Source organism: Crinia signifera, chromosome 8 (assembly GCF_055691185.1).
Source record: "Crinia signifera chromosome 8, ASM5569118v1, whole genome shotgun sequence".
NCBI classification, from domain to species: Eukaryota; Metazoa; Chordata; class Amphibia; order Anura; family Myobatrachidae; genus Crinia; species Crinia signifera.
In genome coordinates, this window is record NC_139224.1 from 177674378 (window position 1) to 177962735 (window position 288358).

A 288358-nucleotide genomic window follows, 5' to 3' on the forward strand; every position below is an offset into this window, starting at 1 on the left:
GTGCTGAGGTCATGGGTTCTATTCCCACCATGTGTTAGATATACGGGGCAATACGGATGGTGTAATGGTTAGCATTACTGCCTCACAGCGCTGAGGTCACGGGTTCTATCCCCACCATGTGTTATATGTACGGGGCAGTACGGAGGGTGTAATGGTTAGCATTACTGCCTCACAGCACTGAGGTCACGGGTTCTATCCCCACCATGTGTTATATATACGGGGCAGTACGAATGGTGTAATGGTTACATTACTGCCTCACAGCGCTGAGGTCATGGGTTCTATCCCCACCATGTGTTATATATACGGGGCAGTACGGACGGTGTAATGGTTAGCATTACCGCCTCACAGCGCTGAGGTCATGGGTTCTATCCCCACCATGTGTTAGATATACGGGGCAGTACGGATGGTGTAATGGTTACATTACTGCCTCACAGCGCTGAGGTCATGGGTTCTATCCCCACCATGTGTTATATGTACGGGGCAGTACGGAGGGTGTAATGGTTAGCATTACTGCCTCACAGCACTGAGGTCACGGGTTCTATCCCCACCATGTGTTATATATACAGGGCAGTACGAATAATGTAATGGTTACATTACTGCCTCACAGCGATGAGGTCATGGGTTCTATCCCCACCATGTGTTATATATACGGGGCAGTACGGACGGTGTAATGGTTAGCATTACCGCCTCACAGCGGTGAGGTCATGGGTTCTATTCCCACCATGTGTTATATATACGGGCAGTACGGACGGTGTAATGGTTAGCATTTGTTATATATACGGGGCAGTACGGACGGTGTAATGGTTAGCATTACTGCCTCACAGCACTGAGGTCATGGGTTCTATCCCCACCATGTGTTATATATACGGGGCAGCACGTATGGTGTAATGGTTATATTACTGCCTCACAGCACTGAGGTCATGGGTTCTATCCCCACCATGTGTTATATATACGGGGCAGCATGTATGGTGTAATGGTTATATTACTGCCTCACAGCACTGAGGTCATGGGTTTTATCCCCACCATGTGTTATATATACGGGGCAGCACGTATGGTGTAATGGTTATATTACTGCCTCACAGCACTGAGGTCATGGGTTCTATCCCCACCATGTGTTATATAAACGGGGCAGTACAGATGGTGTAATGGTTACATTACTGCCTCACAGCACTGAGGTCATGGGTTCTATCCCCACCATGTGTTATATAAACGGGGCAGTACAGATGGTGTAATGGTTACATTACTGCCTCACAGCACTGAGGTCATGGGTTCTATCCCCACCATGTGTTATATATACGGGGCAGTACGGACAGTGTAATGGTTAGCATTACTGCCTCACAGCGCTGAGGTCATGGGTTCTATCCCCACCATGTGTTATATATACGGGCAGTACGGACGGTGTAATGGTTAGCATTTGGGATTCAGTACTGAATCCCGACGCCGGAATCCTGACAGCCAAAATCCCGACAAGGGGGGGACGTGGATGGCCCCCCCTTGCGGGCTCGCTGCGCTCGCCACGCAGCGGGCCCGGTGCATCGCTACGCTCGGCACACTAATTTATTCTCTCTCCAGGGGCGTCGTGGACACCCACGGAGGGAGAATGTGTCGGGATTTCAGTGGTCGGGATTCCGGCGTCGGGATTCTGAATGCCGGGATCCCGACCGCCGGGATTTTACTGCATCCCAGCATTTGTTATATATATACGGGGCAGTACGGACGGTGTAATGGTTAGCATTACCGCCTCACAGCGCTGAGGTCATGGTTTCTATTCCCACCATGTGTTATATGTACGGGGCAGTACGGAGGGTGTAATGGTTACATTACTGCCTCACAGCACTGAGGTCATGGGTTCTATCCCCACCATGTGTTATATATACGGGGCAGTACGGACGGTGTAATGGTTAGCATTACCGCCTCACAGCGCTGAGGTCATGGTTTCTATTCCCACCATGTGTTATATGTACGGGGCAGTACGGAGGGTGTAATGGTTACATTACTGCCTCACAGCACTGAGGTCGTGGGTTCTATCCCCATCATGTGTTATATATACGGGCAGTACAGACGGTGTAATGGTTACATTACTGCCTCACAGCACTGAGGTCATGGGTTCTATCCCCACCATGTGTTATATACACGGGGCAGTATGGACGGTGTAATGGTTAGCATTACTGCCTCACAGCGCTGAGGTCATGGGTTCTATCCCCACCATGTGTTATATATACGGGCCAGCACGTATGGTGTAATGGTTATATTACTGCCTCACAGCACTGAGGTCATGGGTTCTATCCCCACCATGTGTTATATAAACGGGGCAGTACAGATGGTGTAATGGTTAGCATTACTGCCTCACAGCGCTGAGGTCATATGTTCTATTCCCACCATGTGTTATATATACAGGGCAGTACGGACGGTGTAGTGGTTAGCATTACTGCCTCACAGCGCTGAGGTCATGGGTTCTATCCCCGCCATGTGTTATATATACGGGGCAGTACGGATGGTATAATGGTTAGCATTACTGCCTCACAGCGCTGAGGTCATATGTTCTATTACCACCATGTGTTATATATACGGGGCAGTACGGATGGTGTAATGGTTAGCATTACTGCCTCACAGCGCTGATGTCATGGGTTCTATCCCCGCCATGTGTTATATATACGGGGCAGTACGGATGGTATAATGGTTAGCATTACTGCCTCACAGCGCTGAGGTCATATGTTCTATTACCACCATGTGTTATATATACGGGGTAGTACGGATGTGTAATGGTTAGCATTACTGCCTCACAGCACTGAGGTCATGGGTTCTATCACCACCATGTGTTATATATACGGGGCAGTACGGATGGTGTAATGGTTAGCATTACTGCCTCACAGCGCTGAGGTCATGGGTTCTATTCCCACGAAGTGTTATATATACGGGGCAGTACGGACGGTGTAATGGTTAGCATTACTGCCTCACAGCGCTGAGGTCATGGGTTCTATCCCCACCATGTGTTATATATACGGGGCAGTACGGATGGTGTAATGGTTAGCATTACTGCCTCACAGCACTGAGGTCATGGGTTCTATCCCCACCATGTGTTATATATACGGGGCAGTACGGATGGTGTAATGGTTAGCATTACTGCCTCACAGCGCTGAGGTCATGGGTTCTATCCCCACCATGTGTTATATATATACGGGGCAGTACGGACGGTGTAATGGTTAGCATTACTACCTCACAGCACTGAGGTCATGGGTGCTATCCCCACCATGTGTTATATATACGGGGCAGTACGGATGGTGTAATGGTTAGCATTACTGCCTCACAGCGCTGAGGTCATGGGTTCTATCCCCACCATGTGTTATATATATATATATGGGGCAGTACGGACGGTGTAATGGTTAGCATTACTGCCTCACAGCACTGAGGTCATGGGTTCTATCCCCACCATGTGTTATATATACGGGGCAGTACGGACGGTGTAATGGTTAGCATTACTGCCTCACACTGCTGAGGTCATGGGTTCTATCCCCTCCATGTGTTATATATACGGGGCAGTACGCACGGTGTAATGGTTAGCATTTACTGCCTCACAGCACTGAGGTCATGGGTTCTATTCCCACCATGTGTTATATATACGGGGCAGTATGGATGGTGTAATGGTTAGCATTACTACCTCACAGCACTGAGGTCATGGGTTCTATCCCCTCCATGTGTTATATATACGGGGCAGTACGGACGGTGTAATGGTTAGCATTTACTGCCTCACAGCACTGAGGTCATGGGTTCTATTCCCTCCATGTGTTATATATACGGGGCAGTACGGACGGTGTAATGGTTAGCATTTACTGCCTCACAGCACTGAGGTCATGGGTTCTATCCCCACCATGTGTTATATACATATGGGGCAGTACGGACGGTGTAATGGTTAGCATTACTTGCTCACAGCACTGAGGTCATGGGTTCTATCCCCATCATGTGTTATATATACGGGGCAGTACGGACGGTGTAATGGTTACATTACTGCCTCACAGCGCTGATGTCATGGGTTCTATCCCCACCATGTGTTATATATACGGGGCAGTACGGATGGTGTAATGGTTAGCATTACTGCCTCACAGCACTGAGGTCATGGGTTCTATTCCCACCATGTGTTATATATACGGCGCAGTACGGATGGTGTAATGGTTAGCATTACTGCCTTACAGCGCTGAGGTCATATGTTCTATTCCCACCATGTGTTATATATACAGGACAGTACGGACAGTGTAATGGTTACATTACTGCCTCACAGTGCTGAGGTCATGGGTTCTATTCCCACCATGTGTTATATATACTGGGCAGTACGGATGGTGTAATGGTTAGCATTACTACCTCACAGCACTGAGGTCATGGGTTCTATTCCCACCATGTGTTATATATACGGGGCAGTACGGATGGTGTAATGGTTATATTACTGCCTCACAGCACCGAGGTCATGGGTTCTATCCCCACCATGTGTTATATATACGGGACAGTACGGATGGTGTAATGGTTACATTACTGCCTCACAGCACTGAGGTCATGGGTTCTATTCCCACCACAGCCATAACTGTTGGAGTTTGCATGTTCTCCCCATGCTTGCGTGGGTTTCCTCCAGGTACTTTGGTGTCCTCACACACCCCGAATATATAATGGTAGGTACAGTATATTGGCTCCCTAGTAGTGTGATTACATGGGTCACTTTGTGGTTGGCCAGTGAAGTGCGGGACTGACAGCGGGGACCTGGTCTACAGATTACTGCAGGGACTGTACACTCGGACCGGAGTCTCACAATAACACAACCATCTCTTCCACTTTCTCAGAGATAATAATTTAATGCGGTTATTGTTAGTTGTGTCCAGTTCTCCTGCGGCTGGTCAGCGGAGCAGGACGCCGTCTGAGTACGTTCTACCTGTATAGAGGAAATGAGAAGACCTATAAGTGTACAGCGCACATAGGAAGTACTAAGAAGACAGGCGTGTGGCCGGCACTCACCGCGGACAGCAGCAGAGCAGTGACAGAGACAGGTCATCTTCCTCTCTGTAACGGCTGGAGGTCGGCAAGTCCTTACACTCCGACACAAAGGTGCCCAACTCTGTGGCCGGGAAACCGTCTCTCTGGTAAGACTGCGAAATATGGGGCTCAGTTATTACAATAACATTCAGTATGTTCTAGCACTTAGTGGTACTGTGACAGGATGCCACCTGTGTGTGGTACTGTGATAGGATGCCACCTGTGTGTGTGGTACTGTGATAGGATGCCACCTCTGTGTGGTACTGTGATAGGATGCCACCTGTGTGTGGTACTGTGATAGGATGCCACCTCTGTGTGGTACTGTGATAGGATGCCACCTGTGTGTGTGGTACTGTGATAGGATGCCACCTCTGTGTGGTACTGTGATAGGATGCCACCTGTGTGTGGTACTGTGATAGGATGCCACCTCTGTGTGGTACTGTGATAGGATGCCACCTGTGTGTGTGGTACTGTGATAGGATGCCACCTCTGTGTGGTACTGTGATAGGATGCCACCTGTATGTGGTACTGTGATAGGATGCCACCTCTGTGTGGTACTGTGATAGGATGCCACCTGTGTGTGGTACTGTGATAGGATGCCACCTGTGTGTGTGGTACTGTGACAGGATGCCACCTGTGTGTGTGGTACTGTGATAGGATGCCGCCTCTGTGTGGTACTGTGATAGGATGCCACCTGTGTGTGGTAATGTGATAGGATGCCACCTCTGTGTGGTACTGTGACAGGATGCCACCTGTGTGTGGTACTGTGATAGGATGCCGCCTGTGTGTGGTACTGTGATAGGATGCCACCTGTGTGTGTGGTACTGTGATAGGATGCCACCTGTGTGTGTGGTAATGTGATAGGATGCCACCTGTGTGTGGTACTGTGATAGGATTCCACCTGTGTGTGTGGTACTGTGATAGGATGCCACCTCTGTGTGGTACTGTGATAGGATGCCACCTGTGTGCGGTACTGTGATAGGATGCCACCTGTGTGTGCTACTGTGATAGGATTCCACCTGTGTGTGTGGTACTGTGATAGGATGCCACCTCTGTGTGGTACTGTGATAGGATGCCACCTGTGTGTGTGGTACTGTGATAGGATGCCGCCTCTGTGTGGTACTGTGATAGGATGCCACCTGTGTGTGGTACTGTGATAGGATGCCACCTGTGTGTGGTACTGTGATAGGATGCCACCTGTGTGTGGTACTGTGATAGGATGCCACCTGTGTGTGTGGTACTGTGATAGGATGCCGCCTCTGTGTGGTACTGTGATAGGATGCCACCTGTGTGTGGTACTGTGACAGGATGCCACCTGTGTGTGGTACTGTGATAGGATGCCACCTGTGTGTGGTACTGTGACAGGATGCCACCTGTGTGTGGTACTGTGATAGGATTCCACCTGTGTGTGTGGTACTGTGATAGGATGCCACCTCTGTGTGGTACTGTGATAGGATGCCACCTGTGTGTGGTACTGTGATAGGATGCCACCTGTGTGTGTGGTAATGTGATAGGATGCCACCTGTGTGTGGTACTGTGATAGGATTCCACCTGTGTGTGTGGTACTGTGACAGGATGCCACCTGTGTGTGGTACTGTGATAGGATGCCACCTGTGTGTGGTACTGTGACAGGATGCCACCTCTGTGTAGTACTGTGACAGGATGCCACCTGTGTGTGTGGTACTGTGATAGGATGCCACCTGTGTGTGTGGTAATGTGATAGGATGTCACCTCTGTGTGGTACTGTGATAGGATGCCACCTGTGTGTGGTACTGTGATAGGATGCCACCTGTGTGTGGTACTGTGATAGGATGCCGCCTCTGTGTGGTACTGTGATAGGATGCCACCTGTGTGTGGTACTGTGACAGGATGCCACCTGTGTGTGGTACTGTGATAGGATGCCGCCTCTGTGTGGTACTGTGATAGGATGCCACCTGTGTGTGGTACTGTGACAGGATGCCACCTGTGTGTGGTACTGTGATAGGATGCCACCTGTGTGTGTGGTAATGTGATAGGATGCCACCTGTGTGTGGTACTGTGATAGGATTCCACCTGTGTGTGTGGTACTGTGATAGGATGCCACCTGTGTGTGGTACTGTGATAGGATGCCACCTGTGTGTGGTACTGTCATAGGATGCCACCTGTGTGTGGTACTGTGATAGGATGCCGCCTCTGTGTGGTACTGTGATAGGATGCCACCTGTGTGTGGTACTGTGATAGGATGCCACCTGTGTGTGGTACTGTGATAGGATGCCGCCTCTGTGTGGTACTGTGATAGGATGCCACCTGTGTGTGGTACTGTGACAGGATGCCACCTGTGTGTGGTACTGTGACAGGATGCCACCTGTGTGTGGTACTGTGATAGGATTCCACCTGTGTGTGTGGTACTGTGATAGGATGCCACCTCTGTGTGGTACTGTGATAGGATGCCACCTGTGTGTGTGGTACTGTGATAGGATGCCACCTGTGTGTGGTACTGTGATAGGATGCCACCTGTGTGTGTGGTAATGTGATAGGATGCCACCTGTGTGTGGTACTGTGATAGGATTCCACCTGTGTGTGTGGTACTGTGACAGGATGCCACCTGTGTGTGGTACTGTGATAGGATGCCACCTGTGTGTGGTACTGTGACAGGATGCCACCTCTGTGTAGTACTGTGACAGGATGCCACCTGTGTGTGTGGTACTGTGATAGGATGCCACCTGTGTGTGTGGTAATGTGATAGGATGCCACCTTTGTGTGTTACTGTGATAGGATGTCACCTCTGTGTGGTACTGTGATAGGATGCCACCTGTGTGTGGTACTGTGATAGGATGTCACCTCTGTGTGGTACTGTGATAGGATGCCACCTGTGTGTGGTACTGTGATAGGATGCCACCTGTGTGTGGTACTGTGATAGGATTCCACCTGTGTGTGGTACTGTGATAGGATGCCGCCTCTGTGTGGTACTGTGATAGGATGCCACCTGTGTGTGGTACTGTGATAGGATGCCGCCTCTGTGTGGTACTGTGATAGGATGCCACCTGTGTGTGGTACTGTGACAGGATGCCACCTGTGTGTGGTACTGTGATAGGATGCCACCTGTGTGTGTGGTAATGTGATAGGATGCCACCTGTGTGTGGTACTGTGATAGGATTCCACCTGTGTGTGTGGTACTGTGATAGAATGCCACCTGTGTGTGGTACTGTGATAGGATGCCACCTGTGTGTGGTACTGTCATAGGATGCCACCTGTGTGTGGTACTGTGATAGGATGCCGCCTATGTGTGGTACTGTGATAGGATGCCACCTGTGTGTGGTACTGTGACAGGATGCCACCTCTGTGTGGTACTGTGACAGGATGCCACCTGTGTGTGTGGTACTGTGATAGGATGCCACCTGTGTGTGGTACTGTGATAGGATGCCACCTGTGTGTGTGGTACTGTGATAGGATGCCACCTGTGTGTGTGGTACTGTGATAGGATGCCACCTGTGTGTGGTACTGTGATAGGATGCCACCTGTGTGTGTGGTACTGTGATAGGATGCCACCTCTGTGTGGTACTGTGATAGGATGCCACCTGTGTGTGTGGTACTGTGATAGGATGCCACCTCTGTGTGGTACTGTGATAGGATGCCACCTGTGTGTGTGGTACTGTGATAGGATGCCACCTCTGTGTGGTACTGTGATAGGATGCCACCTGTGTGTGGTACTGTGATAGGATGCCACCTGTGTGTGTGTGGTACTGTGACAGGATGCCACCTGTGTGTGTGGTACTGTGATAGGATGCCGCCTCTGTGTGGTACTGTGATAGGATGCCGCCTCTGTGTGGTACTGTGATAGGATGCCACCTGTGTGTGGTACTGTGATAGGATGCCACCTGTGTGTAGTACTGTGACAGGATGCCACCTGTGTGTGGTACTGTGATAGGATGCCACCTGTGTGTGTGGTAATGTGATAGGATGCCACCTGTGTGTGGTACTGTGATAGGATGCCACCTGTGTGTGGTACTGTGATAGGATGCCACCTCTGTGTGTGGTACTGTGATAGGATGCCACCTGTGTGTGGTACTGTGACAGGATGCCACCTGTGTGTGTGGTACTGTGATAGGATGCCACCTGTGTGTGTGGTACTGTGATAGGATGCCACCTCTGTGTGGTACTGTGATAGGATGCCACCTCTGTGTGGTACTGTGATAGGATGCCACCTGTGTGTGTGGTACTGTGATAGGATGCCACCTGTGTGTGTGGTACTGTGATAGGATGCCTCCTGTGTGTGTGGTACTGTGATAGGATGCCACCTGTGTGTGTGGTACTGTCATAGGATGCCTCCTGTGTGTGTGGTACTGTGATAGGATGCCACCTGTGTGTGGTACTGTGATAGGATGCCACCTGTGTGTGTGGTACTGTGACAGGATGCCACCTGTGTGTGGTACTGTGATAGGATGCCACCTGTGTGTGTGGTACTGTGATAGGATGCCACCTGTGTGTGTGTGGTACTGTGATAGGATGCCACCTGTGTGTGTGGTACTGTGATAGGATGCCACCTGTGTGTGTGGTACTGTCATAGGATGCCACCTGTGTGTGGTAATGTGATAGGATGCCACCTGTGTGTGTGTGGTACTGTCATAGGATGCCACCTGTGTGTGGTACTGTGATAGGATGCCACCTGTGTGTGGTACTGTGATAGGATGCCACCTGTGTGTGTGGTACTGTGATAGGATGTCACCTCTGTGTGGTACTGTGATAGGATGCCACCTGTGTGTGGTACTGTGACAGGATGCCACCTGTGTGTGGTACTGTGATAGGATGCCACCTGTGTGTGGTACTGTGATAGGATGCCACCTGTGTGTGGTACTGTGATAGGATGCCACCTGTGTGTGGTACTGTGACAGGATGCCACCTGTGTGTGGTACTGTGATAGGATGCCACCTGTGTGTGGTACTGTGATAGGATGCCACCTCTGTGTGGTACTGTGATAGGATGCCACCTGTGTGTGGTACTGTGATAGGATGCCACCTGTGTGTGGTACTGTGACAGGATGCCACCTGTGTGTGGTACTGTGATAGGATGCCACCTGTGTGTGGTACTGTCATAGGATGCTACCTGTGTGTGTGGTACTGTGATAGGATGCCACCTGTGTGTGTGTGGTACTGTCATAGGATGCCACCTGTGTGTGGTACTGTCATAGGATGCCACCTGTGTGTGTGTGGTACTGTCATAGGATGCCACCTGTGTATGGTACTGTGATAGGATGCCACCTGTGTGTGCGGTACTGTGATAGGATGCCACCTGTGTGTGTGGTACTGTGATAGGATGCCACCTGTGTGTGGTACTGTGATAGGATGCCACCTGTGTGTGGTACTGTGATAGGATGCCACCTGTGTGTGTGGTACTGTGATAGGATGCCACCTGTGTGTGTGGTACTGTGATAGGATGCCACCTGTGTGTGGTAATGTGATAGGATGCCACCTGTGTGTGGTACTGTGACAGGATGCCACCTGTGTGTGTGGTACTGTGATAGGATGCCACCTGTGTGTGTGGTACTGTCATAGGATGCCACCTGTGTGTGTGGTACTGTCATAGGATGCCACCTGTGTGTGTGGTAATGTGATAGGATGCCACCTGTGTGTGTGGTACTGTCATAGGATGCCACCTGTGTGTGTGGTACTGTCATAGGATGCCACCTGTGTGTGTGGTACTGTCACAGGATGCCACCTGTGTGTGGTACTGTGATAGGATGCCACCTGTGTGTGTGGTACTGTCATAGGATGCCACCTGTGTGTGTGGTACTGTGATAGGATGCCACCTCTGTGTGGTACTGTGATAGGATGCCACCTTTGTGTGGTACTGTGATAGGATGCCACCTGTGTGTGGTAATGTGATAGGATGCCACCTGTGTGTGTGGTACTGTGATAGGATGCCACCTGTGTGTGTGGTACTGTGATAGGATGCCACCTGTGTGTGGTACTGTGACAGGATGCCACCTGTGTGTGGTACTGTGATAGGATGCCTCCTGTGTGTGTGGTACTGTGATAGGATGCCACCTCTGTGTGTGGTACTGTGATAGGATGCCACCTGTGTGTGGTACTGTGATAGGATGCCACCTGTGTGTGGTACTGTGATAGGATGCCACCTGTGTGTGTGGTACTGTCATAGGATGCCACCTGTGTGTGGTACTGTCATAGGATGCCACCTCTGTGTGGTACTGTGATAGGATGCCACCTGTGTGTGGTACTGTGATAGGATGCCACCTGTGTGTGTGGTACTGTCATAGGATGCCACCTGTGTGTGGTACTGTGATAGGATGCCACCCAGTGTCACAGGCCACAGTGTGCACGTCACAGCGTGCAGGGCACAGGGTGTGTATGTGTGTCACAGTCAGAGAGAAGCCAGCGTAAGAGGGTTAAGGTACCTACAGTGCCCCCATCTGGATTGTCGGTACTGGGTTACCGAGGTCGGTACTTTGACCTCTGACGGCCTCGGTAACGTATGTATCCCATGATCACACAACCCTTCATCACCAGATGCCGCCATCCTCCCGCTCCTCCGATAGAACATCCGGTATGTTTCCACTCACCTTTATTGTATCGTAGGTATCGGTGATGAGCGCGATGAACAGGCTGAGGACCATGTAGATGAACAGGCTGATGAAGGAGTAGAGATAGACGCGGCTGAACAGCCAGACCAGGTAGCTCTTCTGCTCCATGATGGAGAACGTTGTGAACATGTCGTCACCATTAATGAGCGAGAACAGACACTCGGACACCATGTTCAGTGAGCGGAACTGGGCGACAAGAGGAGGAACACGTATTATTACAGCGCTCTGCGCAGGGGTCTGGCTCAGTGATCCCGCTGCAATACCTTCGTGTGATAGGGGCCGAGGACGATCCAGCCACAGAAGCAATAGCCCAGGTAGATCATGGCCGCACAGCAGCAGAAGCGGATCACGTTGGGAAGAGCCGCCCTCAGCGTCAGGATGAGAAGCTGTACAGCGCCGGGGAATATAAAGCGATGGCGCTATTACTGTATATACAAAGACCCAATGCACTACCGCCCAGAACATGAACATCATTGTGGGTTATAAATCAGCAGAACAATAGTGATACAATACATAAACGAGAAGGAAGACGGAGCGCTTACATTGTATTTCTGGAAGAATCCCAGGTATCGGATGACGCCCAGCCAGACCAGCATGGTGGATGTCCCCAGTAGAATACTGCACACGTCATAACTGGTTAAGCTCTGTGTGAGAGACATTCAGCGATTAATACATTGTGCTCTCCCATTGGGCCACAGTCAGATGTGGGTGGGGCTGTGTCCGTCCGTGTAAGCAGCACTGAGCATTACCCCCCCCTCCCCCACCCCAAAACGGAATCGGAGTGTCGATCAGTGAGTGTCTGATGCTGTCCAAGTTTCCTATGTCATAGAATCCATTCACGTGTGTAGAACGGGTCCTGCGCATGTGTCAAGTATGATAATTGGTGCTTTGCTGTAGCACCGCTCCTATAGTACGACGAACCTGAATAAGGTCCAAAGTTATCATTGTAAGTTATTAACCCACAAATGTAAGCTTGTAAGACAGTCAGTAAGGTGAAATGCGTTGTTCAGCAATCACATGACTTTCCGTTGCAGCTGTGCACTGAAGCCCCTCCCACACCAACAAAATCGTTATACACACGGACACAACATACACAAGCAAAAATTCCATAGACAAAAAACCTCACGGTTTTCCCATTAAGGCTTCCTACACATGATCTGACATTTCAGAAACCTGTTGTAACTCTTCCACTCAAACTCCAAAAAGCAATGAAATTGCGATCATTAAGGCTGGTGCCTTAATGGACGTGTTCCTTGCGCAGTACAGATATGGTACGCCATCACAGCCTGTGGGTAAGTGCAGATTCAGCACTCAGCTGTCACTCACACAATGGTGGAGCTGCTAATTCACAGATGCAGTCTATGCAACAGAAGGTCTGAGCAGAAGACAGCGGCTCGGATGAGGGAAGAGTGGTGCTGGTTGGAGTAAGGAGACAGAGCAGTGTGTTACAATTGAAGGGTTTAATGGAGTCGTGTGAGGCTCAGGAACTGAAGATGGACCAGAAGCTGAAGGGTTAAAACGGGCTAGTTTAATTAATGACTTTTTCATCAATGAAGAACAAACAGAAGGGTACTCAAATACTTCTTTGAGAATAAATCAATGGATACATAAAATATGAAGGCAATAAGTTCTTGCGTAGAGGATTGAAGATGAGGACTGAAGAATATGATGAGATACTGTGCAGCAGCATTTGGAAGAGGAATACAGTCCCAACAACAGAGGGAGTAAGTATTTTCACCTATGCCTAATCCTTGGGGTAGTGGCAAGGGCTAACCCCCTCCATCTCACCCTGTGACATAACCCTAACAGTGACCCCAATACCATCAGGATGTTGGCCATGTCAGCTACATGAATGGGGTAAGAGTGATGAGGATAGGGGGAGATTATGCAGCACGTATGGGAAGGGAGACAGAGTGGTGCTGATGAGGGGCAACGATGCAGATGGGTCGAAAATACTGGCATGGATGGGTAGAAAACTGGCGAAGATGGGAGAGAAGACAGTGTGGCATGTATGGGAGGAGGCAGAGTGGCGTTGAAGAGGGAAACATTGAGCAGCGCAGAGAGAAGAAAATGGTGGTACGGACAAGGCACAGATGGGGAAAGACAGATGGTGCAGATGAATTAGAACAGACTGGCACAGATGGAGAAAGACAGATGGTGCAGATGAATTAGAACAGACTGGCACAGATGGGGAAAGACAGATGGTGCAGATGAATTAGTACAGACTGGCACAGATGGGGAAAGACAGATGGTGCAGATGAATTAGAACAGACTCGCACAGATGGGGAAAGACAGATGGTGCAGATTAATTAGTACAGACTGGCACAGATGGGGAAAGACAGATGGTGCAGATGAATTAGTACAGACTAGCACAGATGGGAGACACAGCAGTAGGTTTGGGGAAGACAGAGCAGCATGGAAGGGTATAGTGGAAGTAAGTATAGATGTATAGACCATAGATGGGGCATTAGCAAATAACCAAAATGTTTGATGGAGTGTGCACAAGGTGGGAATGTTGCGGTGCCCGAATAAGATGGGTGTGGGCACTGAGTGCGGTGGGTGCACCACATAACTGCTCAGACCTTCAGTTGCATAGACTGCATGTGTGTATTCCAATGAGCACACAAATCTGTGAATTAGCAGCTCCACCATTGTGTGAGTGACAGCAATCTCACTCTGTGAGAGTGCTGAATCTGCACTTACCCACAGGCTGTGATGGCATACCATATCTGTATTGCGCAAGGAACACGTCCATTAAGGCGTCAGCCTTAATGATCGTAATTTCATTGCTTTTTGGAGTTTGTGTGGAAGAGTTACAACAGGTTTCTGAAATGTCAGATCATGTGTAAGAAGCCTTAATGGGACACGTGAAACCATAAGGTTTTTTGTCTATGGAATTTCATCGGGTTTTTTTTTCCATTTATTTTTTTAACTGTAAATTTTCACCGTAAGAATAAACATTGGATTTTTTCAATGTTCAATGAAAATTATCTTATAACATCACTGTATTGTGCAAAATGCAATAAATATTTGTATTTACCAAACAGAATTTTTATACTTTTAACTTGGGTCAAACTACTTTTGAAAAAAATAAACAGATAAATTCCAATTTGTTATGCTTTTGTCTTCATATTTTACTGGGATTGGGATTCAGTTGGCATTCTTATTAAATAGGGACTGTATTGGGGCAACACACAGGGTAAAGGGGTGACACATAGGGTGCAGTGGGGAGCAGCAATGCATAGTGTACAGAGGAATGTAGGTGTACAGGGTGCAGGAGATAAACATGAAATTAGAGTAAAAATTCACAGTTACATGCGTGTCACACACCCCCACAGACCCTGCATGTGTCGCCCCTACAGTCTCCTGCACCCTGTATGTCACCCCCCTACAGTCCCCTGCACCGTGTGTCACGCCCCCCACAGTCTTCTGTGTCCTGTGTGTTGCTTCCTCTCACAGTTCCCTGCACTCTGCATGACTGCAAGGTCCCCTGTGTGTCACCCCCTATAGTCTGCTTCACCTCATGCTTGCCTACAACCCACAAATCGGGTCCCCCTCCTGGCCCCCTGGCAGCCCCCACTCTACCCTTCTCCGCGGTATAAAATCCTAAAATTTGGGGGGTCCGTGGGGAGGGGGTGGGGCTAAAATTTTGCATCATTTTAGCCCCTCTCTCAATCCATGAACCCGTGAATTAACACGGCTGGCTGTTATGGGGCGGGGCTTGGTGACGTCAGCCTCGTCCTGCCAAATTTCAAATCAGTACGTCCAATCACTTTTGAAGTGTAGCCCCTCAAACACCATGTCCCCATCTCGAAAGTTCCCTGTGGGAGAATTCCGGTTGTTCGATTCAGCCTTAATATAAGGGCACAACCGTGTATAATAAATGCAGTCATTTAAGCTGCTGTGAAATTGAAGGATCTCATATTTGTGTTATTTATATCTTATGTATTTATAGAACAAAGTGAAAACCATTTTGTTAGAGATGGATTTCGAGAGCTGATTTGATCTGTGACACCTGACTCAGTCGCACACAGATATACAAGTGTCTTATATCACATTATGCAGCACAGTCTCCTTGTGCGGCTTAGTCACAGCGCATTGTGATTAAGGTGCTATTTTCATAAAACCAGAAGAAGCGATAAAGACACTGTGACCTGACGCAAGTAGATTCTCTCACGTGATCCGGCGCTGGGAGGGAATGCTTGGTGCGGCTCCAGTGTATGAGGACACATCTGTGACATATGGCATAGGTGTAATTGTGTCCCCATTACTAGAGCAGTCAGTGCGGGGTAACAGGTCCTGTAATGGGCACAGAACTGCTGAGAGCAGTTAATAGAGGAGATTGTGATGGTAATGAGGAATATGAGCGGGCTGCGGGCCGCTATTAGAGCACGTGGCGGAGGTTATCCCGTATAGTAATGGGTTATATGGAGGATAGCAGCAGGTGGTAGATGCAGACAGGGACGGTAAAAGGACTCATGAAAACCTCATTTAGCACGAGCAGGACAGGGAATCAGGTACCATTAGGGATACCAGCTAATGAGCCAGTCATGCAGGAACCAGAAGTGATAGGACAAACAGGAGACGAGCTACGTGTGCAATAAATGCTGCTTCTACTGTAGAACTGATCCGCTGCACTGGCTTCAGAATTATCTCTAGCTGAACGGAATAACGCTGAAAGGATCGGTGTCCGGATCTCTGACACCGTGTGTTGTCCCCGGCTACGGACTGCCTGACACTTATAGGATAAGAGAATCAGAAAGGGAGAGATTTGCTAAGAAATGTTCAGTTTTTAAAGCAGCAATCATTTACACTGCAACATCAAACTGGTTTTACAGTGTAAATGATTGCCGCTTTAAGATTACTTACCAAATCTCTCACTTTCTGATTCTCTCATCCTTTTGAATTTCCCCCCATATTTTAGATATTGTCTCACCACCTCGCGGCACAGTCCTTGCCCCATCCCTCCCCACATACGCCTCTGCCTGAGGCAGCGGCATTGTGCAATGTAAGCACAGGGACCGCGCCATCGGGGGAATTGCAGGATGGATTGGTTATAAAGTGGAAGTAACCAGGTTATGTCCTTATGAATTCCTACGCTGAGGACAAATCTGTCATCTGCTCGGCTGTGTGTGGCCATACAATAGTGTATTGTGAGATGGGACATTGTGTCCAGTAATGCAGCTAATGGGCTGGGATTACATCTATTAATCCCTTACGCTGTTACATCAATAACAGACATTTATCTGTAGCAGAAGGAAGTTCAGGTTCCAAGCACATATTCCCTGCTAGGAGTAAGGCATTTGCGTGATGTTACCAAACCCCGACATGTATCATCTCAGGCAGGAACCGTTACGGTAAAATAAATGTTCAGTGTTTGACGTTAATGTAACTCTACGTTTCCTGGCCACTCTTATACTGTACAAGCAGCTGATATTCCCTCTGCAATGGAGAACGGGGGCATGAAGGAAACTGCACTGCTGTGTGATATTCCCCCTGCAATGGAGAACGGGGGCATGAAGGGAACTGCACTGCTGTGTGATATTCCTTCTGCAATGGAGAACGGGGGCATGAAGGAAACTGCACTGCTGTGTGATATTCCTTCTGCAATGGAGAACGGGGGCATGAAGGAAACTGCACTGCTGTGTGATATTCCCTCTGCAATGGAGAACGGGGGCATGAAGGAAACTGCACTGCTGTGTGATATTCCCCCTGCAATGGAGAACGGGGGCATGAAGGAAACTGCACTGCTGTGTGATATTCCCTCTGCAATGGAGAACGGGGGCATGAAGGAAACTGCACTGCTGTGTGGGCTTCACCCACAATATGGCCCTTATTCGGATCTGATCGCAGTACAAATGTGTTCTCAAAATGGGCAAAACCATGTGCACTGCAGGTGGGGCAGATGTAACAGGTGCAGAGAGAATTAAATTTGGGTGAGTTATTTTGTTTCTGTGCAGGGTAAATACCGGCTGCATTATTTTTACACTGCAATTTAGATTTCAGTTCCAACACACCTCGCCCAAATGTAACTCTCTCTGCACATGTTACACTCAGTCATATTCCTATTCTTGATGCGAATAAATACGGCAACGGACGTATTTTTGCTGGAATACGATTCGTAATTAGGGCAAATTTACTGATCTGCCGTATTTACAGATCTGTATTTGGCCGAGAGCGTAGCCAGTCGTATTCTGGCTGACTCGTATTTACAGATCTGTATTTGGCCGACAGCGTAGCCAGTCGTATTCTGTCTGACTCGTATTTACAGATCTGTATTTGGCCGATAGCGTAGCAGCTAGTCGTCTTCTGTCTGACTCGTATTTACAGATCTGTAATTGGCCGATAGCGTAGCCAGTCGTATTCTGTCTGACTCGTATTTACAGATCTGTATTTGGCCGACAGCGTAGCCAGTCGTCTTCTGTCTGACTCGTATTTACAGATCTGTAATTGGCCGATAGCGTAGCCAGTCGTATTCTGTCTGACTCGTATTTACAGATCTGTATTTGGCCGATAGCGTAGCCAGTCGTATTCTGTCTGACTCGTATTTACAGATCTGTAATTGGCCGACAGCGTAGCCAGTCGTATTCTGTCTGACTCGTATTTACAGATCTGTATTTGGCCGACAGCGTAGCCAGTCGTATTCTGTCTGACTCGTATTTACAGATCTGTAATTGGCCGACAGCGTAGCCAGTCGTATTCTGGCTGACTCGTATTTACAGATCTGTATTTGGCTGACAGCGTAGCCAGTCGTATTCTGTCTGACTCGTATTTACAGATCTGTAATTGGCCGATAGCGTAGCCAGTCGTATTCTGTCTGACTCGTATTTACAGATCTGTAATTGGCCGACAGCGTAGCCAGTCGTATTCTGTCTGACTCGTATTTACAGATCTGTAATTGGCCGACAGCGTAGCCAGTCGTATTCTGTCTGACTCGTATTTACAGATCTGTATTTGGCCGACAGCGTAGCCAGTCGTATTCTGGCTGCCTCGTATTTACAGATCTGTATTTGGCTGACAGCGTAGCCAGTCGTATTCTGGCTGCCTCGTATTTACAGATCTGTAATTGGCCGATAGCGTAGCCAGTCGTATTCTGTCTGACTCGTATTTACAGATCTGTAATTGGCCGACAGCGTAGCCAGTCGTATTCTGTCTGACTCGTATTTACAGATCTGTAATTGGCCGATAGCGTAGCCAGTCGTATTCTGTCTGACTCGTATTTACAGATCTGTAATTGGCCGACAGCGTAGCCAGTCGTATTCTGTCTGACTCGTATTTACAGATCTGTAATTGGCCGACAGCGTAGCCAGTCGTATTCTGTCTGACTCGTATTTACAGATCTGTATTTGGCCGACAGCGTAGCCAGTCGTATTCTGGCTGCCTCGTATTTACAGATCTGTATTTGGCCGACAGCGTAGCCAGTCGTATTCTGGCTGCCTCGTATTTACAGATCTGTAATTGGCCGACAGCGTAGCCAGTCGTATTCTGTCTGACTCGTATTTACAGATCTGTAATTGGCCGATAGCGTAGCCAGTCGTATTCTGTCTGACTCGTATTTACAGATCTGTATTTGGCCGACAGCGTAGCCAGTCGTATTCTGTCTGACTCGTATTTACAGATCTGTATTTGGCCGACAGCGTAGCCAGTCGTATTCTGTCTGACTCGTATTTACAGATTTGTATTTGGCCGACAGCGTAGCCAGTCGTATTCTGTCTGACTCGTATTTACAGATCTGTATTTGGCCGACAGCGTAGCCAGTCGTATTCTGTCTGACTCGTATTTACAGATCTGTAATTGGCCGACAGCGTAGCCAGTCGTATTCTGTCTGACTCGTATTTACAGATCTGTAATTGGCCGACAGCGTAGCCAGTCGTATTCTGTCTGACTCGTATTTACAGATCTGTATTTGGCCGACAGCGTAGCCAGTCGTATTCTGGCTGCCTCGTATTTACAGATCTGTATTTGGCTGACAGCGTAGCCAGTCGTATTCTGTCTGACTCGTATTTACAGATTTGTATTTGGCCGACAGCGTAGCCAGTCGTATTCTGTCTGACTCGTATTTACAGATCTGTATTTGGCCGACAGCGTAGCCAGTCGTATTCTGTCTGACTCGTATTTACAGATCTGTATTTGGCTGACAGCGTAGCCAGTCGTATTCTGTCTGACTCGTATTTACAGATCTGTATTTGGCCGATAGCGTAGCCCATGGGTCTTCAAACTGTGGCCCTCCAGATGTTGTGAAACTACAAATCCCAGCATGCCTTGCCACAGTTTTAACACTCCCTTATAGCAAAACTGTGGCAAGGCATGCTGGGATTTGTAGTTTCACAACATCTGGAGGGCCGCAGTTTGAAGACCCATGGCGTAGCTAGTCGTCTTCTGTCTGACTCGTATTTACAGATCTGTAATTGGCCGATAGCGTAGCCAGTCGTATTCTGTCTGACTCGTATTTACAGATCTGTATTTGGCCGATAGCGTAGCCAGTCGTATTCTGTCTGACTCGTATTTACAGATCTGTAATTGGCCGACAGCGTAGCCAGTCGTATTCTGTCTGACTCGTATTTACAGATCTGTATTTGGCCGACAGCGTAGCCAGTCGTATTCTGTCTGACTCGTATTTACAGATCTGTAATTGGCCGACAGCGTAGCCAGTCGTATTCTGGCTGACTCGTATTTACAGATCTGTATTTGGCCGACAGCGTAGCCAGTCGTATTCTGTCTGACTCGTATTTACAGATCTGTAATTGGCCGATAGCGTAGCCAGTCGTATTCTGTCTGACTCGTATTTACAGATCTGTATTTGGCCGACAGCGTAGCCAGTCGTATTCTGGCTGCCTCGTATTTACAGATCTGTATTTGGCTGACAGCGTAGCCAGTCGTATTCTGGCTGCCTCGTATTTACAGATCTGTAATTGGCCGACAGCGTAGCCAGTCGTATTCTGTCTGACTCGTATTTACAGATCTGTATTTGGCCGACAGCGTAGCCAGTCGTATTCTGTCTGACTCGTATTTACAGATCTGTATTTGGCCGACAGCGTAGCCAGTCGTATTCTGTCTGACTCGTATTTACAGATTTGTATTTGGCCGACAGCGTAGCCAGTCGTATTCTGTCTGACTCGTATTTACAGATCTGTAATTGGTCGACAGCGTAGCCAGTCGTATTCTGTCTGACTCGTATTTACAGATCTGTATTTGGCCGACAGCGTAGCCAGTCGTATTCTGTCTGACTCGTATTTACAGATCTGTATTTGGCCGACAGCGTAGCCAGTCGTATTCTGTCTGACTCGTATTTACAGATCTGTATTTGGCCGACAGCGTAGCCAGTCGTATTCTGGCTGCCTCGTATTTACAGATTTGTATTTGGCCGACAGCGTAGCCAGTCGTATTCTGTCTGACTCGTATTTACAGATCTGTATTTGGCCGACAGCGTAGCCAGTCGTATTCTGGCTGACTCTTATTTAGCGCCCATATATACGGCCTCTAAATGCGAATACGAGTCGGCAGCCTGCACGGATCCGTCACACCTGGTCCTGGTTTAAAAAAATTAGGGTACATAAGTTGTTGGGTTTCCCCATATTTTTTTTAAATCAGCACCAGGCCCAATCCTAGTTCACCAAGTACGGGGGGACAAAACGAGTAGGGGACTTGTAATGTAGTGCCCGAAGCGTGGCGAGCGGACGCGGATTACTTTACATGTATTCTGCGTCCGCTCGCCACGCTTCGGGCTCGGTGGCTCGATGCGCTCGCTGCACTATATAAAATCAACTCCATGTGTAGTTGGATAGTGGGGGTATGAAATCACCCATGGGTGACTATACAATTAAAAATCTGGTCTTTACAATGAAAAATCACATTGCATTGCATTGCATGCCTTAAGTAGTGCGATGCGATGCAATACAATGAAAAAATCGGGCGCCCAGATATTACACAAGTACCAGATAATGTATGGAATCTGATGGGTTGCTATGGGAAACATCCCATCTTAGTAAATATTTCCCCACAGAATGTCTGCAGTGGTCACAGACGCACACACACACACACACGCACACACGCACACACAGACACACACACACACACACACACAGACGCACCTTCTTCTTATACAGCTCTGTTATGTACAGTATAATAATGTAATACACAATCCATCACACGCACACAGACACGCACACACTCAGACACGCACGCACACACACATATTCCTATTCCCGAGAGGAGTGTGAGGTTTCTTGGTGGGATTGGGGAGACGGGCTGGGACAGGGTTGCCGGCTATGATTATATAATGATGGGGTATATAATCCACCATGTGCCCGGCTGTTAACCACCAGCTCAGTACAAACCTCCGCAGACTCATGTCAGCACATACTAAATCCTAAGTCTGAGCACCTGTATGAATAACCCCTGGTTGCCATTGGCAATACGGCAACACACCGCTTACAGTAGGTATTTATCATTCTCCCACACACCTTTGCCTGGATCTCCATCTTCAGAACAGAGCCCACTATGGATAATACATCGCTGACAATTATCAGGATATACCAGCCGTTGACGAACTCCATTCGGTCTGACCAGGGGACGTCCTTGGAGAATCGCTGCTGGATAAAGCCGACGTATTCCTTAAAGGAAATGAAGATATACAGTAGGGTTAGGTGACAAGTACCACGTCCTATTCCTGTGCCCCTCGCCCTCCTGGCACAATGCCAGCGGAGACAGATTATGTAGCATTCTATTAGTATAATGCCATAGCGCTCACCCCATACAGCAGTTACCCCGTCCTATTCCTGCGCCCCTCGCCCTCCTGGCACAATGCCAGCGGAGACAGATTATGTAGCATTCTATTAGTATACAGCCATAGCGCTCACCCCATACAGCAGTTACCCCGTCCTATTCCTGTGCCCCTCGCCCTCCTGGCACAATGCCCGCGGAGACAGCGCTCACCCCATACAGCAGTTACCCCGTTCCTGTCCCCCTCACCCTCCTGGCACAATGCCAGCGGAGACAGCGCTCACCCCATACAGCGCATTGCAGCTCTTGGTCCGTACATGACCTGTAATTGGCTGCTCTGTTTCAGAGTTATGTGGCAAAACATCTGCCAGCCAATCACAATGGATCACACACTGAGCTATTTCAAAATGTGACAGTTGGTGAACTCTACCTGTGCACCTGCTGGGTGGTCTGGAAACTGTGACAGTTATGTGCAGCCACCCACTAAGCAACGACACTACGGGATATTGACTCCTAAGAGGTAAGGAGGGTATGAACCAGGCACATCTGGTTTACTTATATTAGTCTTAATTATGTTGATTGGAATTCCAGTGACTATAGACAGACACCTCAAATTCCAGTGAATATTGGTATTATTTCAGTGATGGTCTGAACTGGCGGGAAACTGGTTGATGACCACAATCTGCCAATGTGGTAACTGATGCCGTCATTGGTTGTGCCCCTATGATGTCACCATTGCGCCTGATCACTACCCCGCCAGGCCAGACCAGGACTTATGTGACTGGGTTAGAACAAAGCAGAATGTTGTGGGCAGAGTTGAGCCTGGAATGGACTGATTTGGGCACACAGAACCACGCTCCAAAAATAAGGGTACAGCGGGGGGCTTACCCTTTGGAGATGAATCCCTCTCACCACTGAGCGTATGCAGAGGGTAATGGACGATATACAGATCAGGATGACGACGGCATCAAAGATCATCATGTAGTGAGTGTTCTTCTGTACTGTAATCACAGACACAAAGCACTTACTGCGGAGTCAGAGATATCCACACAGCTGACATCTACACTGTATGGGAGGCGGCTGGGGTGTATGTGAGGGAGATGGCTGGGGTGTATGTGGGTGTATGTGTGTGTGAGGGAGATGGCTGGGGTGTATGTGGGTGTGTGAGAGGGAGGCGGCTGTGGTGTATGTGGGTGTGTGTGAGGGGGAGGTGGCTGGGGTATATGTGTGTGAGAGGGGGAGGTGGCTGTGGTGTATGTGGGTGTGTGAGGGGGAGGTGGCTGGGGTATATGTGTGTGTGAGGGAGATGGCTGGGGTGTATGTGGGTGTGTGAGAGGGAGGCGGCTGTGGTGTATGTGGGTGTGTGTGAGGGGGAGGTGGCTGGGGTATATGTGTGTGAGAGGGGGAGGTGGCTGTGGTGTATGTGGGTGTGTGAGGGGGAGGTGGCTGGGGTATATGTGTGTGTGAGGGAGATGGCTGGGGTGTATGTGGGTGTGTGAGAGGGAGGCGGCTGTGGTGTATGTGGGTGTGTGTGAGGGGGGGGTGGCTGGGGTATATGTGTGTGAGAGGGGGAGGTGGCTGGGGTGTATGTGGGTGTGTGAGGGGGAGGTGGCTGGGGTATATGTGTGTGTGAGGGAGATGGCTGGGGTGTATGTGGGTGTGTGAGAGGGACGCGGCTGTGGTGTATGTGGGTGTGTGTGAGGGGGAGGTGGCTGGGGTATATGTGTGTGAGAGGGGGAGGTGGCTGTGGTGTATGTGGGTGTGTGAGGGGGAGGTGGCTGGGGTATATGTGTGTGTGAGGGAGATGGCTGGGGTGTATGTGGGTGTGTGAGAGGGAGGCGGCTGTGGTGTATGTGGGTGTGTGTGAGGGGGAGGTGGCTGGGGTATATGTGTGTGAGAGGGGGAGGTGGCTGTGGTGTATGTGGGTGTGTGAGGGGGAGGTGGCTGGGGTATATGTGTGTGTGAGGGAGATGGCTGGGGTGTATGTGGGTGTGTGAGAGGGAGGCGGCTGTGGTGTATGTGGGTGTGTGTGAGGGGGAGGTGGCTGGGGTATATGTGTGTGAGAGGGGGAGGTGGCTGTGGTGTATGTGGGTGTGTGAGGGGGAGGTGGCTGGGGTATATGTGTGTGTGAGGGAGATGGCTGGGGTGTATGTGGGTGTGTGAGAGGGAGGCGGCTGTGGTGTATGTGGGTGTGTGTGAGGGGGAGGTGGCTGGGGTATATGTGTGTGAGAGGGGGAGGTGGCTGTGGTGTATGTGGGTGTGTGAGAGGGGGAGGTGGCTGTGGTGTATGTGGGTGTGTGAGGGGGAGGTGGCTGAGGTATATGTGTGTGAGAGGGAGGAGGCTGGGGTATATGTGTGTGAGAGGTAGGTGGCTGTGGTTTATGTGGGTGTGTGAGAGGGGGAGGTGGCAGTGGTGTATGTGGGTGTGTGAGAGGGGGAGGTGGCTGTGGTGTATGTGGGTGTGTGAGAGGGAGGCGGCTGTGGTGTATTTGGGTGTGTGTGAGGGGGAGGTGGCTGGGGTATATGTGTGTGAGAGGGGGAGGTGGCTGTGGTGTATGTGGGTGTGTGAGAGGGGGAGGTGGCTGTGGTGTATGTGGGTGTGTGAGGGGGAGGTGGCTGGGGTATATGTGTGTGAGAGGGAGGAGGCTGGGGTATATGTGTGTGAGAGGTAGGTGGCTGTGGTTTATGTGGGTGTGTGAGAGGGGGAGGTGGCAGTGGTGTATGTGGGTGTGTGAGAGGGGGAGGTGGCTGTGGTGTATGTGGGTGTGTGAGAGGGAGGCGGCTGTGGTGTATGTGGGTGTGTGTGAGGGGGAGGTGGCTGGGGTATATGTGTGTGTGAGGGGGAGGTGGCTGGGGTATATGTGTGTGCGAGGGGGAGGTGGCTGGGGTATATGTGTGAGAGGGGGAGGTGGCTGGGGTATATGTGTGATAGTGGGAGGTGGCTGGGGTATATGTGTGTGTGAGGGAGATGGCTGGGGTGTATGTGGGTGTGTGAAAGGGAGGCGGCTGTGGTGTATGTGGGTGTTTGTGAGGGGGAGGTGGCTGGGGTATATGTGTGTGAGAGGGGGAGGTGGCTGTGGTGTATGTGGGTGTGTGAGGGGGAGGTGGCTGGGGTATATGTGTGTGTGAGGGAGATGGCTGGGATGTATGTGGGTGTGTGAGAGGGAGGCGGCTGTGGTGTATGTGGGTGTGTGTGAGGGGGAGGTGGCTGGGGTATATGTGTGTGAGAGGGGGAGGTGGCTGTGGTGTATGTGGGTGTGTGAGAGGGGGAGGTGGCTGTGGTGTATGTGGGTGTGTGAGGGGGAGGTGGCTGGGGTATATGTGTGTGAGAGGGAGGAGGCTGGGGTATATGTGTGTGAGAGGTAGGTGGCTGTGGTTTATGTGGGTGTGTGAGAGGGGGAGGTGGCAGTGGTGTATGTGGGTGTGTGAGAGGGGGAAGTGGCTGTGGTGTATGTGGGTGTGTGAGAGGGAGGCGGCTGTGGTGTATGTGGGTGTGTGTGAGGGGGAGGTGGCTGGGGTATATGTGTGTGAGAGGGGGAGGTGGCTGTGGTGTATGTGGGTGTGTGAGAGGGGGAGGTGGCTGTGGTGTATGTGGGTGTGTGAGGGGGAGGTGGCTGGGGTATATGTGTGTGAGAGGGAGGAGGCTGGGGTATATGTGTGTGAGAGGTAGGTGGCTGTGGTTTATGTGGGTGTGTGAGAGGGGGAGGTGGCAGTGGTGTATGTGGGTGTGTGAGAGGGGGAGGTGGCTGTGGTGTATGTGGGTGTGTGAGAGGGAGGCGGCTGTGGTGTATGTGGGAGTGTGTGAGGGGGAGGTGGCTGGGGTATATGTGTGTGTGAGGGGGAGGTGGCTGGGGTATATGTGTGTGTGAGGGGGAGGTGGCTGGGGTATATGTGTGTGTGAGGGGGAGGTGGCTGGGGTATATGTGTGAGAGGGGGAGGTGGCTGGGGTATATGTGTGATAGTGGGAGGTGGTTGTGGTGTATGTGGGTGTGTAAGAGGGAGGCGGCTGTGGTGTATGTGGGTGTGTGTAAGGGGGAGGTGGCTGGGGTATATGTGTGTGAGAGGGAGGCGGCTGTGGTGTATGTGGGTGTGTGTGAGGGGGAGGTGGCTGGGGTATATGTGTGTGAGGGGGAGGTGGCTGGGGTATGTGAGGGGGAGGTGGCTGGGGTATATGTGTGAGAGGGGGAGGTGGCTGGGGTATATGTGTGAGAGGGGGAGGTGGCTGTGGTGTATGTGGGTATGTGTAAGGGGGAGGTGACTGGGGTATATGTGTGTGAGGGGGAGGCGGCAGGGGTATATGTGTGTGTGAGAGGGAGGCGGCTGGGGTATATGTGTGTGTGAGGGGGAGGTGGCTGGGGTATATGTGTGAGAGGGGGAGGTTGCTGGGGTATATGTGTGAGAGGGGGAGGTGGCTGGGGAATATGTGTGAGAGGGGGAGGTGGCTGTGGTGTATGTGGGTGTGTGTAAGGGGGAGGTGACTGGGGTATATGTGTGTGAGGGGGAGGCGGCAGGGGTATATGTGTGTGTGAGAGGGAGGCGGCTGGGGTATATGTGTGTGTGAGAGGGAGGCGGCTGGGGTATATGTGTGTGTGTGTGTGTGTGTGTGTGTGTGTGTGAGGGAGGTGACTGGGGTATATGTGTGTGAGGGGGAGGTGGCTGGGGTATATGTGTGTGTGTGAGGGGGAGGTGGCTGGGGTATATGTGTGTGTGAGGGGGAGGCGGCTGGGGTATATGTGTGTGTGAGGGGGAGGCGGCTGGGGTATATGTGTGTGTGAGGGGGAGGCGGCTGGGGTATATGTGTGTGTGAGGGAGGCGGCTGGGGTGTGTGTGTGTGTGAGGGAGGTGACTGGGGTATATGTGTGTGAGGGAGGTGACTGGGGTATATGTGTGTGAGGGGGAGGTGACTGGGGTATATGTGTGTGTGTGAGGGCGAGGCGGCTGGGGTATATGTGTGTGTGAGAGGGAGGCGGCTGGGGTATATGTGTGTGTGAGGGAGGCGGCTGGGGTATATGTGTGTGTGTGAGGGGGAGGTGGCTGGGGTGTATGTGTGTGAGGGGGAGGTGGCTGGGCACCGCTGACAACCCGGCAATTTAGACTCCTGCGCACCACTGACAACCCGGCAATTTAGACGCTAAAGCGTCTAAATCCAGAGACTCCCTGCAAACCGCTAAGATGGGGGCATCTAAATTTAGACGCTAAAGCCTCTAAATGTAGTAGTGTCTAGGGGTACACTATTAAACCTGTTCACAATGACAGTAGTCGACGTACCAGCTGTGGACCTTGTTAATTCCACTATCCACGCCAACCCGAAGCGTGGCGAGTGTTGCGAGCCCGCGAGAGGCAGCGGTACACGTCCTACCACCTTTTCATACCCCCACTATCCACGTGGAGTTGATTTTATAAAGTGTGGCGAGCGGACGGGGATAACTTAACAGGTATCTGCGTCCCCTCGTGGGCTTCACAGGTATCCGCAGCATACACTCTATACGGCCTATCAGCACGGACACAGTGACACAGGCAGCGGCGTTACTCTCTATACGGCCTATCAGCACGGACACAGTGACACAGGCAGCGGCGTTACTCTCTATACGGCCTATCAGCACGGACACCGTGACACAGGCAGCAGCGTTACACTCTATACGGCCTATCAGCACGGACACAGTGACACAGGCAGCGATGTTACTCTCTATACGGCCTATCAGCACGGACACAGTGACACAGGCAGCGGTGTTACTCTCTATATGGCCTATCACCACGGACATAGTGACACAGGCAGCTGTGTTACTCTCTATACGGCCTATCAGCACGGACACAGTGACACAGGCAGCGGCGTTACTCTCTATACGGCCTATCACCACGGACACAGTGACACAGGCAGCGGTGTTACTCTCTATACGGCCTATCAGCACGGACACAGTGACACAGGCAGCGGTGTTACTCTCTATACGGCCTATCAGCGCGGACACAGTGACACAGGCAGCGGTGTTACTCTCTATACGGCCTATCAGCACGGACACAGAGACACAGGCAGCAGCGTTACTCTCTATACGACCTATCAGCACGGACACAGTGACACAGGCAGCTGTGTTACTCTCTATACGGCCTATCAGCGCGGACACAGTGACACAGGCAGTGGTATTACTCTCTATACGGCCTATCAGCACGGACACAGTGACACAGGCAGCGGCGTTACTCTCTATACGGCCTATCAGCACGGACACAGTGACACAGGCAGCGGTGTTACTCTCTGTATGGCCTATCAGCACGGACACAGTGACACAGGCAGCGGTGTTACTCTCAATACGGCCTATCAGCACGGACACAGTGACACAGGCAGCGGCGTTACTCTCTATACGGCCTATCAGCACGGACACAGTGACACAGGCAGCGGTGTTACTCTCTATACGGCCTATCAGCACGGACACAGTGACACAGGCAGCGGTGTTACTCTCTATACGGCCTATCAGCACGGACACAGTGACACAGGCAGCGGTGTTACTCTCTATACGGCCTATCAGCATGGACACAGTGACACAGGCAGCGGTGTTACTCTCTATACGGCCTATCAGCACGGACACAGTGACACAGGCAGCGGTGTTACTCTCTATACGGCCTATCAGCATGGACACAGTGACACAGGCAGCAGTGTTACTCTCTATACGGCCTATCAGCACGGACACAGTGACATAGGCAGCGGTGTTACTCTCTATACGGCCTATCAGCACGGACACAGTGACACAGGCAGCGGTATTACTCTCTATACGGCATATCAGCACGGACACAGTGACACAGGCAGCGGTGTTACTCTCTATACGGCCTATCAGCACGGACACAGTGACACATGCAGCGGTGTTACTCTCTATACGGCCTATCAGCACGGACACAGTGATACAGGCAGCAGCGTTACTCTCTATATGGCCTATCAGCACGGACACAGTGACACAGACAGCGGTGTTACTCTCTATACGGCCTATCAGCGCGGACACAGTGACACAGGCAGCGGCGTTACTCTCTATACGGCCTATCAGCATGGACACAGTGACACAGGCAGCGGCGTTACTCTCTATACGACCTACAGTATCAGCACGGACACAGTGACACAGGCAGCGGTGTTACTCTCTATACGGCCTATCAGCAGGGACACAGTGACACAGGCAGCAGCGTTACTCTCTATACGGCCTATCAGCGTGGACACAGTGACACAGGCAGCGGTGTTACTCTCTATACGGCCTATCAGCATGGACACAGTGACACAGGCAGCAATGTTACTCTCTATACGGCCTATCAGCACAGACACAGTGACATAGGCAGCGGTGTTACTCTCTATATGGCCTATCAGCGTGGACACAGTGACACAGGCAGCGGTGTTACTCTCTATACGGCCTATCAGCACGGACACAGTGACACAGGCAGCAGTGTTACTCTCTGTATGACCTATCAGCGCGGACACAGTGACACAGGCAGCGGCGTTACTCTCTATACGGCCTATCAGCACGGACACAGTGACACAGGCAGCAGTGTTACTCTCTGTATGACCTATCAGCGCGGACACAGTGACACAGGCAGCGGCGTTACTCTCTATACGGCCTATCAGCACGAACACAGTGACACAGGCAGCGGCGTTACTCTCTGTATGACCTATCAGCGCGGACACAGTGACACAGGCAGCAGTGTTACTCTCTGTATGACCTATCAGCGCGGACACAGTGACACAGGCAGCGGCGTTACTCTCTATACGGCCTATCAGCACGGACACAGTGACACAGGCAGCGGCGTTACTCTCTGTATGACCTATCAGCACAGACACAGTGACACAGGCAGCGATGTTACTCTCTGTATGACCTATCAGCGCGGACACAGTGACACAGGCAGCGGCGTTACTCTCTATACGGCCTATCAGCACGGACACAGTGACACAGGCAGCGGCGTTACTCTCTGTATGACCTATCAGCGCGGACACAGTGACACAGGCAGCGGCGTTACTCTCTGTATGACCTATCAGCGCGGACACAGTGACACAGGCCGCGGTGTTACTCTCTATACAACACATCAGCGTGGACACAGTGACACAGGCAGCAGTGTTACTCTCTATACGGCCTATCAGCACGGACACAGTGACACAGGCAGCGGCGTTACTCTCTATACGGCCTATCAGCACGGACACAGTGACACAGGCAGCGGCGTTACTCTCTGTATGACCTATCAGCGCGGACACAGTGACACAGGCAGCGGCGTTACTCTCTGTATGACCTATCAGCGCGGACACAGTGACACAGGCAGCAGTGTTACTCTCTATACAACACATCAGCGTGGACACAGTGACACAGGCAGCGGCGTTACTGATTTCTGGGAATTGGCGTCAGATGAGGACACAGAGACAGATACTTGCTGTAAATATGGCGGTAACAGGACAGAATAGATTCGTGTTACGCCATATGTCAGATCTTGTGGAAACAATCATTAATGGAGATACATCCTAGTACATGACGCAGCGGCCGCGGAGGAGAGTGAATACGTACTGGAGCCGGACACGTGCCAGTCTCTGCATTCCTGGATGGACACATAACTATCTAAGCTTATTTTAATCCGTCCGCTGTGAGCTTTATTATCAAAGGTGATCTGCAACAAACAAAGCAAAAGTGAAAGGTGTCACGTATGATTGCCACACGGGACACTGCATACATGTAATCTGCACAGATAACGAAGCGCCCTCATTATAACGAGGTTACATTTCTGGTATTATCCGATGATTTCAGATCTCGCAGTCAGTGCTGATTCCGCAGATATCTGTGTGTGCAATAACCCCAAAACTCGCTGATTCTTAGGTGGGTCCAAAGTCCGTCACAACAGTGATGCAATTTGTATGATACATACTAGCTTACACAATGTCCCCGATTATGTCCAGGACTCAGACAGACCAAGGGGCCCATGTATATCCCCCAAACACCCCTTTCTGCAAAGAAGCCTAATACCCATGCGGGTTATTGTACATACAGGGGAAAGGTCACACCGTGGTTACACACGTGCCCATGCAGGGGGTAAGACGATGAGCGCACACACCAGCGACATGTACGCATGTGTGTGCCCATCTGTCGCACGTACTCACTGTCACTGTGAAGTCATAGCAGTCCGGGAGTTCATGATGGCGGATGGTCTGCAGATTAATAGCTTTCAGCTTAAACATGATCTCCACTTTGACAAGCCTGGGGATATAAATAATTCACCTGGTAAGTGCCCGCAGGGACAGAGACACTGGGCAGCAAAGTGCCGGGCTCACCGATAAAACTGCAGTGTCATGTTCCAGAAGGTCCCCGCCAGGCCGCCATCAGCTATCGGGGTCATCGGCTCCACGTAGACGCATTCTAGGAGCAGAGAGAGAGCGTTTCTTACACACTTTATGCCATCACTACATGATTCCTCCATGTGACAGGGGTGACTGATATAAGCCGGCTTGTGTCTGTGGTCCCACACGCTTTGTTATCATGTATATTCCATGCATGGCGCTGTAGACACTTTGTGGCGCATTATAAATAAAAGCGAATAATAATAATGAATAAAGAGGAGAAAACGCATTGTAACAGGGCGTTCTGCTGTAGGGTCAGTGAGGGCGAGTAGTCACAACTGCTGGCTATGGAAATGTGGATGTCAGCATATAATCACCTTTCCTGTGCACAGAGGCACGTATACACTGGACGCGTGCACAGAGGCATGTATAAACTGGATGTGTGCACAGAGGCACTTATACACTGGACGTGTGCACAGAGGCACGTATACACTGGACGTGTGCACCGAGGCACGTATACACTGGACGTGCGCACAGAGGCACGTATACACTGGACGTGCGCACCGAGGCACGTATACACTGGACGTGCGCACCGAGGCACGTATACACTGGACGTGCGCACAGAGGCACGTATACACTGGACGTGTGCACAGAGGCACTTATACACTGGACGTGCGCACCGAGGCACGTATACACTGGACGTGCGCACCGAGGCACGTATACACTGGACGTGCGCACCGAGGCACGTATACACTGGACGTGCGCACACCGAGGCACTTATACACTGGACGTGCGCACCGAGGCACTTATACACTGGACGTGCGCACCGAGGCACGTATACACTGGACGTGCGCACCGAGGCACGTATACACTGGACGTGCGCACAGAGGCACGTATACACTGGACGTGTGCACCGAGGCACGTATACACTGGACGTGTGCACCGAGGCACGTATACACTGGACGTGTGCACAGAGGCACGTATACACTGGACGTGTGCACCGAGGCACGTATACACTGGACGTGTGCACCGAGGCACGTATACACTGGACGTGTGCACCGAGGCACGTATACACTGGACGTGTGCACAGAGGCACGTATACACTGGACGTGTGCACCGAGGCACGTATACACTGGACGTGTGCACCGAGGCACGTATACACTGGACGTGTGCACAGAGGCACGTATACACTGGACGCGTGCACAGAGGCACTTATACACCATCATTGCCTTAGTAGGATGGGAGTAGGGAGGCCAATCCCGGGGTCAATGAGGGCGAGTAGTCACAACTGCTGGCTATGGAAATGTGGATGTCAGCATATAATCACCTTTCCTGTGCACAGAGGCACGTATATACTGGACGTGTGCACAGAGGCACCAGGGGCAAATGCAGGATTTTCAGAAGGGGGTTTCCAGAGGGGCGGAGCAAAGCCGGGTCAGTTAAAGTATTATAGATCGACCAAATGTATATAAATAATAATAAATATATGTAGTGGAGTGGGCTTATTATTCATAATTTTCTGGTGGGAGGACAGCTTGCTTGACTGCAGATATCTCCAGTTCCCGAAAATAGATTTCTTAGATTTTAATGGCATTAAAATGAGAGAATCCCACCTACCAAATGGTATTGGGGACTAGGGGATCAGAGTTCAGGAGGTAGAGCAATCCGTCGACGAGAATATAAAACTACATACCAGGTGTGTGGAGCTGGAGCAGTAACCAGCTGCTGGAAGGCTGATATCTCTAGTGTTGGGAACAGTAGAGACAAGCTACTAATGTCCATCAAAGGGGGAGAGTCCCAGCTTTTGGAATATACCCTCAGAAAAACTCTACGTCAGACAGAACCTGAAATATCTGACTGGGAAAAGCAATTAACAGGCTTGGATAGAGACCACTGCTTTGAAGTCAGATATCTCTGGTTCCCAAGGGCCGATTTTTAAAATTCTTGTACCAATGGAAAGAGGGGACCCTCAGCTTTCAGCCTAGGGCCCTTAGACTCCTGGGGTGTTTCTGGGTACTCAGAAACCCCCCTGCGTGCGCTACTGGGCACGTATACACTGGACGTGTGCACCGAGGCACTTATACACTGGACGTGTGCACCGAGGCACGTATATACTGGACGTGTGCACCGAGGCACGTATACACTGGATGTGTGCACAGAGGCACGTATACACTGGACGCGTGCACAGAGGCACGTATACACTGGACGCGTGCACAGAGGCACGTATACACTGGACGCGTGCACAGAGGCACTTATACACTGGACGTGTGCACAGAGGCACGTATACACTGGACGTGTGCACAGAGGCACGTATACACTGGACGTGTGCACAGAGGCACGTATACACTGGACGTGTGCACAGAGGCACGTATACACTGGACGTGTGCACAGAGGCACGTATACACTGGACGTGTGCACAGAGGCACGTATACACTGGACGTGTGCACAGAGGCACGTATACACTGGACGTGTGCACAGAGGCACGTATACACTGGACGTGTGCACAGAGGCACGTATACACTGGACGTGTGCACAGAGGCACGTATACACTGGACGTGCGCACAGAGGCACGTATACACTGGACGTGCGCACAGAGGCACGTATACACTGGACGTGCGCACAGAGGCACTTATACACTGGACGTGCGCACAGAGGCACATATACACTGGACGTGCGCACAGAGGCACTATACACTGGACCCGTGCAGAGGCACTGGACCCGTGCAGAGGCACTTATACACTGGACGTGTGCACCGAGGCACTTATACACTGGACGTGTGCACCGAGGCACGTATACACTGGACGTGTGCACAGAGGCACGTATACACTGGACGTGTGCACAGAGGCACGTATACACTGGACGTGTGCACAGAGGCACGTATACACTGGACGTGTGCACAGAGGCACGTATACACTGGACGTGTGCACAGAGGCACGTATACACTGGACGTGTGCACAGAGGCACGTATACACTGGACGTGTGCACCGAGGCACGTATACACTGGACGTGTGCACCGAGGCACGTATACACTGGACGTGTGCACCGAGGCACGTATACACTGGACGTGTGCACAGAGGCACGTATACACTGGACGTGTGCACAGAGGCACGTATACACTGGACGTGTGCACAGAGGCACATATACACTGGACGTGTGCACAGAGGCACTTATACACTGGACGTGTGCACAGAGGCACTTATACACCATCATTGCCTTAGTAGGATGGCAGTAGGGAGGCCAATCCCGGGATCGGCATCGGCAGGATCCCGGGATTTTAGCCTAAAAACGGCTGGATTTTAATCCCGGGATTGAGCCTTCCAATCCCGGGATTGCGGGATTAGTAACTGTTTGTAAAAATCCAGCAGACGGCTGTTTGGAACAGTGTCTGTGTGTGCTGTAGCGGCATGACGGTGGCCGGGCTACGCAGCGTGACCCCTGACATCACATAACGCTGAACAGCCCGGCCGCCGTCATGCCGCTGCAGCACACAGACACTGTTCTGAACTTGTTCACCTGCCCGCCCACCCGCTGAGGAGCTCCCAGCCGCCCGCCCGCTAAGGAGCTCCAAGCCGCCCGCCCGCTGCGCAGCACCTAGCCGCCCGCTGAGCAGCTCCCAGCCAAGCTGAGTAGCTCCCACCCGCATGCCCGCTGGAGATGGTCCTGCTACTGCCTGTCACCACCATCATGTAAGTGACAGTGCAGTGCAGGGCAGGAGGCATAGTGGGGATTAGTCTGCCATGTTAATGTGCGGGTCGGCCAGTTTGGGGAGGAGAGACGTGTTTTTTTTTGTTTTTTTTACCATGGAGGCCAATCCCGGGAATCCCGGGATTGAGCATTTTTCAATCCCGAATCCCGGGATCGAAAAAATGCCCCGGGATCGGTATCCCTAGATGGGAGAGATGACAGGATCTGATTGGCTGCAATGAGCGAGGCGTCCTGCAGACCTGTTACATACAATCCTAATATCAGGAATATACCATTACGGGATCTACATGTTACCTGTCTGAATCTTTGGGTCTATATCAAAGGTGTCATTTCCGGGGAAGATGCTTCCTTGCCGATAGAAGTACTGGCAGGCCGTCATGCCGGGATGTCCTCCGTCCCCGCTCTCGTATGCATGATTCCCAAGAGAGATGTTCCGTAGCTCCAAGTACTGGGGATACAGGGAACAGGTCTTACTACGATGGGCACAGACATCACTAGAAGGTCACATGATACTGTCATGTATATATGACACGTATATGGAATCACTGACAACACCATGCATTACTGTAGCGTGTCGGCCCCACGGCTCCAGCACAGACTTCCCCTACGGTCCCGCATAAGGAAGGACATTTCCAGGAACCAATTCCATTCTGCTGTTGATGTGGCTCCTCCCTCCCGACCTGTCGGACACGCTGAAGCCGGCAAGCATGCCTGACAGATTGGATATTTAGTTGGCCGCATCTGACTGTGTATGAGCCCGATATTTCCCATGTTCCTTCACTGTAGAGGAATAGTTCATATGAGAGGAACACAAAAAATGTATGGCCATACAGGGGTGTATGTACCCCGCAGCCAGTGACGCTGGAGAAGGGAGGGGCACCATCTGGCTATGCCAACCTTGTCCAGTGGGTAGAATCACAGCATTAGCTCATGATCAGCCCACCCCCAGCCTATTGGCTAGCTATCCTTCTGCCACTATCTATGACACATAGGCCCTCATTCTGCGGTTTTTCGCTGCGTTGCGAGCCAACTAGCGCTGCCCGCACGAATGCCCCCCCCCCCCACATGTCCTCGCAGGCCTACTACTAGATGTTTTGCATAAACATCCATTTGCAGCCTTGCGTGGGGACCCAAAATCATTCAATCGCTGACCATTGAATGATTTTTGAAGCCATCACTAATCTAGGGTGACTTAGATTAGTGGCACCCTGCTCTGTGAACAGGGCGGGCACCTGACACTCAGTGATGTCAGCTGCCCGCTTATGGAAGGCAGGAAGCCGCCCCCGTTCGCATGGGGACTCACCCAGCACGCCTCCTGCGTGGGGACGCACCCAACACGCCTCCTGCGTGGGGACGCACCCAACACGCCTCCTGCGCGGGGACGCACCCAGCACGCCTCCTGCGCGGGGACGCACCCAGCACGCCTCCTGCGCGGGGACGCACCCAGCACGCCTCCTGCGCGGGGACGCACCCAGCACGCCTCCTGCGCGGGGACGCACCCAGCACGCCTCCTGCGCTGGGACGCACCCAGCACGCCTCCTGCGCGGGGACGCACCCAGCACGCCTCCTGCGCGGGGACGCACCCAGCACGCCTCCTGCGCGGGGACGCACCCAGCACGCCTCCTGCGCGGGGACGCACCCAGCACGCCTCCTGCGCGGGGACGCACCCAGCACGCCTCCTGCGCGGGGACGCACCCAGCACGCCTCCTGCGCGGGGACGCGTGGGTCCTAGCTGGACCTTCCCTCTACTGGCCGGTGATACACTTACATACAGACGGACTTGGCTTACTTGTTTCATTATAAAAGTGAGGTGCTCATATACGTCTTCCTGGCGGTACACGGCGTACGTATCATCTCTCGCATCCTTGTAATCTTTCAGAAACAAGTGTTTGAATGCCACTGTGTTCTCCTCCTTGAAGGTGACCACCATCTGGTTGCTGAGTCCGAATAACACCAGCTGTAGTAGGTAAGGAGACACAATGCTGGTGATTCATTCTCAGTACAGCATGTGCTCAGTGCCCTTCACGTCTACAATTAACACTGTAATCAGTACTGCTCAGAACCAGACTGACCTTCAACAAACAAAGGTTCTTGATGCACAAGATATTAGACGGATACAGAGCAGCAGGGTATTCCGAGACAAATGAAGTATTACATTATCAGCTATAGAAGTTATTTGCATGAAAATAATAATAGATCTGACACCTACAGAACGCCCACTTTCTTACACTTCACAAGTGGAGCCAGTTACTTAGGGGCCCATGTATCAAGTAATATTTGCGGCTAAATCCCCGAAAACACCCGTTTTCGGGGGTTAACCGCAAATATTAAGTATCACCTAATATTTGCGGTTAACCCCCGAAAACGGGTGTTTTCGGGGATTTAGCCGCAATCCCCCCTGCAGCGCCGCCAGCCGCATCCCCCCATAGGTTTCTATGGGGGATGCGAAGCTGCCCGATGTATCAACATCGGGCAGCCCGGCATCGCACCCCTGTGCTATCGCCATTCTGATATGGCGATAGCCCATTGTAGCCTATGGCTATACATCACACTGCCCGAGCGGCAGCAGGGTCGCGGGGGGGGGGGGGGTCAGCGCGTAACCGCGCATGCGCAGACCCCCCGGCTTCCGGCTCTGGGTATCCTTTCGGAGCCCTGTCCCTGCGCCACAAAACTACATACATTCAGGTAATATTCCGCCCCGATCGCATTATAAATGCGCTCTTGATAAATGGGGGCCTTAGTTGGCTGAACCAATAATCCTGAGAACACAGATATTCATTTATTAATGACATCACTGAGTCACGAGGAACAATGTGCCACATTCCCCATGAGGGTCACTGGTTTGTAGATACTTTATAAGCTGAAAATGTCTGCCTCCATCATTTAGAGCAGGCATGTCCAAACTGTGGCCCTCCAGCTGTTGTTGAACTACACATCCCAGCATGCTCTGTTACAGTTTTGCTATTTGACCATACTAAAAATGATGTAGGGCATGCTGGGATGTGTAGTTCAACAAAAGCTGGAGTGTCAAGGTTAGCCATCACTGGGATAGGCTGCATTCTCAGTGATGTCACAGGTTCCTAGTGACTGGATAGGCTGCACTCTCAGTGATGTCACAGATTACCTGACAGGCTACACTTTCAGTGATGTCACTGGTTCCTAGTGACTAGATAGGCTGCATTCTCAGAGATGTCACAGGTTCCTAGTGACTGGATAGGCTGCATTCTCAGTGATGTCACAGGTTCCTAGTGACTGGATAGGCTGCATATTCAGTGATGTCACAGGTTCCTAGTGAATGGATAGGCTGCATTCTCAGTGATGTCACTGGTTCCTAGTGACTGGATAGGTTGCATTCTCAGTGATGTCACTGGTTCCTAGTGAATTGATGGGATGCCCTTTCAATGATGTCACTGGTTCCTTGTGACTGGATAGGCAGCATTCTCAGTGGTCACAGGTTTCTAGTGACTGGATAGGCTGCACTATCAGTGATGTCACAGATTACCTGGCAGGCTGCACTCTCAGTGATGTCACAGATTACCTGACAGGCTGCACTCTCAGTGATGTCACAGATTACCGGACAGGCTGCACTCTCAGTGATGTCACAGATTACTGGACAGGCTGCATTCTCAGTGATGTCACATGATACCTGGCATGCTGCACTTTCAGTGATGTCACAGATTACTGGACAGGCTGCACTCTCAGTGATGTCACAGATTACCTGACAGGCTGCACTCTCAGTGATGTCACAGATTACCTGACAGGCTGCACTCTCAGTGATGTCACAGATTACCTGACAGGCTGCACTCTCAGTGATGTCACAGATTACCGGACAGGCTGCACTCAGTGATGTCACAGATTACCGGACATGCTGCACTCTCAGTGATGTCACAGATTACCGGACATGCTGCACTCTCAGTGATGTCACAGATTACCGGACATGCTGCACTCTCAGTGATGTCACAGATTACCGGACAGGCTGCACTCTCAGTGATGTCACATGATACCTGACAGGCTGCACTCTCAGTGATGTCACATGATACCTGACAGGCTGCACTCTCAGTGATGTCACAGATTACCGGACAGGCTGCACTCTCAGTGATGTCACAGATTACCTGGCAGGCTGCACTCTCAGTGATGTCACTGGTTCCCATGAACAAATGGCCTGATTCAGACCTGATCGCTGGTCTCACCATTGAATGATTATCCCAGTGTGTATAGTCTGTGGTAGCCCAGGATTCATAATGATGGATACAAAAGTTTGCTCTGCAATTTTCACCCCAATTTAGACAAATTCACTTGGCACTCAAAGGGTTAATCAGCGTCTGCGCTAGAATCAGACTGATACCCCTCCCCCAGCGCTTGGGCACGCCTGCGTCTCACCTGACACTCCCTGAAGTGCAGCACGGCGTTACATGTATCAGGCCCTGTCCTCAGCCCAGCAGCATAATATGGGTGACATGGGATCGCTATAAGGACCTCACGTGGTCCCGAGGTCACCAGCACTTCCAGCTGCAGGACTCACCTGGATGGTCACCATTGCGATCTTCAGTATCTGTATACAAAGCTTCCACGGCTTGCGGCCCCGAGCACTGAATTTCTCACAGGGATTCATAAAGAAGAACTTGAGTTTCCTCCTCAGCTGGTCTTCTACGAGGAGCTCCTCAGTGATGGAGCTGGCTTTGGTCATATAGGGCCCATCCGTCTCATCCAGGGAAGCCGGCGCTTTCCCCATTCTGTCTGTGTTTTCCATCATTCTCCGGAGGGAACTGTCACCTTACCAGCAGTCTGCTCTGGAATACACAACAACAGAAAATCTGGGATTTTATTGTATTTTATTTATTGGCTTTATTACTACTATTGTTACTGAAAGTTACTAGAGATGGTTACACGGCAGCAGAGAAAAAGATTATTTTTAAAGTGTGATTCAGATACTGTATGAAGAGCTGAGTCATTAAATGGTACGGGAAGTCCCGGCAGCGTTAGGTGTCAGAGCTGGCAAGAAACTCAATCTGGCAAAATGAATAATGAACCAGAGGAAACTGAACCACACATCGGCCATGGGTAGAACTAAGAAAAGGTTCAGGCCATTGGCCAGGAATAGTCTCCAGCAAGCTGCAGTCACGTCTACGAATACCCAAATTTTTTAAATATATACAGTATACACACATTTCGGAGCACGTTCAATTACTGCGCTAGATGGGGAAAAGATATCAATTAAATAGTCTTTGTCCAGCGTGGTAAATCAGGGGTTAACAGGCACTATTACACTGCATAAACAGCCCGATTCGGTTTTGTAAAAAATGCACAAAACTGAGCAAAACAATGCTGCGCTGCTGGAGGGGTAGATGTAACATGTGCAGATAGAGGTATATTGTGTGAGTTATTTTGTTTCTGTGCAGGGTAAATACTGGCTGCTTTATTCTGACACTGCAATTTAGATTTCAGTTCGAACACACCCCACCCAAATCTAGCTCTCTCTGCACATGTTACATCTGCCCCACCTGCAGTGCAGCATGGTTATGCCAGGTTGTGTGGAAGGTTTCCCTGCACGTTTCACCCCCAATGCTGCCTCTTTCTTTGGGACTTTACCCTGAGCACATGAGGCTGCATGGAAACATCCACCCTCGGTGATTAAATATGCCTCTTAAAGTCGTACGGCCTTACCAAAACCCCGTATACAGACATATATCAGTGGGCAGTCTACTTCAGAGGTGACCGCAAACAAAATTTTTACGTAGTTGAACAATTATCGCACGGTTGCTGTGTACACAATCGCAGCTAATGCGGCATTACCGTACATCTCTACAGGTGGTACAGGTACAGGTGGGAGACATTCATCACAGGAAGAGGAGCAACAGAACACAAGGACATGCACTGACACTAGAGGGAGGAAGGTACAGGTGGGAGACATTCATCACAGGAAGAGGAGCAACAGAACACAAGGACATGCACTGACACTAGAGGGAGGAAGGTACAGGTGGGAGACATTCATCACAGGAAGAGGAGCAGCAGAACACGAGGACATGCACTGACACTGGGGGGAGGAAGGTACAGGTGGGAGACATTCTTCACAGGAAGAGGAGCAACAGAACACGAAGACATGCAATGACACTAGGGGGAGGAAGGTGCAGGTGGGAGACATTCTTCACAGGAAGAGGAGCAGCAGAACACGAGGACATGCACTGACACTGGGGGGAGGAAGGTACAGGTGGGAGACATTCTTCACAGGAAGAGGAGCAACAGAACACGAAGACATGCAATGACACTGGGGGGAGGAAGGTACAGGTGGGAGACATTAGTCACAGGAAAAGGAGCAACAGAACACGAAGACATGCAATGACACTAGGGGGAGGAAGGTACAGGTGGGAGACATTCGTCACAGGAAGAGGAGCAACAGAACAGGAGGACATGCAATGACACTAGAGGGAGGAAGGTACAGGTGGGAGACATTCATCACAGGAAGAGGAGCAGCAGAACACGAGGACATGCACTGACACTGGGGGGAGGAAGGTACAGGTGGGAGACATTCTTCACAGGAAGAGGAGCAACAGAACACGAAGACATGCAATGACACTAGGGGGAGGAAGGTGCAGGTGGGAGACATTCTTCACAGGAAGAGGAGCAGCAGAACACGAGGACATGCACTGACACTGGGGGGAGGAAGGTACAGGTGGGAGACATTCTTCACAGGAAGAGGAGCAACAGAACACGAAGACATGCAATGACACTGGGGGGAGGAAGGTACAGGTGGGAGACATTAGTCACAGGAAAAGGAGCAACAGAACACGAAGACATGCAATGACACTAGGGGGAGGAAGGTACAGGTGGGAGACATTCATCACAGGAAGAGGAGCAACAGAACACGAGGACATGCACTGACACTAGAGGGAGGAAGGTACAGGTGGGAGACATTCATCACAGGAAGAGGAGCAGCAGAACACGAGGACATGCACTGACACTGGGGGGAGGAAGGTACAGGTGGGAGACATTCTTCACAGGAAGAGGAGCAACAGAACACGAAGACATGCAATGACACTAGGGGGAGGAAGGTGCAGGTGGGAGACATTCTTCACAGGAAGAGGAGCAGCAGAACACGAGGACATGCACTGACACTGGGGGGAGGAAGGTACAGGTGGGAGACATTCTTCACAGGAAGAGGAGCAACAGAACACGAAGACATGCAATGACACTGGGGGGAGGAAGGTACAGGTGGGAGACATTAGTCACAGGAAAAGGAGCAACAGAACACGAAGACATGCAATGATACTAGGGGGAGGAAGGTACAGGTGGGAGACATTCGTCACAGGAAGAGGAGCAACAGAACAGGAGGACATGCACTGACACTAGAGGGAGGAAGGTACAGGTGGGAGACATTCATCACAGGAAGAGGAGCAGCAGAACACGAGGACATGCACTGACACTGGGGGGAGGAAGGTACATGTGGGAGACATTCTTCACAGGAAGAGGAGCAACAGAACACGAAGACATGCAATGACACTAGGGGGAGGAAGGTGCAGGTGGGAGACATTCTTCACAGGAAGAGGAGCAGCAGAACACGAGGACATGCACTGACACTGGGGGGAGGAAGGTACAGGTGGGAGACATTCTTCACAGGAAGAGGAGCAACAGAACACGAAGACATGCAATGACACTGGGGGGAGGAAGGTACAGGTGGGAGACATTAGTCACAGGAAAAGGAGCAACAGAACACGAAGACATGCAATGACACTAGGGGGAGGAAGGTACAGGTGGGAGACATTCTTCACAGGAAGAGGAGCAGCAGAACACGAGGACATGCACTGACACTGGGGGGAGGAAGGTACAGGTGGGAGACATTCTTCACAGGAAGAGGAGCAACAGAACACGAGGACATGCACTGACACTTGAGGGAGGAAGGTGCAGGTGGGAGACATTCTTCACAGGAAGAGGAGCAGCAGAACACGAGGACATGCACTGACACTAGGGGGAGGAAGGTGCAGGTGGGAGACATTCTTCACAGGAAGAGGAGCAGCAGAACACGAGGACATGCACTGACACTAGGGGGAGGAAGGTACAGGTGGGAGACATTCTTCACAGGAAGAGGAGCAGCAGAACACGAGGACATGCACTGACACTAGGGGGAGGAAGGTACAGGTGGGAGACATTCCTCACAGGAAGAGGAGCAGCAGAACACGAGGACATGCACTGACACTGGGGGGAGGAAGGTACAGGTGGGAGACATTCTTCACAGGAAGAGGAGCAGCAGAACACGAGGACATGCACTGACACTAGAGGGAGGAAGGTGCAGGTGGGAGACATTCTTCACAGGAAGAGGAGCAGCAGAACACGAGGACATGCACTGACAATAGAGGGAGGAAGGTACAGGTGGGAGACATTCTTCACAGGAAGAGGAGCAGCAGAACACGAGGACATGCACTGACACTAGGGGGAGGAAGGTACAGGTGGGAGACATTCTTCACAGGAAGAGGAGCAGCAGAACACGAGGACATGCACTGACACTGGGGGGAGGAAGGTACAGGTGGGAGACATTCGTCACAGGAAGAGGAGCAGCAGAACACGGGGACATGCACTGACACTAGGGGGAGGAAGGTACAGGTGGGAGACATTAGTCACAGGAAAAGGAGCAACAGAACACGAAGACATGCAATGATACTAGGGGGAGGAAGGTACAGGTGGGAGACATTCGTCACAGGAAGAGGAGCAACAGAACAGGAGGACATGCACTGACACTAGAGGGAGGAAGGTACAGGTGGGAGACATTCATCACAGGAAGAGGAGCAGCAGAACACGAGGACATGCACTGACACTGGGGGGAGGAAGGTACATGTGGGAGACATTCTTCACAGGAAGAGGAGCAACAGAACACGAAGACATGCAATGACACTAGGGGGAGGAAGGTGCAGGTGGGAGACATTCTTCACAGGAAGAGGAGCAGCAGAACACGAGGACATGCACTGACACTGGGGGGAGGAAGGTACAGGTGGGAGACATTCTTCACAGGAAGAGGAGCAACAGAACACGAAGACATGCAATGACACTGGGGGGAGGAAGGTACAGGTGGGAGACATTAGTCACAGGAAAAGGAGCAACAGAACACGAAGACATGCAATGACACTAGGGGGAGGAAGGTACAGGTGGGAGACATTCTTCACAGGAAGAGGAGCAGCAGAACACGAGGACATGCACTGACACTGGGGGGAGGAAGGTACAGGTGGGAGACATTCTTCACAGGAAGAGGAGCAACAGAACACGAGGACATGCACTGACACTTGAGGGAGGAAGGTGCAGGTGGGAGACATTCTTCACAGGAAGAGGAGCAGCAGAACACGAGGACATGCACTGACACTAGGGGGAGGAAGGTGCAGGTGGGAGACATTCTTCACAGGAAGAGGAGCAGCAGAACACGAGGACATGCACTGACACTAGGGGGAGGAAGGTACAGGTGGGAGACATTCTTCACAGGAAGAGGAGCAGCAGAACACGAGGACATGCACTGACACTAGGGGGAGGAAGGTACAGGTGGGAGACATTCCTCACAGGAAGAGGAGCAGCAGAACACGAGGACATGCACTGACACTGGGGGGAGGAAGGTACAGGTGGGAGACATTCTTCACAGGAAGAGGAGCAGCAGAACACGAGGACATGCACTGACACTAGAGGGAGGAAGGTGCAGGTGGGAGACATTCTTCACAGGAAGAGGAGCAGCAGAACACGAGGACATGCACTGACAATAGAGGGAGGAAGGTACAGGTGGGAGACATTCTTCACAGGAAGAGGAGCAGCAGAACACGAGGACATGCACTGACACTAGGGGGAGGAAGGTACAGGTGGGAGACATTCTTCACAGGAAGAGGAGCAGCAGAACACGAGGACATGCACTGACACTAGAGGGAGGAAGGTACAGGTGGGAGACATTCGTCACAGGAAGAGGAGCAGCAGAACACGGGGACATGCACTGACACTAGGGGGAGGAAGGTACAGGTGGGAGACATTCATCACAGGAAGAGGAGCAACAGAACACGAGGACATGCACTGACACTGGGGGGAGGAAGGTACAGGTGGGAGACATTCTTCACAGGAAGAGGAGCAACAGAACACGAAGACATGCAATGACACTAGGGGGAGGAAGGTACAGGTGGGAGACATTCTTCACAGGAAGAGGAGCAACAGAACACGAGGACATGCACTGACACTGGGGGGAGGAAGGTACAGGTGGGAGACATTCTTCACAGGAAGAGGAGCAACAGAACACGAAGACATGCAATGACACTAGGGGGAGGAAGGTACAGGTGGGAGACATTCATCACAGGAAGAGGAGCAGCAGAACACGAGGACATGCACTGACACTAGAGGGAGGAAAGTACAGGTGGGAGACATTAGTCACAGGAAGAGGAGCAGCAGAACACGAGGACATGCACTGACACTAGGGGGAGGAAGGTACAGGTGGGAGACATTTGTCACAGGAAGAGGAGCAGCAGAACACGAGGACATGCACTGACACTAGAGGGAGGAAGGTGCAGGTGGGAGACATTCTTCACAGGAAGAGGAGCAGCAGAACACGAGGACATGCACTGACACTAGAGGGAGGAAGGTGCAGGTGGGAGACATTCTTCACAGGAAGAGGAGCAGCAGAACACGAGGACATGCACTGACACTAGGGGGAGGAAGGTGCAGGTGGGACACATTCTTCACAGGAAGAGGAGCAGCAGAACACGAGGACATGCACTGACACTAGAGGGAGGAAGGTACAGGTGGGAGACATTCGTCACAGGAAGAGGAGCAGCAGAACACGGGGACATGCACTGACACTAGGGGGAGGAAGGTACAGGTGGGAGACATTCATCACAGGAAAAGGAGCAACAGAACACGAGGACATGCACTGACACTAGAGGGAGGAAGGTACAGGTGGGAGACATTCGTCACAGGAAGAGGAGCAGCAGAACACGGGGACATGCACTGACACTAGGGGGAGGAAGGTACAGGTGGGAGACATTCATCACAGGAAGAGGAGCAACAGAACACGAGGACATGCACTGACACTGGGGGGAGGAAGGTACAGGTGGGAGACATTCATGACAGGAAGAGGAGCAACAGAACACGAGGACATGCACTGACACTAGGGGGAGGAAGGTACAGGTGGGAGACCTTCTTCACAGGAAGAGGAGCAACAGAACACAAAGACATGCAATGACACTAGGGGAGGAAGGTACAGGTAGGAGACATTCTTCACAGGAAGAGGAGCAGCAGAACACGAGGACATGCACTGACACTAGAGGGAGGAAGGTGCAGGTGGGAGACATTCTTCACAGGAAGAGGAGCAGCAGAACACGGGGACATGCACTGACACTAGGGGGAGGAAGGTACAGGTGGGAGACATTCATCACAGGAAGAGGAGCAACAGAACACGAGGACATGCACTGACACTGGGGGGAGGAAGGTACAGGTGGGAGACATTCTTCACAGGAAGAGGAGCAACAGAACACGAAGACATGCAATGACACTAGGGGGAGGAAGGTACAGGTGGGAGACATTCTTCACAGGAAGAGGAGCAGCAGAACACAAGGACATGCACTGACACTAGAGGGAGGAAGGTACAGGTGGGAGACATTCGTCACAGGAAGAGGAGCAGCAGAACACGGGGACATGCACTGACACTAGGGGGAGGAAGGTACAGGTGGGAGACATTCATCACAGGAAGAGGAGCAACAGAACACGAGGACATGCACTGACACTGGGGGGAGGAAGGTACAGGTGGGAGACATTCTTCACAGGAAGAGGAGCAACAGAACACGAAGACATGCAATGACACTAGGGGGAGGAAGGTACAGGTGGGAGACATTCATTACAGGAAGAGAAGCAGCAGAACACGAGGACATGCACTGACACTAGAGGGAGGAAAGTACAGGTGGGAGACATTTGTCACAGGAAGAGGAGCAGCAGAACACAAGGACATGCACTGACACTAGGGGGAGGAAGATACAGGTGGGAGACATTAGTCACAGGAAGAGGAGCAGCAGAACACGAGGACAGGTACTGACACTAGGGGGAGGAAGGTACAGGTGGGAGACATTCCTCACAGGAAGAGGAGCAGCAGAACACGAGGACATGCACTGACACTAGGGGGAAGAAGGTACAGGTGGGAGACATTCATCACAGGAAGAGGAGCAACAGAACACGAGGACATGCACTGACACTAGAGGGAGGAAGGTACAGGTGGGAGACATTCTACACAGGAAGAGGAGCAGCAGAACACGAGGACATGCACTGACACTAGGGGGAGGAAGGTACAGGTGGGAGACATTCTTCACAGGACGAGGAGCAGCAGAACACGAGGACATGCACTGACACTAGGGGGAGGAAGGTACAGGTGGGAGACATTCTTCACAGGAAGAGGAGCAGCAGAACACGAGGACATGCACTGACACTAGAGGGAGGAAGGTACAGGTGGGAGACATTCGTCACATGAAGAGGAGCAGCAGAACACGAGGACATGCACTGACACTAGGGGGAGGAAGGTACAGGTGGGAGACATTCTTCACAGGAAGAGGAGCAGCAGAACACGAGGACACGCACTGACACTAGGGGGAGGAAGGTACAGGGGAAATGTGAGTAAGAATTGCTTCACAGAAAGAGTAGTAGATAAGTGGAATAGCCTCACATCAGAGGTGGTAGAGGCAAATACAGTAGAGCAATTTCTACATGCCTGGGATAGGCATAGTGATATCCTTACATAGAAATAAGGATCAGATATGGTTTGAGGTCAACATGTTTATATAAGGGGCATACTAGATGGGCCAAGTGGTTCTTATCTGCCGTCACATTCTAGGTTTCTATCTGTGATCCAGGCCCTGAAGCCTTCTCTCTCCGCTCCCTATAACTGTGCAGCCTCGCTGTGACCGCATCTAATTATTATCTGTCATCTGCCAAAGAATACTACAATCATCTTGTAATTAAAGATGGGAGACGAAAACAGAGACACAATTGTGTATTTGTTAGTGAAATGTAACAAACTGTTCCACAGTGCTGATCCCACTTATTACAAGTACAATATTCCCTACCTTTAATTATATGTATCAATGCTGGGAATACGCTTCACTGAGATCTGACGTATTATGGTCTCCAAACTCAATTATCCCAAAGCAGAGACAGAAACAAAACTCAGGTAACGAACACAGGGTTGCCTACACTCCCGGAATGGCCGGGAGGATCCCGAAAATGGGGTCCTGCTGCGATCCTCCCTGCAGCGCCGCCGGCCGCATCCCCCATAGGTTTCTATGGGGGATGCGAAGCTGCCCGATGTATCAACATCAGGCAGCCCGGCATTCTGATATGGCAATAGCCCATTGTAGCCTATGGCTACACATCGTACTGCCCGAGCAGGGCAGTGCGGTAAGAGGGGTCGTGGGGGTCAGCGCATAACCGCGCATGCGCTGAATCCCCGGCTTCCGGGTTAGGGCTTCGCAAGGACAGGCTTCAATCGGAGCCCTGTCCCTGTGCCCTTATAAATGATACAATGCCCCGATATGATCGCATTTTACAATGCGATCCTGGGCGGTAATATTCCGCCCAGATCGCATTGTAAAATGCGATCTTGATAAATGCGTCCCTATATTCTCTAACACATGTACACACATTACAGAGAACGTATCAGTCACATCAGTCCCTGCCCCAGTGGTGCTTACACTCTATATTCCCTATCACATGTACCCACACATTACAGAGAGCGTATCAGTCACATCAGCCCCTGCCCCAGTGCTGCTTACACTCTATATTCCCTATCACATGTACACACATTACAGAGAGCGTATCAGTCACATCAGTCCCTGCCCCAGTGCTGCTTACACTGTATATTCCCTATCACATGTACACACATTACAGAGAACGTATCAGTCACATCAGCCCCTGCCCCAGTGCTGCTTACACTCTATATTCCCTATCACATGTACACACATTACAGAGAATGTATCAGTCACATCAGCCCCTGCCCCAGTGCTGCTTACACTCTATATTCCCTATCACATGTACACACACATTACGGAGAGCGTATCAGTCACATCAGTCCCTGCCCCAGTCAGCTTACAGTCTATATTCCCTATCACATGTACACACATTACAGACAGTGTATCAGTCACATCAGTCCCTGCCCCAGTGCTGCTCACACTCTATATTCCCTATCACATGTACACACACATTACAGAGAGCGTATCAGTCACATCAGTCCCTGCCCCAGTGCTGCTTACACTCTATATTCCCTATCACATGTACACACACATTACAGAGAGCGTATCAGTCACATCAGCCCTGCCCCAGTGGTGCTTACACTCTATATTCCCTATCACATGTACACACATTACAGAGAGCGTATCAGTCACATCAGTCCCTGCCCCCGTGCTGCTTACACTGTATATTCCCTATCACATGTACACACATTACAGAGAGCGTATCAGTCACATCAGCACCTGCCCCTGTGCTGCTTACACTGTATATTCCCTATCACATGCACACACATTACAGAGAGCGTATCAGTCACATCAGTCCCTGCCCCAGTGCTGCTTACACTCTATATTCCCTATCACATGTACACACATTACAGAGAGCATATCAGTCACATCAGCCCCTGCCCCAGTGCTGCTTACACTGTATATTCCCTATCACATGCACACACATTACAGAGAGCGTATCAGTCACATCAGCCCCTGCCCCAGTGCTGCTTACACTCTATATTCCCTATCACATGTACACACATTACAGAGAGCGTATAAGTCACATCAGCCCCTGCCCCAGTGGTGCTTATACTGTATATTCCCTATCACATGTACACACACATTACAGAGAGCGTATCAGTCACATCAGTCCCTGCCCCAGTGCTGCTTACACTCTATATTCCCTATCACATGTACACACATTACAGAGAGCGTATCAGTCACATCAGCCCCTGCCCCAGTGCTGCTTACACTCTATATTCCCTATCACATGTACACACATTACAGAGAGCGTATCAGTCACATCAGCACCTGCCCCTGTGCTGCTTACACTGTATATTACCTATCACATGTACACACATTACAGAGAGCGTATCAGTCACATCAGTCCCTGCCCCAGTGCTGCTTACACTCTATATTCCCTATCACATGTACATACATTACAGAGAGCGTATCAGTCACATCAGCCCCTGCCCCAGTGCTGCTTACACTGTATATTCCCTATCACATGCACACACATTACAGAGAGCGTATCAGTCACATCAGCCCCACCCCAGTGGTGCTTACACTCTCTATTCCCTATCACATGTACACACACATTACAGAGAGCATATCAGTCCCATCAGCCCCTGCCCCAGTGCTGCTTACACTGTATATTCCCTATCACATGTACACACATTACAGAGAGCGTATCAGTCACATCAGTCCCTGCCCCAGTGGTGCTTATACTCTCTATTCCCTATCACATGTACACACACATTACAGAGAGCATATCAGTCCCATCAGCCCCTGCCCCAGTGCTGCTTACACTGTATATTCCCTATCACATGTACACACATTACAGAGAGCGTATCAGTCACATCAGTCCCTGCCCCAGTGGTGCTTATACTGTATATTCCCTATCACATGTACCCACACATTACAGAGAGTGTATCAGTCACATAAGCCCCTGCCCCAGTGCTGCTTACACTCTACATTCCCTATCACATGCACACACATTACAGAGAGCGTATCAGTCACATCAGCCCCTGCCCCAGTGCTGCTTACACTCTATATTCCCTATCACATGTACACACATTACAGAGAGCGTATCAGTCACATCAGCCCCTGCCCCAGTGCTGCTTACACTCTATATTCCCTATCACATGTACACACATTACAGAGAACGTATCAGTCACATCAGTCCCTGCCCCAGTGGTGCTTACACTCTATATTCCCTATCACATGTACATACATTACAGAGAGCGTATCAGTCACATCAGCCCCTGCCCCAGTGGTGCTTATACTGTATATTCCCTATCACATGTACACACACATTACAGAGAGCGTATCAGTCACATCAGCACCTGCCCCTGTGCTGCTTACACTGTATATTCCCTATCACATGTACACACATTACAGAGAGCGTATCAGTCACATCAGTCCCTGCCCCAGTGGTGCTTATACTCTATATTCCCTATCACATGTACACACATTACAGAGAGCGTATCAGTCACATCAGTCCCTGCCCCAGTGGTGCTTATACTGTATATTCCCTATCACATGTACACACACATTACAGAGAGCGTATCAGTCACATCAGCACCTGCCCCTGTGCTGCTTACACTGTATATTCCCTATCACATGTACACACATTACAGAGAGCGTATCAGTCACATCAGTCCCTGCCCCAGTAGTGCTTATACTGTATATTCCCTATCACATGTACACACACATTACAGAGAGCGTATCAGTCACATCAGTCCCTGCCCCAGTGCTGCTTACACTCTATATTCCCTATCACATATACACACATTACAGAGAGCGTATCAGTAACATCAGCTCCTGCCCCAGTGGTGCTTACACTCTATATTCCCTATCACATGTACACACATTACAGAGAGCGTATCAGTCACATCAGTCCCTGCCCCAGTGCTGCTTACACTCTATATTCCCTATCACATGTACACACATTACAGAGAGCGTATCAGTCACATCAGTCCCTGCCCCAGTGCTTCTTACACTCTATATTCCCTATCACATGTACACACATTACAGAGAGCGTATCAGTCACATCAGCCCCTGCCCCAGTGCTGCTTACACTCTATATTCCCTATCACATGTACACACATTACAGAGAGCGTATCGGTCACATCAGCCCCTGCCCCAGTGGTGCTTACACTCTATATTCCCTATCACATGTACACACATTACAGAGAACGTATCAGTCACATCAGTCCCTGCCCCAGTGCTGCTTATACTCTATATTCCCTATCACATGTACACACATTACAGAGAGCGTATCAGTCACATCAGCCCCTGCCCCAGTGCTGCTTACACTCTATATTCCCTATCACATGTACACACATTACAGAGAGCGTATCAGTCACATCAGCCCCTGCCCCAGTGGTGCTTACACTCTATTCCCTATCACATGCACACACATTACAGAGAGCGTATCAGTCACATCAGTCCCTGCCCCAGTGCTGCTTACACTCTATTCCCTATCACATGCACACACATTACAGAGAGCGTATCAGTCACATCAGTCCCTGCCCCAGTGCTTCTTACACTCTATATTCCCTATCACATGTACACACATTACAGAGAGCGTATCAGTCACATCAGCCCCTGCCCCAGTGCTGCTTACACTCTATATTCCCCATCACATGTACACACATTACAGAGAGCGTATCAGTAACATCAGCTCCTGCCCCAGTGGTGCTTACACTCTATATTCCCTATCACATGTACACACATTACAGAGAGCGTATCAGTCACATCAGTCCCTGCCCCAGTGGTGCTTACACTCTATATTCCCTATCACATGTACACACATTACAGAGAGTGTATCAGTCACATCAGCCCCTGCCCCAGTGGTGCTTACACTCTATATTCCCTACCACATGTACACACATTACAGAGAGCGTATCAGTCACATCAGCCCCTGCCCCAGTGCTGCTTACACTCTATATTCCCTATCACATGTACACACATTACAGAGAGGGTATCAGTCACATCAGCCCCTGCCCCAGTGCTGCTTACACTCTATATTCCCTATCACATGTACACACATTACAGAGAGTGTATCAGTCACATCAGCTCCTGCCCCAGTGCTGCTTACACTGTATATTCCCTATCACATGTACACACATTACAGAGAGCGTATCAGTCACATCAGCCCCTGCCCCAGTGCTGCTTACACTCTATATTCCCTATCACATGTACACACATTACAGAGAGCGTATCAGTCACATCAGCCCCTGCCCCAGTGCTGCTTACACTCTATATTCCCTACCACATGTACACACATTACAGAGAGCGTATCAGTCACATCAGTCCCTGCCCCAGTGGTGCTTATACTGTATATTCCCTACCACATGTACACACACATTACAGAGAGCGTACCAGTCACATCAGCCCCTGCCCCAGTGGTGCTTATACTGTATATTCCCTACCACATGTACACACACATTACAGAGAGCGTACCAGTCACATCAGCCTCTGCCCCAGTGGTGCTTATACTGTATATTCCCTACCACATGTACACACACATTACAGACAGTGTATCAGTCACATCAGCCCCTGCCCCAGTGGTGCTTATAGTCTATATTCTCTAACACATGTACACACACCTACATTAGGGTTAATTTGTGCCGTAATACAGCCCTACTAGTTTGACTTTGAACCTTCACCAATTATCTTTTGATTAATTTTCAAAAAGTTGCAAGATAGAAGTGATTCCTGTTTTTACACAGCTACAAGGCTCCTTATTCTGCGTCCTTCTCCTTACTCTATATACAGCGGAAGATCAGGTAAGAAGCTCCGCTGAGCAGATGACCACTGACCTGGTCATCAGTAATGTGACCATGAGGTCAGTTCTGCAATATGCCCCACATCCTGCCAATCTACCAATCAGTGATATGTTACCTTTAGAAGATGGGATACTGGAGGTCATCCCTGCAGACGGCCTTAAGGTCTTCCTGGGAGATGCAGAGCTGGGTAATATGGTCCCGAATACAGTCCCGTTCTCTCTGCAAGTTACATGGATGTAGCTGGGATGTGACATGCGATGCCCATTGTACAGACACCAGGGTAAGGGTGCTGTGTGTCTGGCACTACCAGTGTATATACCTAGTCCCCAGCCTACAGCACACATGCAGCCTGTACTCACCGTTAGGTGTCCTGCTGATAGGATGGATGTGCCGGGAGTAATACACAGGCAGAGGCTGTACTCACCGTTAGGTGTCCTGCTGATAGGATGGATGTGCCGGGAGTAATACACAGGCAGAGGCTGTACTCACCGTTAGGTGTCCTGCTGATAGGATGGATGTGCCGGGAGTAATACACAGGCAGAGGCTGTACTCTCATATGTCCCAGAATCTCCCTATTCTACTATATCCCTCCCCTTATCTCTGCCTCTCTGGCTGCTAGCAGTCTCATTCTCTCTGCGACAGTCTCCGGACACACAGGGCTGGCCTCTCACTCACACAGTCTCTCTGATACGGTACTACTCTCACATTCTGCCAGTCACACAGCGCTACTCTCACATTCTGCCAGTCACACAGTGCTACTCTCAGTGACACAGTGCCTCTCTCAGTCACACAGTGCTTCTCTCAGTGATACGGTACTACTCTCACATTCTGACAGTCACACAGTGTTACTCTCAGTGACACAGTGCCTCTCTCAGTCACACAGTGCTACTCTCAGTGACACAGTGCCTCTCTCAGTCACACAGTGCTACTCTCAGTGACACAGTGCCTCTCTCAGTCACACAGTGCTACTCTCAGTGATACGGTACTACTCTCACATTCTGCCAGTCACACAGTGCTACTCTCAGTGACACAGTGCCTCTCTCAGTCACACAGTGCTTCTCTCAGTGACACAGAGCTACTCTCAGTGACATAGTGCTACTCTCAGTGACACAACGCTTCTCTCAGTGACACAGAGCTACTCTCAGTGACACAGTGCTACTCTCAGTGACACAGAGCTACTCTCAGTGATACGGTACTACTCTCAGTGATACGGTACTACTCTCACATTCTGCCAGTCACACAGTGCTACTCTCAGTAACACAAAGCTACTCTCAGTGACACAGTGCTACTCTCAGTGACACAACACTTCTCTCAGTGACACAGTGCTACTCTCAGTGACACAACGCTTCTCTCAGTGACACAGAGCTACTCTCAGCTACTCTCAGTGACACAGTGCTACTCTCAGTGACACAGTGCTACTCTGTGACACAGAGCTACTCTCAGTGATACGGTACTACTCTCAGTGATACGGTACTACTCTCACATTCTGCCAGTCCCACAGCGCTACTCTCAGTCACACAGCGCTACTCTCAGATTCTGCCAGTCACACAGTGCTACTCTCAGTGACACAGTGCCACTCTCAGTCACACAGTGCTACTCTCAGTGACACGGTACTACTCTCACATTCTGCCAGTCACACAGTGCTACTCTCAGTGACACAAAGCTACTCTCAGTGACACAGTGCTACTCTCAGTGACACAACACTTCTCTCAGTGACACAGAGCTACTCTCAGTGACACAGAGCTACTCTCAGTGATACAGTACTACTCTCAGTGATACGGTACTACTCTCACATTCTCCCAGTCACACAGTGCTACTCTCAGTGACACACTCCCAGTCACAAAGTGCTACTCTCAGTGACACAATACTATTCTCAGTGTCAGTCTCCCAGTCACACAGTGCTACTCCCAGTCACACAGTGCTACTCTCAGTGACACAGCGCTACTCTCAGTGATGCAATGCTACTCACACATTCTGCCAGTCACACAGTGCTACTCTTAGTGACACAGCACTACTCTCAGTGACACAGTGCTACTCTCACATTCTGCCAGTCACACAGTGCTACTCTCAGTCACTCTTAGTGACTCTTAGTGATACAGTACTACTCTCAGTGACACAACACTATGCTCAGTGACACAACTCTACTCTCAGTGATACAGTACTACTTTCATTGATACAGTGCTACTCTCACATTCTGCCAGTCACACAGTGCTACTCTCAGTCACTCTTAGTGACTCTTAGTGATACAGTACTACTCTCAGTGACACAACACTATGCTCAGTGACACAACACTACTCTCAGTGATACAGTACTACTTTCATTGATACAGTGCTACTCTCAGTGACCGTCTCCCAGTCACACAGTGCTACTTTCAATGACACAACACTACTCTAAGTGGCACAGTATTACTCTTAATGACACAGTACTACTCTCAGTGACACAGTACTACCCTCAGTGATATGTACTGTTCATTCCAGCATCCGCCATATTTGAAAACCCATGCAGTTTTCCTTCCCTGCCTGGGGTGTCGCTGTCTGCTGTAGTGCTTCTAGCTTAGTGTGGTCTGTATATCAGCACTGATATGCAAACCAGACCTGTGCTAGAAACACCACAGCAGACAGTGACACCCCAGGCAGGGAATAGGAACTGCATGGGTTTTCAAAGATAGCGGGTGCTAGAGTGAACACTAGATATGGTACTACTCTCAGTGACACAGTGCTACTCTCAGTGACACAGTACTACTCTCAGTGACACACCGCTACTCTCAGAGACACAACACTACTCTCAGTGACACAACGCTGCTTACAGTGACAGTCTCCCAGTCACACAGTACTGCTCTCAGTGACACAACACTAATATCAGTGATACAGTGCTACTCTCAGTAATGCGGTACTACTCTCAAGGACACAATGCTACACTCAGTGACACCGTGCTATCCTCAGTGACACCGTAGTACTCTCAGTGACAGCCTCCCGGTCACACAGTACTATTCTCAGTGACACAACACTACTCTCAGTGAATCAGTACTACTCTCAGTGACACAGTACTACTCTCAGTGACACAACACTACTCTCAGTGACACAACACTACTCTCGGGGATACAGTACTACTCTCAGTGACATAGTACTACTCTCAGTGACAAAGTACTACTCTCAGTGACACAACACTACACAGTACTACTCTCAGTGATACAGTACAACTCTCAGTGACAGCCTCCAGTCACACAGTACTACTCTCAGTGATATGGTACTACTCTCAGTGACACAGTACAACTTTAAATGATGCAGTGCTGCTCTCAGTGATATGTTACTACTCTCAGTGACACAGTACTACTTTCAGTGACACAGTGCTACTCACAATGACAGTCTCCCAGCCACACAGTGCTACTCTCAGTGACACAATACTATTCTCAGTGACAGACTCCCAGTCACACAGTGCAACTCTCAGTGACAGACTCCCAGTCACACAGTACTACTCTCATTGACAGACACCCAGTCATACAATGCTACTCTCAGTGACATAGTGCTACTCTCAGTGATACAGTACTACTCTTAGTGACACAGTGCTACTCTCACTGAAACTCATAGTCACACAGTGTTACTCTCAGTGATCAGGTACTACTCTCAGTAACACAGTGCTACTCCCAATGACACTCCCAGTCACACAGTGCTACTCTCAGTGACACAACACTACTCTCCTCTCAGTGGCAAAGTGCTACTCTCAGTGATATGGTACTGCTCTCAGTGACAATTCACTACTCTAAGTGACACAACACTACTCTCAGTTACACAGTGCTACGCTCAGTGTCAAAACAATACTCTCAGTGACACATTGCTACTCCCAGTGACACACTACTCTTAGTGTCACAGTGCTACTCTCATTGACACATAGTTACTGCCAGTGACACAGTACTTCTCTCTCAGTCACAGTCTCCCAGTGACACACTGCTTCTCTCAGTGTCAGTCTCCCAGTGACACACTGCTTCTCTCAGTGACAGTTTTCCAGTGACACACTGCTTCTCTCTCAGTGACTGTTTTCCAGTGACATACTGCTTCTCTCAGTGACAGTCTCCCAGTGACACACTGCTTCTCTCAGTGATAGTCTCCCAATGACACACTGCTTCTCTGTAACAGTCTCCCAGTGACACACTGCTTCTCTCAGTGACCGTCTCCCAGTGACACACTGCTTCTATCAGTGACAGTCTCACAGTGACACACTGCTTCTCTCTCAGTGACAGTTTCACAGTGACACACTGCTTCTCTCTCAGTGACTGTTTCCCAGTGACACATTGCTTCTCTCTCAGTGACAGTCTCCCAGTGACATACTGCTTCTCTGTAACAGTCTCCCAGTGACACACTGCTTCTCTCGGTGACAGTCTTCCAGTGACACACTGCTTCTCTCTCAGTGACAGTCTCCCAGTGACACACTGCTTCTCTCAGTAACAGTCTCTCAGTGACACACTGATTCTATCAGTGACAGTCTCCCAGTGACACACTGCTTCTCTCAGTGACAGTCTCCCAGTGAAACACTGCTTCTCTCTCAGTGACAGTTTCACAGTGACACACTGCTTCTCTGTCAGTGACAGTTTCCCAGTGACACACTGCTTCTCTGTCAGTGACAGTTTCCCAGTGACACACTGCTTCTCTCTCAGTGACTGTTTCCCAGTGACACAATGATTCTCTCAGTGACAGTCTCCCAGGGCCTTATTTTGGTTCATTCTTTCTGACAAAATCCTTCTTAGATGGACAAAACCATGTGCACTGCAGGGGGGGCAGATGTAACATGTGCAGAGAGAATTAAATTTGGGTGAGTAATTTTGTTTCTGTGCAGGGAAAATACTGACTGCTTTATTTTTACACTGCAATATAGATCTCACTTTGAAGTAAAACCCCACCCAAATCTAATTCTCTCTGCACATGTTACATCTGCCCCACCTGCAGTGCACATGGGCCCTTATTCTGATCGGTGCGGCCCGATCAGAAATATGCAGTGATGTCCGTCTTTGCGAATCCCCGCCTTCCATACGGATCGCCACCTCCGTCCGTATGCGGATATGTGGACGGGGATACGCCTCCTCCATGGTGGGAGCAGCCCCTGCATTCGATGGTCGCCGAACATCGAATGCAGGGCCGCACGCTCCACCAGGTCCCGCAACACAAGATAACACGGACACTTGTCCGTGTGAAATCTTGTATGGGGGCGGGCAGCTGACATCCGGCGATGTCAGATGCCCGCCCCGTACCCACGCGTCACGGCCTCATTACCATGCATACGCCCCGCGTTTGCATGGGAACGCCCATGAAACGCGGGGCGTATGCATAGGGTAATGAGGATAAGTAGCCCCTCACGCCCCTCTACGCCCCCTGTGCGGCGTATGAAGAATCCATGCGGCGAAATCGCCTGCACATGCGCAGAGTGACCTCTGCACATGCGCAGACGATAAACATCGGCGGCCCGTACGCAAGCGGGAATATCCGCACCGATCAGAATAAGGGCCATGGTTTTGCCCATCTAAGAAGGATTTTGTCAGAAAGAATGAACCAAAATAAGGCCCAGTGACACACTGCTTTTCTCAGTAACAGTCTCCCAGTGACACACTGCTTCTCTCAGTAACAGTCTCCCAGTGACACCTTGCATCTCTCAGTAACAGTCTCCCAGTGTCACACTGCTCCTCTCTCAGTAACAGTCTCCCAGTGACACACTGCTTCTCTCAGTAACAGTCTCCCAGTGACACCTTGCATCTCTCAGTAACAGTCTCCCGGTGTCACACTGCTCCTCTCTCAGTAACAGTCTCCCAGTGACACACTGCTTCTCTCTGTAACAGTCTCCCAGTGACACCTTGCATCTCTCAGTAACAGTCTCCCAGTGTCACACTGCTCCTCTCTCAGTAACAGTCTCCCAGTGACACACTGCTTCTCTCAGTAACAGTCTCCCAGTGACACCTTGCATCTCTCAGTAACAGTCTCCCGGTGTCACACTGCTCCTCTCTCAGTAACAGTCTCCCAGTGATACACTGCTTCTCTCAGTAACAGTCTCCCAGTGACACCTTGCATCTCTCAGTAACAGTCTCCCGGTGTCACACTGCTCCTCTCTCAGTAACAGTCTCCCAGTGACACACTGCTTCTCTCTGTAACAGTCTCCAGTGACACACTGCTTCTCTCAGTAACAGTCTCCCAGTGACACACTGCTTCTCTCTCAGTGACAGTCTCCCAGTGACACACTGCTTCTCTCAGTAACAGTCTCCCAGTGACACATTGCGTCTCTCAGTAACAGTCTCCCAGTGACACACTGCTCCTCTCTCAGTAACAGTCTCCCAGTGACACCTTGCGTCTCTCTCTCAGTGACAGTCTCCCAGTGACACACTGCTTCTCTCTCAGTAACAGACTCCAAGGGACACACTGCTTCTCTCAGTAGCAGTCTCCCAGTGACACACTGCTCCTAAGTAACAGTCTCCCAGTGACACCTTGCGTCTCACTCAGTGACAGTCACCCAGTGACACCTTGCGTCTCTCTCAGTGACAGTCACCCAGTGACACCTTGCGTCTCTCAGTAACAGTCTCCCAGTGACACACTGCTTCTCTCTCAGTAACAGTCTCCCAGCGACACACTGCTTCTCTCTCAGTAACAGTCTCCCAGTGACACCTTGCGTCTCTCTCTCAGTGACAGTCACCCAGTGACACCTTATGTCTCTCAGTAACAGTCTCCCAGTGACACACTGCTCCTCTGTAAGTAACAGTCTCCCAGTGACACCTTGCGTCTCTCAGTGACAGTTTCTCTGTATATGTCTGTCACAATCTCTCTTTCCCTTTTTGTCAGTCGCGGTCCCCTGAATCTCACCATGGCCCTTATTCTGATTGATGCGGACTTTACCGCGTTCTTACGGATTGCGTCTTTACGGCGTCTGCGCATGCGTGTAGAACGCTACGCGCATGTGCCACGCCTTGACTCGGTACCAGTTCGGACAAAGACCGTCCAAAACTGGTCACCGCAATCAGTCGGGAAATAGGGGCGTATTATGGGCGTCATGCGGAATGACACATGGGCGTAGTTTCAAAGTGGGCAAAACGGGGCGGAAACATGGGCGGACACGGGGGAGTACACTTATGTTGGGGGGCGTACATTCGGAAACCACTCCGAATGCACGCGAGCAAAAAGGGCTGAAATGTGCGGTGTCCACAAGTGTACTATTGCTTTGCGGACACCACTCGTTCATGCGGTAGGCGAACGTACGCCTAATGACTACAACCATTAACACCTGAACCCAATACAATCTACTCCTTTACTCATTACTCACTAATAGGACGCTTGTCAGTGCTTTAATTGAAACCATTGCACTTACATTGCTGTAAGGGTTAATGTGGGCTATGCATGTGTTAGGCATGCTTGTAAGGATATATTGGAATCTAATTGATTCCAATTCCAAATAAGCTGTTTTTTATGAGGCTAGGTAATTGAATAAGTGGGTCATGTGATGTTTTGCAGAAGATAGTTCATAGTGGGTTTTTTGGCGTAAATACTCCGCTTACGTGCGGTAGCACCGCTTGGCTCCCGTTCGGATGCGGTATTCCCGAGCAAACTCTGTAATACTCTGTGATACCGTGCCGAATCGGAGTGTTTCTCCCGCACACGCATGCTTTGTATGTCGTCCGTAAACACGCCCTGTTCTTAACGAGTGAGTCCGTCCGAATGCGGAGTACACGTGGGCGTTTCTACGGACGATGGCCGCATGCGGCAAAACACCGTGGCGTGCGGACCGCTCCGTAAGAATGCGGGAATATCCGCACCGATCTGAATAAGGGCCCATGTAGCTGCCGGTGTCTCTGGCAGCTGTGCCTCAGGCTCCTGCATCTCTGTCTCAGTGTCTCCGTCACGTGATCTCCTCTCTCCCCTAGCTCTGCTGTAACCAGGGAGACATACGGGGCGGAGCCTGAAAGACGCCTGATCTATTAATGGCTGACAGTCCTGTCAATCACGTTGCGACCCCGCCCAGGTACCGCTGTTTCGGATGCGGAGTGTTTATTGGCTGCTCTCGCTGTGACTCATCCGGCGGCCGCGTGCCTTAGTTACAGGGGTTACCAGGGACGCCGCCAAGGTGCTGCGGTGTGTGACCGTTCTCGTCCAGACGCCCGGACCCCCGGAGACCGAGCCCGCTCCCTCACACGGAAACCGCTCCCCGGGCCTGAGGTAAGTGTGCATGCGCCAGTGACGCACTTGCGGCAACACTCAGAGGCAAATGCGGAGGCCCCCTGCACCCAGGCCCGGAACACTCATATATCTGGAGCCGAATACCCCGCCCCCTTGAACAGAACATTTTAGTACACTTCATATTGAGCGATTTTTTTTGTTACAAAAGAAACAATTCATATTCACTAATGGGGGTGGGGGGGGGGGGGGTGTATCCAGGCCGCAGCCATGCTTACAGCCCCTGAGCTCCTCAGAACCTTGGGGCCCCTCACAAGCTTGGGGCCTGGTACAGGTGCCCCCTTTGACCCCCCCTGTCGCCTGCCTTGCCTGTCCCCCACCCTCCTCAGCCCTGTACCCGTGCACAGCATCCAGGTCCGGCTCTGCCACTAGGCGGGGGCTACACCTGGCCGGAGCACACTGACATCACTAGCTGTCCCTCTTGTGGAGCAGCAGAAACGGGCAGTCAGGACAGTATGCAGTGCAGGTCAGGTCCATTATATATTATGAAGAGCATGTGTCCCTCCTGGAATGTACAATCTAATATACCCCTTCCCCGTCCCCACACCACCTTCCACCAGGGTCCACCCCCAAGGCTAAATTGGGCCCCATGAAACTGCTGGCGCGGTGGCGGGTGGCTAACGCCACAGCCAGGACGTCAGTACCCGCCCTGTCTTCAGCAATTTGCAGAGGAAATAAAATCATTGGCTGGTCGTGAGGTGAGGCGCAGGGGCAAACGCAGGATTTTCAGAAGGGGGTTTCCAGAGGGGCGGAGCAAAGCACGGAGATGGACACTTAGGTGACCCAGTATATGCCGGGTCAGTTAAAGTATTATGGATAGACCAAATGTATATAAATAATAACAATAAAAAATATATATCTATATACATATATATACACACACACATCGGTAGGACTCCATCTGTATATACATACAGGGGCGTCAACAGCAGTGTAGACCCCCTGGGCATAGCATTGTATTGGGGCCCCTACCGATCCTCCAGCGGTAGGGGTGGGGGAAGCTTTGATGTCCCCCGGGTGGTAGGGGGTATTATATCAACCGCTCAGCATGTAGGGCCTGGATCAGTAATTTCCACTAATTACCCCTTTACTGAACAGATGGTGGGAGAAGGGGGCATTGGGCTGAATGAAGGGGCCCTGTTAATATGCAGAGGAGGGGTGTATAGTGGAGTGGGCTCATTATTCATAATTTTCTGGAGGGAGGACAGCTTGCTTGACTGCAGATATCTCCAGTTCCCAGAAATAGATTTCTTAGATTTGAATGGAATTAAAAACTAGAGAATCCTACCAGCGGCGTAGCTATGTTTTGGGCGCCCCCCCCCCCGCCGCCCATTCAAACCCCCCCAATCCCCCGCAGCCTTACCTTTCGCGCTGGTCCCGGCGGCTCCGTTCTTCTGCTGAGGACCACCACAAAATGGCCGCCCCCATACAGCAGACAGTTTCAGAGAACTGTGTGCTATATGGGGGCGGCCATTTTGTGGTGGTCCTCAGAAGAAGAACGGAGCCGCCGGGACCAGCGAAATAGGTAAGCCTGCGGGGGATTGGGGGGAGGTGTAACTATAGCACCGCAGCCCCCGGCGCCCCCATATGCACAGCGCCCCCCCACGGTGGCGGGGGCTGCGGTTCTATAGTTACGCCAGTGAATCCCACCTACCAAATGGTATTGGGGACTAGAGGATCAGAGTTCAGGAGGCAGAGGAATCTGCCAACGAGAATATAAAACTACATACCAGGTGTGTGGAGCTGGAGCAGTAACCAGCTGCTGGAAGGATGATATCTCTGGTTCTGGGCTCAGTAGAGACAAGCTGCTAGTGTCCCTCAAAGGGGGAGAGTCCCAGCTTTTGGAATATACCCTCAGAAAAACTCTAAGTCAGACAGAACCTGAAATATCTGACTGGGAAGAGCAATTAACAGGCTTGGATGGGGACCACTCAGATATCTCCGGTTTCCAAGGGCCGTTTTTTTAAATTCTTGTACCCATGGAAAGAGGGGTCCCTCAGCTTTCAGTCTAGGGCCCTTAGACTCCTGGGTACTCAGAACCCCCCCCCCCCCCCTCCTGCGTGCGCCACTGACGAGCGTGGGACCTCGTATGGCACAGAGGGAATTCAGCGGCCGGGGGGGGGCGTTTGGTGGGGCTTCAGCGCCCGCTAAGCTGAGAGATGCAGTCTACGTGCGTCTGTCGCAGTGTAATCAGTGGGGTCACATTTACTAATATGGGAGCTGTAGTGAAGATGGGATGTTGCCCATAGCAACCCATCAATTTCTATTTATTATCTTCTAGAAGGTGCGTGATAAGTAAGTAGAATCTGATGGGTTGCTATAGGCAACATCCCATCTTCACTAAAACTCCCATCTTCGAAAATGTTACCCCAGTGTGTCCATGGCTTGTGCCCAGCCTGGCATCAGTGGCTATGTCCCTGTGCCCAGCTTGGCATCAGCGGCTATGTCCTTGTGCCCAGCCTGGCATCAGTGGCTATGTCCCTGTGCCCAGCCTGGCATCAGTGGCTATGTCCCTGTGCCCAGCCTGGCATCAGTGGCTATGTCCCTGTGCCCAGCCTGGCATCAGCGGCTATGTCCTTGTGCCCAGCCTGGCATCAGCGGCTATGTCCCTGTGCCCAGCCTGACATCAGTGGCTATGTCCCTGTGCCCAGCCTGGCATCAGCGGCTATGTCCCTGTGCCCAGCCTGACATCAGTGGCTATGTCCCTGTGCCCAGCTTGGCATCAGCGGCTATGTCCTTGTGCCCAGCCTGGCATCAGTGGCTATGTCCCTGTGCCCAGCCTGACATCAGTGGCTATGTTCCTGTGCCCAGCTTGGCATCAGCGGCTATGTCCTTGTGCCCAGCCTGGCATCAGTGGCTATGTCCCTGTGCCCAGCCTGGCATCAGTGGCTATGTCCCTGTGCCCAGCCTGGCATCAGTGGCTATGTCCCTGTGCCCAGCCTGGCATCAGTGGCTATGTCCCTGTGCCCAGCCTGGCATCAGTGGCTATGTCCCTGTGCCCAGCCTGGCATCAGTGACTATGTCCCTGTGCCCAGCCTGGCATCAGTGGCTATGTCTCTGTGTCCAGCCTGGCAGCGGGCATTCTCTACAATCTTGAGTGGTGTCCGCGCAGTCGCCCGTGCAGGTGATGCCGGGTTACCACATAATGTTATCTGCGTGAGGACAGATCTGAGCTGGACTGCAGTCCCTGGGACCCCTGCGATACTTCCTGCAGTATGTCTGGTTTCTCCCTTGTTCTATCACATTTAGGCACCGTTCCTGCTCCTTTGTGTCTGTTCTGGGAACATGGGGTCTAGAGCGCACACAAATGAGCCTTTATTTCCACGTGGCCTGGTATAACAAACAGGGCGCAGATCAGCATCGGCTCTGTGGCCGCCAGTGTGTGCCTTGGCTTGGAGTATGCGGCAGCTCCTCATGTGACCCCGAGGAAATCACTGAGCGTGGAATTCCACTCACTAATGTAAGAGACAATAAAGAACACAGAGAACTGGCCCAGCCCTGTCCCCCTCCCACCGCCCTTCATCTACTGCTACAATATAAGATCTATTGGTAAATACTGGGCCGGGTTCAGCGGTGCACACAATATCTTCAGAAACTACAATGCAGTGAGCGAGGATTCATTTGCATGCTGCCGGCCTGGGGGGGGGGGGTGCGCCATAGGAGTGACCGGGGTCATAGGAGAGCCACTCTGCCGGCCTGGGGGGGGGGGTGCGCCATAGGAGTGACCGGGGTCATAGGAGAGCCACTCTGCCGGCCTGGGGAGGGGGGGCATAGTAGTGACACCGGGGTCATAGGAGAGACACTCTGCCGGCCTGGGGGGGGGGGGGTGACATAGGAGTGACCGGGGTCATAGGAGAGCCACTCTGCCGGCCTGGGGAGGGGGGGCATAGGAGTGACACCGGGGTCATAGGAGAGACACTCTGCCAGCCTGGGGGGGTGACATAGGAGTGACCGGGGTCATAGGAGAGCCACTCTGCTGGCCTGGGGGGGGGGGGGGGGGCGGCGCCATAGGAGTGACCGGGGTCATAGGAGAGACACTCTGCCGGCCTGGGGGGGGCGCCATCGGAGTGACCGGGGTCATAGGAGAGCCACCCTGCCTGCCTGGGGGGGGGGGGGGGGGGGGGCATAGGAGTGACACCAGTGTCATAGGAGAGCCAATCTGCCGGCCTGGGGAGGGTGGGGGGGACCATAGGAGTGACACCGGGGTCATAGGAGAGCCACCCTGCCGGCCTGGGGGGTGGGGGGGGGGGGTGGGGGGCGCCATAGGAATGACACCAGTGTCTTAGGAGAGCCACCCTGCCGGCCTGGGGTGGGGGGGGGGTGCCATAGGAGTGACACCGGGGTCATAGGAGAGCCAATCTGCCGGCCTGGGGAGGGGGGTGCCATAGGAGTGACACCGGGGTCATAGGAGTGACACCCTGCCGGCCTGGGGAGGGGGTGCCATAGGAGTGACACCCTGCCGGCCCGGCCTGGGGAGGGGGGGGGATCATAGGAGAACCACCGGTGCCTTAGGAGAGCCAGTCTGCCCTGTGTGGTGCAGGATGTGATGTGATACCTATACCTGCATGTAGGGTGGTGGAAGACGGCGTGGAGACAAATTACTGCCTTACCCCGGGTGACAATATTCTGACAATATAGTGAATACAAAAAACGTACTTCCCGGGCCAGATTACCAATGGGGTGTATGGGGCTACACCCCAGGCCTGCACGTATAAATAGGCCCATCAATATGATGCCTAGTGCCCAGCTGGCCACACACAGTCAGCCATTAATCAATATATTAAACTTGTATTTCTATTTTCTGGATGCAACTTTTCTGATTTAATATATTTAAGGAGACAATTGGGAGGGGGTTACACCCGCCCACATGGCTCTGGCCACACCTACACTGGTCACACCTCCACTTCGGACTAGGTAAATGCTAAAGGACCACGTGACAGACCACGGCTAGGGGAGGAGCAAAATTTGGTGTGCTAGCAGTTTTACCATCTATTCCCTTTAGTAACCAGTGGCTGGTTGGTTAGTTTCATCCCTTCTGACTATAAACCCTTAACCATTATCAGCCTAAGGAGCACGTGCCCATTAATCCGGCTGTCCTATCTCTCTAAAGCCCTGTACACATGCATCGATTTTCAATTCCATTTTGCTTAAAGAAGCTAAATCAAATCAAATCCTAAACGAAATCAAATAATTTTTGTGTCACTTCCGATCTACATTCGATTCGATGCGTGCTCCCATTTTCACAAAATCAAACAGAAACATCTACTGTGCAGCCAAGGAAATATCGAATTCGATCCAGTAAATCAAATGTGTACAATGTACCATGAATGTATATCGAATTTGATATCTAATGCAAAAGTACAGATCTAATGCCAAATCTAATAGAAAATCAAATCAAAAGCAAATCGATGTGTGTGTACAGGCCTTAAAGCTATGTACACACACTTCGTTTTGCTTTAGATTCGATGTTAGATTCGATTTTCTGTTAGATCTGGCATTAGATCTTACCAATCAGTTTGGCATTAGATCAGTATTTTTGCATTAGATATCGATTTTGATATCGAATTCGATTTACATTCACGGTACATTGTACACATTCGATTTACGGAATCGAATTCGATATTTCCTTGGCTGCACAGTAGATTTTTCTTTTCAATTTTGAGAAAACGGGAGCGCGCATTGAATCGAATGCAGATCGAAAGTGTCCTAAAAAACATTCGCTGTGGATTCGATTTTGCTTCGGTACTTCGGTGTAGTTTCACGGCGCCGCCGCGCGCACACTCTGTCTCTGAAACTTGGCAGCCTGCCAGAGGCTCTGTTTAACTGTGCGCGTGCCGCTCTAGCTCTGTCTGACTGTGCGCGTGCCGCTCTAGCTCTGTCTGACTGTGCGCGTGCCGCTCTAGCTCTGTCTGACTGTGCCCGTGCCACTCTAGCTCTGTCTGACTGTGCACGTGCCGCTCTAGCTCTGTCTGACTGTGCGCGTGCCGCTCTAGCTCTGTCTGACTGTGCGCGTGCCGCTCTAGCTCTGTCTGACTGTGCCCGTGCCGCTCTAGCTCTGTCTGACTGTGCGCGTGCCGCTCTAGCTCTGTTTGACTGTGCGCCTGCCGCTCTAGCTCTGTTTAACTGTGCGCGTGCCGCTCTAGCTCTGTTTAACTGTGCGCGTGCCGCTCTAGCTCTGTTTAACTGTGCGCGTGCCGCTCTAGCTCTGTTTAACTGTGCGCGTGCCGCTCTAGCTCTGTTTAACTGTGCGCGTGCTGCTCTAGCTCTGTTTAACTGTGCGCGTGCCGCTCTAGCTCTGTTTAACTGTGCGCGTGCCGCTCTAGCTGTAAGCTACGCATTGTCAGCTTACGTTATCAGCGTAGCGCCGGGCAGCAGGAGCAGCGCGCTGCCCAGGTGCTGACAGGTCACTGTGGTAAATTTAGACGCTTTAGCGTCAGAAAACCGGACTACCTGCGCTAGCCGCTAACAAGCCGGGGTTTCTGGACTTAGACGCTAAAGCCTCTGAATTTAGTTGGGTCTAGACTATTGAAACCTGTCCACAGTGCCACTAGTCGACGCAACAGCTGTCGACCGTGTAAATCCCACTATCCACGCCAACCCAAAGCGTGGCGAGCGGCGGCGGTACGCGTCCTACGACCTTTTCATACCCCCACTATCCACGTCGGCGTGGAGTTGATATTATAAAGTGTGGCAAGCACAGCGAGCCCGAAGTGTGGCGAGGGGACGCGTACACCTTCACAGCTATCCGCGTCCCCTCGCGGGCTTCACAGGTGTCCGCGTGGGGATCTGCCGTGTGATGCGTGGACACATCTGTATAATAAGTTCTGTAGGAAGACAAAGGATCGGCCTACTGAGGTAATAAATCACACCCTACCTGCATTTCTTTGCACTGTATTTATAGAACCCTAGAATGTGACAGGAGATCAGAACCTCTTCTCCCATCTAATAGTTATTAGGGGTTATGGTTGGGGTAGTAAGGACTGTGTATAGTTTATGGGTTACACGGAAGCCTGACGCAGATAAGAACCATCTATTGTGCCCCTTTGGTGAACCCACAAATTGTGCCCAACAAGGTGAGAGCACTGGGCAGTCCCCCGATGTGACCCACAGCTTCTCACGTGGAGAAGACATTAACACTATGGAAACAGTGGGGCTATTAGTATAGTGAGGAGGTGTACGCGCCCTCATGGCACTGGCCACGCCCACACAGAACTGACCATACCCACATGATATGGGCCACCTCTAGATAGCACTGGCCACACCCACAGAGCATTGACTGTGCCCTCATGGCACTGGCCACACCCACAGAGAACTGGCCACACCCACACAGCACTTGGTACACCTGTTCTGCTTCTCACTACAGGCCCGTGGTCATCGCCCGCACCAGGCCTATTTGGCCCTATATCCAGCCCTGTGACCAGTAGATCAGTGGTCAGGGAACTCGGTCCTCATTACCCCACACAGTGCATGTTTTGCTGATAATCCAGCAGGTGCACAGGTGTACTAATTACTCACAGACACATTTTATAAGGTCCGCAGGTGGAGTTAATTATTTCACTTGTGATTCTGTGAGGAGACCTGCAAAACATGCACTGTGTGGGGTAATGATGACCGAGTTCCCTGACCACTGCAGTAGATCAATGCTGTATATGCTAATTACCTTTGTCCTGCTTTCCCCATCCTCCCTACATTACACAATTGTTTATACAAATCCCGTGTATCATCGTGCTGCTGCCAGCTCAGTCATGCACCGTGTTAATCTATAATCTCATCACACAAAACCTGTCACTGGATCTGATATTACATATGGCAGTTCTTAGAGTGTTATTATCTATCAGCAGAGTGCTGTGCAGTACAGGAGAGGCTGGCTGGCTAGTGAGTAGGAGAGGTACAGGCGAGGCTGGCTAGTGAGTAGGAGAGGTACAGGGGAGGCTGGCTAGTGAGTAGGAGAGGTACAGGCGAGGCTGGCTGGCTGGCTAGTGAGTAGGAGAGGTACAGGGGAGGCCGGCTGGCTAGTGAGTAGGAGAGGTACATGGGAGGCCGACTGGCTAGTGAGTAGGAGAGGCTGGCTGGCTAGTGAGTAGTAGAGGTACAGGAGAGAATGGCTGGCTAGTGAGTAGGAGAGGTACAGGGGGAGTCTGGCTGGCTAATGAGTAGGAGAGGTACAGGGGAGGCTGGCTAGTGAGTAGGAGAGGTACAGCGGAGGCTGGCTAGTGAGTAGGAGAGGTACAGGGGAGGCTGGCTGGCTAGTGAGTAGGAGAGATACAGGGGAGTCCGACTGGCTAGTGAGTAGGAGAGGTACAGGGGAGGCTGGCTGGCTAGTGAGTAAGAGAGGTACAGGGGAGGCTGGCTGGCTAGTGAGTAGGAGAGGTACAGGAAAGGCTGGCTAGTGAGTAGGAGAGGTACATGGGAGGCCGACTGGCTAGTGAGTAGGAGAGGTACAAGAGAGGCTGGCTGTCTAGTGAGTAGGAGAGGTACAGGGGAGTCTGGCTGGCTAATGATTAGGAGAGGTACAGGGGAGGCTGGCTAGTGAATAGGAGAGGTACAGGAGAGGCCTGCTGGCTAGTGAGTAGGAGAGGTGCAGGGGAGTCCGACTAGCTAGTGAGTAGGAGAGGTACAGGGGAGGCTGGCTGGCTAGTGAGTAAGAGAGGTACAGGGGAGGCTGGCTGGCTAGTGAGTAGCAGAGGTACAGGAGAGGCTGTCTGGCAGGTGAGTAGGAGAGGTACAGGACAGGCTGGCTGGCTAATGAGTAGGAGAGGTATAGGGGAGGCTGCTGGCTGGCTAGTGAGTAGGAGATGTACAGGAGAGGCTGGCTAGTGAGAAGAAGAGGTACAGGAGAGGCTGGTTGGCTATATAGTAGGAGAGGTATAGGGGAGTCTGAGGTACAGGGGAGTCCGGCTGGCTAATGAGTATGAGAGGTATAGGAGAGGCTGGCTGGCTAATAAGAAGGAGAGATACAGGGGAGGCTGGTTGGCTGGTGAGTAGGAGAGGTACAGGGGAAGCTGGTTGGCTAGTGAGTAGGAGAGGTACAGGGGAGTCTGAGGTACAGGGGAGTCCGGCTGGCTAGTGAGTAGGAGAGATACAGGGGAGTCCGACTGGCTAGTGAGTAGGAGAGGTACAGGAGAGGCTGGCTGGCTAATAAGTAGGAGAGGTACAGGGGAGGCTGGTTGGCTAGTGAGTAGGAGAGGTACAGGGGAGGCTGGTTGGCTAGTGAGTAGGAGAGATACAGGGGAGTCCGACTGGCTAGTGAGTAAGAGAGGTACAGGGGTGGCTGGCTGGCTAGTGAGTAGGAGAGGTACAGGAGAGGCTGTCTGGCAGGTGAGTAGGAGAGGTACAGGAGAGGCCGGCTGGCTAATGAGTAGGAGAGGTACAGGGGAGGCTGGCTGGCTAGTGAGTAGGAGATGTACAGGAGAGGCTGGCTAGTAAGAAGGAGAGGTACAGGAGAGGCTGGCTAGCTATATAGTAGGAGAGGTATAGGGGAGTCTGAGGTACAGGGGAGTCCGGCTGGCTAATGAGTTGGAGAGGTACAGGGGAGGCTGGCTAATGAGTAGGAGAGGTACAGGAGGGGCTGGTTGGCTAGTGAGTAGGAGAGGTACAGGGGAGGCTGGCTGGCTAGTGAGTAGGAAAGGTACAGGAGAGGCTGGCTAGTGAGTAGGAGGTACAGGGGAGGCTGGCTGGCTAATGAGTAGGAGAGGTACAGGAGATGCTGGCTGGCTAGTGAGTAGGAGAGGTACAGGAGAGGCCGACTGGCTAGTGAGTAGGAGAGGTACAGGGGAGGCTGGCTGGTTAATGAGAAGAAGAGGTACAGGAGAGGCTGGCTGGCTAATAAGAAGGAGAGGTACAGGGGAGTCCGGCTGGCTAGTGAGTAGGAGAGGTACAGGGGAGTCCGACTGGCTAGTGAGTAGGAGAGGTACAGGAGAGGCTGGCTGGCTAATAAGTAGGTGAGGTACAAGGGAGGCTGGTTGGCTAGTGAGTAGGAGAGGTACAGGGGAGGCTGGTTGGCTAGTGAGTAGGAGAGGTACAGGGGAGTCTGAGGTACAGGGGACTCCGGCTGGCTAGTGAGAAGGAGAGGTACAGGGGAGGCTGGCTAGTGAGTAGGAGAGGTACAGGGGAGGCTGGCTAGTGAGTAGGAGAGGTACAGGGGAGTCCGGCTGGCTAGTGAGTAGGAGAGGTAAAGGGGAGGCTGGCTAGTGAGTAGGAGAGGTACAGGGGAGACCGACTGGCTAGTGAGTAGGAGAGGTACAGGGGAGTCCGACTGACTAGTGAGTAGGAGAGGTACAGGGGAGGCTGGCTGGCTAGTGAGTAGGAGAGGTACAGGAGAGTCCGGCTAGCTAGTGAGTAGGAGAGGTACAGGGGAGGCTGGCTAGTGAGTAGAAGAGGTACAGGAGAGGCCGGCTGGCTAGTGAGTAGGAGAGGTACAGGAGAGTCCGGCTAGCTAGTGAGTAGGAGAGGTACAGGGGAGGCTGGCTGGCTGGCTAATGAATAGGAGAGGTACAGGGGAGGCTGGCTGGCTAGTGAGTAGGAGAGGTACAGGGGAGGCTGGCTAGTGAGTAGGAGAGGTAAAGGGTAGTCCGACTGGCTAGTGAGTAGGAGAGTTACAGGGGAGGATGTCTGGCTAGTGAGTAGGAGAGGTAGGGGCGGGTGTGGGGGGTGTTGCAGTTGGGTGGGGGATGGTCGGGGACAGGGGTGCTGCCGGTTTTGGAAGGGCGGGGTTGGCGTGGGTGAGGGACGGGGTCTGGGCTTGCCAGGGGGGAGGGTGTCCAGTGGTGCTGTGGGTGTGCATACCCTCCAACATGACCCATTGCATATGGTACACAATGCTCTGCTCCTGGGCTTCCCTGGTAATGTATGATTGCCAGCACCTGTGGTGACACCTTTCTTATCAGTTACCCAGCTCCCCACATGTGCTGGCAATCCTACATTATCCATACCTCCCAGCATGCCCCTCTCCAGGAGGACACAATGCTCTGCTCCTGGACTTCCCTGGTAAATGTAGGATTGCCAGCACCTGTGGGGAGCTGGTAACTGATAAGAAAGGTGTCACCACAGGTGCTGGCAATCATACATTACTATGGAAGCCCAGGAACAGAGCATTTTCTCCCTCATGGAGAGGGTCAGGTACATACCTCCCAACAGTCCCGATTTTAGCGGGACAGTCCCGATTATCAGGGCCTGTCCCGCTGTCCCACCCGCGGGTGGCAGTGTCCCGCGGTGTGGGGGGGCTGTTGGGAGTCCCCCCTGTCAGCTGCTAAGCAGCGGGGAATAAACGCTGTGCGCATGCCAGGGGGCTGGGGGCATGGCTAGAGGCTCACAGAGCCTCTGGGTCATGCCCCCATAGCGGCAAAATGGGAGCGTGGCCTCGCGGGGGAGCCGCGGGTATAGGCCATGCCCCCAAATTAGGCCACATCCCCCGAAAATATCGACGCGCCTGCGGCGCGCAGCATCAGCATCCCACCTGCTGCACTGGCAAAGTTGGGAGGCAAGTATGCGAGTAAGTGAATTAGCTCACCCAGGGAGTATGTGGAGATAGATAGAGAGAGAGAGGGAGGGAGGGGGAGAGGAGGAGAGAGAGATAGAGAGAGACAGACAGACAGAAGAGGTCCAAGATCAGAACCTTGGGAGACCCCTACTGACAGTGGAAGTGCAGGAGACAGTAGGTTTCTCCCAGGGTTAATACTGAGTAAATAAGAGCAGTGCGTCTAGGCCTGCACACTGCCGGACAGCCTTTTCTCAGTAATAATATACTGGGCACTGGTTCCTTTGTTATTAACACTTGCTCTTTCTTGGCACTTAGTCGATGGCGTTATTGAGGACGGGCATTGTGTAATTATCTGCCTGCTTTTCCCATTATGTTTACTATTGCTAGGCTTACAGTACTGTCCCTTTAACCTGGGACACTAATGAATTACACAGGTTCTGGGGCATACCTGCATTTCACCTGGCTTTAATCAGCCACAGAACCTGTGTAATCCATTGGTTAGACTAAGCATAGTTTACCTGTGCTGTGACTGATAGGGGTGAGATACAGTATGTGGGTGATTAATCACATGTGGTGTGTGTGTGTGCTGTGCTGTGACTGATAGGGGTGAGATACAGTATGTGGGTGATTAATCACATGTGGTGTGTGTGTGTGTGTGCTCTGTGCTGTGCTGTGACTGATAGGGGTGAGATACAGTATGTGGGTGATTAATCACATGTGGTGTGTGTGTGTGCTCTGTGCTGTGACTGATAGGGGTGAGATACAGTATGTGGGTGATTAATCACATGTGGTGTGTGTGTGCTCTGTGCTGTGCTGTGACTGATAGGGGTGAGATACAGTATGTGGGTGATTAATCACATGTGGTGTGTGTGTGCTCTGTGCTGTGCTGTGACTGATAGGGGTGAGATACAGTATGTGGGTGATTAATCACATGTGGTGTGTGTGTGCTCTGTGCTGTGACTGATAGGGGTGAGATACAGTATGTGGGTGATTAATCACATGTGGTGTGTGTGTGCTCTGTGCTGTGCTGTGACTGATAGGGGTGAGATACAGTATGTGGGTGATTAATCACATGTGGTGTGTGTGTGTGTGTGCTGTGACTGATAGGGGTGAGATACAGTATGTGGGTGATTAATCACATGTGGTGTGTGTGTGCTCTGTGCTGTGCTGTGACTGATAGGGGTGAGATACAGTATGTGGGTGATTAATCACATGTGGTGTGTGTGTGTGCTGTGACTGATAGGGGTGAGATACAGTATGTGGGTGACATTAATCACATGTGGTGTGTGTGCTGTGCTGTGACTGATAGGGGTGAGATACAGTATGTGGGTGATTAATCACGTGTGTGTGTGTGTGTGTGTGTGTGCTGTGCTGTGCTGTGACTGATAGGGGTGAGATACAGTATGTGGGTGATTAATCACATGTGGGGTGTGTGTGCTCTGTGCTGTGACTGATAGGGGTGAGATACAGTATGTGGGTGATTAATCACGTGTGTGTGTGTGTGCTGTGCTGTGACTGATAGGGGTGAGATACAGTATGTGGGTGATTAATCACATGTGGTGTGGTGTGCTGTGCTGTGACTGATAGGGGTGAGATACAGTATGTGGGTGATTAATCACATGTGGTGTGTGTGCTGTGACTGATAGGGGTGAGATACAGTATGTGGGTGATTAATCACATGTGGTGTTTGTGTGCTGTGACTGATAGGGGTGAGATACAGTATGTGGGTGATTAATCACATGTGGTGTGGTGTGCTGTGACTGATAGGGGTGAGATACAGTATGTGGGTGATTAATCACATGTGGTGTGTGTGTGTGTGTGTGTGCTCTGTGCTGTGCTGTGACTGATACGGGTGAGATACAGTTTGTGGGTGATTAATCACATGTGGTGGGTGTGTGTGTGTGTGTGCTGTGCTGTGACTGATAGGGGTGAGATACAGTATGTGGGTGATTTATCACATGTGGTGTGCGTGCTGTGCTGTGACTGATAGGGGTGAGATACAGTTTGTGGGTGATAAATCACATGTGGTGTGTGTGTGTGTATTTGCTGTGCTGTGACTGATAGGGGTGAGATACAGTATGTGGGTGATTTATCACATGTGGTGTGTGTGCTGTGCTGTGACTGATAGGGGTGAGATACAGTATGTGGGTGATTAATCACGTGTGTGTGTGTGTGTGTGTGTGTGCTGTGCTGTGACTGATAGGGGTGAGATACAGTATGTGGGTGATTAATCACATGTGGGGTGTGTGTGCTCTGTGCTGTGACTGATAGGGGTGAGATACAGTATGTGGGTGATTAATCACGTGTGTGTGTGTGTGTGTGCTGTGCTGTGACTGATAGGGGTGAGATACAGTATGTGGGTGATTAATCACATGTGGTGTGGTGTGCTGTGCTGTGACTGATAGGGGTGAGATACAGTATGTGGGTGATTAATCACATGTGGTGTGTGTGCTGTGACTGATAGGGGTGAGATACAGTATGTGGGTGATTAATCACATGTGGTGTTTGTGTGCTGTGACTGATAGGGGTGAGATACAGTATGTGGGTGATTAATCACATGTGGTGTGGTGTGCTGTGACTGATAGGGGTGAGATACAGTATGTGGGTGATTAATCACATGTGGTGTGCTGTGCTGTGACTGATAGGGGTGAGATACAGTATGTGGGTGATTAATCACATGTGGTGTGTGTGCTGTGCTGTGACTGATAGGGGTGAGATACAGTATGTGGGTGATTAATCACATGTGGTGTGTGTGTGTGTGTGTGTGTGTGTGTGCTGTGACTGATAGGGGTGAGATACAGTATGTGGGTGATTAATCACATGTGGTGTGTGTGTGTGTGTGTGTGTGTGTGCTGTGCTGTGACTGATAGGGGTGAGATACAGTATGTGGGTGATTAATCACATGTGGTGTGTGTGTGTGTGTGTGCTGTGCTGTGACTGATAGGGGTGAGATACAGTATGTGGGTGATTAATCACATGTGGTGTGTGTGTGTGTGTGTGTGTGCTCTGTGCTGTGCTGTGACTGATACGGGTGAGATACAGCTTATGGGTGATTAATCACATGTGGTGTGTGTGTGTGCTGTGCTGTGACTGATAGGTGTGAGATACAGTATGTGGGTGATTAATCACATGTGGTGTGTGTGTGTGTGTGCTCTGTGCTGTGCTGTGACTGATAGTGGTGATATACAGTATGTGGGTGATTAATCACATGTGGTGTGTGTGTGCTCTGTGCTGCCCATCTTATTAGTGTAACGGTGTATTCTCAATCTGGCCACAAGATGGAGCTCTGCACACAGGTAATCCTCACCTGTTATTAGTCCAATGTCGGCTGCTAACTTCCCCAAGCGCCTTTATCACTTAAGCTGTGTACACACGGGGGCGATAGGGGCTGAAATCGCTGGAAATATGCTCGCAGTTGACCATATTGCCAGTGATGGGAGTGTTCCCCGGCGATTCGCGCTCCCGTTTTCACCCCCATTCTAATCGCTGGTCGCAGGAGCTTGCCTGGGGTGTCGCTCTCTGCTGATCATTCCCGCACCCTGCCTCTTTCTGACCCCGTGCAGTGATTCCTCCCTGCCTGGGGTGTCGCTCTCTGCTGATCATTCCCGCACCCTGCCTCTTTCTGACCCCGTGCAGTGATTCCTCCCTGCCTGGGGTGTCGCTCTCTGCTGATCATTCCCGCACCCTGCCTCTTTCTGATCCCGTGCAGTTCCTCCTCCCTGCCTGGGGTGTTGCTCTCTGCTGATCATTCCCGCACCCTGCCTCTTTCTGATCCCGTGCAGTTCCTCCTCCCTGCCTGGGGTGTCGCTCTCTGCTGATCATTCCCGCACCCTGCCTCTTTCTGATCCTGTGCAGTTATTCCTCCCTGCCTGGGGTGTCGCTCTCTGCTGTGGTGCTTCTAGCCCAGTTTGGTCTGTATATCACCACTGATCTACACACCAGACCTACAGAAGAGAGCGACACCCCAGGCAGGGAAGATGAACTGCATGGGATCAGAAAGAGGCAGGGTGCGAGAATGATCACTATGTTTGTACTTTCATTGTTGCCATGGGTTACCTCACTTGCACAATACGCCCAGTGTATATGAGCATTCTTCTCTTCATTAATGTATAAAAGACAGCATAACGTGACGTGTCTCTGGCTGCTGTGTGCTTTGTCCGTGTACGGGATGCTCTGTATGATATGCGTTGTGATGTCATCAGTCGCAGCATGTACTTCCATCACCTGTGCTTTTATATTGCAGCAATGTCTGCCCGGGACATGTCCGGATCCCCCAACCGAAGATCAGGCAGCAAGGAGAAAAAAGCTGGGAGTGCAAAGGGAAAAGAGAAGGACTCAGGTGACTGTGATCTCCCTGCTCGATCTCATGTAGCTGTTCCCGCTGCTCTGCTGTGACAGGAGGTTACCTGTGGGACACTGATTGCATACGTATAGCGTGGCTGATTGTAGCTGTGGCGGGATGAGTGTGGGGACACTGTGATTGCATCATATATCGTGGCTGATTGTAGCTGTGGCGGGATGGGTGTGGGGACACTGTGATTGCATACGTATAGCGTGGCTTCCTGTAGCTGTGGCTGGATGAGTGTGGGGACACTGATTGCATACATATAGCGTGGCTTCCTGTAGCTGTGGCGGGATGGGTGTGGGGACACTGTGATTGCATACGTATAGCGTGGCTGATTGTAGCTGTGGCGGGATGGGTGTGGGGACACTGATTGCATACATATAGCGTGGCTGCCTGTAGCTGTGGCTGGATGAGTGTGGGGACACTGATTTCATACATATACCGTGGCTGCCCGTAGATGTGGCTGGATGAGTGTGAGGACACTGTGATTGCATACATATACCATGGCTGTCTGTAGCTGTGGCAGGATGGGTGTGGGGACACTGATTGCATACGTATACCGTGGCTGTCTGTAGCTGTGGCTGGATGAGTGTGGCGGACACTGTGATTGCGTACGTATAATGTAGCTGCCTGTAGCTGTTGCTGGATGAGTGTGGCGGACATTGTGATTGCATACGTATACCGTGGTTGCCTGACGTTGCCTCTGGATGATTGTGGGGACACTGTGATTGCATATGTATACCTTGGCTGGCTGTAGCTGTGGTTGGATGAGCGCGGGGACACTGATTGCATACGTAAACTGTGGCTGCCTGTAGCTGTGGCTGGGTGAGTGTGGGGACACTGTGATTGCATACGTATACCGTGGCTGCCCGTAGATGTGGCTGGATGAGTGTGGGGACACTGTGATTGCATACGTATACCGTGGCTGCCCGTAGATGTGGCTGGATGAGTGTGGGGACACTGTGATTGCATACGTATACCGTGGCTGCCCGTAGATGTGGCTGGAGGAGTGTGGGGACACTGTGATTGCATACATATACCGTGGCTGGATGTGTGTGGGGGACACTGTGATTGCATACATATACCATGGCTGCCCGTAGATGTGGCTGGAGGAGTGTGGGGACACTGTGATTGCATACATATACCGTGGCTGGATGTGTGTGGGGGACACTGTGATTGCATACATATACCATGGCTGCCCGTAGATGTGGCTGGAGGAGTGTGGGGATACAGTGATTGCATATGTATAGCGTGGCTGCCCGTAGATGTAGCTGGATGAGTGTGGGGATACTTAATGCATACGTATAGTGTGGCTGCCTGTAGCTGTGGCTGGTTGAGCGTAGGGACACTGATTGAATATGTATAGTGTGGCTGCCTGTAGCTGTGGCAAGATGAGTGCAAGGACACTGTGATTGCATACGTATACCGTGGCTGCCCGTAGATGTGGCTGGAGGAGTGTGGGGACACAGTGATTGCATATGTATAGTGTGGCTGCCTGTAGCTGTGGCTGGATGAGTGTGGGAACACTGTGATTGCATACGTATACCGTGGCTGCCCTTAGATGTGGCTGGATGAGTGTGGGGACACTGTGATTGCATACGTATACCATGGCTGCCCGTAGATGTGGCTGGATGAGTGTGGGGACACTGTGATTGCATACGTATACCGTGCCTGCCCGTAGATGTAGCTGGATGAGTGTGGGGATACTGCGATTGCATACGTATACCGTGGCTGCCCGTAGATGTGGCTGGATGAGTGTGGGGACACTGTGATTGCATACATATATCGTGGCTGCCTGTAGCTGTGGCTGGATGAGTGTGGGAACACTGTGATTGCATACGTATACCGTGGCTGCCCTTAGATGTGGCTGGATGAGTGTGGGGACACTGTGATTGCATACGTATACCATGGCTGCCCGTAGATGTGGCTGGATGAGTGTGGGGACACTGTGATTGCATACGTATACCGTGCCTGCCCGTAGATGTAGCTGGATGAGTGTGGGGATACTGCGATTGCATACGTATACCGTGGCTGCCCGTAGATGTGGCTGGATGAGTGTGGGGACACTGTGATTGCATACATATATCGTGGCTGCCCGTAGATGTGGCTGGATGAGTGTGGGGATACTGTGATTGCATACGTATACCATGGCTGGATGAGTGTGGGGACACTGCGATTGCATATGTATACCGTGGCTGCCCGTAAATGTGGCTGGATGAGTGTGGGGCACTGTGATTGCATACATATACCGTGGCTGCCCGTAGATGTGGCTGGATGAGTGTGGGGACACTGATTTCATACATATACCGTGGCTGCCCGTAGATGTGGCTGGATGAGTGTGAGGACACTGTGATTGCATACGTATACCGTGGCTTTCTGTAGCTGTGGCGGGATGGGTGTGGGGACACTGATTGCATACGTATACCGTGGCTGCCTGTATCTGTGGCTGGATGAGTGTGGGGACATTGTGATTGCATACGTATACCGTGGCTGGATGAGTTGGGGGGGGACACTGTGATTTCATACGTATACCGTGGCTGTCTGTAGCTGTGGCGGGATGGGTGTGGGGACACTGATTGCATACGTATACCGTGGCTGTCTGTAGCTGTGGCTGGATGAGTGTGGGGACACTGATTGCATACGTATAATGTAGCTGCCTGTAGCTGTTGCTGGATGAGTGTGGCGGACACTGTGATTGCATACATATACCGGGGTTGCCTGACGTTGCCTCTGGATGATTGTGGGAACACTGTGATTGCATATGTATACCTTGGCTGGCTGTAGCTGTGGTTGGATGAGCGCGGGGACACTGATTGCATACGTAAACTGTGGCTGCCTGTAGCTGTGGCTGGGTGAGTGTGGGGACACTGTGATTGCATACGTATACCGTGGCTGCCCGTAGATGTGGCTGGATGAGTGTGGGGACACTGTGATTGCATACGTATACCGTGGCTGCCCATAGATGTGGCTGGACTGAGTGTGGGGACACTGTGATTGCATACATATACCGTGGCTGCCCATAGATGTGGCTGGATGAGTGTGGGGACACTGTGATTGCATACGTATACCGTGGCTGCCCATAGATGTGGCTGGACTGAGTGTGGGGGACACTGTGATTGCATACGTATACCGTGGCTGCCCGTAAATGTGGCTGGAGGAGTGTGGGGACACTGTGATTGCATACATATACCGTGCCTGGATATGTGTGGGGGACACTGTGATTGCATACATATACCATGGCTGCCCGTAGATGTGGCTGGAGGAGTGTGGGGACACAGTGATTGCATATGTATAGCGTGGCTGCCCGTAGATGTAGCTGGATGTGTGTGGGGATACTTAATGCATACGTATAGTGTGGCTGCCTGTAGCTGTGGCTGGATGAGCGTGGGGACACTGATTGAATATGTATAGTGTGGCTGCCTGTAGCTGTGGCTGGATGAGTGTGGGAACACTGTGATTGCATACGTATACCGTGGCTGCCCTTAGATGTGGCTGGATGAGTGTGGGGACACTGTGATTGCATACGTATACCATGGCTGCCCGTAGATGTGGCTGGATGAGTGTGGGGACACTGTGATTGCATACGTATACCGTGGCTGCCCGTAGATGTAGCTGGATGAGTGTGGGGATACTGCGATTGCATACGTATACCGTGGCTGCCCGTAGATGTGGCTGGATAAGTGTGGGGACACTGTGATTGCATACATATATCGTGGCTGCCCGTAGATGTGGCTGGATGAGTGTGGGGATACTGTGATTGCATACGTATACCGTGGCTGCCCGTAGATGTGGCTGGATGAGTGTGGGGACACTGTGATTGCATACATATATCGTGGCTGCCCGTAGATGTGGCTGGATGAGTGTGGGGATACTGTGATTGCATACGTATACCGTGGCTGGATGAGTGTGGGGATACTGCGATTGCATACGTATACCGTGGCTGCCCGTAAATGTGGCTGGATGAGTGTGGGGATACTGTGATTGCATACATATACCGTGGCTGGATGAGTGTGGGGAGACTGATTGCACACCTATACCATGGCTGCCCGTAGATGTGGCTGGATGAGTGTGGGGACACTGTGATTACATACATATACCGTGGCTGCCCGTAGATGTGGCTGGATGAGTGTGGGGACACTGTGATTACATACATATACCGTGGCTGCCCGTAGATGTGGCTGGATGAGTGTGGGGACACTGTGATTACATACATATACCGTGGCTGCCCGTAGATGTGGCTGGATGAGTGTGGGGACACTGTGATTGCATACATATATCGTGGCTGCCCGTAGATGTGGCTGGATGAGTGTGGGGACACTGTGATTACATACATATACCGTGGCTGCCCGTAGATGTGGCTGGATGAGTGTGGGGACACTGTGATTACATACATATACCGTGGCTGCCCGTAGATGTGGCTGGATGAGTGTGGGGACACTGTGATTACATACATATACCGTGGCTGCCCGTAGATGTGGCTGGATGAGTGTGGGGACACTGTGATTACATACATATATCGTGGCTGCCCGTAGATGTGGCTGGATGAGTGTGGGGATACTGTGATTGCATATGTATACCGTGGCTGGATGAGTGTGGGGAGACTGATTGCACACCTATACCATGGCTGCCCGTAGATGTGGCTGGATGAGTGTGGGGACACTGTGATTGCATACATATATCGTGGCTGCCCGTAGATGTGGCTGGATGAGTTTGGGGATACTGTGATTGCATACGTATACCGTGGCTGGATGAGTGTGGGGATACTGCGATTGCATACGTATACCGTGGCTGCCCGTAAATGTGGCTGGATGAGTGTGGGGATACTGTGATTGCATATGTATACCGTGGCTGGATGAGTGTGGGGAGACTGATTGCACACCTATACCATGGCTGCCCGTAGATGTGGCTGGATGAGTGTGGGGACACTGTGATTACATACATATACCGTGGCTGCCCGTAGATGTGGCTGGATGAGTGTGGGGACACTGTGATTGCATACGTATACCGTGGCTGCCTGTAGCTGTGGCTGGATGAGTGTGGGGACACTGTGATTGCATACATATACCGTGGCTGCCTGTAGATGTGGCTGGATGAGTGTGGGGACACTGTGATTGCATACATATACCGTGGCTGCCTGTAGATGTGGCTGGATGAGTGTGGGGACACTGTGATTGCATACGTATACCGTGGCTGCCCGTAGATGTTGCTGGATGAGTGTGGGGACACTGTGATTGCATACATATACCGTGGCTGCCTGTAGATGTGGCTGGATGAGTGTGGGGACACTGTGATTGCATACGTATACCGTGGCTGCCCGTAGATGTGGCTGGATGTGTGTGGGGGACACTGTGATTGCACATGTATATTGTGGCTGCCCGTAGATGTGGCTGGATGAGTGTGGGGACACTGTGATTGCATACATATACCGTGGCTGCCTGTAGATGTGGCTGGATGAGTGTGGGGACACTGTGATTGCATACGTATACCGTGGCTGCCCGTAGATGTTGCTGGATGAGTGTGGGGACACTGTGATTGCATACATATACCGTGGCTGCCTGTAGATGTGGCTGGATGAGTGTGGGGACACTGTGATTGCATACGTATACCGTGGCTGCCCGTAGATGTGGCTGGATGTGTGTGGGGGACACTGTGATTGCACATGTATATTGTGGCTGCCCGTAGATGTGGCTGGATGAGTGTGGGGACACTGTGATTGCACATGTATATTGTGGCTGCCCGTAGATGTGGCTGGATGTGTGTGGGGGACACTGTGATTGCACATGTATATTGTGGCTGCCCGTAGATGTGGCTGGATGAGTGTGGGGACACTGTGATTGCATACATATACCGTGGCTGCCCGTAGATGTGGCTGGATGAGTGTGGGGACACTGTGATTGCACATGTATATTGTGGCTGCCCGTAGATGTGGCTGGATGAGTGTGGGGACACTGTGATTGCATACGTATACCGTGGCTGCCCGTAGATGTTGCTGGATGAGTGTGGGGACACTGTGATTGCATACATATACCGTGGCTGCCCGTAGATGTGGCTGGATGAGTGTGGGGACACTTTGATTGCACATGTATATTGTGGCTGCCTGTAGATGTGGCTGGATGAGTGTGGGGACACTGTGATTGCACATGTATATTGTGGCTGCCCGTAGATGTGGCTGGATGAGTGTGGGGACACTGTGATTGCACATGTATATTGTGGCTGCCCGTAGATGTGGCTGGATGAGTGTGGGGACACTAGGAATGTCTCAGCCCTCTCTGTACCAATCCTGACCCAGCTGAGCATTAATGTGGATTCTGGAATGATGCCTGGGAGAGTGATTGACAGCACCTTCCATCCCGGCTTTGGTGGTCCCAATGCCTTGGGGCATGCAGGCCGCATTATCTGCGCAGGTGGCACAACACCCAGTTGTGTGACTGCATTGGTGAACACTTACAGGCTATAACTGCAATGCCCACATGATGCCCTATTCTGTGCCTCATTGTCCTCAGGCTATGGCTGCTCTCTGTGCATCGGGTACTATTATTATTACTGTTACGGGTCGGTGACTCTGTCTTCTCATCCCCTGTGTTGTGTGTTACAGCAGTGTCCGCACAGGATTCCTCCAGGTCTCCCTCTCGGGGATCTTCACGGAGATCAAAGAGCAATGACAAGAAATCAGGGAGCGCACAGAGAAAAGTCAAGGACTCTGGTAACTGTCATCCCATGTCCCGCAGCGTCCCAACCACCTGCCCGGTATCTACCCCAGCATAGGCATCTCTATGGCTGACTGCCCCCGCTCCACCACAGGGATAATGGGCCAGTGGGAATGCCTGATGTACAGGACTGGCCCACAAGGGTACAGGGGGAACTCCTCATGGGCCACATCCTCCTCTAGGGATAAGAGTACAGGGGAACTCCCCAGTGGCAGGCCCACCTCCTCCTCTAGGGATAAGGGTACAGGGGAACTCCTCAGTGGCAGGCCCACCTCCTCCTCTAGGGATAAGGGTACAGGGGAACTCCCCAGTGGCAGGCCCACCTCCTCCTCTAGGGATAAGGGTACAGGGGAACTCCTCAGTGGCAGGCCCACCTCCTCCTCTAGGGATAAGGGAACAGGGGGAACTCCTCAGGGGCCACCTCCTCCTCTAGGGATAAGGGGACAGGGGAAACTCACCAGTGGCAGGCCCACCTCCTCCTCTAGGGATAAGGGTACAGGGGAACTCCCCAGTGGCAGGCCCACCTCCTCCTCTAGGGATAAGAGTACAGGGAAACTCCCCAGTGACAGGGCCACCTCCTCCTCTAGGGATAAGGGTACAGGGGAACTCCCCAGTGGCAGGCCCACCTCCTCCTCTAGGGATAAGAGTACAGGGGAACTCCTCAGTGGCAGGCCCACCTCCTCCTCTAGGGATAAGGGTACAGGGGAACTCCTCAGTGGCAGGCACACCTCCTCCTCTAGGGATAAGGGTACAGGGGAACTCCCCAGTGGCAGGCCCACCTCCTCCTCTAGGGATAAGAGTACAGGGGAACTCCCCAGTGGCAGGCACACCTCCTCCTCTAGGGATAAGGGTACAGGGGAACTCCCCAGTGGCAGGCCCACCTCCTCCTCTAGGGATAAGAGTACAGGGGAACTCCCCAGTGGCAGGCCCACCTCCTCCTCTAGGGATAAGAGTACAGGGGAACTCCACAGTGGCAGGCACACCTCCTCCTCTAGGGATAAGAGTACAGGGGAACTCCTCAGTGGCAGGCACACCTCCTCCTCTAGGGATAAGGGTACAGGGGAACTCCCCAGTGGCAGGCCCACCTCCTCCTCTAGGGATAAGAGTACAGGGGAACTCCCCAGTGGCAGGCCCACCTCCTCCTCTAGGGATAAGAGTACAGGGGAACTCCCCAGTGGCAGGCCCACCTCCTCCTCTAGGGATAAGGGTACAGGGGAACTCCCCAGTGGCAGGCCCACCTCTTCCTCTCGGGATCCAGTACTTGGGTTATACACAGGTACATAATAGGGTATTTCTGCAGTGATGTTACTAATCATGTAGGTGATCATACATGCACCAGCTGCAGTTACTATATATATGTCTATATAATCTATATATATATATATATATATATATATATATATATATATATATATATATATATATATAAGAGAGAGAGAGAGGGGGGGGGGGGGGGTCTGTGCCCTATATCTGCCCCCTATAGGCAGACAGCAGGCGCTACAATAATAAGTCATGTGACTGGACCGGCTCTGACGGGAGATTTGCCCTAATCTCATTGGATGGCATTACCTGCAGTCACTAATAATCCACAGCGACTAGGTTGACACCTAAGAATGGTCAACATACTGTACCCTAGGTCGACACGAGCTAAAGGGCGATGCGTACATGGCCGACACTCATTAGGTCTTGTTCATAAATTACCATCCAGGTGGGCACAGAGAGAGAATCTGCCAGGGGACGCGGCACCCTGATGTATGTGTCCACCTCCTGTCACTGTCAATGTACGGTATGTCGACCATTTGTGGACCTAGTCACTCTCGACCATTAATGGTCAACCTAGTGGTTATCAAGCACTCCTGCAGCCGGTGCGACCGGTCGCTGGTGAGTCAGGGGGGTCCTGTGCCCATGGCTCTGAGGTCTGCATTTACAATCCCGTTATCTCGGATCTCCAGGACAAGGGATCCGATTGGTCGGTGAGGTTTCAGAAAGCCATCGTCCTTATTGGGGTCAGTTTTACAACCGCACACATATAACCTCAGACAAACACATAACACCCAGAGTATCGGCGTGTTCTGCCTATGTCTGTAAGAACAGAGATGCCCATTCAGCCCGTCAGGACATTGGCCCCAGGGTGGCAGGGGGGCTGGGCGTTCCTACAGAAGCCTAGACAGTGAGAGCCGGAGGGTCTTGTACGCGATAACCTACAGATAAATGTCTCTTTGTGGTGACTGTACACAGCGCTGACTGATGCTTTCCCCTCATCTAGGTAAGAAGCATGAAGCGCCCCCAGCATCGGCCGGCTCAGGCAAGTGACTGTGTGCTTGTGGCTACTGGAGGTATACAGAACCTCGGGGGGGGGGGCAGAGATGGGCTACTGAAGTTATAGGGGGGCTACGCAATCCTGAATCCCGCCTGATAGTCGCGATCCAGGCCTGTTTACGTTTTGCCCGACAGCAAATCGGCAGGCGAGATTCAATGTGCGAGATTTGGGGGAAAGCGGGCGTGTCTGCGTAAATGTGCGTGGATTGACGATCTGCGGACAAGATTGCGACAATCTATGGCCGTTTTCGGCAGAGCAGGCCCGACAGCTTCTCAAGTCGGGCTCATTCTGCCGTGATCCCTCTTCAATGCTGTCGGTAAAGACTTCGGGAGCATTACAGACAGCTCCACAGAGAGAGATCTGTCAGAATTCCTGGAGGTGTATCTGGTATTGTCTTAGCTGGAATATATGTGTGATTGGCTGCAGCGCAGGGTCGGAGTGCAGCACAGCCCCTGTTCTGACCCATACGGTGGGGAGACTATGTCCCAGAGATCTGTCAGAATTCCTAGAGGTGTATCTGGTATTGTCTCAGCTGGAATATATGTGTGATTGGCTGCAGTGCAGGGTCGGAGTGCAGCACAGCCCCTGTTCTGACCCATACGGTGGGGAGACTACGTCACAGAGAGAGATCTGTCAGAATTCCTAGAGGTGTATCTGGCATTGTCTCAGCTGGAATATATGTGTGATTGGCTGCAGCGCAGGGTCAGAGTGCTGCACAGCCCCTGTTCTGACCCATACGGTGGTGATACTACGTCACAGAGATCTGTCAGAATTCCTAGAGGTATATCTGGTATTGTCTCAGCTGGAATATATGTGCGATTGGCTGCAGCGCAGGGTCGGAGTGCTGCACAGCCCCTGTTCTGACCCATACGGTGGGAGACTACGTCACAGAGAGAGATCTGTCAGAATTCCTAGAGGTGTATCTGGCATTGTCTCAGCTGGAATATATGTGTGATTGGCTGCAGCACAGGGTCAGAGTGCTGCACAGCCCCTGTTCTGACCCATACGGTGGGGAGACTACGTCACAGAGAGAGATCTGTCAGAATTCCTAGAGGTGTATCTGGCATTGTCTCAGCTGGAATATATGTGCGATTGGCTGCAGTGCAGGGTCGGAGTGCTGCACAGCCCCTGTTCTGACCCATACGGTGGGGAGACTACGTCACAGAGAGAGATCTGTCAGAATTCCTAGAGGTGTATCTGGCATTGTCTCAGCTGGAATATATGTGTGATTGGCTGCAGCACAGGGTCAGAGTGCTGCACAGCCCCTGTTCTGACCCATACGGTGGGGAGACTACGTCACAGAGAGAGATCTGTCAGAATTCCTAGAGGTGTATCTGGCATTGTCTCAGCTGGAATATATGTGTGATTGGCTGCAGCGCAGGGTCGGAGTGCTGCACAGCTCCTGTTCTGACCCATACAGTGGGGAGACTACGTCACAGAGATCTGTCAGAATTCCTAGAGGTGGATCTGGCATTGTCTCAGCTGGAATATATGTGCGATTGGCTGCAGCGCAGGGTCGGAGTGCTGCACAGCCCCTGTTCTGACCCATACGGTGGGGAGACTATGTCACAGAGAGAGATCTGTCAGAATTCCTAGAGGTGTATCTGGTATTGTCTCAGCTGGAATATATGTGCGATTGGCTGCAGCGCAGGGTCGGAGTGCTGCACAGCCCCTGTTCTGACCCATACGGTGGGGAGACTACGTCACAGAGATCTGTCAGCATTCCTAGAGGTGTATCTGGCATTGTCTCAGCTGGAATATATGTGTGATTGGCTGCAGCGCAGGGTCGGAGTGCTGCACAGCTCCTGTTCTGACCCATACGGTGGGGAGACTACGTCACAGAGATCTGTCAGAATTCCTAGAGGTGTATCTGGCATTGTCTCAGCTGGAATATATGTGTGTGATTGGCTGCAGTGCAGGGTCTGAGTGCTGCACAGCCCCTGTTCTGACCCATACGGTGGGAGACTACGTCACAGAGAGAGATCTGTCAGAATTCCTAGAGGTGGATCTGGCATTGTCTCAGCTGGAATATATGTGTGATTGGCTGCAGCGCAGGGTCAGAGTGCTGCACAGCTCCTGTTCTCACCCATACGGTGGGGAGACTATGTCACAGAGATCTGTCAGAATTCCTAGAGGTGTATCTGGTATTGTCTCAGCTGGAATATATGTGTGATTGGCTGCAGCGCAGGGTCGGAGTGCAGCACAGCCCCTGTTCTGACCCATACGGTGGGGAGACTACGTCACAGAGATCTGTCAGCATTCCTAGAGGTGTATCTGGCATTGTCTCAGCTGGAATATATGTGTGATTGGCTGCAGCGCAGGGTTGGAGTGCTGCACAGCCCCTGTTCTGACCCATACGGTGGGGAGACTACGTCACAGAGAGAGATCTGTCAGAATTCCTAGAGGTGTATCTGGCATTGTCTCAGCTGGAATATATGTGCGATTGGCTGCAGCGCAGGGTCGGAGTGCAGCACAGCCCCTGTTCTCACCCATACGGTGGGGAGACTACGTCACAGAGATCTGTCAGCATTCCTAGAGGTGTATCTGGCATTGTCTCAGCTGGAATATATGTGTGATTGGCTGCAGCCCAGGGTCGGAGTGCGGCACAGCTCCTGTTCTGACCCATACGGTGGGGAGACTACGTCACAGAGAGAGATCTGTCAGAATTCCTAGAGGTGTATCTGGCATTGTCTCAGCTGGAATATATGTGTGATTGGCTGCAGCGCAGGGTCGGAGTGCTGCACAGCCCCTGTTCTGACCCATACGGTGGGGAGACTACGTCACAGAGAGACATCTGTCAGAATTCCTAGAGGTGTATCTGGCATTGTCTCAGCTGGAATATATGTGCGATTGGCTGCAGCGCAGGGTCGGAGTGCTGCACAGCCCCTGTTCTGACCCATACGGTGGGGAGACTACGTCACAGAGATCTGTCAGAATTCCTAGAGGTGTATCTGGCATTGTCTCAGCTGGAATATATGTGTGATTGGCTGCAGCGCAGGGTCGGAGTGCTGCACAGCCCCTGTACTGACCCACACGGTGGGAGACTACGTCACAGAGAGAGATCTGTCAGAATTCCTAGAGGTGTATCTGGCATTGTCTCAGCTGGAATATATGTGTGATTGGCTGCAGCGCAGGGTCGGAGTGCTGCACAGCCCCTGTAATGACCCACACGGTGGGAGACTACGTCACAGAGAGAGATCTGTCAGAATTCCTAGAGGTGTATCTGGCATTGTCTCAGCTGGAATATATGTGTGATTGGCAGCAGCGCAGGGTCGGAGTGCTGCACAGCCCCTGTTCTGACCCATACGGTGGAAGACTACGTCACAGAGAGAGATCTGTCAGAATTCCTAGAGGTGTATCTGGTATTGTCTCAGCTGGAATATATGTGTGATTGGCAGCAGCGCAGGGTTGGAGTGCAGCACAGCCCCTGTACTGACCCATACGGTGGGGAGACTACGTCACAGAGATCTGTCAGAATTCCTAGAGGTGTATCTGGCATTGTCTCAGCTGGAATATATGTGTGATTGGCTGCAGCGCAGGGTCGGAGTGCTGCACAGCCCCTGTTCTGACCCATACGGTGGGGAGACTACGTCACAGAGATCTGTCAGAATTCCTGGAGGTGTATCTGGCATTGTCTCAGCTGGAATATATGTGTGATTGGCTGCAGCGCAGGGTCGGAGTGCAGCACAGCCCCTGTTCTGACCCATACGGTGGGGAGACTACGTCACAGAGAGAGATCTGTCAGAATTCCTAGAGGTGTATCTGGTATTGTCTCAGCTGGAATATATGTGCGATTGGCTGCAGCGCAGGGTCGGAGTGCTGCACAGCCCCTGTACTGACCCATACGGTGGGGAGACCATGTCACAGAGATCTGTCAGAATTCCTAGAGGTGTATCTGGCATTGTCTCAGCTGGAATATATGTGTGATTGGCTGCAGCGCAGGGTCGGAGTGCTGCACAGCCCCTGTTCTGACCCATACGGTGGGGAGACTACGTCACAGAGAGATCTGTCAGAATTCCTAGAGGTGTATCTGGTATTGTCTCAGCTGGAATATATGTGTGATTGGCAGCAGCGCAGGGTCGGAGTGCTGCACAGCCCCTGTTCTGACCCATACGGTGGGGAGACTACGTCACAGAGATCTGTCAGAATTCCTAGCGGTGTATCTGGTATTGTCTCAGCTGGAATATATGTGTGATTGGCTGCAGCGCAGGGTCGGAGTGCTGCACAGCCCCTGTTCTGACCCATACGGTGGGGAGACTATGTCACAGAGAGAGATCTGTCAGAATTCCTAGAGGTGGATCTGGTATTGTCTCAGCTGGAATATATGTGCGATTGGCTGCAGCGCAGGGTCGGAGTGCTGCACAGCCCCTGTACTGACCCATACGGTGGGGAGACCATGTCACAGAGATCTGTCAGAATTCCTAGAGGTGTATCTGGCATTGTCTCAGCTGGAATATATGGGCGATTGGCTGCAGCGCAGGGTCGGAGTGCTGCACAGCCCCTGTTCTGACCCATACGGTGGGGAGACTACGTCACAGAGAGATCTGTCAGAATTCCTAGAGGTGTATCTGGTATTGTCTCAGCTGGAATATATGTGTGATTGGCAGCAGCGCAGGGTCGGAGTGCTGCACAGCCCCTGTTCTGACCCATACGGTGGGGAGACTACGTCACAGAGATCTGTCAGAATTCCTAGCGGTGTATCTGGTATTGTCTCAGCTGGAATATATGTGTGATTGGCTTCAGCGCAGGGTCGGAGTGCTGCACAGCCCCTGTTCTGACCCATACGGTGGGGAGACTATGTCACAGAGAGAGATCTGTCAGAATTCCTAGAGGTGGATCTGGCATTGTCTCAGCTGGAATATATGGGCGATTGGCTGCAGCGCAGGGTCGGAGTGCTGCACAGCCCCTGTACTGACCCATACGGTGGGGAGACTACGTCACAGAGAGAGATCTGTCAAAATTCCTAGAGGTGTATCTGGTATTGTCTCAGCTGGAATATATGTGCGATTGGCTGCAGCGCAGGGTCGGAGTGCTGCACAGCCCCTGTTCTGACCCATACTGTGGGAGACTACGTCACAGAGAGAGATCTGTCAGAATTCCTAGAGGTGTATCTGGTATTGTCTCAGCTGGAATATATGTCTGATTGGCTGCAGCGCAGGGTCGGAGTGCTGCACAGCCCCTGTTCTGACTCATACGGTGGTGATACTACGTCACAGAGATCTGTCAGAATTCCTAGAGGTGTATCTGGCATTGTCTCAGCTGGAATATATGTGCGATTGGCAGCAGCGCAGGGTCGGAGTGCTGCACAGCCCCTGTTCTGACCCATACGATGGGGAGACTACGTCACAGAGAGAGATCTGTCAGAATTCCTAGAGGTGTATCTGGCATTGCCTCAGCTGGAATATATGTGTGATTGGCTGCAGCGCAGGGTCGGAGTGCAGCACAGCTCCTGTTCTGACCCATACGGTGGGGAGACTACGTCACAGAGAGAGATCTGTCAGAATTCCTAGAGGTGTATCTGGTATTGTCTCAGCTGGAATATATGTGTGATTGGCTGCAGCGCAGGGTCGGAGTGCAGCACAGCCCCTGTTCTGACCCATACGGTGGGGAGACTATGTCACAGAGAGATCTGTCAGAATTCCTAGAGGTGTATCTGGCATTGTCTCAGCTGGAATATATGTGTGATTGGCTGCAGCGCAGGGTCGGAGTGCTGCACAGCTCCTGTACTGACCCATACGGTGGGGAGACTACGTCACAGAGATCTGTCAGAATTCCTAGAGGTATATCTGGTATTGTCTCAGCTGGAATATATGTGTGTGATTGGCTGCAGCGCAGGGTCGGAGTGCTGCACAGCCCCTGTTCTGACCCATACGGTGGGGAGACTATGTCACAGAGAGAGATATGTCAGAATTCCTAGAGGTGTATCTGGCATTGTCTCAGCTGGAATATATGTGTGATTGGCTGCAGCGCAGGGTCGGAGTGCTGCACAGCCCCTGTTCTGACTCATACGGTGGTGATACTACGTCACAGAGATCTGTCAGAATTCCTAGAGGTGTATCTGGCATTGTCTCAGCTGGAATATATGTGCGATTGGCAGCAGCGCAGGGTCGGAGTGCTGCACAGCCCCTGTTCTGACCCATACGGTGGGGAGACTACGTCACAGAGAGAGATCTGTCAGAATTCCTAGCGGTGTATCTGGCATTGTCTCAGCTGGAATATATGTGCGATTGGCTGCAGCGCAGGGTCGGAGTGCTGCACAGCCCCTGTTCTGACCCATACGGTGGGGAGACTACGTCACAGAGAGAGATCTGTCAGAATTCCTAGAGGTGTATCTGGTATTGTCTCAGCTGGAATATATGTCTGATTGGCTGCAGCGCAGGGTCGGAGTGCTGCACAGCCCCTGTTCTGACTCATACGGTGGTGATACTACGTCACAGAGATCTGTCAGAATTCCTAGAGGTGTATCTGGCATTGTCTCAGCTGGAATATATGTGCGATTGGCAGCAGCGCAGGGTCGGAGTGCTGCACAGCCCCTGTTCTGACCCATACGATGGGGAGACTACGTCACAGAGAGAGATCTGTCAGAATTCCTAGAGGTGTATCTGGCATTGCCTCAGCTGGAATATATGTGTGATTGGCTGCAGCGCAGGGTCGGAGTGCAGCACAGCTCCTGTTCTGACCCATACGGTGGGGAGACTACGTCACAGAGAGAGATCTGTCAGAATTCCTAGAGGTGTATCTGGTATTGTCTCAGCTGGAATATATGTGTGATTGGCTGCAGCGCAGGGTCGGAGTGCAGCATAGCCCCTGTTCTGACCCATACGGTGGGAAGACTATGTCACAGAGAGATCTGTCAGAATTCCTAGAGGTGTATCTGGCATTGTCTCAGCTGGAATATATGTGTGATTGGCTGCAGCGCAGGGTCGGAGTGCTGCACAGCTCCTGTACTGACCCATACGGTGGGGAGACTACGTCACAGAGATCTGTCAGAATTCCTAGAGGTATATCTGGTATTGTCTCAGCTGGAATATATGTGTGTGATTGGCTGCAGCGCAGGGTCGGAGTGCTGCACAGCCCCTGTTCTGACCCATACGGTGGGGAGACTATGTCACAGAGAGAGATATGTCAGAATTCCTAGAGGTGTATCTGGCATTGTCTCAGCTGGAATATATGTGTGATTGGCTGCAGCGCAGGGTCGGAGTGCTGCACAGCCCCTGTTCTGACTCATACGGTGGTGATACTACGTCACAGAGATCTGTCAGAATTCCTAGAGGTGTATCTGGTATTGTCTCAGCTGGAATATATGTGTGATTGGCTGCAGCGCAGGGTCGGAGTGCTGCACATTCCCTGTTCTGACCCATACGGTGGGGAGACTACGTCACAGAGATCTGTCAGAATTCCTAGAGGTGTATCTGGCATTGTCTCAGCTGGAATATATATGCGATTGGCAGCAGCGCAGGGTCGGAGTGCTGCACAGCCCCTGTTCTGACCCATACGGTGGGGAGACTACGTCACATAGATCTGTCAGAATTCCTAGAGGTGTATCTGGCATTGTCTCAGCTGGAATATATGGGCGATTGGCTGCAGTGCAGGGTCGGAGTGCTGCACAGCCCCTGTTCTGACCCATACGGTGGGGAGACTATGTCACAGAGAGAGATCTGTCAGAATTCCTAGAGGTGGATCTGGCATTGTCTCAGCTGGAATATATGGGCGATTGGCTGCAGTGCAGGGTCGGAGTGCTGCACAGCCCCTGTACTGACCCATACGGTGGGGAGACCACGTCACAGAGATCTGTCAGAATTCCTAGAGGTGTATCTGGCATTGTCTCAGCTGGAATATATGGGCGATTGGCTGCAGTGCAGGGTCGGAGTGCTGCACAGCCCCTGTTCTGACCCATACGGTGGGGAGACTACGTCACAGAGAGAGATCTGTCAGAATTCCTAGAGGTGTATCTGGTATTGTCTCAGCTGGAATATATGTGTGATTGGCAGCAGCGCAGGGTCGGAGTGCTGCACAGCCCCTGTTCTGACCCATACGGTGGGGAGACTATGTCACAGAGAGAGATCTGTCAGAATTCCTAGAGGTGTATCTGGCATTGTCTCAGCTGGAATATATGTGTGATTGGCAGCAGCGCAGGGTCGGAGTGCTGCACAGCCCCTGTTCTGACCCATACGGTGGTGATACTACGTCACAGAGAGAGATCTGTCAGAATTCCTAGAGGTGTATCTGGTATTGTTTCAGCTGGAATATATGTGTGATTGGCTGCAGCGCAGGGTCGGAGTGCTGCACAGCCCCTGTTCTGACCCATACGGTGGTGATACTACGTCACAGAAAGAGATCTGTCACAATTCCTGGAGGTGTATCTGGCATTGTCTCAGCTGGAATATATGTGTGATTGGCTGCAGGGCAGGGTCGGAGTGCTGCACAGCCCCTGTTCTGACCCATACGGTGGTGAGACTATGTCACAGAGAGAGATCTGTCACAATTCCTAGAGGTGTATCTGGCATTGTCTCAGCTGGAATATATGTGTGATTGGCAGCAGCGCAGGGTCGGAGTGCTGCACAGCCCCTGTTCTGACCCATACGGTGGTGATACTACGTCACAGAGAGAGATCTGTCAGAATTCCTAGAGGTGTATCTGGTATTGTCTCAGCTGGAATATATGTGTGATTGGCTGCAGCGCAGGGTCGGAGTGCTGCACAGCCCCTGTTCTGACCCATACGGTCGGAGACTACATCACAGAGATCTGTCAGAATTCCTAGAGGTGTATCTGGCATTGTCTCAGCTGGAATATATGTGTGATTGGCTGCAGCGCAGGGTCGGAGTGCTGCACAGCCCCTGTTCTGACCCATACGGTGGGGAGACTATGTCACAGAGATCTGTCAGAATTCCTAGAGGTGGATCTGGCATTGTCTCAGCTGGAATATATGTGCGATTGGCTGCAGCGCAGGGTCGGAGTGCTGCACAGCCCCTGTTCTGACCCATACGGTGGTGATACTACGTCACAGAGAGAGATCTGTCAGAATTCCTAGAGGTGTATCTGGTATTGTCTCAGCTGGAATATATGTGTGATTGGCTGCAGCTCAGGGTCGGAGTGCTGCACAGCCCCTGTACTGACCCATACGGGGGGGAGACTACGTCACAGAGAGAGAGAGATCTGTCAGAATTCCTAGAGGTGGATCTGGCATTGTCTCAGCTGGAATATATGTGTGATTGGCTGCAGCGCAGGGTCGGAGTGCAGCACAGCTCCTGTTCTGACCCATACGGTGGGGAGACTACGTCACAGAGATCTGTCAGAATTCCTAGTGGTGTATCTGGCATTGTCTCAGCTGGAATATATGTGTGATTGGCTGCAGCGCAGGGTCGGAGTGCTGCACAGCCCCTGTTCTGACCCATACGGTGGGGAGACTACGTCACAGAGATCTGTCAGAATTCCTAGAGGTGTATCTGGTATTGTCTCAGCTGGAATATATGTGTGATTGGCTGCAGCGCAGGGTCGGAGTGCAGCACAGCTCCTGTTCTGACCCATACGGTGGGGAGACTACGTCACAGAGATCTGTCAGAATTCCTAGTGGTGTATCTGGCATTGTCTCAGCTGGAATATATGTGTGATTGGCTGCAGCGCAGGGTCGGAGTGCTGCACAGCCCCTGTTCTGACCCATACGGTCGGAGACTACATCACAGAGATCTGTCAGAATTCCTAGAGGTGTATCTGGCATTGTCTCAGCTGGAATATATGTGTGATTGGCTGCAGCGCAGGGTCGGAGTGCTGCACAGCCACTGTTCTGACCCATACGGTGGGGAGACTATGTCACAGAGATCTGTCAGAATTCCTAGAGGTGGATCTGGCATTGTCTCAGCTGGAATATATGTGCGATTGGCTGCAGCGCAGGGTCGGAGTGCTGCACAGCCCCTGTTCTGACCCATACGGTGGTGATACTACGTCACAGAGAGAGATCTGTCAGAATTCCTAGAGGTGTATCTGGTTTTGTCTCAGCTGGAATATATGTGTGATTGGCTGCAGCTCAGGGTCGGAGTGCTGCACAGCCCCTGTTCTGACCCATACGGTGGGGAGACTACGTCACAGAGATCTGTCAGGATTCCTAGAGGTGTATCTGGTATTGTCTCAGCTGGAATATATGTGTGATTGGCTGCAGCGCAGGGTCGGAGTGCAGCACAGCTCCTGTTCTGACCCATACGGTGGGGAGACTACGTCACAGAGATCTGTCAGAATTCCTAGTGGTGTATCTGGCATTGTCTCAGCTGGAATATATGTGTGATTGGCTGCAGCGCAGGGTCGGAGTGCTGCACAGCCCCTGTTCTGACCCATACGGTCGGAGACTACATCACAGAGATCTGTCAGAATTCCTAGAGGTGTATCTGGCATTGTCTCAGCTGGAATATATGTGTGATTGGCTGCAGCGCAGGGTCGGAGTGCTGCACAGCCACTGTTCTGACCCATACGGTGGGGAGACTATGTCACAGAGATCTGTCAGAATTCCTAGAGGTGGATCTGGCATTGTCTCAGCTGGAATATATGTGCGATTGGCTGCAGCGCAGGGTCGGAGTGCTGCACAGCCCCTGTTCTGACCCATACGGTGGTGATACTACGTCACAGAGAGAGATCTGTCAGAATTCCTAGAGGTGTATCTGGTTTTGTCTCAGCTGGAATATATGTGTGATTGGCTGCAGCTCAGGGTCGGAGTGCTGCACAGCCCCTGTACTGACCCATACGGGGGGGAGACTACGTCACAGAGAGAGAGAGATCTGTCAGAATTCCTAGAGGTGGATCTGGCATTGTCTCAGCTGGAATATATGTGTGATTGGCTGCAGCGCAGGGTCGGAGTGCAGCACAGCTCCTGTTCTGACCCATACGGTGGGGAGACTACGTCACAGAGATCTGTCAGAATTCCTAGTGGTGTATCTGGCATTGTCTCAGCTGGAATATATGTGTGATTGGCTGCAGCGCAGGGTCGGAGTGCTGCACAGCCCCTGTTCTGACCCATACGGTGGGGAGACTATGTCACAGAGAGAGATCTGTCAGAATTCCTAGAGGAATTCCACAGAGTCCCTGTGCGTGGACCTCTGCCAGCGCCAGTTACCCCCTGGGTGTGGACCTCTGCCAGCGCCAGTTACCCCCTGTGCGTGGACCTCTGCCAGCGCCAGTTACCCCCTGGGCGTGGACCTCTGCCATCGCCAGTTACCCCCTGGGCGTGGACCTCTGCCATCGCCAGTTACCCCCTGGGTGTGGACCTCTGCCAGCGCCAGTTACCCGCTGGGCATGGACCTCTGCCATCGCCAGTTTCTCCTGGCCGTGGACCTGTGCCAGCACCAGTTCCCCCCCTGGGCGTGGACCTCTGCCGGCACCAGTTACCCCCTGGGCGTGGACCTCTGCCAGCGCCAGTTACCCCAGGGCGTGGACCTCTGCCAGCGCCAGTTACCCCCTGGGCATGGACTTCTGCCAGCGCCAGTTACCCCTGGGCGTGGACCTCTGCACATGCCAGTTACCCCGGGATGCCCAGAGTTCTGTTGTTTGCAGTACTTGCTTTATTCTCTGTGTTTGGAGAGTTCTCCTATAGCCTGATAACAAAGCTGTGTCAGACATAATGTGACATATCCACTTGTGGCCCAGCATGTGTCCCTCTGCTCGGGGCTAATGTACCAGCCTGACTGCAGTCAGAGGATAGCACACGTGTTCCATACTACAGACAGAATCCCAGCACTGTATTGTATGTATAGCGCCAGGGGCCGGAGGAGCTTTCTCATTACCCTGCACTGCCGCCAGCAGACTGGTTACATTATATCACACATCATGCGCTGAGGGCCAGTGGGGGCTCATTCATCAGTGCCCCCGACACATTGCAGATGACGCGTGGATCAGCTGTCACGGCCACCACTCCCAGCGTCTGCAAGCTCTTCGGCTAAGAGTCGTTATTGCGGCAGTAGGTCACAGAGAGGTCACCTGCGTTCTGTGGCGGTTTATGTGGCCGTAGTAGGTGTCGCATCCTTTGTCTTATTTTAGCTTGTTTTTCTTTCCGCCTGTATCCTATAGTTATGTGACATCCGTGTGCAGCTGGTGTCCGGGGAAGTCACGCGTGTGCCGGCTATAGACACAGGCTTCTGCCGGTTTCACATTGTTTCTTTCTGTTTGTTTCATCAAATCTAAACTGGTTTAAAGAGAAATGAAGATGATTCTGACCACATCAGATGGACCTTTGTGCTGTCTGCAGCTGTCCTCATGTTCTGTCTTCATTCATTAACTCTCCAAGTCCTAATCCAGGGGCTGGAGACCTGGAACCTCGTCCTGGCCTGGAGCCGCGTAGTGGCCTGGATCCTCACCCTGGCCTGGATCCGCGTAGTGACCTGGATCCGCGTACTGGCTTGAATCCACGTAGTGGCCTGGATCCGCGCGGTGGCCCGGATCCAAAGGGGGGGGGGGGGGGTGTGACGCGGATCCGCGAAGTTACCTGGATCCGCGTGCTGACCTGCATCCCGTGCGGTGGTCCGGATCCGCATAGTGGGCCGGGTCCGCGCAGCGACCTGGATCCTTGTGCTGGCTTGGGTCCTCGTACTGGCCTGGATCCGCGCAGTGGGCTTGATCCGTGCAGTGGTCCGGATCCGCAAAGTGGCCTGGATCCGCACAGTGACCCGGATCCCCCCCGCGAGGCGGCCTGGGTCCATGTACTGGCCTGGATCCGCGCACCGGCCTGGATCCGCGCAGTGACCCGGATCCGTCTAGTGGCCCAGTTCCGCGTAGTGGCCCGGTTCCTCGCACTGGGCCGGATCCTCGTGCTGGGCCGGGACTGCGTAGTGGCCTGGACCCGCGTAGTGGCCTGGATCCGCACAGTGACCCGGATCCCACCGCGAGGCGGCCTGGGTCCATGTACTGGCCTGGATCCGCGCACCGGTCTGGATCCGCGCAGTGACCCGGATCCGTGTAGTGACCCAGATCCGCGTAGTGGCCCGGTTCCTCGCACTGGGCCGGATCCTCGTGCTGGGCCGGGACTGCGTAGTGGCCTGGATCCGCGTAGTGGCCCGGATCCGCGTAGTGGCCTGGATCCGCACAGTGACCCCGGATCCCACCGCGAGGCGGCCTGGGTCCATGTACTGGCCTGGATCCGCGCACCGGCCCAGATCCGCGTAGTGGCCCGGTTCCTCGCACTGGGCCGGATCCTCGTGCTGGACCGGGACTGCGTAGTGGCCCGGATCCGCGTAGTGGCCCGCATATATCTGCTATTCACTTATATTTTATTTCTACACCCTTACAATGTAAACCTATATCTGCTAACGTACAGGGTATGGTGTTGGGGGTAAGAACAGGCCCACAACTAATTGTTCATGTTTTTCTAAAAATATGTCAGTAATGAGTACACCTGTGCCCCAGCTAGGATATCTGGAAAACATGCACTGCTAGGGCCCCCCTCATCTGTGGATGATAAACATTTCCAATTTGAATTAGATCCCCAGTGGGTAACTGATAAGCCTGGTACGCACTACGCGATGTGTGTGGCGATATTGGTGGCATCGGGGACCCGTCGCAGTGCTGGCCTCAGCGACTGCATACGCACCTGCCAATGCTGGCGGGAGGGAGCAACAGAGGGGGTGTGGCGATGGGAGTGGGGGCATTCTGCGGCATGGCCCTTGTTAATGGTGCACCCCTTGTCTGTACATGCAGGGTCAGGGGGCATAGATAACAACCCGCAGGATCGCCCGTGTACACCAGTATTGGGCATACACAATAAGCCATCTTGCTGAGAAGGGGGAAATGAACAATATATCACTGACTGTGTACAGGGGAGCCGAGAGAGGGGGGGAGCAGGTACTAATTACCCGGGCCCAGGCTTGCTGAAGGGGCCCCGCAGGGGCCCTGGTTCGACCCCTCCCCTCCCCCTCCGTCCCTCCAGGGTAGCAACAGTAGCAAACACTTCTACAGCATGTGCTGTGCTGACAACAGGCTCAGCATGAGTGTCTCACTGACAGCATGAGAGGTCATGCTGAGCCTGCTGTCAGCACAGCACATGCTGTAGGTGTGTGTTGCGTCTGAGATTACAGTTTTCTTTCACCCTCCTCTAAACATTTTGGGGGCGTGACCTAAGTGTGGGAGGTGCCCACGCCACACACACTTAGGCCACACCCCCAAAATTTTACCGGGGCCCGGCATTCCTCTCGGCTGCCCTGACTGTGTATGGGGGCTTTACTACTTCCAAATCTATTCTGAATTACTGTTCCTGTGCCCATGGGAAGTGCATAGCTGAAATATGTTCTCCCCAGCCTAAAGGTCCCCACCCTAGCAGATCCAATTAGACAGGCTTACCAAATTCTACAGCCCCTGAAATATGTGAGGACCAACAGACTGTGAGCAATCACCTCACGTGCTCTGCTACTACATATGTGTCCACATACATCTATCCTCCATGTGTTACATACAACGCATGAGCTCAGGGTCACATTGCATCTTGTGTCAAATGGAGGAAACAAAATGCACAAACCGCTTCTGCTGATAAAAATAAAATATGTGGCATGCCTATATTCTGTATGTAACGGCACAAAGCCTCGGTCGCACACAGAATATAGGCACGCCACATATCATTTGAAAACAGAAGTTGCTCATGCGTTTGCATCACTTTGTGAATAAGATGCATTGTAACGGAAACCATTGCACGGAGAGACGCTTGGCGTTACAGAGTCGCGGCATGGCGCGACTGGAAGGGCAGATTAATGCGCAAGGAGGCTAGAGGTACGCCGCGGACGCATCTGTTACCATAACATCCGACTTTATGTCTGCCAAACCCTTCATAAAGAAACGCTTTCACCCCGGGCGTGTCGCCCACTCAGCACCATTCATTAATACTTTTATATTTTTAGATTTGGGAAGAAAAAAAGACTCTTTGTTAGGGGGATACTTTATAAAGTACTTTGCAAAAATTGTGATGATTTAAACCTCAGGTTTATTGAGTATTCCTCATATAATGTATATAGGTTACTGCTAATAACACAGGACCACGCAATAACTGTAAGTGTGACCCTTGTCCTATGTGCAGGTCACCCGGAGTATATCATTCCCCTGGTTCTGACCTCCAAGACTCAGGAGATTTTCCACTGTAAGGTTGACGAGGACGTCACACGCGACAGCCCAATGAAACTCTTACAGAAAGAGGAGATCCTCCGGGACCTGAAGAGCAGGGCCGCAGTTTCCGATTTCAGCCCCTTCAAGTCTGTGATCGCGGTAATATCCATGTGCGATGTCTGCTCGCTACGAGCATTTACTGACACTGAATCCCTAGGGAAAATATCAGATGTGACCCGTGGCGGTAAAACGCGTTGCTCAGATTTAGTCTTCCGCTGCAGCTGTTTGACCTTCCTACTACTGTAGCTCCTCCCACCATGTTATTGTGATACAGCTGTGATTGGACATCACTGGTCCCGCCCATACGAGGGTTATCCTCACACCCTCTGGAATAACATTCTTCCTGTGCCCTTAGCTAAGACTGACCATGTACAGTACAGCTCCACACATTCGCTGCGCTGAGGTTAATATGGAAACCATGTAACAGTCGGTAATATCTGTGTCTTCCCCTTGTTGCTAGGAGTACCCAGGAGAGGAAATGCTGCTCGTTCTAGACACAGAATTCAGATACGGCCAAAACTTTTATCTGGTGATAACCGAGGAAGCCAAAGCGACCATTCTGCACGTACGTAAGATGGTTTTCTGTGACTCCCTGTGAGATATCCAATATTATATGTTGTGTGCCTAGTAGTGTAGATTATAGTGTTATTATACCCTACCGATGTACGCAAGGCATTATTCTGTAAGGGTGGAAGAGAATAGCACATTCTGTCCTGTATCACTGCAGCCGCCAGAACCTATTACTGATGAAGAGGATAAGGAGGAAGACGAGGAGGATATATCCTATTTGCCTCCAGTCCCCAGACCCTGGATTTCTCTGGGCAGCGAGCTGGAAATTGAAGATGAAATGGTGAAGGAGACCCAGAGCAAGGTGATTCTTCTAGGGAACGTCTACTGATTCATTTCCTATGTGCACGTTGTTGTAACGGAAATTCCTTTATGTCTGGAACCTATTGCTGCAGAACGACAAGCTGCATCTCCCACATTGGGACTAATTCAGCATCAGTTGTACAGCTGCTGTCACTACCACGCCAGGTCCTTCCCAGCCATGTGAATTGCATGGCTAATATGCACACCCTTCTAGCTGTGAAGGCTACCATGTATTGGGTCACGTCGGCTCTGTGCGACATCAGATTAAGGGTTGACACATTGCCACGTGCTCGCATGCACAAAAGTGCAGAAATCAACAATTAGCAATTTCATCACTTTAGCAGGACAAGCGAACATGATTTTGTGCAGAGATAAATGAATGTATTAGATAGTTGGGACTCTGTTATGAAACACTGACACAATTACATAAGATCCATAGAGCCACTTGGGAAGTTCTTCTGCCTAGAACAACCGCCCATTCCTTATACACACGCCAATGCTTAGGATGCCTCCAGGTCTTAAACCTGCAGGCAGTAAAGGCTTATATGATATGCAGGATATTGCTAGAGAAGTGATGCAGGATTATTCCGGTATGGCAGAGGAATAATACTGTCATTAATAACAGGATTCTCCAAAAGAAATTAACACAATTATTTTTATCACTAATAATGTTCATTGTTTAATGGCAACCACAACAACGCCTGGTCCGGAAGCTCCGACAATACTAATCCTGGGTACATGAAGGTTTGGTTAATACTTCTGCTCCTGTTCCTGGAAGGAAACCCTAGAACCGTAATTTGAGGGACTGGTCTTCTATATAAAATTCTGTTTATGCATGAACGCGTTTCATCATGTTTCCTACAGATCAAATTCATGATTTCACGGGTACACCGAGAGTTTGGCTCTCAAATTAGCTTCAGCGATTACAACTCATCAGACGTGAAAGACAGTTACATGGAGTGCGCATCTTACCAAGACAAGCGCTTCAGCATTCGGCCTAGAGAGCGAGACCTCGGGATCCAGGTGGTACCATTAATACAGGAACAGAGCACCCAGACCAAGTGGTGAGATCACGTCCTCTCTAATGTTACAATGTCCAAGAGTAAATCCTAAGCATGCGTAGTGACCCAAAATCCACATACAGAAGGGGAACCTCCACTTCTCAATTAGGCGGGTTTGTGTTCTGTGGGTAGGTAAACAGCTAAAATGTCAGGAGGTCTTTCCTTTTGCTTCCCCTGCCGACATTAAATTATAAACAGGTTTAACCCAATTTATCGCGTTGTTCTCTGGTAGACGACTGTTGGACCTCGCTGGCTGAATTGTCCTGATGAGTTTATTGGAATGTTTCTAACCAGCTTCAGACGCACAGGTGTACACCGGGGGAAGGGCTGATACCGGCATTACCGTATAGTCACAGACGCACAGGTGTACACCGGGGGAAGGGCTGATACCGGCGTTACCGTATAGTCACAGACACACAGGTGTACACCGGGGGAAGGGCTGATACCGGCGTTACCGTATAGTCACAGACACACAGGTGTACACCGGGGGAAGGGCTGGTACCGGCATTACCGTATAGTCAGACACACAGGTGTACACCGGGGGAAGGGCTGATACCGGCATTACCGTATAGTCACAGACACACAGGTGTACACCGGGGGAAGGGCTGATACCGGCATTACCGTTTAGTCACAGACACACAGGTGTACACCGAGGGAAGGGCTGATACCGGCATTACCGTATAGTCACAGACGCACAGGTGTACACCGGGGAAAGGGCTGGTACCGGCATTACCGTATAGTCACAGACGCACAGGTGTACACCGGGGGAAGGGCTGATACCGGCGTTACCGTATAGTCACAGACACACAGGTGTACACCGGGGGAAGGGCTGGTACCGGCATTACCGTATAGTCACAGACGCACAGGTGTACACCGGGGGAAGGGCTGGTACCGGCATTACCGTATAGTCACAGACGCACAGGTGTACACCGAGGGAAGGGCTGATACCGGCATTACCGTATAGTCACAGACACACAGGTGTACACCGAGGGAAGGGCTGATACCGGCATTACCGTATAGTAACAGACGCACAGGTGTACACCGAGGGAAGGGCTGATACCGGCATTACCGTATAGTCACAGACGCACATGTGTACACCGGGGAAAGGGCTGGTACCGGCATTACCGTATAGTCACAGACGCACAGGTGTACACCGGGGGAAGGGCTGATACCGGCGTTACCGTATAGTCACAGACACACAGGTGTACACGGGGGGAAGGGCTGGTACCGGCATTACCGTATAGTCACAGACGCACAGGTGTACACCGGGGGAAGGGCTGGTACCGGCATTACCGTATAGTCACAGACGCACAGGTGTACACCGAGGGAAGGGCTGATACCGGCATTACCGTATAGTCACAGACACACAGGTGTACACCGAGGGAAGGGCTGATACCGGCATTACCGTATAGTAACAGACGCACAGGTGTACACTGGGGGAAGGGCTGATACCGGCGTTACTGTATAGTCACAGACGCACAGGTGTACACCGGGGAAAGGGCTGGTACCGGCATTACCGTATAGTCACAGACGCACAGGTGTACACCGGGGGAAGGGCTGATACCGGCGTTACCGTATAGTCACAGACACACAGGTGTACACCGGGGGAAGGGCTGGTACCGGCATTACCGTATAGTCACAGACGCACAGGTGTACACCGGGGGAAGGGCTGGTACCGGCATTACCGTATAGTCACAGACGCACAGGTGTACACCGAGGGAAGGGCTGGTACCGGCATTACCGTATAGTCACAGACGCACAGGTGTACACCGGGGGAAGGGCTGGTACCGGCATTACCGTATAGTCACAGACGCACAGGTGTACACCGGGGGAAGGGCTGGTACCGGTGTTACCGTATAGTCACAGACGCACAGGTGTACACCGGGGGAAGGGCTGATACCGACGTTACCGTATAGTCACAGACGCACAGGTGTACACGGGGGGAATGGCTGGTACAGACGTTACCGTATAGTCACAGACGCACAGGTGTACACGGGGGGAAGGGCTGGTACCGGCATTACCGTATAGTCACAGACGCACAGGTGTACACCGGGGGAAGGGCTGGTACCGGCATTAGCGCACAGCTGTACACCGGGGGAAGGGCTGATACAGGTGTAGGTGACTATATATCTGTATCTGTGTTCCGTAGGACATACCCGCAGAACGCCTGCACTCAGTACGCGCCGCGTGAATTCTCAGAAGAAGAAAAACAAGAGTGTCTGTCTTCTAAAGAGCTGAAGGAATTCATTAACTCTGTGTCACTACGGTAAAAGCGCATGTCACGTGTTAGTGATGCGTGATGTGATGATATGACACACGCTTACATCTCCCTAATGTACACGCGTGTCACAGTGATCCGTACTGTGATGATATGACACACGCTTACATCTCCCTAATGTACACACGCGTCACAGTGATCCGTACTGTGATGATATAACACACGCTTACATCTCCCTAATGTACACATGTGTCACAGTGATCCGTAGTGTGATGATGACACATGGGAACATCTCCCTAATGTACACGTGTCACAGTGATCCGTAGTGTGATGATATGGCACACGCTTACATCTCACTAATGTACACACGTGTCACAGTGATCCGTACTGTGATGACATGACACATGCTTACATCTCATTAATCTACACACGTGTCACAGTGATCCGTACTGTGATGATATGACACACGCTTACATCTCACTAATGTATACACGTGTCACAGTGATCGGTAGTGTGATGATATGACACATGCTTACATCTCACTAATGTATACATGTGTCACACTGATCGGTAGTGTGATGATATGACACACGCTTACATCTCCCTAATGTACACACGTGTCACAGTGATCGGTAGTGTGATTATATGACACACACTTACATCTCACTAATGTACACACGTGTCACAGTGATCCGTACTGTGATGATATGACACACGCTTACATCTCACTAATGTACACATGTGTCACAGTGATCCGTACTGTGATGATATGACACACGCTTACATCTCCCTAATGTACACACGTGTCACAGTGATCGGTAGTGTGATTATATGACACACACTTACATCTCACTAATGTATACACGTGTCACAGTGATCCGTACTGTGATGACATGACACACGCTTACATCTCACTAATGTATACACGTGTCACAGTGATCCGTACTGTGATTACATGACACACGCTTACATCTCACTAATGTACACATGTGTCACAGTGATCCATACTGTGATGATATGACACACGCTTACATCTCACTAATGTACACATGTGTCACAGTGATCCATACTGTGATGATATGACACACGCTTACATCTCACTAATGTACACATGTGTCACAGTGATCCGTACTGTGATGATATGACACACGCTTACATCTCCCTAATGTACACACGTGTCACAGTGATCGGTAGTGTGATTATATGACACACACTTACATCTCACTAATGTACACACGTGTCACAGTGATCCGTACTGTGATGATATGACACACGCTTACATCTCACTAATGTACACATGTGTCACAGTGATCCGTACTGTGATGACATGACACACACTTACATCTCACTAATGTATACACGTGTCTTAGTGATCCGTACTGTGATGACATGACACACGCTTACATCTCACTAATGTACACACGTGTCACAGTGATCCGTACTGTGATGACATGACACACGCTTATATCTCACTAATCTACACATGTCACAGTGATCCGCACTGTGATGATATGACACACGCTTACATCTCACTAATGTACACACGTGTCACAGTGATCCGTACTGTGATGACATGACACACACTTACATCTCACTAATGTACACATGTGTCACAGTGATCCGTTCTGTGATGACATGACACACGCTTACATCTCACTAATGTACACACGTGTCACAGTGATCCGTACTGTGATGACATGACACACGCTTACATCTCACTAATGTACACACGTGTCACAGTGATCCGTACTGTGATGACATGACACACGCTTACATCTCACTAATCTACACGCGTGTCACAGTGATCCGTACTGTGATGATATGACACACGCTTACATCTCACTAATGTACACGTGTCACAGTGATCCGTATGGTGATGACATGACACACGCTTACATCTCACTAATCTACACACGTGTCACAGTGATCCGTACTGTGATGATATGACACACGCTTACATCTCACTAATGTACACATGTGTCACACTGATCGGTAGTGTGATGATATGACACACGCTTACATCTCACTAATGTACTAATGTACACACGTGTCACAGTGATCCGTACTGTGATGACATGACACACGCTTACATCTCACTAATGTACACACGTGTCACAGTGATCCATACTGGGATGACATGACACACGTAATGTACACATGTGAGGGTGGCTACAGTCAGGCGCTAGTGAACAGTGATAGAACAATGACCTTCGCCTCATTGTCAGACGGATCCTCCCAGAACCTAACGCTGCTTATTCTTGTTGTGCAGACTGGAGCTGGCGCTGCAACAGAACCAAATCCTGAATCCGTTTGTGGATGACTGGATCGCGCTGTCGGAGCAGGAGAGCACATTTGGGGGCAAAGCCGATTCCCATCTTAAGGAGTATCAGTCATTTACTGACCACCAGTTTGGCAGCGATAAAACGATCAGCTGCATAGACTGGCACCCGACTCAACACGGTACTTATACCATTTACCGCCAGCATTCAGCCTGTACCCAGCGGTTCTCCCGGCATTCAGCCCGTACCCAGCGGTTCTCCCGGCATTCAGCCTGTACCCAGCGGTTCTCCCGGCATTCAGCCTGTACCCAGCGGTTCTCCCGGCATTCACCCTGTACCCAGCGGTTCTCCCGGCATTCAGCCTGTACCCAGCAGTTCTCCCGGCATTCAGCTCGTACCCAGCGGTTCTCCCGGCATTCAGCCCGTACCCAGCGGTTCTCCCGGCATTCAGCCCGTACCCAGCGGTTCTCCCGGCCTTCAGCCCGTACCCAGCGGTTCTCCTGGCATTCAGCCCGTACCCAGCAGTTCACTACAGTATAGAATGACATAAAGCTCAGCTTTATCTTACTGACTTACTAATCTTACTAAGCACAGACATAAGTCAGTAAGATAAATCCAAGCATTATTGATTTATAGACATTCACTCATGTCTATAAATCACCTGGGAAACGTGCCTGGTTTGGCCTCCATTGCATATGTCACCTATCGGCTTTTTCCCGTTTATCGTATGTGGTGGCATTACCAGACTCCTCCAGGGCCATGCCAATAACAACTGAAGCCACATCTGTGACTTCTATCCCCGGCACAGAACGCAGCCAGCTGGAAACCTGCTCTGCGCTCACATTATACTTATCCTATGTCTTGTAGTTTCATTGTAATGACAATATTCATATGTTATATAATCCATTCCCAGGTATAGTAGCGGTGTCACTGATGGAACGATTGTCATTTGAAGAGCGTGTTAACCTTTCCTCTAAGCTCATCTTGAAGCCATCGCTGATTCTTATTTGGAATCTGATTGACCCCATCCATCCCCAGGTCAGTGAGCAGGTGGAGTGTGTTGCAGTGCAGTGTGTGGCGCTGTGTGTGTGCGTATCACTGATCGCACACTAGTACTATAACACAGTCTCCTCCCGTTTCTTCCGTCAGATGACGCTTGAGTGTCCGGATGATATATACTGCTTTCGGTTTTGTCCCAGTGACCCTGCGGTCATCGTTGGAGGCTGTATTAATGGGCAGGTATTGTGGACAGATTATTATAATAGGGCCAGATATTATAGGCTGCGAGGGGCACAAGGGGTCACCCAGAAATAAGCCAGCGCATTCTATTGTATCTCTGTGATAGGTGGGCTGGGTTCATAAAGAAATGCTCTCTGGCTTCTTAGAGGGAATATAAACTCCCAAACATAGGATATCTGCATAAGGTTTATACCCACTTGGCACCAAGGAGGGCTATTTTCCACCCCACATCTGAGTATACTTACCTTGCGCTATGCCAGAGACTTCATTCTCTGTGGCACATGCGCCATCTTCCCTAATATCACTGGTAAGAGGAGGGACCCGCCTCCTGGGTCATCTTCCCGTCCCTGTACCCGCCATCTGAATGGCGCCCACCTGTAGAACATACCCCTTACTAGGCCACGCCCCTGTGCAAGTACCGGGGTGTCTACGTCCGTGTTTATACCAGTGGTTCCCAGACGGTATATACGTGAATATGAGACTTGTAGATTAAAGGGAACAAAGATTGATTTCAGTTAAATGTAGACCGTACACCCCACCCGAGTTTCTTTTTCTCATTTATTGCCAGATTAACCCGGGGTGGTGGCTTAGTGTGGAGGGGCTAAGCTGGTTCCAGTGACCCGGGAAACCAGCCTAGTTACAGGGAAGTATCCTGGGTCATCCGTCCTGGCTCCTGGTCACACCATATGGAGAGCTGGCACTTGGAGATGATGTCATCACTTAGCAGCAGTAAAGGAGAAGCCCCGGTAATATCCCGGGTTCCACCTGCTATGACAAACCAGTGTCCAGTGACCCGGGCTGGACCCAGGAACCATATTCTGCTATTATTTGTATTATTACAAGTTCTGTATGTAGCATCAGCGTATTCAGCGGTACGTTACAATAGGTGAGACCGGGGAATAGCAGACAGAAGAGAGGTTGGCTGGAGAGCTTACACTCCATATAAATACTGATAAGAAGGACTTGGCATTGTGTAATTGTGTATCTTTCTACCAAGGTTGTACTCTGGGACATCTCTGCATACAGCGAGCGGCTCACAGCTAAAACCAGTGTTACCAGAAACGCCGGCCCGCAGGTAGGTGGTGCGGTAAGTCATTGTCAGTAGGGGGGACATTCACTAAGATGGGAGATCTATGTCACATGGGATGCTGCTAAGTTACTATCTCATATATATTTGGCTACATCTGTCACTCCCTGCGATTCCCGGCACCCCCCCCCCCCCCCCGCGCGACCCTCCTCCCACGATTCGCGGCATACCCCCACCCGCGACCCCCCCTCCCGCAATTCGCGGCACCCCCCTCCCGCAATTCGCGGCACCCCCCTCCCGCAATTCGCGGCACCTCCCCCCCCCCCCCCTGTGTGAGTGTGTCTATAACTCTGGGTGGAGCCTCTGACTCAGAGAACCAGCCCAGTGAGCCCACAGTGCCAGACAGGCTCTGCCTCCCAATGCTGCCCAGCAAAGACACTGCTACTCCACAGCCACCAGGTGAGCGCCCCCTTCCCCCCTCCCCGCGATTCACGGCGCCCCCCATCCCCCCCCCCTCTCGCGATTCGCGGCACACACACCCCCCCGCGACACCCCCCCCGCGCGATTCAAGACTGTGGCAGTCTGATTATAGCGCTTACTACCAGACTATATATTGTATCTCCTATTAGTAATGGTTCTGTTCTCCCCACAGACCACACTCTGGGCTCGCTGTCCCTGTACCAGTCTAATTATATGCTCACTACCAGACTATAAATTGTATCTCCTATTAGTAATGGTTCTGTTCTCCCCACAGACCACACGCTGGGCTCGCTGTCCCTGTACCAGTCTGATTTTATGCTCACTACCAGACTATACATTGTATCTCCTATTAGTAATGGTTCTGTTCTACCCACAGACCACACGCTGGGCTCGCTGTCCCTGTACCAGTCTGATTATACGCTCACTACCAGACACTACCATTGTATCTCCTGTTAGTAATGGTTCTGTTCTCCCCACAGACCACACGCTGGACTCGCTGTCCCTGTACTAGTCTGATTATACAGTCACTACCAGACTATACATTGTATCTCCTATTAGTAATGGTTCTGTTCTCCCCACAGACCGCTCTGGAACCCAAGCTGTCAAGCCAGCCACCGTGTGTGCGATACTGCGCAGTGTCCTCCATAGAGCACGGACACAAGGGCGTGATAACGGATGTGCACTGGCTGCCGGACCTTTATGAGGTAGACAACATCTTCTGTGTAATTTCTGCCACACCGGGGGGTCCACATCCGTGGCCTGGGTGCATGGCCGTGTAGCAGGGGCATTAATGGGTACATTACAGGTTATAGGGTAGCAGTATCCTGTTCCTGTGTCTCCCCAGTAACTTGCACCTTTCTGCCCTAATATTAATTACAGGGGAAACAAAAGAATGTCTGTTGTGCGGTGCACAAGAAATGAACGTATAAAATATACCTTTATTGTTACATTATTTTAAAGTTTCAGCGAAATTTTTTATAAAAACTAAACATACAACATTTAAGGACTAATTAGACCAGGGCTGGGCAACACTGGCCCTCCAGATGTTAATGAACTACACATCCCAGGATGCTTTGCATTAGTTTTGCTATCTGGCCATGCTTAAACTGATGCAAGGCATGTTGGGATGTGTAGTTCATCAACATCTGGAGGGCCGGTGTTGCCCAGCCTTGAATTAGACAGTATAAAAAGGAAATAACATTCCTGACGTTGCGGGGGTTAGCAGATAATCTTTTGGTGTGTACTTTTGGTTAACTGTAAAATAATTGATGCAATCACACTTGTAACAAAAAGTAATATTGTAAGCTGACACAGTATTCATTTGCAAAGTTCTTTGGAGGCAATGTGAAAGCATAAGAGCCGTGTCCTCAAAGCATGCGAACCATGTCCCTTTATGTGACAAATCAAACAATTTCTGTATTTGCAGTGGATCAGATGCGGGCAGCGTCCCGGCCACTCCTTGTCACCCCGCTACTTAGTTTGTCACAAAAGTCAGCTTCTAAGTTGGCCCTGGGGAGTGTCAATACTCGTATTCTAAGTGCCAAGAAAGAAATAGATGTCCGAGTGCTGCTAAGTTTTATATGTATACAGCACCACAGTCAGTGTCCGGGTGGCCGCTGGAAGGTACGCGACGGACCACTGCTTGCAAGGTACACTCGTGTACACACTTTTAAATAAATCTTAAATAAAGCAATAAACATAAATCAATTGTAATCAGGCCCCCTCGCTAACGTGAAACGCAGACGCGCGTTTCGCTATAAGCTTTTTCAAGGCTTTTCTAGCCTTGAAAAAGCTTATAGCGAAACGCTCGTCGGTGCATCAACTTTTTAAATAATGTAACAATAAAGGTTATATTTTATACATTCATTTCTTGTGCACCGCACAACAGACATTCTTTTGTTTCCCCTGTAATTAAGCCTATTTAATGTCTTGCGATAGTACACCTCAACTTAACAGAGACCAAGTCTGCTGAAATTATTGATAATGAGGTTACCCCGGTTACTTTAAAAATTTCCAGTGCAATCTAACACCCCCCTTTTTGTCTGCCCTAATATTACCCTAACCACAGCCTGGCCCTAATATTACCCTAACCACAGCCCAGCCCTAATATTACCCTAAACACAGCCCGGCCCTAATATTACCCTAACCACAGACCATCCCTCATATTACCCTAACCACAGCTCGGCCCTAATATTACCATAACCACAGCTTGGCCCTAATATTACCCTAACCACAGCCCATCCCTCATATTACCCTAACCACAGCCCGACCTTAATATTACCCTAACCACAGCCGGGCCCTAATATTACCCTAACCACAGCCCAGCCCTAATATTACCCTAACCACAGCCCGGCCCTAATATTACCCTAACCACAGCCCGGCCCTAATATTACCCTAACCACAGCCCGGCCCTCATATTACCCTAACCACAGCCCATCCCTCATATTACCCTAACCACAGCCCATCCCTCATATTACCCTAACCACAGCCCGGCCCTAATATTACCCTAACCACAGCCCGGCCCTAATATTACCCTAACCACAGCCCGGCCCTAATATTACCCTAACCACAGCCCATCCCTCATATTACCCTAACCACAGCCCATCCCTCATATTACCCTAACCACAGCCCATCCCTAATATTACCCTAACCGCAGTCCGGCCCTAATATTACCCTAATCATAGCCCGGCCCTAATATTACCCTAACCACAGCCCGGCCCTAATATTACCCTAACCACAGCCCAGCCCTAGCACTGACCTGTGTGTTCTGCTTATTACCCGTATATCGCTCCTAGCGCTGATGTGTGTATTCTGGTTATTACCCATACACCGCTAATAGCACTGACGTGTTTGTTCTGGTTATTACCCGTATATCGCTCCTAGCACTGATGTGTGTATTCTGGTTATTACCCGTATATCGCTCCTAGCGCTGACGTGTGTATTCTGGTTATTACCCATACGCCGCTTATATCACTGACCTGTGTGTTCTGGTTATTACCCGTATATCGCTCCTAGCGCTGATGTGTGTATTCTGGTTATTACCCGTATATCGCTCCTAGCACTGATGTGTGTATTCTGGTTATTACCCGTATATCGCTCCTAGCTCTGACGTGTGTATTCTGGTTATTACCCGTATATCGCTACTAGCGCTGATGTGTGTATTCTGGTTATTACCCGTATATCGCTCCTAGCGCTGACATGTGTATTCTGATTATTACCCGTATATCGCTACTAGCGCTGATGTGTGTATTCTGGTTATTACCCGTATATTGCTCCTAGCGCTGACCTATGTATTCTGGTTATTACCCGTATATCGCTCCTAGCGCTGACGTGTGTATTCTGATTATTACCCGTACACTGCTACTAGCGCTGATGTGTGTATTCTGGTTATTACCCGTATATCGCTCCTAGCGCTGACATGTGTATTCTGATTATTACCCGTACACTGCTACTAGCGCTGACCTGTGTATTCTGATTATTACCCGTACACCGCTACTAGCGCTGACCTGTCTATTCTGATTATTACCCGTACACCGCTACTAGCGCTGACCTGTCTATTCTGATTATTACCCGTACACTGCTACTAGCGCTGATCTGTCTATTCTGATTATTACCCGTACACTGCTACTAGCTCTGACCTGTCTATTCTGATTATTACCCGTACACCGCTACTAGCACTGACCTGTGTATTCTGATTATTACCCGTACACCGCTCCTAGCGCTGACCTATGTATTCTGGTTATTACCCGTACACTGCTACTAGCGCTGACCTGTGTATTCTGATTATTACCCGTACACCGCTACTAGCGCTGACCTATGTATTCTGATTATTACCCGTACACTGCTACTAGCGCTGACCTGTGTATTCTGATTATTACCCGTACACTGCTACTAGCTCTGACCTGTCTATTCTGATTATTACCCGTACACCGCTACTAGCACTGACCTGTGTATTCTGATTATTACCCGTACACCGCTACTAGCGCTGACCTGTGTATTCTGATTATTACCCGTACACCGCTACTAGCGCTGACCTGTGTATTCTGATTATTACCCGTACACCGCTACTAGCGCTGACCTGTGTATTCTGATTATTACCCGTACACTGCTACTAGCACTGACCTGTGTATTCTGATTATTACCCGTACACTGCTACTAGCACTGACCTGTGTATTCTGATTATTACCCGTTCACCGCTACTAGCACTGACCTGTGTGTTCCGTCTCTCCCCAGATTACCCGGACCGGACAGCCATATGAGAATAAGAGCGGCTGCTGCATTCAGCTGGTCACCTGCTCTCCTGACTGGTATGGGGGATTGTGAATCTAATGAGGTGGGGTAAAGCATAACCCATAGCAACCAGCTAGTTTTCAACTCTGTGACTTGATTGGCTGCTACTGCTTTTTACTTCTCATTGCAGTTTGGAGGGATGATACTGGGCAGGGATTGGTTGTCTGGATTATTTTATGATGCCCCCCCCCCCACACACACACTATTGGTACTGATCAGGACAACAATTACAGGCAGGGATTGGATGGTGGAGGTAATTCTATGCTGACCCCCCATTACTATTACTGGTCAGGACAACTGTACTTTCCAGGGATTGGTTGGTGGGGATTACTATCTGTAGGACCCCCATTACCAAGAAGCCCTGTGCTCTTCTAATCTGCCCACCATTGGCGGAGTGTAGGTAAGAAGCACTGCGCTCTTCTAGTCTGTCCACCATTGGCAGAGTGTAGGTAAGAAGCACTGCGCTCTTCTAGTCTGTCCACCATTGGCATAGTGTAGGTAAGAAGCACTGCACCCTTCTAGTCTGCCCACCATTTGGGGAGTGTAGGTGAGAAGCACTGCACCCTTCTAGTCTGCCCACCATTGGCAGAGTGTACATAAGAAGCACTGTGCCCTTCTAGTCTGCCCACCATTTGGGGAGTGTAGGTAAGAAGCACTGCGCCCTTCTAGTCTGCCCACCATTTGGGGAGTGTAGGTGAGAAGCACTGCACCCTTCTAGTCTGCCCACCATTTGGGGAGTGTAGGTAAGAAGCACTGCGCCCTTCTAGTCTGCCCACCATTGGCAGAGTGTACATAAGAAGCACTGTGCCCTTCTAGTCTGCCCACCATTGGCGGAGTGTAGGTGTCACGGACCCACCGGTCACCTGTTCAGATACGTCAATATGAGCAGCTCCGGCCGTGACTGGGGTTCACTTTGGACACACAAGTTCCCTCTATGAGGTACGCCGCCACCAGCAGGCTTAATTTAGCCATTTCAAATTGCGCAAGGGCGCCTTGCTGCCCCTGACTACACAATACAGTATAAAACAAAGGTAACATTTTGACCACTCTTCTTTAGCTTACAGGTCCTAAGAACACAGAAACAGAACTGGAATTATAAATGATTTATTCCTAGAAATACTACAGAGCTTTAGTGATAAAAATGGTTACAAGATATTACAATGAGTTTAAAAGTACACACAAGAGAAGTACATCTCAAACAAAATAAAAGGGAAAAATTACAGAACTGTATCTTACACCCAAGTACTGGTTCTGTAGTGGGGGGATCTCCACATGAAATTTCCGGTCGCTTCCAGACAGTTTGCTGTTTCCCCAAGAAGTAACACTCAAATATTGACAAGAGAAACAGTTATATCTGCAGGCTCCCTCATCCCTCCACCTGGAACTTGGACATAGATAATGTATCTTCTACAGTACATGCAGAATTCGTCTGCTGTTTTCAAAGTGATTGATACTCATTCCTTATCCAATGAGATGCATAGCAGACAGGCTTCACTGATAAGAGATCTGCACTTTAGGAGAGAGACAATCTCTGACCTCTCTTCAGGACCATGGTTTATGAGGGGTCTCAGATCTTATCTGACAATTTAACTTCAGAGGATTCTACAGATGGTCACTCTGAGGGAATACAGACTCAACCTCCCTTTAGGTCACATTAAGTTTACATACATAATACAAGACATACCCTGATCTCCCACATAATAATAGCAGACATGTTTTTACAAACAATACCAGAAATACATTGATTTCACACCTAATAATAAAAGGAGGCATGCTTTATTAGATCCATCACCTGATCGGATCGCGACAGTAGGTGAGAAGCACTGATCCCTTCTAGTCTGTCCACAGCTGTCTACCAGCTATTCCCCTATTTATGCTGTATTTTATCAACACACCCTGTACGTTACCTTGTAATTTGTTTTTTGTTTGCTATGTACGGCGCTGCGGACACTTTGCGGCGCCTTATAAATAAACAAACTACTACTACTACCATTGGCAGAGTGTAGGTAAGAACCACTGTGCCCTTCTAGTCTGCCCACCATTTGCAGAGTGTAGGTAAGAACCACTGTGCCCTTCTACCCTGCCCACCATTGGCAGAGTGTAGGTGAGAAGCACTGAGCCCTTCTACCCTGCCCACCATTGGCGGAGTGTAGGTGAGAAGCACTGAGCCCTTCTACCCTGCCCACCATTGGCGGAGTGTAGGTGAGAAGCACTGATCCCTTCTACCCTGCCCACCATTGGCGGAGTGTAGGTGAGAAGCACTGCGCCCTTCTAGTCTGCCCACCATTGGCTGAGCATAGGTGAGAAGCACTGATCCCTTCTAGTCTGCCCACCATTGGCATAGTGACATCCTGCTCCTCATATACCCCAGGACAGTAACATGTAACCTGCTCTCTACCCTGCAGTTCTGTAATGTTCTGGGACATCCGCTCACACAAAATGAACATGCAGACAGCCAGCAACAAGAAGCTAGCGGAAGAGAACAAGCGTGAGGTCCCTCTGGGGGTTCCGGACACATTCCAGCACCTGGACCTTACCTGGAGGCCTCTTCTTAAGGTACCTGTGAGTCCATTGAATGTAGCACAGTACAGAATGTGACATCTGGAGACAGTGGGCCGTATTAAATGCGGCTGGTGAGGGGGTTAAACGCGAGGATCCTAAACAAGCGACCCTCGCCGTTTTACCTCCGCGCTGGCCACCCACCCTATTCAATGTTCCAGGGGAACTCTCGTTGTCAGATGACGGCGAGATTTCCCCCAAACAGCGAGTCTTGTGGCTAATGCAGGGAGCCCACTGCATTTAGGCCACAAGCCTCGCTGTTTTAGCAGCCGCACGCTGCAAAAACTCAGCAACGGGGAAACGGCGTGTGCAGGGGGTCAGTTGAATACTGACCTTGTGATCTGTGAAAGGGAGCGGTCAGCAAAAAGCATTGAATATACCCCAGTGACAATACCTGGAGTGACTCTGCTGTAATCTCAGCGTTACTGGACCCGATCTACGCCATTTGCTACTTCTTGCAAGTCAGCCAGAATGTGCGTGCTGCGCCAGTATTAATATGTACACCAGTATACAGATGGTGCCCTTCTTGTTTAGCGGGGGTCTGTTGACCGGATCGCCAACTGCCAGCTCCCGCCAGCACGTCCCCTTCCAACAGAGCTCCTTGCTGCTGGTCCCCACCAAGTGCCCCCACCTTCCTGCACCCCCCTAACCCTGCCCATCTCCCTGAAGCAGAGACAGGCAGGGCTTGCTTCCCCCGCCGCCTGGAAACTGGGATGCACGTGTGTGTGGGATGCTCGCGCATCCCAGTCAGATGGAGTGTTATCGCCAGCGGGTGCATTCTGGTGAGCCCCAGCGCTGGCTGTGAGGCGCCCCATCTGTATGTATATGTATGCGGTGCACTGGAATGTGTGCGTGCTGTGCCAGTGTGTATGTATGGGTGTGTGTGTGTATATATATATATATGTGTGTGTGTGTGTGTGTGTGTGTGTGTGTATATATATATATATATATATATATATATATATATATATATATATATATATATATATATATATATATATATATATATATATATATATATATATATATATATATATATATATATATATATATATATAGAAAAAGGTCCGGCACTCATCACCTGCCCCTGCTCCACTGGGTAACTTGACCTGGGTGCCCGCTGATCGCTGGCTGCGCCAGCGCTTGTCAAATAGCGTTGAAGAAAAAGCGTCACTCCAGGTTCTAATTCAAAATTCGTTTACTGCTTAGTCAACAGTGTTTCGGGCTGGAGCCCGTCTTCAGGACATACAGGTGTATGTCCTGAAGACGGGCTCCGGCCCGAAACACTGTTGACTAAGCAGTAAACGAATTTTGAATTAGAACCTGGACAGACGCTTTTTCTTCAACGCTATATATATATATATATATATATATATATATATATATATATATATATATATATATATATATATATGTGTGTGTGTGTGTATATATATATAGGTCTCGGTGGGACCGGCACTCCGAGCTGATCCGAAATAAGCTGGCGCTGGTGCCTTCACAGCTGATCTCCAGCAAGGTACAAGCACAGGGTAGGTGCGGCACTCAGCTATCAAATATAAGATATATATCCTGACGATAGTGCCAATAAAGAGAGCACTGAAACGTTGATTCACCTAAAGACACTGTACTGTCGTTCTTCATTTGATAGCTGAGTGCCGCACCTACCCTGTGCTTATATATATATATATATATATATATATATATATATATATATATATATGCCTTTGAGTTTTCATGCACTTTGTTGGTCACGATTGTTTTTTTGATATATTCACGGAGTTTTTCATTCATCACTTTTTATTGTTTAAACTCACTGACAACATTTAGTTGATTATTATTCTGTCACCGTTCACATTTGACATTTGTAACAATGTCCGTATTGTATATTTCACAGTAACAATGTATATACGAACCACGCCCACCTGTGTGGCTAGCTACACGCCCGCCCCTCCACAACGGAGCTGTGACGTCATGGGAACAGCGCCGGGAGGCGACGGAGGCGTGGATGCTGAGCACAGTGGGAAGGGGATAAAGGTATGAGATATTGCATTTCACTTTTGTCTTTCTGCACCTTGATAAAGAGGCTAAGTGCCTCGAAACGTCGAGAACTACTCCAGTCTCCTGGTCTCCTTAATCAGTTTGTCGAGTGCTGCCGTCACCCAGTCCATACATATATATATATATATATATATATATATATATATATATATATATATATATATATATATATATATATATATATATATATATATATATATACACACACAATGACCCCCAAGTGCGCCACAAAGTGAGCAGCTACTCTATAGGTCCCCCCTGTTAGCGGGAGACGAACAAGATAGAAACAAGGAAGATCAGGCAATAAAGGTCAGTACCCCAAAATAAAGGAGTAGGTGCCTGAAGACTGCAACAATAGGATTAACCTCCAGCAATCCTATTGTTGCAGTCGTCAGGCACTGACTCCTTTATTTTGGGGTACTGATCTTTATTGCCTGATTTACTGTTGAGAAAAAGCTTCATCTAACTCAAACCTCCAACTGACAGGTCACTAATATCATCTGATTCACCCTGTCCAAATTGTTGGCTGTAGGATTTATCGAATGATATGCCTTTCTTAAGATTTTGGCCACGTTTTGTGTTCAATGGAACATTTTAACTCATTATTGAGGCACCTCTGATAAGAGCGTCATTACATCATTGTTTGAATCATTACTTTCATGTTGTGTAAAAAAAACAAAACCTGATGAAGTCTTTTTAAAGACGAAACGCGTTGGATGGTTACATTGTTTTGAAGAATGAATGGACACTATCATGTGATTTCTAGTTAAGATTTGCAATAAAAGATTCATTCATTTTATCTGAAATTGTACTTTATTGTGCTTAAAAATCAGTATAAACCTATCAGGTGGTGGATCATATTAGCGCTCTCTATAAATCTTCCATATATATATATATATATATATATATATATATATATATATATATATATATATATATATATATATATATATATATATATATATATATATATATATATATATATATATATATATATATATATATATATATCTACTGTATATATGGAGATTGGGGTAACGGCGGCACTTGTCAACAAAACAAATGACAACAGGGGACTGGATGTATCACCGACGTTTCTAAGCCAGTGCGGCTTTTTTATCAAGGTGCAGAAGACAGTAAGAATACAGAATGCAAAGATTTATATACCTTTCCTTGTTCCCACGCCGTCCACGCCAGGCGCCAGGCAGATGGGCGCCACCTAATGACGTCACCACCACTGGAGCCAACAGGTGGAGGGACGGGAGTGGGGCAGGCACATACAGTTCTGTATATAATCAATGATGTGAATTAAAAAAAATATAAATATAATTGTGTTAAATTATACCAACTCACATAGTGTATATTAATCACAAAAAATGTGATAGTGCTAAACATGAAGGTGTGCAACAAGTGCACGCAAGACAGTGTCAACTTGTGCCAAATAAACGTATAACTATATTAATATACATGTGAAAATAATCCATGAAACATGAAAATAATAAATCAGTACCAACACATACAAACCAATAAATCAAAAAATGTGAATAATATACATAAGGTTACTGTGCGCAACCACTTGGAGTTCGTATGACGCTCAGATACCTCCGTTGCCAAAGGATCCGAGCCCCGAATTGCCATAATGACTTGTATTAGACTCACATCGCGCACCACCTAGTTTCTGAACTGCGTCTAGTCACCGTCACCAGACCCAGAACAGACCCTACTTGGTAAATCCTTTGTCACTCAGTCACAGCAGCTGTTCATCGATGATCAGGGTTAAATATCATTATGAAATTCTACAAAAGATCCTATAAAAAATAAGAATATCCAGCTTGTTCATTAAGCCCCTTCGGGGACACAGGGGGTTATTCTGCTCGGTACGGTGGGACCGTATACGGGCGGATCGGGTTTTTTTTTTCAACTGCGCATGCGTAGCTTTCGCTATGCGCATGTGCGGCGACCTCACACCGCTCACTGACGTGCGAAAAAACCTGTTCGCAAGAGGACGGACATTGAGGGCGGCATGTGGGCGTTTTTAGGGGAGCGGGCGGAATAATGAGGAAAACTGGGCGTAAACATGGGCGTACACGGGGGTGTGCACCCAAAATGCACGGTGCTACAACCGCTCGATCGGCGAACGCACCGTGCATTTTGGCCCAAAAACAGGCGGACGCCAAAGATAGCTCTAGACCACCTCTAGAGATACCGCATGAGAGCGGACGCCTGGGTCTGCTAATTAACGCTGATTACTACACCTGAATGTAATAAGCAATGCTGCAGCCTGTTAAGTGAAAACCATGATTTCACTACCTGCAAGCCACACACAGCCCTCAAACACATTGGAACCTTATCTTTCTACACTTCTCTACATGTAAAGGTTGGTTTCATTTTAGGTAATATTCATTCTAAGACCTGCTTATATATGTCAAGGTAGTTATTTTATAACCATCTACACCCATTCAGTAAGTGTTTTTGTATATTTTAAAAAGCAGGACACTCCATTCACAGAGGTCGACATGTGTCAACTTTTTCACTGTAACACCAACTTAACTTTATTTATAAAACCAATGTGGGGACACATAGATAGTCAGTAAAATGCCACATTAGAACATAATAAATATACATGTAATGAGGGTTAAAATTTTGTTTTATTAGTTTTTTTTTTAAGGTAGACAATAGTTAATAGAAAACAATTATTGAATAACAATTAGAATAATTAATTAAATGTCTTAATTATAGTTGAAAGGCAAGATTTGCAGTGCCATATATGTGAAGGGTATGCCACCGTGCACGGACGTACGCTCACTCTCAAGATCGGTGACACACGCTGAGTTTTCCATTGAAAACAGGCGAGAGCCGTCCATGCACTGTGGCGTACGCTCAGATATACGGAAGATGTCGGTGTGAAAACGGACGAGACCCGTCCGTATACGGTGGCGTACGCTCTGTTGTACGCCAGTTATCGGTGGCTAAGAGGAGAGCCGTCCGTGCACGGTGGCGTACGCTCAAGTGTACGCCACTCCCCATTGTCTGTGTGTGTGGGCGGACTTATGCTCACCGTCCGCGTACAGTGAAACGGACCGTACAGACCTAACCAGAATAAGACCCAAAGTTTCAAGTCTATGAATCCACCGACTCTGCTCTACATAATTGTACATTCCTGTCTCCACTGCGCTAAGGTTCCGCGATCTGTTCTATAATCCTATATCTTAAGGATGCCAGTGAATGCCTGGCCTCCGAAATGGCGTGCGACCGGCTGTTCACTGGTCCCCGTTGCAATTGCGCCTTTGATGGCAGGTCTATGTGCCGCTGCTCGCTCTTTAAATGCCCGTATAGTCTTACCGACATTATGTCGGCCGCACGGGCAACTAATCAGGTAGACGACAAATTTTTGACGTGCAGGAGACCCTCTGTCTGATCTTAATGGGCTTCCCTGAATACAGATGGTAAAATATGTCTCCATATCTTGCCGTTGGCGTGCCGCTCTAAAAAAGCATATATATATATATATATATATATATATATATATATATATATATATATATATATACATACAAATCCAGTAGACCAGCACCCTCCTATAGCAGAACGGCAGCCGCAGTGCTTCAGCAGGTAAAATATTACAGCCACTCCAGATTGCGAGCACACACGGTCTTTGCAGCAAATAAATCATCCACTACCACACAGGGTTTGCAAGCTTTCGGGCTTCCTTTAATCCAGCCCTTCGTCAGGCAACATATACAAAAGCACACAATACAATACGTTTCTTAAATAGCAATGTACATACCAGCGTGATCCACGCCGTCCTGGCCCGCAGCGTGTGCGTCCGCCAGAAGTCTAAGGAGCACCCTCTCCTGTTCTCCCCGTCTCGCACCGCTGAGCAGTAACCATGGCGACACGGGTCATTCACAGTCTCTTATGCGCTGAAATAATGCGCTGTGACTGTTAAAGAAACGATAACAAACATTGACACATATATAATGGCAAAAACATATACAAAGCAAGGTAAACCTGCCAAAAGACATACACTATATACAAGTTAATTGCCTACAGATTTTGTTGTGTAGCCATATGTAAGAAAATAGGGGGCAGTATCCATAATCTGGCAACCAGCCTAGGATTAACATAGCTAAGGCACACATTGCAGAAATGATCACAAGACTTAATCTACAAATATACTCATATTTAAATGGTCATTAAGGCCTCTGGGTTTGACCGTATCTAATAGATAGATCCACTTAGATTCTAGGCGTAAGAGACTCTTATGTCAGTCTCCACGCCTTTTGTCCTCGGGTACATGATCTATTATGACATGTTTAAAACTAGCAAGACTATGCTTCATTTCCAGAAAATGTCTGGCAAGGGGCTGATCTGATGGCTTCCCCCCCAGAGCTGCTCTTATAGTCGTCTGATGCATCGCCATCCGCTCCTTAAAGGGGCTGATGGTTTTGCCTATGTAGCATAAGCCACAGGGGCATTTTACCATATAGACTACATAGGACGTACTGCATGTCAAAGCATGTCGGATCACGTATTTCTTCCCGGACTGTGGATGATAAAAGTTTTTAGTAGCGATCATATGTTGACACGTAGTACAGCCGACACACTTATAACAACCTGGCTCATGTCTACGTATTCTCTTATCTGCCAACATATGTTCACTTACGTCACTATGAACCAGCCAATCCCTCAAACGTTTTCCTTTTTTGTAACAGGGCATGATTTTAGCCTGTTTATGTTTTTTTAAGTCATTGTCATTCCTAATAACTGGCCAAAGCTTGTTACTCCAATATTTTACGTCTTGATGGGCAGTATTAAAGTTTTGTACCCAATGGATCTTTTCACCTGTTTTCTTAGCTGCAGTATTAGCTGGACTCACCAGAGCTTGTTCTCTGGTCACCTTTGCGACTTTCTTAATGGCACCCTCCAATACATTATCTGGATACCCACGGTCTTTAAACCTGTCTGTCATTACATCTAAAGTCGTCTGTATTGCAGCCGGGTCACTGGTGATACACTTTGCTCTCAGGTACTGAGAGTAGGGGAGACTGCGGATCGTGCGGGAGGATGGTAACTGTCTGCCCTAAGTAACATATTCCTGTCGGTCTTTTTGGTATAAAGGGATATACAAATCTGGTTGTCAACAATTTTGATTAAAACATCCAAAAAAGCAATTTCTTCGAGATTCATCTGGAATGTAAACTTTATTGGACAATCTTTGCTATTGCTGACTAATTTTTCGAAGTCATCGGGACGTCCCCTCCATAAAAGGAGGACATCGTCGATGTACCTTTTATAAAAAATTATCCTGTCTCTCACTTCTCGATTTGAAGAAGAAGTCCTGTTCTATGTCCACCATATAGGTGTTTGCGTAAGCGGGGGCCACCGGAGACCCCATGGCACACCCGCTTACTTGGAGGTAGTACTTGTTGTTAAATAAAAAATAATTTTTAGTTAATACTACCTCTAGGAGTGACAGGAAAAAATTCAATTCTGGTCCATCATAAAGCGGATTGTCCAATAGTAGTTTTTTTGTTGCCGCCAACCCCCCCTCATGGGGGATGTTGGTGTAGAGGCTGGTGATGTCCAGGGTGCACAACCAGGTGCCATCCGGCACATCACCAACCTCACGCAACTTCAACAATAAATCAGTAGTGTCTCTCAAATAGGTATCCCCACTCTGCACACACGGTTGGAGAAAAGCATCGAGATACTGGGAAATGTTGTTAAATAATCCACCCCGGGCGGATATAATTGGCCTTCCCGGGGGGTTCTCCAATCGCTTATGTATCTTCGGTAGTGTGTACAGAATGGGGACCCTGGGTTGTGACACTTTAAGAAACTCACCCACTTGTTCAGAAATATGCATATCAAATATGGCACCATCGATAAGTTTGAAAATATCAGTTTTGTATCGGTCAGTGGGATCGTTTTTCAACTCTAAGTATACATTACTGTCAGATAATTGCAGATAGATCTCGTTGCAATATTGTTGGACATTCTGTACCACCACCCCTCCCCCTTTGTCCGCGGACCTAATGACCACGTCACGGTAGCCATTCAGGTCCTTTAGAGCATGCCACTCATCTTTAGTTAGATTATTTCTTCTTGTGGTGGACTGTTTTTGCGATTCCATCACTTGAGAATCCAATGCTTTCAAATACCCCAAGATCGCCACATTGTGGGTCACAGGGTCAAAAGTCGATTTGTTACTAAAATGTTTAGAAGGAAGTGTATTAGATGAACTGACAGGAGTTGTATCCGGTCTTTTTTCAAAGAATTCTCTCAATTTGAGCTGTCGACCTAGATGGTATAGGTCTATCTTCCAGTTCAGGCTGTTGAAGGGATTTGTCGGCGCGAAACTTAACCCCTTATTCAACACCTTTACCTCATTCTCTGTCAAAGTCCTATCAGACAAATTAAATACCTGATTTATTTGTTGCGAGTCTTTTTCTTTGTTGCAGCGGTATCGTTTGCCGCCTCTCCTTGTACGTTTCTGGCTCGGCCTCTGCCACGTCGTGTGGTCGCTTCTAAAGGGTGTTTGGCTCCAGCATAATTTTGACGGGCCGAGTCATCACCTGAGGAGGAGGGAGCATCACTGGAGTAGTTATTTGCTGGATAACGACCTCTACGCTGGTTGTAATTTCTGGCATTTGTTCTAGAATCAGCCTTGCCAGACAGCCATCTGTACACCTGATGTTTAGAGTAATCTCTGTTGACGGTGTCTAGTTTCCTCTTTTTAAAGGCAACCAGTTCAGATCTGTAGGTATTCAATTGTGTGTTAATTTTCTCCATCCAATCCTGTGTTTTATCTTGTAACAGGATTTTTTTATTCTTTCCCTCATACTCCTTTATTTTATCACGTACTAGATTTCTCGGCCGGCTTCTTCTACCACAATGGTCATCCGATCTAGCGAGCATTTATTCAATACCGCGATCCATTTGCGACAAAATTCGCCATTATGGCGACCAATCGTAGGTGCATTGTTTACCTGGAACCCCCGGGGTATTTTTTTATCACGCACATAGTCCGACAATGTAATGCCGTGCAACAAAAAATCTATTTCCTTCTTTTTCAAACGCAATAATTGGAAATAAACATCATCTGCCGTAGCATCTCCCAAGGAATCAGCAAACTTTTCAGTGAACAAGATGGCCTCAGTTTCACTTTCAGACAAGCTCTTGGTCTCATACAACGGCATATATATATACGTGCTGGGCCAGTGTGTGTGTGTGTGTATGTATGTATGTATGTATATATATATATATCAGTAAACACTCCTCTGTTTAAAGGGTGTCTGCTGTTCTCCAAATGACTGTTGTTGATCTTTTAAGGGGATTCCTCCACATTCTTCCAATTCAGATGAGATTGGTTATCATATGAGGAACTGTTCAAGATACTATTAACTGCAGTGACAGTCACACTACCGTGTGTATACTAACTGCAGTGACAGTGACACTACCGTGTGTATACTAACTGCAGTGACCGTGACACTACCGTGTGTATACTAACTGCAGTGACCGTGACACTACTGTTTGTATGATGACTGCAGTGACACTGACACTACCGTGTGAAAGCTAACTGCAGTGACCCTGGTGCTACTGTGTGTCTGATAACTGCAAAGACACTGATACTACTGTGTGTATGCTAACTGCAGAGACACTGATACTACTGTGTATGGTGCTACTGTGTGTATACACTGACACTACTGTGTGTATGCTAACTGCAGTGACCATCGTGCTACTGTGTGTATACTAACTGCAGTGACACTGACACTGTGTGTATACTAACTGCATAGACTCTGATACTACTGTGTGTATGCTAACTGCAGAGACACTGATACTACTGTGTGTATGCCAACTGCAGAGACACTGATACTACTGTTTGTATGCTAACTGCAGAGACACTGATACTACTGTGTGTATGCTAACTGCAGTGACCCTGATTCTACCGTGTGTATGCTAACTGCAGTGACCCTGATTCTACCGTGTGTATGCTAACTGCAGTGACTGTGACACTACTGTTTGTATGATGACTGCAGTGACACTGACACTACCGTGTGAAAGCTAACTGCAGTGACACTGACACTACTGTGTGTATGATAACTGCAGTGACAGTGACCCTACCGTGTGTATACTAACTGCAGTGACCCTGGTGCTACTGTGTGTATGATAACTGCAGTGACCCTGGTGCTACTGTGTGTATGCTAACTGCAAAGGCACTGACACTACTGTGTGTATGCTTACTGCAATGACACTGACACTACTGTGTGTATGATAACTGCAGTGACCCTGGTGCTACTGTGTGTATGCTAACTGCAGTGACCATGGTGCTACTGTGTGTATACACTGACACTACTGTGTGTATGCTAACTGTAGTGACCATCGTGCTACTGTGTGTATACTAAGTGCAGTGACACTGACACTACTGTGTGTATACTAACTGCAGAGACTCTGATACTACTATGTGTATGCTAACTGCAGAGACACTGATACTACTGTGTGTATGTACATAGAGGGAAAAAGGGGAGTGGAATGGGGACCGCACCAGTCTCAATGAGCACTATGTTATGTAAATTATTATTCGTGGTCTAATTGGTGTATTCTGGGACAACTGACTATATGAGTACCATCTCACAGTAGGTCACCCTCACCCCTCCGATCTATCCTTGGGTTTAATGTGACAGTCAGTGGTGCACCCCGAGTTTTAGAATAGGTCAAATATGACTGTTAGTTCAAGAGAGAACAGAAGAAAGAAAGAAAACTCTATTTGGGGGCACCCTTACGTCCCAAAATATCGTATGTGCTATGACTATTTATTAATATTTAACTTTTATTTAGATCTTTATTAAAATTATGAACCACCTCTTGCTGTTTTATTACACACCGCGAAAATATAAGTGATTTAAAATATCCACATCTTGCATATTCAAAAATGTAATTGTTTGACAATTCTCTTTGCAGACAATTGCAAATCCAAGATTCACTCTACATGAAAGGAATCTCGGAACTTGGTCTTTTTAAGAAGTATTTATGAACCTTATTTGAAGAAAATTCCTATAAGGAGAGAGTGTGAAAAAAATGTGAAAAAAATGTGAGAAAAATGACCGTCATATATCCAGCCACTTTTTACCCAATAACTCGGGTTGGTTGTGTGGTCAAATCATTGGTCATCACCTTCACACACTCTCACTAGGTATAAATCCTGTTACTTCACGTAGTTTTTGACAAATTCTTTAAACAAAAGATGAAATGATAGATAGTCAGCCCTTTTGGACCTTATTTACCTCTGCTGTTCACCCTTCATGCCATTCGAGGCAGAGGAAGGGGAATGAGAGAGTATATTTTCCCAGGGTTATGACTGAGATAGATGAGATAGCTAACTATCCTACCACTGTGGTTATCCCCGGCCCCCCTGTTGCCACTTGGGCATTGCAAGGTATCACCATTGGGTCACAGTTGGTTGTTTAGTTTGCTATGAAATGTTGACATTTAAGAGAAAAGGGAGGACTTCTCACTGCACAGATAGTAGTGGTCACCCCTGTCAGTGGAACTCCACCTCTGCTTTTCTCCCTCTTGTAATAAAACAGCGGAGGGAAAATGAGAGAGTGGGGTCCACCCGGGTGTTGACCTACGGATAGTCAGATGACCGATTCCAGTGCCGGCAATTCTTGCAAGGTGCTCCTGATACTTATATTAGCATTGCAGGATACATTTCTTGCTGAAGGTCGGCTCTCATATCGGTCACGAAGGGAGAAAAAGGATTCAATATAGTTTTAGAGCATATAGGGAATATAAATGGTGACCACTCTATATCTTTTTATCCATTTTTCTATTTCACATTTCTATAATAATTTCTCTATCTGTGATGCCTCTAATATCATAAACCTATCTCCTATTTAATTAGAAAAAATCAACAACTCTTAAATTACCAAATACTTTCCTACTCCTTTGTAGGTATGGTGGAATCTAGCTAAGATAACGTTTTCACTGAAAATGCTTGAGAATTATTACCCCCACATGTTGATCACAAATTAATCTCAAAAATGAGAAATTATTATAACATTATCCGCATTGGCTCAATTCAAAGCAATGTTGCTTGTTACCAGCATCAATTCATATCCAAACAGTGTCAATCATCTTCTGCTCAAAAAATCAATTAATATCGGTGTTGATTTCAAACAGTATTAAATGAGAAAAATTCACCTGTATTCACTTAATTCACAGCCATATCAATTAATTCTCAGAATAAAGGATTTATACCAATGTTCATTTGATACGAAATAGTTTCAATTAATTATACAATTACCAGCATTCATTTGCTTCTAATTAGTTCTCTGAATAGAAGATTTCATCAGTATTCATTAGATACAAGATGGTTAAAAATAATTATCGGTTAAACAATTACCAGCATTGATTTGCTTCCAGACCATATTAATTAATGGATTCCCCCAAAGAAAATAATTTATGTCCTACCAAACAAAGCCTTATACCTGTCCGGTATTCAGGCGTAGTTCACAGGACAGACTGCAGAAAAATGTTTCCTTTATTAAGCTACATGTAGTTTCCAAATCACTGATTGCCACATAGAAAATGATACATCTGTATGGTATGCAAACAGTTACAATATTTATCTGTTAGAAGGTCATGTAGCTATTGGGTACCCTTTAGGTGATAAACTGCCCAGTTTAGGAGGGTCCCACCCGATTGTAGGGTAATCTTATCCTTTGGGCAGGTGTCCCGGGCAAAACCTGATGCGCCCGCACATTCAGTAACACTTATGTGCGTGGCTGCCGGGTGTCCCAGGTTAGCAATGCCACTCACCCCTGTGGGTAAATATCTCCTGCTATCAGCGGCGATAGGTAATCGTTTTGGACAGAGAAATCCTGTGCCCGCACATTCAGTAGCTGATTTGTGCGTGGTCGCAGGGTGTCCCGGTTAGCGCTGCCGCTCACCCCTGTGGGCTGATGTCACAAGCCCCGACTCTTAGCAGCGGGCCGCCAGTGTTTTGCTCGCAGTGACGCGAGATACTCCTGGCGTCCCCCTGTTACCTCTCCCGCCGGCAGGATCTGATTCTTCCGCAGTGACTCACTGCTACGTCCGATTCTGTGGGGAAATCCTCTGGACTGGTTTGTGTTGCGGTCACGTGAGTGCACCACGTGACCCGCCGCTCTGACGTACGTTTCGCCTCAGCTTTCTCAAAGTTGATTGTGTGTGTCCTGTGTAGTCCCACTGACTGCCCTTTTATCTATGCTTTTATCCAATCAGCGGGCTGACTACATCTGTTCAGTGCAGATTTTGCCTTTCACACTATTTGCATGATTTCATTACTTATCCATTTCCCTCAGAATAATTTCGCTATTAGTTTTGGAGATTAGCGTTTTTAGTATATTACCAATTGAGTATGGAAATTAGTAGAAATAAATGTGTTTAAAGGATTTTAGGAGAATAATTCTCCTAATTGTCCCCTAAAGATAATTTATTACATACATGTTTAATTGGAAGGGGTTACTAGCGATAACTCTACCATTTGCTGCATATGTACCATTTGATACCTATACCTCCATGTCATTCTTGATTTTTCATTTATTTACATTGGTTTGATTTTAGATCCATTAATTTTTTATTTTTTTATTATTATTGTTAAGCCACGTGATTAACTGTGCTAATATTTGTGATCTTCCTCACTAGTGATAATAGGTGTTTAAAGATATTTAAATGAATATAAAATCTACATAGTTGTTATCTCAACAATCACATAGATTTATATAGAATAGGTGAAAAATAAGCTTTAAATAAACCGTGTCTATACATAATTTGTGTCTCTATTTGCTTTAAAAATGTGTGCACATCGGACCTATGCACACACATATATATGTGTGATTATCTGCTCTTTATAATGTGCAGAAGAGCATGTATATGTATATATATACCAAAAATTAATTAACAAAAAAATATAAAAAAAATAATAAAAATAATAAAAAAAGGACAAAGAAAATGTGAAAAACCTGTGCGTAGAAATCCCAAACCGTGAACTCGTGAAAACTTAAACTCTATAGGGGCCTTTTATTTCTATTTGTATATTTATTATGCTAAATTGACATATGTTCTAATATCTATTACCAAGACCAATGTTCCTCCAGAAAGGGGTTTTGTTACGTTCTTTTTATTTATCTCACTTATAATGTTTTTTTATATGAGGAAGGCACCATAATTTATATATTCATTTAATCCATGTGGATTCATGGTATTTAAGCAGAAGGTCCATTCACTTTCCTTCTTTAGGAGTGCATTCGTCAGATCACCACCTCTAATTCCTAAAGAGATCTTCTCAAGTCCACATACCTTTAATTCCTGCCATCTGCTATTATGGTACTTATGGAAGTGGCGTGCCACTGACGTTAGTTTTTTCATCCTTCCCAGATCAGATGTTGCATTGCGTATTGTTCCCACATGTTCCAAAACACGTTGCTTTAATTGTCGTGTGGTCATGCCCACATATCTTTTTTGGCATTTACATGTAAGACAATATACTACCCCTTTCGTGTTGCAGTTAAAAAATCCTTGAATCTTGCGTGTTTTTCCAAAACGATCTTCTATTGTTTTGGTTGTTGTCATGTGTTCACACGCTTTACAGCCTCCACAGGGATATGTTCCTGTTATCCCTGCTTCCTTTCTTGTTGTTCTGACATAGTGACTGGAGACTAAGCGGTCCTTAAGATTTTTTGCCCTCCTCCAGCTCATTGATACTTTGTCATCAAGGTTCCCTGCTAGTATTGGATCTAGGTGTAGGACTGACCAGTGTTTCTGCACAGCTTGCTGGACCTCCCTCCACTCTTGGCAATAATTACCAACAAATCTGATTTTGTTTTCTTGTTTTTTCTTTTTTGTGACAAATATTAGGTGTTCCCTGTCCTTGGACTCAGCAATCCTGGCTGCCTTCTTAATAGCTGTATTGCTATATCCCCTTTCCTTCAGTCTGCATGACAGATCTTTGCTCATGTTTTTAAACTCCCGATCATCCGAGCAATTTCGCCTTAGGTGGAGTTCCACTGACAGGGGTGACCACTACTATCTGTGCAGTGAGAAGTCCTCCCTTTTCTCTTAAATGTCAACATTTCATAGCAAACTAAACAACCAACTGTGACCCAATGGTGATACCTTGCAATGCCCAAGTGGCAACAGGGGGGCCGGGGATAACCACAGTGGTAGGATAGTTAGCTATCTCATCTATCTCAGTCATAACCCTGGGACAATATACTCTCTCATTCCCCTTCCTCTGCCTCGAATGGCATGAAGGGTGAACAGCAGAGGTAAATAAGGTCCAAAAGGGCTGACTATCTATCATTTCATCTTTTGTTTAAAGAATTTGTCAAAAACTACGTGAAGTAACAGGATTTATACCTAGTGAGAGTGTGTGAAGGTGATGACCAATGATTTGACCACACAACCAACCCGAGTTATTGGGTAAAAAGTGGCTGGATATATGACGGTCATTTTTCTCACATTTTTTTCACATTTTTTTCACACTCTCTCCTTATAGGAATTTTCTTCAAATAAGGTTCATAAATACTTCTTAAAAAGACCAAGTTCCGAGATTCCTTTCATGTAGAGTGAATCTTGGATAGACTACTGTGTGTATGCCAACTGCAGAGACACTGATACTACTGTGTGTATGCTAACTGCAGTGTCCCTGATTCTACTGTATGTATGCTAACTACAGTGACACTGATACTACTGTGTGTATGATAACTGCAGTGACCCTGGTGCTACTGTGTGTATACTAACTGCAGTGACCATGGTGCTACTTTGTGTATACACTGACACTACTGTGTGTATGCTAACTGCAGAGACACTGATACTACTGTGTGTATGATAACTGCAGTAACGCTGATACTTCTGTTTGTATGATAACTGAAGTGACCCTGGTGCTGCTGTGTGTATACTAACTGCAGTGACCATGGTGCTACTGTGTGTATACTAACTGCAGTGACACTGACACTACTGTTTGTATGATAACTGCAGTGACCTTGGTGCTACTGTGTATATGGGGGGTAATCTTAGAATGCAATCCCTATTTACATGAGGCGCTATCATGCTGGGACTTGTAGTTCTGCAAAGAAAAAACACATGGTGCAGATGCAGATTAATCAATAATAGAGGTTCTTGATATATTAATTGGCCATGAAATATTTGCCCACCAACCAGCTTCACGGTGACCTCATTTCTGGTGGGTCCCTAATACTAAGTTTGAATCTGGGGCATGGAATCCCAAAAAGGCCAGCATAGGCCAGTCACCCCAGGGCAGCACACAAGTGAAAAACTAAGCTATAAGTGTATTAATAAGAAAGTAGCAGAAGCTAGAGGTTAAAAAGTGTAGTGCTAGAAAGTATAATATTAGTGGGAAATAAATAGTGCAAATATTCCTTGGTCAATTAATATAACAAGAACCGCTATGATTGAGTATTAATATGGAGTGTCATTTGCACCATGTATTTTTTCTTTGCAGTACTATAAGAGTGTAATTATAAATGTGTTACGTGGTATATAAATATTTAATAATTGTTTTTGGGGGGGTTTATTTTTCAAGACCTCAATTCCCAAGATGGACACGGGAGGAGAATTCAGCCCCATTAAAATCAGCCTGAGAGAGGAGCATCATCACTGCAGGACTCTGGGTAAGATCTGTGGTGGTGGGGTGTGCACAGTCCTGACCTTCACAGAAAGCCTGTCCCAGGACATAGTCTGCTCGTCGTAGCTTCTAGTACAACAGAAATGTGCTGCAGACCCCACACTGCTGCCTATTCGCCACGTATGTAAGGACACAATAAAGGCTGCTGCACCTGCAGATATGTACTTATTTCCAGGAATAAAAGTGTAATATATAAATCAAAACAAAAGTATGTGTGTGTGTGTGTGTGTGTGTGTGTGTGTGTGTGTATGTATGTATATATATATATATAGTCCAGGATCCACACTCAGGGCCTTATTCTGGTTGGAGCGGCCAAACGTGCGTACGTTCGCCATTAACGTATGCTAGCCGTACGCGGCCGTTAGGGTTAGGTCCACCCACAAATCAGCCGCTTACGTACGGGCAGAAATACCGTAGAAGGGGAGTGGCGTACAAATGAGCGTACGGCAACGTACGCGGACGGTCCAGCCCTTGCACTCCGACAACAGGCGTACAACTGAGCGTACGCCGCCGTTTACGGACGTCTCTCGTCCGTCTTCCCACCGCCTTCTTGCGGAGATCTGAGCGTACGCCAGCTTGCACGGACGGGTCCCTATTGTTTTAAATAGAAAAGTCAGCTTATGTCACCGCTCGTGAGAGTGAGCGTACGTCCGTGTACGCTGACATACCCTTCATATATATGGACCTGCAAATCTTGCCTTTCAACTATAATTATGAAAATTAATTAATTGATTGAATTAATTAATGTGCAAAATAGTGGTCATGGGCTTAAAACATTGCTGAAACATCCTTTGTAGGTGTTAGATGTGGTTTATGTTATTGTATCCTAAATACAAAACCTATGTTAGTATTAGAGTGAACACGTTGACACATGTCGACTTGTGTAGATTGAGTGTGCTACTGCGTAAAGTCTATGAAAGCACGTAGTGAATGTGTCTAACTGCTTAGCAAATACCTACCTTAGCGTATAAAAAGATTCTTACCTTAAATTAAACAAACCTTTAAATGTGGAGAAGTATAGAAACATAAGCTTCCAATGTGTTTGCGTGCTGTATGGGTGGCTTGCAGGCAGTGAAATCATGGTTTGGACTTAATAGACTGCAGCATTGCTTATTACATTCAGGTGTATGTGTTTGAGTAGTAATCAGCGTTAATTAGCCAACTCAGGCGCACGCTGGCATGCGGTATCTGTAGGGGTGGTTTGAGCTGGCGGTTGGCGGCCGCCTGTTTGGTGTCCGAAATGAACGGTGCCTTAGTCGATCGTGCGGTAGTAGCACCGCTCATTTTTGGTGCACACCCCCGTGTACGCCCATATTTACGCCCATTTTCCCTCATTATTTCGGCCGCTCCCATCAACACGCCCCTATGCCGCCCCATTACCCGTACACTCGCGTACAGGTTTTTTCGCACGTTGAGACCCCGGCCGTAAGCGTTGTGGAGTGTTCGCGCCGGCGCATTAGCGTATCTGCACATGCGCAGATCATGAAAAACCCCGGGACGTACGCGTACGGCCCGGCCGCTCCAACCAGAATAAGGCCCTCAGTGTGGAAGCAGAGCACTCTCCAAAATCACAAATCAGCCTTGTGATTTATATAAAAGAAGATTTAATCCAATAGGTGCAATAAGGCAATATACTTAAGAGTATGTATGCTCCGACGTTTCGGTCCCAACATGGACCTTTATCAAGGAGCCTATAGCATACAAAGGTTACAATCAGTAAATGCATGTATAAGCTGAAGGAAAAAAACATACATTTAAACTGAAAAAAATCATAGTTACGTTTTGCATCAAATGCGCATTCTGTCAACGGCGTGGGTATCAGCCTGGTGCAGGATAGGGTCAGCAGGCTAATCCAACTGCCCTCCTGTCCGGCTATTTATACCTTAGTGGGGTATATATATATATATATATATATATATACAAATACAAATAGGAATCCAGACCGCGCACAGCCAAGTTTTCAGAAATAGGAGTGCGTCCTTGTTCCCAATGCTGCAGCTCTCTCCACAAAGCCAGACCGTAGCTTTGATATCCCAAACATGTAAAAGAAATTGGAGAGGGAGCGCAATATGAGCATCAAGTAAAAATACGTTTACAGTTCTTGTGTATTATCTGGGCGCCCGATTTTTTCATTGCACGTTAAAAAATCGCGTTGCACTGCATACAATCATATCGTATGCGATACGACGCAATTGGACCCGATTTTTAATTGTACAGGCACCCAGATGCCTGATTCCTATGTTAAATGCCCCCCCAGGCCCGATTTTTGATTGTACACCCACCCTGATGGGTGATTACTATGTTAAATGCCTCCCCATTGTTAACGCCACCCCACTATCAACCCGAAGCGTGGCGAGGGGCGGCGGTACGCGTCCTCCAACCTTTTCATACCCCCACTATCCACGTCGGCGTGGAGTTTATTTCATATAGCGTGGCGAGCGGATGCGGAATACAAGTAATATGTGTCCCCTCGCCACACTATATACATTCAACTCCACGCCAACGTGGATAGTGGGGGTATGAAAAGGTCGAAGGACGCGTACCGCCTCCCCTCGCCACGCTTCGGGTTGGCGTTGATACTGGGGTGGCGTTAACAATGGGGGGGGGGCATTTCACATAGTAATCACCCATCAGGGTGGGTGTACAATTAAAAATCGGGTCTGGGGGGCATTTAACATTGGACAGGCATCAGGGTGCCAGTGCAATGTAATATTGGGTATAATCGCGTCGCATTGCATCGCATGCCATTGTGTCCTCCAACCTTTTCATACCCCCACTATCCACGTTGGCGTGGAGTTGAATGTATATAGTGTGGCGAGCACAGCGAGCCCCGCGAGGGGACACATATTACTTTGCATGTATTCCGCATCCGCTCGCCACGCTATATGAAATAAACTCCACGCCGACGTGGATAGTGGGGGTATGAAAAGGTTGGAGGACGCGTACCGCCGCCCCTCACCACGCTTCGGGTTGATAGTGGGGTGGCGTTAACAATGGCATGCGATGCGACACAATATTAAAATTGTACACTCCTCCCGGGAAAGGCTCAAAATCAGGTACAATCGCATCGCATGCCTTAACTAGTAGCATGCGATGCGATATATCGGGCGCCCAGACAATACACAAGTACCAAGTTTACTAAAAGTGCCGACTCACATACATGATAGTAAACAGCAAACAGCTTGCCAAAGTAGAATCCACCACGGTGCACAGTCGACAGGAATAACAGGGACCAGTCTTTTCAGCGCCAAGGCTTCCGTGGGTAAGGACCGACAAGGCACAGCGTCGTCAGTTCAGGCCACGCTGGACCCTCACCCACTGGCAGAAGCTGCACAGTATCTCCCACCCTCCTCTTTAGTCCCCCTTATGCCCACACACCCCTATCACTACCCAGCCTCCTGTTTTCCTGTGTCGTGACCTCCGCCAGTGGGGAGCCGCTGACTCAAAAACACCCTACTATACTATTGCACACACACACCTAAACAACATGCACACACAGCCCCCACACCCACAAATGTCACTGTACCCTCCACACTATCAATGTACATCTTACTCTGTAACCGCTTTTTAATTAAACAAAACAATACACACCCCCTTCCACATCATATGCTCTCTATTTAACACATTTCACCTATAACTCAAGTTGCAATACAGGCATCTTACATACAATTCTAACCATCTTTCTCATATACAAATGTTCACAAATTAAGGGGGCGCAGCCCCTTACGACTGTGGGAAGAGCACCAGTAGGGCACGATGAATCCACTAGTGTGTGTGTGTGTGTGTATATATATATATATATATGTATGTATGTATGTATGTGTATATATATATATATATATATATATATATATATATATATATATATATATTATGTGTGTGTGTGTTTACTTTTGCTTTGATTTATCGGTACTTGTTTCCTAGAACGGCGCCCACGATTTCCATCGTATGGGCTCCTGAAAATCTCATTGCATCGCATCCCCCTTGAATATTGCGGCATGCGATGCGTTGCATTTCGATTTTTTATTGTGCAAGCACCCATGCCATGAGATGTGGTGGGTGCTTACAATGAGATGTAACCCCCAGTATCCACGCCATCCCGAAGCGTGGCGAGAGGCGGCGGTACACGTCCTCTGACCTTTTCATATCCCCACTATCCATGCCGGCGTGGAGTTGATTCTAGATAGTGCGGCGAGCGCAGCGAGGCGAGCAGACACGGAATACGAGCCCGAAGCGTGGCGAGCGGACACGGATTACTTTACATGTATTCTGCGTCCCCTCGTGGGGCTCGCTGCGCTCGCCACACTATCTGTTATTTCCAGGAACTTTGTTCCTGCAGATGGGTGTGGTACGGGACTCCGACAGTCATTATCCCGACAGTCATTATCCCGACATCGGGATCCCGACTGCCCGGAGTCAGACAGCATGGCGAGCGCAAAAAAGCCCCTTGCGGGTTCGCTGCGCTCGCCATGCTGCGGGCACAGTGGCTCGCTTCGCTCGCCACACCTATTCTATTCTCCCTCTATGGGGGTCGTGGACTCCCACGAGGGAAAATAGTGGGTGGCCGTCGGGCACCCGGCTGTCGGCATTTTGACAGTCGGGATCCCGACGTCGGGTAAATGACTGTCGGGAACCTGTCCGGCACCCCTGCAGATATGGGCTGGTTCCTGCTCATTCTGACATTATCCTCGCTGGATCCTTATCTGTAACCCTGTAACCCATTGTCCCCAGCTGTAGAACCCTCCATTGCACCGTATATTATATGTGTGTGTGTGTGTGTGTATATATATACACACACACATATATACTGGGGACTTCCTCACAAAAAAACGACAAACAGCCGATTAATGTTGACGTTTCAGCCCTTTATTCGGGCTTTTCTGTTTGTAAGCTGTTTTGAGAATAAAGGGCTGAAACGTCAACATTAATCGGCTGTTTGTCGTTTTTTTGTGAGGAAGTCCCCAGTGCCGCGGTTCCTGATATATATATATATATATCTATATATCTATATCTCCAGATGGATTCCCCAGCACATACAGAGCAGTACAGGCCGTGCTTGTCTGCGTCATGTAAGGGGCCCAGCGCACCTCTAGCCTCGCTACATGTTTCCTCACTAAGGTCACTTCCGTTCCCAGTATCCGAATATCCTGACTTTATCCCCTGCATCCTGCAGTAATGAGCCCCAGCAGTGCCATCACTATATAAGGAGAACGGGATCTCGGGGAGGAATGCTGCAGCGCCGGCCTATGTACAGCTAAATTCCAGCATTCCAGGGCCTCAGCCAACGCTTCCCCTGGTTATACACCAGCCTGTCCCTGGTTCCCTCATGTTATCAGTCATTACTGAGAGCTGGGCCATCAGCGTATGGGGACCCGCAGCCACAGAATAAATATTGGTTACACATTATCTTAAGTGTAAAAGAAAAATACAGAAGATATTCTATAAATCTTGTTACATTGCCCAGATTAGCATTTGTTTTAAACAAATACATTGCTTAGCAGTCACACCCTGTATTAGGACCTGTGACCTGTCTCACTGCAGGCAGACACCTTACTGATAGCGCTATGTGTTCCTGCACAGTAAGGATTAGAACCTGTGACCTGTCTCACTGCAGGCAGACACCGCACTGATAGCGCTATGTGTTCCTGCACAGTAAGGATTAGGACCTGTGACCTGTCTCACTGCAGGCAGACACCGCACTGATAGCGCTATGTGTTCCTGCACAGTAAGGATTAGGACCTGTGACCTGTCTCACTGCAGGCAGACACCTTACTGATAGCGCTATGTGTTTCTGCACAGTAAGGATTAGAACCTGTGACCTGTCTCACTGCAGGCAGACCCCGCACTGATAGCGATATGTGTTCCTGCACAGTAAGGATTAGAACCTGTCACCTGTCTCACTGCAGGCAGACACCACACTGATAGCGCTATGTGTTCCTGCACAGTAAGGATTAGAACCTGTCACCTGTCTCACTGCAGGCAGACACCACACTGATAGCGCTATGTGTTCCTGCACAGTAAGGATTAGAACCTGTGACCTGTCTCACTGCAGGCAGACACCGCACTGATAGCGATATGTGTTCCTGCACAGTAAGGATTAGAACCTGTGACCTGTCTCACTGCAGGCAGACACCGCACTGATAGCGATATGTGTTCCTGCACAGTAAGGATTAGGACCTGTGACCTGTCTCACTGCAGGCAGACACCTTACTGATAGCGCTATGTGTTCCTGCACAGTAAGGATTAGGACCTGTGACCTGTCTCACTGCAGGCAGACACCTTACTGATAGCGCTATGTGTTCCTGCACAGTAAGGATTAGGACCTGTGACCTGTCTCACTGCAGGCAGACACCTTACTGATAGCGCTATGTGTTCCTGTACAGTAAGGATTAGGACCTGTCTCACTGCAGGCAGACACCTTACTGATAGCGCTATGTGTTCCTGCACAGTAAGGATTAGGACCTGTGACCTGTCTCACTGCAGGCAGACACCTTACTGATAGCGCTATGTGTTCCTGCACAGTAAGGATTAGGACCTGTGACCTGTCTCACTGCAGGCAGACACCTTACTGATAGCGCTATGTGTTCCTGTACAGTAAGGATTAGGACCTGTGACCTGTCTCACTGCAGGCAGACACCTTACTGATAGCGCTATGTGTTCCTGCACAGTAAGGATTAGAACCTGTGACCTGTCTCACTGCAGGCAGACACCGCACTGATAGCGATATGTGTTCCTGCACAGTAAGGATTAGAACCTGTGACCTGTCTCACTGCAGGCAGACACCTTACTGATAGCGCTATGTGTTCCTGCACAGTAAGGATTAGAACCTGTCACCTGTCTCACTGCAGGCAGACACCACACTGATAGCGCTATGTGTTCCTGCACAGTAAGGATTAGGACCTGTGACCTGTCTCACTGCAGGCAGACACCTTACTAATAGCGCTATGTGTTCCTGCACAGTAAGGATTAGGACCTGTGACCTGTCTCACTGCAGGCAGACACCTTACTGATAGCGCTATGTGTTCCTGCACAGTAAGGATTAGAACCTGTGACCTGTCTCACTGCAGGCAGACACCGCACTGATAGCGCTATGTGTTCCTATTAGGCAGAGCTCTGTAGTAGTGTAGTAACGCACGCTTCCTATGCAGGAGCAAACAGCTTGATCAGTAAGGTGTCTGCTTCTAGTGGTACAGGTCATGGGTTCTAATACAGGGTGTGACACGTGCACATATTATAGCTAGAATACAGAGAGTGTGATGTCTACGGTCCTGCTGGGAGGGGGAGTCACAGAAGCAATATCAACGGCCTCCATTAATTGAATCAAACTGGCAGGGGAGGGGAGGTTCCCCCTTGGGAGCAGGAGCCTGGCAGCAGATGACTCCATTGCCTCTCAGAGTTGCACCTTGTGGTCTGATGTGTGGCATACACCAAAATTGGAAAGAAGAATTATTGTCTCTTAGATGGCATGCATGAAGAGATACATTACATTTATGGTATAGTGCCCCCCTGGCACACACCAGCCTGCCCCTGGCATATGTGGTATAGTGCCCCACCTGGCACACAGCAGCCTGCCCCTGACATGTGTGGTATAGTGCCCCACCTGGCACACAGCAGCCTGCCCCTGACATGTGTGGTATAGTGCCCCCCTGGCACACCCCAGCCTGCCCCTGGCATATGTGGTATAGTGCCCCACCTGGCACACAGCAGCCTGCCCCTGAGATGTGTGGTATAGTGCCCCACCTGGCACACAGCAGCCTGCCCCTGACATGTGTGGTATAGTACCCCCCTGGCACACACCAGCCTGCCCCTGACATGTGTGATATAGTGCCTCGCCTGGCACACAGCAGCCTGCCCCTGACATGTGTGATATAGTGCCCCCCCTGGCACACACCAGCCTGCCCCTGACATGTGTGATATAGTGCCCCCCCTGGCACACAGCAGCCTGCCCCTGACATGTGTGGTATAGTGCCCCGCCTGGCACACAGCAGCCTGCCCCTGACATGTGTGATATAGTGCCCCCCCTGGCACACACCAGCCTGCCCCTGACATGTGTGGTATAGTGCCCCCCCTGGCACACACCAGCCTGCCCCTGACATGTGTGGTATAGTGACCCCTGGCACAAAGCAGCCTGCCCCTGACATGTGTGGTATAGTGCCCCCTGGCACACAGCAGCCTGCCCCTGACATGTGTGGTATAGTGCCCCCCTGGCACACACCAGCCTGCCCCTGACATGTGTGGTATAGTGCCCCCTGGCACGCAGCAGCCTGCCCCTGACATGTGTGGTATAGTGCCCCCTGGCACGCAGCAGCCTGCCCCTGACATGTGTGGTATAGTGCCCCCCCTGGCACACACCAGCCTGCCCCTGACATGTGTGGTATAGTGCCCCCCCTGGCACACAGCAGCCTGCCCCTGACATGTGTGATATAGTGCCCCCCCTGGCACACACCAGCCTGCCCCTGACATGTGTGATATAGTGCCTCGCCTGGCACACAGCAGCCTGCCCCTGACATGTGTGGTATAGTGCCTCGCCTGGCACACAGCAGCCTGCCCCTGACATGTGTGATATAGTGCCCCCCCTGGCACACACCAGCCTGCCCCTGACATGTGTGGTATAGTGCCCCCCCTGGCACACACCAGCCTGCCCCTGACATGTGTGGTATAGTGACCCCTGGCACAAAGCAGCCTGCCCCTGACATGTGTGGTATAGTGCCCCCTGGCACACAGCAGCCTGCCCCTGACATGTGTGGTATAGTGCCCCCCTGGCACACACCAGCCTGCCCCTGACATGTGTGGTATAGTGCCCCCTGGCACACAGCAGCCTGCCCCTGACATGTGTGATATAGTGCCCCCCCCTGGCACACACCAGCCTGCCCCTGACATGTGTGGTATAGTGCCCCCTGGCACACAGCAGCCTGCCCCTGACATGTGTGATATAGTGCCCCCTGGCACACAGCAGCCTGCCCCTGACATGTGTGGTATAGTGCCCCCTGGCACACAGCAGCCTGCCCCTGACATGTGTGGTATAGTGCCCCCCTGGCACGCCCCTGGCACGCAGCAGCCTGCCCCTGACATGTGTGGTATAGTGCCCCCTATCACGCAGCAGCCTGCCCCTGACGTGTGGTATAGTGCCCCCTGGCACACACCAGCCTGCCCCTGACATGTGTGGTATAGTGCCCCCCTGGCACGCCCCTGGCACGCAGCAGCCTGCCCCTGACATGTGTGGTATAGTGCCCCCTATCACGCAGCAGCCTGCCCCTGACGTGTGGTATAGTGCCCCCTGGCACAAAGCAGCCTGCCCCTGACATGTGTGGTATAGTGCCCCCTGGCACACAGCAGCCTGCCCCTGACATGTGTGGTATAGTGCCCCCCTGGCACACACCAGCCTGCCCCTGACATGTGTGGTATAGTGCCCCCCTGGCGTACAGCAGCCTGCCCCTGGCATGTGTGGTATAGTGCCCCCTGGCACACACCCTGAATTGTATACACAGGGATTGGTTTCAGACACATACTGAGGGGGAAATGTACTAAGACGAGACGTCTAATTTAACTGGGATATTGCTACGGGCAACCAATCAGATTCTACTTCTTATTTATTTAGCACATTCTAATGTGCTAAATAAATAAGAAGTAGAATCTGATTGGTTGCCCGTAGCAATATCCCAGTTAAATTAGACGTCTCGTCTTAGTACATTTCCCCCTCAGTATGTGTCTGATACCAATCCCTGTGTATACAATTCAGGGTGTGTGCCAGGGGGGCACTATACCACATGTGTCAGGGGCAGGCTGGTGTGTGCCAGGGGGGGCAATACCACACCTGTCAGGGGCAGGCTGCTGTGCGCACACCAGGGGGCACTATACCACACATGTCAGGGGAAGACTGCTGTGCGTACACCAGGGGGCACTATACCACACATGTCAGGGGCAGGCTGCTGTGCGTACACCAGGGGGCACTATACCACACATGTCAGGGGCAGGCTGCTGTGCGTACACCAGGGGGGCACTATACCACACCTGTCAGGGGCAGGCTGCTGTGCATACACCAGGGGGCACTATACCACACCTGTCAGGGGCAGGCTGGTGTGCGTACACCAGGGGGCACTATACCACACATGTCAGGGGCAGGCTGCTGTGCGTACACCAGGGGGCACTATACCACACCTGTCAGGGGCAGGCTGCTGTGCGTACACCAGGGGGCACTATACCACACATGTCAGGGGCAGGCTGCTGTGCGTACACCAGGGGGGCACTATACCACACCTGTCAGGGGCAGGCTGCTGTGCGTACACCAGGGGGCACTATACCACACCTGTCAGGGGCAGGCTGCTGTGCGTACACCAGGGGGCACTATACCACACCTGTCAGGGGCAGGCTGGTGTGCGTACACCAGGGGGCACTATACCACACCTGTCAGGGGCAGGCTGGTGTGCGTACACCAGGGGGCACTATACCACACCTGTCAGGGGCAGGCTGCTGTGCGTACACCAGGGGGCACTATACCACACCTGTCAGGGGCAGGCTGCTGTGCGTACACCAGGGGGCACTATACCACACCTGTCAGGGGCAGGCTGCTGTGCGTACACCAGGGGGCACTATACCACACCTGTCAGGGGCAGGCTGCTGTGCGTACACCAGGGGGCACTATACCACACCTGTCAGGGGCAGGCTGCTGTGCGTACACCAGGGGGCACTATACCACACCTGTCAGGGGCAGACTGCTGTGCGTACACCAGGGGGCACTATACCACACCTGTCAGGGGCAGGCTGCTGTGCGTACACCAGGGGGCACTATACCACACCTGTCAGGGGCAGGCTGGTGTGCGTACACCAGGGGGCACTATACCACACCTGTCAGGGGCAGACTGCTGTGCGTACACCAGGGGGCACTATACCACACATGTCAGGGGCAGGCTGCTGTGCGTACACCAGGGGGCACTATACCACACCTGTCAGGGGCAGGCTGCTGTGTGACAGGGGGCACTATACCACACCTATCAGGGGCAGGCTGGTGTGCGCACACCAGGGGGCACTATACCACACATGTCAGGGGCAGGCTGCTGTGCGTACACCAGGGGGCACTATACCACACCTGTCAGGGGCAGACTGCTGTGCGTACACCAGGGGGCACTATACCACACCTGTCAGGGGCAGACTGCTGTGCGTACACCAGGGGGCACTATACCACACCTGTCAGGGGCAGACTGCTGTGCGTACACCAGGGGGCACTATACCACACCTGTCAGGGGCAGACTGCTGTGCGTACACCAGGGGGCACTATACCACACATGTCAGGGGCAGGCTGCTGTGTGACAGGGGGCACTATACCACACATGTCAGGGGCAGGCTGCTGTACACCAGGGGGCACTATACCACACATATCAGGGGCAGGCTGCTTCTATGCCAGGGGTCACGATACCACACATATCAGGGGCAGGCTGCTTCTATGCCAGGGGTCACGATACCACACGCGTCGGGAGTGGGCTGCTGTGCGTCAGCGAGCACTATACCACACATATCAGGGGCAGGCTGGTGTGAGCCAGGGGGCACTATACCACACACGTCGGGAGTGGGCTGCTGTGTGCCAGGGGGGCACTATACCACACACGTCAGGAATGGGCTGCTGTGCGCAGGGGGGCACTATACCACACACGTCGGGAGTGGGCTGCTGTGCGCAGGGGGGCACTATACCACACACATCGGGAGTGGGCTGCTGTGTGCCAGGGGGCACTATACCACACACGTCGGGAGTGGGCTGCTGTGCGCAGGGGGGCGCTATACCACACACGTCGGGAGTGGGCTGCTGTGCGAAGGGGGGCACTATACCACACACGTCGGGAGCGGGCTGCTGTGCGCAGGGGGGCACTATACCACACATGTCAGGGGCAGGCTGCTGTGCGTACACCAGGGGGGCACTATACCACACCTGTCAGGGGCAGGCTGCTGTGCGTACACCAGGGGGCACTATACCACACCTGTCAGGGGCAGGCTGCTGTGCGTACACCAGGGGGCACTATACCACACCTGTCAGGGGCAGGCTGGTGTGCGTACACCAGGGGGCACTATACCACACCTGTCAGGGGCAGGCTGGTGTGCGTACACCAGGGGGCACTATACCACACCTGTCAGGGGCAGGCTGCTGTGCGTACACCAGGGGGCACTATACCACACCTGTCAGGGGCAGGCTGCTGTGCGTACACCAGGGGGCACTATACCACACCTGTCAGGGGCAGGCTGCTGTGCGTACACCAGGGGGCACTATACCACACCTGTCAGGGGCAGGCTGCTGTGCGTACACCAGGGGGCACTATACCACACCTGTCAGGGGCAGGCTGCTGTGCGTACACCAGGGGGCACTATACCACACCTGTCAGGGGCAGACTGCTGTGCGTACACCAGGGGGCACTATACCACACCTGTCAGGGGCAGGCTGCTGTGCGTACACCAGGGGGCACTATACCACACCTGTCAGGGGCAGGCTGGTGTGCGTACACCAGGGGGCACTATACCACACCTGTCAGGGGCAGACTGCTGTGCGTACACCAGGGGGCACTATACCACACATGTCAGGGGCAGGCTGCTGTGCGTACACCAGGGGGCACTATACCACACCTGTCAGGGGCAGGCTGCTGTGTGACAGGGGGCACTATACCACACCTATCAGGGGCAGGCTGGTGTGCGCACACCAGGGGGCACTATACCACACATGTCAGGGGCAGGCTGCTGTGCGTACACCAGGGGGCACTATACCACACCTGTCAGGGGCAGACTGCTGTGCGTACACCAGGGGGCACTATACCACACCTGTCAGGGGCAGACTGCTGTGCGTACACCAGGGGGCACTATACCACACCTGTCAGGGGCAGACTGCTGTGCGTACACCAGGGGGCACTATACCACACCTGTCAGGGGCAGACTGCTGTGCGTACACCAGGGGGCACTATACCACACATGTCAGGGGCAGGCTGCTGTGTGACAGGGGGCACTATACCACACATGTCAGGGGCAGGCTGCTGTACACCAGGGGGCACTATACCACACATATCAGGGGCAGGCTGCTTCTATGCCAGGGGTCACGATACCACACATATCAGGGGCAGGCTGCTTCTATGCCAGGGGTCACGATACCACACGCGTCGGGAGTGGGCTGCTGTGCGTCAGCGAGCACTATACCACACATATCAGGGGCAGGCTGGTGTGAGCCAGGGGGCACTATACCACACACGTCGGGAGTGGGCTGCTGTGTGCCAGGGGGGCACTATACCACACACGTCAGGAATGGGCTGCTGTGCGCAGGGGGGCACTATACCACACACGTCGGGAGTGGGCTGCTGTGCGCAGGGGGGCACTATACCACACACATCGGGAGTGGGCTGCTGTGTGCCAGGGGGCACTATACCACACACGTCGGGAGTGGGCTGCTGTGCGCAGGGGGGCGCTATACCACACACGTCGGGAGTGGGCTGCTGTGCGAAGGGGGGCACTATACCACACACGTCGGGAGCGGGCTGCTGTGCGCAGGGGGGCACTATACCACACACGTCGGGAGCGGGCTGCTGTGCGCAGGGGGGCACTATACCACACATATCAGGGGCAGGCTGGTGTGCGCAGGGGGCACTATACCACACATATCATGGTGTGAGCCCCATCTCTCACATTACAGCACCATATCAGACATACGACCAATGTAATAAATACACCAATTACCAATGGGCGTCCTCTGTAATATATCTCCTCCTCCTCTCTGCAGACAAACTGAAGGCCCAGCTCAAAGAGGACAAGTCCGAAGGGGGAATTAACTACAGAAGTTTAAGAGCGACGTCGGCCAAAAACGCCAAAGTCCTGGAGGATGTCTGCACTGATTATTTTGCTGCAACTGAAGTAAGATCGATCATTTCATATCGATATATAGACAGTAGGCCGTGGTTACTCTAGAGACTAGCCAATTACACTAAGCTACCAACAGTTCACATTTCCTATATCACCTAGCTGCTGCACAGGTGCACTCATTACTCACTGACACATTTTAAAAGATGCACTGGTGGAGCTAATTACTTCACTTGTGATTCTGGGAGGAGACCTCGAAATCATTAACTGTTGGCAGATCTCGAGGCTGGAGTTGGCTACCCTAGCTTTAACCAATCACACCCATGCATAGGAAGGACGTGGTTCCCCCAGCCAATCACATCGATGCATAGGAAGGACATGGTTCCCCCCAGCCAATCACACGGATGCAGAGGAAGGACGTGGTTCCCCAAGCCAATCACACGCACGCAAAGGAAGGATGTGGTTTTCCCAGCCAATCACACACATGCATAGGAAGGACGTGGTTCCCCCAGCCAATCACACCCATGCATAGGAAGGACGTGGTTCCCCCAGCCAATCACACCCATGCATAGGAAGGGCGTTGTTCTCCCAGCCAATCACACCCATGCATAGGAAGGGAGTGGTTCCCCCAGCCAATCGCACCCATGCATAGGAAGGGCGTTGTTCTCCCAGCCAATCACACGCATGCATAGTATACACGCTGACTACAGCAGAACGTGGTTCCCCAGCCAATCACACACATGCATAGTATACACGCTGACTACAGCAGGACGTGGTTCCCCCAGCCAATCACACGCATGCATAGTATACACGCTGACTACAGCAGGACGTGGTTCCCCCAGCCAATCACACGCATGCATAGTATACACGCTGACTACAGCAGAACGTGGTTCCCCAGCCAATCACACGCATGCATAGTATACACGCTGACTACAGCAGAACGTGGTTCCCCCAGCCAATCACACGCATGCATAGTATACACGCTGACTACAGTAGAACGTGGTTCCCCAGCCAATCACACGCATGCATAGTATACACGCTGACTACAGCAGGACGTGGTTCCCCCAGCCAATCACACGCATGCATAGTATACACGCTGACTACAACAGGACGTGGTTCCCCCAGCCAATCACACGCATGCATAGTATACACGCTGACTACAGCAGGACGTGGTTCCCCCAGCCAATCACACGCATGCATAGTATACACGCTGACTACAGCAGAACGTGGTTCCCCAGCCAATCACACGCATGCATAGTATACACGCTGACTACAGCAGAACGTGGTTCCCAGCCAATCACACGCATGCATAGTATACACGCTGACTACAGCAGAACGTGGTTCCCAGCCAATCACACGCATGCATAGTATACACGCTGACTACAGCAGAACGTGGTTCCCCAGCCAATCACACACATGCATAGTATACACGCTGACTACAGCAGGACGTGGTTCCCCCAGCCAATCACACGCATGCATAGTATACACGCTGACTACAGCAGAACGTGGTTCTCCAGCCAATCACACACATGCATAGTATACACGCTGACTACAGCAGGACGTGGTTCCCCCAGCCAATCACACGCATGCATAGTATACACGCTGACTACAGCAGAACATGGTTCTCCAGCCAATCACACACATGCATAGTATACACGCTGACTACAGCAGAACGTGGTTCCCCCAGCCATTCACACGCATGCATAGTATACACGCTGACTACAGCAGAACGTGGTTCTCCAGCCAATCACACACATGCATAGTATACACGCTGACTACAGCAGGACATGGTTCCCCCAGCCAATCACACGCATGCATAGTATACACGCTGACTACAGCAGGACGTGGTTCCCCAGCCAATCACACGCATGCATAGTATACACGCTGACTACAGCAGGACGTGGTTCCCCCAGCCAATCACACGCATGCATAGTATACACGCTGACTACAGCAGAACGTGGTTCCCAGCCAATCACACGCATGCATAGTATACACGCTGACTACAGCAGAACGTGGTTTCCAGCCAATCACATGTGTAATCATTATCCTGACCACTGCGTTTCCTTTATTGCTGCACTGTAACGGTTGTGTCTACAGGCGCTATAACTGTGACGTTATGTGAGGGCGGAAGTTGCAGATGTCCTCACAGCGGTTTTTATTTTATCTATAATTTCTGTAGTGTAGGTTATTTTATTTCAGCTGGATTGTTCGCTCGCCACACTATTATATTCCCCCTCCAGGTATACGTGGACCCAGTGCATGATGGGAAATGTCAAAAGGCAGAAGTGATTCTAGCCGCAAGCGTACTGTAACTGCTCACTAACTCCAGTTCCTCTCCTAACCTGATTGTAGGATGGGGCGCTGGTGTACACCGACTGGAAGATGGAAAAAGACGGGGATACGGGGCGGCTTATAAGTAAGTTGGGGTGAAATCTGCAAAGTTACATTTTGGGGGTGCCCCACCCCCAGATTCCCATCTATACCTATCCTTACAGAGAACGCGGGTCAGCGGTCACACATAAAGTATCCAATTCGGTGGCACTCAGGAAAACAAAGCCGCGTTGATTACAAACATTTTAAAAAAAATTCAATCTTTCGTCGTCAGGGTACAAACCGTTACATGACCATATGTCACCTTCTAAACCATCAGCACCCGCGCTCCCACAAATCGTCCAGGACTGCCGCTACCGGAAGTGGACGCCCGTACAAGACGTCGCACATAGCCGGAGCCTGCTGCCGGGCAACCATGTCAAACAAACACATTAAAAACAAAGTCGCTCCTGCGGCCGGACAACAGTTTGAGCAAGTGTGCTGATATACATATAATAACCATATATAACAGTGTATATATTATATCAAGTAACGATAATCCATATCATCCAATAATTCATTTAGAATGTGACCATAGTCAATATCATTAAATCCTTATACAATAATGGCCATCATCTAGACAGGGTACCTACAGTGTCACATTTTAACATCAATGTTAATTAACCCTGATACTTATGTATCAGGGTTAATTAACATTGCATTGTACAAGCACCCTGATGGGTGATCACTATGTTAAATGCACCCCCATTGTTAACGGCACCCCCACTTTCAACGCCAACCCGAAGCATGGCGGCGGTACGCCTCCCCCGATCTTTTCATACCCCCCCTATCCACGTCGGTCTAGAGTTGATGTTATATAGTGTTGCGAGCGCAGCGAGCCACCGAGCCCGAATCATGGCGAGCGCAGTGAGCCCCACGAGGGGACACTGATTACTTCACATGTATTCCGCGTCCCCACGTGGGGCTTGCTGCGCTCGCCATGATTCGGGCTCGAAAATCAACTCCACGCCGACGTGGATAGTGGGGGTATGAAAAGGTCGGAGGACGCGTACCGCTGCGCTCGCCACGCTTCGAGTTGGTGTTGATAGTGGGGGTGGCGTTAACAATGGGGGTGCATTTAACATAGTAATCACCCATCAGGGTGCTTGTACAATTAAAAATCGCATCGCATACCTTAATTAGTGGTATGCGATGCGATGGGCACCGTGATAATACACAAGTACCAACGAAAGATTAAATTTTATCAAAAAGTTGGTAATCAATGCGGCTTCGTCAAGCCTTTATCTGTGATCTATATATATCTATCTTTGTGGAGTAGCACTCCTCTACCTCCCGGACCGGGGCTCAATAACAACCTGTTGATGGTGGCACTCGCGGTACAAGAACAACTTGTCCTGAGTACGAAGTGTGATTAAAGAAATGTTGACTATGACAAGACGTGTTTGAGAGATAATTTAACGTTAGTGCCACATCAACAGGATATTATATAAGAGTGTGTGTGTGTGTGTGTGTATATGTGTGTGTGTGTGTGTGTGTGTGTGTGTATATATATATATATATATAAAATTATACACACTAGTAGGCCCGCTCAAAGCAAGTGCTTCGAAAGCTAGTCTGCTACCCTGTGATTGCCTCTGTGTTTGTGCATGTGTGAGAGAGAAAGAGACGTAGTTTCACTCACTGCCAACAGATAGATATATATGAGAGAGAGAGTGGCCATCCACTGAGGCAGGACTTGTAGATAAGGGGTGTGGCCATCCACTGAGGCAGGACCAGTAGATAAGGGGTGTGGCCATCCACTGAGGCAGGACCTGTAGATAAGGGGTGTGGCCATCCACTGAGGCAGGACCTGTAGATAAGGGGTGTGGCCATCCACTGAGGCAGGACCTGTAGATAAGGGGTGTGGCCATCCACTGAGGCAGGAACTGTAGATAAGGGGTGTGGCCATCCACTGAGGCGGGACCTGTAGATAAGGGGTGTGGCCATCCACTGAGGCGGGACCTGTAGATAAAGGGTGTGGCCATCCACTGAGGCGGGACCTGTAGATAAGGGGTGTGGCCATCCACTTAGGCGGGACCTGTAGATAAGGGGTGTGGCTGTCATCCCAAAGAGATAATTTATAGGTCAGGAGCGGCGCTGCGCATTGGAGCAAAGTCCTGATCAAGCGTCCATAAGTAACCTGTCCCCAATGGTAAATAAAGGCTCAGAGCGTTTCCCCGATGATCTGTATTCCAGATGTTTGTGCAGGACTAGAAGGTCTTGTAGTTCTCGCCACAGGACAGCTGCCTCTGAGTAATGGAGAAGAGTGATAATGTAATGGTGAAACGCGTGCGAGGCGTTATCAGTGTCACTAGTGTGGCCGCCATTTACCGTGTGTGTCTGTTGTTTGCAGGTTCTAGACCCACACAAGCGCACATCATACATGACGGCCTGGTCCACACCGTGCAGAGGTCTCCATTCCTGAAGGACATTGTTCTCACCGTCGGAGGCTGGAACTTCGCCATATGGAGAGAAGGAGTCACTGTAAGTGCGGCGGCGCCATGTATCCCGTTACTTCCAGTTACCATGGTGACAGGTCGCACCCGATGTCTCATTGTAGCCGGGCTGACGGTAATTAGATATAAGCTGGTAAATCGTTCCCAGGACGTTATACCGGGGAGTGGGCGTCATCCCATCCCGAGCGGTCATTGTGCTCACTGCTGTATTATTGCTGCGGTTAATAATTTAGTGCCATCCTTCTCACGCTTACGGCCATATGTACTAAGCCTTAGTAAGTGATAAACTACCAGCCAATCAGCTGCTAACTCCCAATTCCCAGGCTGTGTTTGAAACCTCAAACGAGACACAGGAATCACCCCAGGTGATAAAAGCGCTTATGGGGTGGGCTGTTAAGTGGGCTGCTCACACAGAGGGGGGGTTCAGTCCCCTAACAACAAGGTATGTAGAAGAAAAGAAAGGGGTTTGTGGAGCGCTCAGAATGTAGTATTTAAAAAAAAATATATAATAAATTTTAAAAATAATAAATTGAAATAATCAATTGGGTATCACATGAAAATATAAATTCATTTAATTAATTGCATTAATAAAAACACAATTATTAATAGAAATAAGTAAAAATAGATATTGCACTAATATAATATACTCAATGGCATACAGTAGACCACTTATTGGGGAAATGGGAAAGTTGAAAGGACAATGGATACTTAAGTGAGTCCCGCTTGTTCCAAGATTGCGCTCTCCTCCCGTTGGATATTGTAGTCCCCACAAAGGGAAGGGGGAGTGAGCGGGCGGCGGGGCATCCTACATCCGCCCGCTCACTCCCCAAGCCTCCACCTCCCCATACACCCGGAAATGGGGGCTCTAATAAAGCGCACATAAATGCTTGGCTAAGAATATAATGAACCGCTTTATTGGATGCATGCGTTCCACCGGCCGGAAGTTGGACAGTTTATATACTCTATATTTTACTGTGATTTCCATACTATGACTGCCTCCTATAGGATTCCCCTACATTTGTCTTATTTAAGGAATGTAGGGACGCTTATTATTAGTATTTTTTACATGATCAATTGGGTAATTGTTTTCTGTATGTGATAATGCACTTCCTGTTAGTGTGTATATAAACCCAGAGCATACTAACTGTGGCACACCTTTGATAAAGTTGTCTTAGCACAACGAAACACGTCAGTAAGAACCACAATCCTTGGACTCTGGACACTACTCAATCCACCCCCTTGAACCAGCTGCTCCTCCTGTCCCCCCACGGACTACCCCATCACTTTTCCGGAACCCCTAAACTGGATATACAAATTTGGGTAACCACCACCTGCATAATCCTTGGAGCCAATCCGAGACGTGAGGAATTCCATCTTTTGCCCACCAGTGGATATAAGAATCAAGGTCTCCAGCAGGGTACACGGACACCCTAAATACCAGTCGAATCCGGATCATCCCCACTCCCCCTTCCCTTTGTGGGGATTACAATATCCAACGGGAGGAGAGCACAATCTTGGAACAAGCGGGACTCACTTAAGTATCCATTGTCCTTTCAACTTTCCCATTTCCCCAATAAGTGGTCTACTGTATGCCATTGAGTATATTATATTAGTGCAATATCTATTTTTACTTATTTCTATTAATAATTGTGTTTTTATTATATGCGATTAATTAAATGAATTTATATTTTCATGTGATACCCAATTGATCATTTCAATTTTTTTTTTTTTATTTATTATATATATTTTTTAAATACTACATTCTGAGCGTTCCAAAAACCCCTTTCTTTTCTGCTACATACTGTGTTTGAAACCTCACTCTCCATTTTATCAGTTTTCAAGGCTTAGTACATCTGGCCCTTAGTTCTTAAAGCGCACGGACACTCCAGGTTTTGGGAATATCCATGGCTGAGCACAGGTGATTTGATTTAACCATCTGTGCCCAAGCAGGGATATTCCTCGGGGAGGTGGGAGAGGAGTATGAGAAGCTCTGGGCTAGACTGCACTCTTCCTTCCAGACCGGGCCGATCCTCCAGTCCTGCTGCTCCCAGAAGAGACTGACGGCTGCCCACTGGTCATTGTCCCGAGCTGGGGTCTTCTACATTGGCAAAGAGGATGGAAACGTGGACATATGGGACTTATTGGGGAAGACGCATGAGCCCTCCCAGAGCCAGAACATAACGGCAGCGGCTATCACTTATATCAAACCCTCCATTGTCTCAGGTGAGTGGCTGGGATGTGTGCTGGACAATATGTACATACATACATACATGCGCAGTGCATACATACCAACAGACATACGTACAGTACATACATACATACATACATACAGTACATACATGCATGCGCAGTGCATACATACCAACATACATGCGCAGTGCATACATACCAACAGACATACGTACAGTACATACATACATACATACATGCGCTGTGCATACATACCAACAGACATACGTACAGTACATACATACATACATACATACATGCATGCGCAGTGCATACATACCAACAGACATACGTACAGTACATACATACATACATACATGCATGCGCAGTGCATACATACCAACATACATGCGCAGTGCATACATACCAACAGACATACGTACAGTACATACATACATACATACATACATGCGCTGTGCATACATACCAACAGACATACGTACAGTACATACATACATGCATGCGCAGTGCATACATACCAACAGACATACGTACAGTACATACATACATGCGCAGTGCATACATACCAACAGACATACGTACAGTACATGCATACATGCTCAATGCATACATACCAGCAGACATACGTACACTGCATACATACCAACAGACAGACATACGTACAGTACATACATACATGCACAGTGCATACATACCAACAGACATACATACAGTACATACATACATACATGCGCAGTGCATACATACCAACAGACATACGTACAGTACATACATACATACATGCACAGTGCATACATACCAACAGACATACGTACAGTACATACATACATACATACATGCGCAGTGCATACATACCAACAGACATACGTACAGTACATACATACATGCGCAGTGCATACATACCAACAGACATACATACAGTACATACATACATGCGCTGTGCATACATACCAACAGACATACGTACAGTACATACATACATGCGCAGTGCATACATACCAACAGACATACATACAGTACATACATACATACATACATGCGCAGTGCATACATACCAACAGACATACGTACAGTACATACATACATACATGCACAGTGCATACATACCAACAGACATACGTACAGTACATACATACATACATACATACATACATGCGCAGTGCATACATACCAACATACATATGTACAGTACATACATACATACATACATACATACATGCACAGAGCATACATACCAACAGACATACGTACAGTACATACATACATACATACATACATGCACAGTGCATACATACCAACAGACATACGTACAGTACATACATACATACATACATGCGCAGTGCATACATACCAACAGACATACGTACAGTACATACATACATACATACATGCACAGTGCATACATACCAACAGACATACGTACAGTACATACATACATACGTATACATACATACATACATGCGCAGTGCATACATACCAACAGACATACGTACAGTACATACATACATGCGCAGTGCATACATACCAACAGACATACGTACAGTACATACATACATACATGCGCAGTGCATACATACCAACAGACATACGTACAGTACATACATACATACATACATGCACAGTGCATACATACCAACAGACATACGTACAGTACATACATACATACATGCGCAGTGCATACATACCAACAGACATACGTACAGTACATACATACATACATGCGCAGTGCATACATACCAACAGACATACGTACAGTACATACATACATACGTACATGTACGTGCTATTATTCATCCGCCAGAGGGCTGTGTACCAGCTGCATCACTGCCGTTTACAGGGATTCCTGGCAGATGTTACACATTCCACCAACCAGCTGCTGTGGGACTACACATCCCAGCATGCCCTTCCACAGTTTTGCATTATGACCATGCTAAAACTGTGCTAGGACATGCTGGGATCCATAGTTCTACGGCAGCTGGAAGGTGACATGCTACCGCTAGTGTAAAGAAAGAGACGGCATGAGGAGCGCTTGCTGGGCTTTGTAGTGTCGGTGTGGTTTCTGGGCCGATTCCTGAGACTACATTATTCAGCGCAGTCTCCTCGTGCATCTAACTGGCAGTTTTGTTGTGAAAAAAAAAAGATTTCTGGGGCAAGAAGAGTCTTGTGGGACCTGGTGTGCCAAGAGGGCGACATCCCATACATTCCCCATTTACCGACAGTTACTGCGCTGTATTCCCCCGTCACACCTATACTGCCAGTTACTGCGCTGTATTCTCCCCTCACACCTATACTGCCGGTTACTGCGCTGTATTCCCCCTCACACCTATACTGCCGGTTACTGCGCTGTATTCCCCCTCTCACACCTATACTGCCGGTTACTGCGCTGTATTCCCCCCTCACTCCTATACTGCCGGTTACTGCGCTGTATTCCCCCCTAACACCTATACTGCGCTGTATTCCCCCCTCACACCTATACTGCCGGTTACTGCGCTGTATTCCCCCCTCACACCTATACTGCCGGTTACTGCGCTGTATTCCCCCCTCACACCTATACTGCCGGTTACTGCGCTGTATTCCCCCCTCACCCCTATACTGCCGGTTACTGCGCTGTATTCCCCCCTCACCCCTATACTGACGGTTACTGCGCTGTATTCCCCCTCACACCTATACTGCCGGTTACTGCGCTGTATTCCCCCCTCACACCTATACTGCCGGTTACTGCGCTGTATTCCCCCTCACACCAATACTGCCGGTTACTGCGCTGTATTCCCCCTCACACCTATACTGCCGGTTACTGCGCTGTATTCCCCCCTCACCCCTATACTGCCGGTTACTGCGCTGTATTCACCCCTATACTGCCGGTTACTGCGCTGTATTTGCCCCTCACCCCTATACTGCTGGTTTCTGCACTGTATTCCCCCTCACCCCTATACCGCCGGTTACTGCGCTGTATTCCCCCCTCACACCTATACTGCCGGTTACTGCGCTGTATTCCCCCTCACACCTATACTGCCGGTTACTGCGCTGTATTCCCCCCTCACCCCTATACTGCCGGTTACTGCGCTGTATTCCCCCTCACCCCTATACTGCCGGTTACTGCGCTGTATTCCCCCTCACCCCTATACTGCCGGTTACTGCGCTGTATTCCCCCCTCACACCTATACTGCCGGTTACTGCGCTGTATTCCCCCTCACACCTATACTGCCGGTTACTGCGCTGTATTCCCCCTCGCCCCTATACTGCCGGTTACTGCGCTGTATTCCCCCCTCACACCTATACTGCCGGTTACTGTACTGTATTCCCCCCTCACCCCTATACTGCCTGTCACTGCACTGTATTCCCCCCTCACCCCTATACCGCCGTTTACTGCACTGTATTCGCCCCTCACCCCTAAACTGCCGGTTACTGCGCTGTATTCCCCCCTCACACCTATACTGCCGGTTACTGCACTGTATTCGCCCCTTACCTCTATACTGCCGGTTTCTGCGCTGTATTCCCCCTCACCCCTATACCGCCAGTTACTGCGCTGTATTCGCCCCTCACCACTATACTGCCGGTTACTGCGCTGTATTCCCCCCTCACCCCTATACTGCCGGTTACTGCGCTGTATTCCCCCCTCACCCTTGTACCGCCGGTTACTGCGCTGTATTCCTGGCACCCAATAAGGCAGAACACCCGGACGTCTCCCATATGTGGGTTACACTGTTGGGGTCCACATCTCATCATCTATATTATTATTAATAAACCGTGAGCCGTCGCTGATGAGATTCGCGCTCTTTGTGTCCCTGCAGGGAAGCAGCATTTCCTGGCACTGGCCGATGACAACGGAACGCTGCACGTCCTGGAAATACCTTGGACCCTACATCACCCCTCCGCCAATGAGGTTTGTTTCGTGTTACTTCTATATAGGAGACAAAACATTGTGGGCCCCAGAGCAATGGGGCCGCTGTACCAATACTTCCAGAGACCCTCCCCTCACTAATGCCTCTTTCATGTACCCAGAGTGGAGGCAAAATTACATGTTATACCGAGTACCAGACCTGCAGCGGAGCTTTCTCCAGAGGGTCATTGGGATTCCCCTGTGGGCCAGTCCCCACCCTGTGTGTTGGCAGCAGTGCCCACCGGGAATACCCGTGGGCCAATTTCACCCTTTTTGTAGACAGCGGTGCCCACTGGGGATTCCCCCGTACTCTTGTGTGCCAGTCCCACCATGTGTGTGGGCAACAGTGCCCGCTGGGGATTCCCGTGGACCAGTCCCACCCTGTGCGTAGACATCGATGCCCACTGGGGATTCCCCTGTAACCCTGTGTGCCAGTCCCACCCTGTGCGTAGACATCGGTGCCCGCTGGGGATTCCCCTGTAACCCTGTGTGCCAGTCCCACCCTGTGTGTAGTCAGCGGTGCCTACAGGGGATTCCCCTGTACCCATGTGTGCCAGTCCCACCATGTGTGTAGGTAACAGTGCCCGCTGGGGATTCCCGTGGACCAGTCCCACCCTGTGCGTAGACATCGGTGCCCACTGGGGATTCCCCTGTAACCCTGTGTGCCAGTCCCACCCTGTGCGTAGACATCGGTGCCCGCTGGGGATCCCCCTGTAACCCTGTGTGCCAGTCCCACACTCTGTGTGTAGACAGTGGTGCCCGCCGGGGATTCCCCGGTACCCCTGTGGACCAGTCCCACCCTGTGTGTAGGCAGCAGTGCCCGCTAAAGATTCCCCTGTGGGCCAGTCCCACCCTGTGTGTAGACAGCGGTGCCCGCCGGGGATTCCCCGGTACCCCTGTGGGCCAGTCCCACCCTGTGCGTAGACATCGGTGCCCACTGGGGATTCCCCTGTAACCCTGTGTGCCAGTCCCACCCTGTGCGTAGACATCGGTGCCCGCTGGGGATTCCCCTGTAACCCTGTGTGCCAGTTCCACCCTGTGTGTAGTCAGCGGTGCCTACAGGGGATTCCCCTGTACCCATGTGTGCCAGTCCCACCATGTGTGTAGGTAACAGTGCCCGCTGGGGATTCCCGTGGACCAGTCCCACCCTGTGCGTAGACATCGGTGCCCACTGGGGATTCCCCTGTGTGCCAGTCCCACCCTGTGCGTAGACATCGGTGCCCGCTGGGGATCCCCCTGTAACCCTGTGTGCCAGTCCCACACTCTGTGTGTAGACAGCGGTGCCCGCCGGGGATTCCCCGGTACCCCTGTGGACCAGTCCCACCCTGTGTGTAGGCAGCAGTGCCCGCTAAAGATTCCCCTGTGGGCCAGTCCCACCCTGTGTGTAGACAGCGGTGCCCGCCGGGGATTCCCCGGTACCCCTGTGGGCCAGTCCCACCCTGTGCGTAGACATCGGTGCCCACTGGGGATTCCCCTGTAACCCTGTGTGCCAGTCCCACCCTGTGCGTAGACATCGGTGCCCGCTGGGGATTCCCCTGTAACCCTGTGTGCCAGTCCCACCCTGTGTGTAGTCAGCGGTGCCTACAGGGGATTCCCCTGTACCCATGTGTGCCAGTCCCACCATGTGTGTAGGTAACAGTGCCCGCTGGGGATTCCCGTGGACCAGTCCCACCCTGTGCGTAGACATCGGTGCCCACTGGGGATTCCCCTGTAACCCTGTGTGCCAGTCCCACCCTGTGCGTAGACATCGGTGCCCGCTGGGGATCCCCCTGTAACCCTGTGTGCCAGTCCCACACTCTGTGTGTAGACAGCGGTGCCCGCCGGGGATTCCCCGGTACCCCTGTGGACCAGTCCCACCCTGTGTGTAGGCAGCAGTGCCCGCTAAAGATTCCCCTGTGGGCCAGTCCCACCCTGTGTGTAGACAGCGGTGCCCGCCGGGGATTCCCCGGTACCCCTGTGGGCCAGTCCCACCCTGTGTGTAGGCAGCAGTGCCCGCTGAAGATTCCCCTGTACCCCTGTGGGCCAGTCCCACCCTGTGTGTAGACAGCTGTGCCTGCCGGGGATTCCCCGGTACCCCTGTGGGCCAGTCCCACCATGTGTGTAGACAGCGGTGCACGCTGGGGATTCCCCGGTACCCCTGTGGGCCAGTGTGTGTAGTCCACATCTGATATGCTGGAACATCTGCTCTGTATAAGTTGCAGATGAGATGTAATTGTGCAGCTTTGATGCCTAATCTGCGGGCTGGTGACCCCTGTTCTGCTCTCCCCTCAGAGTGCCAGTGTCCAGCATTACTTCGAAAGGGAGGTAAAACATTTAGAATATTATCAACAGCGGAAAACCATCCGATTGGCAGAGAAGACGGCGCTGGAGCGGCGAGACCTCAGCAGGAAAGCTGTAAGTGGCTGCTGGTCCTGTGAGAGCGTGTAATACTCCGGGGAGGAGAACTCAAATCAGCGGCCCCCATTCTGCTGGAATCCTACTGCACCCGCTTCAGAGTGAGGACCGGGCCTCCTCTTCCCCGCGCTTCCCCGCTCAGGGATCGGATGCGATACATCGCGGGTGCTAAAAAGCATTCATGATGTGCTGCTGGCGGCTACACTTTATGTTATGTGCACCCTGTCCGACCTCCGATGCGCACAAGATCGCGCATCAGATCGGTTGTCAGACTCATCCGATTTCTCTGCACTTATTTCATCTGCCCCCCTGTAGTGCAGCAGTTTTTCCCATTTTGAGAACAAATTTGCCCTGCGATTACATCTGAATTAGGCCCAGAATACAGAGATGTGCAGGGCGTGGAAAGGAAGGTCTATGTTTCCTTATGATGACTGTATAAGTGGTACAGCCCAGACACAGCCACGCCAGGTTCTTACTGACGTGGCAGGTTGTCCAGACTGAGCCGCAGATCCTTCATTAGCGTACAATACCACGGTGCGCCGGTGCAGCAGATTACACCTAGTTTACGCAGCATGGAGAACATAACCTGCGACGTTACACTGACAGCACAACGTACACATATCACACTAATTACACATTATTACACACGTGTCATGGTCACCCTGCGATACTTTGCCCAATCAGATGTTTGTTCTTACGTCCCATATACGTAGCGGTGTCTATGGCATTGATAGAAATGTGTTTGCGTCCGCAGGAACTCGCTCCGCCGGTAAAGCCAAAAGAACAGCTGGACGAGGAGATAAATCAGGAATATGCCGCGTACTTGGCGTTTCAGGACACAATTCTCACCGGACTGGGGCTCAAAAGTGAACCTGAAGTAACTGTGAAAAGCTGAAGGTTCAGCAGAATATATATAATAAATCTATAATATCGTCACTATTACTGTCTGTAACTTTTTGATCGGTTATGTGCTCCGGTAACTGTGGGATATTACTGACGTACAGAGGTGTTACTGACGCATGGTCCATGTGCCCTGGGCATAAGGAGATTTTATTAGTCGCTGACTATGGCAGCAGCCACCTACCTGCAAGCAGAATTCCTAAATAACCTTCCCAGGCGCTGGAACAGGCTCCGTGCTGTTACCCTGTGCAGGAATATAATCTATAGGAACAGACACACTATGGCCAATATATGCCAATAATATATAGTGCCACCGGCGTGTACAGGACTCCGTCCACCGTTACCACTTCTCTGGAGCAGGCGAATGACAGCTTGGACAACTTGCTATACAGAGCTGCACTGTGTGGATTCAGTCATAGAGTGGGGCAGGTGCAGTGAGGTCACAGCAGCTCAAATGACTGCCTTCTCAACGTTCTGAATTGTATTAGGGTCAGCAGGATGTGGAGAGGAAATGGTATACTGCAATAGGAGTGGACTTCCAACTTTAACACTGGCATAATGTATGTGAAAATGTGGCGTTTGTACGCTTCCAAAAGTTTCCTTCCAAGGCCTAACATTTTTTGGTGAATTAGACTCAACTGTTCCCAGTGGTTGTGTGTGTAACATGGTAGAGGAGAGAGAATAAAGCGCACTGGGGTAGGGGCAGGGTTCCTGGAGACTATGGGCCTGATTCTGGTTCACTTGCAAAAGCAAATTATCTCTAATGGACAAAACCATGCTGCACTGCAGATTTAACATGTGCAGATAGAGGTACATTTGGGTGGGGTTTGTACTTTAAACTGATATCTATATTGCAGTGTAAAAATAAAGCAGCCAGTATTTACCCAACGTAGAAACAAATTAACTCACCAAAATCTAACTACACGTTACATCTGCCCCCCTGCAGTGCAGCATAGAGATGGGTCGTTCGTGAACGAACCGGATCTTTTGAACGGATCCCATACAAGAACGAGCGAGCCGCCGATCCCAAAAAGGTGATCCGTTTCAGTTTTGTTTTCCATTACAATGCATTTTCCTGATCTCATTGCTGCCACCTGTGGCAGCTGAGATGTACTACCTCTGGAGACTGAGTACAGTGCTGTGACTACAAGTGATAGAAAGATTAGCTGCTGCTGCTGCCAGGGATGGCCATCGATGGCGATTCTGCACCCAGCCATCGATCAGTACTTTTACTTGGTCATGTATATTCCCCCTTTTTTTTTTTTTTTATGCGAGCCGAGGACCCGTCCAAAAGATCTGTGTCTTTTCATCGACAAACCCCCGCCGGATCCCGGCTCAGCTTAATGATCCGTTTTGGCCATCTCTACTGCAGCGGGTACCGGATGATGCTCCGACGGTGGGGATCCCAACTGCCAGTGCTCCGACAAGGGGGATCCCGACTCACAGGGGCTATTCTCCCTTGTGGGGGTCCACGGCTGTGGTCATGTGCCCTGTACCTGTCCTCTATTGTACTCAGCTGTAAGTCACTGTCTCCTGGGTTATATACTCTGTAATAGGGTGCTGCCCCCTGATACATATGTCATTGCCCTCTGCTGATGCAGCTATGGTTATGTGCCCTGTACTTGTCCTGTATTGTATACAGCTGTAAGTCACTGTCTCCTGGGTTATATACTCTGTAATAGGGCGCTGCGGATCCCTTGTTCTCTGCCCCCCTGATACTTATGTCAGTGCCGCCTGCTGATGCAGCTATGGTTATGTGCCCTGTACTTGTCCTCTATTGTATACAGCTGTCAGTCACTGTCTCCTGGGTTATATACTCTGTAATAGGGTGCTGCGGATCCCTTGTTCTCTACCCCGATACATATGTCAGGTTCCTCTGCTGATACAGCTATGGTTATGTGCCCTGTACTTGTCCTGTATTGTATTCAGCTGTCAGTCACTGTCTCCTGGGTTATATACTCTGTAATAGGGTGCTGCTGATCCCTTGATCTCTGCCCCGATACATATGTCAGTACCGCCTGCTGATGCAGCTATGGTTATGTGCCCTGTACTTGTCCTCTATTGTATACAGCTGTAAGTCACTGTCTCCTGGGTTATATACTCTGTAATAGGGCGCTGCGGATCCCTTGTTCTCTGCCCCCTGATACTTATGTCAGTGTCCCCTGCTGATGCAGCTATGGTTATGTTCCCTGTACTTGTCCTCTATTGTATACAGCTGTAAGTCACTGTCTACTGGTTTATATACTCTGTAATAGGGCGCTGCAGATCCCTTGTTCTCTGCCCCCTGATACATATGTCAGTGTCCTCTGCTGATGCAGCTATGGTTATGTGCCCTGTACTTGTCCTCTATTGTATACAGCTGTAAGTCACTGTCTCCTGGGTTATGTACTCTGTAATAGGGTGCTGCAGATCCCTTGTTCTCTGCCCCCTGATACTTAAGTCAGTGTCCTCTGCTGATGCAGCTATGGTTATGTGCCCTGTACTTGTCCTCTATTGTATACAGCTGTAAGTCACTGTCTCCTGGGTTATATACTCTGTAATAGGGTGCTGCCCCCTGATACATATGTCATTGCCCTCTGCTGATGCAGCTATGGTTATGTGCCCTGTACTTGTCCTGTATTGTATACAGCTGTAAGTCACTGTCTCCTGGGTTATATACTCTGTAATAGGGCGCTGCGGATCCCTTGTTCTCTGCCCCCCTGATACTTATGTCAGTGCCGCCTGCTGATGCAGCTATGGTTATGTGCCCTGTACTTGTCCTCTATTGTATACAGCTGTCAGTCACTGTCTCCTGGGTTATATACTCTGTAATAGGGTGCTGCGGATCCCTTGTTCTCTACCCCGATACATATGTCAGGTTCCTCTGCTGATACAGCTATGGTTATGTGCCCTGTACTTGTCCTGTATTGTATTCAGCTGTCAGTCACTGTCTCCTGGGTTATATACTCTGTAATAGGGTGCTGCTGATCCCTTGATCTCTGCCCCGATACATATGTCAGTACCGCCTGCTGATGCAGCTATGGTTATGTGCCCTGTACTTGTCCTCTATTGTATACAGCTGTAAGTCACTGTCTCCTGGGTTATATACTCTGTAATAGGGCGCTGCGGATCCCTTGTTCTCTGCCCCCTGATACTTATGTCAGTGTCCCCTGCTGATGCAGCTATGGTTATGTTCCCTGTACTTGTCCTCTATTGTATACAGCTGTAAGTCACTGTCTACTGGTTTATATACTCTGTAATAGGGCGCTGCAGATCCCTTGTTCTCTGCCCCCTGATACTTATGTCAGTGTCCTCTGCTGATGCAGCTATGGTTATGTGCCCTGTACTTGTCCTCTATTGTATACAGCTGTAAGTCACTGTCTCCTGGGTTATGTACTCTGTAATAGGGTGCTGCAGATCCCTTGTTCTCTGCCCCCTGATACTTAAGTCAGTGTCCTCTGCTGATGCAGCTATGGTTATGTGCCCTGTACTTGTCCTCTATTGTATACAGCTGTAAGTCACTGTCTCCTGGGTTATGTACTCTGTAATAGGGTGCTGCGGATCCCTTGTTCTCTGCCCCCCCGCCCGATACATATGTCAGTGCTGCCTGCTGATACAGCTATGGTTATGTGCCCTGTATTTTGTCCTCTATTGTATTCAACTGTAAGTCACTGTCTCCTGGGTTATATACTCTGTAATAGGGTGCTGCGGATCCCTTGTTCTCTGCCCCCTGATACATATGTCAGTGTCCTCTGCTGATACAGCTATGGTTATGTGCCCTGTACTTGTCCTCTATTGTATTCAGCTGTAAGTCACTGTCTCCTGGGTTATATACTCTATAATAGGGCGCTGCGGATACCTTGTTCTCTGCCCTCTGATACTTATGTCAGTGCCGCCTGCTGATACAGCTATGGTTATGTGCCCTGTATTTTGTCCTCTATTGTATTTAGCGGTCAGTCACTGTCTACTGGGTTATATACTGTGTAATAGGGAGCTGCGGATCCCTTGTTCTTTGCCCCTGATACTTATGTCAGTGTCCTCTGCTGATGCAGCGATGCTTATGTGCCCTGTACTTGTCCTCTATTGTATTCAGCTGTAAGTCACTGTCTCCTGGGTTATATACTCTGTAATAGGGCGCTGCGGATCCCTTGTTCTCTGCCCCCCTGATACTTATGTCAGTGTCCCCTGCTGATGCAGCTATGGTTATGTGCCCTGTACTTGTCCTCTATTATATTCAGCTGTCAGTCACTGTCTCCTGGGTTATATACTATGTAATAGGGCGCTGCAGATCCCTTGTGGCGCCATATAAAGGATAATAACACTGCACTGAGCATAGACAATGTAGAGTAATGAGGCAGAACAAACTATCAGATATTTAATATGAACAGTTTATCAGATAGTTGCTGTAACAGTTGTCGAATACAAGAAAACCATCATATATATTTATATATAAATTACAATGTAGAAAATAAATTTTTATAGCATTTAATAATAGCAGAAGCTTTGTACATGTCAGAGGCACAGCCACGGTCACAATGGGCGGTGTAATATCATTATCGGGAGGTCTGCGACGCGCTGGAAGTACGACAATAATACAGATATTGGTTACATTTCCAAAATACTTCAATCGCTCTGTTATAAAATGGCACGGGCGGTTTTATAAAAATATTGTATTTAGTTACATACAAAAATAGATGAGGGTAGTAGGACATTATATAGCTGGATTTCCCATTCAGTAACTGGATGCTACTGCACAGAACCCTGCAGCAGCCAGTACTGTCAGAGCCCCCCGCGGCCTGCTGGTACCTTATAAATAATGACACCCGCACTCCTTTGTTATGGTGCTCCAGTCACCTGCATAGCACAGCGGGATTATGGCCGAATCACTGCTTGAAATCTGCTAGTGACATCACTACGACAGGACCCGTGATCTGCTAGTGACATCACTGTGACAGGTTTGGAATCTGCTAGTGACATCACTACGACAGGACCCGTGATCTGCTAGTGACATCACTGATCACTCCTAGACGGCCTGCACCCATCGCCCACTTCCGTTGGGCGATGGGTGCACATTAGATACTTGCTGGAAAGCTGCTAAACCTGTCTTCCAGGTCAGTAGAAATATATTCTACAGGAGGATTCACTGCAAACGTATCAGCATACTGCGCGGCACCACCCAATATTCACAATATGGTATCATTGTACACAATGATGATACTTCGAGATTTCTATATACATATATACTTATTAAATAGCCACTTGAATTATGTTGTCAGTATATACTTAGAGGGATTCTCTCTGTATAGATATATAGATAAATATTTCTTCTATCAATACGCCGGGTACCTGGACAGATACATGTTATTACTGGTGTACGGGGAAGGGAGGTATGGACTATGGTCTGGCTGGAGTCTGACCTCTATATTCAGTGTATAGTGGGCAGCAAAGGAACAAATGATGCAACACCACTGTCCACTGATCTGCATTAGTGCGGTCAGAGTGCCACGTATCAGTTATGACTGTGGTTTACTGGTCACCGATTACAGGATCACAGCATTCTGTGGGCTACTGATTACAGCTGCAGCGGCACAGGGTTCTGCTGGCTACTGATTACAGCTGCAGCGTCACAGCGTTCCACTAGCTACTGATTACAGCTGCAGCGTCACAGCGCTCCACGGGCTACTGATTACAGCTGCAGCATTACAGCGTTCCGCGGGCTACTGATTACAGCTGCAGCGTCACAGCGCTCCACGGGCTACTGATTACAGCTGCAGCGTCACAGTGTTCCATGGACTACTGATTACAGCTGCAGCGTTCCACGGGCTACTGATTACAGCTGCAGCGTCACAGCGTTCCGCGGGCTACTGATTACAGCTGCAGCATCACAGCTGGTTACTAATCACATCGCTCTGCTTTCCTTGGGCCACTGCTTACAATCACAGCATTACACTGGTTACTAATCACAGTCACAGCGCTCTGCGTTCCTCGGCCAGCATCACACTGTCGCTGGGATTCCTACTGCTCACAGCATTTCTCTTTAGTACCTTTTCTACCTTTGACTTCACAGCTTTATTAGGTGTTGGAGACAGAAGAATGAAAATGCAGGAATGAGGTGTAGACTTATTATACGACTACATCACATGTATCAGGGAATGTAGATAAGGCCGCAGGTGTAATAGAACTACAACTCCCAGGGGTGGATAGTGTGACTGATAGGCAGCATGGACCAACAGCAAAGCGCTGGCATCTTCCTGGCCTCAGGTGCGTGTAGCAGCATCTGCACTGACGCCTGGCCACGCCCTTCTCCGGGGCTACGCGGGAGGAGACTGCGGTCCTACCTCGCACGTAGTGTCAATTATTATTATGTTCCTATGTAACAGTCTCAGATGCTTTAGAGGGTCACTAAATCCTCGTATATGATGGAAACTGATCTAATGAGAAAACCTTTGTGACGCTTCCCTTCGTATGATCAAGACATGCCGCCTGCTGTGTGCTGGGAAATGTCTTCCCCCACAACCACCACACCTCTATAGATCAGATATGAAGCAGTACTGGAGACCAGGCAGAGCACGGCGGCCACAGTCCAGTCAGTAATGTGAATACTCAAGTCTCTAGGTCGTATTTACTGTCAAAACACCAGGCACTTGGGTTCCCTTCCCCCCCAAAATAATGGAAGTTTCACAAAAAGTTTATCAGTAAGGCAACAATGGATAACCGAGTCCACAAAGAGTCCCACTGAATGTGTCACTGGCAGACCAGCAGCCACGTCAGAATGGTCCAACCTGACCACAGAGGGACATTTCCAAAGCAGATCACGGAGCCAGCAGCTGATTTCTTCCTCTATGAGGATACGTACCGAATACCCGCTTCCTGCTCCATACCGGACAGGAAGATCGGGGACAGACAGTGCCCAGGGAGCGATGCCACCAGACCGCTGCACACACATAGACCCTCTGGGGGTTAAATGAGATTTATTCTTCTAATGAGAAGAGATAATAACGGGAATGACGAGGAGGCGTTACACGTTCAGTCTGGTCTTGCTGAGTTCTCTCTCCAGGTTTCCTAGCAAAGTGTCAATGCTCTCCTGCAGGTCCTGGAGGTTGACCTCACCCTCCTCAGACACGTCTTCTGCACTCACACTGACCAGAGCATGGAGTGAGTGTTCTTTGGTGATTAGATGCTGGCTGGTCTCTTCCATCCGGACGCAGCTGCTCCTGTGGAGAGGACTCTCCACGTGGCCATCCGGATACTCCGCATCCTCTTTGGGGCTTATGAAGAGGCTGCCCTGGCAGCTGCTCCAGTCTCCTGCATAGCGGTTACTGCTAGGACTGTCCAGGCGGACAGCTCGCGGCCTCAGCACACCGGACACCTCTGAGCTGTTTAGAATAAGCATCTGTGGCCGCGGCTTTTTCCTGCGCAGGCATGGCTGCATCGCTGCATTACTTTGGGCGACGTCTTTGGGGGAGTTTTTCTTTACTAAAAAGTAATACGACAAAACAAGTTATTTTCCAAGCTATAAAGAAGGTAAGTCGCCGGGCGCCTGCCAATCGCTCGCTGCCCTCAGATGTGTCTGCGGTTACAGCCGGAACAAACATCAGTGTCGGAAGATGGATTTCCAATCACTAACCAGCTGCCAAATGCATCTCTACCCTGTGCAATATGGGCACATTGGTAACCGCGTATTCCCCTCCTGAAGGTGAACATGTGCCGGTGCTCATCAGAACCACCCACATACCTCCTATAACCTCTCCAACGCGGGAATATGGGGCCAATCACATACAGGGCAACCTCGGCTCATTCATAAACACTGGCAGACAGGGCCATGCCCATCTCTTGCCAGTGTCATGGGTAGCAACAATGAAATCTGGGGTCCGGGCTGCATGCAGCACCATGCAACTAGACTCTGGCCCAAATCATTCATGGCATTATAAGTGGGCACGCGGAGAGCTCCCTCCCCTAGCACCATGTGCGGGCATCACACATCATTCCAGAGCACAGAGATTAAGGCATCACATGCCAATCCAGAGCACACAGATTAAGGCATCACACACCATTCCAGAGCACAGAGATTAAGGCATCACACACCATTCCAGAGCACACAGATTAAGGCATCACACACCATTCCAGAGCACACAGATTAAGGCATCACACACCATTCCAGAGCACAGAGATTAAGGCATCACACATCATTCCAGAGCACACAGATTAAGGCATCACACATCATTCCAGAGCACAGAGATTAAGGCATCACACACCATTCCAGAGCACAGAGATTAAGGCATCACACATCATTCCAGAGCACACAGATTAAGGCATCACACACCATTCCAGAGCACAGAGATTAAGGCATCACACACCATTCCAGAGCACACAGATTAAGGCATCACACACAATTCAAGAGCACATAGATTAAGGCATCACAAACCATTCCAGAGCACAGAGATTAAGGCATCACACACCATTCCAGAGCACAGAGATTAAGGCCTCACACATCATTCCAGAGCACACAGATTAAGGCATCACACACCATTCCAGAGCACACAGATTAAGGCATCACACACCATTCCAGAGCACACAGATTAAGGCATCACACACCATTCCAGAGCACAGAGATTAAGGCATCACACATCATTCCAGAGCACACAGATTAAGGCATCACACATCATTCCAGAGCACAGAGATTAAGGCATCACACACCATTCCAGAGCACAGAGATTAAGGCCTCACACACCATTCCAGAGCACAGAGATTAAGGCATCACACACCATTCCAGAGCACAAAGATTAAGGCATCACACATCATTCCAGAGCACACAGATTAAGGCATCACACATCATTCCAGAGCACAGAGATTAAGGCATCACACACCATTCCAGAGCACACAGATTAAGGCATCACACACAATTCAAGAGCACATAGATTAAGGCATCACAAACCATTCCAGAGCACAGAGATTAAGGCATCACACACCATTCCAGAGCACAGAGATTAAGGCCTCACACATCATTCCAGAGCACACAGATTAAGGCATCACACACCATTCCAGAGCACACAGATTAAGGCATCACACACCATTCCAGAGCACACAGATTAAGGCATCACACACCATTCCAGAGCACAGAGATTAAGGCATCACACATCATTCCAGAGCACACAGATTAAGGCATCACACATCATTCCAGAGCACAGAGATTAAGGCATCACACACCATTCCAGAGCACAGAGATTAAGGCATCACACATCATTCCAGAGCACACAGATTAAGGCATCACACATCATTCCAGAGCACAGAGATTAAGGCATCACACACCATTCCAGAGCACACAGATTAAGGCATCACACACAATTCAAGAGCACATAGATTAAGGCATCACAAACCATTCCAGAGCACAGAGATTAAGGCATCACACACCATTCCAGAGCACAGATATTAAGGCATCACACACCATTCCAGAGCACACAGACTAAGGCATCACACACCATTCCAGAGCACAGAGATTAAGGCATCACACACCATTCCAGAGCACACAGACTAAGGCATCACACACCACTCCAGAGCACACAGATTAAGACATCACACATTGCACCAGAGCACAAAGATTAAGGCATCACACATTACACCAGAGCACACAGATTAAGGCATCACACATCACACCAGAGCACACAGATTAAGGCATCACACACCATTCCAGAGCACACAAACTAAGGCATCACACACCATTCCAGAGCACACAAACTAAGGCATCACACACCATTCCAGAGCACAGAGATTAAGGCATCACACACCATTACAGAGCACAGAGATTAAGGCATCACACACCATTACAGAGCACAGAGATTAAGGCATCACACACCATTACAGAGCACAGAGATTAAGGCATCACACACCATTACAGAGCACAGAGATTAAGGCATCACACATCATACCAGAGCACACAGATTAAGGCCTCACGCACCATTCCAGAGCACAGACATTAAGGCATCACACCAGAGCACACAGATTAAGGCATCACACACCATTCCAGAGCACAGAGATTAAGGCATCACACATCATACCAGAGCACACAGATTAAGGCCTCACGCACCATTCCAGAGCACAGACATTAAGGCATCACACCAGAGCAAACAGATTAGGCATCACACACTATTCCAGAGCACACAGACTAAGGCATCACACACCATTCCAGAGCACAGAGATTAAGGCATCACACATCATACCAGAGCACACAGATTAAGGCCTCACGCACCATTCCAGAGCACACAGATTAAGGCCTCACGCACCATTCCAGAGCACACAGACTAAGGCATCACACACCATTCCAGAGCACACAGACTAAGGCATCACACACAATTCAAGAGCACATAGATTAAGGCATCACACACCATTCCAGAGCATAGAGATTAAGGCATCACACACCATTCCAGAGCACAGAGATTAACCCCTTACCGACGCAGCCTGTTTTTGCCTTCCTGACAGAGGCCTTTTTTCCAAATCTGACATGTATCACTTAAGTGGGGATAACTTTTTTTTGCTTTTACTTATCCCAGTGATTTTGAGATTGTTTTCTCGTGACACATTGTACTTTAAGTTAGTGGTAAATTTTGGTCGATACAGTTTTTTTTTTTTTGTGAAAAATACCAAAATGTCGTAAAAAAATTGAACATTTTGCAATTTGCAAAATGTTACATTTTCTGCTTGTGAGACAAATAATCATACCACTCAAAATAGTTCATAACTAACATAGACCATATGTAAACTTTATGTTTCATTCATTATTTCAACTTTCTTTTATTTTTTTTGGACACTAGGGGGCAGCAGAGTTAAAATTATATACATAACACAGTAAACGCTGCAATTGGCTGTTCACATTTGAACAGCCAATTGCAACGATCGCCGATCGGGGGGGCATCGCTGCCCCCCCTGGGCAATGAGGGAAGATGTCTGCTGTCAGGGACAGCAGACATCGTCCCTCTGTCACCGCGTCTCTAGACGCGGTGACACTTTAAAGTCATGACGTACATTTACGTCATGTGTCGGGAAGTACATCCCGACCATGACGTAAATGTACGTCAAATGTCGGGAAGGGGTTAAGGCATCACACACCATTCCAGAGCACAGAGATTAAGGCATCACACACCATTCCAGAGCACACAGACTAAGGCATCACACACCACTCCAGAGCACATAGATTAAGGCATCACACATCACACCAGAGCACACAGATTAAGGCCTCACACATCATTCCAGAGTACACAGATTAAGGCCTCACGCACCATTCCAGAGCACACAGATTAAGGCCTCACGCACCATTCCAGAGCACACAGATTAAGGCCTCACGCACCATTCCAGAGCACCGACATTAAGGCATCACACCTGAGCACACAGACTAAGGCATCACACACCATTCCAGAGCACAAGAGACTAAGGCATCACACACCATTCCAGAGTACACAGATTAAGACATCACACATCACTCCAGAGTACACAGATTAAGACATCACACATTGCACCAGAGCACACAGATTAAGGCATCACACATCACACCAGAGCACACAGATTAAGGCATCACACACCATTCCAGAGCACATAGATTAAGGCATCACACACCATTCCAGAACACACAGATTAAGGCATCACACATCACACCAGAGCACACAGATTAAGGCTTCACATACCATTCCAGAGCACACAGATTAAGGCATCACACATCACACCAGAGCACACAGATTATGGCTTTGCAGGTCACTCTCTGTACCATGGCATGTCACACTCATCACTCCAATGCCGGACAATTACCTGGAACGTGGCTGTATTCTGCTGTGTCGCCTGCCTATGGCAAACAGCACAAACTGCTTTATCCCAGATATACATTTATAGTAGTTTTTATCCTGACAAAGCCTGTGAGGCTGGGCGTGCAAGACGGGGTGCGTGGGGCTGGGCGTGCAAGATGGGGTGCGTGGGGCTGGGCGTGCAAGACGGGGTGCGTGGGGCTGGGCGTGCAAGACGGGGTGCGTGGGGCTGGGCGTGCAAGACGGGGTGCGTGGGGCTGGGCGTGCAAGATGGGGCTCATGGGGCTGGGCGTGCAAGACAGGGTGCGTGGGGCTGGGCGTGCAAGACGGGGTGCGTGGGGCTGGGCGTGCAAGATGGGGTGCGTGGGGCTGGGCGTGCAAGATGGGGCACGTGAGGCTGGGCGTGCAAGATGGGGCACGTGAGGCTGGGCGTGCAAGATGGGGCGCGTGAGGCTGGGCGTGCAAGACGGGGTGCGTGGGGCTGGGCGTGCAAGATGGGGTGCGTGGGGATGGGCGTGCAAGACGGGGTGCGTGGGGCTGGGCGTGCAAGATGGGGCACGTGAGGCTGGGCGTGCAAGATGGGGCGCGTGAGGCTGGGCGTGCAAGACGGGGCGCGTGGGGCTGGGCGTGCGCCACTAGGTATGTGGGGAAAGGGTGTGGAAAGCTGGGCACAGGGGCTATGCATGAGGAGACCGCGATCATACCGACACTCACCTAGTAAGGATGCGACAACTGGCCCTGCGAGAATCAGGTTGGGGCAGCGGTGGACCCTGAGCGGGGAGCAGGCGGCAGCACTCACCTGGCCACAGCTGCAGCAGATAATGCAGAACTTCAATGTGTTTCTTGAAATCTAAGGCGCTGGCGAGCTCCTCGGAGTCAATGAAGACCCGGTTGTTGTGATTGGACGTCTCCTGCCTCTGACTCAGTAGGACGGGACCAAAGCAGACGGCAAGGTTCTGACAGGTCATCTTGTTCACTTCATGGTGGGAAGCCACTAACTTCAGGTGATCCAGCAGCATCTTCAGGGTGGCCTGAGGTAAGGACAGACAGATCCACCATCAGTGCTCATTATCTACGACAATCGTTCGCCATCAGTCCGACCATCGCTGAGACCGGTAATCGGTTCTCAGGATTCCTGACCCCTTCACGCACTGGGAAGAGGCAGCCTAGCACACTATATCTATATACACACCTCATGCCGACACACACACCTCATGGCGATATACACACACACACACCTCATGCCGACACACACACACCAAATGCCGATATATACACACACCTCATGCCGATATATACACACACACCTCATGCCGACACACACACCTCATGCCGATATATGCACACACCTCATGCCGATATATACAAACACCTCATGCCGATACACACACACCTCATGCCGATACACACACACCTCATGCCGATATATACACACCTCATGCCGATATACACACACCTCATGCCGACACACACACACCTCATGCCGATATATACACACACCTCATGCCGATATACACACACACCTAATGCCGATATATACACACACCTCATGCCGATATATACACACCTCATGCCCACACACACACACCTCATGCCGATATATACACACCTCATGCCCACACACACACACCTCATGCCGATATATACACACCTCATGCCCACACACACCTCATGGCGATATACACACACACACCTCATGCCGATATATAAACACACACCTCATGGCCATATACACACACACACACCTCATGGCCACACACACACACCTCATGGCGATATATACACACACACCTCATGCCGATATATACTCACCTCATGCCGACACACACACACCTCATGGCGATATACACACACCTCATGCCGATATATACACACCTCATGCCCACACACACACACACACACACACACCTCATGCCGATATACACACACACCTCATGCCGATATATACACACACACCTCATGCCAATATATACACAGCTCATGCCGACACACACACACACCTCATGCCGATATACACACACACACCTCATGCCGACACACACACACACACCTCATGCCGATACACACGCGCACAGACTGTCACTAGTAGCAGGTCTCACCCTCTCCACATGGGGCAGGCAGCAGAGCAGCTCCACGGTGTCCTCGGAGTCCCGCGGGTCATTATCACAGCCATTCCCGGACATTCTGAGGGGTTTCTCGGCCATGGCCTGTAGCACGGTCTCATACAGCTGCTTAGTGATGAGCGGGGAAGGAAGCTCCCGCAGGTAATCCTTCAGGACACCTACAGAGACAGAGAACAGGCACATTACACAGCGCTAACCACGGGCACCCGCGGACAGAGAACAGGCACATTACACAGCGCTTACCACGGGCACCCGCGGACAGAGAACAGGCACATTACACAGCGCTTACCACGGGCACCCGCGGGACAGAGAACAGGCACATTACACAGCGCTTACCATGGGCACCCGCGGGACAGAGAACAGGCACATTACACAGCGCTTACCACGGGCACCCGCGGACAGAGAACAGGCACATTACACAGCGCTAACCACGGGCACCCGCGGGTCAGAGAACAGGCACATTACACAGCGCTTACCACAGGCACCCGCGGGACAGAGAACAGGCACATTACACAGCGCTTACCACAGGCACCCGCGGGACAGAGAACAGGCACATTACACAGCGCTTACCACAGGCACCCGCGGGACAGAGAACAGGCACATTACACAGCGCTTACCACGGGCACCCGCGGACAGAGAACAGGCACATTACACAGCGATTACATCGGGCACCCGCGGGACAGAGAACAGGCACATTACACAGCGCTAACCACGGGCACCCGCGGGACAGAGAACAGGCACATTACACAGCGCTTACCACGGGCACCCGCGGACAGAGAACAGGCACATTACACAGCGATTACATCGGGCACCCGCGGGACAGAGAACAGGCACATTACACAGCGCTAACCACGGGCACCCGCGGACAGAGAACAGGCACATTACACAGCGCTAACCACGGGCACCCGCGGACAGAGAACAGGCACATTACACAGCGCTAACCACGGGCACCCGCGGACAGAGAACAGGCACATTACACAGCGCTAACCACGGGCACCCGCGGACAGAGAACAGGCACATTACACAGCGCTTACCACGGGCACCCGCGGGACAGAGAACAGGCACATTACACAGCGCTTACCACGGGCACCCGCGGGACAGAGAACAGGCACATTACACAGCGCTTACCACGGGCACCCGCGGGACAGAGAACAGGCACATTACACACCGCTTACCACAGGCACCCGCGGGACAGAGAACAGGCACATTACACAGCGCTTACCACGGGCACCCGCGGGACAGAGAACAGGCACATTACACACCGCCTACCACGGGCACCCGCGGAACAGAGAACAAGCACATTACACACCGCTTACCACGGGCACCCGCGGGAGTGCGCCCGTACCCCTGTCTGTGCTGTACCTGCTGGTTTATGCCGTACCCGTGCTGCACCCGCTGGTTTATGCCGTACCCCTGTCTGTGCTGCACCCGCTGGTTTATGCCGTACCCGTGCTGCACCCGCTGGTTTATGCCGTACCCCTGTCTGTGCTGCACCCGCTGGTTTATGCCGTACCCCTGTCTGTGCTGCACCCGCTGGTTTATGCCGTACCCGTGCTGCACCCGCTGGTTTATGCCGTACCCCTGCCTGTGCTGCACCCGCTTGTGCACGTGGCTACACATCTGATAGTAACATGTTCCTATTCCCACACATTATTAAATATTGGCTGGTAAGCTGGTGACGCGTGGCTCCGCAGCCCAGCTGGTGACGCGTGGCTCCGCAGCCCAGCTGGTGACGCGTGGCTCCGCAGCCCAGCTGGTGACACGTCCCTATCTCACAACATGTGGCTCCACGTCCGATAACACATTCCTACCCTCCCGCAAGTCACTATCTCCCCCTTATTTAACTAAAATATGTAAAGGCGACAAATTCCACACGTCATGTTGTGACAGGAGCGGAGCGCAGAGCTGGAGACAGCGAGGTATCTGAGGTAACTGTAGGACAGATCCTGGGCACTGTAACCAGAGGAGGGCGCTGCATAGTACATAATACCAGGCTGTACAGTACATACAGTGTGTAACCAGAGGAGGGCGCTGCACAGTACATAATACCAGGCTGTACAGTACATTTATTTATTTATTTATTTACAGGTTCTTATATAGCGCAGCAGATTCCGTTGCGCTTTACAATAGTAGACAGTGATAAAACAAACTGGGTAACAACATACAGACTTGGAGGTAGGAGGGCCCTGCTGCAAGCTTACAATCTATAGGGATATTGGTGGAAACACAAGGACAGGCACCAGTAATACCATAGCAGTCCCACCAAGTTACAAGTCCAGAAGGGTAGCTATATAATACATAAGTGCCTCAGAGGGTTATGCGTGTAGAACTTAAACATTATAGGCTTGCCTGAAGAGGTGAGTTTTCAGGGAACGCTTGAATGTTTGGAGGCTATTGGAGAGTCTTATTGTGCGTGGAAGGGCATTCCATAGGATGGGAGCAGCCCGATGAAAGTCCTGTAATAGTGAATGGGAGCTAGTGATCCGTGCAGAAGAGAGACGCAGATCTTGTGCAGAGCGGAGTGGTCGAGATGGGAGATATTGTGTGATAAGTGCAGAGATATAAGCTGGTGCAGTATGGTTAATAGCTTTATAAGTTAGTAGAAGTGTTTTATATTGAATACGGTAATATACAGGCAACCAATGGAGGGACTGGCAGAGCGGATCAGCAGACGATGAGCGTCTTGCAAGGAAGATCAGCCTAGCAGCAGCATTTAAAATTGATTGTAGTGGTGAGAGTCTGTTCTTGGGAAGACCAGTCAGGAGACTATTGCAATAATCAATGCGGGATATAATGAGTGCATGGATAAGAGATTTAGTAGTGTCTTGTGTGAGATACGGTCGTATTTTGGATATGTTTTTTTAGATGCATGTAACATGATTTGGAGACAGATTGAATGTGGGGAAGAAAGGACAGGTCAGAGTCGAGGGTGACCCCTAAGCAACGAGCTTGTGGGGTAGGGTAGATGGTCGAGTTGTCAACAGTGATGGAGATATCAGGATGGTAACTGTTCTTAGTTGGCGAGAATATAAGTAATTCTGTTTTTGAAATATTGAGTTGGCGGGAAGACATCCAAAGTGAGATGGCAGAGAGACATTCTGAAACTCGGCCCAAAACCACTGGTGACAAGTCTGGGGTTGATAGATAGATTTGAGTATCATCCGCATATAAGTGATACTGAAATCCGAAAGAGCTGATTAGTTTGCCAAGAGAGGAGGTATAGATTGAGAAAAGCAGAGGACCTAAGACTGAGCCTTGCGGAACTCCGACTGACAGAGGTAGTGAAGAGGAAGTAGAGTTAGAGAAGCGAACAGTGAAAGAGCGATCAGATAGGTAAGATGTGAACCAGGAAAGGGCTGTATCATTAAGACCTAGGGAGTGTAGTGTTTCTACAAGAAGAGTGCTATCCACAGTGTCAAATGCAGCAGATAGATCTAGAAGAATAAGTAGTGAGTAATGGCCTTTAGCCTTAGCAGTTACCAGATCATTCACCACTTTAGTCAGTGCTGTCTCAGTGGAGTGTTGAGAGCGGAAGCCTGACTGAAGCGGGTCTAATAGGGTGTGAGAGTTAAGAAAGTTTGTGATGCGAGAGTAGACAAGTCTCTCCAGTAGCTTGGAGAGGCATGGGAGCTGAGAGATAGGACGATAGTTAGAGAGAGAGTTAGGGTCAGAATTCTGTTTTTTTAGAATAGGAGTAATCACTGCATGTTTGAGCAGAGATGGAAAAGTACCAGTAGCAAGAGAGAGATTGCAGATTTTAGTTAAGGTTGGAATAAGCACAGGAGATAGATTTTTAATGACTTGTGCAGGTATAGGATCTAGAGGAGAGGTAGTAGAGTAAGAGGATAAGAAGAGTGCGGATACTTCCTTTTCATTTGTGGGCTCAAACGAAGAGAAAGTGCCAGAGGGTTCAGGTAGGGAAGAGAGCGGGTTAGAGGTGGTAGAAGAGCATACCATTTCATCTCGGATGTTATCAATCTTGTCCTTAAAGTAGGAGGCAAGTTCTTGTGCACTGATGGTAGCCGGTGGGGGAGGAGGGGGAGGGTACAGAAGAGACTTAAATGTGTTAAAAAGTCGCCTAGGGTTGGTGGCATGAGAAGAGATGAGAGATTGGTAGTATGTTTGTTTGGCAGTGTCCAAAGCATTGCAGTAGGAGTAGTAGCTAGTCTTATATGTGAGGAAATCAGTCATATTACGAGATTTACGCCATTGGCGTTCTAATTTACGTGACTGATTTCGTAGTTGTCTTGTTGTTTTGGTGTGCCATGGTTGGCATCTAAGCCTACGTGGGGTATAGTGGGTAGCTGGAGCCACTTCATCAAGGGCTGTTTCAAGAGTCTGGTAGAGGTGGGAAACAGCAGAGTCAGGAGAGGTAAATGTAGAAATTAGTGAGAGCTGTTGTTGCAGGGAGGTGGTAAGTTGTGGAAAATTAATTGCATTAGTATTTCTGCGGGTTAGAGTAGGCTTGCATGATTTCTGTGTCAGTGAGCTTGAGGTAATGGAGGAGAGTGAGAGGGTAATGAGATTGTGATCAGAGAGAGGGAAGGGAGTGTTAGTAAAATCAGAGACTGAGCACAGCCTGGTGAAAACGAGGTCAAGGCAGTGACCTTCCTCATGAGTAGAGGAGTCAGACCACTGGGAGAGGCCAAGAGAGGAGGTTAGAGAGAGGAGTTTGGAGGCATGCAGAGATGGTGGACTGTCAATAGCAATATTGAAGTCACCCAGGATGATAGTGGAGATGTCAGAGGATAAGAAATGGGGGAGCCAGGCAGAGAAATTTTCCAGAAATTGAGATTTGGGAAGCCCAGGTGGGCGATAGATAGCAGCCACACGCAGAGAGAAAGGGGAAAAAACCCTAATAGAGTGAACTTCAAATGATGTAAATGTGAGGGAAGGAGCAGATGGTAGAACGGAGTATGTGAAGTCTTGTGACAGTAATATACCAACTCCACCTCCTTTGCAGTTACCAGGCCTAGAGGTGTGAGTGAGGTGGAAACCACCATGTGACAGTGCTGCAGGTGATGCCGTGTCTAATTGTGTGAGCCAGGTTTCTGTTATAGCCAGCAGGTTGAATTTGTGAGAGATAAAGAGGTCATGGATGGATGTTAATTTATTGCAAACAGAGCGTGCATTCAATAGGGCACATTTAAGTTGTTTGGGGTGTGGTGGGAGGCATGTGATATTTATGAGGTTTGATGAATTTCTAGTCTTAGAAGCCATTAAATCTGAATGGGACAGGTCAGGGCCTGGGTTTGGTGATATGTCACCAGCTAATAAGATTAGAAAGGAGAGATAGATAAAGGTGGATGTTTGTATTTTTTTGTATTGGTGGTGGGATGTGGATGTGAAAGTACAAGTAGAGAAGTAAGTAAAGAGCTCATGAGTGTTTAGAAGAGGGGAGTGCATAATGGAAGAGGCAATGTGCACAGAATTGTGAGTGTCAGGGAGATGATAGGATGAGTGAAGTTTGGTGAGTATTCCATGTAATGAAATGAGAAGTAGCAATGTAGTGAGCATGATCTGAATATGTTTGTGATCAGGTTAAGAAGAGTGGATAATGTGTATTAATAGTGTAAGTATTGTATTTACCTTGTTAGAAGTTGTTCAATGTTTTTAATTGTACATACAGTTTGTAACCAGAGGAGGGCGCTGCACAATACATAATACCACAATACAGTGTGTAACCAGAGGAGGGCGCTGCACAGTACGTATACATACAGTGTGTGACCATTGGAGGGCGCTGCACAGTACGTATACATACGGTGTGTGACCAAAGGAGGGCGCTGCACAGCACGTAATACCAGGCTGTACAGTACATAGTGTGTAACCAGAGGAGGGCGCTGCACAGTATGTAATACCAGGCTGTACAGTACATACAGTGTGTAACCGGAGGAGGGCGCTGCACAGTACATATACATACAGTGTGTGACCAGAGGAGGGCGCTGCACAGTACGTATACCAGGCTGTACAGTACATACAGTGTGAGACCAGAGGAGGGCACTGCACAGTACATAATACCAGGCTGTACAGTACATACAGTGTGTGACCAGATGAGGGCACTGCACAGTATGTAATACCAGGCTGTACAGTACATACAGTGTGTGACCAGAGGAGGGCGCTGCACAGTACATAATACCAGGCTGTACACTACATACAGTGTGTGACCAGACGAGGGCGCTGCACAGTACGTAATACCAGGCTGTATAGTACATACAGTGTGTGACCAGAGGAGGGCGCTGCACAGTACATAATACCAGGCTGTACACTACATACAGTGTGTGACCAGACGAGGGCGCTGCACAGTACGTAATACCAGGCTGTATAGTACATACAGTGAGTGACCAGAGGAGGCACTGCACAGTACATAAAACCAGGCTGTACAGTACATACAGTGTGTAACCAGAGGAGGGCGCTGCACAGTACGTAATACCAGGCTGTACAGTACATACAGTGTGTAACCAGAGGAGGGCGCTGCACAGTACATAATACCAGGCTGTACAGTACATACAGTGTGTAACCAGAGGAGGGCGCTGCACAGTACGTAATACCAGGCTGTACACTACATACAGTGTGTAACCAGAGGGCGCTGCACAGTATATAATACCAGGATGTACAGTACATACAGTGTGTAACCAGAGGAGGGCGCTGCACAGTACATAATACCAGGCTGTGTAGTACATACAGTGTGTGACCAGAGGAGGGCTCTGCACAGTACATAATACCAAGCTGTACACCACATACAGTGTGTAACCAGGGAAGGGCGCTGCACAGTACGTATACATACAGTGTGTCACCAGAGGAGGGCACTGCACAGTACGTAATACCAGGATGTACAGTACATACAGTGTGTAACCAGAGGAGGGCGCTGCACAGTACATAATACCAGGCTGTATAGTACATACAGTGTGTAACCAGAGGAGGGCGCTGCACAGTATGTAATACCAGGCTGTAAAGTACATACAGTGTGTAACCAGAGGAGGGCGCTGCACAGTATGTAATACCAGGATGTACAGTACATACAGTGTGTAACCAGAGGAGGGGAATGCACGGTACATAATACCAGGCTGTACACTACATACAGTATGTGACCAGAGGAGGGCGCTGCACAGTACATAATACCAGGCTGTATAGTACATACAGTGTGTAACCAGAGGAAGGGCGCTGCACAGTACGCAATACCAGGCTGTACAGTACATACAGTGTGTAACCAGAGGAGGGTGCTGCACAATACATAATACCAAAATACAGTGTGTAACCAAAGGAGGGTGCCGCACAGTACATAATACCAGGCTGTACAGTACATACAGTGTGTAACCAGAGGAGGGTGCTGCACAGTACGTAATACCAGGCTGTACAGTACATACAGTGTGTAACCAGAGGAGGGTGCTGCACAATACATAATACCACAATACAGTGTGTCACCAGAGGAGGGCACTGCACAGTATGTAATACCAGGCTGTACAGTACATACAGTGTGTGAGCAGATGAGGGCGCTGCACAGTATATAATACCAGGCTGTACAGTACATACAGTGTGTAACCAGAGGAGGGTGCTGCACAGTACGTAATACCAGGCTGTACAGTACATACAGTGTGTAACCAGAGGAGGGCGTTGCACAGTAAGTAATACCAGGCTGTACAGTACATACAGTGTGTAACCAGAGGAGGGCGCTGCACAGTACATAATACCAGGCTGTACAGTACATACAGTGTGTGACCAGAGGAGGGCGCTGCATAGTACATAATACCAGGATGTACAGTACATATAGTGTGTAACCAGAGGAGGGGGCTGCACAGTACATAATACTAAGCTGTACACCACATACAGTGTGTAACCAGAGGAGGGCGCAGCACAGTATGTAATACCAGGCTGTATAGTACATACAGTGTGTAACCGGAGGAGGGCGCTGCACAGTACATATACATACAGTGTGTAACCAGAGGAGGGCACAGCACAGTACGTAATACCAGGCTGTACAGTACATACAGTGTGTAACCAGAGGAGGGCGCTGCACAGTATGTAATACCAGGCTGTACAGTACATACAGTGTGTAACCAGAGGAGGGCGCTTCACAGTATGTAATACCAGGCTGTACAGTACATACAGTGTGTAACCGGAGGAGGGCGCTGCACAGTACGTATACATACAGTGTGTGACCAGAGGAGGGCGCTGCACAGTACGTATACATACGGTGTGTGACCAGAGAAGGGCGCTGCACAGTATGTAATACCAGGCTGTACACTACATACAGTGTGTGACCAGAGGTGGGCACTGCACAGTACATAATACCAGGCTGTACACCACATACAGTGTGTAACCAGAGAAGGTCGGTGCACAGTATGTAATACCAGGCTGTATAGTACATACAGTGTGTAACCAAAGGAGGGTGCTGCACAGTACATATACATACAGTGTGTGACCAGAGGAGGGTGCTGCACAGTATGTATACATACAGTGTGTGACCAGAGGAGGGCGCTGCACAGTACATATACATACAGTGTGTGACCAGAGGAGGGTGCTGCACAGTATGTAATACCAGGCTGTACACTACATACAGTGTGTGACCAGAGGTGGGCACTGCACAGTACATAATACCAGGCTGTACACCACAGACAGTGTGTAACCAGAGAAGGTCGGTGCACAGTATGTAATACCAGGCTGTATAGTACATACAGTGTGTAACCAGAGGAGGGCGCTGCACAGTACATTTACATACAGTGTGTGACCAGAGGAGGGTGCTGCACAGTACGTATACATACAGTGTGTAACCGGAGGAGGGCGCTGCACAGTACGTATACATACAGTGTGTGACCAGAGGAGGGTGCTGCACAGTACGTATACATACAGTGTGTAACCGGAGGAGGGCGCTGCACAGTACGTATACATACAGTGTGTGACCAGAGGAGGGCGCTGCACAGTACGTAATATCAGGCTGTACAGTACATACAGTGTGTAACCGGAGGAGGGCGCTGCACAGTACGTATACATACAGTGTGTGACCAGAGGAGGGCGCTGCACAGTACGTAATATCAGGCTGTATAGTACATACAGTGTGTAACCGGAGGAGGGCGCTGCACAGTACGTATACATACATTGTGTGACCAGAGGAGGGCGCTGCACAGTACGTATACATACAGTGTGTGACCAGAGGAGGGCGCTGCACAGTACATATACATACAGTGTGTGATCAGAGGAGGGCGCTGCACAGTACGTATACATCCAGTGCGTGACCAGAGGATGGCTCTGCACAATAAGTATATACAGTACAGTAGCAGCACTTGCACACACAATGGGCAGCACCAGGCGGTACAGACATTTGGGGCACCGGGTAGTAGCAGTGTTACATTACACCGTGTCCATGTGCTGGATGTAACGCCCCAGCAGCAGCGTACCTCGTGCCTCTCCTGCGCACAGCTCAGCCCTGGTGCTGGAAGAATAGGCCGCTGTGTGTCCGGCCTGACAGCTGCCAAGTAATAACATTACAAACAGGAAGTGGCCTCGGAGCCGTTAGCTGGAGGTAGGATTGCCAAGTCGGAGCAGCTAATCCCCAAATGCAGGACAGGAATAACATCTGTGTGTGCTGTATAACAAAGGGAGACTTGTTAGTGCAGTCACTACGGTCTCCGGGGAGTCGGCAGCCATCCTGCAAGTGGTATAACGTCGTAGTGCAGGCGAGTCGCCAGGCCACAGTACCCCAATCTGACGGCTAGATCACAGCTATCTCTGTATAGGAACGATCTGCAATATAACAAGGTGGGCGACAGCGCCCTGTAATCACACACACGCTCCACGGTGAGTGCTGACCATATAGTACATATAATGTATCGCCCCTGATCTTATAGCATTATAAGTAAGAGAGTAAATGGTTCCGCTGTCACCAGAGCATCAGATTCGGGGGGGCGCAGCCCAATATAACAGCAATTACTTTCCTAGAGGGACAATACAAAGTGTCATTCTTACATTTCCCAATTCCTCCTCTACTGACTTTTACCTCGTAAATCCCTTGACAAAGAAAAAGTGTAGGAATTGGGGGATGCCCTCTGCCCCCCGCTAATCCCCCAGCTAGCTAGCTGCTAAATTAGCTCTGTTCCAGGGCCCAGTTATTTTTACTAGATGTAAGCCCGTCGGCGCGGCCGGTCCCGCAGCAGCAGAATGAGCCGTACACTTCATTAGCTCAGCATTTATCAGAGCCAGTGAACTGTTATGTGTCGGACTTGCTTTACTTGGCATCAAATTCACATGGGTGCAGACAGACATGATGAAACGGCAGAACTATGAGCCCCCCGCCATAACAGCGGATGATCCAATAATCTGCTCACACACAGCAGTGGCGAACAGGAAAGCCAGCCAGGCAGTGCCCTCCACGGGCCCCTACTCACCTCTCGTGGGGGGGGGGGGGGGCAACAATCGGAGGGCCACTAAACTCTGAGACGTATATAGAATATACAAATAGAATTTCTATATTGACCCCCGATAACTCTCTATAGTGACCCCCCCCGATAATAACTCTCTATAGTGACCCCCGATATTAACTCTCAAGTGTCCCCCGATAATAATGCTCTATAGTGACCCCCCGATAATAACTCTCTATAGTGACCCCCCCCCATAATAACTCTCTATAGTGACCCCCCCGATAATAACTCTCTATAGTGACCCCCCCGATAATAACTCTCTATAGTGACCCCCGATATTAACTCTCAAGTGTCCCCCGATAATAATGCTCTATAGTGACCCCCCGATAATAACTCTCTATAGTGACCCCCCCCATAATAACTCTCTATAGTGACCCCCCCGATAATAACTCTCTATAGTGACCCCCCCGATAATAACTCTCTATAGTGACCCCCCCGATAATAACTCTCTATAGTGACCCCCCCGATAATAACTCTCTATAGTGACCCCCCCCGATAATAACTCTCTATAGTGACCCCCCCGATAATAACTCTCTATAGTGACCCCCCCCCCCCGATAATAACTCTCTATAGTGACCCCCCCGATAATAACTCTCTATACTGACCCCCCCGATAATAACTCTCTATAGTGACCCCCAATAATAATTCTATATAGTGACCCCCCCCCCGATAACTCTCTATAGTGACCCCCCAATAATAACTCTCTATAGTGACCCCCCCCGATAATAACTCTCTATAGTGACCCCCCCCAATAATAACTCTCTATAGTGACCCCCCCCAATAATAACTCTCTATAGTGACCCCCCGATAATAACTCTCTATAGTGACCCCCCCGATAATAACTCTCTATAGTGACCCCCCCGATAATAACTCTTTATAGTGACCCCTCCTATAATAACTCTCTATAGTGACCCCCCCGATAATAACTCTCTATAGTGACCCCCCCCCCCCCGATAATAACTCTTTATAGTGACCCCCCCGATAATAACTCTCTATAGTGACCCCCCCCGATAATAACTCTCTATAGTGACCCCCCCGATAATAACTCTCTATAGTGACCCCCCTGATAATAACTCTTTATAGTGACCCCCCCCTATAATAACTCTCTATAGTGACCCCCCCGATAATAACTCTCTATAGTGACCCCCCCCCCCGATAATAACTCTCTATAGTGACCCCCCCGATAATAACTCTCTATAGTGACCCCCCCGATATTAACTCTCTATAGTGACCCCCCCCCCCCGATAATAACTTTCTATAGTGACTCCCCGATAATAACTCTCTATAGTGACCCCCCCGATAATAACTCTCTATAGCAGGGGTGGCCAACCGGTCAGAGGTAAAGAGCCGAAAAATATCGGTGTCAAGCTAAAGAGCCGACATCATGCGCGTGCCGAAGGCGCATACCCCTTGGGTGGGTGTGATACAAATATGCCTCCAATAGTGGAGTGCCATATATACATATTCCCCCAATAGTGCCAGATACACATATGCCCCCCACTGTGCCAGGTATGCACCACACGGTGCCGGGTATGCCCCCACAGTGCCACAAACTGCTATGCCCCCACAGTGCCACAAACTGCTATGCCCCCACAGTGCAAATTTCCCATCAGCAGCACTCACCGTTGTTGCTGCTGCTGCTGCCAGGCAAGGAGAGGACAGTCTGGTGTCCCCCTGCAGTCCTCCTGTCATGTCACCGATGGGAGGAGAGCACAGCACACTGCGCGTCTCCTTCCCCCTCACTTCCCTGTGACTGGGCCGCCCACCAATCAAAGCTCGCTGGCCGGCTCCTGATTGGCTGCTGGCCTACGAGCTCTGATTGGCGGACGGCCCAGTCACAAGGATGCACAGTAAGGGGTAGGAGAGATGCGCGCTCTCCTCCCCTCAGAAGGAGAAGGGATTCAGGGAACCGGCAGCAGGGGGGCTGGGACAGATGGTGGGCGGCGGGCAGCAGTGGGAGCAGGAGCCGCACTTTACAAGGGGGAGAGCTGCATGAGGCTCAAGAGCCACAGGTTGGCCACCACTGCTCTATAGTGACCCCCGATAATAACTCTCTATAGTGACCCCCCATAATAACTCTCTGTAACGATCAGATCAGGTGATCGATCAAATTAACGTATGCCTCCTGTTATGATTATCTGTCCGGTCAATGTATGTCTGATATTGGTGTAATAGTTATGTCTCCTGTGAGTATTGGAATCAGGACATGTCTTGTATGTAAACTGTAGGTGACCCTGGTTTGAGTTTGAGGCCTGTATTCCCTCAGTGTGACATCTGTGGACTCCTCCGGAGTTAGGATGTAAGATAAGATCTGAGCCCCTCATAAACCATGGTCCAGGAGAAGAGGTTAGAGTTTGTCCCCTTCCTTCACATCTCTTATCAGTGGGTCTGCTATGCAAGGAAGGAGGATCAATCACTTTGAAACAGCAGACTGTAGAAAATACATTGCCAGGGACCTTCCACACTCCTTCAGCATGGAAAGAGTGGAATCCCAAGGGTGGGAGGGATGAGGGAGTCTGCAAGGTATAACTAAGACCTTTCTCCCTATAGTCAGTGTCACTACCTGGGGGTCTAGCAATCAGGCTGTAGGCGACGAGAGATTTCTTGTGGAGAACCCCCCCACTTCAGGATTGTAAGATACGGTTCTGTCTTTTTTTCCCTTTTTATTTTTGAAATTGCATTTAAAAATCGTTGTGTGTACTTTTAAAATCATTGTAATGTCTTGTAACCATTTTGTTTAAAGCTCTGTAGTATTTCTAGGAATAAATAATACATATTCCCAGTTCTGGTTCTGTGTTCTTAAGACTCATTAGCCTCAGGAGAGAAAGGCTGGAAAACGTTACCATTGTTATCTTGTATTGTGTGGTCAGGGGCGAGCCAAGCCGCCCCTTGCGCAGTTTCAGGCGCTAAAATCAGGTTTTGGCTGGTGGCAGTGTACCTCAAGGAAAGGACCCGAGTGTCCTGAGTGAACCCCAGTCACGGCCGGTGCTGCTCAGATTGACGTATCGGAGCAGGCGACCGGTGGGTCCGTGACATTTGGTGGCAAGCGGTGGGGTGGAGAATTAATTTTTCTCTTTAAGAACTTAAGTGAGTGTGGGTAGAATTTTGTGAGAAATACCCACATCACCAGAATCAGAACTCAAGAGCTTTACTATAGTTTTAAAAGTCACACAGTGGATGCAATTTCTGTTCCCTCCCTTCTCTTGTTTTTCTTTTCTATCATTTTATTTGACAAGTGTGAGACTCAGGATGGCTGATTACCAGCAGATGAGGAGAGATGACCTGGCGGTCGTGTGTGTGCAGAGGAATATCCCTTGGTCTGGCCAGAGTAGAAAACGTATGATTCAGGCACTAGTGGATGCCGATCGGACTCTAGCTGCTGGAGGAAACCAGTCCATGGACAATCCTACCCCAGGGGCTCAGTCAGCACTGGACAGTACAAACGATGCCGCGCCAGGGTTAAACCCTTCTGCTGGACCCAGCAAGTCTACACTGCAGAGCGACCTTCTAGCTGCTAGCAGGCAATTGAAGAATGTGAACCCCGTATTCGCTTTGCAGCTGGTGCAGTTCTGCCAAGGCATTGTCGACAGAGAGGCTGCGGAGCGCAAAGCCATTGTCGACAGAGAGGCTGCGGAGCGCAAAGCCAGACGAGAGGCTGAGGAGCGCAAAGCCGTACGTGAGGCTGAGAAGCGCAAAGCCGTACGAGAGGCTGAGGAGCGCAAAGCCGTACGAGAGGCTGCAGAGCGTCAGGCCGAGCGTGAGTACCAGTTGGAACTGGTGAGGCTCAGGGGGCTGATCGCTGTTGGTGAACCAGTGGAGGATGATACAGGGCATCATGATGGCGAACCTTTACGTGAGACTTTATCTGCCGTGGCTACTGAGTTAGCAGGAGATGGGCTTCGTACTGAACTTTTACTGTCTGCGGAAGTAAATAATGTGTTGGATCATGGTGTGGACTCTGTTATCAATCATGGGGAGCCTAACAAGGGACAGAGGTCCCAAATGACCGCTGACGCGAATTTCACCGGACCGCGTCATGCACAGTTCCCTGTCTTGGAAGCAGACAGAGGAAGCCAAGTGAGTGTCAGCTTGGTTGTGAATAATGAGCTGGCCCTGGACACTACAGCCGATGCTCAGAGAGGTGACACCTCTGCTAGCACCAGGGAGACTGTAGGATGTGTGGCAGTCAGGGAGACTGCAGAGTACAAATCCCCTACAGCACCAGAAGAGCCCAGTGAGTATTCTGACCCATATGGTGATGATTATCCGTTTAGGCTTATGAGCCCAGAGGAACTCACTACAGAATGTCAGCTGCAAGGTATCTCCTGCCCCAACAATTCCCGCTGGGAGATGATCAAGCGGCTCACCCGTGCACGAAATGATGAGCGCAATGTTTTCGGCATGTATCGCGGTGAGTTTCTAACCTGGGGTCCCGATGCGACTCCTTGGTTGCTGCTGAGAGACCTGACGGACTGTTTTGAAATAGCGCAGCAATATGCTTATGATTGTAAAAAGCTCGATACTCCATGGTGGAAAGAGCAGTGCCGCTGGGCAGAGGCTGAAAGGAATCGCCTGGAACAGCTTCTATCACCAGCTATGGAACCAACGACACAGCCTACCGGGGTTTCCCTCATGGACATGGTACCCGGGCCTGCTACAATCGGTGTGGAACCTGTTCCAGAGACCTCACATCACAAGGCCCAGTTTAAACTGCTGGAAGATGTGAGCAGCATGTTCCCTCCCGTTGCTCCAGATTTGTTGCTGGAAGCGGCTGGCTGCATAGTGAAAGTATGCAGGGGAGAGACTATGTCGGAAATAGGAATGGGACTTTCTGACTGTATGCACACAAGTATGTGTGGGACTACTGATGTGGGACTTTTATTAACTCCACACAGATCTGTCGCTAACCCTTCTGAACCATATGATGCATCTCAGGTAGTATGTAACCATGCTGAACATTGCAATGTTGTTATTTTGTGTGAAGCCCCTGGGATGATCTGTGACAGTGCCGTACCTTCTGTGGAGGTAGGGGAGGGTGAGATAGAGACAGGTATAGTGGGTAATCCTTGCCAGTTTGTGGGGTTAAACAAATGCCCTAATCTGGTTGGGAATGAGACACCCTCACTCATCAGTGGTAGGAGTGCTGATGGTGATGTCATTAAGGTTGCTGTGCCAGACGTTAACCCTGTTCTTCCAGTGATGTCTGGTTGTGACATCGTGCCAGGGGTCGCTAACTGCAGAAATGGGACAGATCTGAGTTGGTTGCAGGCAGCGCATGTACCTGCCAATAAGTTACTGGTGACAACATGCTCAGATAACCCCATTCCTGCTCAGAGACAATGGGACCCAGATATAGCGTTTTTGCCACGGTGCAATTGTAAGCCAGCAGGATGGGCCCCATGTGTTGTGGAAGATGCACAGGCTAATTTGCAGGTATTGCAGGATGTCTCCCCAGGTTATGATATTGATGTTACTGTTGATAATGTGATGTCTTGCGCTACTGTGGGAAATGTGGTACCAGGTATAATAAGTGACCCGGTGGGTCCTGTGTGCACTGTAGACCTGTCAGATAGGGAGAGAGTGTCCCTTACTGCAGCTTTCCCCCAAAACCCCCCTCCTTACTGTAGCCACACAAACACAGATACAGGAACCCAGCAGGGGTTCCCTCCAGACACTGAGAACTCTCCAGAGAGTGCATTTTTCCAGCATCACTGGATAACGGATGCCTCTCCTGAGAACCTCAGTGGCACCACCCCAGGCACAGAACCTGCGGGTCTGGGAGGGAAGGTCAGGCTCAGGAAGGTGTCCTGGACTGACATGGAAAGCTCGGCTTTCCACGCAGAACTGAGAATCAACCCGGCACAGGCTGCCCCATACCTGGGAAGTGGGAAAGATACCCCTGGGTACAGTGAGAGGGTTGTGTCAGGAATAGAGCCAGTGGCTAGTAGGGAAGCTGCTGGGTGTAACCAGAAGGGTGGGAGGGCCCGCGAAGCACAGGTAAATTCAGCTCCATTAACCTCAGAAAAGCTGAGCTGGGATGTTCCCAAGACAGGGGACAAGGACCTGCTGGTATTCCCCCTTGCAGAAACGTGCCCCCCTTCACAATTCACACACACAGACGGCGAATCTCCTCACAAAAGGATGAGGTGTGAGGGGTTGAGTGAGTGGACCTTCCCCCCAGTGAAGGGGAGGGGGGGTCAGTCAGCTCAGGAGAGGTGCTGGGAAGACATTTTTAAGTCTGTATATAGTGCTGGGAGAATGCCCCACACCTGTGGTATAGTTAAACGTGCCGAGTTGCGAGTCCCAGGGCGATGGCCGTTTGGGGTGTGGAGGAATGGTCTGGTACTGATCTCAGTGAGTAAGGCCAAACTGCCAGCTGCAGGGGAGAATCCGTGTCCAGGAGTCCGACGCACAGCTGTGGTGGGCTGTGTCATTGCCAGCCGGGATGGACACAGCTCCCACTATATCAGTGTGCTCACAGACTATGGGTTCGAGGACACCTGTGTGCTTTTAGTTTGCAATCTCCTGCGAGAGGGACAGGGACTATGCCCATTGCCCACCCTAGCCACGGCTATGGCGTCCGGTGGTCCCATGACAGACGTCAAGTATAAGAAAGTGTTTGTACAAATTCAGCAGAATCAGTGGCAGTCTGTCTCAGCACAGAGACCACTGTTACCTGTCCAGGTGATGTAGTTAATAGCGCACTGATGAGACGGTGACGTGGGTCACCGCCTCTGTGCGCCATTTTAAAAGGGGGAGGTGTAACGATCAGATCAGGTGATCGATCAAATTAACGTATGCCTCCTGTTATGATTATCTGTCCGGTCAATGTATGTCTGATATTGGTGTAATAGTTATGTCTCCTGTGAGTATTGGAATCAGGACATGTCTTGTATGTAAACTGTAGGTGACCCTGGTTTGAGTTTGAGGCCTGTATTCCCTCAGTGTGACATCTGTGGACTCCTCCGGAGTTAGGATGTAAGATAAGATCTGAGCCCCTCATAAACCATGGTCCAGAAGAAGAGGTTAGAGTTTGTCCCCTTCCTTCACATCTCTTATCAGTGGGTCTGCTATGCAAGGAAGGAGGATCAATCACTTTGAAACAGCAGACTGTAGAAAATACATTGCCAGGGACCTTCCACACTCCTTCAGCATGGAAAGAGTGGAATCCCAAGGGTGGGAGGGATGAGGGAGTCTGCAAGGTATAACTAAGACCTTTCTCCCTATAGTCAGTGTCACTACCTGGGGGTCTAGCAATCAGGCTGTAGGCGACGAGAGATTTCTTGTGGAGAACCCCCCCACTTCAGGATTGTAAGATACGGTTCTGTCTTTTTTCCCTTTTTATTTTTGAAATTGCATTTAAAAATCGTTGTGTGTACTTTTAAAATCATTGTAATGTCTTGTAACCATTTTGTTTAAAGCTCTGTAGTATTTCTAGGAATAAATAATACATATTCTCAGTCCTGGTTCTGTGTTCTTAAGACTCATTAGCCTCAGAAGCGAAAGGCTGGAAAACGTTACCATTGTTATCTTGTATTGTGTGGTCAGGGGCGAGCCAAGCCGCCCCTTGCGCAGTTTCAGGCGCTAAAATCAGGTTTTGGCTGGTGGCAGTGTACCTCAAGGAAAGGACCCGAGTGTCCTGAGTGAACCCCAGTCACGGCCGGTGCTGCTCAGATTGACATATCGGAGCAGGCGACCGGTGGGTCCGTGACACTCTTTATATAGTGACCCCCCATAATAACTCTCTATAGTGACCCCCGATAATAACTCTCTATAGTGACCCCCCATAATAACTCTCTATAGTGACCCCCCGATAACTCTCTATAGTGACCCCCCGATAAGAACTCTCTATAGTGACCCCCGATAATAACGCTCTATAGTGACCCCCGATAATAACTCTCTATAGTGACCCCCGATAATAACGCTCTATAGTGACCCCCTGATAATAAGTAGTAGTACGTTTATTTATAAGGCGCCACAAAGTGTTCGCAGCGCCGTACATAGCAAACAAAAAACAAATTACAGGGTAACGTACAGGGTGTGTTGATAAAATACAGCATAAATAGGGGTATAGCTGGTAGAACTAAAATCAGCATCAGTTCAGAAGTAGGTGTGGAAATTGTCGAGGAGACTGAAGATGAAGTAGAGGAAGGGAAGAACAGGACAGGAGCACAGGTGAGGTAATGAGGTAGGGTGAGTACGTGAGGAAGGAGGGCCCTGCTCATAAGAGTTAACATACTAAAAATAGGTGGGTGGACGAACGAAATACAATAGGATAAGTAGGAACGGAGGGGAGCGGAGGCAGGATAGGAGGATCAAAAGAGGTTAGGAGGAGGGATAGGCTAGTCGAAAAAAGTGGGTTTTGAGGGAGCGCTTGAAGGAGGTAAGGGAATCAGAAAGCCTGATGGGTGGCGGGAGGTTGTTCCAGTGCAGGGGGGCAGCGCGAGAGAAGTCTTGGACACGGGAGTGGGAGGAGGTGATTAGGTGAGAGGTCAGTCGGCGGTCAGCGATGGAGCGAAGAGGACGGGAGGGAGTGTGGATAGAGATCAGTGAAGAGAGGTAAGGAGCGGTGGAGGAGGAGAGAGCCTTGTAGGTGGTGGTGAGGAGTTTAAAGAGAACTTTAAAGAGAATAATAACTCTCTATAGTGACCCCAGATAATAACTCTCTATAGTGACTCCCCGATAATAACTCTCTATAGTGACCCCCCGATAATAACTCTCTATAGTGACTCCCCGATAATAACTCTCTATAGTGACCCCCCGATAATAACTCTCTATAGTGACCCCCGATAATAAAGCTCTATAGTGACCCCCCGATAATAACTCTCTATAGTGACCCCCCCCCGATAATAAGTCTCTATAGTGACCCCCCCCGATAATAACTCGGTACTTGTGAGTTATCCGGGCTGCCGATTTTTTCATCGCGCCCGAAATCGTGTCTTTTAACATTACTGTCTATGGGAAATCGTGGGCATCGCGTCGCGGCTCCTTATAACGGCCACGACCGACGCAATGCCCACGATTTCCCATAGACAGTAATGTTAAAAGACACGATGGACCCGATTTCCGACACGATTTCCCATAGACAGTAATGTTAAAAGACGCGATGGACCCGATTTCCCATAGACAGTAATGTTAAAAGACGCGATGGACCCGATTTCCCATAGACAGCAATGTTAAAATAAAATTACAATGTGAAATTGGCCAATATGTTTTTAAAATAAATGTTTCATGGCCCCCCACCACCGTTAACGCCACCCCGCTATTGACGCCAACCCGAAGCGTGGCGAGCGCAGCGAGGCCGCGAGGGGCGGCGGTACGCGTCCTCCGACCTTTTCATGCCCTACTATCCACTAGGGCGTGGAGTGAGAATAGAATAGTGTGGCGAGCGCAGCGAGCCACCGAGCCCGAAGCGTGGCGAGCGCAGCGAGCCCACGAGGGGCGGCGGTACGCGTCCTCCGACCTTTTCATGCCCTACTATCCACTAGGGCGTGGAGTGAGAATAGAATAGTGTGGCGAGCGCAGCGAGCCACCGAGCCCGAAGCGTGGCGAGCGCAGCGAGCCCACGAGGGGCGGCGGTACGCGTCCTCCGACCTTTTCATGCCCTACTATCCACTAGGGCGTGGAGTGAGAATAGAATAGTGTGGCGAGCGCAGCGAGCCACCGAGCCCGAAGCGTGGCGAGCGCAGCGAGCCCCGCGGACACCTTCACAGGTATCCGTGTGCCCTTGCGGGCTTCACAGGTGTCCGCTGCGCTCGCCACACTATTCTATTCTCACTCCACGCCCTAGTGGATAGTAGGGCATGAAAAGGTCGGAGGACGCGTACCGCCGCCGCTCGCCACGCTTCGGGTTGGCGTCAATAGCGGGGTGGCGTTATCGGTGGTGGGGGGCCATGAAACCTTTTTTTTTAAAACATATCCAATGTGAAATGGCCATATTGGCCAATTTCACATGGTCATTTTATTTTAACATTGCTGTCTATGGGAAATCGGGTCCATCGCGTCTTTTAACATTACTGTCTATGGGAAATCGCGGGCATCGCGTCGGTCGGGTGTCCTTAAGTTAACCAAACTTAAGGACAAAATCGGCAGCCCGGATAACTCACAAGTACCAATAACTCTATAGTGACCCCCGATAATAACTCTCTATAGTGACCCCCAATAATAACTCTCTATAGTGACCCCCCCGATAATAACTCTATAGTGCCCCCCCCCGATAATAACTCTCTATAGTGACCCCCCGATAATAACTCTCTATAGTGACCCTCAATAAAAATTCTATATAGTGACCCCCGATAATAACGCTCTATAGTGACCCCCCCGATAATAACTCTATAGTGACCCCCCCCCGATAATAACTCTATAGTGACCCCCCCCCCCCCCCGATAATAACTCTATAGTGACCCCCCCCGATAATAACTTTCTATAGTGACCCCCCGATAATAACTCTCTATAGTGACCCCCGATAATAACTCTCTATAGTGACCCCCCGATAATAACTCTCTATAGTGACCCCCCCGATAATAACTCTCTATAGTGACCCCCGATAATAACTCTCTATAGTGACCCCCCGATAATAACTCTCTATAGTGACCCCCCGATAATAACTCTCTATAGTGACCCCCCGATAATAACTCTCTATAGTGACCCCCCCCCCCCCCGATAATAATGCTCTATAGTGACCCCCCCGATAATAACTCTCTATAGTGACCCCCGATAATAACTTTCTATAGTGACCCCCCGATAATAACTTTCTATAGTGACCCCCGAAAATAAATCTCTATAGTGACCCCCGATAATAACTCTCTATAGTGACTTCTGATAATAACTCTCTATAGTGACCCCCCGATAATAAATCTCTCTATAGTGACCCCCCGATAATAACTCTCTATAGTGACCCCCGATAATAACTTTCTATAGTGACCCCCGAAAATAAATCTCTATAGTGATCCCCGATAATAACTCTCTATAGTGACTTCTGATAATAACTCTCTATAGTGACCCCCCGATAATAAATCTCTATAGTGATCCCGATAATAACTCTCTATAGTGACTTCTGATAATAACTCTCTATAGTGACCCACGATAATAAATCTCTTTATAGTGACCCCCCGATAATAACTCTCTATAGTGACTTCTGATAATAACTCTCTATAGTGACCCCCCGATAATAAATCTCTCTATAGTGACCCCCCGATAATAACTCTCTATAGTGACCCCCGATAATAACTTTCTATAGTGACCCCCGAAAATAAATCTCTATAGTGATCCCCGATAATAACTCTCTATAGTGACTTCTGATAATAACTCTCTATAGTGACCCCCCGATAATAAATCTCTATAGTGATCCCGATAATAACTCTCTATAGTGACTTCTGATAATAACTCTCTATAGTGACCCACGATAATAAATCTCTTTATAGTGACCCCCCGATAATAACTCTCTATAGTGACCCCCCGATAATAACTCTCTATAGTGACCCCCCGATAATAACTCTCTATAGTGACCCCCCGATAATAACTCTCTATAGTGACCCCCCGATAATAACTCTCTATAGTGACCCCCCGATAATAACTCTATAGTGACCCCCGATAATAACTCTCTATAGTGACCCCCGATAATAACTCTCTATAGTGACCCCCGATAATAACTCTCTATAGTGACCCCCGATAATAACTCTCTATAGTGACCCCCAATAATAACTCTCTATAGTGACCCCCCGATAATAACTCTCTATAGTGACCCCCCGATAATAACTCTCTATAGTGACCCCCCGATAATAACTCTCTATAGTGACCCCCCGATAATAACTCTATAGTGACCCCCGATAATAACTCTCTATAGTGACCCCCGATAATAACTCTCTATAGTGACCCCCGATAATAACTCTCTATAGTGACCCCCAATAATAACTCTCTATAGTGACCCCCAATAATAATTCTCTATAGTGACCCCCCAATAATAACTCCCCCGATAATAAACATAAGGAACTGTCAAACACCCTTTTTTCTGCTTGATAGGAATCTAGGACGAGAGGGCACGAGTTTAGAGTCAGAGCAGTCAAACACTGGAACTCTCTGTGTCGGCAGACACTATAAATACGTTTAATATAAGGTTGGATAAACACTTATTGGTTAATAACATCCACGGCGCAGTGTAAGTCACAGTACTAAAGTCCTATGTAGACAGAGATCGCTATAAAGCCATTGGCATCACGGAAGCGCAGAATTACCTGTTATGACGTTAATGTCCGGGTATTCGCTCTCGCACAGTCTGACCGCTTTACTGTCCCTCTCGAACGCCTCTCGCAGTTCCTTCTTCACGGCGGCAGAGCCGCAGAGCCGGTACAGCCCCACCACCTGCGGCAGAGGGATAAGCATCGTCACTGACGGACTACAGATACAAGAGATTCTAATGCAAACCAATAGCATGTAACGGGGGTCAGGGTGCACATGACAGGATCCAGTGCAGCAGCACATACGTTTCCCGGGCATTTAGCGTGCGGCGCGTTGTGAGCGCTTGTTTCATTATTTGCACGACGTAATTGGAAGGTTATATTCACCACAACAGGCGCACACTGACTACCCCGAGGAGCTGTCAGTTCCAGGCGTTTGGCTTCCACAAGATACAATGAATAAGATTGAACGCACAATTCCAACCATCTAACTACAGCGTATTACTAGCAGTGGCCTCTGTAACTTCAATTACGCAGCATTCTATTATTAACAGATGAAATCCCTTTATTGCCCTGGTAGTAACATGAATACAGTGGATGTGGAGGTTTCGGGCCGGTACCCCAGCTGTGCGGCATTATGCGGAGTACGGATTCCGTTATGTGACTCAGATTGCCACGTAGTACACTAATCACACACACACACACACACACACACACACACACACACACACACACACACACACACATCACACGTCACCATGAACAACAGAACACATACAAACTGACCGATATCACTCAGTGACATCATCAGGTCTCTGCTCTGTACATTCAGTCATTGTTGTCAAATTAAGCAGCATGTACGGATGATGGGGGGGCATTAGTGACCGCAGTAGCGTACACACTGGGCGATATCGCACAAGATCAATCAGAAGGGACAAAAAGAGAGTTATCATGTAGAAGATGGCATAGTGTGTGCCCAGCCTCAGTACGCCACGCAGAGTGAGTGAGCCGCTAGATCCCCAGCCTCAGTACACCACACAGAGTGAGTGAGCCACTAGATCCCCAGCCTCAGTACGCCACGCAGAGTGAGTGAGCCGCTAGATCCCCAGCCTCAGTACGCCACGCAGCGTGAGTGAGCCGCTAGATCCCCAGCCTCAGTACGCCACGCAGAGTGAGTGAGCCGCTAGATCCCCAGCCTCAGTACGCCACGCAGCGTGAGTGAGCCGCTAGATCCCCAGCCTCAGTACGCCACGCAGAGTGAGTGAGCCGCTAGATCCCAAGCCTCAGTACGCCACGCAGAGTGAGTGAGCCGCTAGATCCCCAGCCTCAGTACGCCACGCAGAGTGAGTGAGCCGCTAGATCCCCAGCCTCAGTACGCCACGCAGCGTGAGTAAGCCGCTAGATCCCCAGCCTCAGTACGCCACGCAGAGTGAGTGAGCCGCTAGATCCCGAGCCTCAGTACGCCACACAGAGTGAGTGAGCCGCTAGATCCCCAGCCTCAGTACGCCACGCAGAGTGAGTGAGCCGCTAGATCCCCAGCCTCAGTACACCACGCAGCGTGAGTGAGCCACTAGATCCCCAGCCTCAGTACACCACACAGAGTGAGTGAGCCGCTAGATCCCCAGCCTCAGTACGCCACGCAGGGTGAGTGAGCCACTAGATCCCCAGCCTCAGTACGCCACGCAGCGTGAGTGAGCCACTAGATCCCCAGCCTCAGTACGCCACGCAGCATGAGCCGCTAGATCCCCAGCCTCAGTACGCCACGCAGAGTGAGTGAGCTGCTAGATCCCCAGCCTCTGTATGCCACGCAGAGTGAGTGAGCCACTAGATCCCCAGTACGCCATGCAGAGTGAGTGAGCCACTAGATCCCCAGCCTCAGTACGCCACGCAGCATGTGCTGCTAGATCCCCAGCCTCAGTACGCCACGCAGCGTGAGTGAGCCACTAGATCCCCAGCATCAGTACGCCATGCAGCGTTAGTGAGCCACTAGATCCCCAGCCTCAGTACGCCATGCAGCGTGAGTGAGCAGCTAGATCCCCAGCATCAGTACGCTATGCAGAGTGAGTGAGCCGCTAGATCCCCAGCCTCAGTACGCCACACAGCGTGAGTGAGCCACTAGATCCCCAGCCTCAGTACGCCACACAGCGTGAGTGAGCCGCTAGATCCCCAGCCTCAGTACGCCACGCAGCGTGAGCTGCTAGATCCCCAGCCTCAGTACGCCACGCAGCGTGAGTGAGCCACTAGATCCCCAGCCTCAGTACGCCATGCAGAGTGAGTGAGCAGCTAGATCCACAGCCTCAATACACCACGCAGAGTGAGCCGCTAGATCCCCAGCCTCAGTACACCACACAGTGTGAGTGAGCCGCTAGATCCCCAGCCTCAGTACGCCACGCAGCGTGAGTGAGCCGCTAGAACCCCAGCCTCAGTACGCCACGCAGAGTGGGTGAGCCGCTAGATCCCCAGCCTCAGTACGCCACGCAGAGTGAGTGAGCCGCTAGATCCCTAGACGCAGTACGCCACGCAGTGAGTGAGCCGCTAGATCCCCAGCCTCAGTACGCCACGCAGCGTGAGTGAGCCGCTAGATCCCCAGCCTCAGTACGCCACGCAGAGTGAGTGAGCCGCTAGATCCCCAGCCTCAGTACGCCACGCAGAGTGAGTGAGCCGCTAGATTCCCAGCCTCAGTACGCCATGCAGAGTGAGCCGCTATATCCCCAGCCTCAGTACACCACGCAGAGTGAGCTGCTAGATCCCAAGCCTCAGTACACCACAGTGTGAGTGAGCCGCTAGATCCCCAGCCTCAGTACGCCACGCAGCGTGAGCTACTAGATCCCAAGCCTCAGTACACCACGCAGAGTGAGTGAGCCGCTAGATCCCCAGCCTCAGTACACCACGCAGAGTGAGCCACTAGATCCCTAACCTCAGTACACCACGCAGAGTGAGTGAGCAGCTAGATCCCCAGCCTCAGTACACCGCGCAGAGTGAGCCACTAGATCCCTAACCTCAGTACACCATGCAGCGTGAGTGAGCCACTAGATCCCCAGCCTCAGTACGCCACGCAGCATGAGCCGCTAGATCCCCAGCCTCAGTACGCCACGCAGAGTGAGTGAGCCGCTAGATCCCCAGCCTCTGTATGCCACGCAAAGTGAGTGAGCCACTAGATCCCCAGTACGCCATGCAGAGTGAGTGAGTCACTAGATCCCCAGCCTCAGTACGCCACGCAGCATGTGCTGCTAGGTCCCCAGCCTCAGTACGCCACGCAGCGTGAGTGAGCAGCTAGATCCCCAGCCTCAGTACACCACGCAGAGTGAGCCACTAGATCCCTAACCTCAGTACACCATGCAGCGTGAGTGAGCCGCTAGATCCCCAGCCTCAGTACGCCACGCAGCGTGTGAGCCACTAGATCCCCAGCCTCAGTACGCTATGCAGCGTGAGTGAGCCACTAGATCCCCAGCCTCAGTATGCCATGCAGCGTGAGTGAGCAGCTACATCGCCAGCCTCAGTACACCACGCAGAGTGAGTGAGCCACTAGATCCCCAGCCTCAGTACACCACGCAGCGTGAGTGAGCAGCTAGATCCCCAGCCTTAGTACACCACGCAGAGTGAGCCACTAGATCCCTAACCTCAGTACACCATGCAGCGTGAGTGAGCCACTAGATCCCCAGCCTCAGTACGCCACGCAGAGTGAGCCGCTAGATCCCCAGCCTCTGTATGCCACGCAGAGTGAGTGAGCCACTAGATCCCCAGTACGCCATGCAGAGTGAGTGAGTCACTAGATCCCCAGCCTCAGTACGCCACGCAGCATGTGCTGCTAGATCCCCAGCCTCAGTACGCCACGCAGCGTGAGTGAGCAGCTAGATCCCCAGCCTCAGTACACCACGCAGAGTGAGCCACTAGATCCCTAACCTCAGTACACCATGCAGCGTGAGTGAGCAGCTAGATCCCCAGCCTCAGTACACCACGCAGAGTGAGCCACTAGATCCCTAACCTCAGTACACCATGCAGCGTGAGTGAGCCGCTAGATCCCCAGCCTCAGTACGCCACGCAGCGTGAGCCACTAGATCCCCAGCCTCAGTACGCTATGCAGCGTGAGTGAGCCACTAGATCCCCAGCCTCAGTATGCCATGCAGCGTGAGTGAGCCACTAGATCCCCAGCCTCAGTACGCCACGCAGCATGAGCCGCTAGATCCCCAGCCTCAGTACGCCACGCAGAGTGAGTGAGCCACTAGATCCCCAGTACGCCATGCAGAGTGAGTGAGCCACTAGATCCCCAGCCTCAGTACGCCACGCAGCATGTGCTGCTAGATCCCCAGCCTCAGTACGCCACGCAGCATGAGTGAGCCACTAGATCCCCAGCATCAGTACGCCATGCAGCGTTAGTGAGCCACTAGATCCCCAGCCTCAGTACACCACGCAGCGTGAGTGAGCAGCTACATCCCCAGCCAAGGTACACCACGCAGCGTGAGTGAGCCGCTAGATCCCCAGCCAATATTTGGCACACCAAACGTGAACGAGCAATGGTGACACTCACATGCAGAACACACAGCATGGCATATCGCAGATGTGTGTATGTGGTAACTGGTCCATTCTGCAGTACTCCTGTACAGTACACGTATCATGCCTGGTGTTAATATGTATGTACAATATGAAAGTCACAGTATAGGAGGAGGTGCGTGTCAGTCCCCACAGGCGCCCGGAGGGAACACATTGCTAGGATACACAAGGATGCGCCAGCTAAGACAACACCACAAGTGTTTATACAGACTTTGATCCCTACATGACAATTGTGCCTGAGGACGTCGCCCAGTAACGACCCCCGGGACGGGACATGTACAAGGACAGCTGGTGTCTCCAGTCCTAAACACCTGGCAGGTGCTCGCTGAGAGGGCATCAATATTACCCAGCGCCAAGTATAGTGTCTGCGATGCGCTAACTATACCACCTGCGGCCAATCAGCGCCACCCGTGGGGAGACCTAGAGGTGCCCATAGGACACGGCCATGTCACTGATTGCTGGCACAATCTAATGATGGCGGCCGTACCGGAGATAAGCTGTAATATATGTGCCCATAGGGCGTGCAAACCTTTCATCTGCCCGCCTGTAACATAAAGCCAGGTGTAAGCCTGCACCCATCACACCCACAGCTGCAAATAGTACAGAAGACATGAACCAGGTGATATTGTCCAGGGGGAGAACCTGCCCGTTCCTGCAACACGTCACATGACTATGGGCCTAATTCAGACCAGATCGCAAGACATATGTATTCTCAAAATGGGCAAAACTATGCTGTGCTGCAGGGGGCAGATGTAACATATGCAGAGAGAGAGAGTTATATTTGGGTGGGTGTGAAAATAATGCAGCCAGTATTTACCCTGCACAAAAACACAATAACTCCCCCAAATCTAACTCTCATGTTACATCTGCCCCCTGCAGCGCAGCATGGTGTTGGCCATTTTAATAACAATTCGTCCTGTGATCAGGTCTGTATTGGGCTCTATGACCACTAGGCACCTGTGCAGACCATAAGAGACCATGACAGTGGCTGCGTGGGATGATCACACGATCTGGAGAGACAAACGTCACTCTTCCTGCCCCCTATGTATGAGCTTTACTCCTAGAAGTAATGGCGGTACTGTATTATCTGGGCGCCCGATTTAATGTAAATTTATCGACCGATTTGTGGCTTATTTTCGATCCACGATGCGATTTAGCGGCCGATTTGCGGCCGATTTTTTGCAGATTTTCGGCCATTTCCTGCCGATTTGCATGCTATTCCATACTTGCACACCCCCAGGTACTTGTTTCCTAGCACAGCGCCCATCGCATACCATGGCATGACATATGTGATGCGATTTTCCAGAAAATGCCCCTGATTGTACAATTAAATATCGCATAGCATCGCATGCCAGCAAGTGGCATGTGATGCCATGCAATTGGATTTTTAATTGTACAAGCTTGCTGATGGGTGCTTACAATGGTAAATGCACCCCCATTGTCAACGCCACCCCCACTATCAACGCCAACCCGAAGCGTGGCGAGCGTAGTGAGCCCCGCAAGGGGACACTGATTACTTGACGTGTACTCAGCGTCCCCTCGCCACGCTTCAGGATCATTTTCCGTGTCCGCTAGCCACGCTTTGGGCTGACTTGGATAATGGGGATGGGTACTTGTATCCTAGCATGGCGCCACCGATTTCCATCGTAGTACATTGCATCACATGCAATATAGCAGCATGCAATGCGATTATTAATTGTACAAGCTTGCTGATGGGTGCTTACAATGTTAAATGCACCCCCATTGTCAACGCCACCCCGAAGCGTGGCGAGCGCAGCGGTACGCGTCCTCCGACCTTTTCATACCCCCATTATCCACGTCGGTGTGGACTTGATTTAAGATAGTGTGGCGAGCACAGCGAGCCACCGAGCCCGAAGCGTGGCAAGCGCAGCGAGCCCCGCGAGAGGACGCGGATTACTTTACATGTATTCCGCGTCCGCCCGCCACGCTTTGGGCTTGGTGGCTCGCTGCACTCGCCACACTATCTAATATCAACTCCACGCCGATGTGGATAGTGGGGGTATGAAAAGGTCGGAGGACGAGTACCGCCGCCCCTCGCAGGCTCGCTGCGTTCGCCACGCTTCGGGTTGGCGTTGGTAGTGGGGGTGGCGTTGACAATGGGGGTGCATTTAAAATTGTAAAGCACCCATCAGGGTGATTGTACAATTAATAATCGCATTGCATGCTGCTATATTGCATGCGATGCGATGCACTACGATGGAAATCGGGGGCGCCATGCTAGGAAACAAGTACCCACCCCCATTATCCAAGTCAGCCCAAAGCGTGGCTAGCGGACGCGGAAAACAATCCTGAATCGTGGCGAGGGGACGCGGAATACACGTCAAGTAATCCGTGTCCCCTTGCGGGGCTTGTGTCATTCTATACCCAGCGATTACAGGGAGCGTACCTGACAACCCCGCTTCTCAATCTCCACAATGCATTTCTCCATAAGAAGCGGAACCATTAATCCGGCGTTTTCCTTCTCCACCACCTGCCGGGCGTCTACTCCGAATATGACTGGCTCGCGACCCACCCCGAGGCGGTCTGAGTTCTCCCACTGCTCCATCAGACTTAGCTTTGCATAGATCAATCCGCGAGGCTCCAGTTTAACAGCCAGCTGGTGGGTTCTGGTCACCCGGAACAGCGCCGGTAGGATAACCGTCCCATGGCAGCAAACCCGGTTCTTCTTGTTGGCTGGGTCCCAACGAAACACGACCAGCTTCAAGTGCTGCGCATTCTCCAGCTCGATGTTGAACGTGTGATCCATGCCGAGGAATGACGTCCTACAGGTGAGCAGCGCAGTTCTCGCCTTATTCACCGTGTCCACCTGTATAGCGCAGAACACGTCCTTCGAGTCTATCTTAGGCGGTTTTAAATCCTCAGCCCCATAAAAGTGCACGCTCATTAGTCCTGACACGTACTGGAAACACTTGGGCTGGTCGGAGAAGCTGTAGTGTCGGAAGGCGTCGATGTCCAAGTCCGACTTTGCGGAATTACTGGAGAGCGGCTCTCTTCCCTTGGTGGAGCCATGTTTACCAGACTTGGTTATAAGTTCGGGGGAGTCTCCGTCACTGAGGTAGCCCCCCTTACTGGAGGACTTGGAAGCGCCTGAACTCTTCTTCTTGTAGTTGGAGGACACGCTGCTGTCCAGGTGATAGCGGCTGATGACGTTCCTACTGGCGGCCGCTGCCTGTCCGGCAGGAGATAGCGGTGCAGCGTGGCGGACGTCCTGGCAGGCCTTTTTGGAGGTGGAGGGCGGCTGCTCTGCGTTTGTGTGATTTAATGTCCCTCTGACACTCAGCTTCCTGCTGAGCTCCGGCAATTTCTTCATCTTCATAGACAGCTTCCGGACAGTCCGCGGGGATTTAATTTTATCCGGGAGCGACCAATTAATGCTTCCCCCTTTCTTCACTGGGTTGGGACTGCATGGAGGTGAGAAATCAATTGGTGACGCTAAATTAGCCTTCGGGGCGCAGTGAGCGCCTGGACCTGGAAAAGAAGAAAGGGAAATGATGTTCTTAGGGAGAGTCCGGACTGCGACCTTTCTATTACTGTATAAATGTATCTATGATGTCACTGGGGCCATGGGCAGGTCCACAGAGAGCTGGGAGCCACAGCCATCCCCTGACTCTACCATCTGTAAGCTGCCACGGGTATGGCTCATAGAGTCCACAGTCAATAGGTCGACATATAAAAAGAGTTGACATCGCTTAGGACGAAAGGTTGACACAAGCAATAGGTCAACAATGACTTTTATAGAGACATCTACGCACTCAGGAGACAGCATAGAACGAGAGCGGGGTTATACAGAAAAATATAGATTGCAGGGTTCTAAATGAATCCCTGTCACATGACCTCTGTATGGAGGGGGCAGTGCGGCTCTCACATCACAGACGGACTATTTACTAGAGGAGGACAAAGCCCCTCTCATACAGCAGCATGACGCAGGAACCGGATCACACAAGGCAGCCTTACCCTACACCAGATCACACAAGGCAGCCTTACCCTACACCAGATCACACAAGGCAGCCTTACCCTACACCAGATCACACAAGGCAGCCTTACCCTACACCAGATCACACAAGGCAGCCTTACCCTACACCGGATCACACAAGGCAGCCATACCCTACATCAGATCACACAAGGCAGCCTTACCCTACACCGGATCACACAAGGCAGCCTTACCCTACACCAGATCACACAAGGCAGCCTTACCCTACACCAGATCACACAAGGCAGCCATACCCTACATCAGATCACACAAGTCAGCCTTACCCTACACCAGATCACACAAGGCAGCCTTACCCTACACCAGATCACACAAGGCAGCCTTACCCCACACCGGATCACACAAGGCAGCCTTACCCTACACCGCAAGGCAGCCTTAGCCTACACCGCACACACAAGGCAGCCTTACCCTACAGCGCACACACAAGGCAGCCTTACCCTACGCCGGATCACACAAGGCAGCCTTACCCTACACCAGATCACACAAGGCAGCCTTACCCTACACCAGATCACACAAGGCAGCCTTACCCTACACCAGATCACACAAGGCAGCCTTACCCTACACTGCACATACAAGGCAGCCTTACCCTACACCGCACACACAAGGCAGCCTTACCCTACACCGGATCACACAAGGCAGCCTTACCCTACACCGGATCACACAAGGCAGCCTTACCCTACACGGCACACACAAGGCAGCCTTACCCTACACTGCACATACAAGGCAGCTTTACCCTACACCGCACACACAAGGCAGCCTTACCCTACACCGGATCACACAAGGCAGCCTTACCCTACACCGGATCACACAAGGCAGCCTTACCCTACACGGCACACACAAGGCAGCCTTACCCTACACGGCACACACACACAAGGCAACCTTATCCCACACCGGATCACACAAGGCAGTCTTAGCCTACACCGGATCACACAAGGCAGCCTTAACCTACACCGCACACACAAGGCAGCCTTAACCTACACCGCACACACAAGGCAGCCTTACCCAACACCGCACACACAAGGCAGCCTTACCCTACACCGCACACACAAGGCTGCCTTACCCTACACGGCACACACAAGGCAGCCTTACCCTACACGGCACACACAAGGCCGCCTTACACTGCACCGCATACACAAGGCAGTCTTACTCCACACCGGATCGCACAAGGCAGCCTTACCCTACACCGCACACACAAGGCAGCCTTACCCTACACCGCACATACAAGGCAGCCTTACTCCACACCGGATCACACAAGGCAGCCTTACCCTACACTGCACACACAAGGCAGCCTTACTCCACACCGGATCACACAAGGCAGCCTTACCCTACACCACACATGCAAGGCACTATGCACTGAATGGAATATCCCCGGCGGTATGCACTGCGCACTGATTGCCAGCACAGGACACAACCGGGCAGCGCAGTGTAATCACCGGCACAGGACACAATCGGGCAGCGCAGTGTAATCCCCGGTGCAGGACACAATCGGACAGCGCAGTGTAATCCCCGATGCAGAACACAATCGGGCAGCGCAGTGTAATCCCCGATGCAGAACACAATCGGGCAGCGCAGTGTAATCCCCGGTGCAGGACACAATCGGGCAGCGCAGTGTAATCCCCGGTGCAGGACACAATCGGGCAGCGCAGTGTAATCCCCGTGCAGGACACAATCGGGCAGCGCAGTGTAATCCCCGGTGCAGGACACAATCGGGCAGCGCAGTGTAATCCCCGGTGCAGGACACAATCGGGCAGCGCAGTGTAATCCCCGTGCAGGACACAATCGGGCAGCGCAGTGTAATCCCCGTGCAGGACACAATCGGGCAGCGCAGTGTAATCCCCGTGCAGGACACAATCGGGCAGCGCAGTGTAATCACCGGCACAGGACACAGTTCCAGCAACGGCTGGGTATAGTAACGGAGTATTCTGCAGTGGTGGGCAATGCCACATGTAGCCTCGGACCCTGGAATAAGTGCAGCGTACAGGAGACGCAGCCACGTGCCAGTATTCCCATCGCCCTACTTACCCTGTGTATGGGCAGGTCTCACAACAACAGAGATGCCAAGTACACAGCACAGACTGACTGCAGGGTTATATACATAGACAGCAAACTGGGGCCCGATTCAGGCATTGGCAACACAGAGGCAGCGCAAGGGCACCGGCGACACAGAGGATGGCAGGTACGTCACATAATGATAAATCAGAACTACATGTGATATTATTGGCGGGCCGGTCTCATCTGGGAGAACATGTGACCTCCTGGGTAACCTTGTAAGCAGGCCGGGTCCTCGTCTACGTGACAGATTGCAGTTCTCCTGTGCACAATCCATCACCCAGCAGCCAATAGTACATATCACACCACACACAGGGGACTCACCGGGCTCCTGAGGTCTGTACGCTGGTATGTCCTGCACAATCCGCCCCACTGCGGCCTTGTAGACAAACGTCTGCTTGCACATCTGCACACTATAGTCCGCGCTCTCCGAGAAGTCCCCGGTGTTCTGCTCACTGGTTGGAGACATTGGGAGCCGGTCACTGGGACCTGGAAGACCATCAGGGTTCCCCGGAGCTTCTGGCTCAGACGCAGCCTGGGAAGAGGACTGGTTACGGCAGACATACGTGTCATCATCTTCAGGGATTGGATTGTACCAAATTTCTCCTTCATCATCGGCATCATTATCCTCGCCGAGGTCTGAGCTGCGGCCGGACAGCGCTAAAGGACTTGTGGGAATGGAGGCGACGCTCTCGGCCTCTTTGCTGAACAGAGCATTGGAGACTTGGGGCTTCGGCGCTCTCATGCCAGCGTGGAAAGAATTAGAAGTCCGATAACTGGTTTTATGGCCATCCGTGACCAGATATCGGTGACTGCTCTGCTTCAACCAGTTGCGTTTCTTCGACACTGTAATATGGGTCTTCTGTAGATTGTGTTCATTCACCACAGTGACCTTAATGTCCTGTCTGATGATAGACGAAGTGTAGGCGTTCTCTATCAGATCTGTACAACGGGGGGAGAGAGAGAACAAATCAGTACCAACCAGTAACAGAACATACGAAATGGGGTCATTGTGTAGTCTAAGTGCCCGCGTCCACAGGCGCCCCAGGGAGCCCGCCTCCACAAGCGCCCCAGGGAGCCCGCCTCCACAAGCGCCCCAGGGAGCCCGCCTCCACAAGCGCCCCAGGGAGCCCGCCTCCACAAGCGCCCCAGGGAGCCCGCCTCCACAAGCGCCCCAGGGAGCCCGCCTCCACAAGCGCCCCAGGGAGCCCGCCTCCACAAGCGCCCCAGGGAGCCCGCGCCCACAAGCGCCCCAGGGAGCCCGCCTCCACAAGCGCCCCAGGGAGCCCGCCTCCACAAGCGCCCCAGGGAGCCCGCCTCCACAAGCGCTCCAGGGAGCCCGCCTCCACAAGCGCTCCAGGGAGCCCGCCTCCACAAGCGCTCCAGGGAGCCCGCATCCACAAGCGCTCCAGGGAGCCCGCCTCCACAAGCGCCCCAGGGAGCCCGCCTCCACAAGAGCTCCAGGTAGCCCGCGCCCACAAGCGCACCAGGGAGCCCGCGCCCACAAGCGCCCCAGGGAAATCGCGCCCACAAGCAGCCCCAGGCCACAAGTGCCCCAAGGAGCCTGTGTCTACAAGCTCCCCAGGGAGCCCGCAAGCGCCCGGCCTGGGAACTACTGATGTACACAGACCAGTACTACCAGACAGTAAATGGCCATTGCCCAAATCCCTACACCCTCCATTTACCTGCAGTATAATCACAGCCACAATACAATGTTCCTATTCCTTAGAAATCAGCCACTTTCTCTGTTGCATACACAATGTACTCAGACTGCACTTCTAATTACAACAGTGTGCTTGGTCTCTGATGTCTTTCCAGGGCCTGGATCTGCTTAATCTGCAGGATCAGCATTCACTCTATCCAACCAAATTACGACGCCACAAAGCACCAGAGTCCCCAGCGCCTGTTCCAGATTCATTATATGTCCAAAACTCAGTGGTGCCACATACCAGGCGGCCATGGTCAGACAATCAGTGTTCTGTAGGCCGAGGGGGCTGCATGCAATCAAATTCTATCATTGGGGCAGATGTATTAAACCTTAACAAGAGATAAATGAAAGTGTGATAAGGAGAGATAACCGTCCAGCCAATCACATCCTAACTGCCATGTTACAGGCTGTGTTTGAAAAAAGTCAGTAAGGAGCTGATTGGCTGGAGGTTTATCTCTCCTTATCGCCCTTGCATTTATCTCTTGTTAAGTCTTCATACATCTGCCCCAATGTGTGGAAAAGCGGCTGACGAAACACCACGGGCCAGACCGATTGGCGAGGACGTGCGGCAATGTGCCCCCCCCCCCACCCCATGGCTTCATAGACTGATGAGTAAAGGGAACGGAAGACTTAAATAAGGAAGAGAGGAAGCCAGGTTTATTTACACAGGGAGGGGGTCTTACGGCCCCTTCTCACCTGATTCAGACAGATCGAGCAGAGAATTTGGATGAAAAGTGTCCAAAAACGCCTGTTTGACATTAGATGTGATCCAATGCGCAGTGCCATGTGCACCGACACGGGCAGCCTCCCAGCAGCAGGGAATTTCATTGCATGCTCAAGGAAGATTGGCTGAGACGTCACTCTTCGGAGAAGTCACAGTAATGGATGGCGGCCTTAAGACGCGACCCTTCTAACATATATCAAAGCTCATTGGAGATTTGTCTATCAAGGACCTCACAGAGGGCAGGGTGTCATCGGGAGCACAAAAAGGGTTATTATTACACTGGGGGAACAGCCAATCTGGTGCCAGGGATTCATTTGTGCTGAATACTTCAGGCTTATTTATCACTGGTGCTGTCGTTTGTGAGATATGTGTCTTCCCAGCGTTAGTGAGGAGGTATGTGTTATCACACATGACTACCAGCTACGTTATCACAAATTAGACTAATTCTTCTTATTTCTGTAAGAAAGTGGTTGTTAAAAAAGAAAAACCTGAAGGTGCATACACACTTGCCGATTTTCACCCGTCTAAGCGATTTTCGTGGGGTGGGCAGCTTTCCATAGCAGGGCGCTATGGAAAGCCATCCACCCCATCGCTCACAGTGTGGGCCTAGAATGCCTCCTGTGAAGTAAAGCAGCCCAGACTAATGGTGTATTCTCATGGAGAAAATAACCGAGTTCTATCATTCTTCATTTATTTGCAATCTGTTGCCAATTCAGCTATAGCGCAGATCTAATGTAAGACCTCGCAGTACCCGCAAACCCATCGTACATTCAGGAAATAAATGATATTGTAATGCCAACAAGCATCTTTGTGGCACTGGCAAGCATACATGTATGATGCCCCTCTTATGAGACATGCCCAAAGTGCCAATAATAAGCAGAGACTGACCCAGACTTCACTTCATACACCTTACACATCGCCCACTCCATATTATCCCACGTATATTACTGACCTCCGGGACTAACTCTGTATTCATACACCTTACACATCGCCCGCTCCGTATTATCCCATGTATATTACTGACCTCCGGGACTAACTCTGTATTCATACACCTTACACATCGCCCGCTCCATATTATCCCACGTATATTACTGACTTCCGGGACTAACTCTGTATTCATACACCTTACACATCGCCCGCTCCATATTATCCCACATATATTACTGACCTCCGGGACTAACTCTGTATTCATACACCTTACACATCGCCCGCTCCGTATTATCCCACGTATATTACTGACTTCCGGGACTAACTCCATATTCATACACCTTACACATCGCCCGCTCCGTATTATCCCACGTATATTACTGACTTCCGGGACTAACTCTGTATTCATACACCTTACACATCGCCCGCTCCATATTATCCCACATATATTACTGACCTCCGGGACTAACTCTGTATTCATACACCTTACACATCGCCCGCTCCATATTATCCCACGTATATTACTGACTTCCGGGACTAACTCTGTATTCATACACCTTACACATCGCCCGCTCCATATTATCCCACGTATATTACTGACTTCCGGGACTAACTCTGTATTCATACACCTTACACATCGCCCGCTCCGTATTATCCCACGTATATTACTGACTTCCGGGACTAACTCCATATTCATACACCTTACACATCGCCCGCTCCGTATTATCCCACGTATATTACTGACTTCCGGGACTAACTCTGTATTCATACACCTTACACATCGCCCGCTCCATATTATCCCACATATATTACTGACCTCCGGGACTAACTCTGTATTCATACACCTTACACATCGCCCGCTCCATATTATCCCACGTATATTACTGACTTCCTGGACTAACTCTGTATTCATACACCTTACACATCGCCTGCTCCATATTATCCCACATATATTACTGACCTCCGGGACTAACTCTGTATTCATACACCTTACACATCGCCCGCTCTGTATTATCCCACGTATATTACTGACTTCCGGGACTAACTCCATATTCATACACCTTACACATCGCCCGCTCCGTATTATCCCACGTATATTACTGACTTCCGGGACTAACTCCATATTCATACACCTTACACATCGCCCGCTCCATATTATCCCACGTATATTACTGACTTCCGGGACTAACTCTGTATTCATACACCTTACACATCGCCCGCTCCATATTATCCCACATATATTACTGACCTCCGGGACTAACTCTGTATTCATACACCTTACACATCGCCCGCTCCATATTATCCCACATATATTACTGACCTCCGGGACTAACTCCATATTCATACACCTTACACATAGCCCGCTCCGTATTATCCCACATATATTACTGACTTCCGGGACTAACTCTGTATTCATACACCTTACACATAGCCCGCTCCGTATTATCCCATATATGTTACTGACCTCCGGGACTAACTCTGTATTCATACACATCGCCCGCTCCATATTATCCCACGTATATTACTGACCTCCGGGACTAACTCCATATTCATACACCTTACACATAGCCCGCTCCGTATTATCCCACATATATTACTGACTTCCGGGACTAACTCTGTATTCATACACCTTACACATCGCCCGCTCCGTATTATCCCACATATATTACTGACTTCCGGGACTAACTCTGTATTCATACACCTTACACATAGCCCGCTCCGTATTATCCCATATATGTTACTGACCTCCGGGACTAACTCCGTATTCATAAACCTTACACATAGCCTGCTCCGTATTATCCCATATATGTTACTGACCTCCGGGACTAACTCCGTATTCATACACCTTACACATAGCCCAGCTCCGTATTATCCCATATATGTTACTGACCTCCGGGACTAACTCCGTATTCATACACCTTACACATCGCCCGCTCCGTATTATCCCACGTATATTACTGACTTCCAGGACAAAAGGTGCGTACACACGGATAGATTTGGCAAAAGATCTGGGTGTTCCCGACTGATTGAAACGACCAATCGCTCAAATCGTTCCGTGTGTATGAACAATATATCGGACGATGCGCATACCCAACGGTCATCATTTGTCACCAAATCATTTGTGCAGGAGGTTTAGAGGAAATCGTTAACGAGATTGAATCATTGGCCAAATCTATCCATGTGTACGCACCTTAACTCTATATTCATACACCTTACACATCGCCCGCTCCGTATTATCCCACATATATTACTGACTTCCGGGACTAACTCCATATTCATACACCTTACACATCGCCCGCTCCGTATTATCCCAAATATATTACTGACTTCTGGTATGAACTCCATATTCATACACCTTACACATCGCCCGCTCCGTATTATCCCACATATATTACTGACTTCCGGGACTAATGCTGGCCACACATCAGACCAACTTTTCTCCAACCATCCAACTAGTTGGTTGGTTGGACTGAAAATCTGGTCACTGCCTTACAGGACTAACTCCATATTCATACACCTTACACTTCGCCCTGCTCCATATTATCCCAAATATATTACTGCCATCCGGGACTAACTCCATATTCATACATCTTCCGAATAGCCCAGCTCCGTATTATCCCAAATACGTCACTGACCTCTGGGACTAACTCCATATTCATACATCCTACACATTTTACCCCAAATATATTACTGACTTCCGGACTAACTCTGTATTCATACACCTTACACATAGCTCAGCTCCTTATTACCACATATATGTTACTGACTTCTGGGACTAACACCGTATTCATACACCTTACACTACCCCCCCCCCCCCCCCCCCATATTATCCTAAATATATTACTGACATCTGGGACTAACTCCATAATCACACACCTTACCCCAAATATATTACTGACTTCCGGACTAACACCGTATTCATACACCTTACACATAGCCCAGCTCCCTATTACCCCATATATGTTACTGACTTCCGGGATTAACTCCATATTCATACACCTTACACTACCCATTTCCCCCCCCCCCCCCCCCCCCCCCCTCAGCTCCATATTATCCCAAATATATTACTGACATCTGGGACTAACTCCATAATCACAAACCTTACACACCTTACCCCAAATATATTACTGACTTCCGGACTATCACCGTATTCATACACCTTACACATAGCCCAGCTCCGTATTATCCCAAATATGTTACTGACTTCCGGGACTAACTCCATATTGATATTGATACACCTTACACATAGCCCAGCTCCGTATTATCCCAAATATGTTACTGAAATCCGGGACTAACTCCATATTGATACACCTTACACATAGCCCTGCTCCGTATTACCCCAAATATATTACTGATTCCGGGACTAACTCCATCTTCATACTCCTTAATCTTGAATAGAAGCCCTAATATAAGTTAGTTGTGCCCTGGTGGCTGGATGACACTGTATAGTGAGTCTGGGTATATCAGTAAGAAGCAGCACATGTACATACCGCTTCTCACCCTCGTACACACAACGCCCACACCTTGTACTTTGCCCTCTCAGGTAACATGGGTAGACGCACGTTCTCTGCCCAGCATCGCGGGTTTCCATAGATGCCCATTTTCTACGTTCTCTGCCCAGCATCGCGGGTTTCCATAGATGCCCATTTTCTGTCATTGCCAAGGACAACCACAGCTTTTACAGACTCATCCCAGGAACTTTGTTATTTGCACAATAGAATGAATATTGTTTTGTTTGCTAAATGCAATTGTCAGTATCCATGGTTACACTCCAGATAGATGTTAATATTAATTAGAAGCAATGTGCATAGACATGAATGACATTATAAGCATATCAGGCTGGGGCCACAGGGGCCAATCCGTGACCCGTGCATCAATGCTGCCGCGTGGGGCCTATCCATGACCGGTGCATCAATGCTGCCACGTGGGGCCTATCCATGACCGGTGCATCAATGCTGCCACGTGGGGCCTATCCATGATCGGTGCATCAATGCTGCCGCGTGGGGCCTATCCATGACCGGTGCATCAATGCTGCCACGTGGGGCCTATCCGTGACCGGTGCATCAATGCTGCCGCGTGGGGCCTATCCGTGACCGGTGCATCAATGCTGCCACGTGGGGCCTATCCGTGACCCGTGCATCAATGCCGCAGCGTGGGGCCTATCCGTGACCCGTGCATCAATGCTGCCGAGTGGGGCCTATCCGTGACCCGTCCATCAATGCCGCCGCGTGGGGCCTATCCGTGACCCGTCCATCAATGCCGCCGCGTGGGGCCTATCTGTGACCCGTGCATCAATGCCGCAGCGTGGGGCCTATCCGTGATCCGTGCATCAATGCTGCGTGGGGTCTATCCATGACCCGTGCATTAATGCTGCTGTGTGGGTCTCTCCGTGACCCATGCATAATGCTGCTGCGTGGGGCCTATCCGTGACCCATGACTGCATATTACAGTTCCGCGCTCCTCACTGCTCACACAGGCACTACACAGGGACACTGGGGAAGTGTGTAGACACGGAGGAGATTGGCAGCGAGGCTGAATGTCACCAGAGGATCGGTCGCTTAGGCAGCAGTGCTGGGTACCATACCACAGGCAGGCAGCTACTTGTCCCGCATTCCAGATAAAGCTCAGCCATTTGTTACAGATCTGTGCTGTTTATCATTAACCAGAGGGAAGTGACACCAATGATGGGAACAGTGCAGCAAGCAACCTCACATCACAGAGGTGACATGACTGCTGCAAGATTATTACCACCTGCCTCAGCCTCCTATAGAGCACTGTGAGATCAGTGAGATCCATCACTGGGGTTGCAGGCCGGGAGTGTGGTGTGCATAGGATAAGGCCCGCCGACAGGCAGCCGGGCCGAGGGCTCGGCCGCGACGGGCAGCCGGGCCGAGGGCTCGGCCGCGACGGGCAGCCGGGCCGAGGGCTCGGCCGCGACGGGCAGCCGGGCCGAGGGCTCGGCCGCGACGGGCAGCCGGGCCGAGGGCTCAGCCACGACGGGCAGCCGGGCCGAGGGCTCGGTAGCGACGGGCAGCCGGACTGAGGGCTCGGCCGCGTCCCCCACAAACATTCTGCTACCGTATCTCAAAAACACAACCAAAAATACTATGTGGCATTGCTTAAGTTGGGGGTCTGGCAACATGAGGCGCTACAGCTAGTGTAGAACCACACATCTCAGAGTGCCCTGACATAGCATTATCTATCACTAAAGCGGTCTCAGGGCATGCTGAGTGGTGTAGTTCCACAGCAGATGGCGTGCCACACGTCACACGCTTATCAGTAAGAGGAGATCCTAGGGAGCGTGTCCATAGAGGGTTCATCAGAATCGGTGAGTTCCAGATGCTACACAGCCATGTGCACCGGTAACTGACCAGACATCTTCCCAAGACACAAATGATTTAATGATCACATTGGCAGGTCAGGGTCACAGGTCAATGCTTCTGTAAGGCAAGGCATGTGTCACCTCCTAAGTTCCCAGCGGTCAGCAGATGGAGCCAAAAATAGCTTCAGTCCCCTAGAGAAGTCCGTCCAGTGCCCCCTGTGATTATACTGTGCATTGGCTGCATTCTTATACACCCACTCACCCTGCGCACACACACACACACACACATTTACTGTGACAGTGCAGCTCGGCAGGTATGTGTTCCCTGTGTGATAGCTGTACTGTCCCTGCTTATATTGTTACCTACTTGGCTGCTGCAGTGACCAGTGGTGCCGCTGATGGCTGCCTAGGTGCTGTGCAGCTCGGCAGGTAGGTGTTCCCTGTGTGATAACTGTACTGTCCCTGCTTATATTGTTACCTACCTGGCTGCTGCAGTGACCAGTGGTGCCGCTGATGGCTGCCTAGGTGCTGTGCAGCTCGGCAGGTATGTGTTCCCTGTGTGATAGCTGTACTGTACCTGCTTATATTGTCACCTACCTGGCTGCTGCAATGACCAGTGGTGCCGCTGATGGCTGCCTAGGTGCTGTGCAGCTCGGCAGGTATGTGTTCCCTGTGTGATAACTGTACTGTACCTGCTTATATTGTCACCTACCTGGCTGCTGCAATGACCAGTGGTGCCGCTGATGGCTGCCTAGGTGCTGTGCAGCTCGGCAGGTATGTGTTCCCTGTGTGATAACTGTACTGTACCTGCTTATATTGTTACCTACCTGGCTGCTGCAATGCCCAGTGGTGCCGCTGATGGCTGCCTAGGTGCTGTGCAGCTCGGCAGGTATGTGTTCCCTGTGTGATAACTGTACTGTACCTGCTTATATTGTTACCTACCTGGCTGCTGCAATGACCAGTGGTGCCGCTGATGGCTGCCTAGGCGCTGTGCAGCTCGGCAGGTATGTGTTCCCTGTGTGATAACTGTACTGTCTCTGCTTATATTGTCACCTACCTGGCTGCTGTAATGACCAGTGGCACCGCTGATGGCTGCCTAGGCGCTGTGCAGCTCGGCAGGTATGTGTTCCCTGTGTGATAACTGTACTGTCTCTGCTTATATTGTCACCTACCTGGCTGCTGTAATGACCAGTGGCACCGCTGATGGCTGCCTAGGCGCTGTGCAGCTCGGCGGGTATGTGTTCCCTGTGTGATAACTGTACTGTACCTGCTTATAGTGTTACCTACCTGGCTGCTGCAATGACCAGTGGTGCTGCTGATGGCTGCCTAGGTGCTGTGCAGCTCGGCAGGTATGTGTTCCCTGTGTGATAACTGTACTGTCCCTGCTTATATTGTTACCTACCTGGCTGCTGCAATGACCAGTGGTGCCGCTGATGGCTGCCTAGGCGCTGTGCTGCTCGGCAGGTATGTGTTCCCTGTGTGATAACTGTAATGTCTCTGCTTATATTGTTACCTACCTGGCTGCTGCAATGACGAGTGGTGCCGCTGATGGCTGCCTAGGCGCTGTGCTGCTCGGCAGGTATGTGTTCCCTGTGTGATAACTGTAATGTCTCTGCTTATATTGTTACCTACCTGGCTGCTGCAATGACCAGTGGTGCCGCTGATGGCTCCCTAGGCGCTGTACAGCTCGGCAGGTATGTGTTCCCTGTGTGATAACTGTACTGTCCCTGCTTATATTGTTACCTACCTGGCTGCTGCAATGACCAGTGGTGCCGCTGATGGCTGCCTAGGCGCTGTACAGCTCGGCGGGTATGTGTTCTCTGTGTGATAACTGTACTGTCTCTGCTTATATTGTTACCTACCTGGCTGCTGCAATGACCAGTGGTGCCGCTGATGGCTGCCTAGGCGCTGTGCAGCTCGGGGGTATGTGTTCCCTGTGTGATAACTGTACTGTCCCTGCTTATAGTGTTACTTACCTGGCTGCTGCAATGACCAGTGGTGCCGCTGATGGCTGCCTAGGCGCTGTGCAGCTCGGCAGGTATGTGTTCCCTGTGTGATAACTGTACTGTCCCTGCTTATATTGTTACCTACCTGGCTGCTGCAATGACCAGTGGTGCTGCTGATGGCTGCCTAGACGCTGTGCAGCTCGGCAGGTATGTGTTCCCTGTGTGATAACGGTACTGTCTCTGCTTATATTGTCACCTACCTGGCTGCTGCAATGACCAGTGGTGCCGCTGATGGCTGCCTAGGCGCTGTGCAGCTCGGCAGGTATGTGTTCCCTGTGTGATAACTGTACTGTACCTGCTTATAGTGTCACCTACCTGGCTGCTGCAATGACCAGTGGTGCCGCTGATGGCTGCCTAGGCGCTGTGCAGCTCGGCAGGTATGTGTTCCCTGTGTGATAACTGTACTGTCCCTGCTTATATTGTTACCTTCCTGGCTGCTGCAATGACCAGTGGTGCCGCTGATGGCTGCCTAGGCGCTGAGCAGCTCGGCAGGTATGTGTTCCCTGTGTGATAACTGTACTGTCCCTGCTTATATTGTTACCTACCTGGCTGCTGCAATGACCAGTGGTGCCGCTGATTGCTACCTAGGCGCTGTGCAGCTCGGCAGGTATGTGTTCCCTGTGTGATAACTGTACTGTCCCTGCTTATATTGCTACCTACGTGGCTGCTGCAATGACCAGTGGTGCCGCTGATGGCTGCCTAGGCGCTGAGCAGCTCGGCAGGTATGTGTTCCCTGTGTGATAACTGTACTGTCCCTGCTTATATTGTTACCTACCTGGCTGCTGCAATGACCAGTGGTGCCGCTGATTGCTACCTAGGTGCTGTGCAGCTCGGCGGGTATGTGTTCCCTGTGTGATAACTGTACTGTCCCTGCTTATATTGTTACCTACCTGGCTGCTGCAATGACCAGTGGTGCCGCTGATTGCTACCTAGGTGCTGTGCAGCTCGGCGGGTATGTGTTCCCTGTGTGATAACTGTACTGTCCCTGCTTATATTGTTACCTACCTGGCTGCTGCAATGACCAGTGGTGCCGCTGATTGCTACCTAGGTGCTGTGCAGCTCGGCGGGTATGTGTTCCCTGTGTGATAACTGTACTGTCCCTGCTTATACTGTTACCTACCTGGCTGCTGCAGTGACCAGTGGTGCTGCTGATGGCTGCCTAGGTGCTGTGCAGCTCGGCAGGTATGTGTTCGCTGTGTGATAACTGTACTGTCCCTGCTTATATTGCTACCTACGTGGCTGCTGCAATGACCAGTGGTGCCGCTGATTGCTACCTAGGTGCTGTGCAGCTCGGCAGGTATGTGTTCCCTGTGTGATAACTGTACTGTCCCTGCTTATATTGTTACCTACCTGGCTGCTGCAATGACCAGTGGTGCCGCTGATGGCTGCCTAGGCGCTGTGCAGCTCGGCAGGTATGTGTTCCCTGTGTGATAACGGTACTGTCTCTGCTTATATTGTCACCTACCTGGCTGCTGCTATGACCAGTGGCGTTGCTGATAGCTGCCTAGGCGCTGTGGTGATCGGCGGGTATGTGTCCCTTGCATATAATGTCTTAATGTAATGTATGCAATGTCCCCCCCCCCCCCTCATCCCTGCTTAATGCTGCTCCTAGTGTGCGCAAGCATACATGGGCAATAAAGTTGATTCTATTCTATATGTACACAGGACAATTAGCGCACACGCAGTGATAGTGCCCTTGATATGTACACAGGAAAATATGAGGGAGTGTCCCAGAAAACGAAATTGCGCTCTGTGGTGGAGCTGCCCGGTGAATGAAGATTGACTGGAAGGTTTTTGCTATAAGCAAAATGGATACTAGGCGCTTGTTTATAAGGGCTGCGATGGACAAAAGAAAGGATGGATAAAACAGAAGAAGAATTTTATAAAAATACAAATGATTGAAATAGAGGGTAACAGAATGAAATGAAAATAAAAAAGTATTAATATATAAAAATAAATAAATAATAACAAAACAAAAAATATATGGGGCAAATTTACGAAGGCAAATACGCCAAATTTGAATTTGTATAGTAAAATACGATTTTTTTAGGCGTATTCGTATTTTTGGCATTTACTATGCCAAAAATACACAGATTCTGTATTTATGGCACATTCGTATTTGTATTTACAAATACGAATATATACGCCATCGGAAAATACAAATAGAAATCACCATTCAAAAGAATGGTGATTCCTAACTTACTAAGCGGCTGTATTGAAAATACAGACGCTAATTAGCGTAAAACGGCCGTAATTGCCAGCCAACTACACTTCCTTTTCCTGGCGTAGTTGGCTTTAGCCTGCACGGATCAGTCAGACACACACACACACACAGGATTAGCACACACACAGTGATAGTGCCCCTGATATGTACACAGCACGATTAGCGCACACACACACACAGTTACTGTGATAGTGTCCTGATATGTACATAGCACGATTAGCACACACACACACACACGATTAGCACACACAGTGATAGTGCCCCTGATATGTACACAGCATGATTAGCACACACACACACACACACACAGTTACTGTGATAGTGTCCTTATATGTACATAGCACGATTAGCACACACACACACACACACACACACGATTAGCACACACAGTGATAGTGCCCCTGATATGTACACAGCACGATTAGCACACACACACACACACACGGTTACTGTGATAGTGTCCTGATATGTACACAGCACGATTAGCGCACACACACACACACACGGTTACTGTGATAGTGTCCTGATATGTACATAGCACGATTAGCACACACACACACACACGATTAGCACACACAGTGATAGTGCCCCTGATATGTACACAGCACGATTAGCACACACACACACACACACACACACACACAGTTACTGTGATAGTGTCCTTATATGTACATAGCACGATTAGCACACACACACACGATTAGCACACACAGTGATAGTGCCCCTGATATGTACACAGCACGATTAGCACACACACACACACACACACACACACACACACAGTTACTGTGATAGTGTCCTTATATGTACACAGCACGATTAGCGCACACACACACACACACACACACACACGGTTACTGTGATAGTGTCCTGATATGTACACAGCACGATTAGCGCACACACACACACGGTTACTGTGATAGTGTCCTGATATGTACACAGCACGATTAGCGCACACACACACACGGTTACTGTGATAGTGTCCTGATATGTACACAGCACGATTAGCGCACACACACACACACGGTTACTGTGATAGTGTCCTGATATGTACACAGCACGATTAGCGCACACACACACACACGGTTACTGTGATAGTGCCCCTGATATGTACACAGCACGATTAGCACACACACACACACACACGGTTACTGTGATAGTGTCCTGATATGTACACAGCACGATTAGCGCACACACACACACACACGGTTACTGTGATAGTGTCCTGATATGTACATAGCACGATTAGCACACACACACACACACGATTAGCACACACAGTGATAGTGCCCCTGATATGTACACAGCACGATTAGCACACACACACACACACACACACACACACAGTTACTGTGATAGTGTCCTTATATGTACATAGCACGATTAGCACACACACACACGATTAGCACACACAGTGATAGTGCCCCTGATATGTACACAGCACGATTAGCACACACACACACACACACACACACACAGTTACTGTGATAGTGTCCTTATATGTACACAGCACGATTAGCGCACACACACACACACACACACACACACACGGTTACTGTGATAGTGTCCTGATATGTACACAGCACGATTAGCGCACACACACACACGGTTACTGTGATAGTGTCCTGATATGTACACAGCACGATTAGCGCACACACACACACGGTTACTGTGATAGTGTCCTGATATGTACACAGCACGATTAGCGCACACACACGGTTACTGTGATAGTGTCCTGATATGTACACAGCACGATTAGCGCACACACACACACACACACACACACACACACGGTTACTGTGATAGTGTCCTGATATGTACACAGCACGATTAGCGCACACACACACACGGTTACTGTGATAGTGTCCTGATATGTACACAGCACGATTAGCGCACACACACACGGTTACTGTGATAGTGTCCTGATATGTACACAGCATGATTAGCGCACACACACACACGGTTACTGTGATAGTGTCCTGATATGTACACAGCACGATTAGCACACACACACACGGTGATAGTGTCCGGATTTGTACACAGCACGATTAGCGCACACACACACACGGTTACTGTGATAGTGTCCTGATATGTACACAGCACGATTAGCACACACACACACACGGTGATAGTGTCCTGATATGTACACAGCACGATTAGCACACACACACACACGGTGATAGTGTCCGGATTTGTACACAGCACGATTAGCGCACACACACACACGGTTACTGTGATAGTGTCCTGATATGTACACAGCACGATTAGCACACACACAGTTACTGTGATAGTGTCCTGATATGTACACAGCACGATTAGCACACACATGGTGATAGTGTCCGGATTTGTACACAGCACGATTAGCACGCACACACACACACACACATACACACACAGTTACTGTGATAGTGTCCTGATATGTACATAGCATGATTAGCACACACACGGTTACTGTGATAGTGTCCTGATATGTACACAGCACGATTAGCACACACACACACGGTTACTGTGATAGTGTCCTGATATGTACATAGCATAATTAGCACACACACATGATTAGCACACACACACACACACACGGTTACTGTGATAGTGTCCTGATTTGTACACAGCACGATTAGCACACACACTACACTTGTTACTTGCTCCCCCGAGTGAACCAATGACAGCACGTGAGAATGCGGCACAGCAATAAATCTCCTGCAGTCTGTGTGATAAGCCCGGGGGCCTGTGTGAGCACTGCTCCAAATTCCTCATCTCCTCTGCCCACAGCAATGAGATGGAAACAGCTGGCACTGCGCCGCGCGGATATTTACATCCACAGCGCAGCCAACTGGGATTACGTCCATAAATCGGCCCAGAATGAATGTATCGGGTGGGGGAAAGGGACACAAACGGTTCCATTTCTTGCACAATGTGTGAGAGTGTCCACACAGTGTAATGATGGGCTCTCCATACCTGTACTCCGGCCATATACACCTGCGCCATAGGCCGGCCATATGCACCTGTACTCTGGCCATATGCACCTGTACTCCGGCCATATACACCTGTACCCCCCTGCTTACCGCCATAGGCCGGCCATATGCACCTGTACCCCCCTGCTTACCGCCATAGGCCGGCCATATGCACCTGTACCCCCCTGCTTACCGCCATAGGCCGGCCATATGCACCTGTACCCCCCTGCTTACCGCCATAGGCCGGCCATATACACCTGTACCCCCCTGCTTACCGCCATAGGCCGGCCATATGCACCTGTACCCCCCTGCTTACCGCCATAGGCCGGCCATATGCACCTGTACCCCCCTGCTTACCGCCATAGGCCGGCCATATGCACCTGTACCCCCCTGCTTACCGCCATAGGCCGGCCATATGCACCTGTACCCCCCTGCTTACCGCCATAGGCCGGCCATATGCACCTGTACCCCCCTGCTTACCGCCATAGGCCGGCCATATGCACCTGTACCCCCCTGCTTACCGCCATAGGCCGGCCATATGCACCTGTACCCCCCTGCTTACCGCCATAGGCCGGCCATATGCACCTGTACCCCCCTGCTTACCGCCATAGGCCGGCCATATGCACCTGTACCCCCCTGCTTACCGCCATAGGCCGGTCATATACACCTGTACTCTGGCCATATGCACCTGTACTCCGGCCATATACACCTGTACCCCCCTGCTTACCACCATAGGGCGGCCATATGCACCTGTACCCCCCTGCTTACCACCATAGGCCGGCCATATGCACCTGTACCCCCCTGCTTACCGCCATAGGCCGGCCATATGCACCTGTACCCCCCTGCTTACCGCCATAGGCCGGCCATATGCACCTGTACCCCCCTGCTTACCGCCATAGGCCGGCCATATGCACCTGTACCCCCCTGCTTACCGCCATAGGCCGGCCATATGCACCTGTACCCCCCTGCTTACCGCCATAGGCCGGTCATATACACCTGTACTCTGGCCATATGCACCTGTACTCCTGCCATATACACCTGTACCCCCCTGCTTACCGCCATAGGCCGGCCATATGCACCTGTACCCCCCTGCTTACCGCCATAGGCCGGCCATATGCACCTGTACCCCCCTGCTTACCGCCATAGGCCGGTCATATACACATGTACTCTGGCCATATGCACCTGTACTCCGGCCATATACACCTGTACCCCCCTGCTTACCGCCATAGGCCGGCCATATGCACCTGTACCCCCCTGCTTACCGCCATAGGCCGGTCATATACACCTGTACCCCCCTGCTTACCGCCATAGGCCGGCCATATGCACTTGTACCCCCCTGCTTACCGCCATAGGCCGGTCATATACACCTGTACTCTGGCCATATACACCTTTACTCCCCGCTTACTGCCACAGGCTGCTCATATACACCCGTACTCCCTGCTTACCGCCATAGGCCGGCCATATGCACCTGTACTCCGGCCATATACACCCGTACTCCCTGCGTACCGTCATAGGCCGGTCATATACACCCGTACTCCCTGCTTACCGCCATAGGCCGCTCATATACACCGGTACTCCCTGCTTACCGTCATAGGCCGCTCATATACACCCGTACTCCCCGCTTACCGTCATAGGCCGCTCATATACACCCATACTCCCCACTTACCTCCACAGGCCGCTCATATACACCCGTACTCCCCACTTACCTCCACAGGCCTCTCATATACACCCGTACTCCCCGCTTACCGCCACAGGCCTCTCATATACACCCGTACTCCCCGTTTACCGCCACAGGCCGCTCATATACACCCGTACTCCCTGCTTACCTCCACAGGCCGCTCATATACACCCGTACCCCCTGCTTACCGCCACAGGCCGCTCATATACACCTGTACTCCCCGCTTACCGCCACAGGCCGCTCATATACACCTGTACTCCCCGCTTACCGCCACAGGCCGCTCATATACACCGGTACTCCCCGCTTACCGACACAGGCCGCTCATATACACCCGTACTCCCCGCTTACCGCCACAGGGCGCTCATATACACCTGTACTCCCCGCTTACCGCCACAGGGCGCTCATATACACCCGTACTCCCTGCTTACCGCCACAGGCCGCTCATATACAACTGTACTCCGGTCATATACACCCGTACTCTCCGCCACAGGCCGGTCATATACACCCGTACTCCCTGCTTACCGCCACAGGCCGCTCATATACACCCGTACTCCCCGCTTACCGTCATAGGGCGCTCATATACACCTGTACTCCCCGCTTACCGCCACAGGCCGCTCATATACAACTGTACTCCGGTCATATACACCCGTACTCCCCGCCACAGGCCGGTCATATACACCCGTACTCCCTGCTTACCGCCACAGGCCGCTCATATACAACTGTACTCCGGTCATATACACCCGTACTCCCCGCCACAGGCCGGTCATATACACCCGTACTCCCTGCTTACCGCCACAGGCCGCTCATATACACCCGTACTCCCCGCTTACCGCCACAGGCCTCTCATATACACCCGTACTCCCTGCGTACCTGGGGAGTACTTCATGTGCCTGATGCAGAACACAGGCATTACTCCCACTGTGTGGCAATGCAGAAAATACTGGGGGGGTTAATCAAACCTTGGAGAGAGATAAAGAGGCTGAATTAACAATGAGGGATAGTCTTGTTATCACTCGCTATAAATACTGTATGGCAGGGGTCCCCAATCTTTTTCGAAGCACGGCACCCTAGAGTATCAGAATTTTTCCATGGCACCCCTGGGCCCTCCAATAAATAAAATGAATTAGATTGTGTTTGTGTGTGTTTCTTAGGGTCAGTTATGTGGTAAAGGGCAGGATTTGCTTCTGATTGGACACATTTTATGATTGGCAGCCACCAGCACTGGTTTTGTCCATAAATAATTGATCATACGTTATTTGTATCCTATGGCACCCCTGCAAGTGTACTGAGGCACCCCAGGGAGCCGCGGCACACAGTTTGGGAACCACTGCTGTATGGTGTTACAGCCAATCAGATGAAATATGACAGAAGCTGATTGGCCGGAGCACAATTTCTGTAACTCATTGTTAGATATACCACAAAGCCCCAACCAATCAGCTCTCGGCTGTGTTTGAAAAAGGACAGGAGCCGATTGGTTGGTGGTACTATATCTCTCTCTCCCAGATCTGACACATCTGCATCACATAATATTCGGTGCCTTGGCACTATAACCACGGGAAGCATGTGCCCTCCAGTGACTGGGGTACCCATAACCGCAGAGGCGTAAGACGGAGAGCCACCCTGACGCGATGGCCTGGCTTGTGCAGAGATAGGATCTCCCTGTGTATGTACAGGCCACAGACAATGCAGCCACGAGAGATGTCACCATGTTAGAGGAAGCTGGGACGGTACATGCTATAATGCAGTTTCCTTTATGAGAACTAATTCACATTATCCAAAGAAAACACAAAACTATGGCCCTTATTCAGATCTGATCAAAGTACAAATGTGTTCTCAAAATGGTCAAAACCATGTGCACTGCAGGTGGGGCAGATGTAACATGTGCAGAGAGTTAGAGTTGGGTGGTGTGTTGAAACTGAAATCTAAACTGCAGTGTAAAAATAATGCAGCCGATATTTACCCTGCTCAGAAACAAAATAATTCACCCAAATCTAACTCTCTCTGCACATGTTACATCTGCCCCACCTGCAGTGCACATGGTTTTGCCCATTTTGAGAACACATTTGTACTGCGATCAGATCTGAATAAGGGCCATAGTCCGAGAGAAAAGTGGACTGCATAAATACCAGCACACGGAGACCGCTGCGCAATGTGCGAAGTGCGGGCTCATCAGCAGGTGGGAGCACTTCAGGGGATACATGTGTGGCCCTATAATCCTCACAAGGGCCACACATTGGACTTAACCACAGAAACAGAGTGATCAGATATCTGCAGCATTTACACGTTGTAACCAACATATCAGATGAGGAGCTAGGGGCCGTATGTGACAGCGGGAAGGGCCACCTGTGGCCTATTGGTCCCTTATTATCTCCATGTACTACATGCCTCACTGAGGACTGCTCAGTCCCTGCGCTTATATCAGAGACGCCATTCTCTGGACCTGGTATAATTAGCTCACATTAAGGACTATACAGACTGACCCCAACAAAGTACCAGCCGGTGACTACTATCAGCATCTTCATTGGTGGGATAGCGGGAAGCATTTATATATGCATCATACGGCGCTGCAGTGCCTCCGAGCAGCCTCTAGGGGGAGCTAGGCACTAATTGCAGGGTATTATAGTATTCAGATACCACAAGATTCACCCTCTCAAGTCAGCAAAGCATGAGACAACGCGTGCCTCATTCCTCAGTAGGGTCAATCATTCCTAACCGCTGATGCGATGCACCCTAACACCCTGCATCTTCCAAACCCCTGGGGTGGCGCTCTCTGCTGTGGTGCTTCTAGCACAGTCTGGTCTGTATATTAGTGCTGAACGACAGACCACACTGTACTAGAAGCACCACAGCAGAGAGCGACACCCCAGGCAGGGAGGAGGAACTGCGCAAGATTTGGGAAGATGCTGGGTGCTGGAATGATCGCTAGTTATTGGTGCTTAGGACCAGGCACACTTAGAGGTGTTCCGGGTGTTTAGGAAATACACCATAGGTGCGAGAGCCAGCTCGTTACCTCACAGTCATCCACCGCAAGGGAGAGAATTCCGACCTAATCTCTAGGTATCAACATGCCACTTATCCCGCAGCCGGCTTCCCCGGTAATCCACAGGCGTGTGCGTGCGCTCATCATCTAACCAAGAACAAATTGTTACCTGCGCTGGCCTGTAATTTACCTGTTCATCTAAGAGGCCGGGAGATGTGGCCCAATTATAATAATATCCCTGTCCGTTACCATGCACCGGAGAAGACACCAGTAAGTAGGACGCAGCCGCCCGGACCGGAGAAGTCACCAGTAAGTAGGACGCAGCCGCTTGGACCGGAGAAGTCACCAGTAAGTAGGACGCAGCCGCTTGGACCGGAGAAGTCACCAGTAAGTAGGACGCGGCCGCCTGGACCGGAGAAGACACCAGTAAGTAGGACGCGGCCGCTTGGACCGGAGAAGACACCAGTAAGTAGGACGCGGCCGCTTGGACCGGAGAAGACACCAGTAAGTAGGACGCGGCCGCTTGGACCGAGGAAGACACCAGTAAGTAGGACGCGGCCGCTTGGACCGGAGAAGTCACCAGTAAGTAGGACGCGGCCGCTTGGACCGGAGAAGTCACCAGTAAGTAGGACGCGGACGCTTGGACCGGAGAAGTCACCAGTAAGTAGGACGCAGCCGCTTGGACCGGAGAAGTCACCAGTAAGTAGGACGCGGCCGCCTGGACCGGAGAAGACACCAGTAAGTAGGACGCGGCCGCTTGGACCGGAGAAGACACCAGTGAGTAGGACACGGCCGCTTGGACCGGAGAAGACACCAGTAAGTAGGACGCGGCCGCTTGGACCGGAGAAGACACCAGTAAGTAGGACGCGGACGCTTGGACCGGAGAAGTCACCAGTAAGTAGGACGCAGCAGCCGGGACCGGAGAAGTCACCAGTAAGTAGGACGCAGCCGCTTGGACCGGAGAAGACACCAGTAAGTAGGACGCAGCCGCTTGGACCGGAGAAGACACCAGTAAGTAGGACGCAGCCGCTTGGACCGGAGAAGACACCAGTAAGTAGGACGCAGCCGCTTGGACCGTAGAAGTCACCAGTAAGTAGGACGCAGCCGCTTGGACCGGAGAAGTCACCGGTAAGTAGGACGCAGCAGCCGGGACCGGACAAGTCACCGGTAAGTAGGACGCAGCAGCCGGGACCGGACAAGTCACCGACGAGTAGGACGCAGCAGCCGGGACCGGACAAGTCACCGACGAGTAGGACGCAGCAGCCGGGACCGGACAAGTCACCGACGAGTAGGACGCAGCAGCCGGGACCGGACAAGTCACCGGCGAGTAGGACGCAGCAGCCGGGACCGGAGAAGTAACCGGTAAGTAGGACGCATCAGGGGGACCGGAGAAGTCACCGGCGAGTAGGACGCACCAGCCTGACTGGAGAAGTCACCGGTAAGTAGAACGCACCGGCTGGACGGGAGAAGTCACCGGTGAGTAGAACGAACCAGCTGGACTGGAGAAGACACCAGTAAGTAGGACACGGCCGCTTGGAGCGGAGAAGACACCAGTAAGTAGGACGCGGCCGCTTGGACCGGAGAAGACACCAGTAAGTAGGACGCGGCCGCTTGGACCGGAGAAGTCACCAGTAAGTAGGACGCAGCAGCCGGGACCGGAGAAGTCACCAGTAAGTAGGACGCAGCCGCTTGGACCGGAGAAGACACCAGTAAGTAGGACGCAGCCGCTTGGACCGGAGAAGACACCAGTAAGTAGGACGCAGCCGCTTGGACCGGAGAAGACACCAGTAAGTAGGACGCAGCCGCTTGGACCGTAGAAGTCACCAGTAAGTAGGGCGCAGCCGCTTGGACCGGAGAAGTCACCAGTAAGTAGGACGCAGCCGCTTGGACTGGAGAAGTCACCGGTAAGTAGGGCGCAGCCGCTTGGACTGGAGAAGTCACCGGTAAGTAGAACGCACCGGCTGGACGGGAGAAGTCACCGGTGAGTAGAACGTACCGGCTGGACTGGAGAAGTCACCGGTAAGTAGAACGCACCGGCTGGACTGGAGAAGTCACCGGTAAGTAGAACGCATCGGCTGGACGGGAGAAGTCACCGGTGAGTAGAACGTACCAGCTGGACTGGAGAAACCACCGGTGAGTAGGACGCAGCCATGTGGAAACAGGCTCTACATGGCAGGATTGGCGCAGCCAGTGTGTCCGGGACGAGGCACAGTGTAGGGCTGGCGTACCTTTATATGGTATTAGCAGGCTGCGGGGAGAAGAGGAATGTGCAGTGTTTAGTCTGCGTCATGACAGGGACGTGTGAATGTATACAGAGCTGGAAACCTAACTCAATGCTTGGGACACAGCACAAACAAGCAGTAAAACAGTGGTGGATTCCTGAGCACACATCTGCAGCTGTGCAGGGTCCCAGCCAGAGACAGACAGAACAGAGAGCTCAGTATGTGCCCCACATTCCAGGGACTGCTGCATACTTATACACGGACCACAAGCATCATCAGTGACCAGAGACCTGGCCTAGGCACATTACCTGTCAGAGGGGGGCTCTCGCCGGGCATCTTCTGGGATGCAGAGGAATGTTCCTGGAGAAGCTCAGAGAGGCTGCTGGGAGTGCGGCTGGGCTCCGGTCTGCAGGGCCCTCCGGCTTTCTGAGAAGACCCAATGATGCGATCCTTCATCTCCAGGGACAACAAGCGCCCTTTGTACATCCATTTTTGCATTTTCCTAGTCCTGCAGGCTCCTGTGAGGTTCCCTGACCCCCGGCATTCATAACTGCATCCTGCCTGCCACAGGCCACTGCAGCTAGGGGCCACAGGATGCCCCTCACCCTGTAGGTAGTAGGGGGTCTCCAGCACTCTCGAGGCGGATAGTGGGGGGGCTCCAGCACTCTCCCAGCGGATAGTGGGGGGGCTCCAGCACTCTCCCTGCGGATGGTATGGGGGCTCCAGCACTCTCCCTGCGGATGGTATGGGGGCTCCAGCACTCTCCCTGCGGATGGTATGGGGGCTCCAGCACTCTCCCTGCGGATGGTATGGGGGCTCCAGCACTCTCCCTGCGGATGGTATGGGGGCTCCAGCACTCTCTGGGCAGATAGTATCCCAATTGATAGTAGTGTCTCCACGAACTGTACTTTCCCAGTGTATAGCGGTCTCTCAGCCCCTGATGTGTGTATAGCAGTCTGTCAGTACTAGGTAGCAGTCTCTCAGCACTATCTTTGTCTTGTGTGTATAGCAGTCTCTGTCATTCAGTACTCTACCAGAGTGTATAGCAGTCTCTTGGTACTAGGCAGCAGTCTCCCCCTGTATATAGCAGTCTCGGTCAGTACTGTTACCATGTGTAACATCACTGTGTCCCAGCACTCTATCCTGTGTGAACAGCAGTCTCCCCCTGCTATAGGCAGCAGCAGTAGTCAGTCAGCAGTCTCTCAGCACTAGGCAGCAGTCAGTCAGCAGTCTCTCAGCACTAGGCAGCAGTCTCTCAGCACTAGGCACTGGCAGCTGAGTCTGTCTCTGGCAGCAGTCTACCCCCGGCACTCTCTCCCTGCCCTGTGTGCAGGGTCTCTGTGCTCCGTGTGTCCCTCCGCCAGCAGCACCAGTAACAGGACTGCCCTGGCCGCGTCACATGACCACCAGCAGCGGAGGGAGCTGAGCGGTGGGCAGGGGGCGGGGCTCGCCGTCTCCCAGCACCGGACCGCTGCGGCCTACCTCCCGCCGCCAGACCCCGGCCTCGCCTGCTCTTAGCGCTCGCTGTCTCCTCACAGCTCGGTGTCCGGTGCAGGAACAGGCCAAGAGGGCAGGGATCTCGGGCGGCCGCTGACTGCAGCCGACATTACAGCATTCCTCCAGGACGGACAGGCCCGGGGCTCCGACCTCTCTGAGGGGCGGGGGCTCCCCGGAATGTGGGCGGGGATCCTCGGAATGTGGGCGGGCGGGGGCGTGGCTGACGTGTGTGTTTGTAGTGTAAAGGGTACACGGTATACACACGTTTTCGCTTAACGTAAATAGCGTAATTTCGACACAAAAAGTTGACATGGCCATGGTTGACACATGAAAAGGTTGACATGCGTTTTTTCATATTTGTCGTTTTCATCACATGTAGCCGAATCCGTCCGATCGCTTACCTTGCCTCCTCCCAGCCATCGCCAGGCCACCTTACTGCGCTCCATCCCTGTAGTCGCCACACCACCTTACTGCGCTCCATCCCTGTAGTCGCTGTGCTTCATCCCTGTAGTCGCCACGCCACCTTACTGCGCTCCATCCCTCTAGTCGCCAGGCCACCTTACTGCGCTCCATCCCTGTAGTCGCCACGCCACCTTACTGCGCTTCATCCCTCTAGTCGTCACGCCACCTTACTGCGCTCCATCCCTGTAGTCGCTGCGCTTCATCCCTGTAGTCGCCACGCCACCTTACTGCGCTTCATCCCTCTAGTCGCCAGGCCACCTTACTGCGCTCCATCCCTGTAGTCGCCACGCCACCTTACTGCGCTTCATCCCTCTAGTCGCCACGCCACCTTACTGCGCTCCATCCCTGTAGTCGCCACGCCACCTTACTGCGCTCCATCCCTGTAGTCGCCACACCACCTTACTGCGCTTCGTCCTTGTAGTCGCCACACCACCTTACTGCGCTCCATCCCTGTAGTCGCCACGCCACCTTACTGCGCTTCATCCCTCTAGTCGCCATGCCACCTTACTGCGCTCCATCCCTGTAGTCGCCACGCCACCTCACTGCACTCCATCCTTGTAGTCGCTGCGCTCCATCCCTCTTGTCGCCACGCCACCTCACTGCGCTCCATCCTTGTAGTCGCTGCGCTCCATCCCTCTAGTCGCCACGCCACCTTACTGCGCTTGATCCCTGTAGTCGCCACGCCACCTTACTGCGCTCCATCCCTCTAGTCGCCACGCCACCTTACTGCGCTCCATCCCTGTAGTCGCCTCGCCACCTCACTGCATGCATACAGCAATGCTCTCAGTGACACCATACACATACATACAGTACTGCTCTCAGTGACAACATACATGCATACAGCACTGCTCTCAGTGACACCATACACATACATACAGTACTGCTCTCAGCGACAACATACATGCATACAGCACTGCTCTCAGTGACACCATACACATACATACAGTACTGCTCTCAGTGACAACATACATGCATACAGCACTGCTCTCAGTGACACCATACACATACATACAGCACTGCTCTCAGTGACAACATACATGCATACAGCACTGCTCTCAGTGACACCATACACATACATACAGCACTGCTCTCAGTGACAACATGTACATGCATACAGCACTGCTCTCAGTGACACCATACACATACATACAGCACTGCTCTCAGTGACAACATGTACATACATACAGCACTGCTCTCAGTGACAACATACATGCATACAGCACTGCTCTCAGTGACACCACACATACAGTACATACAATACTGCTCGCATTGACACATACATACATACATACATACATACATACATACATACATACAGCACTGCACTCAGTGACACCACACACACACATATACATACAACACACCATACATACATATACAGCACTGCTCTCAGTGACATCACACGCACATACATCCAGCACTGCTCTCAGTGACATCACACGCACATACATACAGCACTGCTCTCAGTGACATCACAAACATGCATACAGCACTGCTCTCAGTGACAACATACATGCATACAGCACACCTCTCAGTGACACCATACACATACATACAGCACTGCTCTCAGTGACACCATACACATACATACAGCACTGCTCTCAGTGACGCCACACATACAGTACATACAATACTGCTCGCAGTGACACATACATACATACATATAGCACTCCACTCAGTGACACCACACACACACATATACATACAGCACTGCTCTCAGTGACACCATACATACATATATATATATATACCGTAAATACAGCAATGCTCTCAGTGACACCATACACATCAGACAGCACTGCTCTCAGTGACACCACACACACATACTTACATCACTGCTTTAGGTGAAACCACATACATACATACATACATACATACATACATACATACATACAGCACTGCTCTCAGTGTCACCACACACATTCATACAGCACCGCTCTCAGTGACACCACATACATACACACATACATACATACTGTACATATATACATACACTAGGTGATTCATCGCGCCCTACGGGCGCTCTTCACACCGTCGTGAGGGGCTGCGCCCCCTTAATTTGTGAACGTTTGTATATGAGAAAGATGGTTAGAATTGTATGAAAGATGGCCTGTATTGCAACTTGAGTTATAGGTGAAATGTGTTAAATAGAGAGCATATGATGTGGAAGGGGGTGTGTATTGTTTTGTTTAATTAAAAAGCGGTTACAGAGTAAGATGTACATTGATAGTGTGGAGGGTACAGTGACATTTGTGGGTGTGGGGGGGGGCGCTGTGTGTGCGTGTTGTTTAGGGGTGTGTGTGTGTGTGTGTGCAATAGTATAGTAGGGTGTTTTTGAGTCAGCGGCTCCCCACTGGCGGAGGTTACGACACAGGAAAACAGGAGGCTGGGTAGTGATAGGGGTGTGTGGGCATAAGGGAGACTAAAGAGGAGGGTGGGAGACACTGTGCAGCTTCTGCCAGTTGGTGGGGGTCCAGCGTGGCAGTACAGGACGGTGGCCCTGAGTCAGTGTCTCCTCCTACTGGGTGGGAGTTAGGGTGCATGAGAGCAGGAGGCTGGGCTATGAGGCATGATGTGGGCAACACAGCGTCAGCGACTCCCCAGTGGTGGAAGTTACGGTACAGGAGAGCAGGAAGCTGGGTAGTGATAGGGGTGTGTGGGCATACGGGGGGAAGTGGGTTGCCTCGAATCGCGGGAGGGGGGGTCGCGGGGGTTGCCGCGAATCGTGGGAGGGGGGTGCCGCGAATTGCGGGAGGGGGCGTCACGGGGTGGGGGGTGCCGCGAATCATGGGAGGGGGGGTCACGGGGTGGGGGGTGCCGCGAATCGCCACAATAAAAAATAAACACAGAAAGGTCAACACATGTAAATGTTGACATAAGTGTGGCACTTCATTGGTGTCCATGTCGACACATGAGAATGAATATGAAAACATTAAAAAAATGAAAAATATTCGGTACTTGTTTCCTAGAACGGCCACAATCGGTAGTAATCGTGTACCTTAACTTAAGGTACACGATCAACGCGATGGACCCGATTTCAGGTCCATTTTGCCAGCAAAGGCAAAATCGCGTTGGTCGCGTCGGTTGCGTGCATTAACATGGCACGCGACGCGACCGACGCGATGGACCCGATTTTGCCATAGGGTTCAATGTTAAAATATTTTTAACATTGTAATCGGCACAAGATGCGATGGACGCGATTAAGCACATTTTACATAGCTAACAATGGGAAATGGGCCAATATGGCCCATTTCTCATTGTATATGCCCCCGTCATGCCTATAAATTAATGCCCCCCCCCCATTGTGAGCCGCACCCCACGATTGGCGCCAACCCGAAGCGTGGCGAGCGGCGGCGGTACGTGTCCTCCGACCTTTTCATACCCCTACTATCCATCTCGGTGGACGTCGGTTGGTGGAGGCTGGACCACTTGCTCCACCGGTGGCTCTGAAGAGGAAGATGCTGCCGGTTGATCAGCAAGTTCAGCTTCATCTAGGATAATAATTTTAAACAATGTCACCATCACATACACAAAAAATCTCTCTTACCAAATACAATGCATTACCTGTGACTTACCATCAAAAGCAGCAGCAAAGACCTCCATCGGGAGCTCACTATCCATATTGGATATCCCCCTGAGCTCGCCCACATCAATGACATCCAAGGCCTCCTCCTCCAGGGGGGTATATTCCAAGTTCTCTGGGATAGGCCCCCTCCCGGTGGACATGCTGTGGTTGTACCGGTCAGTCATCTTCCTCTTCAGTGTAGTTTTGAAGTCTGACCACCTACAAGGTCAAAAATACAAACATCACCATGAGATATGTGCACCACTGTGCTAGTGAACATCATGACTACGTTACATTTCCTAGTGTGGGTGATCTTATGTTTTTTAGCCATATGTGTCCCACACACACATTAATGTCTCCATTATGAGGCATTTCAGTGTCTCATCTCATTTATTAGGCCACTAAATGCACATACATATATCACTATGCAGAAATGACATCATTCCTGGCCAAATTATGCACCTCCACCTGGTGTGAAACTACAGATCCCACCATAGCTTGACAGTGTTGATAATATGGAGTTATTTAACTATGGGAAGGCATGCTGGGATGTGTAGTTTCACACCAGCTACATGTGCACAGTTTTGACATCCTTGTTTCAGTAGCATCATCTGGAACTTGTTACTACAACTCTTTTTCAATGACACACTTTCTGTTGTCCCATCACATACTTCACATGAGCAGAACTGTGCACATAACCTCACATCACACCAATGGTGCATGTTTCATATATAAATGTGGGTTATTAGACATGGTTGTGTTCACACACACCTTTCTATTATTCTCCAAACATACATGTAACATATGTACACACATATGACATTATCAGGGGGAGAAACACACTTGCTTTTTCTTCACTGATGCCAAATCTCTGACCACTCTTGACACCTGGTTCACTTTCTCTGTGATCTTCTCCCAAAGGTTTCTCTTTGCACTGGCACCCGGCTTCCTGGTTGGCAATTGTATCCATTCTCGTGCCCTGGGAACTAAAATGCTCAATTCTGCCTCTAAAAAATCCAGGGTTTCTTTTTTGGTGGTGGTATCCTGCTCAGTACTCGGCCTAGATGGTGCAGGTCGTTTTCTGGTGGCCCCAGTTCTCTCACCATGCAGCTGCTGGGTCTCACATGTTTGGAAAATGCAACCTCTTGTTCTGGCTGGTTGCTTGGCCCTTGTGGAGCTGGTGGCGTTGTTAGTGAGGGGCCCCCTTGGTCTTGGGCCCTCCTCCGCTCCTGCTCCCTCTGCCTCAAACTTTCAAGCAGGGATTCTGCTTGTGCCCTTCGTAGGGCGTCCTCAGCTGCGGAATCATCTGAGCCAGACATGTTTGCAGCAATTATGGCCAGCATCTGACTGGATATTTATATGGTGATTTCCCGCCTTGAGCAAGGGGGCGTATATTTTTTACCGCAATGTAGTAGCTAATTTTTGCCAATATTTCCAGTCGATAATTTCCACGTTTATTACCACGGAAATTATGCAGGTCTCAACGCACCTGAACATTCACCTGTACATGCACATACACAGGTTGTTGACCATTGTGTGCTACATGGTGAAATGTGTGCACATGTTATTCCAATGATGAGTGTTTTTAGGTAGTCTCTGTTGGGAGTACATGTATGCTTTCTTAAACTAATGTATCAACATACCAACATTACAATGCTTTCCCTACATTTGTTATGAGGATAAATGTGTCATACACCAACATGTTGTATGTGCCTTGTTATCAGCGTATGTATTAGTAGATGGTTGCGTGTATAATTTTTCGCACATTGTATATACAGTACGTCTCTCTGTACATTGAAAGCATACTGTATGTTATGGTGTGTATATCGGAACGGTCCGCAAAAGTTTATATTCGCATACATATTGTTAATGTAAGAAGGATTAATAACGTTAATAATAAAAAAACTAGATTTTAGACCAATCAGCAACCACCAAAAGTTATATATGTACCTGCAATTAATAACTGCGCCATTGCCAATATGTCTTCAACCAGGGCTAACCCCTTTTCAAACGAAGAGCTGGTGGCCTTGGTTGAAATCATGGACTGGGGCCCAGGGGCCCATATGTAACTAATAGGGAGAAGCGGCAGGCGTATAATGCTGCCCGACGCTTAATCTACGCCTGGACCGGCGTCCGCAGAAGCCTGGGGCAGGTGGAGCGGCGCTGGTCTGACCTGCGGCGGAGGCAGCCAAACCTGCTATGTAGCATACGGCGCCATATTGCCCGATGTAAGTATATAATTTACAAATATTTATGCGTTTTGTAGCAATGAGTTCTGTAGTTTTAAAACATGTACATGAGTATGTGGGTGTATATGGGGTGTCTATGGGGGGTATATGGGGTGTCTATGGGGGTTATATGGGGTGTATATGGGGGGTCTATGAGGTGTCTATGGGGGGTATATGTAGTCCCTCTGTTTTTGGATGTAGCATATCAATTAGTTAGCATGATAAATGTATTAAATATAACTGAAATGATCATTTGTAAGGTTATGAGCATGACTAATGTGAATTTTTCATTCCCCCATTTTTATGAAACCCAACCTTCGATTTCTATGCCATCAACATGAACATTTCAGCACGCGCCAGGGCACGCATGGAAGCCCCGGGAGGAGGAAGGCCGTGAGGAGGAGGAGGAAGGCCGTGAGGAGGCAGCCCGGGAGGAGGAAGGCCGTGAGGAGGCAGCCCGGGAGGAGGAAGGCCAAGAGGAGGAGGAGGAAGGCCGTGAGGAGGAAGAGGAAGGCCGTGAGGAGGAGGAGGAAACATTGGGGCCTGCTGGAGCCCACCCCATATCTACCTCCCCTTCCACCAGCCACTCCCACACCCCTTCCCCCACCCCTCCCCACCCCATTTCCAACCCCCCTACACCTCCACACCACCCACCCCCAAACCTCTCCAATCCCCACTACCTCTATCCAAACTCCAATCCCATCCACCTTGCTCCTGACCCCCCAACCACCGGACACCCAACCAGCGGCGAGCAGGATGGCTCAACTAGCCGTAAGTAAATAATGTGCCTAATGTTTACATACACATTTCTACACATAAACAATCACAACAACCACATATGTGTATCCAACATCATCATTAGTTGCAACATATCACTGCAGGTCGACCATGAGGTGTGGCCTGTCCTTCTCCAGGAACAAGGGTCCCCTTGGTGGATTTTTTGAATGTGGCCATGCCTCACCCCTTGAATAATTGACATAACAGTACATCCAATGACATATCCTACATTAGTGGTGTTGTAGTTATGTGGGTCCAGGTGTTGTGTAACTCCACTTCCCAGCATGATGTGCAACATTAATTTATAGATTGGTTTGTTAATAGTGTGTGAGGCCATGCGGATGCATGCTTTACAAACATAGCTGTAGGCCTATAATTTGTACAGCAATGTCCTAAATTTGAAATAGTAAGGAGTGCTTAAGCCACAACAATGTCATTACCCTTAAATAGCACAGCCTAATTTTGAGGTTAGAGGTGAGTCCCCCCCCCAAAAAAAATACCAATTGGGATACAGCATACATTCTTCCAAGAAGGAGGAATCTATTTAATGTTATTTACTATGTACAGTATGTGTGTGTTAACATATTAGTTTTTAGTACTGTGTTTACAGCATACCCTTCTTCAATGTAGTTGAAAAATGTATGTGGCCTTCACACTTAACTCACAACTTCTTATTATGTACAAATACAACAAACATTTGTGTATATTATATATTCAATATAATGTTTTTTTTCCCTTCACTACAGACACTGAACAGCACCAGGAAGATGTGGGCCAGATTTTGCAGGAAATATTTTTAACCCTGCTTTATTTGAACATTCTTTTTTTGCGCCTGGAGGCCCTCCTTTAATTTTTGATTATTTTTGTTTTTATGTTTCAAAAAAATAAAAGTTTATATTCAGTTAGAAGTTGCCTGTGTTTTTAATTATAAAAATGTTAGAGGGTTTGTAAGGGCAGGTACATACAGATGTGTCATTTAACTTATATTTGTAATTTGAGGTAAGGGGTAACGATTGCTGTGTGAATGTGTGTGTTTTTGAGTTAAATAACACATAGTGAAAATGCATGAATGTTTAATGTTGTTAGATTAAAACATCACACATAACATCAGGGTAGGTATACATAGTAAAAATTCGGATCACACTAATTATGAACATAATTTAGTACATACACACAAACAACAACATAACTTTATTTAAAAGTAAATTGCAATGTGGGGACACATAGATAGTGATAAAAATGCAACATTAGAACATAAAATATATACATGTAAGGAGGGTTAAAATGTATTATTTTTAGCCTGTTCATGAAGGAAGACAATTGAGGTAATAGAAAACAATAATTGATTAACAAATAGAATAATTATTTTAATTGTCTTAATCATAGTTGAAAGGGTAGATTACGAGGGCCATATATGTGAAGGGTATGCCAGCGTGCACGGACATACGCTCACTCTCACGAGCGGTGACATACGCCGAGTTTTCCATTGAAAACAATAGAGACCCATCCGTGCATGGTGGCATATGCTCAGATAGCTGCAAGAAGTCGGTGGGAAGACGGACGAGAGACATCGCAAACGGTGGCGTACGCTCTGTTGTACGCCCGTTATTGGAGTCTAAGCGGTGATCCGTCCGTGTACGTTGGCGTACGCTCAAGTGTACGCCACTCCCCTTTGTCGGTGTTTGTGTCCGTCCGTATGCGGCTGTTTTGTGGGTGGACTTTCGCTCACCGGCCGCGTACGGGGAACGTACGCTGATATGGAACGTACGTACGTTTGGCCGCCGCAACCAGAATAAGGTCCAGTGTTACCACACACATTCATACAGTGCCGCTCTCAGTGACACCAGACATACATACATACATACATAAATACATACATAAGGCACTGCTCTCAGTGACACCACACATACATACAGTGTCAATCTCAGTGACACCACACATACATACGGTACAGTGCCGATATCGGTGACACCACACACACACATACATACATACATAAATCGCTGCTCTCAGTGACACCAAACACACATACATACAACACTGCTCTCAGTGTCATAACACGCATACATACAACTTCGCTCTCAGTGACACCACACACATACACACCAAACTACTATCAGTGACACCACACATACATACATACATACAGCACTGCGCTCAGTGACAAACACAGATAAATACATACATTCAGCACTGCTCTCAGTGACACCACACATTCATACATACATACAACACTGCTCTCAGTGACACCACACACACATACATATATCCATACAGGTGGAGCCATCCTCATCTAGTACTTTACTAGGATTATATGAGTATTTGGATTACTCTGCTAATCCCCTACTGTATTGTTCTATGTATTGTATTGCAGCTGAGAGCAACAGGCCTTGGTGAGCCGTGGCTATCCAGAGACGGCTAGATGAGGATTGCTCCATTTGTACATGCTTTCAGTGACACCACATACATACATACATACATACATACATACATACATACATACAGTGCTGCTCTTCTCATAGGCAAAACTTGAGTGTTGGTAATGGGTGGTCCCAGTTTCAAATTTCACATGGTGTAAAAAAAAATGAAATGTGTGCGCAAAAAGGGGCGTGGTCTTACGGCATGGGGCGTGGTCTTACGGCATGGGGTGTGGTCATATTGTAAGAGATCATTCGATAAGCACCGATGCTGGGAAATCGCAGCCATACAATTTGATCTGAAGTGTGCTGTAAAACCTGTCATTATTTATGTTATATATTGCCGCGAGCTGAGCATTGCGACAGAGCTGCCTTCCCTGCGGTCCGTCCTACTGATAGACCCCGGACGTGTCATTGTAGCCCAGCTCTTGTCGTCTGACACCTAGGACATGCCTCAGGGTCAAATACTGCTCCTTATAAGCCGTGACCTTTACAGACTACCCCCCCCCCCCCTCCCAAGCATGAGGCCAAGGTTCTTGTACAGATTTGGAGATGTAAACAGAGATAATAAATTCCATTCATTACCCAGTAATTATTGTTCGCTGCATTCGCTGCGCAGCTGCAATAATGTGGTATATTGTGCAGACTACATCACAGCCGGCTTGTCCTAATTTCCAGGGTTGGATGCTTTGTGCGAGATTCACCAAACTGAAAATGCTGTAAAAACCCAGTTTCCGGGGTTTTTACCGCATTTTCATATACAGCAAAGCCCCACCACCGGGGCTTCGCTGCGGGGGGTAACGCCATTTCTAGATGGCACAACCCCATGGAAGCCTGCTGTGCTGCCCGGACCAGTGACCTCCTCCTCCCTGCACAGCTTCCGGGTGCAGGGAGGAGGAAACGGAGCCCTCACAGCCGGGTAAGGGTGCAGGGAGGGAGGGGGGACCCGCTGCACATCGCCGGCCTTCGCCTTGGCGTTAATAATCGCATATGTTAATGCATATGCGATTATTAACAATGCGAATGCCGGCGATGTACAGCGGGGGTTATTAGTGAATCCCGCCCAATGTCCTCATTGGTCAGTACCTGGGAGCGTCGGTATAGAATTCCCGTTATTCTGCAAGCTACCAGACATGACGTAATGGCGGCTGCGGTTCTCCATACGCCGGTGAGAGAGTACGGCGTGTAACCTGTACTTGTCCAGCAGCAAAGTATCCCTGGGAAATGTCATGGAATTCTGGCAGCAGATGTAGTGTATGCGATTATTTTCCCGGCTCCAGATGTCGGCATCGCTGATCACCCACACACACTGGACTTACGAGTGTCAGCCTTGCTGCCCGGATTATTATATTCTACTGAAGCAGCTATAAGAATGGCAGCTTGTGCCCATGGTGTAACTTTATTTAGTTACACCATGACTGCCGGAGAACGGATTAGCGCCTGCACTTATCTGTCATCACAGGACACAAGCAGAGTCCAATAAAATGTCCTGGAAACTACAATTCCCATTTCTCCAGTAATATCACAGTATACAGATGTTCAGCTTATACATGCAGTACTAGGCAACCAGAGCCTTGTATAAAGTACAGGCAGACATTATATCGTAGATAGGAAAAAAAGGAAGCAGCGCTGTGTAAATTGACCAGTTAATTACAAGTGAATCAATATCTAAAAATAACAATTTAAAGGCACAAGATATACAATTAATCTGGATATAAGATTAAAAAAGTGATAAAAGGTTAAGACCAAGGAAATTGTGAGTGAATTTTAACCTTAGCACATCATATAACCTGCACTGGACCGGGCACGAGTCCTTCGTAGAAAGTCCTTGGGGGAACCAATAGGTATGAAGATCTTTGTTGAATTAGGGCAAAGAGTACCCACACACTGGAACAACCTCGACGATGTTTGCGGTTTGGTTTGTCTAAGTATTGTAAAAAGTTCTCCCAGGATTTGGAGCTCAGGTCCAGAAGATTAAGCAGGTGGCAAGGTCCAATGGGCAAGGTTGGGAAATGGGAAATCCACAAAGCACCTACGCGTTTCGCTGACCCCTGTCAGCTTTATCAAGGTCAATATATATAGGACATTATATCGTAGCCAGCCCCACACCCATATAGATGCACAGGCTGCTTCTGCCTGGAGGGGATTCTCAGTGTGGGGGGGGGGGGGGAGTTAGTAGGTAGGTACGTAGCAGATGTGAGCAAGGCGGTTGGCCCATAAATTGTATTGAAGATAGGTGGTGATAGAAGATAAACAGCAAAGAATAGGATAAAGTATCAATCTCTCCTGGGCTACGTATTGTACAGTCGTACAGCACTGTGACACTCCATTAGGAAAGTGACAGGCTTGGCATTTTCCAATCCTTATAAAGAGCCAGGTAAACAACATGCATGTGCAATCACTCTGACCTTCAAGTCTTGTGAGTCAGACATGGGGGGTTAGATTTAATAGGATGCGATTTTTAGTAAGGTTCCGGAATCGCACCATATCACATTTTCAAAATCAAGTTTTTTTTTAAAGAATTTGACTATTTAATGAGATGTGAATTTGCAGCAAAAAAAGTGATATGGTGGGAATTTAGTGATTTGACGATATGTGCGATTTTAGCGATATTCGCCGGGCCTCAGCTCGGGAAGCGCTGCTGAATTTGAAAACACTGGCTGGACGCTGATTGGCTGAATCTCAGCCAATCAGCATCCATCCAGTGTTTTCAAATTCAGCAGTGCTTCCCACGCCGCCGCCCAGCGACGCTAGTCAGTTACAAGTCGCCACACGGACCCGCTGACTTAATGCCCAGTGCCGCAGGAACCCCACTGCCTTTGTTTTGTCCGTGGGCATAACGTGGGTATTACCTGGAGGCCTTCCCCAATTTTTCTATGGATCCACAAATGTTCAGTAACTTCCCTGGGACCAACTATTGCATCTTACAGGCACAAATTATACAGGAAACCCCATTTATGTATCATAGAGATACATATACTACAGTGCTCCTGCCCTCTCCCGCTCATCCTTCATTGCATACATAGCTCATCCAAGCAGGACTGGGATAGTGGAAATGAAGGTGGGGGGGGGGGGGGGGTTGATGCTGAAGGGGTAACCAGTATCAATACAGTGAGTAGCGTCTGGTATCCCATGGGGCACAGGATTATCTGAGAGGCTACTGCTGCCGAGATGTTGTCTTTCTTAGCACTTGAAAGACAATTCTTCCACCAAGTGTAATCTGACATCGGCGCACAATGGTTCATTTATCAATTATCCAGCAACAGCAGGAAGCAGGGTGATTGCATTTGTAACCCCATAGCGGTGATGTAATGTAAGATGCGTTTCCCAGGGTAACGAGAAAACAGTGCCTGGTGATTACATTTGTAGTGTCAGAAGCTGACACTTATCTGGGTGACAGGGTCACATATCTGGGTGAGAGGGACACACATCTGGGTGACGGGGACACACATCTTGGTGACGGGGACACACATCTGAGTGACGGGGACACACATCTTGGTGACGGGGACACACATCTGAGTGACGGGGACACACATCTGGGTGACGGGGACACACATCTGAGTGACGGGGACACACATCTGGGTGACGGGGACACACATCTGAGTGACGGGGACACACATCTGGGTGACGGGGACACACACAGACATATACCACCAATATAAACCCATAGATGGAGTGACGGGGAACAGAGCGATGTTGATGCTGAAGAACTGAATGAGGCCCCTCGTAGTCCCAGCCCCAAGTCATCGCTGCGCAGGGCGCTCCTAGTAAGTGCGCTCGCTGTATGCTGATTGCGGAGCCCATTTATCAATTATGGCATTTACAATGTGATCTGGGCGGAATATTACGATCTTAGTGCTGGGAAGTGTCACCCCCCTGCTCACAGTAACGTGGCTCCGAAAGCAGCCGGTCCCTGCGATGTGCTCAGCCAGAGGTCCGCGCATGCACGGTTAGCGCTGACACACCCCCCCCCCCTGACACCCCCCCCCCCGCTGACCCTGGTGACCCCATTGCCCGGCAGCAGTGCGATCCCGTAGCCCATATGCTATGGGAATCTCAGAATGGCGATACCCCAGGGTCCAAAATCTATAGGGGGGGTGGCTGGCCGCATTCAGGGGGGATCGCAGCAGTGATTGGAGATTCCAGCTGTGGTCCCCCTTTGGTACATTCGGGGATACTTAATATTTGTGTTTTCGGGGATTTAGCTGCATATATTGTTTGATAAAGTGGCCCCGCAGCTCCAACAAATCCCATTTCCTCCATTACTGTCTCCGGGAACAAAAGATGCCTCAGAAATACAACCGCAACGTGACGAGCAAAAATCAGTGATACACGAATAACAGGCGGGCATCAGACAATGCAAGAAGGAACAGAAGACGTGTGTGCCCTCGCCCAGGTGTGACACAGATAGTCCGGCGTCATTTCACCTCATATAATAAAACCAGGGATCAGCAAATATTCGTAAAGTCTATAATATGAGGCAAACTCCCGTCCCCAACCAAAGTATAGGAAACCACCACACAGTAGTGCAGTGCCCAACAGCCCCCACCACCACCTGCCTGACCATGACCCCAACTCACAGCATGCCACACAGTAGTGCAGTGCCCAACAGCCCCCACCACCACCTGCCTGACCATGACCCCCAACTCACAGCATGCCAAAGAGTAGTGCAGTGCCCAACAGCCCCCACCACCACCTGCCTGACCATGACCCCAACTCACAGCATGCCACAGAGTAGTGCAGTGCCCAACAGCCCCCACCACCACCTGCCTGACCATGACCCCAACTCACAGCATGCCACAGAGTAGTGCAGTGCCCAACAGCCCCCACCACCACCTGCCTGACCATGACCCCAACTCACAGGATGCCACAGAGTAGTGCAGTGCCCAACAGCCCCCACCACCACCTGCCTGACCATGACCCCAACTCACAGCATGCCACAGAGTAGTGCAGTGCCCAACAGCCCCCACCACCACCTGCCTGACCATGACCCCAACTCACAGCATGCCACAGAGTAGTGCAGTGCCCAACAGCCCCCACCACCACCTGCCTGACCATGACCCCAACTCACAGCATGCCACAGAGTAGTGCAGTGCCCAACAGCCCCCACCACCACCTACCTGACCATGACCCCCAACTCACAGCATGCCACAGAGTAGTGCAGTGCCCAACAGCCCCCACCACCACCTGCCTGACCATGACCCCAACTCACAGCATGCCACAGAGTAGTGCAGTGCCCAACAGCCCCCACCACCACCTGCCTGACCATGACCCCAACTCACAGCATGCCACAGAGTAGTGCAGTGCCCAACAGCCCCCACCACCACCTGCCTGACCATGACCCCAACTCACAGCATGCCACAGAGTAGTGCAGTGCCCAACAGCCCCCACCACCACCTGCCTGACCATGACCCCAACTCACAGCATGCCACAGAGTAGTGCAGTGCCCAACAGCCCCCACCACCACCTGCCTGACCATGACCCCAACTCACAGCATGCCACAGAGTAGTGCATTAGTTCATAGAAAGCCTCTGATTCTATGTGTGCCCCCCAGCGTATTGTATGCCACATCATAATGCCCCAAATTACAATATGCCACAGTAATGTCCCCAGTGTATTGTATGCCACATCATAATGCCCCAATTATAGTATGCCACAGTAATGCCCCCAGTGTATTGTATGCCACATCATAATGCCCCAAATTACAATATGCCACAGTAATGTCCCCAGTGTATTGTATGCCACATCATAATGCCCCAATTATAGTATGCCACAGTAATGCCCCCAGTGTATTGTATGCCACATCATAATGCCCCAAATTACAATATGCCACAGTAATGCCCACAGTGTATTGTATGCCACACCATAATGCCCTAATTATAGTATGCCACAGTAATGCCCACAGTGTATTGTATGCCACATCATAATGCCCCAAATTACAATATGCCACAGTAATGCCCACAGTGTATTGTATGCCACACCATAATGCCCCAATTATAGTATGCCACAGTAATGCCCCCACTGCATTGTATGCCACACCATAATGCCCCAATTATAGTATGCCACAGTAATGCCCCCCAGCGTATTGTATGCCACATCATAATGCCCCAAATGACAGTATGCCACAGTAATGCCCCCACTGCATTGTATGCCACACCATAATGCCCCAATTATAGTATGCCACAGTAATGCCCCCAGTGTATTGTATGCCACACCATAATGCCCCAATTATAGTATGCCACAGTAATGCCCCCACTGCATGTAAGCCACACCATAATGCCCCCAATTGTAAAATGCCACAGTAATGCCCCCACTGCATTGTATGCCACACAATAATGCCCCCAATTACAGTATGCCACAGTAACGTCCCAAAGAACAGGACTGTCCTGCAGAACTCAGTTGGGCGGTATAACGGTTCTGATGTAGTAATTCAGTCCTAATGCAGCTGGAACCCAGGACAGAACGGAGCAGTTCCGGAGCCAGACAGATGGATGTGATCAGCCAGACGCAGCACCAGCAGTTCTCCCAGAGGTCACATTCTTCTGCAGATTTCCTACAAGTGCTGGAACAGTCCCAGTTCCCCGGAGCGGTTCCGTCCCTCGGTGGCTGAAGCAGATACAGGTTCTGTGATGAGGAATACATTTAGTCTGGGGCATTGGTTCTGCATCAGAAGTCTGAGGGGGATATACTATATTGTTATTCTGGAGAATTTCCAGAACCTTCTGGCATGTGATGTTTCCATGTGTAATATTACAGAAGGGGTTGGAGCGGTTTGTGCTAGATGGTCAGCTGCATGTAGAGCAGGATCTATGGGCAGAGGCATGATAACCACAACCATTGGCGGAGAGGGCGCATGGTGGCGGCAGATTCCACGCGGTCTGCAGAATACGGCCCTCCAGATATGTCTGCCGCTTTGGATGGGATGGATGCTAGAGGTCCAGGCAATGAGCAGGTAGCAGCCTGGTAACGAGCATGTAACCCCAGGCAATGAGCATGAAACCACAAGAGACCGCACTCACTGGGAAATCATTAGACGGTGGGCAGCTGCTCTGAATTAGGCCCAATGCACATGGCCGTGGTGTCAGTTACCGGCGCAGGTCAGAGGCTGCGAGAGAGGGATCTAAGATCCCTCTCCTCCTGATATCCCTCTGCACTGAGACCATGAAGGAGTATCCAACTTTATGTAGGGATCAGACCGCAGTCCCCACTGACCATAATAGGGACTGCAGTCAGAATATTGTATCAGGAGAAAGGGGCTGGATCTATACAGCGATGGTGTTATGGGAGAACTACAAGTACCTGAAAGCTGTGTCCAGCGTCCGATGTACTAAGTGACCTCAGCCAGATGCTTAGACAGGGAAATGATGGCGCCCTGAGCCGGATGTGGTTCTCCTCTGGAATCTGGAGCTCGGAGGACAGAACGCGCAGGGAATGCTGAGTCGCCTATAATCGCAGGACACCTGACGTCACGCACTCACACTGCGCTATGCAGGACACCTGACGTCACGCACTCACACTGCACTATGCAGGACACACGCACTCACACTGCGCTATGCAGGACGCCTGACGTCACGCACTCACACTGCGCTATGCAGGACACCTGACATTACGCACTCACACTGCACTATGCAGGACGCCTGACGTCACGCAATCACATTGCTCTATGCAGGACACACGCACTCACACTGCGCTATATAGGACGCCTGACTTCACGCACTCACACTGCGCTATGCAGAACGCCTGGCGCCACGCACTCACACTGCGCTATACAGGACGCCTGACGTCACGCACTCACACTGCGCTATACAGGACGCCTGACGTCACGCACTCACACTGCACTATGCAGAACGCCTGACGTCATGCACTCACACTGTGCTATACAGGACGCCTGACGTCACGCACTCACACTGCGCTATGCAGAACGCCTGGCGCCACGCACTCACACTGCGCTATACAGGACGCCTGACGTCACGCACTCACACTGCGCTATACAGAACGCCTGACGTCATGCACTCACACTGCGCTATACAGGACGCCTGACGTCACGCACTCACACTGCGCTATGCAGAACGCCTGACGTCATGCACTCACACTGCGCTATACAGGACGCCTGACGTCACGCACTCACACTGCGCTATGCAGGACGCCTGACGTCACGCACTCACACTGCGCTATGCAGAACGCCTGACGTCATGCACTCACACTGTGCTATGCAGAACGCCTGACGTCACGCACTCACACTGCGCTATGCAGGACGCCTGATGTCACGCACTCACACTGCGCTATGCAGGACGCCTGATGTCACGCACTCACACTGCGCTATGCAGGACGCCTGACGTCACGCACTCACACTGCGCTATGCAGGACGCCTGATGTCACGCACTCACACTGCGCTATGCAGGATGCCTGATGTCACGCACTCACACTGCGCTATGCAGGACGCCTGATGTCATGCACTCACACTGCGCTATGCAGGACGCCTGACGTCACACACTCACACTGCGCTATACAGGACGCCTGACGTCACGCACTCACACTGCGCTATGCAGGACGCCTGATGTCATGCACTCACACTGCGCTATGCAGGACGCCTGACGTCACGCACTCACACTGCGCTATACAGGACGCCTGACGTCACGCACTCACACTGCGCTATGCAGGACGCCTGACGTCACGCACTCACACTGCGCTATACAGGACGCCTGATGTCACGCACTCACACTGCGCTATGCAGGACGCCTGATGTCACGCACTCACACTGCGCTATACAGAACGCCTGACGTCATGCACTCACACTGCGCTATGCAGGACGCCTGATGTCACGCACTCACACTGCGCTATGCAGGACGCCTGATGTCACGCACTCACACTGCGCTATGCAGGACGCCTGATGTCACGCACTCACACTGCGCTATGCAGGACGCCTGACGTCACGCACTCACACTGCGCTATACAGAACGCCTGACGTCATGCACTCACACTGCGCTATGCAGGACGCCTGATGTCACGCACTCACACTGCGCTATGCAGGACGCCTGATGTCACGCACTCACACTGCGCTATGCAGGACGCCTGATGTCACGCACTCACACTGCGCTATGCACGACGCCTGACGTCACGCACTCACACTGCGCTATACAGAACGCCTGACGTCATGCACTCACACTGCGCTATGCACTCACACTGCGCTATGCAGGACGCCTGATGCCACGCACTCACACTGCGCTATGCAGGACGCTTGACGTCAGGCACTCTCATACTGCGCTATGCAGGACACCTGACGTCACGCACTCACACTGCGCTATGCAGGACGCCTGACGTCACGCACTCACACTGCGCTATGCAGGACACCTGACGTCACGCACTCTCACACTGCGCTATGCAGGACGCCTGACGTCACGCACACTGCGCTATGCAGGACACCTGACGTCACGCACTCACACTGCGCTATGCAGGACACCTGACGTCACGCACTCACACTGCGCTATGCAGGACACCTGACGTCACGCACTCCTACACTGCACTATGCAGGACGCCTGATGTCAGGCACTCTCACACTGCGCTATGCACTCACACTGCGTTATGCAGGACGCCTGACGTCACGCACTCACACTGCGCTATGCAGGACGCCTGACGTCACGCACTCACACTGCGCTATGCAGGACACCTGACGTCACGCACTCCTACACTGCACTATGCAGGACGTTTGACGTCACCATAACGTCCATTGTGTCACATTGGGAGTCTCGCTGCTTCCCGACATCTGAATTGGGCAAATAGGGATCTTATAACTAATGTACACAGGGCCTGATTCAGGTCTGATTGCTGTAATCTTCGGATCCGTGATCAGTTTGCGGTGCCCCACAAGCGTATAAGACGCCCCTGTGCGCGGCTGTGAATGGGATCGCAGCTGTGCTAATATGAGGAAATCCATTCACAATCACTCACCATCGAATAGATCCCGCCCCCACCGCGCGCAGCGGCTGTGCAGCCATATACTTACACAGCGCTGTGATGCAGGAGGTGAGTTCGGGTTGGAGCTGACGTCAGTCACTGAATATGGCTGGGGTCACGTTTTCTGTAACACTCCCATTACGCGGCCGGGGTGCCGTCCCCAAAGGCTGCCCACTGCCAATCACCTTGTGAACGGCCAGTGATGAAAAGCCATTCCCGGCTGTCATCGCAGGATGGTCACGCGCATGCGCTGTACGAAGCCTGCGCATGGGCGGTTGTTCGATAGCCAGCAGGGCTGTGAATTTGCAGCCCTGTGAACGGGTCTGAATTATGGTCCTTATTCAGACCTGACCGCAGTACAAATTTGTTCTCAAAATGGAGAAAACCATGCTGCACTGCAGGGGGGCAGATGTAACATGTGCAGAGAATTAGATTTGTGCGAGTTATTTTGTTTCTGTGCAGGGTAAATACTGGCTGCATTATTTTTACACTGCAATTTAGATTTCAGTTTCAGCACACCCCACCCAAATGTAACTTGTTGGGTGTCTCCTGTGGGTACTGGTCCCTTTATGTCACCGGATCCTGGCCGATGAGACACCATTACTGCGGCTGTGTCATGTATAGTGTTACACAGATATCCGATGCCTGGGTGCGTATAGTAATGAGATATCATCCGATCTGCCAGCGGGATGAAGGGATAGGCCACCGCCTGTGACTCTAATTAGTGTAATGTGTGGTGTCCCAGCCTCCCGTGGCCTTAGGCCCCTACAGACGACCCTCGGCCATTGATCTCTATTCTGCGCATAGTTCTTGTCCCTACATAGTCAGGTCGTAGATAAAAGGCCGGGTTATGTCTGCAGGCAAGGAGATACTGCTGCAGCCTGACACAGGGCTCGGAACATTGTGTATAATAATGACACTGCTGGTGCCTGACGTGTGATGCATCCTGTGTCCCCGCAGGGGCCCCCAGACTGCATCCCATAGACGACGGCCTACGGTAAGCCTATCACAGTCCGGACTGGCAGTCCCGGAAGCAGGGACACCTCCCAGTGGGACAGCCAGTGGTTTCTTTGTGTCCACTGCGCATGAGCAGGTCTCCAAGAACATGGCGCCCCCACCATATTTCCAAGGACATTTCTATTACACATGTGCAAACCAATATGGTCGGCGTGACATCTTCCTGGGGTAATGTCTATGCGTTGGTGAATGAATGCCTGGGCAAAGGACGGAGATTATTCTATGAGAAGTGGGGTACCGGTACATAGACGTGGGTATGTGATATATTATGTGCCAACGTGGAAATCTCTGCCCAGTGCATCCGCCATTGCCAGCCCCATGCTCTGGTACGGACATCGCTGTGAAGGCTATGGGTGTGGGGGGATGGGCGGGGCTTAGACTTTGGGCTTGCAGCCACATCCCTGAGTATAAATCAGCAGCGAGGGCGATATGTTAATGAGGTACGTGATAATTACCAGCCTTCCCCACAGAAGGTACAAATCCTGATTTTTACTTTTCTTCTTTTCATTTCGCAATTGAGGCGAATATTTAACATTCTCTTCCAGGATCCTCATCAAAACAAGTCTGTCTTCAGAGCGGGGAAATGTGAGGATCATTTAGCGCACCGTCCTCAGCGCACTTTGATCTAGATCCCACTTGTCAATTACAGAGTTTGACGATGAGCCAGGCGAGCGGATCCCATCCAACGCAGAACAAGCTGAAATAACAGCAGATGAGAAGCAGAACCTCTGGCGTCCCGATCAGATCTCCAGGCTCAGTGATAAATCTGCTCCACATATTTCCAGGGATAAAATGTGGATTGTGGGGTAATTATGTCTCCAATCACCTCATCTGTCACATACTGCGCAGAAAGAGTTTGCTCATTATGGCTCATTCCCGAACAACGCGGCCGATGTAGAAGTGACGCAATTTGCTAACATCGGCTCCGGAACTCGTCTACAATTGGGAGCAATACCAGATTTTCAGGATCCTGACGGCCAATCCGAGGGAGTAGTAAAGTACGGCTTACATTGGTACCCCCGACCACTAAATGTGGGGACCCCCAATAAAGAATCCCTCCTCCCGTGGATACCCCAATGATAGGTGAAGCCCGGGGGTATCCCCATTACCCCATGGGTGTGGAGCTGATAGCTTTGCATGTGTGAAAAGTAGAAATAAACAGTACTTATGTATTATCTGGGCTCCCATGTTAAATGCACCCCATTTTTTCATACCCCTACTATCCAACTAAGCATGGAGTTGATTTTATATAGTGTGGCGAGCGCAGCGAGCCACCGTGCCCGAAGTGTGGCGAACGCAGCGAGCCTTGCGAGGGGACGCGGTCTCATAAGAAAAACGGGAGCCCAGATATTACATAAATACCAAATAAACTTGTGTACAGGAGGATTTCCTCCACATGCTGATACTTGGAGAACCACAAGTACCAGCATGTGGGGTATTAGGGCCCACTGTTCTATTGAGGATAGGATGTTGCCAATAGCAACAGTAGGAAGTACATCAGTCCTCTTCTCCATCAGAATACGCTACATTGGATGGAGGTAAAATCTACACTCGCCCATCCCCTGTATAACATCGGTCCTCTTCTCCAGCAGAATACGCTACATTGGGGAAGGTAAGGTCCACACTCGCCCATACCCTGTATAACATCGGTCCTCTTCTCAAGCAGAATACACTATATTGGGGTAGGCAAAATCCACACTCGCCCATCCCCTGTATAACATCGGTCCCCTTCTCCAGCAGAATACGCTACATTGGGGAAGGTAAAATTCACACTCACCCATCCCCTGTATAACATCTGTCCTCTTCTCCAGCAGAATACTCTACATTGGGGGAGGTAAAATCCACGCTCACCCATCCCCTGTATAACATCAGTCCTCTTCTCCAGCAGAATACGTTACATTGGGGAAGAAAAAATCCACACTCACCCATCCCCTGTATAACATTGGTCCTCTTCTCCAGCAGAATATGCTACATTGGGGGAGGTAAAATCCACACTCGCCCATACCCTGTATAACATTGGTCCTCTTCTCCAGCAGAATACGCTACATTGGGGGAGGTAAAATCCACACTCGCCCATACCCTGTTTAACATCGGTCCTCTTCTCCAGCAGAATACGCTACATTGGGGGAGGTAAAATCCACACTCGCCCATCCCCTGTATAACATCGGTCCTCTTCTCCAGCAGAATACGCTACATTGGGGGAGGTAAAATCCACGCTCTCCCATACCCTCTATAACATCGGTCCTCTCCTTCAGCAGAATACTGTACGTTACATTGGGTGGAGGTAAAATGCACACTCGCCCATCCCCTGTATAACATCCATCCTCTTCTCCAGAAGAATACGCTACATTGGGGAAGGTAAAAACCACACTCGCCCATACCCTGTATAACATCAGTACTCTTCTCCAGCAGAATACGCTACATTGGGGAAGGTAAAATCCACGCTCACCCATCCCCTGTATAACATCAGTCCTCTTCTCCAGCAGAATACGCTACATTGGGGAAGAAAAAATCCACACTCACCCATCCCTGTATAGCATCAGTCCTCTTCTCCAGCAGAATATGCTACATTGGGGGAGGTAAAATCTACACTCGCCCATCCCCTGTATAGCATCAGTCCTCTTCTCCAGCAGAATATGCTACATTGGGGAAGGTAAAATCCACACACACCCATCCCCTGTATAACATTGGTCCTCTTCTCCAGTAGAATACGCTACATTGGGGAAGAAAAAATCCACACTCACCCATCCCCTGTATAACATTGGTCCTCTTCTCCAGCAGAATACGCTACATTGGGTGGAGGTAAAATCCACACTCGCCCATCCCCTGTATAGCATCGGTCCTCTTCTCCAGCAGAATATGCTACATTGGGGGAGGTAAAATCCACACTCGCCCATCCCCTGTATAACATTGGTCCTCTTCTCCAGCAGAATACGCTACATTGAGGGAGGTAAAATCCACGCTCTCCCATACCCTCTATAACATCGGTCCTCTCCTTCAGCAGAATACTGTACGTTACATTGGGTGGAGGTAAAATGCACACTCGCCCATCCCCTGTATAACATCCATCCTCTTCTCCAGAAGAATACGCTACATTGGGGAAGGTAAAATCCACACTCGCCCATACCCTGTATAACATCAATACTCTTCTCCAGCAAAATACGCTACATTGGGGAAGGTAAAATCCACACTCACCCATCCCTGTATAGCATCAGTCCTCTTCTCCAGCAGAATATGCTACATTGCGGGAGGTAAAATCCACACTCGCCCATACCCTGTATAACATCGGTCCTCTTCTCCAGCAGAATACGCTACATTGGGGGAGGTAAAATCCACGCTCTCCCATACCCTCTATAACATCGGTCCTCTCCTTCAGCAGAATACTGTACGTTACATTGGGTGGAGGTAAAATGCACACTCGCCCATCCCCTGTATAACATCCATCCTCTTCTCCAGAAGAATACGCTACATTGGGGAAGGTAAAATCCACACTCGCCCATACCCTGTATAACATCAGTACTCTTCTCCAGCAAAATACGCTACATTGGGGAAGGTAAAATCCATACTCACCCATCCCTGTATAGCATCAGTCCTCTTCTCCAGCAGAATATGCTACATTGGGGGAGGTAAAATCTACACTCGCTCATCCCCTGTATAGCATCAGTCCTCTTCTCCAGCAGAATATGCTACATTGGGGAAGGTAAAATCCACACACACCCATCCCCTGTATAACATTGGTCCTCTTCTCCAGTAGAATACGCTACATTGGGGAAGAAAAAATCCACACTCACCCATCCCCTGTATAACATTGGTCCTCTTCTCCAGCAGAATACGCTACATTGGGTGGAGGTAAAATCCACACTCGCCCATCCCCTGTATAGCATCGGTCCTCTTCTCCAGCAGAATATGCTACATTGGGGGAGGTAAAATCCACACTCGCCCATCCCCTGTATAACATTGGTCCTCTTCTCCAGCAGAATACGCTACATTGAGGGAGGTAAAATCCACGCTCTCCCATACCCTCTATAACATCGGTCCTCTCCTTCAGCAGAATACTGTACGTTACATTGGGTGGAGGTAAAATGCACACTCGCCCATCCCCTGTATAACATCCATCCTCTTCTCCAGAAGAATACGCTACATTGGGGAAGGTAAAATCCACACTCGCCCATACCCTGTATAACATCAATACTCTTCTCCAGCAAAATACGCTACATTGGGGAAGGTAAAATCCACACTCACCCATCCCCTGTATAGCATCAGTCTTCTTCTCCAGCAGAATACGCTACATTGGGTGGAGGTAAAATCCACACTCGCCCATCCCCTGTATAGCATCGGTCCTCTTCTCCAGCAGAATATGCTACATTGGGGGAGGTAAAATCCACACTCGCCCATCCCCTGTATAACATTGGTCCTCTTCTCCAGCAGAATACGCTACATTGAGGGAGGTAAAATCCACGCTCTCCCATACCCTCTATAACATCGGTCCTCTCCTTCAGCAGAATACTGTACGTTACATTGGGTGGAGGTAAAATGCACACTCGCCCATCCCCTGTATAACATCCATCCTCTTCTCCAGAAGAATACGCTACATTGGGGAAGGTAAAATCCACACTCGCCCATACCCTGTATAACATCCATCCTCTTCTCCAGCAAAATACGCTACATTGGGGAAGGTAAAATCCACACTCACCCATCCCCTGTATAGCATCAGTCCTCTTCTCCAGCAGAATATGCTACATTGGGGAAGGTAAAATCCACACACACCCATCCCCTGTATAACATCGGTCCTCTTCTCCAGTAGAATATGCTACATTGGGGAAGGTAAAATCCACACTCACCCATCCCTGTATAGCATCAGTCCTCTTCTCCAGCAGAATATGCTACATTGGGGGAGGTAAAATCTACACTCGCCCATCCCCTGTATAGCATCGGTCCTCTTCTCCAGCAGAATATGCTACATTGGGGAAGGTAAAATCCACACACACCCATCCCCTGTATAACATTGGTCCTCTTCTCCAGTAGAATATGCTACATTGGGGGAGGTAAAATCCACACTCACCAATACCCTGTATAACATCGGTCCTCTTCTCCAGCAGAATATGCTACATTGGGGAAGAAAAAATCCACACTCACCCATCCCCTGTATAGCATCAGTCCTCTTCTCCAGCAGAATATGCTACATTGGGGAAGGTAAAATCCACACTCAACCATCCCCTGTATAACATCGGTCCTCTTCTCCAGCAGAATATGCTACATTGGGGAAGGTAAAATCCACACTCACCCATCCCTGTATAGCATCAGTCCTCTTCTCCAGCAGAATATGCTACATTGGGGAAGGTAAAATCCACACTCACCCATCCCTGTATAGCATCAGTCCTCTTCTCCAGCAGAATACGCTACATTGGGGGAGGTAAAATCCACACTCGCCCATTAATTCTTGGGATTGCTCATGTATTGTGGGGGTTACATATAAGTGGGCACGATAAATCATGTAACCATGGGGATAATTGTGACTTACACCCAATGCAGGGAAATGGCGCCGATGGTCCCATCTGAGTGTACATATCTCTGATTGATCCCACCCCTGTGTGTGGCAATGTGTGACATGCAGATCCCCACCACATAACACACATTCCTCTCCCTGCCTGGGGCACTGAGCTGTTGTCAGCCAGGCACTGACGGGTTAATCACAGATAACATGGGAATGTGAGAAATGTGCAGAGACAGGCTGCCACCGTCCTGACGGGTGATCAGAGGTGTGCCACCTGGGTCCCTCCACACCATGGCATTCCCGAGCAGTCCCCCCTAGGGTTACCGGTCAGGGAATGTGTGATGTGATATTGCTTCAGTGACACCATGGGGCCATCCTCGTCTCTGTGTCATTCTGACGTCACAGAACATGAGCGTAACTATAACTGGTGCACACAAGCCCCTAGCTCTAGGGGGCCCGCTCCACCGTCACCATGATCCTGGAACATGTGTAGTAGACATTGGTCTAACAGGCACAAAGTATTACAAACAGCAACAATATTCAGATATTGGGGGTGATTCTCTTTCTTTAATGGACAAAACCATGCTGCACTGCAGGGGGCAGATGTAACATGTGAGCATATTTGCCACCTGACCCTCTCCATGAGGGAGAAATGCTCTGTTCCTGGACTTCCCTGGTAATGTATGATCGATCACCATGATCACCAGAAGAGGAAGCCCCCGAATATTAGACATAAAATCCCCCTGAGGTTGTACCCCAGGCTCTGCAGCTGCTGGGCTGTGAGATGACCCCCATGGAGTTTGGTTGGAGCGACTCCAGTGACCCCAGGTGTAGAGATTTAGAAGCCTGTTCCAACCTGAGCCAGTAACCAGGACAGGAACAGTTACCCCGGGGACATTTCCCAACATCAACCTCCCTCCTTCCCAGGCCTGGAAGCCCCCCATAAGGAGACCAGTATTGCTGGAGCGATGTGCGGAGGTGAGGACCTACAAGAGGGCTGTTCCCCATTCAGACGCCTGTCATTTACTGGCACACATTTAGGGAAACCCCCCTTCAGTCGTCATTTCTGTGTTTTTCAGCAGTGCCTATATATCACACGGACGGACAGATTGGTTTGTGTTGGTAGATTTTGCTGCATACAACGCGGTGACTGAGCTGTGTAATATTCAATATGTCGTTTTCCTGGTGCTGCATGGGTGTTAGTGAAACACACAGCCGGGATAATGTGGGGTACCTGGGAGCTAGAGCTGGGGGTCACTAGGTAACTGACGTCTTCCCTGATATAGGGGTATGGGGTCAGTATGTAGCTGGGCCAGGACAGACAAGACCAGGTTCTGCAGAAATGTGCCAGCGTATAAGTCACCTCGCCACTCAATGGGCTACTGGGATATACAGTATATACCGAGCTGGAGCCACACACCATAGTGTATAATACATGTAACGCCGACACGTGTGTCGTCACAGTGCACACAATGTGAACAAGGCTTCAGTTACACAATAACTTTTATCACAGCAGAAAAATTGTGTGAAATATGTTTTCTTGACATTCTCGAAGACGATAAAATATTTTCCATGATTGTGCAGCTGTTGTTTGTAGAGCGGTGCCGAGTATACGCACATTCCTTATCTCCCGTGAGGGTTGTGAGAAATACACTTTTGTGCCTTCCTGCCAGAGCAGCAGCGGCGGCGGCGGGGAACGGCTGCGTGTTAATGGGGCTGTGGGAAATGCTCCTTGTGTGTTTGCACAACAAACAGGCGGAAGCAGAGAGAAGGCGGATCATGTCAGGGTGTATTTACTAAGGTGCTACCAACACAAACATCTGTACACTGGGGCGGCCAGCGCAGTAACCAGCCTGTCGCCATTTTATCAATGTCGGCATAACTCTCGGTGTGGTGGTGTCGACATTGTCAGAGCACCATATCTGAACATAACCATGGTTCTAGATCCCCGCTGCAGGTGACACGGTGACCGTTACCTTCTCATACAGACACTACGATCCCCAGGTCTGAAGGACACTGCCCAATCCTGCGCTCATCCCATCTAACCGCTCCGTGGGCCTGATTCACACCTGTTTGCACGGCTGCAGTATTTGCCGATGGACAAAACCATGCTGCGCTGCAGGGGGGCAGATGTAACAGGTGCAGAGAGCGTTAGGTTTGGATGTAGTGCGTTCAAACTGATATCTATATTGCCGTGTAAGACATACTTGCCGACTTTTTTTGTCTCCTTTCCGGGAGAAGCCCGGAGAGGAGACCCGACAGCAGCAAGTCAGGGGGGCGGGATGGGCAGACATCATCAAGCCCCGCCCCCATGACAGTCAAACAACGTAATTCGTGGGTCCGCAAATTGGGGGAGGGGCTAAAATGGCGTGATTCGCGTAATTTTAGCCCCGCCCCTCACCGCGGACCCGTGAAAACAGTAATTTTGAGCTGCAGGGAAGGCCGGGAGGGGGACCCGATTTTCGGGAGCCTCCCACCAATTCTGGGAGGGTAGGCAAGCCTGGTGTAAGAATAGAGCGGCCAGTATTTACCCTGCACAGACACAACATAACTCCCCTAAAGTACGTGATCAGGGGTGAAATCTTTCTGGGGCCAAAGTTATTGAAGGACTGGGGATGTGCAGCAATCACATCCGGTGAATTCGCGATTAAATATCCATACGCATAGAAGTCGCAGGGTAGCTGCAGTTTGATTGACAGGAAGCCAGCGTTTTGGGGTGGAAACATGGTGTTTTCTGGGGGGTGTGTGGTAACCCAGGCGGTTTTCTGGAGGGTCTTTGACCTCAGCGATGACCACTTCCACCCTGGTTCTGTAGCAGATTAGTGGAACCCCCCTAGATTGGTGCAGATGGAAAAGATGGTTCGCTGCTTGAGAATGGATGCGAGATTACATCGCTATTTGCTACGCATGCGTAGTTTTGCAGGGGGGTTATTCTTTCTGTCGGGGCGGCGGCTTTCTCCTGGCGGTGCGCTGCGCATTCTCTGATTAGCGATCCACGCTGAAGCATGGCATTCTGGGAAAGTCAGACCCCCCTGTATAATATGAACACCGTTCCTGCCTGTTATCTGCGCCTGTCAGCACAAAGCACTCACGTTATCCGCGACAGAACCCCCGCTAGGTGGCACAGAGGAACCGGCTTCCTTCATTGGCCGCTTCACATTTTCCATCAGGAATGTTAATAGTTCTCAACATAACCGCACAGCGGAAGAACAATACCGGCTAATGTTGGACGTCGGTCGCATTCTGATCTTTTTATAGAAACTCTGATCTGAGAAGCCGTCGGCCGGCCGCGCGTTCTGCTGACACCACACAAATACCTGCAGGAGAAATGCAGACTTTTCCAATGTGGGACTTTTTTTTGCCCGTTCCAGCAAAAATAAGGCCAGGAACCAAAGTAAGCAGGAAACAGTATAAAAATAGCCTGTTCTGATTGGTTCCGGCTCATTCCTCTCCCGTTAGTCACCTCAGCACAATGTCACCGTGGGTTTCCTCTGCGCCATCTCGTACAGAGATACACCAGGGTACCCAGCGGCCTGTGCAATGCGCACCCCATATAGACTCCGGGGGGGAGGGGGGGCATATGCTTAAAAGGACAATAGGTGAAGGTAGACAATTCAAAAAAGTTGATGGGGTCAAAAGGTCAACATAAAAAAGGTCAGCACATGTTTTGTGTGGGTTTTTTTGAGTGTCGTTTGTGTTTTATCACCTGTGACCCCAATAGGTGGACCCTTGTGGGCTCACTTCGCTCCCCATGCCTCGGCCAATGTGCCTCGCTTTGTTACCGCCATACTCAGCGCAAATTATTTTCCCAAAATGTGAAACCCAAGAAAAAAACGTTGACGTGGCCGCAGGGCCGGATTATAATGGAGGCACAAGGGGTCAGTGCCCCTGGGCCCCCCTCTAGCTAGGGGCCCCCTGTGGTTGGCATGTATTTTTTAAAAAAAAATATATATTTTTTTTTTTAGCTAAAGGTTTTGTGTATGGGAGTGGGGTAGTGCTGAAGCTTCACCTATCTGTCAATGTGACAATGATTAATGGTGCTGAGCATCGGGAGCCAAGGCACACTGATTGCATGAGTGTGCTGTGCATTACTGGGAGTTGACACTTTGCACCAGAGGGCAGAGGCTGAGAGGTTTGTACTGAGCTCTGATTGGTGGAGCTCATTACATGCTTCTCAGGCCCATGGAGAACAGCAGCAGCAGCTTAGTCATGGGAGGGTTTTTAATCAGAGGCAGCACTAGGACTGTGAGGTCTCCTACAGAGTAAGGTGCAGAGGGACAAACGCAGGCTTTTCATGTGGTATGTATGTATGTATGTATGTATGTATGTATGTATGTGTGTGTGTGTGTATGTATGTATGTATATATATATATATATATATATATATATATATATATCTTCCCTGAAGTTACCCATTGACCAAGTTTATACTGCCTTTACTCTGTGTTTTGACAGTGTAATATTCTCCCATGCAGTTTGCGGCCAGTAATGACAAGTGCAAGGGGACACCCCTGTCTAAAGTACCACGGGCCCCCCGAAGGCTTAATCTGGCACTGCGTGGCCGCCTTGCGGGTCCAGCAGAATAAATAAAGTCCATAATTCTGTCAGGATGTTCCCTTGCTGATGCCGGAGGCTGCGCCTCGTTCTCATGTGGTGGAACTTTCTTCCATTGATCGCGGATCTTTTCTGATCGTTGCGATTGTTCTCACATATCGTCCGTGGAGCCGCTGTGGATTTATTAGATTGTCCTCACTTGTATCTATGATTTCCCACAATGCTTTATTATATTTCTGTTCAATATTGGGAGGCCACAGCATTGCAGCAGCCCCGCGCCACCTCTTCCACCGGTAGCACGTCCGAGGCGTTGTGATCAGGGAAGAGTCAGTGGAAGCAGCCATAGATCCCAATCCCCTCCCGTCCCCTCATCTGGTCACTGCGACACATTAACTGTATTCCTGGCAGCCACGTTGTACCAGTCATGGACGCGTGTAAGGTTTACAGGTCCCCTTACATGAAATATAGGTGACTCCCGTGATCACAGGACACACAGCCGCACCTACACAGGAGTCGGGGTCCCAGCATTAAGAGCTGATCCTTTCTTACCTCAGCAGTCTTCGCTGTTTGCTGCCACCTGGATACTTATGTTGCAGCAATCGGCTGATGTTCCTATAATCACTTACCCTGTATTTGTCCTGTATTGTCTTCAGCTGTAAGTCGCTGTTTTCCTGTTTTATTACGTGTACTCTGTAACTGGGCGCTGCGGAACCCTTGTGGTGCCATATTAAGGATAATAATAATAAGACAGAGCACACAGGCCGCAGAGGGACCCCACATAGATGTTGGGTAGACATTCCCTGGCATTTCAGGTGCCCTCAGCTGCTACCCCAGAACCTCCGCCCATGCCCAATAACTACCAATGTGCATTGGCAGTCCAGCGGGCACCTGACACCATAACCAGATGTAGCTACAGCAGCTTTGCCATTGTATTGGGAGGAAAGGTCACAGGTGGCTGCAGCTGGTACGCCGCCGGGGAATCGGGTATCGCTGCCATCACCAGTAAGTGATGAGAAGCCTGGGAGTTGGCGCGCCTGACTATTGATATGAAGCGACTATTGTACCCATTGCTTATAACTGACGGCATCAGTGAGCAGAGATATAATCACTGCTGGGAACCAGATTTGATCAAGGACATCGGGACGCTTCGCTGTTAATGACTTGATAGGAAACACACGCACCATCCGCGCACGTATATAATTCCATCACAAGACGTTGTCTGTCACAGAATCATGTGTCCGACCAGCAGACAGAAAGCCGCTAATTCACAACTCAATGGCAGCAATTACAGTATTCGGAGACATCGGCAATGGCGGCCATAGAATGGGCCCTTTGTCTCCTCTGCTGACTGCGGCGAGGATATGAGGTCGGCCCCTAACTTACCAAGTCTACGTTTCCAGGCAACAAGCTTCAGCTCAGCAAATAGAACATGATAATCCGTGATAAGCCATATACCTGGGTTACCTACGGGTGGCGGTGGGCTTACCCCAGTGTCCGCCCAGGCCTACCTCTACTAAGGCACTAGCTGCTGGCTATACAAAGAATTTCTATCGGAAGCGCCGCCACTGTCATCGGCAGCATTGATCTGTAACGGAAGTGGATAAATACAATCTTACACAATATACAACTGGAGTGCCAGCTCTTGTGTGCAGTTACAATTCTGCAGCACCCCTTTGACAATCCCCACATGGGCACCCCATGTCCAACACAATATAACAATAGTCTCCCCTATGTAAAAAGTCATTGACCACTTAATAAAATCAATATAATCTCCCTCTTGGTTCTACCTCTGAGCTGGACACCCCACACTTCTACCTCAAACCATAGCCAGATTCAGGGGGCGTACTGCACCTGATCCCCCCTGTCAGAACACGGACACCACTAGCTCTCCCTCTTGAGCAGCAGCAGAACCAGGCAGTCAGAATGTGGACATGACGGTATGCAGTGCAGGCAGAGACACAGAATCATCAGGTTCCATCTGCTACGGGTGGAGCGTCCCAATCAGAGGAGAGATAGGAGGGGGAGAGAGCTGTAAGTGACAGGGGAATCCCTGCACCTCCTTTTTCCCACCTGGGTGTCAGGGAATTAATAAACTTTTAGTTTAAATCAAATATACACCATTGGTTTAAATGTAATATACACAATCCATACATCCCAACACAACCTATTCCCATAGGAGAGGATAAGTACAGGTGGTACTGATGGCATATGGGAGGGCGAGGAGGTAGGTTCCCTTAGTGGCTGACTACCATCCGTAGTATTAATTCTGAGTAATAAACTGCAGTAGATGCGCTGACTGTTACATGGCCATTCCACGATTACGGCATCCGTAACGCAGCCTGCGCAATGCCACAAGTAACAGCTCCCGGTACGGGACTCGGCAGGTGCTGTGCTGAGTGAGGGTCATAGAGATATATCTGCAGTGATGGGACAGGATACACAAATCTGCAGAGACCCTGCCATGTACTCGCTCTATGAGCAATCTGTGATGCTGGAAGGAGTATACTGCCCTCTGGTGGCCATCTCTATTAGATCAGCTGCACAGCGCGGCCCAGCGAATATTCCTGCCTACACTGACTATATGGCCGGGCGATAGCGGGGCTGCGCATTGCGATCACCCATTGTGTACACACGGGGCGATTCAGGCAAACCTTATAAGCTATTTTGACGATGTAGCGATCATTTAAGCCAGTGGTTCCCAACCTTTTTTCTCTCCCGTACCCCTTGATTAGGCTTTTCATTGAAGAGTACCCCCTCCTCGAAATATAAAATATAGACAGTACTTATGAGTGGAGAGGATGTGAGCGGTATGCGTATCCTTATGAATGTCCTTATATTAAGGAGTAGCGGACAGGAATGCCCTTCCGTGTCTGGCCGCTGGCTGTGTATTGTCTCCATAGGGGTTCCCACTTACACCTGTAGGATTAATGCCGCTGCTTCTTCCACCCGTGTCAGCGCGAGGCAGATGATCGCTGATGCCTGAGGGCAGCACGGGAAGCTCCCAGTGGATTGCTGGTCAGGCAAAAGCACAATGAGACGCTGATGACGCTGAAGACAGAACCATAAGTGACACAACATGGTTCTTCTCCATAGCAATGGGTCTTCTTCTGCCATCAAAATACTTTTTCATCTTCCGCCATTACCAATATTATTTTCAAGTACCCCCAACTGGTCTGCAGAGTACCCCCAGGGGTACTAGTACCCCAGGTTGGGAACCACTGATTTAAGCGATTCATCGCCCCATGTGTACTCCCCTGAAGATTAAAGGCGGTTGCTGATCTCAACATTGACTAATCCTCCAAACTCTATGGGTGTCGGATGGGTTCCCGACAGTCGGGATCCCGACAGTCATTTACCCGACGTCGGCATCCCGACTGTCAAAACGCCGGCAGCCGGGTGACCGATGGCCACCCGCTATTTTCCCTCGACCCCCATAGAGGCAGAATAGAATAGGTGGCTCGCGTAGCGAGCCACCGTGCCCGCAAGGGGCTTTTTTGCACTCGCCATGCTGTCTGACTCCGGGCAGTCGGGATCCCAACGTCGGGATAATGACTGTCGGGATCCCGACTGTCGGAGTCCCATACCACACCCCAACTCTATTGCTGGGGACACAAACCTGCGCTGGAAACAGGACCTTTAAGGTTTGTATACAGGCAGCACGAATGGCATAGTGGGGAGTATTGCTGCCTCACAGCACCCGGGACTTGGGTTAGATTCCCACCACGGCTGTGACTGTGTAATTTGTATGTTCTCCCCGCACATGCCTGGGCCAAGGCTGTGACTGTCATTTGTATGTTCTCCCCACACATGCCTGGGCCAAGGCTGTGACTGTCATTTGTATGTTCTCCCCACACATGCCTGGGCCACGGCTGTGACTGTGTAGTTTGTATGTTCTCCCCACACATGCCTGGGCCACGGCTGTGACCGTGTAGTGTGTATGTTCTCCCCACACATGCCTGGGCCACGGCTGTGACCGTGTAGTGTGTATGTTCTCCCCACACATGCCTGGGCCACGGCTGTGACCGTGTAGTGTGTATGTTCTCCCCACACATGCCTGGGCCACGGCTGTGACCGTGTAGTGTGTATGTTCTCCCCACACATGCCTGGGCCACGGCTGTGACCGTGTCGTTTGTATGTTCTCCCCGCACATGCCTGGGCCACGGCTGTGACTGTGTCGTTTGTATGTTCTCCCCGCACATGCCTGGGCCACGGCTGTGACTGTCATTTGTATGTTCTCCCAGCACATGCCTGGGCCACGGCTGTGACTGTCATTTGTATGTTCTCCCAGCACATGCCTGGGCCACGGCTGTGACAGTGTAGTGTGTATGTTCTCCCCGCACATGCCTGGGCCACGGCTGTGACCGTGTCGTTTGTATGTTCTCCCCGCACATGCCTGGGCCACGGCTGTGACCGCGTCGTTTGTATGTTCTCCCCGCACATGCCTGGGCCACGCTGTGACCGTGTAGTTTGTATGTTCTCCCCGCACATGCCTGGGCCACGCTGTGACCGTGTAGTTTGTATGTTCTCCCCGCACATGCCTGGGCCACGCTGTGACCGTGTAGTTTGTATGTTCTCCCCGCACATGCCTGGGCCACAGCTGTGACCGTGTAGTTTGTATGTTCTCACCGCACATGCCTGGGCCACGCTGTGACCGTGTAGTTTGTATGTTCTCCCCGCACATGCCTGGGCCACGTTGTGACCGTGAAGTTTGTATGTTCTCCCCGCACATGCCTGGGCCACGGCTGTGACCGTGTAGTTTGTATGTTCTCCCCGCACATGCCTGGGCCACGCTGTGACCGTGTAGTTTGTATGTTCTCCCCGCACATGCCTGGGCCACGCTGTGACCGTGTAGTTTGTATGTTCTCCCCGCACATGCCTGGGCCACGGCTGTGACCGTGTAGTTTGTATGTTCTCCCCGCACATGCCTGGGCCACGGCTGTGACCGTGTAGTTTGTATGTTCTCCCCGCACATGCCTGGGCCACGGCTGTGACCGTGTAGTTTGTATGTTCTCCCCGCACATGCCTGGGCCACGGCTGTGACCGTGTAGTTTGTATGTTCTCCCCGCACATGCCTGGGCCACGCTGTGAGCGTGTAGTTTGTATGTTCTCCCCGCACATGCCTGGGCCACGGCTGTCACTGTGTCATTTGTATGTTCTCCCCGCACATGCCTGGGCCACGGCTGTCACTGTGTCGTTTGTATGTTCTCCCCGCACATGCCTGGGTTTTCTCCCACTCCAGAAATATACTGGTAGGTTAATGAGAGAAAAAAAAGTAAATGGACAGCAGTGTAGGGGGTTATTCAGCGCAATGTACAGAGCGGGGACAGGAGGACGTCACTCAGTATTGTTCGCCCGGAAGTTGTAAGACGACTATTACGTACCCAGCGTTATGGTGACGCTGCTCTAATCCACCGTGATCCACAAATAGTCGCAGCCTCTGCCGGACATCCGCTTCACCAAATGACTTCTGAGAATGTCTGACGCAGTCACCGACATGAACACACATGCCGACACCAGACACATTGACAAGCAGAAGCCAACCCTGTGCTCGGATGTATAAATAGTGTATAGAAACACTACATTACCTCTCTCTCATCTGGCATTTGATACTGGTTTAAGATGCTAGAAAGCAGAGGAGGGAAGCAGTGATACAAAAACACATAATCTCAGCTCCTACCAATACTCCTTTATTACACATAGCTGGTTATGTACAAATCAGCCACCGAATACCAAGAGAGAGAATAAATAATAGATGTGAGAAGCAAGCAGGAATTGTCTGACATGAATACTATGTATAACAATGCAAAGGGGTTATAAATTGTGATAAACCTCAAAGGGCTGTTTCCTGTGAACATCTGACATATGTTTACTAAATCTTCGCAAATGGAGAAAAATTGTTTTTATAGTTGTTTTCCTGTGTTTCATGATGAAATTGTTTATCTGCATCCTGAGTGAAAGGTGCAGATAGATATCTGTGATTGATTCATACCTGCAGTTATGTGGGACAATAATACTACTTTGACAATTATCTGTGATTGATTTATATCTGCATCCCAATAAATGGTGCAGACAGTTATTTGGGATATAAATACTACTTCAAATATCCCAAAAAGTGACAATAGTCACCCTCCTTTTAAGAATATAAAAATAAAAGTTAAGTTTTAAAGTATTATAATAATACATCAAATCAAAGTGTGCCCCAGGTAAGACTTAATCAGTCTTTTCTTGCATCTTACCGCAAGACCCCCTTTTCCGACACCAGCCACATCCCAGGAATACCGGATCGGAAGTGCATGGAATTGTTATCACCGTCGGCAACCAGTGTCCATTGGGATACACGTGCAATGCGTCTCAGACGTCTGCCTGGGTGTGAATCAGGCCCATAGAATGTGAGCGGCTCTGGGTCAGGGACTGATGGGAGTGACCAATATTCCCAGCGTGCGGAATATGTGTGTGCTATAGAAAGGACTGGCAATAGTTCATTGTAGCTTATTCGTTTATCCAGGCACATTTCATATGGCAGCGTGCGGCACACAACCTCCCAGGTACGCAGAGATTTAACAATACACCTCATCACAGAAGAACGCTACATCAGGAGACCACTTATCAAATATCATTTTATTTCCAGCGACCTATTTACAAAGTAATTCCTAAAACAGACTCTGCGGCAATATTACAGTAGCGCCATGTGAAACGCACTCCTTTATAAAAGGTTTCTAACACAATGCAGACGAGCGGGAACCAAACTGCATTTTATCCGACTGATAAAGTAACAGGTGTTGCTAGGCAGAGGATTATAATCACCGGGACTATTATCTTGTACCACACCACAAGTTCTATTATATCTGTACAGCTGCCACAAAAGTGAGACCTCTACACACAACAGTAATCTCCCAGTCCACGGTCCCCAGCGGCTGATCCTATGGGATCGGGGCAGATTGTGCTCATCTCTCCAGTGATCAGACCTTGGGCTTCTTAGGGGACGGCTCATCCTGGTCATCGTCTGGAAGAACAAGAATATTTTAGTGGATGGAGGCCACACGATGCCCAGAAATAACTCATGCCAGACAGAATACATGACAATTGGAAGAAGAAGGGAAAGACTCTCTTTTTGTCGGGGCACTCTTATAACAGTAGTAATAAAAAAGGTTTATGGATAAATGGTTTTCAGGTGACTACACAGGTTCATCGATTATGAAAAAGCCCTTTAGATTAGTGGTACAATATTGATGTGTACAGGGGATTTGCCCTGATGTGAATTATGTGTTTTAAAATTTAACTTTTAATCACAATTTATTTAAAATAGGCACTAGACAAAGACACACAAACACATAACATGGATAAATATGTGTAGTCCACAAAGGATATTAGTGGGGTGGGCTCCCTCTGACAAATATTCAGGGGATGCGCGTCTAGTATTTCTACACGCTTGAAATGATCAAAACAACAATCAGATATATTGAAAGACCAAAGAAGGGGAAAATGCTGTAGTTATGGTGTCTATTTCCGTAAGTTGCACTTTTTATACACCAATGGGCTACAGTATCTACAGTGCAGTTTAAGACCAATTAGTACATAGTTGCATAGAGATAACAGTGTTACAATCTCCCAATTGTAAGGTCGGGTTATGTATCTGTTTAGCTGCATGTAGCAGTCTCACTGGAGGCGGTACCAGATAGCATGTGCGTGTTCCATCTGCTCACTCAACTACAGATTGTTGAATTGTCTAAGTCAGAGAGAAAAAACGGTACTCTTTACCTAGAAGGGCGCCCACGATTTTGATCTTGGGCATCGTAAGGTAAAAAAATCGCGTCGGTCGCATCGCATGCGACCAAAAAAAATCGCATGCGATGCGACCGACGCGATTACCGCGATTTCCCATAGGGAACAATGTTAAATGTCCCAATTGACCCGATTTTCCATAGGGAACAATGTTAAATGGCCCACAGAAGCCAAATAGGCACCCTGAAGTATGAAATGGCCCCCCCAATTGTTAACGCCACCCCACGATCAACGTCAACCCGAAGCGTGGCTAGCGCAGCGAGGCCGCAAGGGGCGGCGGTACGCGTCCTACGACCTTTTCATACCCCCACTATCCACGTCGGCGTGGAGTTAAGAATAGAAAGTGTGGCGAGAAAGTGCGGACACCAGCACAGGTATACGCGTCCCCTCGCCAGCTTCACAGGTGTCCGCATCCCCTCGCGGGGCTCGCCACGCTTCGGGCTCGGTGGCACACTTTCTATTCTCAACTCCACGCCGACGTGGATAGTGGGGGTATGAAAAGGTCGTAGGACGTGTACCGCTGCGCTCGCCACGCTTCGGGTTGGCGTTGATCGTGGGGTGGCGTTAACAATTGGGGGGGCCACTTCACACTTCAGGGTGGCTATTTGGCCTCTGTGGCCCATTTAACATTGTTCCCTATGGAAAATCGGGTCAATTGGAACATTTAACATTGTTCCCTATGGGAAATCGCGGTAATCGCGTCGGTCGCATCGCATGCGATTTTTTTGTACATGCGATGCCCGAGATGGGCGCCCTTCTAGGTAAAGAGTACCAAAAAAAAACATTTTTTGGCAATGTATGACGTAATATTTTCCTAAAAAGTCAATTGTAAAGCTTAGCGAAAATATGATTAGGTATATAGTTATAAATGATGTTGCCTTAAAGGCAAGGTTGGTCTCCTCCCTCAGTATAGAAGGGAAAAAGAAAAAAAGGAAAAGAAAAGCCGAAAAAAAGGGGAGGGGGGGAGAGATAATAGTAGTACACCAACAAATCTCCTAGGTGACGGTTCACCGACTTTATATACCTAGAGTATGGCAATAAAGACGATTTTTCACAGTCAGGTCTCCCTGACTGCTACTGGTCATATTCCGCCATAACAGCTACCACTCAGTATGTTCAGTGGGCTTTTAAAGGTATTGCGGGAAGTCAACCTGTATACCCTGTTAGTCCCCTTGAGGTGGCTGCTGCCCAGCTATATATACCTATGACAATTTTTGGGGATCAATGGTTTCCTACATTTTAAATAAATTGTGATTAAAAGTTACATTTTTGTACACATCAATATTGTACCACTAATCTAAAGGGCTTTTTCATAACTGATGAACCTGTGTAGTCAACTGAAAACCATTTATCCATAAACCTTTTTTATTACGACTGTACTAATCACTGTATAAGAGTGCCCCGACAAAAAGAGAGTCTTTCCCTTCTTCTTCCAAATATCCTATTTTTTACTCTCTAGGGAGCACCTCCACATCCTTAATTGAAACGAGTGATATACTCATATTAGGAACCTCATTGTACTGTGGACTGAACATACTAAACATTACCACTTACATCACACACCTTTGCACTGGTATATACCCATATCCCCTTTCCCTTACATTAGAGGAATACATGACAAGTCTGCAGTGTTGCCCAACCCAATCATTTGCACCACCTCTACTCCCCCCCCCCCCCCCCCTGCTAGCACCTAACCTCCCATCCAGCACTGCCTAAATCTAACCCCCACCCCTAAGCCATCTGCATGCTTATATGTGGGATTTCGGTGTTGGCATCCTCTGCCATGCTGGATGCACCCCCATAGGACTGAAGTTGTGGAAAACTGGTTTATTGGTAGTTTTGGATTTAGGATAAAGGAGGGGTCTATTCAAAGGAGATTTAAATAACAAAATAATCTAAGAGGCGGTCCCTCAGAAGCTACAGGTGTGGTATATTTCACCTTCAAGCGCTCCCTCAAAACCCACTTTTTTCCAGTAGCCTATCCCGGTACTTGTGTATTATCACGGCGCCCCAGATTTCCATCGCAGGACATTGTACGATGAAAAATCGCGCCGCATCGCATGAGATGCGATTTAACCCGATTTTTTATTGTACAGGCCCCCAGATGCCTTATTACCATGTTAAATGCCCCCCACCCCAGACCCGATTTTTCATTGTATACCCACCCTCATGGGTCATGAGTATGTGAAATGCCCCCCATTGTTAACGCCACCCCACTATGAACGCCAACCCGAAGCGTGGTGAGGGGCGGCGGTACGCGTCCTCCGACCTTTTCATACCCCCATTATCCACGTCGGCGTGGAGTTGATATTATAAAGTGTGGCGAGCGTAGCGAGCCCCGCGATGGGACACGTATACCTGTGAAGTAATGCGCGTGCGCTCGCCACCTATTTTATTCTCCCTCTATGGGGTCGTGGACCCCCACGAGGGAGCAGTTGGGATTCTGACGTCGGAGTAATGACTGTCGGAATCCCGACTGTCGGGGAGCCGTCCGGTACCCGAAGCTACAGGGCAACCCCTGGGGACAGCGATCTGTATAATATGAACAGCACCAACGAGCAGGCCATGAACACAACCTGACATATCTGACAGCTAGCCCCACATGGAGAGGCTGTCTGCGGGCAGGAGCAGGGTACCTGAGGCCGGGGACTCTGCAGCTGCTTCATCTTCCGGCAGGAACTTAGCTTTCGTCACTTGCTGAGGGGCGTCATCCCCGTTGTCTTGGTAAATATTGGACCATTTAATTGCCATGTCCAGCTCGGGAGGCGGCCCCTTCTTCTCCTCCACCTGATAGGACTCCGGAGGGGGAACAGCATTCGTCTTCCACACCTTAAACTCTCTGGGAGGCTGCCCCAAAACACAGAATAACAGGGGTCAGATGGGACGTAGCATCATCAGGAGAGACAGACAGAACACTCGGCCAATCCAGTCTGCCCCATCTTATCCAATCCCATTAGATCCTCGGTTCTTTGTTATCCCATGTATAACGGACTCTCCTGTATCAGGCTGTACCACCTCTGACGGGAGGCCGTTCCACTTATCCACTACCCTTCCTGTGAGATCAGATCTCCCCGTGTGTGTGCTAGGATTGTTCTCCATGAGCCGCTGTATGTACACATCGTAGTCCTAACGTGCGCTGGTTTGTACGCGCCTGGCAATGCCCTTATAGAACGCAGTGATCTAATATAGGGGACACCTGCCAGCCCCAATCATTTCCATGTTCCCCCCATTACCGCACCATGCGCTGCTATAGGGACGCAGCCACTGATAAAGCTCCTGTGACCTCTGCAGGGGGATTATCAGACTGTAAGTCTCTGTAATACAAACCTGCTGTAATGGGGCGTACACACGTGGCAATCCCGGGATTTCCCCAGATCACTTGTAAAGGCATAGCAATAGGGATGGGCGGCTCTACGGTTCATATCCAGCGCGCTGGTCACGGGGAACACTGGCCCTGACAGATCGCCCCACCCCACAGTATACCCCCATCATTCCAGTGCTGCGCACTCGCCCCACCCCACAGTATACCCCCCATCATTCCAGTGCTGCGCACTCGCCCCACCCCACAGTATACCCCCATCATTCCAGTGCTGTGCACCCCCTCATCCCGCAGTATACCCCTTACAGCGTCCCCCTCGGTGAGCGCCCCAGTGTCACCCCTAATAAGTGTCCCCCTTGCCCCAGCGTCCCCCTCGGTAAGTGTCCCCCCTGCCTCAGCGTTCCCCTCGGTAAGAGTCCCTCCCTGAACCCAGCGTCCCCCCCTGGTAAGTGTCCCTCCCTGAACCCAGCGTCCCCCCCTGGTAAGTGTCCCTCCCTGAACCCAGCGTCCCCCCCTGGTAAGTGTCCCTCCCTGAACCCAGCGTCCCCCCCTGGTAAGTGTCCCTCCCTGAACCCAGCGTCCCCCCCTGGTAAGTGTCCCTCCCTGAACCCAGCGTCCCCCCCTGGTAAGTGTCCCTCCCTGAACCCAGCGTCCCCCCCTGGTAAGTGTCCCTCCCTGAACCCAGCGTCCCCCCCTGGTAAGTGTCCCTCCCTGAACCCAGCGTCCCCCCCTGGTAAGTGTCCCTCCCTGAACCCAGCGTCCCCCCCTGGTAAGTGTCCCTCCCTGAACCCAGCGTCCCCCCCTGGTAAGTGTCCCTCCCTGAACCCAGCGTCCCCCCCTGGTAAGTGTCCCTCCCTGAACCCAGCGTCCCCCCCTGGTAAGTGTCCCTCCCTGAACCCAGCGTCCCCCCCTGGTAAGTGTCCCTCCCTGAACCCAGCGTCCCCCCCTGGTAAGTGTCCCTCCCTGAACCCAGCGTCCCCCCCTGGTAAGTGTCCCTCCCTGAACCCAGCGTCCCCCCCTGGTAAGTGTCCCTCCCTGAACCCAGCGTCCCCCCCTGGTAAGTGTCCCTCCCTGAACCCAGCGTCCCCCCCTGGTAAGTGTCCCTCCCTGAACCCAGCGTCCCCCCCTGGTAAGTGTCCCTCCCTGAACCCAGCGTCCCCCCCTGGTAAGTGTCCCTCCCTGAACCCAGCGTCCCCCCCTGGTAAGTGTCCCTCCCTGAACCCAGCGTCCCCCCCTGGTAAGTGTCCCTCCCTGAACCCAGCGTCCCCCCCTGGTAAGTGTCCCTCCCTGAACCCAGCGTCCCCCCCTGGTAAGTGTCCCTCCCTGAACCCAGCGTCCCCCCCTGGTAAGTGTCCCTCCCTGAACCCAGCGTCCCCCCCTGGTAAGTGTCCCTCCCTGAACCCAGCGTCCCCCCCTGGTAAGTGTCCCTCCCTGAACCCAGCGTCCCCCCCTGGTAAATGTCCCTCCCTGAACCCAGCGTCCCCCCCTGGTAAGTGTCCCTCCCTGAACCCAGCGTCCCCCCCTGGTAAGTGTCCCTCCCTGAACCCAGCGTCCCCCCCTGGTAAGTGTCCCTCCCTGAACCCAGCGTCCCCCCCTGGTAAGTGTCCCTCCCTGAACCCAGCGTCCCCCCCTGGTAAGTGTCCCTCCCTGAACCCAGCGTCCCCCCCTGGTAAGTGTCCCTCCCTGAACCCAGCGTCCCCCCCTGGTAAGTGTCCCTCCCTGAACCCAGCGTCCCCCCCTGGTAAGTGTCCCCCCCGGTAAGTGTCCCCCCTGGTAAGTGCCGCCCCCCCTGAACCCAGCGTCCGCCCCCCTGAACACAGCGTCCCGTCCCCCCCGGTAAGTGTCCCCCCCTGCCCCAGTGTCCCCCTCGGTAAGTGTCCCCCCCTGCCCCAGTGCCCCCCTCGGTAAGTGTCCCCCCCTGCCCCAGTGTCCCCCTCGGTAAGTGTCCCCCCCTGCCCCAGTGTCCCCCTCGGTAAGTGTCCCCCCCCTGGTAAGTGCCGCCCCACCTTCCCCCGCCCCGGGCATTACCTCCTCCGGGGCCCGCAGCAGCCGCTTGTCCCAGTTGATGGCGCCGGTGCTGGGGGCGCTGAGGAAGGCCGGCCGGGTCACGGTCTGGAAGAGCTCGTCCGGCCTGGGCAGCCTGGGAGCGGGCAGCGGCCTCTTCATGGACGTCCTCACCGGCTCCACCTCGTCCTCTCCCCCGGCCTCCTCCTCCGAGCTGCTGCCCGAGCTGCTGCTGCCGTACGCCGCGAAGTAACTCAGCGGGTCCCGCTCGTCCTCCGCCGCCGCCATCTTCCTCCTCCTCACCCGGATCTGTGCCCGCCCCACACCCGCCTCCTACACCCGCCCCACAGCCGCTGTCACCCGCCCCGCACCCGCCTCCTACACACACTGTCACCCGGATCTGTGCCCGCCCCACACCCGCCTCCTACACCCGCTGTCACCCGGATATGTGCCCACCCTTACACCCACCGTCACCCGCCTCTTACACACACTGGGGCAGATGTATTAAGCCTGGTGATGAGATAAACTGGAGATAAAGTGGAAGGAGATAACGCACCAGCCAATCAGATCCCAACTGTCATATTTCAAACACAGCTGATTGGCTGGTGCGTTATCTCCTTCCACTTTATCTCCAGTTTATCTCCAGTTTATCTCTTCTCCAGGCTTAATACATCTGCCCCACTGTCACCCGGATCTGTGACAGCCCCTACACCCACTGTCACCCGCCTCTTACACACACTGTCACCCGGATCTGTGACAGCCCCTACACCCACTGTCACCCGCCTCCTACACACGCTGTCACCCGGATCTGTGACAGCCCCTACACCCACCCCACACTCACTGTCACCCGCCTCCTACACACGCTGTCACCCGGATCTGTGCCCACCCCTACACCCACTGTCACCCGCCTCCTACACACATTGTCACCGGGATCTGTACCCGCCCCTACACCCACCCCAAACCCACTGTCACCCACCTCTTACACACAGTCACCCGGATCTGTGCCCACCCCACAGCCGCTGTCACCCGCCCCACACCCGCCTCTTACACACACTGTCACCTAAATCTGTGCCCACCCCTACACCCGCCTCACACCCACTGTCACCCAGATCTGTGGCCACCCCTACACCTGCCCCACAGCTGCTGACACCCGCCTCTTACACACACTGTCACCCGGAACTGTGGCCTCCCCTACACCCCTCACACCCACTGTCACCCAGATCTGTGGCTGCCCCTACACCTGCCCCACAGCTGCTGTCACCCGCCCCACACCCACCTCTTACACACACTATCACCCGGATCTGTGCCCACCCCACACTCACTGTCACCCGCCTCTTACACCCATTGTCACCCGGATCTGTGCCCACCCCTACACCCACTGTCACCCGCCTCCTACACACGCTGTCACCCGGATCTGTGCCCACCCCTACACCCACTGTCACCCGCCTCCTACACACATTGTCACCGGGATCTGTGCCCGCCCCTACACCCACCCCAAACCCACTGTCACCCACCTCTTACACACAGTCACCCGGATCTGTGCCCACCCCACAGCCGCTGTCACCCGCCCCACACCCGCCTCTTACACACACTGTCACCTAAATCTGTGCCCACCCCTACACCCGCCTCACACCCACTGTCACCCAGATCTGTGGCCACCCCTACACCTGCCCCACAGCTGCTGTCACCTGCCTCTTACACACACTGTCACCCGGAACTGTGGCCGCCCCTACACCCCTCACACCCACTGTCACCCAGATCTGTGGCTGCCCCTACACCTGCCCCACAGCTGCTGTCACCCGCCCCACACCCACCTCTTACACACGCTATCACCCGGATCTGTGCCCGCCCCTACACTCACTGTCACCTGCCTCCTACACACACTGTCACCGGGATCTGTGCCCGCCCCACAGCCGCTGTCACCCGCCTCTCACACACTGTCACCGGGATCTGTGGCCGCCCCTACACCCACCTCACATCCACTGTCACCCGGATCTGTGGCCGCCCCTACACCTGCCCCACAGCTGCTGTCACCCGCCCCACACCTGCCTCTTACACACGCTGTCACCCTGATCTGTGCCTGCCCCTACACCCACTGTCATCCACTTCCTACACACGCTGTCACCCGGATCTGTGCCCGCCCCTACACCCACTGTCACCCGCCTCCTACACAAGCTGTCACCCGGATCTGTGTCTGCCCCTACACCTGCCTCCTATACCCACCCCACAGCCGCTGTCACCCGCCCCACAGCCGCCTCCTACACACACTGTCACCGGGATCTGTGCCCGCCTCTACACCCACCCCACACCCACTGTCACCCGCCTCTTACACACACTGTCACCAGGATCTGTGCCCGCCCCTACACCCACCGTCACCCGCCTCTTACACACACTGTCACTCGGATCTGTGCCCACCCCTACACCCACTGTCACCCGCCTCTTACACACACTGTCACCAGGATCTGTGCCCGCCCCTACACCCACCGTCACCCGCCTCTTACACACACTGTCACTCGGATCTGTGCCCACCCCTACACCCACTGTCACCCGCCTCTTACACACACTGTCACCGGGATCTGTGCCCACCCCTACACCCACTGTCACCCGCCTCTTACACACACTGTCACCCGGATCTGTGCCCACCCCTTCACCCACCGTCACCCGCCTCCTACACACACTGTCACCCGGATCTGTGTCCGCCCCTACACCCACTGTCACCCGCCTCCTACACACACTGTCACCCGGATCTGTGACCGCCCCTACACCCACCTCACATCCACTGTCACCCGGATCTGTGGCCGCCCCTACACCTGCCCCACAGCTGCTGTCACCCCGCCCCACACCCGCCTCTTACACACGCTGTCACCCTGATCTGTGCCTGCCCCTACACCCACTGTCATCCACTTCCTACACACGCTGTCACCGGGATCTGTGCCCGCCCCTACACCCACTGTCACCCGCTGTCACCTGGATCTGTGCCCACCCCTACACCCACTGTCACCCGCCTCCAACACACACTGTCACCGGGATCTGTGCCCGCCCCTACACCCACCCCAAACCCACTGTCACCCACCTCTTACACACACTGTCACCCGGATCTGTGCCCACCCCACAGCCGCTGTCACCCGCCCCACACCCGCCTCTTACACAAACTGTCACCCGAATCTGTGGTCACCCCTACACCAGCCTCACACCCACTGTCACCCAGATCTGTGGCCACCCCTACACCCGCCCCACACCCGCCTCTTACACACACTGTTACCCGGAACTGTGGCCGCCCCTACACCCACCTCACACCCACTGTCACCCGGATCTGTGCCCGCCCCACAGCCGCTGTCACCCGCCTCTTACACACACTGTCACCCGGATCTGTGGCCGACCCTACACCTGCCTCACACCCACTGTCACCGGGATCTGTGGCCGCCTCTACACCCACCTCACATCCACTGTCACCCGGATCTGTGGCCGCCCCTACACCTGCCCCACAGCTGCTGTCACCCGCCCCACACCCGCCTCTTACACACGCTGTCACCCTGATCTGTGCCTGCCCCTACACCCACTGTCATCCACTTCCTACACACGCTGTCACCGGGATCTGTGCCCGCCCCTACACCCACTGTCACCCGCCTCCTACACACACTGTCACCGAGATCTGTGCCCACCCCACAGCCCCTACACCTGCCTCACACCCACTGTCACCTGGATCTGTGGCCGCCCCTACACCCACCTCACATCCACTGTCACCCGGATCTGTGGCCGCCCCTACACCTGCCCCACAGCTGCTGTCACCCGCCCCACACCCACCTCTTGCACACGCTGTCACCCTGAGCTGTGCCCGCCCCTACACTCACTGTCACCCGCCTCCTACACACGCTGTCCCCCAGATCTGTGCCCGCCCCTACACCCACTGTCACCTGCCTCCTACACACGCTGTCACCCAGATCTGTGCCCGCCCCTACACCCACTGTCACCTGCCTCCTACACACACTGTCACCGGGATCTGTGCCCGCCCCACAGCCGCTGTCACCCGCCTCTCACACGCTGTCACCCTGATCTGTGCCTGCCCCTACACCCACTGTCATCCACTTCCTACACACGCTGTCACCCGGATCTGTGCCCGCCCCTACACCCACTGTCACCCGCCTCCTACACACGCTGTCACCCGGATCTGTGCCCGCCCCTACACCCACTGTCACCCGCCTCCTACACACACTGTCACCGGGATCTGTGCACACCCCTACACCCACCCCAAACCCACTGTCACCCACCTCTTACACACACTGTCACCCGGATCTGTGCCCACACCACAGCCGCTGTCACCCGCCCCACACCTGCCTCTTACACACACTGTCACCCGAATCTGTGGCCACCCCTACACCCGCCTCACACCCACTGTCACCCAGATCTGTGGCCACCCCTACACCCGCCCCACAGCTGCTGTCACCCGCCCCACACCCGCCTCTTACACACGCTGTCACCCGGATCTGTGCCTGCCCCTACACCCACTGTCACCCGCCTCCTACACACGCTGTCACCCGGATCTGTGCCCGCCCCTACACCCACTGTCACCCGCCTCCTACACACGCTGTCACCCGGATCTGTGCCCGCCCCTACACCCACTGTCACCCGCCTCCTACACACACTGTCACCGGGATCTGTGCCCGCCCCACAGCCGCTGTCACCCGCCTCTCACACACTGTCACCCGGATCTGTGGCCACCCCTACACCCACCTCACATCCACTGTCACCCGGATCTGTGGCCGCCCCTACACCCACTGTCATCCGCCTCCTACACACGCTGTCACCCGGATCTATGGTTATGGTCAGGAGAAAAAAGAAGGATGTCAATCGCACTGGAAAAAATATATATATGGGATGAGAAGAATTTTCCCAATCATATATTGAGCCTCTCTGTAGTCATAACGAATAATGTTAGTAATGGACAGAGGCCTGCTACCACTGGACATAAAGTGGCATGGAGGTATAAGGATTAAAGAAGAGTAGGTCTCTATGTGGTGCACAAAAAGAAGGGATAATAAAATGTAACTTTTAATTGTTATATTTAAGAACTGCGAAATGCTTAAAAACACACATACAACATAAGACACTGATGGACAAATTAAGAAGGATATAAATATCCTGACTTGGCAGAGAAAAGAATGGCAATAATATCTTTATCTTAAATAACGATGCAGGTGCGTTGTCAACAAGGATTGTAACATTTTATTTCTATGTTAAAAATAGATACCGTGTATCTGCCGGGTATATTAGGAGATCAGAAGTGGATGGCGTCCCGGCCGCTCTGTCTCCTCACTCAACAGTGTGTACACGAGAAGAGGTAGACAATCACTGTCCTCCTACGTGTAGCCGTCTCCCGGTTAGGCGGTTAGTGCGCCTCGCTGTACGGGAAAAGTGTCCCGCAGTGTCTATGATCTCACTCTTGTAAGTCACAGCCGGCGCCGGCTGTGTGCCAGTGGGTACACCTGGGGATGGCACCACACTATCTAACAATATACAACAATATATACAGTTTCAAATTTCAAAGTGACATTCGCCCCTGCTCATGTGGAACGCCGACGCGCGTTTCGCACTGAGCTTTCTCAAGGCACTTTTCCCGTACAGGCGGGAGGGAGGGTTATGGTCAGGCTGCGGGGAGGGAAGGTTATGGTCAGGCTGCGGGGAGGGAGGGTTATGGTCAGGCTGCGGGGAGGGAAGGTTATGGTCAGGCTGTGCGGAGGGGAAGGTTATGGTCAGGCTGCGGGGAGGGAGGGTTATGGTCAGGCTGCGGGGAGGGAAGGTTATGGTCAGGCTGTGCGGAGGGGAAGGTTATGGTCAGGCTGCGGGGAGGGAAGGTTATGGTCAGGCTGCGGGGAGGGAAGGTTATGGTCAGGCTGCGGGGAGGGAGGGTTATGGTCAGGCTGCGGGGAGGGAAGGTTATGGTCAGGCTGTGCGGAGGGGAAGGTTATGGTCAGGCTGCGGGGAGGGAAGGTTATGGTCAGGCTGCGGGGAGGGAGGGTTATGGTCAGGCTGCGGGGAGGGAAGGTTATGGTCAGGCTGGAGGGAGGGGAAGGTTATGGTCAGGCTGCAGGGAGGGGAGGTTAGGGTTAGGCTGTGTGGAGGGAGGGAAGGTTATGGTCAGGCTGCGGGGAGGGGAAGGTTATGGTCAGGCTGCGGGGAGGGGAAGGTTATGGTCAGGCTGCTGGGAGGGGAAGGTTATGGGTCAGGCTGCAGAGGGGAAGGTTATGGTCAGGCTGCGGGGAGGGGAAGGTTATGGTCAGGCTGTGAGGAGGGAAGGTTACGGTCAGGTTGCGGGGAGGGAAGGTTATGGTCAGGCTGCAGGGAGGGAAGGTTATGGTCAGGCTGCGGGGAGGGGAAGGTTATGGTCAGGCTGCGAGGAGGGGAAGGTTATGGCCAGGCTGCAGGGAGGGGAGGTTATGGTCAGGCTGCGGGGAGGGAAGGTAATGGTCAGGCTGCGGGGAGGGAAGGTTATGGTCAGGCTGCGGGGAGGGAAGGTTATGGTCAGGCTGCGGGGAGGGGAAGGTTATGGTCAGGCTGCAGGGAGGGGAGGGTTATGGTCAGGGGTCGGGGAGGGAGGGTTATGGTCAGGCTGTGCGGAGGGAGGGTTATGGTCAGGCTGCGGGGAAAAGCAGTCACAGCACTGCGAAACGCGTTGGTGACACTATTGTTTGGACCCATATTGCTTCAAGGACTCTCACCTTTTCATCAAGGACTGTCCTACCTGCCTAATCATCTGATCGGATGCCCATCACCCTGGAAGTCTCAAGCCTAAAATTCTTGTTGGACACCTGACCACTCACAGCAGTGGGACTCCCGATCAGGCTAATTCCATCCTTGCCATCGGTTGTAGTCCATAAACACAACTTCAGGATACCATCAAGACTATCCCACACCCCCTTGGATCAGAGCAGGTCTCATTACCATCTAAAACTGGTGACTATAATATCGGGTCCATTCAAATTATTTTTATACCAATTGGTTCATTTAATGGTTCTTTTATATTATTGTTTTTATTGTGTATAATAAATTTGTTACATTGTAAGATCAGCGCTGCTTCACTTTTTATTTATTTGCGGGGAGGGAAGGTTATGGTCAGGCTGCGGGGAAGGAAGGTTACGGTCAGGCTGCGGGGAAGGAAGGTTACGGTCAGGCTGCGGGGAGGGAAGGTTACGGTCAGGCTGCGGGGAGGGAAGGTTACGGTCAGGCTGCGGGGAGGGAAGGTTATGGTCAGGCTGCGGGGAGGGGAAGGTTATGGTCAGGCTGCGGGGAGGGTTATGGTCAGGCTGCGGGGAGGGAAGGTTATGGTCAGGCTGCGGGAAGGGAAGGTTATGGTCAGGCTGCGGGGAGGGAAGGTTATGGTCAGGCTGCGGGGAGGGAAGGTTATGGTCAGGCTGCGGGGAGGGAAGGTTATGGTCAGGCTGCGGAGAGGGAGGGTTATGGTCAGGCTGCGGGGAGGGAAGGTTATGGTCAGGCTGCGGGGAGGGAGGGTTATGGTCAGGCTGCGGGGAGGGAAGGTTATGGTCAGGCTGCGGGGAGGGAGGGTTATGGTCAGGCTGGTGGGAGGGAAGGTTACGGTCAGGTTGCAGGGAGGGAAGGTTATGGTCAGGCTGCGGGGAGGGAAGGTTATGGTCAGGCTGCGGGGAGGGAAGGTTATGGTCAGGCTGCGGGGAGGGGAAGGTTATGGTCAGGCTGCGGGGAGGGGAAGGTTATGGTCAGGCTGCGGGGAGGGAAGGTTATGGTCAGGTTGCGCGGAGGTTATGGTCAGGCTGCGGGGAGGGAAGGTTATGGTCAGGCTGCGGGGAGGGAAGGTTATGGTCAGGCTGCGGGGAGGGAGGGTTATGGTCAGGCTGCGGGGAGGGAGGGTTATGGTCAGGCTGCGGGGAGGGAAGGTTATGGTCAGGCTGCGGGGAGGGAAGGTTATGGTCAGGCTGCGGGGAGGGAGGGTTATGGTCAGGCTGCGGGGAGGGGAAGGTTATGGTCAGGCTGCGGGGAGGGAAGGTTATGGTCAGGCTACGGGGAGGGAAGGTTATGGTCAGGCTGCGGGGAGGGAAGGTTATGGTCAGGCTGCGGGGAGGGAAGGTTATGGTCAGGCTGCGGGGAGGGGAAGGTTATGGTCAGGCTGCGGGGAGGGAAGGTTATGGTCAGGCTGCGGGGAGGTAAGGTTATGGTCAGGCTGCGGGGAGGGAAGGTTATGGTCAGGCTGCAGGGAGGGAAGGTTATGGTCAGGCTGCGGGGAGGGGAAGGTTATGGTCAGGCTGCGGGGAGGGAAGGTTATGGTCAGGCTGCGGGGAGGGAAGGTTATGGTCAGGCTGCGGGGAGGGAAGGTTATGGTCAGGCTGCGGGGAGGGAGGGTTATGGTCAGGCTGCGGGGAGGGGAAGGTTATGGTCAGGCTGCGGGGAGGGAAGGTTATGGTCAGGCTACGGGGAGGGAAGGTTATGGTCAGGCTGCGGGGAGGGAAGGTTATGGTCAGGCTACGGGGAGGGAAGGTTATGGTCAGGCTGCGGGGAGGGAAGGTTATGGTCAGGCTACGGGGAGGGAAGGTTATGGTCAGGCTGCGGGGAGGGAAGGTTATGGTCAGGCTGCGGGGAGGGGAAGGTTATGGTCAGGCTGCAGGGAGGGAAGGTTATGGTCAGGCTACGGGGAGGGAAGGTTATGGTCAGGCTGCGGGGAGGGGAAGGTTATGGTCAGGCTGCAGGGAGGGAAGGTTATGGTCAGGCTGCGGGGAGGGAAGGTTATGGTCAGGCTGCGGGGAGGGGAAGGTTATGGTCAGGCTGCGGGGAGGGAAGGTTATGGTCAGGCTGCGGGGAGGGGAAGGTTATGGTCAGGCTGCGGGGAGGGAAGGTTATGGTCAGGCTGCGGGGAGGGAGGGTTATGGTCAGGCTGCGGGGAGGGAAGGTTATGGTCAGTCTGCGGGGAGGGAAGGTTATGGTCAGGCTACGGGGAGGGAAGGTTATGGTCAGGCTACGGGGAGGGAAGGTTATGGTCAGGCTACGGGGAGGGAAGGTTATGGTCAGGCTGCGGGGAGGGGAAGGTTATGGTCAGGCTGCAGGGAGGGAAGGTTATGGTCAGGCTGCGGGGAGGGAAGGTTATGGTCAGGCTGCGGGGAGGGAAGGTTATGGTCAGGCTGCGGGGAGGGAAGGTTATGGTCAGGCTGCGGGGAGGGAAGGTTATGGTCAGGCTGCGGGGAGGGAAGGTTATGGTCAGGCTGCGGGGAGGGTTATGGGTAGGCATTTAAAGTGGGGTTTAGTGTTGGGGCAGGGGGGTGTTGGGTTTAGGTGGCAGGGCGCAGAGGTTAGGCACTAGTGGGGAGGGTTAGGGTCAGGCTGTGTGTGTGTTTGTGGGGAGGGGGGGGTATAGGAATACACTGATAGAAGGAAGGGAAATGAGAATACTGTCGGGATTCCTTCCTCCAGGATACTGACGTTGGTATTCGGACTGCTGCATCCGTGTGTGTCCCATGTAATGTATTATTGCAGTCAGTGGGGTATTCTCTCCCAGTATGCACTGTGGTACCCAAACAGAACGGTGTCATGTTTAATAAATCCAATACCACGATATGTACAACAGACAACTGTTACCATGTGAGCCTCCGTCTATTGCCCGTTACCTCTGTACATTGTTACTGTAACTGGTCGGACAGTTATTATATATACTGTATATGCCCGATGTGCTGGGCCAGGTGGTTCTCTATGTATCTCGGTTACAGAAAAGCAGAACCCCGAGGTCCAGAGGCGTACCTAGATATCCGTAGGCCTTTGTAAGGGCCCCTATTTAGCAAATGATGGTGATAAATGTATGGAAAACATATTTCTTACACAGCAAAGATGGGCCCCCTTCAGCTCTGGGCCCCATAGCAGCTGCACCGCTTGCACCTATGGTAGTTATGCCCTTGCCGAGGTCCATATGACGTATCAGTCCGTATTCTCGGAACCGCTACATTGTCACAGGAGAATGTCAGTCTGTAGCGGGTGCAATTCTGAGATCATGGGTTACAGGGTGAGCTGGATCTGAGAGGAAGGAACTGGGTGTCAATGGAGGAATTTGGGCAGAACTCCTCGGGCGCCGGTGGTAGAATGACTGGAAGAGAGGGGGCTCCCATCTCCCCCGGTTTCGGGAGCCTGGTAGAGTAAGTTGCACTCTGCCTATTGCTCCTTGTCCTGCTTTCCATGATTGATGGGTTTGTGATGGTCAGAGATCTGTTGAAATACGGGGGAAGACTGGTCTCACCCTCGGGGTGACAGAGAACGGTGGATTCCGGGGAGGGCAGCCTGCCGTCACAATATGGCTGTTTGTACAGATCGGTAGGTAATCCATTGGGTGAGGTGAGTGATGGGAAGTATCCCCCTGCAATACACAAGATACATTAGTGTTACCACGGCCACTGAATGGCTGGATACTGGTTTGTAGTATATACCTGCAGCTTCATATCCATCATGGTGGGTGTGCAATGTCCCGGGAATCTCTGTCAGTGCCCCTCCCTCTACCATCTGGGGGCATATTTGGGGAGAGGACATTGCAGATGCTCTGGAGGTGTACTGACTATATCACCAGAAAGATGGCCGCCGGTATTAGGTGTGGGGATATCCGTTACAGCCCCTCACCCAGCTCTTACAACGCATCTGAATAGTTGTGACAGATGCTGCAAATATACATCACTAGCTCTCCCACTTGTGC

The 288358-nt window shown here is 50.7% G+C and overlaps 5 protein-coding genes across 16 annotated transcripts in view; 1 reads left to right on the forward strand and 4 right to left on the reverse strand.

Annotated features, from left to right (window-relative positions):
• Positions 1-4812: 4812 nt before the first annotated feature.
• On the reverse strand, positions 4813-54455 carry MCOLN3 (mucolipin TRP cation channel 3). Of its 5 annotated transcripts, XM_083157880.1 has the most exons (15): positions 54159-54252; positions 53915-54018; positions 39826-40093; positions 37093-37260; positions 35598-35751; positions 31593-31677; positions 31422-31518; positions 30835-30934; positions 23204-23316; positions 22057-22206; positions 12136-12237; positions 11857-11979; positions 11573-11779; positions 4999-5129; positions 4813-4915 (listed from the first exon to the last, which is right to left on the reverse strand). In XM_083157880.1, the coding sequence occupies exons 3-15, from the start codon at positions 40054-40056 to the stop codon at positions 4912-4914; spliced, it is 1665 nt and encodes a 554-aa protein (XP_083014006.1). In that variant the 5' UTR covers positions 40057-40093; positions 53915-54018; positions 54159-54252; the 3' UTR covers positions 4813-4911. The 5 variants fall into 5 exon arrangements, with proteins under 5 accessions (XP_083014006.1, XP_083014007.1, XP_083014005.1 ...); XM_083157881.1 differs by lacking the exons at positions 53915-54018; positions 54159-54252 and adding an exon at positions 54289-54455; XM_083157879.1 differs by lacking the exon at positions 53915-54018 and having other exon boundaries at positions 54159-54269.
• Positions 54456-61818: 7363 nt separating this feature from the next.
• Positions 61819-162797, forward strand: DNAI3 (dynein axonemal intermediate chain 3). 8 transcript variants are annotated; one of them, XM_083157883.1, is made up of 24 exons: positions 61819-61982; positions 77723-77818; positions 84420-84527; positions 86798-86836; positions 101892-102076; positions 102438-102542; positions 102705-102848; positions 103712-103911; positions 106058-106174; positions 108396-108586; positions 109319-109443; positions 109555-109644; positions 110642-110719; positions 111733-111855; positions 115385-115458; positions 117847-118003; positions 134649-134736; positions 148495-148625; positions 150924-150987; positions 153295-153425; positions 155416-155620; positions 159379-159470; positions 161739-161861; positions 162616-162797. In XM_083157883.1, exons 2-24 carry the CDS (start codon positions 77725-77727, stop codon positions 162754-162756), a joined length of 2805 nt encoding a protein of 934 aa, XP_083014009.1. In that variant the 5' UTR covers positions 61819-61982; positions 77723-77724; the 3' UTR covers positions 162757-162797. The 8 variants fall into 8 exon arrangements, with proteins under 8 accessions (XP_083014009.1, XP_083014012.1, XP_083014015.1 ...); XM_083157886.1 differs by having other exon boundaries at positions 84423-84527; XM_083157888.1 differs by having other exon boundaries at positions 61820-61982; positions 117847-117997.
• A 4316-nt stretch (positions 162798-167113) lies between these two features.
• SYDE2 (synapse defective Rho GTPase homolog 2) lies at positions 167114-233276 on the reverse strand. The gene is given in 8 exon segments (XM_083157891.1): positions 167114-170216; positions 175329-175560; positions 176629-176810; positions 199298-199424; positions 206199-207280; positions 210174-210791; positions 232904-233098; positions 233101-233276. Coding segments are annotated over 8 exon segments (2937 nt in total). The 5' UTR covers positions 233144-233276; the 3' UTR covers positions 167114-169758.
• A 37883-nt stretch (positions 233277-271159) lies between these two features.
• Positions 271160-277998, reverse strand: C8H1orf52 (chromosome 8 C1orf52 homolog). The gene is made up of 3 exons (XM_083157892.1): positions 277690-277998; positions 274979-275189; positions 271160-271563 (listed from the first exon to the last, which is right to left on the reverse strand). Exons 1-3 carry the CDS (start codon positions 277951-277953, stop codon positions 271520-271522), a joined length of 519 nt encoding a protein of 172 aa, XP_083014018.1. The 5' UTR covers positions 277954-277998; the 3' UTR covers positions 271160-271519.
• Positions 277999-282701: 4703 nt separating this feature from the next.
• The window catches only part of BCL10 (BCL10 immune signaling adaptor), a 22437-nt gene continuing 16780 nt past the window's right edge, over positions 282702-288358 (reverse strand). Inside the window, exon 3 of the mRNA XM_083157893.1 lies at positions 282702-288028. Coding sequence (XP_083014019.1) covers positions 287667-288028 — 362 coding nt within the window. The 3' untranslated portion in view covers positions 282702-287666. The remainder of the gene's footprint in view (positions 288029-288358) is intronic.

Coding starts and splice junctions, on each gene's coding strand:
- MCOLN3 (XM_083157881.1), bottom strand. CDS start 40,056: ATGATGGAAAACACAGACAGAATGGGGAAAGCGCCGGCTTCCCTGGAT. Junction 31,678..35,597: donor AGACCCAAAGATTCAGACAG/GTAACATGTAGA, acceptor CTCTGCTCCTAG/AATGCGTCTACGTGGAGCCG. Junction 11,980..12,135: donor GATTCTTCCAGAAATACAAT/GTAAGCGCTCCG, acceptor GGCGCTGTACAG/CTTCTCATCCTGACGCTGAG.
- DNAI3 (XM_083157883.1), top strand. CDS start 77,725: ATGTCTGCCCGGGACATGTCCGGATCCCCCAACCGAAGATCAGGCAGC. Junction 103,912..106,057: donor CAGAGCACCCAGACCAAGTG/GTGAGATCACGT, acceptor TGTGTTCCGTAG/GACATACCCGCAGAACGCCT. Junction 159,471..161,738: donor ATCACCCCTCCGCCAATGAG/GTTTGTTTCGTG, acceptor CTCTCCCCTCAG/AGTGCCAGTGTCCAGCATTA.
- C8H1orf52 (XM_083157892.1), bottom strand. CDS start 277,953: ATGGCGGCGGCGGAGGACGAGCGGGACCCGCTGAGTTACTTCGCGGCG. Junction 275,190..277,689: donor TGCTGCGGGCCCCGGAGGAG/GTAATGCCCGGG, acceptor GTTTTGGGGCAG/CCTCCCAGAGAGTTTAAGGT. Junction 271,564..274,978: donor TGCAGAGTCCCCGGCCTCAG/GTACCCTGCTCC, acceptor TTGTTCTTCCAG/ACGATGACCAGGATGAGCCG.